Source organism: Platalea leucorodia, assembly GCF_965183815.1.
Source record: "Platalea leucorodia genome assembly, chromosome: 6".
Lineage (NCBI taxonomy): Eukaryota > Metazoa > Chordata > Aves > Pelecaniformes > Threskiornithidae > Platalea > Platalea leucorodia.
Window position 1 is genome coordinate 59,962,707 of NC_138828.1, and position 288,358 is coordinate 60,251,064.

At 42.8% G+C, this 288,358-nt stretch overlaps 2 protein-coding genes across 2 annotated transcripts; both read right to left on the bottom strand.

The window, feature by feature from the left end:
* Window positions 1-6,144: 6,144 nt before the first annotated feature.
* On the bottom strand, window positions 6,145-191,998 carry LIMCH1 (LIM and calponin homology domains 1; the record flags this gene model as incomplete). The annotated part of the gene is made up of 35 exons (XM_082316561.1): window positions 6,145-9,263; window positions 11,849-11,951; window positions 12,856-12,964; window positions 15,421-15,507; window positions 16,413-16,536; window positions 18,355-18,467; window positions 19,274-19,410; window positions 20,790-20,894; window positions 21,847-21,939; window positions 23,573-23,656; window positions 24,677-24,705; window positions 25,417-25,491; window positions 26,743-26,848; window positions 27,534-27,706; window positions 30,111-30,204; window positions 40,329-40,550; window positions 44,349-44,748; window positions 44,945-45,099; window positions 47,973-48,099; window positions 52,970-53,005; window positions 53,940-54,188; window positions 55,177-55,410; window positions 55,978-56,301; window positions 57,015-57,359; window positions 58,681-58,935; window positions 60,216-60,506; window positions 65,967-66,239; window positions 66,913-67,162; window positions 71,547-71,742; window positions 76,296-76,406; window positions 79,446-79,476; window positions 82,796-82,902; window positions 109,482-109,551; window positions 126,099-126,169; window positions 191,903-191,998. The coding sequence occupies 35 exons, from the start codon at window positions 191,996-191,998 to the stop codon at window positions 9,238-9,240; spliced, it is 5,301 nt and encodes a 1,766-aa protein (XP_082172687.1). The 3' UTR covers window positions 6,145-9,237.
* A 26,548-nt stretch (window positions 191,999-218,546) lies between these two features.
* On the bottom strand, window positions 218,547-223,073 carry UCHL1 (ubiquitin C-terminal hydrolase L1; the record flags this gene model as incomplete). Its single annotated transcript, XM_082315904.1, has 7 exons — window positions 218,547-218,888; window positions 219,185-219,243; window positions 219,612-219,681; window positions 220,063-220,110; window positions 220,186-220,271; window positions 221,642-221,792; window positions 222,909-223,073. 7 exons carry the CDS (start codon window positions 223,071-223,073, stop codon window positions 218,802-218,804), a joined length of 666 nt encoding a protein of 221 aa, XP_082172030.1. The 3' UTR covers window positions 218,547-218,801.
* Window positions 223,074-288,358: the final 65,285 nt, after the last annotated feature.

Here is a 288,358-nt window from a genome sequence, read left to right on the forward strand (position 1 = left end):
TTGAAGCAGCAAAGAGAAAAGTATTCATGTGTTTAATTGCATTCACGCTGTAAGCAGATTTTAACCATTCAAGATGGAGAGATACTGAGAAAGCCAAGTATTGAGTGGTAATATTCCATCATAAAGTGTTTATCTGCATCTATACCTTGCTCAAGTAGTTTGTCTACTTAACACACAGCCCCATGTGAAAAAATACAGCTTTGAAGTTAATGTACCACCTGCATAAATTTGAACAGTATATAAAGAAATGCAATAGCTATAAATGTCACCATACATAGTCACCCAGGCTTTTTTCCCAGATGTAAACCCAACTACAGGGAAGACTTACAGCTTGTGCAAGCCAAAAGCTTTCTCCTTCCCCTTCACTCCCCACACTGAAGTGAATCACTGCGAAGGCAGCGCAGCCGCCCGAGCCCCTCGGCCCCTCTTCGGTTTACCCAAAGGTTTCTCAGAAGTCCGTCATCTGCAAAGGAGATTTAATGAGGCAAGCTTTGCAAACGAAACTACAAGCACTGTCCTCTTCTGTATAAAACACAGCGCAGTGAAGGCATCAGTTAGCTGTGACAATTTTGATTCGCTTAGGGAAAGCCTCTCTGCGTTGTTACCAGTTGGGGACACGCCTGGCCCCAATATTGCAGAACATTGTGGTAGATGGGCTTCGCCACCGCAGGCAAAAAAGCCAGCTGTCACAATTTTTGTTGAAAGTTTTGATTATCAGGCCACATGCACTTATACTGGACTGTATCATCCAGTCAAGTGAAATATTCTTTTACACTACTTAGAGAAAAAAAACTTAAAAGTGAGTATTTGCTAAGCACAGAAGGATGTAAAAATACTAGTCAACAGTTCCAGGAGAAATACAAGAAGAAAGCTACCAGCAAAGGTTTGCAAGAAATAAAGACCTCTATTCCTATAAAAAGATTTGAAAAATGCAGCTGCTTTTCTGCCAGGTGAAGAGAGCAGATTCTGCAGCAAAACCTTCCCATGTATTTTCACATTGCTGTGGGCAAAAGCACATTAGTCACTACCTTTACAACAGATAATGGCTTTTCAACTGTTGTGTGCCCACGTGTACCCGTTACAGATGCTCTGAGAGATAACAGCTTTGGCTGAGGCAAATGGGGGAGAGTTGGGACCGGCTGATTTGCCTCCACCACTACCTCCCAGCTTTGCTGTCAGCACGCGTGTGCAGGCTAACATAGGTTGCATCCCAAGGTAAGTGTTTGAAAGTGCTTTTGTGAGGCTGCAAATTAATTTTGAAATTTATCTTTGGTCCATTGGAGCAGACTTGTAATTGTATCAGTTAGCAGCACACTTTGTCACAGTTCCCTATTCAATGTCATCCTACCTTTTCCAAACCAAGAACGAGCTACAAAATACATTTAGGGCTACTGGTGAGATATGCGTTGGGTTAACTGGCTTCTTTATGTAAGTGCTGTCTTTTTATCCCTAAATTTTAAACCCAGCCTAAGACCTGCAAATACTTAGAAAGAGAGGGCTGAACACATTTCACAGCCCTGTATCTAACACTGCTCTCTTACATTTAAATTATCTAAAGCCTCACTGGGCGGTGGCTGGGTGAAGAGGGTTTGCAGGACTCGTGTGGCTTCAGCGCGAGGCTCTCCCCCACCGGGCTCCGTAAGCAGTGCCTCCCTCTCTCGGGGGGACGGGCACCCCCTGAGCACTGCCCTCTGCCCAAGAGTGGTTCCAGTATAAACTCATGGATCCAGGAAGGGCACCAAAAAGCTACAATCTACATATTTTTTAAAAAAGCCTTCAAAATGTCAGTCCATGGAACTGTTCAGAGAGCTCAATTTCACCCTCAGGTTGGTGATGATCTGAGTGTTATCACCATGGGTCAGTCAGGAAAAGCTTTAAATTAAGACTTGAATAGTAGCACAAAGTCCAACATAGAAAGCCCATGCTGAAAGCTAGTCTACTTCAATACATTATTATTAGTTAATAGACTACACAGATGCCAAATCACTCACCAGAATTCCTTTTTCCTGAGAAAAGTTTGTAATTAGACAAAATTTTCCAAATTTCCTTTGGAAAAATAACCACGTTGATCTCACATGGCAATGCTTAGGTGTGGGCCCAGGAAAGCGCATTTGGAGGTGACACCTCCAAGCTGAGTGACAGGGACATATTGAGAAACAGGAGGATTAGTGCAACGCCTCCCCCTTGGAGTTGTGCACTTTCACAGTGTTTTATGACCCCCCCCAAAGGCAACCAAGGAGCACTTGGCCACAGAGAGGAGGGGATATCCATTGCAAGCACCCAAGTCCAGGTCCCTGGAACAGCAGGTCTGGCATCACCATTAACACAGCCGTTGTTTCAGAAGCAGCTCGTTTGTCTGGTACGTCCCATTCATTTTCTGAGCTGGAAAAGATTTGATGACTCTGCTGCCGAGACCTTCCTGATATGTTCGTAACCTTTTTATCCCCATTAGCACCTAAGAGGGGTCCTTCCAAGTATATATTCCATAAAGGTTCATACTCATATCAATATGGATTTTTTAAGTGATTGAGGATGCTTCGAGACACAGCAACTGTAAGTGTCATGCCATGCTGGGGCATGACATCCCATCCCCAGGTGCCAGTTACAGACATGTGATTTTATTCTGTTGTGAAAGTCTTCTCCCAAGACATATTTCAGTACTCTCTCAGCTAGGACTGAATACAGGAAATTTTCTCATTTGCAGAAAACGTTGATCTTCATAGTTTACACTGTTGAACCCATATAGGAATAGCGTGACTGGCTAATATCTGTTGCATTGGTGATTTTGTTTCTGGGAATACAGACTTAATGATTATCCTGTTATCCAGTAATGCGTATTTGTGAATACCCTGAAAACAGACTTTGGTTATTTTTATGATGTTTTTTTTGCAAGCTCTTTAAACTGCTGAAAGTCTAAGGGAACCAGTCCTTGCAGGAGGCAGACAAACATTGGAAGTGGGTGACTATATTTAGGGTCATGCAAAATTCTCTAGGAGAGTCTCAAAGTCCGAGTATATTGTGGCGAGCAACAGGGTTTCCCGCAGGGCGTCACACGCCTGACGTGCAATATTGCCAGAGATCCTCTTCGCCCTTCCACAAGAAACGTGTCAGGTGCCAGGTGTGTTGTACGGAAAGTACGTTTCAGTGAGCTCCTGCAAACCAGAGACCAGGCAAAAGATTACTTTGAAGAGCTACATCATGTGTTACAGAATAAGCACCATTTGCTATCTGATATTGGTGCTTACCTTTTTGGCAGAAAAGGTTTGACCTAACCATCTGAGACATTTTCTGTCCCACAGGTCCTAACGCTCTGCTCTGACCCTCAACACGGGAAGCTACCGGGGAGCTCCCAGAGATGTGGGTGGCATGGCTCTGTTCCCGTGCTTGTCACTGGGGTAGTTTGTTGTTTATAACTGGAAGTGATAGACAAAAGGAATTTTTAAAATCTTGTTTTCTTATTTCTGTTTGATAAATTCTGTAATTTCAAGGAAAGATTTGCATTTCTGTTAATTTTGGTTTAGTTTTTAGACCCATATGACTGGCTTCAGCATGTTTTAAGCAGCAGGTTACCTGCCTAGAAAAATGCATCTGTGAACTACGGATGCGGCATTAGCCACGAGAATTTGCAGTGCATCACGTACAGTGAAGCAGATGGACACTACGGATGGGTTAACAGTGACTCATAAGATATTGTCTCAAATAATGGATTTTTTTTTTCCTAAATGGCTTAAAAACCCACATGCTTTGGGGAGGAGAGCTCCACTAGCTACTCTTGCAGAGCATGGGGTATTCAGTAAGGTCTCCAGAGCAGCAGCTATAGCCTTGCAGAGGGGTAAGCATCCCTCTTGCATGTTTAACTCATGCTACGTTTTGTAACAAAGACGAACAAGAAAATAGAAACTGCCCCAAAATACCAGCCCCACACTGTTCTGTGAGAAGAGTCACAGCCCACCCTGTACTTTCTATGTCTGTTTTGAGCTCTTATTGCTTGCAAAACTTGAGCAGCTTCCAGTTTAGTCATTTCCCCTTATCAGGGAATTCAGATGAAATTACATTCCTACCGGAGGCTTTTAGAGGTATATAAGAGTCCTGTTTGCCTTTACAGGAGATGTATTTTTCTGGCAACTTTTCGTTTTTTCCCAGCCAAGTGGCGGTCATCTGCTCATGTCCAGGGTCCACAACCCCTTCAGATTTTCACTGCAGACGTGGCTCTGAAAACGAGCATTTTCTCATCCTGTTCCCCAGTTACCCAACCTTTTCCCAGGAGAGCAGAGACAAGGCAGGAGAAAGCAGGGCAAGCCCCCTCTCCACAAAGTTTATTGAGTAAATACTTAACCAGCTTCCCATTATCAGGAAGGGGACCCAGCTGACACCAAATCTTTGCTAAATTGGGCAGCAAGAACTGTACCTAAAGCTAATTTTCTAAACAAAGTGGTAGCTGCCTGCTTTTAACTATCCCCCAGAAGAGCTGTCTGGATAAGGATCAATACTCACGAGATGAGCAAGCTACTGCTGTTTATTACCTGTGCCTGGAGCCTCCGACAGCTACCAGCACCTGGCTGTGTTCACTGATGATCTCTGCACTGAAACACTTGCTAAAGAGAGAAAGCAAACAGCAAACAAAGGGGGTCGGCGGGACCCCGGAGCAGGGGCGCAGAGGAGGAAACGGAGCCCTCATCCCGCCTGGCTGCAATGGGGAAAGGGGAGGGATGGAGGCATCACACCTGGACGGGGTGCGGAGGAGGCACAGAGCTCTCCTGGGTGACCTGGCCCACATCCCCCTTTGCATGGGGTATCCTCTGCCCCCACGTCTGAGCCTCAGCTGCCGCAGCCCCCTCCTCTCCCACACTACCCCCCTGTTTCCTCCATATGCCCCCAGCTTCATCCCGCTGCTCGGCAAGCCATCGTCCTCTCCCGGGGCACGCCCAGGCCCTGTTAGCAGGGTGCTCTCCCTTGGGGCCCTCCTGGCAGCCTTTGCTACATGCAGATGAAGGTGCTGGTGAGGCGAGCAGGTGACACAACTCCCCTTTTACCAGGGTTGTGGAATTATTTGGGCATAAATCAGTGCTGATGGATTGCACCCCTATCGGTGCCCTTTTAGGATCGTAAACGACTCTGGTCAGGTCAGAGCTGCCAGGTCACATTCACCAGAAAATAATAATAAAAAAAACGTGCCAGGATTTCCACCATTTTACTTGGCTCATAAGGGTCACAGTCACCCAAACCGTGCTTGTCTGCGTGCCCAGCAACCTTGGTGCAGAGCTGCTGAAGCAGAAAGAGCTGCCTGGCCGCCTCCAACCCCAGCCTCAGAGCAACCTCCAGCGGCAGCGAGCTGTTCCCGCAGACGCGGCACCGACGCTCGCCGCTGGGAAGCCCAGCGTACCTCTTCCACCGCAGAGCGAGGCTGGCCCTTTGTCCAGAGACATACAGGCAGAAATAATGTAAGACCATTACCATTTCCATTAAGGCACTGGGATAAAAATCTGCTTTCAAAAAATTAAATTGTCAGTACTTCCCCGTGACTCATCTAACAGCCAAGATGCGCTCCTGGCACAAAACCAAACCCGTCATTCACTGAAGACCCAATTAAAAAGAAAAAAAAAGGGGCAGTTATTAGTTTAAAATTTTGTGTGAACTTTTTGCTGGTTACTGGTGAAGCCACGTACTCATTGAGGTTCAAGACTCAGTGATACTGCAGCACTGCCTAACTAAGCACAAACTCAAGGATCTTTGCTATGTAGAAATGGAATTAACCAAGCAGATATTTAGCTTTGCAGTACATAAAGTGCTTTATTGAGTCAAAGTCTGAACCACAGTCCACTGACATCAATGGAGGACCTTCTGAGGACTTTGGGTTTGACCCACAGAAAGCCATCTCTGCTCGTCTTTTACCACGACAGCCACACATGCTCTTGGAAACAGAGCTTACAGCAGCAATCCACAGGGTATCGTCCCATCTCACGTGTGTCTTTTTTATTCTCTCATCTACATACCGGGTTTTGTGGAATATAGCTCGGTTCAGCCTACCCCAATCAAGCAGCAGCTTTTACCAGCGGGAGGTACACACTCTGCAATCCAGTTTCACGGACACGTCGCATGCAGTAGGAGAAATTAGTTATAATAAGTAAAATCAACACCACCAAAGGTAATCAACATTTTATTTATAAACATACATTTACTATAAAAGCTGTTGCATTTTAGACAAGTTTTCCTAATTTCCAGAGGCATTTTAGAATAAATAAAATAAAGGAAAGATTAGCATAATTGGTATTCAACATTAGCCACAGCTAGGACAGCAATCCTTGTCCTTGAATGGACATGCAGGTAAGGATGGTCCCCTTCTGGTTCACCAACCTTTAGGACATTCACCGAGAACTACAGATGTACTGCATCAGTAACACTACATAGCAAGAGCAAGGAAAAAATACACCATGGAAAACGGGGTTGTGAAGTACAGGTGGGTTATGACACCTGCTCAGGTTCTCTGAAGTAGTAAGAGGCTAAATAAATTCTGAAACATCTAAAACCCATTACATACATTGTACTTGCTTACCAATAATAAATCATTTTTTGCAACAAATACATTTACATTGTAGTTCAATTGTAGTAAAGCGTTATTTTTTTCTGCGTTCAAAGTTCCTGATAAGAAATGTATCATATTTATGTGCTTAAACTGAAAAAAAAAAAGGGGGGGGGGGGAAGATCAGCCTGAATGAATCTGCCATGTAAGACTCCAAAGGAAATATAAAATCAAATATAAGCAGCTAGCAAGTACAATTTAGAAAACTGTTGAAAATTATTCTGCGCTGGTGAATAGATGTTCACGAGGAGGAAAAAATAGTTGTCTGAGAAAGCTGCTTCATTTTGCTGTACGTACAATCAAACTCGACTAAAACATGCATATATGAAACTAACTGATAGACACTGGGATCAATTTCCAAGCAGCTTCCGAGACCCAGTGGTGCGTCTGCAGCGCGACACGTACCCCCGCCCCACCCCTCGCCCATGCATTTTCGTCCCAGCCCTTACCCCTACGCGAACGAGAAGCAGCTCTAACCTCTGTGGCAACCAACCCTTTTCTACACTTGGGGACCGATCTGCGCATCTAAACTCGATCACGTGGGTGAAGCAGTGTTAGCGACTCATAACAAACAACTGATCCACAAGCATGCACGGTCGTGTTTAAAAATCAGGCCCAGACATCATATATTCACATATCCTTAATGCAGCGCATGGAATTATACAGATGTACAAAGTCGGTTATAAAATCTGCTTCTTAAATTTCCACGTTACGCATTATTTGTGGGAAAATGTTATGATGACCACATGCAAAGTGTAAGCATCCTGGTTATCAAAACCCTTTAAGAGTAAATCATGCAGATGGCTAATCCAAATACTGGACATCACTTTTATTTCCAAAACATTTTTCTGATTATTTATTTTTTTAAAAAATATTCCTCAGGTGAAGTCCACGAAGGACTTCAGGTGTTTGGATTTATTGCATCCATAAGTCATTGCTGACTGTGTGCAACAGCTTTGCATTTTCTAAGGCACAATTTTAAGGAAGTTAACATGTAACTTCCCAGCAGAGAGTCACAATGTCCTCCAGTGACAACATCGTACGTGGGTTTTCCATGACACGCAGTTTTGCATGGGTATGCAACTCACACGCAAGCAACTGTGTAGCGTTTAAATAAATAGTTGCTAGCTATAGAATAACTCAAAATTATTGCGTCCCTAATAACCGCTTCATTTCCATTTACCAACACATCAAAAGATAATGGATGTGCACATAGATAAATCTCTATTAATTTACTTTTATCACGGTTTTAAGGCAGAAGCAGTAGATTTTTTTTTCCTCCATTTTAAGTTGCATCACGAACTGCTAAAATGGGTTATTTCCAATAACCGTTTACCAAAAAGTGCTAGGATATTTTACAATTGCCACACATTCCCTAACCTTGTCTGTGTATTGTAGATAAAGTGACACAGCTCTGACCGCTGCTTCAATGAGCTGCTGGATCACTTTAGTAAGGAGCACGTGCTTAATCAAAAAGCACAAAAGGAAAACTGGCCCAAACACAGGCAAGTTAAAGTTTTTTCTCCTACCGCTGCCAGCCTCCTCCCTGCCCACCTTCCACACTCCCGGCTTTTGCTGACTTTATTCGGGTAGTGTACGGAGGAACACAGGCTCAAGGCTGTTTAATTCCCTGCTCTGGAGGGCACCCAAACCACACGTGTTTCTCTGCATGAGATTTCAATCAACCGTAATGTTTGCAAGTGAGCGAGCAGATCTCAAACCAACTCAGACCATCAATGGGCAAGTTACACGCCAAAGAAAAGCTTCACCAAAGCTTCACCAAAGCTTTCATCAAACCGCAGCTGGGAGACTCGCAACTCAGCTGTGTCCGCCCACTCAGCCGCCTCTCCCCCACATCACCTTTCATCAAGTTTAATAACAACACGGGCTGCTGAACTTTGTAAGAAGGATTGCTCCTGATGGGAATCTTGCCATCGTTACCGGCATACAGTCTTTAGGTTTAATGAAGAAATCTTTATTGGAGAGAATATTAAGCTATAGTCATGAACATTACTTGAGGTACACAAACAAAAAAATCCTATCGCTAAAGGTGCAATAATTTATTTGTATAACTCCTACCCTCCACTGAAGGTAATATAAACACAAAATGCTTCAGAATTACAGGATGTATTATCAAACTAGTCTCTGTATAAAAAAGGTTATAGCTTCAGTTATAACAGAGAAGTCGTGCTGTGATGTTTAGTTTTTCAAATGCACTGATTAGATACTATCTTAAAATTACTTCTCAGCTCAAGTTGGCATATTCTATAAAGGTTCTGTAAACTTAAACTTTTTAATTCCTAGAAATATTAAAACAAAACAGCTTTATTGCATGTTTATTTTCTTATTACTTTCAAAAGAACAAGGTAACAGACTGGAAATCATAAACATACCTGAAAGGTGGGATTTTTTTTTTATAGTACTTAGGCTTTGCCTTCCCAAACACGGTCATACATATTTTTCTCATTTCTTAAGAAAGGGAAAAAACAACATATTGCATTTTAAAGGAGCAGGTGCAGCGTTTTTATGAGTTTTTCAAAATCAGATGAGAGCCATGATGTCCATGGATTCAAGCTCTTACAAGTGATTGTCTGCAGGCAGCCGATACATACGAGAAGAGAGTTCCTTCTTGAAAATTATTAGGACTGAAAGTCATGTCACAATGTAGTTGGCTGTCCAGCAGCTGGATAAAACAAAATGAAACCAAGTCATTAGTTGACAGATTTTAACAAACATACACAGGTTTCTCCTCGTACGATCTCTACAATTCAAAAAATACGCATCTGGAAATACCTATTATTTGTGCCCTGCTTCTCTTTCTTCCTGCAAAGCTGGGGCTCTAACTGCAAAGAAGGATTCAGCATAACTCCAGTGGAAATATATTTTCCATGCCACATGGACAAATGCATTCTGCATGCACTTTTATTTCATTTTACTCCCAAAGTACTTGTGGGTATATTTACTGTCAGGCTCTGCAGTGCCAAAATAGTAAAGCAAAGGACTGATGAGTCATCTTCAGCTGTGCCTGGGTTGCGTTACGTGGTAATACAGGGCCCTTGTCTTATTTGGCCATACAGGGAATCTCATGAATTTACTTCTTGCCTTTGACTTTGACACTCACAAACCTGTAACTATTCCCCATGTTTGACACTGAATACCGAGTTCCCTTCCTTGTGAGGTTTTGTTGTAGAGAAATAACCTACCGATAAAACCCCATCCATTTTTATTTGAAAAACAGAAATATTTTAGACCCTGGACCACTACATAATCTTTAATGCTCTTCTCTCTTAAGGTTTTTGATAATTTATTTTGAAACAGAATCACCCACAGTTTCAAATAAGCTTCTGGCAGCCAAAACATTTCATTGAGATGTCCATAAGCATCTCAAAACAATACTTATTAATTCTGGGTTGGTCAGAGACCGTCAGTTGTGCGCACTGCTGCACAGGTTTTCAGATGTAGCCGTGGGGGCAGGAAGGCACGAGCTGTACAATCAGGCAACTGATTTTATATGTAGCATCAGACTTCCCAGAACTGAAAGGCAAAACACTGACATTGCACCAGTTTGTTCTTCATTTCAGATGTGGAGTCTGTCAAATTCTAGTGAAAAATGAACAACTAACCATATTTGCAGTTCTATCAAAATCAGTCCCTTTGAAACTGTCAACAAGAGCCAGTGTAACTTAAATTCAACTAAATCATATTTTGAGATTTTGCATGAGGACTGGACACAGCAGGAAGAGGCAATTTGTAGGAAAAAAGACAAACCCTTGCCATTATTATTCTTCAGGAACCATACCTTTCCTCAAAACCTATTCCCTCTGTCATGGACAGGGTTACCACTGTGCCAGGTATGTACAGATGCAAAAGCTTACTGCACGGAACACTGTACACAGCTCTGTACTGCATTTTCTAGCACCGCTGCTGTAGAAATGATGATGGAGGGGGTGATTTCTACAGCACATAAACTGATAAATAATTTATTTGAGCCTTCATCTATCCTTGAGGGACCTCAATTTTTATTTAAGTAAAAAGGATTAAGAAGAAAAGAAAAATATGACTTTTATCACCTTCCTCTCTTTTTGTGTAAAGATGGATGTGCAAACATGCATTTTAAGGGTCAGGACCTCATCCGCATGAGGAAAGTTTACAGTATCAACCCTGAAGCAGAAGAGCTATTTCTAAATGTGCCAGGTTAAATAAATAATAATAAAAAGTTGCTAACATTTCTTAGAATTAAAAAAAAAAAAGATCACAAAACAAATGGTTATACAATAGCACCCTCTAGCTCTGCTGATAGGGAAACATCTGTCTCCTGAAACACCAGAGAAAAAAATATTCTGCTGGCAAAGATAGGTTGGTACCTTTCCTACTCCTGGATTTCTACAGCCACTGCTTTTGAGAGAGAAGGGAAATAGTAAGTGAAAAGAACTCTATATCTCCACTTATCAGTTAGGACTGTAGGCAGTGAATATACTGAACAGAAACATGTAGCAGGAAGGCAACAATTACTCCCATGGTTTTTTTCTGTGTCTTACTGTTTTCCATGAAGTAGAAAGCCAGTGTGAGCACTGCCCATCTCATACCACTGCTGACATCAGGGTGAAGCTGAAATGCTCTAGCAATTTGGTATCAGTCACAGAAATCCAGGACTAGGTAGGACATTCAAGTGACCTGCTCTAAGGCAGAAAAATGCATCAAGTTTGTTTTCTGACCTGCAATTGTTTGGCTCATTCTTCAAAACTTGCAGCAAGCAACACTTTAGCACATGTCTGGGGAGACCACCACAAGGATTCATTATGAGTTACAGAATGTTCCTAGTATTTTCCTTGACCATTTTGTCTGCAAATGGAGGCCTGGAGACATAAAAAATGGGAACTTCTCCAAACAAGGCCCAGAGCCCTAGACCTAGTAGAAGTATCTACATTGTCGCACGTGATGTGACAGATCCAAACCTTCATGATATTCACTGTGTGTGCACAGTGTAGGAGCTTATATTTATGCACAGAATCAGCCCTTAAGTCTAATATTGCTGAGCAGAGATCCTCTGGGCAAGGTTTAATGGGCTTGGAAATCTTTTTTGATAGAAGAGGATGATTAAAATAGCATGGGAAGGCTCCACTTCCCATGGTGAAGCTATGCCTGAGTGGCAAAGCCATTTCAGCATAAGGGAGAAAACATTTCTTCTAGGAGAAAAACTCATCAGTTAAAATCTTGGCAACATTATTGTTAGAGTTCACTGTCCTTTGGACAGGAGTTGGTACTTACTTCTGGATCGGATATAACAATCGTTGCAGTTAAGAAGACCATTTCTAATCCTGACATCTGTCCCACTTGCTGCATCTCCCAGCTGTCCCTTGCAAATGCCACACTGTCAATTGAAGAACAGAGAAAGTAAGAGAGACCATGCCCTACTATCTATCACAACTCTCCCCAAATATTGACTTGTTTCAATAGTTCTTGGAACAGTGAGAAAAAAATAACCCCCAGAACCCAGCCCATACTCCTAGGGAGCACTGCAAATCAGTGAAAGGTTTATTTTAGAGCCAACAGTATTTAAGACTGGATTTCAGCTGTCTCCACTTATACAGAAGTCAATTCCAGTGATTTTAAGGGACATCTGATTTTGACGTTGCATTCCAGAGCCAGCCCGTTCGTGCTGGACAAAGCTTAGAGAGGCAAGAAGTTTAGTTTGGGTAAATGTCTAAAATCAAAAAAGGCTTCATGAATGTCTAAAACCAACTGGGACAAAGATAATGGAAATGGACACTTTCTGAGTTCTCTGGAAAACACTATCTTCAGATGCTCAAGAACAGTCGTGAGGTATTTCTGTTGAGAGCTCTGGTGAAAGGCCGAAGACATTGTCCATTCCATAGTCAAAGCTTTCCAAACACGGGTCAGATCAAAGATGGCTTCGGGACTCACCAGGGGTTTTTTTTTGGGGGGGGGGGGGAAATAATCACACAGTAACTGATTTTATATTTAAAAACAATGAGTACAGCTGGGAAATTATATGATGCTTCCCTCTTTAAGTGAGAAAGCTAAGTTTGCTTGTTAAATCATGGGTTTTAGTCCAATTAACATGTCTGAAAACAAAATAACACGTTAGCTGCATTACTTCCACTTCTCTACAAACACACACACACACAAATACATAACAAACATGCGAATCCCTTGGTCCTCTCATTTTCAGTTTCACATCTACAGCCCTCAATATACTCTCTCATCACACTGTGCAAGACTTGAGATTTTTCTTAATAAAGCAAGAGACGTACCCTGAAGCACTGAATATGGAAATAAAGACCAAGCGTTTCAATAATCATGGCAGCTCCTTTTCCAAGAGGAAGCCCACAGGTAGAACAAAGCTTCTTTCCGCTGACAGACCTAGGAGACAAACATGACTTTAAGAAAACAGAACAGCAGCTGAAGCTAAAACGTAGCCAAATGTTGACACAGGTTTACGGAGAGGGACAAGATGGGAGGAAGGAGCATTGGGGGGTGTCACATAAATACACATTGACCCTTCAATCATGTTGCTGATCGGCCTGCACGTCTGCCTTGCAGACAAGCAGGCAGAGGACTTAAAATGCTTGAATGACAGCAGCTCAGATCCATTTCCCTGCCAGCCTGCTGTGCTAGATCAAGGGAGATGCAAGCCTCTTAACAGAGACCCAGATGGCAGGGAACCATGCCTGTGGATTACCTAGACCCAGTCAATGCCACAGCAATCAAAGCAGATATTCACACAAATTACCCGAGTCAGACTCTCACCCTGGAAATTTTTCAATTTGTCTCCAAATGGGTTTGCTTACTGCAAGTCAGAAGGCAGGGATGCTGCTCTTACATCCAAATAAGCTGGCAAAGTCAACAGCAGCAGCATAACTGCAGCACCAGAGACCAGGCATCAGGCACTTGCTAACAAATTTTAGTCTATGCTGCTGCAGCTACATGCCTGTTAGTACTCCAACTAGTTCAAGTAAAGCTGAAATCAGATCTCCATCTGCAATGCAAAAATACTTCACCTCTCTCCTTAAGCTTCAGTCCTGTCTAGACCTTTGTAGTAAATCAGTTGTTTGATGACAGCTGGGTGAGGGATCAGAGCCCCAGGAATAACTGGTACCCTTTTTCATAATGCTTTTAATGGCAGTGCAGGTGCATACTTCTATGTGTTTCATGCTCTCACCCTTCTCACTCTCTTTTCCTTCTCACCTGTCTGCCAGCCTGCCAGAATTGACGTTTGTCTAGTGAGATGAACAGAAGGGATCCTTTGTCATTATGTGTCATCCATGCTTTTTTCAGCCAGGGCTGAAACCAGGAGAGAAACTTTGGGATACTTCATGAGTTTTGAAAGGATGGTTTGATGAAATTGTACACAGATAAGCAAGTTTACAATATCTTGCTTTATGGTTTTGGTGCAACAACATAAAAAGCCACCAACAGAGACAGATCTGGACTGCATCATGATAAAAAAAGCCATTAAAAAAAAAAAAAAAAAGAGAGAGACAGAAGCAGCAGAAAGACTCATCATAACCAGAAAACTGTCCTTGTTTCCATCTAATCTCTGTCACTCCTGGGCCCATCATTCTTTATTCCACCATGTACACTGACAGCACAGGCACATCACTGTCTTCTTGCTTCACTCTCATTTTTCCTTTTAGAATAACTTCCCTGGTTTCTTCTCCTCCCCTACAACCTTAAGCCTTCTGCTCACATCCCTCTGCGTTCGTTAGTTCTTGAGTCCACCTTTGTTTTCACTTCTCCACTACCAGAGTTAGTACAATGGCAAGTTAAAGTGTTGGATCAAAGAATAAAGTGCTTTGGGAAATTTTTTGAAAGAAGTTTTCTAATCTTTTAGTGGAACAACAAATTACATCCCATCCATTGTTTCCAAACCTAAGATTTATTTCAGGAAAAGATTTTGGAAAAGGGTCTCAGATCAGGATATAGCTGCTAAATAATATGAAGTAGCTATCATGACTAGCTACATGTAGCAACAAATGACCTGCAATCCCACCAAAACTGCAGTTACAATTAGAAAGAACAGAAGAAATTGTTCACATAAAAAATTCCTAATAGCTTAATGTCAATGCAAATGGCAGCGGAAGGAAGGCTTTTCTATCAAACGTGAAGAAAAATGTTATTCAAATAGAACAAAAACTTGCTATGTTTTCTGTGTTGTATTACTTTACCCTATTTAATAAGCCAGCTGATTTTAGTATACCCCAAATGATCAGTGGTTCTATCAGGCTACAGTTAACATATATTTAGAGCTGGTACACATATCTCACTGGAAGCTGCACATCTCATTGCCTGGGAGAATCAAATCTCCAGGAGATCAGCATGAATGTAGGGGAAAAAAAAAAACACCAGCAAAAAAGCAAAATGCGTTTCAAGTTTGGAAATTAAGGGAAGGATTTCTTTTTAAATCAGCAAGTGTTGAAATGTCACAAATGGTGACAACATCTAGAGTGTACCTTGCTCCTGAGCATGTGACCATTCACAGTGAAGACAACATCCTTTGGCTTAAGTGCTCTGAACTCACGCTTTACTGCTTACTTTGACTGGGGCTTATATTATCCCATTTCAATTTCACTGAAATTTCAATGATCAAGCAGAGTCCTACAGCTGCTTTCTGAACTGTGTTATCTGAAAACATAACAATACTGCTGAACTAGGCAAGAAATACAGGAGAGGGAGCTACGTGTTTATTCCATGGATGGTTATGAATTGCAACATTTAGAAGAATTAATAGTGCATCCATATAACAATAATGTGATTTACACTGCAGCAGTTCACCAGTGACTACAGGATGTATTTGGTCTGCAAAATTCCTTATTGACCTTTTGTACCTGTTGGGTGACTGACTCAGAGCAGCAGGAGAGCAGGGAGATGATGGCCCAGACTGGAAGTTCTCATGATAGCCCGCCCTAAAATACAGGAGAGAAAATGCATTACTACAGCTGAAGAACGACTAAAATCAGAGGTTTTGTGCTGAGAAATTCCAGCTGATGGACTTCAGGATTCCCAGCTCTAAAAATTTTATCCAAGGAAAACAAGGTATAAATTCGCTGTCCACTGCCATTTTGATACAATGAAAAATGTATCTGACTGGATACAAGCTTCACAGAGGTAACATATCTTGCAGGAGACTGTGTTCATATATATGCTAATGAAAACAGATGTTCTTTTCTCTTTACAGAGATACACTTTTTGCAAATATTAGGTAAACATATCCCTTGTTTACTGAAAGAACTGGTGTTACTTTTTAGTAATGCTCACTCAAAAACACAAGGCAAAGCACCAGAGAAGAAAAAAACCTCACCAAATTTACAGCAGAAAGAAACTACAAATCTCTATGTATCTTTTAAAGGCTATAATCCTTAAAGAACTAGAAAGCAGCAACCAATGTGCGTTTAGAAGCTGGGGAATGAAGCTCTCGGATACCAGCTTCAAAGAGGCAGACTTCTCCTGACATTCCCACCCTGATATTTAGCCATTTACTAGCTATAAATGTTTGTCTTAGGGACTTAAAACAAATGAAACACATGAACAGTTACGCAGACCAGTGTTTAAAGACCTAAGGAAACAGAAGACAGAGTATGGCAAGCAGGAGGTGTCCTCCCTCGTGAAACTAGTTACTGGGGTACCCGTAATGAGAAACGAAGTGGATAAACAGCAGTCTTGGTGGGAAAGCCAGGAATCGAAGGTGTCTGCAGAGTGCAGGACTACCCATGAAACTTAACTGATAAAGAATGCTGAGTAGGAATATGAAGGAGAACAGAGTGAGCAGGACTTCTCAACCTCTGTCATAACCTTTATTTTACATTCTCACCTCCTCGTTTCTCCTGCAGAGCTTGGCTGTTGTCCCGCACTCTGGCCCAGGAATGATCTCTGCCGAATGTCCTCTGCGCGATGCGGGGACTGCTTCATCAGCAACTGCTGATTCCAGGAGACGTCTACAATGGGAGGTGGGGAAATCTCAATACTTGTGATAAAATGCTTTTGTCAGTACTTATAGACCAGCATAGTTTGTGGGCACACCATGAAGGAGACATGAGATGTACTGTTACTTAAAAATAAGTTCTCAGAAACCCCACACAAAGTCAGAGACAGCTCTGCTACACGAGAAGACATCTGTGGGACAATGTCCCCTTGCATTACCTTCACGTGCACATGACCTACCCTGCTGCTGAATCTCAGTTTCTGAAGAGGGAAAGGGAGAGGTCAAACAGCTGTCCACAAATAGCACTTGGGAAAATAAAGTATTTCTGTCCTAAGGAAGGCAGCACCAGAGAAACAGAAACTTCCGTGGTGCCTGGAGATCCAAACTTCTCAATAGCAAGAGTTAAGAAGAAGGTGGTGTAGTCACTGCTCTCCATAAGCCTACTGATAAACAGATTTCTTCCCTTGTAATTTCCTTCTGTGTTTCAGATGGTTGCACAAGGCTCAGTGACAATAACAGCCTCCCAGCCATATGCAATGACCTGTGATACCCAGGCAGCCGACCATCCCATCTTTGAGACAGAGCACACTACCTGGATCCTTCCAGGTGAATTTTGTGGCTCGCAGGCTGGGGAGGGCCTTACCCTGTTCTGCACCAACCAGCTCGTTTAGAGGAGAAAAACTACTTCATTGGGGCCTACGAAAGGCCTGTTACCTATTTTTGATATCAAGACAAAAAAAATCCTAGTCCTGACTATTTAGGGATTTAAGGAGAGACCAAGGATGTTAAGGGGCAAGAAAGAAGCTGTCAGAATATTTGTAGAGAGCCAAGCTGTTGAAAAGAACCTAGAAAAAAAGCCTGATTAGCAGAAGTTGTTAAGAACTGTCAAATCTTTGAAGTTTGTTCAATCAGTACTACAAATCCACAGGGATGGATTTCTGGGCAGCATCTTCTGTTACCTTTATTTGAGAAACCTTTATCAGAGCACTAAGAACATAATAAAATTGTGGACAGGGAAAGCAAACCTGCTAAGTTTAACAAATTGAATTTGTGTTTGGAGCAAGTAGTAACACTGAAACCTTTTTTATACATAGACATTTCATTTTTTAGAATCATCAATTTTGATGCTAGACTGAAAACAAAAATCTAAAATTCAATTTCTTTAGTCCTACTTATTTACTCTCCACTGTTCACTTGCATGAGAGAATGATGCTGAATTAGTGAATATGCCTCTTTTTAGGGTGACCCTGTTGACAGTAATGCTTTGGGGAAATTCCTTCATTCAAAAAACATCAATGTTTATGGGAACTTAAAAAAATCTATACATTTTAAATGTCATCAGACATTTCTAATGACAAAATTGAGACAGGTGTCACTTTAGACTTGGCTTGGAATGGTTATACATCACAGGTAGTGATTTTTACTGGACTGAAATGGACATAAAGAATCTAATTAGCTATCAAAACACAAAAGAAATGTTGGAAATATGCTCTCTGTATCAAGATAAATCCTATATGTATGTAAGATTATGTAAAAGATGGAAGATAATTGTGTTTAATTACTACTGTGAACATGCAGGCCTATGAACGAGATTCCTACCTGCAGCTGAAATGTTCATCTCTGATGAAAACAAGATGATTTTAAATTTCACCTTAACATATTTATCTTTGCTAACAGAAAATAACTTTTGGATCTGAGACATTCAAATTTTGAAGATATATGCATACTGTTAATGTCCAAAATTCTTTGAGTTAGATTTCAAGCCATTGTAATACCTGTGAGATTTCTATTTGGAAAAGAATGCATGTGTATGAAGAGTCTTGACTCTCACCCTGAGTCAACGGCAGATTCAGCCTGGCAGGTGAGCTGCGCTCCATCACCGGCACCTGGTGCTCCTGTTCACCTCCTTTCAAGATACCCGTCTCTGGGTGCACTTTATTTCCACTGCCAATAAAAATAAGTCACGTTGTATAAATAATGCCAGCAAAAATGCCACCTAGAATATAATGGCAAATTATATATCAGTCTATTTTTTGCAATATCAGTCTATTTTTTGCAACAAGATTTTTGTTATTGTGTCAGCAATGACAAAATAATGAGGATAACCTGTCATGAATTATCGAGTCTCCAAACATGCCAAGTCTTCCCACTTCCCTCACACACTACCACTTACATGCACTAAAGATCATTCTGAATTTGTAGAAAATGGCTTCTTTGCCAGAGAAACACCTTTTCTCAGTGTTCTCTATCCAGTGTTCAGCATCATCAGATGCTTCTCATCTTTGTGAAAGCTGTTATTAGCAGTTGGGCAAAGACCAGGACTTTGAACGCCATCTGGCAAGTTCGGGTACGGCACTTCTGAGATAGCCAGGCAATCTCACACAGATTCTGAGTGAAAATAGCTACTGCACTTCTATGCCTCCAAATGGCTTGTGAAACTTGTACACAAGACAGTGCAGTGCTGCACAGAGATGTCTGAGCTATCTAAGCTCTGACCTGGTTGATGCGACAGCCTTTCAGCAAAGCCGTATACTGAAAAGGCAAGCCTTCTGATATGCAAAACTAGCACTGCTCATAGCCATATATGCGTAAGCCTGTGGCAAGTGAATATTCATTGGGATATATTATACATATCACCAGGCCACTAGATGCTGATGCTCCAGCATTAATCATGGGCAGATGTGACATCCCAGAACGCTACTGAACACAAAGCTCCACAGGGCTAAGAAATGCTTAGGCTTGATGCATACCTCTTCTTTTCCTGCCAGAGGTCATTTTCCTTGCTTTTTGGAGATGGTATACTGTCCTGCTCCCAGAGCAGCTTTTTCTGCCTTGTAACTTCTTTTTGTTTGCCTTCCTCTGGAGAGCTGTTTGAATCAGATGTGTTCTAGAAGAGAGCAGGGGAGGGAACAAGGAGCTTCCCTTGAATTCGGCATCAGCACATGCATGAGAAAGGCACAGGCTGCCCCCAGATATACCGTGCTGACACACCTTATTATCATAAAGAACATCTCACATTATACAGTGGAATCATTTGACCTTGGTAAGGCTAACTTTGGATTTAACAAAGACTTCAGCTAAAACAATCAACTAATTGTATTAAATTGAGTGCGAAACAAAAAAGTGCAGGACTGACCAATTATGAGATGGTGTTCAGGATGACAAAATAAAACTTGCCGCTACGCATTTTTGGCAGAAATCCTTGAATGACTTTGAGAGTCTAGACAGTCTCCCATTGGACTTGGAAGGACTCTGTGAGGGACCTCAGCTTCTTGACTCTGCCAGGAGGCAGAGCATTACCCACATGCTCTGGGCATTCTCAAATGGCAACACAAGTACTACTTCGAAATGGTACTGGAGTGGGTCATACCTGGCTGGTGGAGCTTCAGTAAGCCATGGCATGAGATCCTTCACTTCTAGGTGCAGGTACTGCCCTCAACATGGCATAAGCAACTCCATCCAGGAAGTTACTGCTACACAGCCATGTGGAAAAAGGGCCATGGCTGATGCCCCTGCACAAGGATGAGTGATAAGAGGGGGCAGGAGGGGTGAGAGGAGAAACAGATGATACAGTACTCCTAATCCCGGAGTTGAATGGAAAAAGGCAGATGTCGTCTTTGGTGTGGGTGCCTTGGGCAGGAGAAAGCTAAGTCTGGGAATCCCACATCTGTTCTACTGATCTCACCTGGGGTATCATTCTCTGATCTCTGGCAAACATTTAATTAGATGCTAGATGCATAGAGTTAAACATTTTGTGCCACATAAGCCAAAAGAGAGTAGAGAGTAAACATTCCTCTGTTCATTTTGCTGCTTTCTAGGAGGGATGGTGCAAGAAAAAAGGAGGAAAGTGGGGAGGCAGGATTCAGTTTCATCTCAGATATGCTTACAGCAGTGTCTTACACTCAAGATTTTGGATGCAGGGAAATCACTTCAGATTTTGTTGGCTTTGAGAAGGTAGTTAAAACAAATAGCAACAGGTGATTGTTTTTTTTCACAGCACCAGTTAAAGAAGAGAAGCAGCTGCAAAGAGAGGAAGTATCACCCTCTGCTCTAGCCCAAAATAGCATGGTAGCAGTTTGCTTGGGCGTATGGCTCTTCAGCTGTAAAAATACACAAACTACAGCACTCTGAGGTATCACCAGCTATGGAAAGGGTCCAGGGAATACTCTTACTCTTCCCAGACTTTGTTAGCCTTTAGTGAAGGATGAAACTTTGCACTTTAGATAGCTTAGTCTTTATTGCCTTACTAATCCATGAGAAACTCACCGCTGTCTTGTTTCCTTCAGTGGTAGAGGAAGAGGAGGAGAGGAGCTCAGCAGAGTTTGAAGAAACAATGAATGGAACTACAGTATCCTCAATTATCTTACGTTCCTAAAAAAAGAGGATCAGGAGAGAGCACAGGTTAAAAGCACAGAATGTCAACTATGAGCTTAAAAAGTAGAATCATAAAGTTTGGCTACACGCTCACATTTATATGGCTAGATAAGGACCTGTGGTACCAAGAATAATGGTTAACACCTCAATTTTTGATTTGCTTTAAGGTTTTGCACTCCCTTTCCTTTCACCGTAACCATCTTTGAGATGGGACGTCCAAAACTGGAAAGAATATTCCACTTGGGATGGCACCACTGTTTCTCAAAACATCAGTCTATTACATTTAATATAAAAATATGGTACATAAGAAATTTCTTCTGAAAGTTGAAAAAAAAAATTCTTGTTCAGATCACAAGTATGGCCCTCAAGCACAGATGATAAGACATCAATTTGTATAATGTACAACTAGTCAAACTGAAGACACAAATATTTTCCGATTTCCTGCAATAATGACCCATATACAACAGAAGAAAACCACTATCTTCTATATTGTTAATACTCTACAACTACAAGCTTTGAACATTTCCTGTGATTTTTTTTTTAAAAACAAGGCCAGTTTACAAAACATCTACATGATCAAGCCCAAGGCAGACAACAATTTCATCTGGAGTTCCACCAAGTCCAGACACCAAGTATACGCCAAAACACACAAGGCTCTGTCTCCAGAGGGAAGTCTGAGCGTGCCCAGACAGAACCACACTGACTCACTCTGACTTGCACAGCAATTAGACACCTCCACCTATGTGGAGGTTCTGAGGATACCTGTCTAAATATTTAAATATTTTTCCTCAGTGCCTATGGTAGTGTTTAAGAGAAACAATCCTGAGAATTCAGCCTTGAGAAGGCTTTTCATTAACTAATCTAGGTATGGGATTTTTTTAGTTATGTAAGTCGGTGCATTTAAATACAAAAAAAGTCAATAAACAACCTCCTCCTTTGAGCCTTATACCTCCTCGTAGTATCTACGCTCCTCCTCTTCAACTTCTCTCTGGGCCTTTTCCCATTCCTCTTTCAGCTTGTCCTGCTCCTTCTGATACTTCTCCTGTAAGAGGATACAAACACAGGTAAATTCAGAGCATTCTGTATTAGGAGTAAATTCTGTAGTATCTCCACAGTGAAAATGAACCTGCTAAGAGTGGTTTAATCAGAAACAGGATGAAATAGGCAGATAAAAATTTGAAACATCCATGGGTGTCAGGAAAAGCTTCTTTTCTTCCTCTCCCCACTTGTTTCTAGCACTTACATTTAACACCTTCAAACCATGAGGAACTTTTAACATACTAGAAGTTTAATTTGTTAGAATTTTTTAAATCTTAGGTCAGAAATGAAATTTATGCTCAACATTTTCAATAATTCCTTTTTTGTTATACAGTATTTAGAGTTCCAAAAAGCTATCACACACCCCAAAACACTTGGGGGTGGATTTTACATTAATAACTTTAGCAAAGTAGCATGTAAACAAGCAGGTTTTGCAGATACTGGTACTAATTTAAGAGAGATGCCAGTACAATTAATGAATGATGAATACCTGTGCAAGTTTAAAAGATAAATGAATAGTGTGTAAAGGTTTGAAGAGGGTAAGCTTATAATTAGCGAAGTAGTTTATTTTCATCCTTGATGGAATTATTTCTTGAGAATTGTTTTCACACAGTTTTGCATGAAAAAGTATCTCAAAGAGATCCTGAAAATTGTTTGATAGAACTGGTTTGAATATGGGGAAGAATGGTGACTTCCAGATCCCTTTTACACCAGTTCCAACTTCTGTTCAAATTAGAAACCACATCTGCCTAATCCAGAAGAGATGCATTCACTGTTGAGAGAACACCCACATATGCCCGAAAAGTTATGATGAGAATTTTACACCATTTTAAGAGGAAACAACCATATTAGCTAAAAAGAAATAATCTCAAGAAAGCAGCAGAGAGACAGACAAGTCATTCTTAAAATGTGAAAATACTCCATTTTATTATTCTCCATCCTTTGACAGTTGTTTGCTCTTCTGTTGCATGGAGGAAAGGTATGATTTCTTTGGGACCAAACTTAATCACAGTTTCAAAAGATACTACTGACTGACAGGGAAATTCAAGTTCTCAGGGCCACTGCACTTCTCCCAACTAGGACACAAAACCAGACCTTTTACAGCTTACTCTACCACTAGACAAAAACAGTGGTTGTTTTGAGGGTGTTTCCCCCCTTCACAAAAAGACCTCAAACCCTTTGTGTCCAAATTTAGCTTGACGTTTTCCAAGAAGAACCTGTGAGCAAAGCAGAAATCTACAAAAATCTATTAAGACCGTCATTTTAAAGAAGAGTTGCATAGGCATCAGGGTCAGCAAAATACCAGTCTTGAGAAAGAGGCTCCAAGTAATTAAGTCTCACAGTCTACGCTCAACATACTTTAAATACAGTTGAGGATCAACATTTGGTTTAACTCCGCACTGGAATGCAAAACTAAGTGCTTTCGGTCTTTCCAGGGAGCAGGGAAGGGAGATGTTAAGAGTGCCCAAACCACAGAGAATGTGTGTATATGCTCATGTTCTTATTCATCTGCCACAGAATTTGCTCAAGCATCCACAGAGGATGTGGAAGACGTGACATGAAATGCCCAACTTTTGTCCAAAGGGACAATTCAACACCTGAGCTACACGGTGGAAGAAATGTAGTTTCTTCCTTACCTGAAGCAAGCGTTCTTGCTCATGCTGCCACCTTTCCTGGCGCTTTCGCTCTTCTTCCGGATCCCAGGACCAGGAATTGAAACGCTTGTATGAAGGAAAACCAAGCTATTAGACCTACTTCACAAGGCTACCAAGAAAGCTGCAGTTCATCTGGACCACCCCTGGCAGCTATGTTAAAATGGGAAATTGAGAACTAGACAATGGGTCTCTCAGTTAGCAGATAATATTCTTAGCTTCATTGACACTTGGGATTGCCCACAGGTATCCAAATGATAAAATAATAATTTGGTTTCCAAAGAAAGGCTTGGGAAAATTCAACTGGAGGGGAAAAAAAGGAAAAAAGATCTGAAAGAAAGCTCTAAGCAGCACTGAACAGAGATACCTGCAGGTACTCAAATTTAAAGAAAATCTCTATTTTTCTTTTCTGTAATCTTCTGTGCAACATGCAAAGCAATTTGTGATTGTAAAATATATTCTCACATTTCACATAGCTGCCAGCACAACAGCCTATAGCCTTGTTCTAAATTTTTATCCATAATGAAATAAAATCTCAGGCTTCAGTAAGGATCCCATTACATGATACATTTGCATGTTTAAAATCCTTATAATCAAGGGCAATTTTAGACACTTGATGTCATATTCCTTTCCACTAAGAGTCATATTAGAATCTGATAGTAAGAAATTATGTCTATTTTTACGTGACAAACAGAATATGAAATACTGTATACTTCAGTTAGCATTTGTGGTGGTTTGGTCTTTTTTTTTTTTTCATTGGGGAGACAGTAGAATTGTGGTCTCTAATTTCCATGCATTTAAAGTAGAATGGATAACTTGGAGTTACATATTATTTTGAGATTATGAAGCTTTAGTGGTTCCAGCAAATCAGTACTATATAGCTAGCATTCCTTCTGGGCAAGGGAAGAACACATAAATTACAGATTCAGACCAGGTCTTGATTTGGGTTGCATTTTTTCTCTCTCATTTCCATGCAAAAAAAAATTTCTCATGCTGATTTGGGGATGTTACAAGACAGTTTGCATAAAAAATTCACTTTTGCTAAAGACGTATCTCTAAAACAAACAACAATGCAAAAAAGGTACTCACGTTTGATTTGTCACCACTATCAGAATCAGCTAGTAAAAAAACAGAAAAAGGAAAAATTAAATTTAATACAGCAAAATGTGCTTAGCCTGCAATTAAAGCTATATTGTATCTGTATAAAAAAGCTTCATGTTAGTTTCCTATTTGCTCCCACAACCAAATGCAAGGACGAATCGCAAGCAAATAAACCAGAAAAACAGATTACACCCATCACCAACAAAACTACTTTTTATCTGGGTACAGAGGAGCACAATATTAACTAACATCAGGTTCTACTCTACCACTAGCTAATGCTATCTACTTCTGGCCACAGACGTTAGCAGTGTTCAGATTCTGAGTGTTACCTACTTTGATCTACTTTTCCCTTCTTGATTCAGTGCAAGGAAGGAAAAAGCACAGAAAAGCTAAAAGGATGGGACTACACTATTCGAGAGCCACAGTTACGAAGAGAACCATTGCCATTTTCTATCCAAATGTCTTTGAATTAGGCTGATTTAAAGAAATTAAGGAAAAGGTATTTATAGGCAGGTGATTTCATTTGGGTGCCTGAAACCAGAGCATCACAACAACGTGCAACCCAACAGCTCTTTGTCAACTGTGCAGCAGGAATAGACACTTTCTACGAAAGCAAGAGGTAGAACAAGTTCCCCGTGATCATCGGCTTTCACCCCAGCCCCACGTCCGAAGACACCTACGACTGGAGGCAGCAGAAGGGCTGAAGCTGGTCTTAGCGCCGCATTTACCTGACTGCGAGAAAAACTGTGAGCGTCGCCAGTTGTTGCGAACCCTAAGCGGAACCGCGGCCCCGCGGGGCGGCTCTGCAGGCAACGGCACGGAGACAAAACAAGAAACACAGCGTGGTCAAAGGGCGATGACGGACTCTCAGACCCGAGCCGTCTTAGCCATGAGAGGGATCTTGACTACAATCGCTTTGGCCCATCGCAGCTAGTTTACAATGGACCTGCAGATCACACGGACTGCTTGTACATAAATGCTGCTGTTGTAACATGGCACCTAACCTCACATGAGAGCCCTGGCCAACCAATGCTAGAAAAGGGCAGCCACCCCTTCAAGTCTTTGCATGGTGCTCGCATTCATTCCTATTGCAGATACACGTTTTAAAGGATTCTGGGATTCTTTCAGTGCTTTACGTGCTGTGAACACTAGAGAGCAGCCAAGTGTTTCAGCATCACTCAGAAAGCAGGCGAGAGACCTACAATCTGTTACTTGATGTTTGGATTGATTCATGCCTAGCAGAAAATGATGTTGTTCTCAAAGCCTGTTTGGAAAGCACCCCCCACTTAAAACAAGTGAGACTTCTATTCCTTTTCAGACAATCCTGTCCTCCACAGTGGATCACCTTCAGTAGTTTCAATCTTGAAAACACTAGGATAATCAGTATATTAACTATACATAAACTAACAACCTAGTAAGTTCTCAGGCGGAAGAAAACTTCGGATGATTTTTTGCTCTCTTTCTTTCACAATACCTAGAGATATGCATCTCTAAAATCAATATAAAATCAAACTACTAAACACTATCAATCTCAAGCAAAACTTTGTCATGAAGGCAAAAAAAAAAGTTGTGCTTTGCAAGAACTCATGATAGGCACAGGACAAATCGAGGGATGTGGCTCGATACAGGTATTGTTCATCTATGAACGGGACTGCCACACGAGCAGCTGAGTGCAGAAGTTATCTCCAGAAGTTTTTATTGTGAGATAAAACCATTGCTAAGCCATTTTCATCTGTGAGCAGCAGTACTAATAAAATATAATCCTCACTGACATTATACAGCTTTTATTGCTAGGCCAGGTAAGTGCAAGACAGGGCTCTCCCTGTACCCCTCCATTGTGTCACATTTCTGTTATTCTGTTTAAGGGGAACAGCCAAGAGAGTCCTTTGCATCACAGAAGCCACACTACCAATATCAGTCAGGTGAAAAACTAGAAAATAACCATTTTAGTTTCAAAACCATCCAGGTCATTGATTAGGCACTTCTCCCTGAATACCACACACACATATACCCGGTTACTGTCCAGCTGAGTTCTCCAAATGCTCTTTGCTCACCTTGTAGACCAGAATTCTGCAGAGTAACTTGGCTGGTCTCAGGTAGTTTCTTTAAAAATGGCAACACTACACTTCCCTCTTGTTCCAGGGCTTTTGGTTTCATCACCTGTTCAGACTTCTGGGAGACAAAACAGCATTCAAAAATCAGCATGTTCAATCCAAGGTTAACTTAAACCCTTTCTACTTATTTTCTGAATCAACATTATCAAAGATGAAGCCTCTGTCTCCAGAATTACAACATGGAGTTGCAGTACTGAAGTCCTGGAAATAACTGGTAGCTGTTTGTTGTTGATATTCACACTGCCCTGCACACCAAAGCCGATCCTAACCCAGGACCAACATCTAACTTACCTGACAGAGCAGTATGGTCATGGACATTTGTTACCTCTGCCACCACCTGCATTTGTTCAGCACTTCAAGAGGACCAAGAGGGTAAGCTCCACGGCCTACACCTTCTGGATACTCTGCCCTCCCAACACGCGGTGAGACCGGGGTTTGCAGGTTAAGTTCTCATTTCTGCTCCAGCCAGTTTACAGGTTCAAACACGACAAACAGACACTGGGGAGTTCCTTTCAATGGGGAACTCTCTGATGACCATAGGATTTGGCACAGAAACCATCCTTCAGGGTCATTCCCTGGCAGAATGTTTTGAATGAACTCCTGAAGTGACATTATATAGAGAAAAATACCAATTTGCACAATAAACATTTCCATGTGAGATCTTGCCTTTTGTTTTGTTTTGTTTTGTTTTGTTTTGTTTTCCACTCCCTCTCTTTCTTGCCTATACATACCTCCGGTGTAGCAGGGAGCTCTGCTTCCTTCCGCTGCTCCATTTCAGGTTTCTTCACATTTTTCTCACTTGAAGCAGCTTCCTCTGAAGGGACAGGACTGGGAAGAAATTCTAATCTCTTCACAACAGGGCTGGCACAAGCTGCAGTTGACTTGAATTGCTTTTGATCTGAACCTAATCCACACACACAAGAAATAATGTTGCAAGGTTAAGACATTTTTTCCAATAAAATCTAGACCTATTTCTTACAATCTGATTTCTTACTGGATATACTGTGAGCCCATAAACTGGATGTTTTGAAAAAATAATCTCCTTTCTTCAACACAGGCAAAATTAATCTCTCAGAGAAGACAAGGCTTTAAGGGTGAAATTCACCTGACAAAATGCAGGTGCTTACACTTGACTTGGGCATCATGGTCAACAAAGAGAGAGGCAGTTCTTGGGAAGAGTCACCCAAACTATTTCAGACACTCCTCTTTGGCTGAGATGAGCTGTAACCTACAACGTGCCTACTGAGGTATAGATCTCTTTACTGAAGTCATGTGATGAATCTTATCCTAAGATGCTACCCAGACAAGTAGCTATACCATAATTAATGTGGTCTCACTGTCAGCACTGGAGGACATTCCAGCTTGCCTGTTTCCACTAAACCACGGCAGTCAAGCATCAGACAGCAAACAAATTGTGCTAACACAAAGCCTTGGACTGGAATAATCTAGTTGTCATTCAGTTCTTAAAAAAACCCAAGAAGTTGATGCTGCTTTACGGGAGAAGGGATGAGGAGCTCACAGGTCTACAGCTGAGGACTGTGACAGCTAAACTACTGTCAGCTGGTACCACCACTGGAAGCAGAGCAGTTTCCAGCATCCCAGGCAGTGCATAAGCACTCAGACATCTCTCTAACCTCCTAAAGCAGAATCTCAGCTTCAGATCCTGTCCCCTCTCCAAACACGGTAGCAGCAGCAGCTGCAACCTTTGTTGACAAGCTAGGAGAGTGAGCTAAGAAAGAGATGCACCCCAAGGCTCCACTAAGAACCTGCACACGAGCAAAGACAAGAGTTGCTCCTGGTGCAAGGCAGATGCATACCACTTTGGAGCAGCTCCCACACCATTAGTGGCATAGGGGTCACAGCATGGAAGTATGTGGCTTGTACTGAACAGCAGAGGAGGTTGCATATTCTACAAGAAGGTCACACAGTCTGGACCGTATCTATCCCTCCAAAGCAGACATAATGAAAACCCATGTTCCTTTACCATGTCAATATTTGCAATGCTATCTCAGTTTTCCTTGCCAGCCAATATTAAACTTTGCTATCAATACTTAACGTTTAGCATTTCTCACAGGTGTGGAGCCTGACACAAGATGGCTTTGTGATTTGTAGACAAATATCACCAGCTCATCACTGCTGACCCTTGAGAGGAGAATTTGGTTGATTCACCACAAGATTGCAGCTTCTACATCACCTGCCAGGTGCAATTCAAGATTGTTAACCTCTGTGATTTGGCATCTAAGAGCCAAAGTAATTAAGTCAGCTGATGAGCCCTTGCTAACAGTCCACGTGCTTCAGAGTCCTGCAGCACATCAAGAAAAGGCTGGATATGCTTCTCATCTTGGGGGAACAGTACCTCATTGATGTTTGAGGGCAAAGCTCAATTGTTTAAGTCACATTTATCTTCAACAAATAGGACCATTATGCTTATATACCAATTACAGCCAGAGGTCTCATTTAAATATCTACTTTGAGTAGTACTTTTTACTTACCCATACCAAGCTGAACTTTGATACACCCATTTTTAAAAAATGAAAAACAAAAAAAGACCATGAACTTAGTATGTTAGTAAGCAGTAGATAATATGCCTACTCAAAGATAATGTTTCAGAAAAACCCTTTTGAGGAAAATAGCTTCAAATTTTACCAGCAAATTCCTTTCCCCACATTAGGAATCATGCATAAAGGCTTTAAAGCAGAAAATCAGGAGTGTGCACAATACTGTCCATTTAAAGCCCCTATAGGGACTGAAGTGCCCCTTCTTATTCTCCTTCCCCACTTCTTAATGTTTTTGGGGGAAAAAAAAGTGTTAAACAGAAGCTATTACTCACTGATAGTTTCTGCCCTGATTGCTTTCTGGTTACAGAACACTGTGGCACCAACTCTTCAGGCACACAATCAGCAAAGCAGACAACTCGCATCCCAGGCAACGTGCAGTCAGGTGTGTTGTTTCAACCACAGAATGACAGAACAGCCCACGTTGGAAAGGATCTCGAAAGATCATCTGGTCCCACCTTTCGTGGGAAAGGGAGCCTCAATGAGATTATCTAGCACCCTGTTCAGTCACACCTTGAAAACCTCCAGCCATGCAGACTCTACCATGTCCCTGGGGAGGTTGTTGCGCTGAATGATCGTTCTTATTGTAAAAAATTTCTTTCTTATGTTGAGATTTCTGACATCTTCTGCATTTTCTAATAAACCCTCTTGGTGCCGCTGCAAATGCACTTATCGGACTCCTGCTGCAGGCTGGGCCTAAACCCCAGCCTGGGGTGGGCAAGGGCAGGGGCGAGGGCAGCACCAACAACCCACCTGGGGACGGGCATGCCACGCTCGCAGGTCCCGCACTTCCAGGGCTAGCCTCGACCTGCTTGCTGGCAGCTCTATCTGCTTCCACGGGGGAGGCCTGCAGAGAACAATACAGTAGAAACAGTGAGTACCCTGGAAATAAAAGTATGTGTTAATTCCTCAAGGCAGTACTTGCTGCTTCTTTGTAACGTGTTTGAACCAGACTGGTTTAGAGCTCAGCAGGGAGCTAGGGACTACATTTCGGAGCAGTACATGCAGCTTAGGTGTTGAATCACTGGGCTTTAATCTCCTTTTCAAACTGTTCATCAGCAACCATCATGCAGTTGGTTTGGAATAGCGCCTACAAGCTTTTAAAATTGTAGGATATCTTGGATTGTGTTAGCTGGAGATAAGCATACATTTTACCCCTAGTTTCCTCTTCCAGAATAACACAAAAACGTATGCATTAGTGAATACATAGCACGTTCTAGGGTTTGAAAAGTGGCAAAGTAATTAAATACTTCCTTTATTTCATGGTTGTCTAAACAATCTGTTATCTGAAGGGAAAAGCCAGAGTCAGTATTAAAGGTAATGAAATACTTGGAGCACTATTAAGAGAGGACTGAAAAAATATGGTGAGAGCATATCAAGCCAATAATCCAAATCCCTTTGAAAAGCCAGCTTCCTGAGCCAGCATAAGGCTGTTGCAGAGCTAAAACCACACTGCAAAAACAAGGGTAGCGCTTTATCTGATATCTTTAGCAGCTTCCATCATATATCTGCTTTCCCAGTAGGCAAATCAAGAAAAATCTGCAGCAAACTGATCAGCCACTGCACAGTGCTTCTAATGCATGAAAGATCTACAAAATGGCACATTCAACAGAGGAAAATAAATAAAAAAAAAAGACTACTCTTAGAAATAAAAAGTAACGTATTTCAGAAGTAGTCTGTCGTAGACTTGCTTTCCTGTCATCTTCCCACCCCTCCATCTTATTAACAGCTGCAAGGGAGGGAATCTGATGAAATTTCCTCTTTTCTGGGGGCAGGATTCAGACCTCCACCTTCTGCATGGATCCTGTTTCCCATCCCCACAGACCCACATGAGCCTACAGCCCCTCATCCAGCTGAGCCCGATGAAGAGCAGACCTGGGCTCTCAGAGCTCAGTCATCGGGGACGTCTGCTGGCAGTGCCAACAGGACACCAACGCCTGTGGACACACTTTGTCTCCAGAGAGCTTTGCTGTCGGCAGTGCTCGGGAATCCTTGACTCTCTTCTCCTCTCTGGAGGGAGGCATGCTCCGGAGAGAGGCTGGGAATGTGTCTGGGAAGATGCCCTGTGAGAAAATGGTGGGGACCGGTGCGGGGCCATGGCCAAGAGCAGCGACCCACACAAGCGTGGTGGGCAGCGAGCAGTGCCGGGAACAACAGAAGGAGCCCCCGGCTGCCAAGGGCTGTGCCGCCACGCCGCAGCAGGACAGGCGCCGGATCGCAGCCATGAGCCTCTAGAAGTGGCAGCGCGTCTCCTCTGGTGCCTGCTGGGGCTGGCTGCCCGCCGTCCTCCCCACCGCCCGGCGCTTTCCACTGCACCCTCACCTCCGCCCACCCAAACCCTCTGCCCCAGGCAAGGCATGGGACACAGAATCATAGAATCGTTTAGGTTGGAAAAGGCCCTTAAGATCATCGAGTCCAACCATTAATCTAGCACTGCCAACTCTACCACTAAACCATGTCCCTAAGCACCACATCTACACGTCTTTTAAATACCTCCAGGGATGGGGACTCAGCCACTTCCCTGGGCAGACTGTTCCAATGCTTGACAACCCTTTCAGTGAAGAAATTTTTCCTAATATCCAGCCTAAACCTCTCCTGGCACAACTTGAGGCCATTTCCTCTTGTTCTATCGCTTGTTACTTGGGAGAAGAGACCGACCCCCACCTCACTACAACCTCCTTTCAGGTAGTTCTACAGAACAATAAGGTCTCCCCTCAGCCTCCTCTTCTCCAGACTAAACAACCCCAGTTCCCTCAGCCGCTCCTTACAGGACTTGTTCTCTACACCCCTGACCAGCTTCATTGCTCTTCTTTGGACGTGTCCCCCTCCTGCCTAAAAGTGGTTCTCAAACTGGACAAGGCAGAGGTGAAATACACACTCCAAAAAGGCAGCATGGAAAGTTTGAGGACCTCCTCTCCGCCATGTGCACCTGTGAGCGTGCCTACCCCAAGAGCAAACAAGGCACAGAGCTCCCCCTCTATGTGTCACACGCTCCAAGGAGGGACTGTCACTGGAGACGAAGAACAGGCTAAAAAACAGACCCCAGAGAAATGCTCCAAAGGCTGCAAGTCCTGTGCCCCAGAGATTTGCCCCTTGCCATTCTGTTGCTTTTTTCTCCTGTATAACCCACCCCTCCTTTCCCCAGCCCATCTTCATGCCAGCCTGCGTTTCAGTGAGAGCTTTCTCACTGAAAGATGTAGCAGAACACTGCAACTAAAGAAAATGTCTCCTTCAGCCTCAGTTCTGGCTCCTGACACGACAACAGCAGGGGAGAAGCTACTGGAAACCCTTCCCAACTTTGCTCAATGCAGAAATAAGTATTTCTTTTCTCCACGAGGACAGCCAGGCAGCATAACAGGCTGTCCAGGCAGGCTGTGCCACCTCCGTCCTCAGAGGTTTTCAAGACTCGAATGATCAAGCCCTTAGCAACCCAGTCTGATCTCATGCCTGATCATGCTTTGAGCAGAAGACTCAGCTAGAGACCTACAACCTGAATTATTCTGTCATTCCACAACCTACAAAACTCCATTAAACCTAAACAAATGGTTATTATTGAGAGCTCAGGTTTGCCCTAAATGAGGTAGATTTTAACTGGAAAAGCACGAGGCATCTACCCAACAACTCTACCGGCTGCTCCAAAGCGTAAGCCCTTCCAAAGAAATTGTTGTAAATTTCAATTGTTAGTGGTTATATTGTTATTATTTTTGGTAAAGCAACGGAACTCACCCTCCACTCTCAAAAAAGCAACTGTCCAAATGGAAAAATTAAAAAAAAAAAAAAAAAGTTCAGCTTTAATTTCAACCTCAGAGGCTTTAGAGCTATGTGATAAACCAGGGCAGATACAGAAAGGGTTAAACAGCATTACATACACCCAGGGAAGTCAAGTGCCCATGGCAGCTGGAGCTGGGGAAAGAGCACAACCGCACTGGCCTCTCAGAGGGTTTAAAAAGCTCAGTGAATGCACAGACATGAGGCACTTTTATCACCTCTAGGTCTAGAGTTATCTCAGGAACCTAAACACAGTCCTGTGTCATGTAGCTATCCTGCACAAGTGCAATAACTAAAGCTACCCATAACCTATATACCTGGTTCAACCTCCTGGACAGACATAGATGTTATTTATAGAAATTCTTTCAAAGAGGAGTAAAAAAAAAAGAGCGAGCTACTACTTGCTGCAGGAAAATTGAATTTTGCAATGGCATGCTGAAGAAGTTCTGTTACTGCTCACGAGACGTGACTCTTCCTCCTCCCTCTGCTGAGCAATTAAATGCTAGTGACAGACAGCTAAAAATATAAAACTGATTAGTAAGTAATTTATAAAAAAATTAAGTCAACTTCACTGGGGAGCCTTCTCATTCCCAGTATATCTAATTCTATTTATAATACCAATATCCACAGGTATATGATACGTTTAAGAAAATTCTTGTACTGATATAGCCCATAAAATGTCTTTTCTCCCACAGACTATCATCATTCACTTTTCATAAATATTTTGTAATCAAATGATGATGTTACCACTGTACATGAAAAAGGCATATAAGCATTTCATTGTACCTAAGAAGATCGTATTTTGTCACGGACACTGAAAAACTGAACAACTTGGCGAGTGACGTTTCTGAGGTGTTTCAGAGGAGCTCTCACGCTTTGGGATGAAGGACCGGACCCACACAGACTTTCGGCACCACCCCACTGCAGCCACACACGTTCGTGTGGGCAGAGGCGTCATTCTGCAGGACCACAGAGCCACTTCATGCGCTGGCTCTGGTGCAGGTACCTATGAGGGAAGGTCACACAACACCTGCTGGTCCACCGCCACAGGCAATGAAGCCTTTAAGGGAAGCAGAAAAAACCTTGCTGCCTAGGGGCTGTGGTTATCTCTGCCCCCAGATCCAGGCTGGTGTGAAGACTCTGTCTCATTAACTCCTGAAAACTGAAGAATGCTGTCTACTTGGATTGGTGTTTTTATTACCCCATGCATCTAGCTACCCAGGAGTTAAAGTGAACTTCCCCATTTAGGATTTAGAAGCCTCAGTCCATGATGGAAAGTTAAATATTGTGATTGCAGTTGCAGTTATGAGCACATCAGCAACAGAGGACAAAGCAACTCCTCAGTTTCTGCTAACCAAGGTATCCATTTAACAAAGGCACAAGCACAGCTGACTATACAGTGTTACCAAACACCTACTAGGCATGAAAAGAAATTAGTTCAGTTTGTGGCAGACAGGATTTCTATCCCATAAACTAGGATATCAGTCCAAGTATTTGTCTAATTAAGACCATACAAGCTAGGAATAGCCACATTGTCTATTGCTGTGGCAGAAACTTACGTCCTTACAAAACCCTACAAATACAGTAACTGGGAACTCCTAAAACATGGCACATCACAACTACTACAAGAATTCAAACTCCAAAGGAAGTTACAGTAGAACTTTATCAACCCTTACGGTAAATTAAATAAAAACGTAGGCCAGTTAACACTACTTGTACACAAAATCATGTGAAATATCGTTACTGTATTTTCTATGAAAATATGACAAAACAAGCTGTCTGGAACCAGACTTTCTTCACTGAAAGAGTAGTCAGGCACTGGAACAGGCTGCCCAGGGAAGTGGTTGAGTCTCCATCCCTGGAGGTATTTAAAAGACGGGTAGATGTGGTGCTTGAGGACATGGTTTAGTGGTGGACTTGGCAGTGCTAGGTTAACGGTTGGACTCGATGATCTTAAGGGCCTTTTCCAACCTTAACGATTCTATGATTCTATGAACCAGCGAGAATGCAGAGATATTGGAAAGAATCAGGTTAGAACTACAGTTTAAATTCTGTAAAATCACTCAGGAATGAAACTGGTTGCGGTATCAGTAGCCACATATAGAAATTGCCTGACACATGTCTCAAACTTCCGTGACTGAAATTGTACACGTATCATTGACTTTAAAATTTTCATATGATGATTTCCTCATCAAAGCTAGCGTTTTCTGTTGTTGTAAGTGGTAACGCTGGCATGACCTCGGGCTGCCAGAGCTAAGTGCCTTGCATGCTATGCCAGTATAGTACTACAGCCAGAACACTGTTCTGACACATTAAGTCATCTGCCTCATCTGGCAGCTATATAATGCTATACTCAGGCCAGCTATACAGCCAAAGATCAGCGTGGATCAGTAATTGACAAAGAAGCCTTGAAAGTGTTGCAAGAAATAGTGTTAAGTATTCCTGCTAGTCATTTTTCTAGAGTTATTACTGCTCAATTGGGATGTAAAATAAGCTCCTATCACTTACAGACACTGAAAAGTGCATGGGTGTCTGGAGGACGGGAGATGCAGACACTAGATTCGTAACCACATCCCGAGCAGAGTTCCCTTCTAGCTGCTTTGAAGCTTTGCTGCTCTCAGTTCTCATCCTAAACCGTTTCCCTTCAGGTAGTCCAGCCCTCCACCCATCTTCCCATGTGCGGTTCAAGGCAAAGCTGTCAATCTGGAACAGACGTACTTACTCTACAAGTGTTTCTTGTAATGAATCAAAGAACAAAGACTTGTCCTACCAGATATGTACAAATCAGGATTTCAACCCTGCTCTCCTGTAGCTTGGCCAACAATCCTCAACCACAAGAAAGCTTATACTTTAATCTCAGTTCAATCAGTGGATTTTTGAAGATGAAGGAGAGTGTTACTTGGATGTAGAAAAAAAGTTTGTTTTGTGCCAAACATGCAGGGAGTAGAAATGGACAAGTTTAAGCTAGCCAGTGAGAAATTAAAAGAAAGCCAAAATCTCTCCCCACCATCACCACCTCGCCCTGATCTTTTTAAAGTTGCCATCTATTTTTTTTTTTGGTTGATCAGAGCAAAGCTATAGTTAGAGCTGTAACAAGCCAATAATTTCTAAACGCTCATACAAAGATTGGTTAAATAAAGCGATGTTACTCACTGACAAATTAATCCCCCTACACTAAAAACTGCACAAATACTGTTTTAAAACAAAACATCTACTTTGCCAACTTCTGATTCAAAGAGCTAGAGGATACAACTTCTCAGCATTTGCAATGTGCCTAACTGTTCCGTGTAAAGGAAAGAAAACACGACCTAATGGCTGACAAGTAGGACCGGGGCGAGGAGGTGATTCTCACGTTATTGCTGGCATTGCCACTGACTGATCAGTTAGTCTTGGCCCTGTTGCCCCAGTTTTTCCAGCTGCAATAAGAGAGATGTGCTTTACCCATTGCCTCTCTTAGCAGCACATCGCACCACAAACACCAGTGGAATATTTGCATCCTGCTTATAGGCCAAATTTATCCTTTCTAGCCTTAAATCATAGGCAAAATTTCATAAGCTACTTTGAGTGAGGGCAAGTCTCTTGTAAAATTCCCCCCCCCCAATCTAAGTACTCTACCTATACACTACAGATGCAAGCATAGTTTCTTGATAATATTTTTCTTTACCATCCTTCCCACCTGCTGCAGCTTTTTGCATCTCATTTCATAGTAGATTTAGGCAGGAGTTAGATATGTTTCCCAGTCAGTCTCTGATTGCCAATCATTATTTGATTCACATATAGATGGGGTTCTTCTGTCAAAAAGACAACTGACACTGAGGTCTCACCCATAGGAAATGATCCCTGCACTTCTCTAGCTCCCCAAAAACCTCAATCACATTAGCATTTGAAGCGGTGCAACTTGACTAAACTGTTTTCCAAACTTCAGGCCAAAAGAGCTGCTGAAGTACAGCTGCACAGCATCTTCCCATATTGCAGACAACGCCTGAGGCCAGCTGGAGAGATTTAGAGCAGGGCTACAGAGCTTCAAAGGGAAGCCTGCCACGCGGAGAGAAGACAGGACTAGCCCATTTGACAACTGAACTGAAACAGCAGGGGAGCAGCCATAAGAGCAATGGAGGAGGAGGAAGGGGCATGCAAAGAACAGGAAGAGAACCAGAAGGGGAGGACAGGAGGGCCAAAGGTAATGTATATATGAAAAGGAATACATACTTCACAAAAGAGACTCAGGGCAGAAAATGAATGGATAAAACAAACTCAAAACAAATCTCAGAGCAACTAGAGGGAAAAAAACCCTAGAAACATCATCTCTCAACAGGCAGAGGAACTAGTGCCTGTGAATCTTATTCAAAGACTGGGAAGGACATAGCTAATAAGAACTATATCAATAAAGAATACAAATAAAGGCAGTGAAAGCAAGTTTAGAAGAGGCTTTGAAAACATGCTCAATTTGTAAAAGTTCTCAAGGCAAAAGAAATGTAATAATTTCTTCCACTCCAGACAGCTCTGCTTCTTCATCTCAGCTGCTTTTCTATCCCTGTTTCTGTCGTCTTCTCCTCCTCTCCTAAAAATTCAGTAGAGTTAAGCATCAGAGAAAAACTATAGCCCTGGTTTCTCCTTGTGGGAGGTGATACAGTGGCAGCTTCAGAATGCCTTCTTACTTCCAAGAATGCGTAGCTTGGAAGCCCCATCCTGCTGGGGCAAAAAGTAAACCCCTTCCTCCCCTCTGGAGGGCTCACAGTGACAGCTAGTGACTCAGCATCCTACCCAGCAAGAGGCCACGTTTTATGAGGAGTGGGACAAGCCCAGGAGGCTCTTTTCTTTCCTAATTTGGATTCCCAGCCTTCCTAGGAGGGTTTATACCTTCAGAGAGGAGTTTAGCATTTCAGACTCCACAGATGCAGGCTGACATCATTGTGTTAGTTGTCCAGAAACCAAAGTAAAATAGGTACTGGGAGAACGCTGAGTGAAGCAAGTCTAGCGTAGCTGCCCGCTTCTTGCAGTAAGGCCCCAGACCGATTGCATCCATATTGAGCTGCCTATAGTAGTGCTGGTCTGTGCCCCAACACACACGGTGAAGAAGCCAAGCACTGGTATCATGACCCATCTCTGTAACCTGGCATCTAAGCCCTTCCCATCCATGAACCAGGGCACTCCTGTATGCTCAATAGCTAAATTACTGCCCATGCCTTAGTCTAAGGCATGAGGACCAGGAAAATTAAAATGAAGCAGCTGGGTAAAGAGAAGCAAACATTTAGAAGGAGCAGAACCTGTAATCTTATCTTAGGGTGGCAAATTCCCTTCCAGCCACAGGCAGGTCTCCTTCTCTTTCCTTCCATCACGCTCAGTGCATTCCACTTGTTTCCCCATGTAAGATCTCCCTCAAAGCAGTCTCCTCTCCTTGCTCTGCCCTTGACATGCTTGACACAAATACAGAAAAGCTTGAATACACAAAAGCTTGAAGCTGAAGCACCAGGAGTAATTACAATGACTTGCACTACCCAGTCACATTATTGATGAAATTGGCAAGTTAGCAATATAAAATCCTTAGTTAGAGCAGAGAAACTCTGTCAATAGCACCATTTAGGTGCATACTCATTCTCTCTAGAAGGCTTCATCATTAAGTGCACTCAAGCTTACAAACCAGGAGGCATTCTGCAAATGTCAGAGTCACAAGGAATCCGAGAATTCAAACTCTTCTGCCTCCTTTGCCAATATCACTACAAGGGCTAAGACACTGGAAGCAGAAACCAGACACAGAAAAATCTGTGTTCAGCTGGCCACATCACCCTCAAAGCTGTCGAAAGGGAAGGATGAGAGGGCATCAAACAGGTACAAACACACCCAAGCCCTAAAAGTCGCTTCTGTTGCTGGATTTCCTCTCAACTCTTCCACAGCTATACTGGTCTGGAAATCCTAAACAAGGAGACAGTAACAGTTTCATTCAGCTACTTTGCTGATCACCATTGTGCTTCTAATCTAGAGCAAGCTGAGGCTCTTCTCTGTCCTCCAAACATTCCCATTACCAGCTCTCCCATATCAGACACAACACTTACCTGGTTTTTCCTTTACAGCCAATTCATTCTGACAGGAGCAGCCTCTGGTCTGCCATCCCTGCCTGCTTTCCTCCAAATCATTCACTTTTGACTCTATACCAGTTCCCTCTGACAGGATCAAGTCTGTGCTCACAGCACATCCCAGCTCCCATGCTTGCTGCAGGCTCCGTGGCTTGGCTGTCCACAGCCAGAGACCGGCATGAAGCAGGGGAGTAAGATAAGACACAAGCCCTTTGGCACGAATGAACCATCACTCCCCGGGACAGATCCCTGCCCGCTCCGTTACCCATCTGGCCAATGCTTGGATGAAATCTGAGATGAAAGCACAAAATTATCATACTCCAACTCTCACCACATCTCCGATTCTCTTTGGTGTTACACAGAAAAGAACGGCGAGAATTCCCTCTCCTGCCACTTGTTTGCAACCCTTTTACATGCTTTATTTGCAGTCCGGTCCTTATTTCGTGTTTTGGTTTTACTATCTACTTTTATTACAGTTTTGTAGTATCTAGATTCCTGCTGTGATATGCTCTAGTTTTATTCCTGCCTTTTTCCTCTGGGGAAGAGGGGGAGAGAAAGATGAAAAGGTAAAATTAATTTGTTTCTTTGATAAAGCAGTTAAGAAGCACATTGGCCCCTCTGAGCATTTCAATAGCTTACCCCCTTTTCTAATGTTTCTGAGAGGGGAATGAAAGCTGAATGCTCAAAACTGCCAGCACATCCACATCCTCTTCTTTGAAAATTGAAAACTGAGACTAATTATAATGGCTTGCACAGTCTAATTATGTTGCTGATCTAATCAGCTAACATCAGGAGAAGCGCTGAATAATCTGCACAATAGCTGGGACATAGAGTCAATTTCTCCCTGGCCCAGCACATTTAAAGCATGATTATCAGCTGCGTGACATCCAAAAAAAAAAGAGATGCTGGCTGCAAAAAGTTTTTTGAATCTTCCCCTCCCATTTCTCTACCCACGTCGCAAAGGAAGAAGCCTTAAATTTACAAAATATTTTTTTTTTCCTGGTCCAGGCACACCCTCTTGAAATAAAGCAAACATAAGCACTCGGGTTTCATTAGTTAGTGATTAAATACATTATGAGACAGAAAATTGGCAGAGAAAGTAAGGCTGGTTTGTTCGTGTTGGTCTTACTGTTGGCTCTTTGTGCACGCTCTGAGTGGCAGGCCTCTGTAAACTGAGCTCAACACTTGTGGGGTCCTTCTTCAACTCTGCCGGGGGCCTGTCCCCTCTGGATACTCCGTCAAATTTCAGAGATCTGCTTGGCGAAGGAGTAAATATTACTGTTGTACACTCCTTATCCTTCTCTTCCACACCATTGACATTTTCGCCATTCATGCTGACTTTTCCATCTACCTGTAGAATACAGTTAAATAAATATGCTGAGGCAATTACCATTCAAAGGAATTTATGAAATTAGGACTTCAACATGATATTACAATTGTTAACACAGTCTGTGCCATCAGTGAAGGACAGAGCCAAGCACACACTTCATTCAACAGGCCAACATAGAAGAAAACCCTGTTCCAGGGGGGTCATAAACTAAATACAGACAGAAGGTAATAATTTTTCTGGATTCCCTGGTTTCACACATTTCGTTCTCCCAGTAACATACAGACACCCTTTATGTGCATCACAGATCAAGGGATTTTAAAAGAACAACAAAAATTTATGTTAAATTTAGACCAAAACTGCTGGGTTTTGCATTGCTTTGTGCAAGAGGCAAGCAGGTTCTCCAGGACTAATTATGCTGATGAACTGCTACGTACCCTGACGACCTCACCACAGTATTAGTAGACCGTGCCTTCTGAAGCACTGTCAGGTGAACTTTGAAGGGTCAGGAGCAGCAGAGTTCGTAACAGGGAAGCAAGGAACCAACAAATAAAACTGGGCATTCCACCTTCTCCATGAGGCGATAAAATAAATAGTTACTTTCCCAGAAAATAATTTTATGCAGTCTCCATGAAAAGGAGAACGCAGGAACAGTTTAACTACTTTGTTCTCAGGGTCAAGCTAACTCCTTGATGGGCATATATTCCCGCTAAGGAATCCTTAAGCAAGGAAGAAAATACAAAATAAGCTCTAGTTTCTTCCTCTGCTCTGACACAGCCTCCTCTCAGGACTTTAATACTTCGTAATTATGTTCTGAATGGAGGTGGCATGTAAACTCTTCCTTCAATTTGGAGGGCTGTTTGTAGAAGCCATGGTATACATGAAAAAAATCTTGCTACAAAAAACTCACAAGCCATTCACCATAAGAGGGCCCAGCTGGAGAGAGACCAGGAGAGGACCAGGTATCAGGAAACCATATTGCTCCTGCCTAGCTACAGCACAGATGTTTATAGGCTTGACAGCAAGGGTGAGTTTTAAATAGACTTGAAGCAGGGCTTTGCTACTCTGTGCACAGAGATCCTTCCTTGCAAAACCGTCATCACGGGAGACAACGCGAAGGCGAGGGAGTAAATATGGACAGACTCTTCTCTGCTAATCATTGGACTTGGGGGAAAAATGGCATAGATCAGTGATTTCTTACAGAAGCTATCTGGGATATATATGGTGATTAGTCATTTCAGGTTTCTCTACAGGTACTGCATAAACAAAAAACACACGTAAAAACAAGCTCAGAGGGTATGCCATTCCACAGGGACTTTTCACTTATTTCACTGTTACTGAAAACTGATGCAACAAGTGTCAACACTGCTTTATCGAACTGAAAAACAGTTTAAGAAAACAAAGTTCTTCCCATCTCATCCTCCCTGCCCCACTCCTTATTTCACCATTTACTTATCTTCAGTACTTTATTTCTTGAATAAACAGCTTGGATACCTCAAGAGCAGCACTCCAACTTACTATATGCCACCAGTGCTAAGCTGAGGGCAAACTCCTCTCGTTGACTTCTTGTATATGTGCATCTAGAGGTCTGTTCTCTATCTGAGGGTGATTAACTAAGGGGCCGTCCCCGAGGTGCTGGGCATCCTCAGCTCTGACAGACGTGCGGGGAGGTGAAGGCAGTTAGCACCTCGCGCGATCAGGTCCCAGGCAGAGGAGAAACAGCGCGGCTCTGCAAGCGGTTTCACCCCTTCTGACTGCTTTTCAGATGACAAGGTTCCCTCCCTTTCCTTGCTGCCAACATCCACTCAACACACTTATCACTCTTAGGATTTATTTCCAAACGCAAGCGTGAGCAGACACTGAGCCCCAAGTCTTCTGGGACTGTGTGCTGGATTACCTACTGGAGAGGCATGTCATGAAAGATCTCAGAAATAAAAACGCCAGGAAAACACTGGCAGGCCACACCATACATTTTAGTGTCTCTGTTTAGACTAAGACATTTCTCTATTTATATTAGGGAGGAAAGCGAAATGTTTGAATGATCAGGACAGATGCCCTGGCTGCAGAGTTAAACAAACATACTCCTTTCCTTCTGATCTGGAGCAAGTCAAGACATTGTCACCAGAGCCGAGAATCATCGACAGACTGGTGTTTCAAAGGAAAATAATGCTATAGTTACATGTGCTAGGGAACGATTCCTACTGAGACAAATCACATTCTTCCACATCGAGTGAACAATATCTAGACAGACTTTTAGCAGTGGTTGGTGGGGGGTAGAAGCACCCATGTGTTAGTTTCTCCCCACGTCAACTATGTATGCATTAACGTGAAGGTGACACACGCATATATCTTGGTCCTCTGAGGAAAAAAGTGACATGGATCAGAAAAAAACCCAAAGATCCATGATTCACTGATGTCTAAAATGCAAACTCCAGGGGAATACCGAGGTACAGGAGAAATAGGAACTCCCAGTTTCACATTTCCACTAGGAAACATGGTTGGGGGGGGGTCCGCAAGAGCTGGGACAGACTTCAAGAAATTACAGACATCACAACATGCTTTTTCACTATCTATAGAAAGCTGACTTATTTTTTAGAAAGTGAACAACCAGAATATAAATGGTAGCAATGCTACTGGGACATCAGCAGGACTGCAGAGACCCCTGCATCCCACTAGCAAAGCATCAGATAGCAATGGCAGATACAAGGGGACCCGAACTCTACAGGCTGGGGGCACCCATGCCAGTAGGCTTCACACTGCTTACAACAAGGCTACAACGAGACTTGGGGAAGCTCCAGTTTTGGTACAGGCACTGTGAGAAGCAGATTTCTTCGAACTTGACTTATTCTGGCCTGTTCTCTCTAACACATCCCAGTTCTTTGCTTTCTCCATCATTGGTTCAGTATCTTACTCCCATTCTCCACACCCACCCAGTCCAAAGATACACTCCTCAGGTTTCCTGTCCCAGTTTCAGTCTCTTCTCCTATCCCCTTCCCCCACAAATCTCATAGCTGGCTCCTTACTGCAGGCAGCCCTGCTTTCATCCAAGCTCTCTTACTTCTTTTATTCTCATAACCTTTGCGCAGTTCTTGCAACCCAGTGCAGTCACTCCCCCTCTCTCACCAGCAATCCCCAGTTACACCGCTGCTCCAGTACCAATCTGTTTCCCTAAACCTGCATGGACAGCTTATATCCCCCTCTTTATGCCAGCGAAGCAGCTTTCCCTGTTCATCCCTGGTGAGAAGCATGTTTAGGACAGAGAGTATCTTTGGGCAAGCTGGCTCTTGACTCTGAAGGAGCAGGGATGCTCCACACTGAATACATGCACACTGCAGCGTTTCAAAGGCTTATGACTTGGCTGAATGGGACAGACTTGTTTGGGTATGGCAAAAATCAGACCCCTGACACAAAAGCCGGTTCAGGCCTTGCTCCAAAAGTCAGGGCCTCCACACTCCCTGCCCCTTCCCCTTTGTTTAAAAACAAAAACCCATGAAAACGTACTCTTTCCTAACCTCTGTCTCAGAAAATGTCTTGCTTTTTTCTTAGTGGTCCCCCTTTCCCTGTCTTTCCCCAAACAAATTTAGCCTGAGGAAAAACGACCAGCACAAATATTCCAGTCTGAACAGGTCAAGCTTCTAAGAAGGTTGGTAACCAAGAAGAGACCACTAGACTGGGCAGCACAGAGCATGAAGCTGAGTTTTATAACATCAGAATGCTGCAACCATTTTCTACTTAATTGTATTAAACATTTATATGTTCAGATGATTCAGTCAGGATCTCTTTGCCTCCTGATCCGACTTTGGAGAGCCCAACATATCTTACCTTAAAGTTCTTTAAAACTTCCTGTGTATTTTTGGGTTGTGAGTAAGGCTTGGGTGTCAGCATAGGCACAGCCTTGGAGACACTTTTGCTGGGAGATGTGCGGCCTGTCGAACCGCTGGGCTCTAGTTCAGTGGTGGGAACAATAGTTGCTTCAATGGTGGCAGTGAATTTTGGAGCAGGCAGAGACTGTTGCCTTAAGTATCTCAGAGGATTTGGGTCTTTCAGTGGGGAATCTGGCTCCACTGAATGGCTTCTTTCCAAAATTTTTGGCATCTGCAAACGCTCAAGGACAGCTTCACTGATAGTGAATCTTTCGATGTACTGCTGGAGGATGCTCTCAGCCTCCTCCTGTGACTTTGCGTTCTTGTATGCCTCATGAAGTTCCCGCTCTCTTCTCTCTCTGCAAGGGAAACAACACAGGAGAGACCATCGCATTAGAAGTAACACTGGAAATCACTCCTATTTCCTCTGCTCCATCAACTACCTTCCCTCTCCCTCACCCCAGGCCTGCAGGCACGGCTGCCCGCAGTTACCCATCACCTATGGAGCACACAGCATTTTCAGACATGCCGCTGCACTTCAGTAAAACAACGTACTTCTCTTCCACAATTTCTCGGTAGGTTTTGATGCTTTTTCTGCGCTCATTCGTTCCGTCTCCAGACAATAACCTTTCCATTTTCTTTCTCTCAGCTTCTTTTTTTATTAAATCCTGTGAAGCGCTCCTTCGACGACTCTTCCACCGAGCCAGGTCCTGTGAGAGAAGGCAGGCACCTGAATGCAGAGTTGCAAATAGCTAAAAACTGGCCACAGAAACCAATGAACCCAGCTAGCCGCTTTGCAATGCTTGTTCCTGGCGGTGGACCAGGCTCCCATCACCTGCAGGCAGCGATGTTTATTTTAAAGAGTAAAGGAGATTATACCTTAAAATGAAGATGTTGCCTGACTGACTTTTCTCCTAACAGCAGTAGTTAGTCTAGTAAGGATTTCACAGCTCCACTGGTATATTTTCTTTTTGGCTTTGTAGTGTTGCAGAAGCACGCTAGGTAATAACATCAGGAAATTTAGCCTTAAAGGACGAGTCAGGGCACTCATTTTCACTTGGGCCAACATTAGGGACAAAACCTGATTTCCCAGGAAGATGAAGTAGAAAAATCATGTTTGGTGAAGAATTTTAATAATCATCAGATGTGTGGGAGGCAGGAGTTCACTGGAGGAAGGGACATCATTGTTTCACCATGAACTACAGCCGCACTGACAGTCTGCCTTGGAGAGCTGATAGTCCCATACTTTGCCCATGCAATCAGCCAACTACATGCAAGCATGGCTGATCCATGCTGCTTTTTTTGACAGAAAAATCCAGTGCAGCATCCAAACTTAAAATTCTTCCTCATGGGCACCCTCCAATATTTTGGCCCCAGATCTGAGCAACGCAGGTTAGGGACTAAAGTGGCTCACACCTGGTTGGTGTGAGACACGACAGAGCAAAAAGCCTATGGTTTGTATCCAGCTATATAGATATGGCCTTGTTGAAGTAATGGTCTTATTCTTTTTGGAATGTGCCTGCCCAAAATTGTACAGAAGATCCACCGATTCTGGTTCTTTACCTTTCTTGCAAAACCAGCCTGACACTAAACCAGAGAGTCACAGGAGATAACCTGTTACAGGCACCCATGTCTTGCATCCTGCTTGGGTTATGAATTCACAAGTCCTGGTGGGTACAGAGACAAGATCTATTTCACAGTAAAAGTATTACAGTAAAGAAGCTTCCTAAGCTGTAGAATTTCTTTGCAGCCAACTAGTAAAGGAACAAAATTTTACATGTAAAAAATAACCTCTGCAGAACTTCTGCAAAGAAAAATAACTTCCTAGGAAACTGTAGGGGCACATTTGTCATTAACTTTACAACATCAGGAGATTACTATACAGATTATATTTCATGCATTCTAACAAATTCTGGTTTTAATAAAAAACAGTGATTCTGTACACATACTCAGTTCAGAGGCTATTTCATTAATTACATGGTTTTCCAAATATTTTAATTGCATTTTTATTGGTAAACAGCAGAAGGTACTGCAAGCATAACTTATTTTATTAAAACCAGGAACAAACCTTGTCACTTTTAATTTAGCTTAAAACCACAAATTATTGACGTTACACTCAAGGGAATGCTCATTAAAGTATTTCTTCACATGACCTACATATATCAGTCTATAATCCGCTTCTTGAAACATAGGCCTTTCATTTTCCTCTGTTACTAATTATTCTCATTGAAGTACCAAAGCATTTCTTTATTCAGCTACTCCCACTATTGCTTATTGTTTGGAAATTAGTTTTTCATTAGCAAATTTCATAACATAAGCCCTCCGCCTCTTTTGGTAAATAAAAACCAGACATGTTTATCTTTTCCAGCTCTGATGCTTTAGAATAACAATAATTAAAAAAAGCCATAAAACTGTTAATTGTTGGCAAATTTACAGCATGGGCACGTAAAAAAATAACTGACCATGAATGCAGTGTCATCTCCATAAAGCCCTTTGAATGCCAAGGACATTCCAAGTAAGGGCATTTTTAGTGGCTCTTCAGAACTTTTAGTTCAGTGCAGAAGGTGCTGAGGGCCTGGAAAACTTACACACTTTAGCTCAGAGGATTTTCCATTCAACAGCAAAGAGTTCTCAAACCTCTTGAATGCCTTTGGACTCATTCTTATCTCTGCTGGGAAATGATGGCTTCCCACACATACAGACCTCTCAGCTGAAATTCTTCATTGTTCTACTACAAAAAGTTTTTTCTTAGTTGTATATACTGTTCTTTTTTGGACTTTCCCTTGAATTTTCTATCAAAAACCTCTCGGAGATGTTTCACAGTAGCTGTCCTTATAATAGGAAATTACTGTACTAGCTGCTTGAAGAGATGCGGGGTTTTGGGAGTTTTTTGGGGGTTTGTTTTGTTTTAAATTAAAAAAATATGCCCCAAATTCCTCATTTAAAATCAGTCTTTAGGAATGAACAGGATTGATACTAAAAATCCTGATACTAACTTACCTGCAAATCATGCTCTTCTGTCCTTACTAATTGGCTGAATATAATGCCAAATGTCAGGACAGCTTAAAAAAAAACATTGAGGAAAGAGGGTTTGGAAAGGACTTGTGACCCAAGCAGGGTGTAGGTAACTTCAAGGGTAATTTGTTTGCTTGGACAAGATGGAAAATGTTAGCATTTTCTGTATCTATACAGATTTATTAAAGCCAAGGCTAACCTATTTATTCACTGTCCTGCTTAGTCTTGTATTTTGTCACTTTGGGCGTTTACTAATTACAGGAGTTAGAGAAATCAGCAGTCAGAAGCTGTTCTGCTTCCACTTTTACTTAATCATGGTTTAATTACATTTTTTTAAAAAGCAAAATACATGATACACAGGCAGAGGCACCAGAAAACCTTGTATTCTGTAATTTACATCAAATTATGAACTTCTGTGCTTTTAGCAACAATCCACTGGGGGGGGGGGGGGGGCGGGAAGCTCCTGATTATTTTAGTGCTAGAGAACAACTGTAGTTTAGCAGGTTGCACTTTTTTGCCTAGGTAGCTGGCCTCAATGCCAGCACTGCAGACAATGTTGCATACTCACGTCTTGCCATCTGGTCTCATCCTCTTTCAGCTGGTTGTGTACGTTCTGCAGTTTCTCATGGCGAGCTTTGCTGTGAGGCTGAGTCACAGCTTCTTCTTCACATCTCATGTCAAACATGCTCATGCTCCTAAACAAGGGGGAAATAAGTAGTAGTGCAGCGTTATTTAGAGGCTTGTTTTTCTTCAGGTTGTTAGAGCTAAAGCCACATGAGGGTGCTACAGCAGAATCAGACACCTGCAACCGTTACGAAGCTCCCAAAAGCGGCGGTCCCCTAGAAGGACCAGTTAGCATCCCTATGGCTCCCCACATAGTACTTCAGGCACTATACTCCTCAACTTTCTCTTGTTTTTGTTAGTTGACTGCAACTTTGCCTCTCACTAAGAGGCATTACTAACATTACAACTCCATCAATAGCTCTTATTGAAATCATTCTATTCAGAGCAGAGTTCAGAACATTTTACTTTCTGAAGATTTGTTTCCCAGTGAGTTTTCAAGACCCCTCCAATTAACACCGCAGACAGAAGTTTCCATTTCAGTGTAAAACAAGAGAGACTTGAGAAGTATATTAGGGGCGGCATGGCTGGCTAAATGCTATTGCTACAAAACCGGGGAGAGCCTGCCCAGAGAAGTACGCGCAGTGCAAACAGCATGGTACTTCCTCCTCTCCCTCCCTGCCTCCAAGAAACTCAGTGCTATCAGCACCGACTTATTAATACAGCTAACCTAACAAGGAAACGCTGACGTTCAGGACAAAACAGTTTCTTTCTACACATTCTATTTCTGTCCCTGACCTTTGGAGAGTTAAAGGGAAAAAAGGTCATGGTTTGATATTATACATCCATTCGTATTATATAAAGACCTTCACATGAAGATAACGTACTTACTACTCCCCCCCACTACCTATTATTAGTAAAACATGACCTCAGTTGTGCCATTAAAAGCAACAAGCAAAAAAAAAAAAAAGCCATGCAGTTCCATGTGAAGTGATTTCACAGCAGTCTTCAAATGGTCATCTGTAGCTTTAGGTGAGCCAACGAGCCAACCAGCAGGAGAAGCACCCAAGGAAGATAAAATTGTAGGTGACTGCATCCACAGTAATCAAAGTGAGTAGACATGGAAAGCTGTGCATATACATATTTAGCCAACGTTTGTATTCAGGCAAACAAAGATGAAAACGAACCACTCTCAAGGGAAAACTGAAAGGTCTGGGCGGATGGAAAAGGACATGCACAGATCCCATCCCGTTAGTAAGTATTTACTCAGAAATGAAGGACAGAATACACATCCTATTGCCTTTAAGCATGAACAGCGAGGTTAGCACATTGCCGTGCTTCAGCCCTTAAACAGAGTGCTGAGGGGTACACTACTTTGGGTTTCTCTGTGGGTAGTTTAAGGGTTGCAATGCTCAGGATTGGATTGGAGCACTCCTAAGTCACAGAACCTAAAGAGATGGCAAGTTTTGTTGTTTTTAAAACTGAAGGCATATCATCTGCTACGGAATATTCAAGTATCAGTCATATTTTGCAGACTGGTGAGGTAGGCTGGGAGATGCATAACTTGTAATAAAGCCACCCTTAAAGGGTTTATTTCAGTTTAAGAGCTTTTGCAACTCACACTAAGAAAAGCCTTTAGCGTTAAGTATTTGCCACCTTGTGCCTACTGGGTCAAACTGGTTGTGTAGCTCCTTTCTTGTACCCTTCCCTCATGTCAGAGAATTTTTCATTCACATACAGTAGAAGAAAACAGAAGACCTGGAATGGTGGTACCTGGTTCTAGTAGAGTGCATGAGTACTCACCCTCTGCCATTTGGCATAGGAAAATAAAAATACTTTCTACCAAGAGTCCCCTGATGTCCTGATGAAAGGCTAGTATTTATTCCCTGCTTTCACTCGGGTCTCTCAGGGTGCGCGGAGACAGCAAAACCAAAGGTTTTACGGCTATTAACAAAGCAATAAAAAAGGTACTCTAGCAAAGGCTTCAGCCTAGGCCAGGAATCAAACTATACACTACAACCCCACGTGTGCTTTCTACTCTAGTTGTCACCTCCTGTGCTGGGCCTTCACTGCCATGGATAAGCAACCAGGGAGGTTCAAACATCAACTCTGCAGCAACATGTTGTTGCGCAAACCTATCTTCCCAAGAGAGCAATCTGAAGGAGTCACATCTCAAAGCACTGTGCTCTGCTCTGACCAACATGTAGTAACTATTAAGGAGAACCATATACTCTCCTGAATACATCGACAAGGCCAAATGAAAGGTCTACTTTGACTTCTCTGCCTGACAAGTTCATCCTTAGAAAAGAATCACAGAGGCCAAAACTCTGAGCTTCTGCCAAAAGACACTTTCACTGTGAGTCCCACATCATTTCGTCTTATTTCTTTCTTATATAAACTACAGATGGCTCCAGCCCATCACTAGCACCTGCATGAACAGAACTACTCCTTCCTTCAACCATGTGCTGGGCCAGCAGGCACACAGCATGCAAGTAGATGGAGGAGATGTAACTCTACTGAATTGAATTCATGTTCATGATTTTTCTGCCATTAGCAAAGCTCTGGTGATTGTATCCAAACTCTGTCTGGCAGCAAGAGAGGCCTTTCTGCTGACCAGTGTACCAGACCTGCTGTTCCACCAAAGACCTGGGAAAGACCACTGTGCAGACCAACAGTGTATTTTGGAGGGCTAGATCTTTGGGATGAGTTACGCTACTTTATTCTCACAAATTACAGTCATTCTTGTCAGTGATATCATGCAGCAATTCTTTTTTTTTTTTTTTTAAACAGGCCTGAACAAGTGTTGGATAAAAAAAGTCCTCAAGGATTCGAGTGTTCAGACTATTTAATTTGAAAGTGAGAAATAAGGTAATAAACTTCTTTTTGTGAGAATATGTTAAAAATCCTTATGCAAGGCATTTATTATGTGGCTGCATTACCATTTTACAGGCATACTAAGACTTAAGAAACCCCAACAAAACATAAAAAGTGACAGGCTGGCTACAGAATCAGACTCTAGTAAACAAATACTCAAAAATCTCAGCTCACTATTATTTGCTTGTCAGGCCTAAAGTATAAAGCATAAGCCTAAACTCACACTGGACTGTCACACTACCACCAGAATTCAGCCCCATCTCTTCAGGAGATGGGAATGGGGCTGATCAGCAGCAACACATGAAGCATTGCCTTTTCTGGATCTTGAGACAGACCAGGGTTGATGACAGTATCTAGCGTTCACTAACCACTGAAGGGAACTTTGTCAGTCTAATAAAGGAGTTTCTAGTTTTGCTGCTGGAATAAACAGCATCTAGTCTAAGACTGAATTCAAGTTACAGAGTTTTTAAAGGAGATTTGACAAACATTTTGGAAGCATTTTAAATGTCAGTTCAATTTATTTTTCCTACTTGAGAGCCAAATTTTATTAGATTCTTCATAAGTACTTTGGTCTTCAGAAGGAAAAAACACAATCTTATGTTTATAAGAACTTAAAAGACAGTTTAGGAAAATAGTTGCTCAAACTGTGGCACATCTGGAAAGGATGACAATGAGGCTTAAACATTTATTGTTTTGCCTTTTAAACCAAAATCAGAATCAATGTGGAATAAACAATATGATTTATTAATCTTTGCTACTCTCACATTATACAACCAAACGCATTGCAATGCCTCTTTGAAGGCATCTCCATGTACCTTCTCTCATGTTTGCATTTAATACAGACATGCAAAAATGTGGGAAAACACAAATGAACCAATCAGTCAGATAGGTAGGCTTTCTGAAATGGCAGGGAAGTCTCCATTGTTACATGTAACACCCCTGTGTTGTTAGGCTCTTTTTATCTCATCTCTTCACTTGATTGAACAGATTTCTGCTACTTGAAAATGATCACATTTACTCTGTGGTCAGAGGACACAGGCTTTGCTCAGCATTAAGGTATTACAGATCTTGTAAAGAATATTCAGTCCATGATTCTAGCTTTTATCATTAGAGAAAAGGGTGAAAAATTATATATGAGTCTCTGTATATACTTGTTACAAAAAACCCCTTCATGCTGTTTCTAGTTTGTGATTTAATCTGGGAGACAGAGAAGGTCATGCGCATTTCTGTGAACAGAAGGATATTAAGGATATTATTATGTGGGTAGTTCCCAACTATTTCTTTGCTTTTAAATGCCTGCACTTTGTAAGAATAGCCAATACTTTCACAGAGCTTTCTAAATGACATTGCATACTATTCTGATCTACAGTTTACATGCATACACACACAATTAAAATATGTTTGAGTGCAATAAATGTCACAGTCCTACTCCTTCTGCCAAAAGTAAAGCATCGAAGTGAAGAGCTTAAAAAAATGAAGTTTAGTAACCTTATTAAATTAAACCCAACCTGGAAGGAATTCAAGAGTACGTTTTTAAAAGTCAATAAAGGAATAGCTGAAGATACATTTTCCTGGTAATTATTCTAAAGATCACAATGTATTTCATTTTACTTTGGGATTTCTGTTTTCTTCCTGTACAGGTCATACTTCATTTTTTTGCTCAACACCCAGCCCAGATTCAAACCAACTCACTTCACCTGTAGCTGATTAGAGGCAATGGAAATTCAGAAGAAAAAGAAGAGAAAAGAAGAGAAAAGAAGAGAAAAGAAGAGAAAAGAAGAGAAAAGAAGAGAAAAGAAGAGAAAAGAAGAGAGAAGAGAAGAGAAGAGAAGAAAAAAGAAAAGAAAAAATAAAAGAAAAGAAAAGAAAAGAAAAGGATACAATACTTTAAGCAACAGCTGGACATTAGTGTTACGCTCAGTTTTTATGGGCTTTTATATAAAAATTATTTTTAGCTGCAATGTAAGCCATAGTGCATTCCATTTTTCAGCGCTTTTCTGAAAAATTTATTTGCTGGAACACTGCAAAATAATAATGAGGCATCAACTGCATTTTAAATTAGTAGAAAGACGGGAAAGCATGCAGTGTAAGTTGTTTAAAATAGAATCTTGTGAACACAAGACAACTTACTCTGCGTCATCAGACACAGCAGTTCTGGGGCCGAATCTACAAGACCAAATATAATATTAGAGCGTTGATAAATACATTAAGTAGTAATTGCAACTGGACCCATACCATTTGGGTAACTGTCACTTGACCATCCAACCTGTACTAGTAAAGCTGACCAAAAAAGAACCATACTGTTAAGGGATTATGTAGTCAGCAAACAAGACTTACCTAACCATCTGGAGATCAAACTACGTAAGAACACCACCCATCCCTCCCTGACCATATACTAATGCCCCCATTATAAAAATCTGCTGAAGTATACCTAAAATGGGTGTAGAAAATAGTTATTGAAAATAGACAATATATTAACATTTACATTAAGTGCCACACATGCAATGAATGGAGACAAAACTTAACAGTTACATTGCACAGCAGTGCTCAGAATCACCACTACTGAAGCACGGAAGAGACAAATATTATAGGCAGAAAGTGAGTCACAGGATTTCCTTTGTTGTTTTTTTTTTTTTTTGGGGTGGGGGTAGCTGAAAAAAGGTACCAGTAATACACAAGTCAGTGTCATTCACTAAAGTGACAGTCTTGTTTATAGCCATGCAAACCACATATTTGTATCTGGGATTTATCATAAATGAACATCAAGTACAAAAGTCGACACTGCAACATTTTCTAACCATGGAGAAGCAAGATACACATCTCTAAAAGAGCAGAGTCCAGTTGAACCTCTGTTATTCATAAACCTTTTTTGCAACTCAACAATACACTGTAATCAAATATTTCCTTTCAATTAGCTTTCATTTCAATATTTCAAAAGAAAATACATCACACAACTATTCCGTTTGTTTCTAAAAAGTGTATTACGGACATACAGTACTTTAGTCTGGACTGGAAACACACCAGGCAATGCACAATCTGAATTTTGAAGTGTGCACACAGGGGCATACAAGCTGCGTGATTCACACCATAGAGAGCTCACGTTTGCAGATGCTCATCCTTGGATGACAATGTTTCCACTTTGTTTTCCTCAGGAACCTCCTGAAGCTTAGGTGTTTGATCAAGGTGGACTTCATTAAGGCTACCTTCACCCACTTGGGCAGTACAAATAGTATCATCTTGTCCTGCAGGAGGGAGATTGCATTTTTCCTGCCCTTGCTGTTGTTCTTGCGGTGGTTGTATTACAGCTTTTCCAGAGTTATTAATGCAGACTTGTGGACATGTTTCAGGCCTGAGTGAGCCAAATGCAGCAGCGCAAAGAGACATATTAGGCAACATTTGAAAAATAACATATACATAATGAAAAGTGTAACTGCAAGTTAACAAAAAAAACCCCCACAAACCCAAATAGCCGATAGGTAACAAGCTAAGTGAGGCAGGTGCACAAAACAACTTTAATAGAGTCAAATGCTTGTACTTCTATTCCTCTAAGTCAGAAACACAAACTGTCCCAGACACTGCCAAAGATTTAAGTATTAAGTACATATTTTAACTAAGCTATTCAACTTAAGGTCTTCTCAACACCAAACCACTGTTCAATTCTATGGCAGATGGCAGTTTTTCTTCTCCTGGCTGAGCTGTACACCAGTTTTTCATCTGTGTATGCACAGGCGCAATGCATATCCTTCTCCTCATGTGCTTTGAAGAGGCTGATGAAAAAGAACCTTTCCACTCCTGCTTGCATGTGGCTCAACCAGCCAACAATAACTCTGTTCAAAGGCTTAATCCACCAACTTCCCCACATAGCCTCATGCATCTGAACAAAGGTGCTTAGAAAGACACCGAGCATTATCAGGAGGGATCTCAGGATCTCTAGATTTCCTGTTTGGAAGTCACTGGCACCAGCTAAGCCACAGACAAGCATCTAACCTACCATATCCAGCACCTCTATTTCTAGCTGGAAACAGCTGTAATGATCAGCTAGTATTTAACCAGAAACCTCTGCAAATGTAACACAATCTTGCTATGCATATCCATTTCCACACGCTGTTAGAATTTTGCAGCTGGTAGAGCTCTGCTCTGAGTCTTTACAGCACTCTACCAAAAGGGCCAGAAACCCTGCCCTGCCTTCTTTTGAGCAGAAAGAGTTGGCACAGAATCGAGGACAAGTATGGAAGAAACTGCTGCTGGGCCAACAGCAACTCTTCCAGATCAAGAGATCTTGACAAACAGCCCACAGGGCCAGTGGCAAGGGAAAGAGAGAATCACAACTTTCTTACCTTGTAGTTTTCTTCTCAGGTTCTCTAGCTGTGCCCTGCTTATTCTGCTGCTTTGAAAATGGCATGGGAAGGAACTGCTTAACACTGGGCCCAGGCTGTTTTAGGAAAGCTCCAGTTCTTCTGGCCAACATGTCATCCCTTTGTGGGTCTGGAAATTTCACTTTGTTTTCTGTTCCACTGCTCTGCTGCTGAGGGATTTCAAGCTGTTCTTGGCTCTCTTCTCGTGTGACAGTACTGCTCAGAGAGACAAGTGACACCGTTCCATGATAACGCTCACTTGTGCAGCCCAAAGGCAAGCAGCTGCCGAGGCAACGTGGGGTACTGTTACTCAAAACACAGTTGCAGAGTGATGGACAACTAGACATCTTTAGCTACAGCGCACGGAGTGAGAGCAAGAAGAGCAATGTTGAATGCCACACTTATGTAGGTGATACGTTAGAAGTTGGGGATTGCATAAAAACGTATGCGGGGAATTATTCACTTGGAAGCTGGCATAAAAGTCTGGACAAAGCACCACGGATTGCAAAAGAAATCCCCCCAAAAGATGAAAGACTGTTTCCATGCTGAACAGCAATTAACAACTGAAGTACTTAAATATTATTAAAGAAAACAGACTGTTTTATGTTCATAGGATACATTCTTGTAAGTAATTTCATAAAACAGAAGACATGCCATGATGAATGAGTAAAACACATCTTTAAAGGCCGTGTGAAGAATGGAACAACATTGCTGACTGATCCAAGCTAACACCACACACAAACCAGGCATGAGGCTCAGGGGGATACGTTTCTGTTCTCTGACCTTTCTGCTTCCCGTGGAGTCTTCAAATCCTTCTCATGAGCTACTGCCTCCCCTTGCCGCTGCTGCAGCAGATGAGGAGCTACTGACGGGGCAGGACAATGTATGGGAACGGGGCTAGTAGTACGCCTCTGAAAAGTTCCCATCCTTCTAACCAACATATCATCTCTCTCAATGTCTGGTAAATGCCCAAAGCACTCTTCCTCGGTGCTTTCTTGCTGCTTGTTCAAATCGCACAGGGTTTGTTTCTCAGAGACGATGCCAAAAGCTGGGACAGGTGATAGCATTCTCCTGCAAGAGTCATCTGTACCTGACTTGGCTGCCTCACTAGTGATGTGATCGAGAGGAGGGGTGAGATAGACAAAACATTCTCAGGTCAAGTGAAAGGTAAGAAAAGGAGTCCTCCAAGTCAGTTTGCAAATGTTTTATAAACACACAAACTTAACTGAACGAATTGCTTGCTAAAAGCATTCATTAAAAATTCTTGCCATAGCCACAGACTAAGAGATTAAAGAAAAGCCAAATAAATGTAAGCTCTGTTAATATGTTAACTTCCCAGAGCTGTAAATTCTCCTCCAGATAAATGCCAGAAACACAGCGCACCAATACACCTTGGCTTCAGCACTACATCTTCAAAAAGAAAGTAAATCCATTAGGTTTGAAGAAAGCATTTTTTGAACATCAGTAAGGCCAGCAAGCTGAAGGACAAATTCCTACAGCGCTGAAAGCAGGCAGAGCAAAGCCGCTGGAATTCAAGAAGCAGAGAAAGCTTGAACGACAGCTCAGACTCTGAGATACCGGTGATTTCACGGCTCATCAGAAATTCTGAGGCAAGCTCTCAGTAGACCTTTGCACAGCGTTGTTTTGCGCAACCCTAAACATGTTAAGATACCGTGAAGGTGTCAGATGGCTTCTGAACAAGGCCGTGCGCGTAAACAGCTCTTAGGTCTATGCTGCAGTCCACCCCCATGCAGATCAGCATCTGGCAAGAACAGGTCTCATTTCCAGCTCAGCAGCGCTTCCTAAGCCACACCAAATACCTGGACCCATTCTGTGGCTTAGATACTTCATCGCTGTGTTCAGCAAACCTGAGACTGCCAGCAGTGGTTGAAGGAGAGCTTTCAACACCAGAGTGACTCTCCACACCGTCTTTCTTGCTTTTCTCTTCTGTTCCACTCTTGGATGAAGCTCTGCCAATAACAAGCTTGTCCCATTTCTGTTGATCAATCTCAGTTACTGGCCCAAAATGCACAAACTTCTGCTTGGGGTTGCCAGCCTTTTTGTTTGCTCTGGCTTTGCGGACAGCAAAATCATCACGGGCTGCTGCTTTCACTGTGATTTCAGCTGGTAGCAGAGTGTCACTGGGACATTTGAAATCTTCTTCACTAGTATGAATGAGGAATAAAAGAATTGCCCCCAAATGAGACCCCAGAATAAAGCAAATTAAATGCTCCTAAGGTTTTGGAGGGTTTTTATTTTAAAATTCAAGGACACAGGTACAAAAAGCTGTGGTATACCAAGGCCCAAATGGCAGATAAAATCTGAAAATATGGCAGACCTGTTGGGGAAACTCTGGGAGCACATCCATGGAAGCCCTTCCTTAGGGGAAGGAACGTAGCATACGGCCCATTCCAGACTCAGTTCTTCACCCTAACACAGCCATAGTTCCCTTATCTGCTCACACAGACCTGGGCCATGCGTTACATGGAACTGCGCAAGCACCAGCACACCCACCTTCTCACGGGGGAGTTCCAGTGGCGTGAGAGCACCAGAAAGGGCAATTCACTTATCCTGAACCAGAGGGACTGAATCTTGATTTTAATAAATCACCTCAAAAGTAATGGAGAGAGTACTAATATCTTTGAGACGAAAAATGATTGAGTTTTGATGGTTTGTATTAGAGCTAAAATTACACACAGTGACCACATTGTTAGAAGAATGCCTGAACAGATGGCCACGTTTAATTGGAAAATGGCATGCGTGTAAACAGGAAGACTAGGAGTTGTTATCCTTTCCTACTGGAGTCACAAATCACCTGCATACGTTATAGCCCACTCCCATAGGGAAATAGCTTAGAATAACTGCTTTATACCGGTTCCCTTTGTGGAGGTTTAGTTTACAATAAGAGCATGTCTACACCATAAGATGGGGCTCCTGAAACTCCTACTGTGGTGACAAACAGTGCTGGTGTATTTACTCAGCACTGGAGTACACTGCCATGCAGATATATTAGCTCAGGTCTCAAAAGCAGTATAGCCACATTAATGCAAAGAGATGCTGATCCTCAGTTAATACCCCCAAGGTATAACGCTCCAAGATCCTGAAGACAGTTTGGTTAGCAGCAGCACAGTGCTACTGAGTTGGTGGTGCCACATGGACCTTTGCGCTATTCACCTTAGAGCAGCTTCAAAGCAGGTCGATCCACAAGACAAGAGGGACCTTCCTAATATGACATTAAGAATGTCTACTGGGGGAGTGACCGTGAAACTACTATAGTAGTTCTAAACGATGGACACACGTTCACTTCATGATAGGTAGAGAGCATCCCTGTACAGATTTTGGATGATTCCTGAAAATTTAAACGGGTGAGGACTGGTTGTCATCAAGGCATTCTTCAAGTTTAAAACCACAAGCACACAGAGTGGATTTCGACATACTCAACATGCTTCCTAGGGTGCCAATCCTGTCCATAGGCAGAAACCGTACCTGGGCTCCCCTGACAGTTTCAATCTTTTCCAGGTCTCCAGATCTGCTTTTGTTATAGAGGCATTCACAAAAATCACATCTTCTCGTAGCTGAGGAAGGGTACTTTGAGATTTCCGTTTAGCCAAATCATCTCTCTCAGTATCAGCCACTTTCACCTGCTGTTCCTCCTCTGACTCGGTCTTCTCAGTTTGCAGAAGTGGGTTCTCTTTGCTTGTCACTGTTTGCTTTGCTGATGCCATGTGCACCCGTCTTCTTCTAATTTAATGCACATTCAAGTTCAGCAAGAAAAGATATTTTGAGGGAGCAATGATAAATCAGTGTCAATAGAAGAGTTTCAGACCACAAGAAGATAAAACTGAATTTATAAGCAGATTAATTTTAAATTAATTTTAGGAAGTAAATATGGAATCATTTGAAGTTGAAACTTCTCATCTATGCTACCCCGCTCAGGCATTACTGAGACCACTTCATCATATGACTTCTACTCCTAGCTCAAGCAAGAAAAATCTTTTAAGTTAGTACTGTATTCAGCATTTCTGCAATAAGCTGTCTTGTAAATAGTTACAAATCTCTCATTTTCATATTATTAGCAAAGTGAATTCAAGTTTTGCTTGCAAACATACTACAGAATTTCTTTGATCTTAGAGCCATGTCAATAGCATTAGAATATTAAAATTTGGTTGTGTGCTCTTCAAATGCCCTGCCAAACTAGTAATTAGAAAATGTTTATATAATCACATTACCAGCAGCTGAAAGGCACATTTTGCATTACTGAAAAGAGCTACTGGATATTAAGAGAAGTTTTCCGAATGTATCCGTTAGTACAGTTAAGGCCCACTATAATGTGTACATAGTGGTTTTATCTAAGATCACTTCTCTTTGCACAAATAAAACAAATAAATATACTTTTTTCCTGAAGATATGTGCCTAGCAGACATGCATGTTCAGCAGCTTCTTAAAGGTCTGTATCACTGAACTGAAGACAGAAGAGATTTTCTAGGCTGAAACCTTGTAAGCCATGCTCCATTTCCAAAAACAATGCTATATAAAAAACATTAGGACTATGTGCAACACAATTCAGTGCACTATAGCAGGTATGTATATTCAGTGCATTAACTAAAGACTAAGTCCATGTTTTCTGCAGGGTATTAAAAGAATGGCATTGCATTAAAAAAAAAGAAAAGCCTCCAAAAATGTGCATTGAAAATGCTCAGCAAAAGAGCTGAGATGCAGAATATATCTTCTAAGTTTATCCTCCACTACTCATGCTCATGAGCTGTCTCATGAGCTTAGGTAACAAAAGTGTCTAGTCTTTGTTATTTACACTCAGTCAATTTAAGCTCCTGGTCCTAATACTCTAACAAAAAATTACAGTAAGTAATCTACATCTCTCTTTTTGTTCACTTTATGATAAACCATTTGCATTTACTTCGCCCTGTAAGTTTTTTGTAGCCAAGACAGCTTTAGTCCTACACAGCAATAAGCCATGTGAAATTAAGCATTATAATAGAAAGAAAAAGACCATGAGTGCACACCTTGCATGTTCCTGCTTTTCCATCTGCAATGGCTTTTTAACGTCTTCCAGTTTACCTTTATCTTTACTTGTATAGGGTCCAATTAAAAAGGAGTTAAATGGAACTGTGTGTTTGGGTTGATTCATTCTGGCTCTCCGGGTGGCAAAGTCATCCTTTTCTAAATCAGGAACTCTGCTGGCTGCTTCATCTTCTGAACCAGAATCCTTCCCTTGGTAATGTATCATGAAGGGGTTGTCCCTGCGAAGGATGATGTCTGGGGTGCTTCCGTTGTCTTCACATGTTGGTTTTTTACTGACACAGAGCAAAATTAAAGAAAGCTCTTGATGCACCAGGGGAGGAGAAGGGAGTGGCAGCACTCATCTCCAGGTCATAAAGCAAGCACAGTTAATCAAGTATGTTCCACACTGCTGTTAGATTGGGCAAAGCCTTGTTATAAATAAGACTTATCATACACAGGTAACAAATCTGTAAGGACTTCACACAGAACATCAGTAGCGTTGGATCTTTAGTTATTTTAGCTATAGCTAGAAGAACCAGTAAGAACTACCTTAACATACTAGACGCAGTGAATGTAGTACTGTAAATGGCAGTATTGAACTTCTTGAACACTTCAAACAAAGAAAGAGATTTGATGCAAATACCTGATCCTTGGCCAACATTGCTGAATCCTGAAACACCAGATATCTGGCACTTTTTCTTAATGGCTCTATTTTTTTTTTAAGACCTGAGTAATCACTGAGGGTGCTTGCCCTAATATTCTTAACTGCTTTTCTTCTCACACACATCTGTGCTTGATTCTTTCCCTGACTAACCTTCCCTTTCCCCCAGAATAAGCCCTCTACGCCAATGCTGACATACAGTAGCCACAATGATAGCACCAGTATGCCAATGATACTGGCATGCTGGAACACTCTGCCATCTGCCTTGGTCAGAAACGAGACTGATACCAACACAGCCTTGTTGTTACTGAAGATTACGACAATAAAGACCCTTGACAGCTGGTACCCAGAAAGATTAAGCTTATTGTAACCTGTAATGGTCAATACTCTTAAGCAAACTGAAAAGACAGATGGCAAGAGCTATACGACTCTCCCACTTAAAAATCAAATTGTATTTATTGGTATTTTAGAAATTTGGATATCAAGTAGTAGACTGTTCCATGCAGTACTTTTGTAGACTGCAAGTATCTTGCATTTACTCTTTCATATAGCACACTTTGCTACACAAAGGGAAAAAGAAGGTATCACAAAGGATTAAACAGAGTGACAGTAAGAAAGCAAATCTAAAGAGCTCAGGGGTTGCTTTGAGTTTCTCTTTTATTTAAGAAAACAGTAGTGCTATAATTAGCTGCTTTTCTAAAACATTTTAAAGCCCTGCAAGCCCACTATACATGCCACTTATTTTACGGCCCCAGCTGCCCTGTCAAGGTACTGTTCAACAAAGTTGCCGGAGAAAGTTATGGGGAAGCCGTAAACCATCCCAGACAGGCCAGCCTGGCTCAGGCCTCGGAGTGCAGAGGAGCAATACAGAACTGCCTGCCTTTGCCTTGTTACACTGCAACGCACAGGATCCCCCATTACTGATGCGGAGAGCATGCTCTCAAATTAGCCAAAGGCAATTTCTTCCTTAGATCTCGCTGAAGGATCCAGATTTCATTTAAGGCAATAGACATCACTGGCAGATGGTGCTCCAAAGGGAGCTGCTGCCCCTCTCCCTCATGAGCATCTCTGTTCACAACATCTTCAGAAACAGCTGGAACAGACGGCTCTGAGCTGCTGTATGCTTTGCAGTGCTCCACGTTTCTAGTCCTCCATCAGCAAGTATTGTCCTATCCCTAAGCTTCCACTCATAACAACAATTTCTACTCTTTCTTCCCTAAATTAATATGGTAAAAAGTTTACTGAGGATGTTAACTCTTGTACATACCAAAATCAACAGGCCTACAAGGTCATCTTCGGGTTCAGATTTCACTGCTGAACAGGCATATTACATCACTCAATTCTAAATCGCAGGTTGTCAATACACTAGTGTAATTTGCCCAAATTCAACTGGCTTTTTAAACCTGCAATACCGTAAGTTCAAGATGACCACCAGGGAAAGAGTCTGATTTTCCATTTATGGTTTCCTAAGACATCTTTTGTTTCCCCAGTACGAGAATTTGTCAACTTTAGAGAAAATATACTGATCTAAAGTAGATACATGGTGCCTAACATTTTAGGCACAAAGGAGAACAGTTACCTAAAAGTCATATACACTGGAACTTGCTCTCCCAAATAAGCCAGGGTACATATGATTAACTTCTTTTTTTTTTTTTAATCAGACTTTCCTAGTGGTACCATTACCCTTTTTTGAAATCTAATGATTTGGAAATAATATTCAGAATCCTGGACATAAAGGGCATGTATAAAATCACATAATACTCCATTAAATCTTCTTTATATTTACTTCTTAAATGAAAATCAATAAGATGAGTATTTATTCAGCTGGTTAGGTTGGGAGTATTGTTTTATGTTTTTGGTTTTTAAGAGCTATGTATAACAAAGTGATTATTCAGTAAAAAATACTGGATTTTTCAGTCTCCTGTCCACCAATGCTACTGAAGCTTGAGAACATCAAATGTAGCATTTCTGAGAAGGGTGTTTCTGGCAACAAAAAAATATGGAGTTATAATATATTCAAAAGAATAACTATGAGTCATTGTAATGAATAACCGAAGAACTTACAGGTTTTAGTATGTAAGTAGACTTCAGCAATCAGTTTCTAGGTTAAGAATATTTTCCATTCATTTACATTTTGTTTTTAATGGAATCAGAGATTAGCTATGACATTTTGGGGTCTCCTGAATCAGTTTATGAGGTCTCAAAAGTACTTTTTAAGGTCACTTCACCACAGAGATAGCCAAGACTGTAGATTTGAAGCTTGCAATGGATCAGAATTCCCTGCAGATTTGCAAATCACTCTTGCATGCCCAGCACCAGGCCTTGCAGAAACAACACACAGGTCCATGCTGGTACAGCAGGTGCTTCCAAAGTGTCAGACCATGGGCGTTCGCACTCTCTGAAGCAGAGTCTCGTACAGATTTGTGGATCCTTCTATTGCATTTCAGAACAACAAAAGGGTTTTGCATACTTATGCACTGTCAAGATAACAGTCCACGTCCCTTTTGCAACGAACATGCCAAGAATTCTTCATTTGCTCATGTTTCTTTCTTACCCTCCCCTCTCCATGATTTATTAGAACAGACTTAATTCTCCTCCTCTTTTTAGGGAGTCTCCATGAATGTGATCCTTATCTTTCAGATACAATAGTGTAAATAAGAGACAGATGCAGACAACAAGCAAGCAAGGAGGATCACATATCAATAAAACAACGTGCTATACAGAGACAATATACTCCTTTGGGAAGGGGGAATGCTTTTTGGCATGCATTTGTATAGCATCTAGTTCAACGGAGTCCTTTCCTAGAACATGTCACAGCAATGGAGATAAGTACTTAGATTCCAAGCAAAAAATGCATTTGCATACAAGTTCAAATCCTTCCTGTGCCAGACCCAGAAAGGTCCCCAACTGAGTTTCAGCTTTAGGAACAATTAGATGCCTTGTAGAACTCAAAGTCACAGTGGGTGTCCTCCAGGGGTCAAAATGTTGAGAGGAAACTGCCTGTGAACAACTCAGAGCAAGTGGAAGATGACTGACAAGCTCAAGTTTAAAAAAAAAAAAAAAAAAAAAAAAGAGAGAGGCTGGCATCATAGAAAGATGATGGAGTAAGAGGGGCAAGAGAAAAAAAAAAAGATCAGAATACAGAAACAAGAGAGACTGAGAATTGCTCAGTGCCATTAGTGCACCGAAATTTGAATTTGATGCCAAGAAGAGTAAGTTGAGAAGTTCGAAGAACAGGGAATGAGAATGAGACATTAAGAGCTGATCAAATGCTCCCCTGTATCCTAAAGTGTCACCGCTGAACTATTCCCTTCTCCTCACTCACTATTCTTCCACTTACACATACAAATATTTTTCCTTAACAGACCTCTGACCTCAGTGCCTTTTCTGCTGTGCCTTCCTACAATTCCCAGGAACAGGCTCCTACTTCGCTATCATGAAGCTTGGTCTACAAAGCTCTGCTCTTTGACCCTCAGCTGGGGCAGAAAACCAGCAGCTCCTCCTTCTTCCAGCTGCCAAATTCCAGGAGTTGCTTCTGCTGAGAGCAAGGAGGGAAAATGGCTTTTTATCTCTGTTCCCTTCTCCTTCAGCCGTGTCAGGACAAGACAGTCCAAGGAAAGAGGACCCGATTTCATGCCAAAGAACCACACATTTGATTCACTTGTGCTTCTTTTGTGGAGATCAAGGCAGCAGATCAAGCACTGGGTTGGAAAGGGGACTCTCAGATAACATGGTGAGCATCCTCCAAATGCAAACAGTGCTATTTGTTGTGCACAGCACTGCTAAACCCAAGCTATTACTATGTTTTACTACATATTACTACGTTATTAACATCAATGCTACAGCCTTGGACTCAGAACAGGATTACACTAGTATCCTACTGGTTTATGGATTCCTGATCAACTACCACACTAACTCAGCCTGAAGGACTAATTTATGACTGATAGTTCCTCTTCGTTAGTATTTGGCTTTGTTAAAGTAGTACCTCACAACCACACACACTGGTTCATTACAACAACAGTGAAGCAAAGCTGAGAAGAGACAGCATATATACTGTGACTGACTTTTAACTACATATGGCACATCTGCATATGGCCGCAGACAAGCGTCACTGTACCTATAAACAGGCTGTATCACATAACAGCTGTACTTTTTACTACTACACTTCAAAGCCCAGACTGTAGACCAGCATCTGCTAAACCACTCACTGTCAGGATTTCACCCCACAATCCAGAATAAAACGTTTTAGACAGGAGGACATTTGGACACTTACCCTTTAACCAAACCATTTTGATCATTTTTAAGAGCCTAGTCTTCTGACATGTTGGTTAAAACTTGGCTTTGTGGGCCATCCCCATGAGAAAGAGAGATTTTTCATGAGGATCCGATAGCAGATGATGGAAAGGCATGGGCAGTGAGCCTAGCCATCATTCAGCTCTTTAGTTAAAGAACAGGAAATAACCAAATTGAACAACATCCAAAACTAAATAACACAGGTAATAAGTGAATAACTACTGATACTCCATGCCAAAGTCAGCCAAATTATGATTGCTGAACTACGCCTCCATGCTTTAACCGGTACGTGTGTTAACAAGCACTGCACTTTTATAGTTCCTGCCATTAAAAACAAATGCATCATTTATTAACACAGCTAAAAATATTAACCACCTAAAAAGTGTGGTTCAGTAAAATAAACCATCCCATCAGCAACAAGTAAAGTAAGTTTCTGAAACTTTTGCCTAAACAAGGCATTTTTAATGTATATTTATATGTATTTTTTATTAAATGCAAGAAAGCATTAGGTGCAAGGTGACAAGTAGTCTGTGTAGTAGTTTTCTTCGAGTCTGTTTACATTACACTGTAAGATGATACAATTTCTCAACACAAATGCAGTTAGCATCATACAACTCTGCAATCCACAGCTGCCACATCACAAGCCTTTTCAGACCAAGACCTTCACTAGCAATTGTGAGTGCTTAGCAGATTGGATTTTTGTTAGGAGAAGTGAAATCACAGCGGATCAAGGAAACCCACACTTCAGCCAATCCTAAAAATGTGAAGCGTGCACAATTTCCCACACCGTTGGGCTAACCTGCCATAGCGCTGGGCTGCTGACATGACCTTAATGCCAGCTTGTTCCAGTCTTCTTAACTTTCTGATCTCTTCTGCATCTTTCCCCTTGGGTGCTGATGTTTCTTTTGCACTACATGAAGGAGACCGGTCTATGGAGTTTCCTTCGTTTTGATTCAAACCTACTTGATTTTTAAGGGAGCTTGCCTCAGGAGCCATGGAGCCCACTTTCTCCTTTTCACCCAGTCCTGATGTTTCATTCTGTTCTTCTTCTATGGTTTCAGGGTGGGGTTTGCTATTGAATTATACAAGGTAGTTTAATGTATGCTGTGCCTGAAACATATACGCTTATTTATTATAAGCACATTTTGTTGATATCAAGATGCCAAAGGATATTCTGATGAATGATCCGGGAAGATAATTATGCTCTTTAATGCAAGTTGCTTCTCAGGCCAAATCAAAAGTGAAATATCAGTTGACAATACCAGCATGCAGAAACACATAGTCACAGCTATATAAACTGTACTGGTGCATAGAATACAACATACAAATAAATTGATTTTTAAAAAACACAGCAAAAATATTACCTGTTTTGATTGAATACATCAAATGTTACTTATAAGTATCATTTGTCAGCAAGTAACTGTCTTGAGAACTGAGACAGATCATCCAGAACATTTTTGTCCAGCCTTGGGTTTGAGTCAACACCCATGGTACTTATATTAACCAACATCTTGTCAAACACAAGCTATATATTGCATTGTATGGTTAATAATGACATCAAGACAAAGATTTTCCACTCATTGCTTTTCTACCACCTTCGCCAATTGCTACAAACAATTTATCAGTAAAGCAAGAGATTTACTGCAGCAGAAGGCGCTTCATACATCTTATGAAAAGAATGAAAACTAGGCAAATGTTAAAGCATCATCACTGAGGAAGGGAGAAGTTGGACAGGCCGGTCTTACCTGAAAGGTCTGTCTCCTAGCGGTGAAGTTGCTGTGCTCCAGCTCTTTCGGTACTCTTCTCGTTCAGCTTTCTTTTTCCGAAGTGGAGCGGGTACATAGAAAGTCTGATTGCTCTTGTTAGGGAGGTACTGGTTAAAAGGCACAGCTGATTTAGGTTCACCGTGTGAGGTCCGCCTTGCCAACATATCATCTTTTTTCACATCTGGCATCTTTCTGTGTGGCAGGTCAGTTTCCGAGTCACTTCCTCTCCCTAGTGAGGAAGGAAAAAAAAATCCCTCTTCTTTTCACTTTCATCCACGTTTTTTTTTTTTAATTATAAATCAGAGAAGCCACCACCAAAAAATTACATTTAGCAAGTGAGCACCAAAAAATGAGGCCACTTTTACCTGTATTTATATTTTAAAATCAGTCACTGAAGGTAGCAGCCATAATATCTACACAGACAGTAAACTTTTTTCCACCAACCCTTATTTTCTGCCCCTGAAAAACCTATCTTCAGCCACAGGTCACATCAAAAAACTCAGCGTTAGATTAAGCCAGACTTGCCAATCACACAGGACGGCTACAAAAGCCTACCTGACTAAAGCCCAAATGATTCCTAGTTGTACATATGGGTATGTTCGACCTGATTCACACTCTTGAACCTAGACTTACATGTCCATAGCACAAGCTCAAGCAAAAAAGGGCTGTATGCTGTGTATTTACAGAATGGCAGAATCTTCTAATTTTTATGGCAATTTGAATGCACACAGCATAACACACATAGCTTTGATCAAAATCTGAGAATAAGCATCAGCTGCTATAAACCAGAAGACTCAGATGGTCCCCCTCCAGTCTCATCGGTTTCCTGGTCAATCAGTCTAGCACATTACAAAATAGACAGAGAGACTTGATCCTCAGATGGAAAGGTGCAAGGAGAGAGGGAAGGGATCTCGGGATTTAGAGGTTAGATCAGTACAGCAAAGACTGAAGAATACTTGCTGGCGAAGAAAAGAAATATGGTGAGAGAGATAAATCAAGAGTTACAGAGAATAAGATGGGAGATCAACAGAGCTGAGGGACTACTTTATTTTGTTCAAATGAACTAAGCTTCCTGATATTTACGACCCATTTAAAACACAGAAACTTAGGCGAGACTTTTCCAACTTGAAAACAAAACTTCCAAATGGTAGGACAAATACCTTAAAGAGCATTTGCAGTGGAACTGCCGTCATAGCCATTTTGGAAGCCACTTCATAGACATTCACTAGATTCCCTGCACCATCATGAGCTTTTTTAAGTTATTCACAAAGAAAGTATGTAAATAGTTCTCTCCCAGCAGTGTAACATCACCACAGGCCCTGGTTTGATGAGTGAAATGGAGCATATTTAGCTGTTTCACCCACCAGCATTCAAATCTTCTCCCAGCTTTGGAGCGCTGGATGTCTCTGGCCCTTGGACCCTTTGCAACATTTGCATATGCAATAGCTTTTCCCCTCTTTGGGGTGAGGGGAAGCCACCCAGGTTGTGCCCGCTTGCTAATTCACCACGCTAGTAAATTACTAGCTAATTCACTGAGCCACCTAATGAACAACTGAAAACAACGAAGTCATAAAAATCACAAGTAGCTTGTGTATAATTCAAAGTGGGGGAAGGAAAAAGAGGTCTAAATATGCTAGGAATGTTATTTGCAAAGAGCTTTTGCAGCAGATTGAGTTATTCAATGTTTGCTTGGAGAGAGACGAAGAAGAGTGAAAGGGAACAGTAAGAAAAGACAAGACACAATGGAAATGAGCTAGTTAGACAAAAATCACAATGCACTTTTTGCCCGTAATCTTTTGCTTGAACAATTTTGGTTAAGAGCATATGATAACTAGCACCATGATTGGTAACCTAAGTCTACGTCTAAACAAAAAGTGGAGACATGACCACAGAATCATGGGTGTCTGAGGATAGCTGAGGTTTGAAGAGCTGTAATACCATTAGACTGAGCAGGGCCACAGAAGAGCTAAAAGAAAATGAAAAGATCCCTTACTGTTATTTGCTATTCTGTTTGCTCTTGACTTTGTTCTGGTGTTTATTTTTGTATCACATGAAAACCAGTCTTGAACCGGCAGACAGAAATGCTGGAATAGAAAACCACAGTAGCAGAGGAATTAGAACAGATTCCTCTCTCTCATTACTGATGCGCCTACCAGCATCCCCAAGTTGAGTACTTCAAAGACAAACAGCTGCTTTAATTATTCATATTTTACTTGTGAAATTATTTTCAGCTCAAATTTGCAAAAAAAGCACTTGAAGCCAAAGCACCAAATGGAAGACGCAGCCGTGCTCTACATTTATAATCTTAACTTTGTTGTTCCGCACTTCCAAGTAGAAGAAGCAGCAGCCAGTTTCCACAACCCGTAACAAGCAGTTATATACCACAGACACGCACAGATCCTTCATACAAGGACCCATGCACAACGGCCGGCCAAGCAGAGGATTTTATTCATTGCTGAGTACTTTAGCAACTCTACAGACAGGTTGGTCTGCAATTCTACGGTGTCTTAAACAAACTGTTCTGCTCTACCACTGGTTTTGTTTGCTTTTTGCCAAGGGTCTGCATAGGACATGAGAGCAGTTCCTAAACAGTGGGGCTAAGCACACATGGCATTCATAAAGGTAGTATTACTTATTGCTTCCACCTAAACTAATCATCACCTTAGGATCACTTAAATGATCTCCGTTCACTAATTTTTTTTCTAGGAGTGGAAGGAATCATAGTTTTATTTCGCTGTGATATTATTGGGTTTATAAAGCTCCTATCTGAATGGAGAGAGAAGTAATGCACACAGAACCTTTTCCTCCACTCAGCTTTACATATACATTATTTCTATAAAAAACTACATGCAGCTGAGTGAAACCCTGGCCTGCTGGGGCCACAGGAAGAGGTTCGACAGAAAAGAGGTCAGCCAAGCTACACCTCACCTGCAACTCTTGGAGGAGACAGCTGTGAAGTTATGGCAGCAGCAAGCAGGAAAATGGGACATATTAGAAAGGGCCGGCTGGACAAGTCACACGTGTGCACACAGCATCTGCATGCATCCTGGGTCTGGATATTGTTAAAGACTAATTTTTAAGAACTTTGTAAGCTTTGTAGGCTTGCATCTTATTTTGTGTTTGTTAGGGACTCAAGAATGTGACAAGATAGTATGTCTTAGCTGTGGCAAACTAACAACCATAAAACCTTACTAAAATCTGCTAATACAGCAGAAGTTGATAGGAAGCAGCTACAGGACATATGTAACTGGCTGCTCACCAGCTCCAAGTAGGCAGGGACACTGGACACTCCTTGAGCACCCAGGATGGAGCAACGCTCCTTGATTAGGATATGTGAGGTGTTCCTATTTGCCAACATCACGCTTTTGGCTCATTTGGGAAGGCAGAAAAATGTTTTGTAATGTGGAGACTGTGCTCTGTTAAGTGTCTGAGGGGGCATGAGGCTGTTTCAGGAAATCAGCCCCAGTAGCTGGTTCTGGATGGTCAACCAGCAACAGCCCAATACCACAGGCCACTCAAAACAGCAGAGCAGATCTTAGCCCTGCTTTCCCCACAGCTCTTTCATAATTCAGCTGTGATACCAGCTCTCCCTGCCAGCTTTTCAGTTTTAAGGAGTTCCCCATCACCTCAGGAAATCTCTAATGTGTCCGGTTATGATTAGCACCAGTTTCTTTCACACTGCCAAAAGCAGTATGAACATCTGGTTCCTACCAAAAAGTCTTTCTGCCTTTCCTTTTTTTATTAAATAAATTAAATGAGATTACTAAGGAGAAGTGATTCATGTGTGGAACATAATTTCATTTGATGATGAAGTCTGACGGATCAGTCCGTTCATCGGGAATGTAACCGTGCAGAGGGAGCCTCAAGCAAGCATCTTTTTGTTCTGAACCAGAATCCTGCTCACAACAGGTAACCTAAGTGCATGCTCCACACCTACCCCTAGCAAATCCTTCCTCATCCAGCACGCTGTGTTTACAAGCCTCTGGAAATCAGACAAGAAAGGCAGAGAAGCAGCACTCCTTCTGTAAGCCTAGAGCTGCATGTTCTCACTCAAAGCTGTACAAAGATGGCCAGAGCTCTGATGCCAGGAGCTATTAATTTACCCAATTTTCTAAATACCATGAAAACAAATACAACATTTGGTAAAATGGTGTACATCAGACTTCAAAACTCTGTCAAGTATCAGACATTTCTAAGATATTTCTGTCATTTATCTGCCCAGGGTTTACTTGGGCAAACAGTTTATTCACTTCAATATTTCCCTTGTTCCTGCACTTTTATTTCTTGCTCCAGCCTAGTTTATAACTTAAAATGAGTCTGCATAACATCCTCTTACACCGTAACCCAGAAAAGCACTCTTCCCATCATAAAATTACACTGCAGTGATGTAACTCATTTTCCAATGCTACGCTATCCTGAGACACACTTCAAGTAAGTTGTTGGCAAAGTCGCCTAAACCTCAGGGAGCACAAATCAGCATTCACAGGGAAGTTCTCCCACCAGATTAGCATGATTCAGAGGCTGTGTCCAGCTTCCGAATGGCACATTTGCTCCAGAAATGTTACTTATATGTCACAACGTTATGCATGTGCCGCACTGTGACCGGTACTTACCATCGCTGCTCCCTCTGAGCACTACATCTGGAGACGGTGTCTGCTGCGAGCGGGAGCCAAAGGAGTCCAGACTGTCAAAGGAATCATCTCTGCCGTGGCGAGGCGGGGAGAGGGAATCGCTGCGTTCAGAGTCCCAGCAGTCTATGTAGCCGCTGTCGCGAATGCTGCGCTTTGGGCTCTCGATATCCTCCGTTTCCTACATGGAAGTACAGCAGGTACCGCTTCATAAAGAAGCCACTGACATACCCGTGAGATCCATTACACATCAGAAAACAAAGCATCTTCCCAAATACTAAAAATCTCCTCCCCAAAAAAGGGTTTCCTTGCTTTCTACCCCTTCTCCCCTTCAAAACGAAAGTGCAAGCTTGCAATAAACCCCAATGTTATGCTGATTAAGAGGAAACCCCGATCGTTAGATTAATACGATGAACCGAGAAAAAGTTGCAATAGGCAAGTTAATAAACAGATCAAAACTGAAAGTAACCTGAAACTTGACTTGTCGTCCATAGTCCATAGCACAGGCAAAGGCACTACAATTTTAACATCGTGCCTGCATCAGGTTTAAGTCTGCTGCTTTCCAAAAGATCCCCCCCTCCCCTTGCCCATCTATTGTATCTGGCTGGGACACCAGCAGACAGCATTTGTTGTTGCTGCTTCAGCTCGGCAAAATAATGAAGCAGTGTGCCCCAGCCTCCCTCTACCTTGAAGAGAAATTCCTGTTATGAAAGAGGGATGTCTTTCTGAAGCAATCAGCAATGAAAAATATGCAAAATGCTTTTCCTGATGCCTCAGAAGAATTCAGTTGTGCTCTTTACTCTTTGCCAGCTCCTGGCTCTGGGGGATATGAAAGCACTTGTAGCTGACCCACATGTTCAGAGCAGGGAGAACAATGGTTGTCTTTGACAGCCCTGTGATTATAAATTCTTTCCAGTGCAAGCAGCACATACTAAAACACTGAAACTCCAGCAGAGGAAAAGGTCAATAGAAGCCATCCTCACCCTTGCATTATAATAAATCCCTTGTTTTAGAGAGCGTCTTAACATTAATTACAATCGCACAGGCTGAGAAAAAACAAAAATAACTACTTTTATGCAAAGATAAATCTGTTTTTTTCTCCCCAACAGTAAGTAAAGTCAGAGATGTGGGTGTCATTATCAGACTGACATTTTGTGACCCAAAGAGGCTGGAATGTGATTTTTTTACTTTTTCTTTTTTTTCCCCCAGAAGCATTTGAATATTAATTCCTAATTAAGACACAGCCCCTGCTTGCCACTAGCTGGAGCACAATGGCTATGTTGAGCACAGCTCCCGCTGTCCTTGACTGCTAAGCTTTTACCCGTTCCTAGCACCGCCAATGAGAAGATCAGTCAAGAACATCACAGTACGCTATGGTGGGCCACCTCCGCCAGAAAGCCGGTTTGCTGTAGAAGTGATGGAGGGAGGAGAGCCCTGCAGTAACGCACCAAAGCTTCCGCGCGGGAAAAGAGGGAGGCTCAAAGCGAGACAGAGAGATCAGACCCGACGTCCTGCGGGCTTTTCAGGAAGAAGGCTTAATTAGTGCCACTCACTATTACGCTGCCAAAATACCACATTAAGGGCAGCGGCAAAGGTCCCCTAAGGCCAAGCTAAACTGTGGTAATGTCAATAAGTAACCTCACTGCAAATTGAAGTGAAAGTATTTTCTAAAAACAAATAAAATTCATTTAACAAAGTAGTAATTGGATCCTATGTGGTTTCCTTCCCCAGTCCTGCTTAGTGAACTAAAATCCTGGTAGGAACACTAGACAACACAGATCTGTTTCCCCAAAATCTGCATGAGTTACACACATCCAAAAACAAATCTAAAAATCCTATCAAAATCCCATTTGTGATACGATCCAAGAATCTTTTTAAGAATCCAAATTCCCTAAATCCCCTCATCCCTTCATACCAACCAGCTATTCTCAATCCTCTGGCATGCTTTGATTTTCCTAAATTACTGTATCTGAATGACACAGAACTGCTCAGCAGCTACAGGGACTTAAACTCAGGCAAAAAGCCCCATCCCGCATTCACTATCTCCCAGAGTCTGAAAACAGTCCAATTGTGAACTAATGAGTTCTGCAGACCCTACTTTCAAAGGCCTGTTGATGTTAATTTTGCATGCTGCTCACCAGGAATTAGGAGGCAGGCACCAGGAAGGGATCCTAGACTTCTGTAAACATGTTCTTTACAGCCTTCCCCTTGGCAAAGCTCCCCTCCCAGCCCAACGCCGCCTCACAGACGGGTGCTTGTCCTGCTCTGAGCAAACGTCATCTCCCAAATGTTAGCAATGGGAAAAAGAAATTGGTTATCTACAGGACTGATAACACCGTAACACAACACACAACAGCACGTTAGTCTTTCATATTATCTAATTAAAAACATGGTATGTCACCGAGTGGTAGTAAAAGTATGATTGCCAAATATAAGATGCATTTCTCCAGGAAGTTCCACCCACTAAATATAATCAAAAAGCCGTGAACATTTTGTCACTGGGAATTTCTGGTTTAAAAATAAAGAATAATGCATATCCAAATAGTTAATTAAATTAAAAACAGAGTAGCATGAATAAATTAGAAATGAATAGCCCTTTCAGTATGAGAAGTAGAAAAAGATGAGTCCAAGACAACTTACATCTGAGCTGTCTTTTGATTTGCTTATTAAAAACGGAGGGCAGAGAGGATTTATAATAAAAAACCTAAACCAGACTGAATTTATGGTCGATTTAATTATTAAATTCAGTGGAAAAAAATGCCAGTAGAGAATGTGATAAAGTGTCTTTTCATCACTCGAGCTCAGCTATAAAGAACATCAGTGTTGCACAGCATGATTAACATCTTCTATTTTATAATCAAATCCTCTTCAAATTCAGCAACAGACAAGCCCACAGTTGCCAGTGGGAAATACTGCAGGGGTACCGGAATAGGGAGGTGACCTTAACATAAGACGCCAGTGGCCCTCGTAACAGTACCACCTAAACAGGACTTTTCAGGACTGCAAAGTGCTCTGTTTCTACATTAAAGGAATATAGAGCTTTCAGCTTTTATGAGATCTCTACTCTGCGCCCAGCTCCAACATCTGCAATGAATCAAGTCCCAGCCTCTTGCTTTTGTCCTTGACCTGCAGTGCTCTGCACTGCCCAGCCAGGCGCTCCACGATCATCAGCTCCCCGGAGAACGCTGCCTGTTGGCCCCAGTCTACTTCATCCCACAAAAGGGCTCAAGATGGGACCTCCAAAATGCGCTGACGATTAGTTTGATGGGTAAACATCACCTGGAAAAAGAGGAGCCTCATGCTGCGAGATTAAACATTAAAAAATAAACCATGATACCGTGCAGCACTCACATTATTTCAGCAATTTTTCTGCGTTAGCTCCTTTGTCCGTCTTTGTTTCACCTTTCAGACTCTTTGGAGTGGGGATTGCATCTTCTATTTGGAAACAACTCAAATATTAACTTCATTTCTTTATTCCTTGGTCTCAGTCATATTGCTCATGAGTGGCAAAGTACCGAGTGATTAGCGCAGGTCATTTCAAATGAAGACCAAAATAAACCTCTGCAGAGAAGCAGGATGTTCTCTTTTCCTCTCCATTTCCACCTGCTTGTTCACAGGAACTGGGCTCACAAACAGGGATTTTACCTGTCTAGTTAAGGCTCTCTGGTCACACTAGGGTGTAGGAACTGCTATCAATCAGCCAAGTACTTCTTCCTCTCCAGTGCTAATCTGGTGCTGGCCCTCTGAGATCCCAGAACGAAGAGCTGCAGCTGGTGCACATGCAGTAGCACAGAGCTCAAGGAGAGTAAAGAGCAAAGAGTCTCCCATGGTCCCCAAACCCTACTGCCTGTGGTGACTTGGCCATTACATGAGATGGGGAGGGAGTAGCAGGCATGAAGCTCTCTGTGGGCTGGAGAACATATCTGCATGGCCTTTCACGAGCAGTACATCCAACACATGCAGTGCTGCACACTGGGTGCTGCCATCTTCTTACATGCCTGCTCCTTGCCCCTTCCATCTCCAGTAAATGCATGCTTGGATATCAAAGCTAACCATTACTGACGTTAAGCGTCCCATGTTGAGGTTCAGGGCATGCTGGAACGCTCAACCAAAAGTCCCCAAACCTCCTTACGGCAATCACAACTTTTCCCTTCCAACACAGCTCAGATCATCATAAACCACCAAATATGATTTCAGCCAGAATTCAGAGCTTGGCAAAACACAGATTCATCATAACTATACCCTTGCTGAAACAATCTTCTCCTTCTACCCCTTCAGCTTTATTTAGATACTTTGGTTTGATGCTTTATGTTGCAGCTTAAAACCAAAAGAGCTGCCCATGAGACTGAATGTTTTAAAGCAGAAAAATCTCTTCTCCTGTGAGTCCTGCCACCTTACTTTTGAGTCTCAGCTCTTCTAGCTGAAATTCTGTGTCGTAAATGAAAATAACTCAAACCAAAACCTAAGGAAATGAAGGTGACAGAGCCAAGCGACAATTCTAAAGTCCTGTTTGACATCACGTGCCGCATCACTGACATCACCACAAAGCTGGCTGCCAAAGAAAGTTGTGTTCATGGCTTGGTAGAGTCAGAAACATTTTTGAAGGAGGTAGGGGTTTACTAAGTAATTTGTACTCCAGCCCCCTACTTCTCTCATATTTAGCAACAAAAAGGTTATTTATGGGAGTAATAATTCAAATGAAATTTCCATTCCCAAAACATAACAAAAAGATACCTTTCTCATTTGTGCCAGCAAACCTTCAAACTCCTTCAGGTTCAGGGTTGATCCACTGTATGACGTGCAGCTGTTTGCCGCTTTCCCTAGCCAATAAATGGTGACTAATACCTGCAGAAGTTAACAAGAATTAAGTCAAGCCATCTACACAGTCACTTAGCTAAATTCACTTCCCTTTAGCATCTCTCATTTATTCTATACTGCACAGCAGCACAAGATTTTGTTATAAATCAGAATTGAAAGGGAAGTGTCTGTCAGTGGTTAAACATAAACACATTGGGCAACTATGAAAATTTAAACAGTCCTACAGAACATGTAACTTAACACATTATCTTCCTGGTATTTTTATAAAAAAGTGAAACCATCATGTCTGCCTGGAAAATAAACAGCAAAAATAAATCTGAATAGAAACACCAGGCAAGATATTTTTAACTGTCTAGAAGACACACTTGTAAATATATCTGTTTGTAAATACAATAGGAAAAAAATTCCCTAAAGAGTACAAATACTAGTGGTCATTAATTAAAACCATTAAGACTAATGGAATAAATAAAACATCTGAAATGGGTGCCTGTCTATTTCAAGGACAGAAAAGGTAGTTCCACTTTTAATCATCTCAGTGTAATTAACCAGATGACATGGGAACATTTACTTCCAGGCCTCTGCTAGCTTAAGAAATGGTTAGTCCAAGATTAATCAAAAGCCATGAGCATCTGGTTGTTTCTACCAGACTAAAGCGGAAAGAGTTAGTGGTTTCATTCAAGTTCTGACTTGATATCTCTCCATAACTCAAAAGCCACTTCAAAACTAGCATGGAAAAAAAGCCAAGAATTGCTCTTGCAAATGTTTATATACCCTCTCACTCCTTTAGGTAGCAAAGAAATCTGATCTGACACTGCTGGTGCTGCACTTGTTTTAGGAAAGGAGAAATTAAGATGCTCAGGATGGTCAAATCCAACACTTCCAAAAATGCTGATATTTATATCATGCAGGGAAAGCAAACAGTCCTCCTCTGCACCCACATATGTCTCCACTTAAAGCAATGTCTTTAATGGTACCTGTGCAGCAGCAATTTGGACTGGAAACTGATCGTCAAAGGCAATTCAGTTCAGTGTTTTGCACTGTTTAAAAATGCCAAACCATCACCTCAGGACTTAGGGCTATTTCCCATTTAATGGTCATTATTTCTGCATATTCCGTGACATTGCAAAGTATTTAACTGCAGAACAAACAGGAAATATTTTGATGTGGAAAAGATGTGCAACCAATCATAAATAATAGTTCCCATTAACTGTCTCAAAAAAGTTAAATAAACTGAAACATAGTATTTTATGTTTTGATGGGACAGGGCCATATAATGCATACTATATAGTGAACTAAAGAAAATAGGACTAGGAGAAATCCCAAGGGGGCACTGGGGACAGACATCTCTGTCAGACTCTTCTTCCCTAAACCATGCACCCACATTCCTTCAGTGCTTCCTCCTCAGTCCGTATGCTAGACTTCTGATGAGCCTTTTCTCATCAACTTTCTCTAACATCCCCATTTTTCATTTAAGTGTGATGTCCAACATCACACACAGCACTCCAGCTGAGGCCCTGCCAGAAAAGGATACAGCATGTGTCACACAGATCCCCTGTTTAAAAACAACTGCGGTGCATAATGTGAAATATATTCTATTTTATATATACATATAGTTTATATTTCCCTTTAGTTTATAAATAATATACACGCCATGAAATAACTGAATAAAATTTTTAACGAAGTTCAGAAATTTTCCCCTTGTTTTAAAATTACATCCAAATTGATACTACTGTGCTGAGGGAAAGGAGGTGGGTTTACCAGTATTGATTTCTTTTTGTCTTGAAACAACCTTTATCTGAGCTGTTTTCCTTCAACCAGCACTACTCAACAAATTTATGTAAAAAATTCTTACAGTACATGTTCTCAAGTTAAGTGAAAACACTTGCAAATATAGTATTCCTAGCAACCAGGAAACTGTCCAATTCATTTTGCCATTCAGTTCTCTCATGAAGGTTGTGGTATTTTTATTTATTTCTGCTAGCATTTGATCACTTTCTCTCTTCCTCCTTTCTTTATCTACCTCTTTGTTTTTTCTCCAAATAATGTCACATTTGCATGCAATTCCAACTGGCTGCCAGCCAAGGTTGCAGGATCAGGCACCTGGAAAGCGTATATTGCCTACAAGCACATTGTGGAGGATACTTTTGAAACTTTACCTTTAAAACAATACATCTGTACAAAGATATTTAGCCAGTGCCCACAAGGGTGCTAAAATGCCATAGCTGAACTCCTTCCCTGCAACTTTGTGTGCTGGATGCAGAAGATATTACTCTAATGATGATAGGAAAGACAGGATGAAATAATTTGGGTTTTTTTAAATGTTTTTTTAATTTATTTTTTACCTGCAGTCATGATTACTGGCTTGCAAAGTTATTAGGAAAAGGACTTGGCATTTCCTAGCACTTTATAGGGATGTGAGCCAAATATAAAATGAATTTACAGCAGTTTGCAGCTGACTAAGGACAGACAGCTTGCTAGGCTTTAGGATAATAACTAACCCTGAGGCCAGCAAAGTTTAGCCGTTTTCTTTTCTACTTAACAATTACAGGACCATTATCATTGCTATTAGTTTAAATCAACAGAAATTAAAGTTAAATGGATTAGCCTTTCTAGGAAAACACTAATTTATTTGGAAGAATAATGAGAAGGCTAGCAAATCTGACAGTAAAGACTTGCATCCAGATCTAATGATCATTTTACTTCATTTTAAATACTTTGTGCAAATTTACTTTATGCCTATATATTCATGAAAGGCTACAAAAGTGTAGCTTCATGGGAGAGTCAGACCATTCCCAGTGAAAACCATGATGGACAGCAGAGAGATCACATTCTTTATCCCTTAATTAAGCACAGACAAACATTCTTCATTATATTTCTATCGTAAGGCTGCTTTGCCATAGCAGATCTACTGAAGTTTGCAGTAGAACCTGGTTAGATTTGTATTCAGAAGAACTTTTCAGCGATATTCATCTGTACTAAGTTTTTACTGACATAATTCTTGCTCAGGCCAAATACAGGATTAACCAGACAAAAAACAAAACACAATATTCCAAGTCATGTACTTACATTTTTCAGCTTCCTACTATAGTCAATGTTCCTGGTTGCACACACACACACACACAAAAAAAAAAAGAGGAAAAAAAATAATCAGAAAGCAGACACACTTTCCAAGAGCGTGTATGCAGCAGATCACGTTTTCCCTAACAAAAGCCTACAGAATGCTTCTGCTGGCTGGAAACACATGAAAGCTAAGAAGATGTAGTTCACACATTCATTTATTCATAACGTGGGAGTATTTTGTCACCATTACTTCAATCATTAAATTAGAATTCTGGAAGTACAAAAAGAAAATGTGTTTATAATGGTCCCACAGCAAAGTAGGACAGTGCCAGAAATATTTCCTTTAAACAGTGTTGCTGATTTCTTCAAAAAAGAAGACCAAAGTCCTCACTGCTAAAATGCGTTCTGCAGTAATCCAACAGTCAGATTCTGCTCTGTGATAAATCATGCAACCCATACAGATCCTGGAAGCAACTGAACATGCATAGGGGGCTGAGGAAAGCATCAGCAAATATTAAGGAAATGGAGCAGGTGCTTCTGTAGAAACAAGCATCACAAAGAATAAAGTAGATGGGTGAAGCGACAGAACCTGCTGTGAAAGACATATTTATCTTTCGAATGTATACTCGAGCACTCAGACCTTGGCAACCTTCTCAACTTAGTTTTTCACCAACGTTCAAAGGGTGGAAGCTTTATGTTAGAAACAACAAAGCACAAAGTTTGCACAAACGTAATCAACGTTTCAAAATTCAGCAAAGAAACCATTAAAAAAAAAGAATGGAGGGAATGCGTATCACATTTAGGTGCTGAAAAATAAATAAAAGCACTTCAGATTTAGTACAGATTGTCTCCTGATTATTTATAATGGAATTGCCTTCTATTATAACAGTAAGTCCACTCCAGCATTAAAGGTTACCTGATAAAAACAAAAATAAATGTACTTAAATCTGTGAGAACAACGAAAGCCTAAATATAGGCAATACTAAACCAAAGTATTTTTGATAACATCGTTTTTAAGCCAAAGTTTTATCCACCAATACCCACGTACTAAGAAAACCAACACAGTCCTATTTTTTTTCTTAATAAAATAGCAGTGGAAAAGAGTCTTGTTTAACAAGTCAAGAAGAAATTCTTTACAGCATTAGCTCATAACTTTTATAAGCTGAATGTTCCAAAAAAAATAGATCTAATGCATACTTCAATTAACATCTATATAAAAAAAATTGTTAAAAATGTCATTATCTTAATCATGTTCAATAATGCCATATTCATCCTTTACTATAGAACAAATACTATTTTTACCATGTTTAAAAAACAACCCAAAAGTCTGGAAAGGGGGGGGGGGGGGGGGGGCAGAAATTACCTTCATGCTTTGGGAACTAGCTAGCAGAAGACAGTCTTGAACATATTTCTCTACAACAGTCATGGACTTGGCTTGCACACCTCAACTCAGTTACTCAGCGTGAACTTGGACAGTGCTAGGAAAACATTTGGCTCATTTCCACAGCTGCTTTCTCTGAAGAGTTGATGGGGAGAAAAATCCATGCCAGTGAGACACTTCACATCTATCTAGCATCATATTCAGCGGGGGGCCAAGCCAGCTCCACAGAGTGTATTACTCCTGGTTGAACTTGCTTAGGTGCTGGACAGCTCTCCTTGGAGCTCCACGCTAGTCCCAGCCTCTCAGCCTGCCTCCTCTGAGGCACTCCACCATCCTCAACCCAAAAAGATCAAGGTTCTTATCAGAAAGACCCTTTCTGTCTTGTTTTATATGGAGACTAGGGATTGTTTTGCAACTCTCTCCAGCCACTCATTGTCACGATTTTACAGTACGTTGTGAAGAACCTCTTTCATTGCAATATTACCAGATTCAGGAGAAATACATTACATAGCCCCCTCTATGTACAGGCGAGAAGAACATCATATTAGAGCCAGAAACTTGGAAGGGAGCAAAAAGTGGGAGACTGTTCCTTAAAACAAGGAAACTGGCCAATTCAATTTTCAGAACCTTTGAATTTTCCCAGACAGTGCTTGAACACCATGAAAACTTGCCCAGCTTCCACTGCCAGAAGGGAAAAAAAATAGAATGCCGCTGAAATTTAGTAAATTGTTTCCATATACTTTTCTAAAATGGATATGCCTGACCAGGATTTCATTAGTGATCTTTTCGGCCAAATGAAACAAGGCCATTCAATCAACTCAGCAGTATTTGCTTGTCTGTAGAGCAATAACTTTTTAATATTACACATGATCGACCCAAAAATTTCAGGAAAACTTCTAAATAACACCAATTAAAAATTTTGTTAATTTTATGAAAGTGTGGGGTGCTCTTGCTTTTGGGAGGTGTGGAGCTTGATTGCCGTTAATATATATGGCAGAAAAATACAGTTTGACTGCTTCTGTTCCTCTAGTCCACAGTGACAAAGTCTTCCCTGAAAGGGACAACAGATCCTATTTAAGACCTCAATCTAGGACTATATGGACTTTGATTCAAGCCTGCTCTGTGTGACCTTAGGCAAGTCAGTAATTCTTTCTGTGCCAGTTTCACATGTATATTTTAAATCACTTTGTGGGGTGAAATGCTGAAAATACAAGCATTGGAGTCTAAGCACCAAGTACTCTTTGCAGTGAGGGATGTGCACATACCATGGCTAAAAAGCTGTTGATTAAAAGGAGATTTAAAAACAAACAAACAAACAAACAAACACTTCACCCCCCAAAAAACATGAATTAGTTATTAGGAAGGAAAACCTCTTACTATGTGTTTTGTCATTTGTGTGGTAGTAGGTGTGTGGCTTTGGTGAAAAAGTATCTAAACTGTGGCATTTTCGGTCCACACAGTTCACACAGACATCCTCAGCCCAAATATAGTGTCCTAACCTATAGTTCTTGCTAGAAAATAAACAGATCATGCTCGTGTCTGCACCTTGTAGAGTCTTAGAGGCCTATAAGTGTCCTATAATGCATTTTCAAAGCAGTTTAATCTGAAATAACAGAGCTGTGATTTTTTTCCCCCCAGCCTATACAGTTCATTAGTTGGACAGACAAAAAAGAATGCCATCAATTTAGACTCAGGAAAACCCCTAAGTCCCACAGAATCTCATTGCGTAACTAAAACAGTATTTTAAAAGAGCTGTGGTTGATCTCTCTGGGAAAAATAACAGGCCTTAGAGAAAGCCTGTTGAAGGGAACAATGTATTCTTCCCAGCGCTGAAGGTTTCCCAAACCTCAGCTTCCTATTTGCTTTATACAAATGACAATTCTATAGCCTTTTTGCTCATCCTTTAAATATTTACTGTTGCATCACATGCATCTGAGGTTGTAACATGCTAATCGCAAACTGCTGTTGTACTTACTTGATGGTTACTCTGTTTGATGTGTCCTGCAGATCACCAGGATCAAAAAGCTGAGATTCTTTAAGTCCCAGCTCTTTGCAGCCTCTTAAGAATAAGATGATATTATCCTGAAACGAGGCAAAAAAATAAAATACTTTTAACTCTTCTTCATTGAAAAAAATAATCCTACTGAACCAACCTCTCCCTGACTCAGTAACAGCTCACAAACAGTTGTATCATTAGTTAAATGAAGAACCAAAGACATTTCCAGTCACATAATTTAAGAAGTCAGTACATGTTTTGTTTGAAAACCAAATAAATATGAAACAAAACTTTTTTTTTTTATTATTTTAAATATGTAACTGCAACGAGCTTGTTGACTCTTCTCTTTCCAAACCCAGATGTTGGCAACTTCTTTAACTGAAAAAGCCCTGCTAATTTCCCCACCTACTGCTGTAGGCTGCCAACACGGCTTCAGCACGTTACGGGGCAGAAAAGAAAAGGCCGGATTTCTGAAGGGAGCAGGAGGAAGGGTAGATATGAAACAGCCCACCGCCATTTAAACAAGCAGTTTGTTCAGAAAACATTTTGCCTGTCGATACAAACAAGCCAGTTGCTCCTAGTTAACACAACCAGCCTCTTGCCTCTCCAACCTTAACCAGCCAGAAGCCACTGGGAAAAGAGGTAGGTGCCTTCTCCCCAGATAAAATGCTTGAAGCTACACTTTACATGACCACTGTCTGTAAGAAGAAACACCACCAATTTTGTAACACTTTTTATGGAGGATTTACACTTTTCAGAGTGTAAAAAATAAAAATCAGCAACTAAGAGAGATTAAGCACAAACTGATATAAGCCTCTTTCAAACCAAATACGAGTGATGACACATGGGTTTGCACCGAGGGGATTAAATCTGTATGCGTGCATACACATTTAATACATGTTTTATACTTACTTACATATACGCATGTACACCACCCCCCTTTTATAGAACCAGTGAATCTTTCTTATGTGGATAAATCTTGAAGGTCAGTAGAGAACAAGTTTTTAGATAGAAACGTTGCTAGATCAGCAGCTGCAATAGTAGGTGTGTGGACAAGTAAGGATATAACGTACAGCTTGATATTCTCTGAGGCCTCTCATCTCCAACCTCCAACTGGAGGTAAGCTGCCACACGAAGAGTGAGTGAGGAGCAGAAGCACAGCGTGGGGCAGAGACCTCCATTTTTGTAACAACTGGGAAGCAGAGGAGCCTGGGCAGCGTTCAGCTCTTGCCCACCCTGTGTGACAGAGCAGGATTCGTGAGCAGGGCTCTCCCCACATCTGCTCCCAGGCTTTTGTTTGGGTGGCACGGCCACAGCTCGGCGAGAGCAGCCCTGTTTATTCTGTCGGGGCGCAGCCATCAGCATGCTAATCGCTCCAGCTCTCCGCATGCCAACGCTCCTGCACACAAAGCTCGCTGTCACCAGCCACACCGCAAAAAAACACGGACTTGGAAATTTAGAGGAGTCCAAATCTCCCTTTCTTCCCTGGCTGAAACTTAACAGCTCTGGAAGGGAGCCAGGGGGAAAGGAACAGCAGTCGAAAGAGCAGAGAGCCCATAACCCAGAGAGACAGCATCATTCATGACATGAAAAGATGCTTGTAAAATTCCCCATCTGGCTTACTGTTTGCATTATAATTTTTCCAACTGCAACGTGAATAACTCTTGTGTTTAGCCTTTGATGGAGGACAGTCCTGGTCACTTCCAAATAGTGGGTGGAACGATGTGTAAATCTAATAAAAATGCAAAAGCATTTAAAAAACGTTCCTAACAATATTTCCCAACAAAAATATACAGGACATACAGGACACAGTAACCTAATAGGTTTAGAAAACAATCAAAGGAGCAGAAACTCCAGGGATAACTAATTGCACCCATCTTTATGCCAAAAGTTCACATCCAAGTTATGCTAAGCGGTAACAAAAATATCAGCCATTTGGCAGACGTAGTTTGCAAACTCAGTTCTTCTGTTGATGAACAAATACCCACTTCTCAAAAAAACCCAAAACAAACAGTGTCACCACCCTATGCCTGTTTTCGTACATGCTTTTATTTTGCTGGTCATCGTAAGAATAACGCCAACAGTCAGTAACACCATCACCCCAACAATTCCTCAGAAAGCTGGTATCTTATATGGGCATAAATAACCATGCATGTTAACAAGACGCAATTAGTCAGTACTAAAAGTTTTTGCTTCTGTTAACAATCTCGTAGTTTTATTTCCCAGTGGTCCTAAAACTAGCAATTTGCCTAAAATGATTAAAAAAAAAAAAGCCAACAAAGACATTGTTTCCAAGTGACAGATATTCAGGTAAACCTGCCTAGGCTGCACATCCCCAAGCCAAAATGTATCTCATACTGCCACAAAACTAAACTTTTCCTGGTTTGCTTCAGTGCAGTTGAAATTTGTATTTGTTAGCTCTACTGAGGCACTGGACAATACCACTCCTAAGTCACTAAAAGGAGAAAGGAGTCTTATCATGAAGACCCAGCTCCCAGGAAAGCTTTCTCTCTGGATTACTACACCTTGCATTGGCCAAGTCCTGGTTTCTTCAGTTCTCAGAAAATTTTGCTTAAATTTTTTGAGAGAAATTATAGTTCCATAGCTGTTATCTCCAAGTACAAAATTTTTTTAGTCACCTATTCTAAAGTGCCACTTCTTTGTTGCTGTTAAAGAAACTAAAAAAGAAAACAACCCAAAAAACGTTTACAAGCAGCAACATATATAAAACATCCTTACCTTTGTAAGGGACTGAAAATATGCACTGAATGTGCATGTCCAGCTCCTTACAACTTGGCATAGCTAAATAGGTCACGCAAATGGGTCACACTTGCAATGGCAAGGATCGCAGCGCGGCCAGCTGCTGTGCCTCAGTTAACAGGGCAGTATCTTTTACAGCGGTCTCAGAAGACACACGGCCAGAATTCAGTCCCTCTGGCAGCCCCTACAAGGCACTAACACAGAATTTCCTCAGCACATTAAATGGAGATGATATGGCCTCTCTCTGAGTGGCTACTTGCTGCAGTTGCAGAATTGAGTAGACGGAGGACGGGTCACTTGGTCAGCACATCATTTCCTACAGCCCCAGAGGACCTGCAGCTGTCTCCTGCTGGCTCCTCTTGCTTTCAGTCCACACCACTATTCGATCAAAAATCTTCCGGTTTTTGTCCCTGTACACCCAGAGAACGAGCGAGCTTACAGATTACGGTCTAAATTTCTTTTGCAAATTTTATCTATTTTTTTGTCCATAAAATTTTAGATCTATAAATCTATAATCTATAGATATCTCTAAAATTTTATCTAGGTTTTCTCTATAAAATGACATAAACTCTAAACAGGCTGCTTACAGAAGACAAATGCTTCAGTGTGGTGGCAGGCAGAGGACACAAGCTCAGGATACACTGACAGGTTAAACGCCAACCCTTTTCTGCTTGCCTAAGCAGAGTCCTGACAGTTACTATTAGATCAGCACTATAAGCAATGTCATTTACTTTTAAGTATTAGAAATGCAAAAGTTATTAATGTAAATATTTTGCTATGCTGAATTTTAGAACAGAAAAATTAGCCAACACACAAAACATTACAAACTCTTGGGCAAAGTCAGCCATGAACCAGCAAGAAGGGCCGGGGAGGAGCAGGGAAGGATGAACAGGAGCGCGGGGCACTGACTCCCCGAGTCAAAAGGATGCATGGGAAAGAAGGGACTGTAAAGCTGCTCCTACTCTCACAACTCCATTTCAACACTGTCACCTTTTCATCCTTTCTGGTGTGTAACCTGCATGACTCACCTCTACAAAAGCACTTTGCCAGGACAACCACCTGCAGGTAACGCAGAGAGAATGGGAGGCAGAGGAGTTACACCTCCATGAAGATGGAGGGAGGGAGGAAAAAAGTATGCTGCTCACTTGTAATAATTTTTTTTTTTTTTAGAAGACTTATAACCCATGTGCGATAAATATGAAAAGATGTTTACTGTATAGCATTAGGTCATTTTGCTCACACATGAAGTAGAGCACAAAATCCTGAACGCTGTAAAAAAAAAAAAAAACCTCAGAAATTGGCAGTTGTGCAGGACAGACACCCTGGAAAGCCACCGCAAATTCACACAGTAGCACTGCCAACACACAAGATAGGTCAAGCTAGCGAGAATCAAATATTCACAGCAGGCAAATTCTCTCCATAGGATCTGCTGATCAGATGCAATGGCAAACAGCTTGCATTTGGCCCACTTCCATTCCTTTCATCTGCCACAATAGTACACAAAATATTCTCACTGTATCCACGCTGCAAATCAGACCTGCAGCTTATCACTGTGGAACCATCATTTGTCAGATGTGCTACATGGCCTGGATGAGATATACAGATAAACTCAGGGAAAACAAAAGCAAGCCAAGCTGTGTATCTGCACAGAACGCTGAATAAAATGCCAAGTGCATGCCACTTCTGCAAGTTGGAGATATTATTAGTTGCCAGTAGCACCACGCTGTTTTGCAGGACAGCTGCAGACAAACAGGTGGCCTTTTTCATTTCTGGAATGCTGAAATTTTCCCTGTTCCAGAAAAAATTGGAAGATTTTATAAGAATATATATGTATTTTTTTTTCCAAACTGCTTTTCTGAGCAATTTCCGAAACACCCTCTTAAAAGCCTTCTGTTTACTCTCAACATTTCTTCCTAATTCCCTCATTTTTCCATTTTATATAAATAATCAGTGGTGATAATTTAGTTACATAACAGCAATGGATCTTGACTGATTCACAAGCAGACGGAAAGGAAACACTGAAATATTCAGTTCAAGTCCACCAGGCAAGAACTTTTATGAGAGGGGCTGGGAACTTTTCATATTTTCATATATATATATATACACACACACACACACACATATATACACACACATATGTATATATATACATACACACACGTATGTATATATATGTTTTACTATTTATTCAATATGCTTTGCTGTATATAAATGCTTTACTGTTTATACAGTAGGCTTTACTGTATCTACAGTAAAACTACACTTTCACAAAACACTGTTTTCTGTGACAGAAGCAACTCGATCGCAGTCAGGACACGGTCACTTAGAAACTTCGGACGCTTAGTCTGCAGAAGATGACGGATGACAGCACCCCAGAACTGAAGGCAAGCCCCACCAGAGCAGGAAGGGGAGACAAGGCTGCGCACACCCCAAAAGGATTCTGGCACACCACAGCCTCACCTAATGAAAATTAAACGCTACGTGGGGAAAAACAGAAGGAGAGCGACCGTGGGAGCAGGGAGGGAAAGCAGGACTTACCGGCCCGTCAGCCCGACCCGACCCTCGCCTCCCAAAGCGCAATAAACGGGCGGAGCGGCAGGAATGACAGCCGGGGCGGCAGGAATGACAGCCGGGGCGGCCGGCAGCCGCACCCCCAGGCCCACCCACCGCCCCCCGGCGCTGCGGCCCGGGCAGCGCGGCCCGGCCCCCGGCCCCGCGGCCCCACAGGCGGCGGCGGGCTGCGCTCCCGCCCGCGGGCGGCGAGCCACGGCGCGCCCGCGGGCCGGCGGCAGCGGAAGGGCAAAGGAGGCAAGCGATCGCCCTGCGTGGAATCCTGCGAGCCCCGACGGCAAGGGAATAAACAGATGAGGGTAAACGGGCGGGAACAACGCAGCCCGGCAGGGGATGAAGCGTCCCGCTCCGCAGGCCGGGCTGCCGGCAGGGCAGGGGGAAGGGCCCGGCTCGCCGGCAGCACCAGCAGGCCTGACCAGCCGTCCCTTCAGCAGCTCAGCAGAGGAGGCAGCGAAGACTCTCTTTGCAAAGAAAGCCAAGCCTTTTTCTGCTTCTTTTGGGGCAATCGGCAAGGAAAAGACGCGTCTCCTCAAACAACAGCCCCGCTGCCTTAACAGAAAGGCAAAAACCGCCTTAAAAACTCTGTGAAGAAAATGGGTCTGTTGAGAGCATACTGCAACTACACAAAACACACCAGAAACCCCAAACGTGGCTCTAAGCAATCTTCAGATAACATCTAAGACTGCCAGAAAATGTTCACTACCAGACCCCGAAGATCCAGCTGGAAGTGCCAAATTCCTACCAAGGTGCTTAGATCCTGCTGCTTCCAACCAGGCTGACGAGGTCGGAAAAATGCAAGTGCCTAGAGCAAGAAGATAGTGCACAACTTTGATACCAGTACTTTACGCTGCTTTGGTAGTATAAAATTTACCCTCCTTTGATAGTGTGAAGGAAAAGCTGGGTAAAGGAAAGAACATACTTCATTTATCTTTTCAGAGAGCTGCTCTTAGCATCTTTGGCATCCAGCAAAATCTTTTGCTAGTAGTTCCAATCATTAGTCTTATATAAAGCACAAGCACATTCAATCTACATTAATAAACTGAAAATAAGTAACAACCCCCCCCCCCCACCTCAAAATCACTCCATGAGAATGGGGGGGGAGGGACACGGACAGGGGACGACGCACGCTCTAAAAAACAAGCCCAAAATGAATTAAATGTATTATGCAAATCAAATTGTGAGTGCACTTGTCCTCCAGATATCAACAAGCACAATGTTTAGAATTGAAAGCTTGCAATTCCTTCAGAAAATCAGAAGCACAGCAGCATTACTCAAGAAATTCTTTGACATTTTCCTACATCTGTCCTTCACCATCAGATTATTTGGTTTTTAAGATCTTTGCCCTGTAACAAATTTCAACCACATTTATATGTCTCTTATGCAATGCAGTGTATTACTATCGTTTGTATGATGGTTGTAACTAAAATCCTCGAAGAGGAATGGCCGTATTGTGCATAATGAAATGCAAATGCACGGAGATCAGAATATAAAATGGCACTGGAGGTCCTGGGCAGGTAGTGAAAATTTCACGCTGGGTACAGAATGGATGATTTATCTTATTTCTGCAAATTTTAAAAATGAGCTTAAAATCCCTGCAGCATGCTATGATGTAAAAGGAGGGAAAAGACACTGTGGACAGGAAAGGAGAACAGGGAACGAGAGAAGAAAATAATGGGAGGGGACCATACGAAAGGATATGAGCAAGAGCAGCCTTCAACTCAACAGGCAAAGCAAACCACGGGGGGGAGGGAGGGGTGCACACAGCATGAGCACAAGGCTGACCCTATGACTTCACTAGTTAAGGAGGTCCTGATATTTCTCCTTGCTGCATCAGGTCATTATCCCTGAAGGCACAAATAAAAGATTTAAACAAATGGGGGCTCAGTCAACATCCTTGTCTTTGGGGGAGAGAGCAATCAGATGATGCGCACTCCCTCCCGTTTGCCAAACCCGAGATACACCCTGAGTAAGATGGCTTTGTTTACAGCAATGAAGACAGAACATAGGCAGGCAGGGAAAAAAGCCCAAAGCATTTCCAGGCTATTCACTGGCTCCGATGCTGATGAAATCACAGCCAGATGTCAGCCAGATGTCAGATTTCACCCAATCTTGGAGAGGGGGTGCCTATCTGATGCCATATTCTATGGTAACAGCCATGCTATGGCCAAGGAAGAGGACAACATTTCCATCCCTTCTCTGCAGCTTTTTAGCATCAGATGACAGCACTTGGCTTGTGGAGGTTGGGGCCTCAGCTTCACGACTTCTTCTGTTACCCACTTTTCATATTTTTGATGAATAAAGCTCACCAAAAGCAGGGTTAAAAACAAGCTCACATACATGAGTATGTGAGTACTTTACTTTTACTTTACTTTTACTTTACTATACAAGTACTCCTAGAAGCTGCTGGGAATTCACCTTGCAAATCCAGAGTCAGATGGGTATAAACACAAGGACAGGAGAGGCACCATCAAAAAACCAAAGCATGGTTTCTTCTCCTGTGATGGAAAAGACTGTTATTTACCTTGCTCTGCCTTGTTGGTTGGGCTATGAAGTGGGTCTGTACAAAACTTACCGCAGAACAGGTTGGGGAAAGAGCTACAAAAAAGACAAGACGGAAAGAAACATCGCAACAGCAATGTTCTCAGTGCAACTGGAGCTCAGAATCTGTGGCATCTACCCCTTCTTACCCATTGTCCTGGTTTCAGCTGGGATAGAGTTAATTTTCATCTTGGTAGCCGGTATGGGGCTGTGTTTTGGGTTTAGGATGAGAACAATGTCGATGATACACGGATGCTTTGGTTCTTGCTAAGTAGTGCTAAGCTGTCTCTGAATAGGTGCTGTGGCGCTCACACTGGTCAAGGACTTCTCAGCTTCCCCTGCTCTGCTGGGGAACCCTTCTGATTCTCTCCCCCATCCCACTGGTGGGGAGTGAGCGAGCGGCTGCGTGGTGCTTAGTTGCTGGCTGGGGTTAAACCACGACACCCATCCTCCTGGCAATAGTTGAGCTATCTGAAAGAGGGGAAAAAAGGTCATGAAGACCGATTTGACCTTTATTTGCACTCACATTATGAGTGCTGGGAGTATCACTAACCTAAACACAGATTTCAAGGAACCCTGAAACCACGGCTAGTGCTACACCACTTCCCTCAGGACATCGTCTTGGGGAAACCGGACACTCTCCGTTCTCAGCCCATCCCCGTGGCTGCTGCCCCCACAACTGAGCTCTACAGCAAAATATAAAAACGGGCAAGAAATTCACAACTAAGGAGAACATGCTGTTTTCTAAGTTTGGTTTATTTGTGTGTAATTACCAGGACACGATAAAGCGTTACGGAAAGTACACAATCTGACTGGATTTAGAAGATCTCAAAAGGCAGCTATCCCAAACAAACTGCTTAAAGTAAAAAAAAAAATAAATACATAAACTTTAAATCTAGAATTACAAGATTATAAGAACTACTACAGCAGATATTGTGAGAACAAAACTAGGCTATAAGTCAGGGGCGTTCAAGCAACGGGACCATCAAAGAAACTAACCTGAGCATTATATATGGGAAAGTACATTTTTTTCACTAGACGTACTGTTAAAGCTTATCACCCTGCATTTAAAAAAGAAAAAAAAAAAAAGAGGAGATTCATAGATGAATAAAGTTGAATTACCTCCTGAGTGATATAGCGAAAAAGTACAGCCCTGGGGGAATCCAAAGGAACACTGCAAATAGCTTAAGCCCCAACACAGATAAGCCCTTTACGTGTTACTTACAGCCATCAACTACAACCAAACACTGCTGAAGAAACCTTTGCCTTTCCTGACTACTGTCAGGGCAATCGTGTGTTAAGCCATGGCACAATAGATGCTTTTAAAAAGCTATTTATGTGTTCCTGCTAAGATATTGTACTATGGTGGTAAAGAATATTGCCTATGCATAGCAGATCTATGTGCTAAAATTTATTCCATGTTTTCCTTAATTACATTAGCAGGTCTACTAAAAGATACTACCTTTTTTTCACATACCCTGCCTTCCTTCTCTGCCCACAGATTCAAAGCTTCATGGGATCCCTTTGATCACATTTGATATTGCAGGGCACTGTTACCCAATGCCTGCTTTCTATATTTTGACTCGACTGTAGAGGAAATAACTTTGTTTTCCAGGAAGAGCAGTGTTGACTATTCAAGGGACCAGGCTTCAGGGAACTGTCAGATGCAACTTGGCACAGGACCCTTGGGGTGGAGTGGGGCTAGCAGAGAAGAACATCAGGAAAAATCCTGTGCATCATGAGCCTCTCCACCTGAAAAGGTGTGTCTGAGGATAACTGATTACCTGACCAGCATTTTCTATTATAAACCAGTACAGGTAACTTAAAGCATAACCAGTGCACCTGCATGCACATTCAGAGATGACTATCTGAAAAAACACTTCTCAACCCGTGATCACTACAGACTGTTTCTAGTTTTCCTCTCTCACTACATCCAAAGCAAAGGGCAAGGACAAAAGAAGGTAACTGGAAATGAGCAATAGTGAGATTTACACACGATGCTTTTCTGATACACAAGAACCTAATTAATCAGAGACAAAAAGCTTTACTGAAGTTATAGCCTCAATTCTTACCTTCCCCTGGTCATTTATCAGCTGTCTTCCTACTCAGGCACAGAAGCAGATTTCATTGAAGTTGTATAATCCCAGAAAATACAGGATTTTTATGAAAATATGTGCATGATGAATCTCATTTGGAGTTTTGCTGCATCCAGCTGTATTGAACTAGCTAAGTGCAAAACTTTGAACATCCAGGGCCATAGAACAGCTGAAATTTTGTAGAGTTTATTTTTAAGGTTTGAAAATGTAAAGGTACAAAAGAAATTGGTACCTAAAATTAAAAGCAATTTGACATGAAACCTCTGAAAGTGAATGTGTGACCACCGCCTGGCAGCCTCATAACGCTTCTAATTGCAGCAGCTACTCACTATTAACACGACTTTACTTTCTTGCCCCTTTCTTCTATGTTGTATGTTCTCTTTTGCTTGGTATATTACGCAAAGCTATCTTCCATTTAAAGCCAAAAAATAGTAAGAGTTGGCCAATACTCGGACTTCTCTCAGCAAAGACGGCAATCCGCTATGCAAGGATCAGGATAGTATGGAGCCGGAGCTGCTGGAGGGCCTCTGCGTCCCAATGTCCAAGTACAACTGCTGTAGGTGGGCCTCAAAAGATGCAAGAAAGCTGCCTGTGGGGGCCGGGGGCCTGGCAGTAGCTGTTAAAATCAAACCAAATCTCTGTTCCCCAAGGCAAACAGCAAAATAGAGAAACCGCCAAGGAGGACTCATTCCTGCTCAGTTCGTGACCTCAGCAAAAAAAGCAACGAATTCCATTTCTCCTTTCAAATTAAACATCTACTCTTTATTGCCAAGGAATATGTTTTAATAATCTGTGGTGTTCAAGGACTGATAAACATCAGAAATCTCTTTGCTGCTGTTACATGATACCTGACATACATCCCCCCCCCCCCCCCCCCGCTTTGCATTTTCATGCCAACATTACATAAAACGTACCGGACTTCTTTAATGTACAGGTTGGGGTTTCCTTGCAAATACTTCTCAAAGAAGCTGTCCAAAAAACACTATTTTTTTTAATTGGCTCTTTGTACTGAATTAAGTTCCAGTATGTTCCACTTGGAAAATCTACATTACTGTTTTTACTTCCAGTAAAAAAAAAATAAATAGAAAGCTTTCACATTTAGATGTCTAGAATGATTTCAGTGAGGAAAAGGAAGGGGTAGAAAAGATCAATAATTTTCAATTTGATGCAAGTGCATTTTACAGACAACCAAACTATCTGTGCTAAATAAAATCAGCGCCCATTCTTAACTTTGACCATATATAGTGTAACTGCCTAAATTACTAAATACCACAACACCCAATCCATGTATCTGTTGTTTGTTTCTCAGATTTGAAAACATAAATTTGGTGTCTAGGTAGCATGGCCATAACTGTCAGTCATCTTGAATATCTCCAGTTTTGTTTTTTTTTTATGGTAAATATTCACAGCAAGATGAGCTACCCAACAGTCTGGCAGTGATTTCTTTTCCGTCCCTTTTCAACCATCAGTAAATCATTCCCCAGATGTAATTCAGCAACTGGCACAATTATTCATGAAGCTATGGTAGCTGCAAACCTAGATGGATTATGCAGAATAGCCAACTGGTGGTTCCTGCTCAGAACAGTCACAGGTAAAGCTAGCAGAGATGTTCCTGCACCCTCAAACAACAAGCTTCCAAATCCTCACCTGCTACTTCTGAAAACCTTTGCAATTTAAAGCCACATTAGCTGATGAGAGTAAAACTTAGCCGATCAGAGTGTATAAAGGAAAAGGGTAAATTTAAAGCAAATATGATTTTTTCCTTTCCTCAACAGAGGGACTCAAAGTTCAGCTGGTTGATCAGAGAGGTGTATCTACACAACAGAACCAGCAGAGTCCAGCAAGATTATTAGGCCAGACTTCACGGGCCATAAAAGCAGCTGTACTAGCTCCAGAGCCAACAAGAAGCCGCCAGCAATTTAGCTGATTCAAATCACTGCAGAGCCCCAGTCCCCAGCCAGCTCACATGTCTCCAAACCACTCCCGCAGACACAGATTTCTGGAGAACGCAAATGTTACACATGGCTACCCAAAATCAGCTCAAGGCCAGCGGGACTTACTGGCTTTGGCAAGCACCTCTACACTGCCCTTCCTAGCGACTGGAGAATATTCATCAGATGCCATACTGCCTTTGCTTGAATGCATGGACCCAGCTGAGGCTCAGCACTGTGCTGAAGCTAATCACCCCTTAAATCTGGAGACCCTACTAAGAGCTACCTGCGGTTTATAAGGTCAGCCGATGTAGCCCCATCCAAATACAGGGGCTACAGAGCGATGCAACCTCCTTAGGTGATGCGGGAACACTGCCCAAACTGCAGCACAGGGAGCCCAGCCACCCAGGAGGTACCAGGCCCTGGGCACACACGTTCTTTGTGCCTGTGCATGCACATGACAGCCAGCCCAGAGCTGCACAGGGGCTTCAGCGTGCCGCATGCTCTGCGTATGACTGCGCAGAGCCTGGAGCGTCAGCTAGCACATGAGCAGCGCCCACTTTGTGGGGCTTTTTCATAGAATCATAGAATTATTAAGGTTGGAAAGGACCCTTAAGATCATCGAGTCCAACCGTTAACCTAGCACTGCCAAGTCCACCACTAAACCATGTCCTTAAGCACCACATCTACCTGTCTTTTAAATACCTCCAGGGATGAAGACTCAACCACTTCCCTGGGCAGCCTGTTCCAATGCCTGACCACCCTTTCAGTGAAGAAGTTTTTCTTAATATCCAACCTAAACCTCCCCTGGCGCAGCTTGAGGCCTCTCGTCCTATCCCTTGTCACTAGGGAGAAGGAACCAACCTCCACCTCGCTACAACCTCCTTTCAGGCAGTTGTAGAGAGCGATAAGGTTTCCCCTCAGCCTCCTCTTCTCCAGGCTAAACAACCCCAGCTCCCTCAGCCGCTCCTCCTAAGACTTGTTCTCTAGACCCTTCACCAGCTTCATTGCCCTTCTCTGGACACGCTCCAGCACATCCATGTCCTTCTTGCAGTGAGGGGCCCAAAACAGTACTCGAGGTGCGGCCTCACCAGTGCCGAGTTTTGGCCACCTGGAAATCCCTAAGTGTGCTATGCTGCACTGCTAAGCTGATCTCATGCCTTTGAGCCACTTGCCCCCAAATGGGAAAGGCGCTGGCGTCAAGCGGTTCTCCTGCAAGAGCTGTCCTGTGCCTGTGCTGAGCCAGGGTGATAAATGGCTGCTGCCGAACCCAAGCCCACTGTTCAGTGAGTTGCCCACACCCACCACATGGAGGTTATCCAGGGTTTTCCATTCTCTGGCATATCCCAAACTCCACCTTCCATTATCCTGAATAGAGCAGTTGACTGTTTTTCCTCTTATTTACTTCCCACCCACTTCCTAACCTCAGTTTGGCACTTTTATTCCTCCAACTTGTATTGTAAAGTTATAAAGGACAAGAATATTTGTATACTGTTATACAAAGAGAACAGATCTTCTGGAATCTGTGATGGAGAATACTGACCACAATCTTTGAAGTTCTTGGTCTGCAATTTGCTTATTGTACGCAGGCTTAAGTGCTGGATTTCTAATGTTGCCCATCAAATTTCAGTCAAAAAAAAAAATAGACTAAGCAAGGTGAACTACTCTTGGGAAGATAAACTAACTGCAAGAATTTTTGATGCAAGTACTACGAGAACACCAAGAACTCACAGTTCTTAAAAAAAAAATATGTAGAAGTCTGGAATCCAAGGAGTTTCAGTTCTCTAAGATCATATTTTAGAAAGTAAATTTTAATCAGGATTGGGTGGCTCAAGAGATTGGGTAACAGTATTTAAAAAAGCAAGTGATTAATCTCTGATCAACCAGAGGGTAAGGACTAAAGAGCATTTAAGGTCTCAAACACCCCTGGGAACTAGCCAACTTAGGCTAATACTGTAGGTGCTGACTCTAGGCAGATTTTGGATTTTGTATTTTCTCATGCACAGTCCTCATGCTTATGAGTAGCCTCCTCTAAATTTCACTAAACTACTCCATTATCCCCCCCAAAATTCTGCATTACAGTTATGCCTACAAAGAGCCAACGGCAGTTAGATCCCAGGTTTGTTGATAACACTGTGCTGACAAGTAACCTGTTTCTCTGTTTCCTTTCTAACCGCATCTAAGTGTTGTTTCTTAATTACTAACTTCTGAAGGCAGAGACTCATACCAGTAAGCTTGATACTTTGCAGGAAAACGGATTTTGATCATTGCTGACTGTATCATTCAAAGATCTGAGACGCTCAGAAATCGAGGCCAAGCATATCTGAAGATACAGCTCCTAAACTCCCTTCAAACTAATCATAATATTGGATTGACTTTTGCTCTTTTGGTTGTTTTAGACAGAATGAAAGAACAAGTAACAACTGGTGTGATATTGCTGAAGATAAAGTATCGCCCACTCTAATATAATTCAGGTAATGCCTTGCTTACTCAAATTTTTGTTTGACTGAAACACTTCTCTGAGAGCATGTAATTATCTTGCTTCTTCCTTGTCTAAAATCCTAGTCCACTGACATATCAGATTCCACCCAGCCACCATTCAGCACTGTGAAAATAAAATACAGGTGTGCACACTAAGAAGGAAGATCAAGCTAGCCTGGCTCTGTTTTCTCAAACAACCCAGGACAAAACCAAACCCAGGCTCCTATGACAAACTTTGTCATGTTTCTTTTTTACATAAGTCTGTTACTAAACATTGACTTTAGTAACAAATTTTATGTGTTCTTTTGGTGCACAACATATATTTATTTATTACTTACTTCTCTTTGCCTCTTTATAGGCTTTTATAAAAGCTCTGACAGTGCTTTCTGAGGACCATTCCATTTGATTTACCAGTTTGCAACTAGTTTTGCCAATGACTGATGCAATTCCTGCATTTGTTCATAGTTTGTTTTTTGAAATGTCAGAATATACACTGTTTCCAATACATAGTATCAAGCCTGTAGCAGTAGTTTTTGATTTTCTTTTTTTAATTTGCTTGTATTTTCTTTGAAAATAAACAGCACAGCAAAACAGGGTGTCTGTGTTCGATGCATGCCGCACTCAGGACATTTCAAGTTATGCTTTTCAAGCAGTTGTTATGGTTTAAGAAGCAACTACTGTCTGACCTCTTTAGTGGTAACAGGAGAAACTTAATGAAAGAAAACATCCGAGAATTGTACAAAAGAAAGGGTTTTTTCTACTTCTGCATATGTCAAGTAAAAGCTGTATAAATTATTCTTCTAGATCAGAAGTTGAGAGATTTTATTAGCTTGTGCTACTGACCTGTGCAGACAGTTTTCTGGCACAACTTTCACGACTTGTTTACAGTATCACCTCAGTTATCCAGAACTTCTTGTTATCCCAACAAGGGTCAAATTCCTGACATGTATTAATTACACTGAAAATTGCCCTGGATTACTTGAAACCTCAAATAACTGAACCTATTCACCATCCTCCCTTTTAAATAACAGGAGATATACTGTACAGCGGTGCTAATACGTTGTGGCTGATCCCTGTAACTCCAGAAATTAATACATAAACGTCACACTTCTTATCAGGCCTTAGCAGGCCTGTCAGCTTTGGACTGAAAACCAGGCTCAAGAGCCCCGTGGGCTGCGGGGCAGGAGGAGACAGGAGGTGGGAAGGACAGGAAGGTTAAAACCAAAAACCACTGACCAGCATTCCTGATCCACGCACTGCTGGCCAAGGGAACAGAGCTGCTTCACAGTTCAGCCCTCCCTAGTTGACAAAATGACCTTGGATTCCCCCCATAGTCAGCCAAAGACTCACTGCTGCTTACATGGTTAAGTATACGTCCCATTGACACTTGAGCTTTTACAGTTGTGGCTGCTGGGCTCCATCTCGTTGTGCCCGTCACCGGGCAATCAGGCCTGCAGCTTCTCCCTGAAGGCGCTCACCAAGCAGCTTCACAGGAACCTCTATGACTGCATGATCGGAGCTTGAATCGAAAGATGAGGATGCAAAGACCTACTGGCAACTCATGCATTCAGCCAACACCAGGCATTAGCGCTAAGATCCCTAATGCTGTTGCTAGGCAGGCGTGGTAAAGATAGGATTGGTTTTGGAAAAAACAGCAAGCCTCCTTCCAACCAAACTAGAAATGGTATTCAAAGGACAACAGTGACAAGGCAGCTTTCATTAAGAGAAGGTATTAGAAACATCCAGGAATGCTTGGAAACACCCATGGGATTTGTTGGCTGTGCAGCCAAGCTGCACAGCACCCAACCGCCCCAAGAGTTATAAAAGGCAAGAAGCTAGGAGAGCACCAGCAGCCCGGGCTATCAGTTTAAGGCCTGAAGTTTGTTGCCCCACAACAGGTGCAAGGACGAGACTCCCATCTGGCACTCAGTCCAACATGCCTCCCAACACACCCATACAATTCTGCAACACGCCGAGTAACATCTCTCTAGCTCTTGCAGTAAAAGGAGAGCAAGTAATACCAACATTACGACTATAAAGGAAAAGGGGGGAAAAGCATAATGTTTACCATCAGCCTCATGGGGAAACACAAGCTTGATTCTAAATTGTGCATGAGAACTAGTACAATTCAAAGAGAAAAGCTGAGGTGATGAAGGAGCATACAGAATGGACTGAAAAAAGCTGAGCTGAACTCAGTCCACACTTGGATGCATGCACACATTTAGCAAGTTCAATACTGTCTCTTGAAAAGTCTGAAAAGACTTTCACACGTTTCACAGTAATAAATCAGCACACACTATTGCCCCAAACAGAAAGAGACATTCTCTATCTGAGTAACAGTGCTTCCCGCATGAAGATGAGGAGGCAGAAGCAAACAAAGAAGTGGCAATAGAAAGGACTTTAACAGAAGGACACCACTTCAAATAGCTGACGATTATCTCTGTACCGCAGTGTTAATTTTCTAGACTGCTAGTTATATTGCCTATCCAGAAACGAATGTGTAATACTAAGCTGTGGGACAGATTTCCATGTAGTATCACAAGGCTATTCAGCTTTTAAAAGGTTAATAGTTAATGGCTTTGATGTCCCTCAGTCAGATAGTTCAGCCTACCACCGTATTTTTGCACAAGCAATTAACTAAGCTGCTTCCTCTGCAGCATTAATTTTAACAGGTTTACAATAGTATCATTAGACCTCTGGACATTTAAGAGGAAGCACATTACAATTGGGAAGTACCGTGCCAAGCAGGAAGCGAGTGGCTTTCATCCAGGAGCACTGAGGAATGCAGAAGGCAAGGAGACTTCAGTGTCAGATATTTCAGCCTCTATGAACTCTTGACCACAGCACCAGACTGCAGAATTTTACTGGGCTCTAAAACCAAAGAAGTCACTGCACACAGATCTTTAACGCACTAGCTTTCCACTAGTTCACCTTTTTGCTTGTTTGCTTTAAGCCAGGGAAACAACTGCAATGGGATCTTTGGAGTGAGACACGTTCCATCATCTGCATTCAGCACGTAGGCTCCTGCTAGTGACATGCACATCATCTGACAGAAATCCACTTACAGCGCCCGGAAAGGTTTTTAGCATAGAAACAGTACGAACAGTTGCTAGCAGATGTAAACTGCAACAGACTTCACTGAGTTGATTTGCAGCCAAGAAGGGGATTAGAGACAGCATTCTTCGGCCACCATCTTCAGCCTAAGGTCACAACAGACCGTTGCTAACTCACGCTTGCCCCCTTTTCACAAGAGGAGGAGGTAATAGGAAGCTTGAGCCTCCCTGGCCCATTTTGAGGTGGCAGATCTGTCTGTCTGACCACACCGCGGCAACTTTTGTTCCCACTCGCCTCCCGGGGACTGGTCAGGTTAAGAGCTCTTGGGAAGGTACCCTCCCCTTTCACATCTCCAGTGCTACTGTTATCCGGCTATTAACATTCTCCAGACCGTATCACGTGGATTTTATGGGCAGCAGCAATTGCTTCTCGGATGCTGTGAGAATGCAGGGTAGCAGCAAATACAGCAAATATTCTTACTCCAGTCAACCCCATTTACACTGAATTTAGCTCTCACTCTCAAATAAATACTGGCATCTAGCTGTTCCCTACAGTAGAGGCTACATGTCACTGAAAAAGACAGTTGAGGATTAGAGATGGTATTTATAGTGCAGACCTACAGACTCCAACCTGTGAAAGGCTTTCCAGAATTAGGGAGTGAGAGTGCTACTAAGTATAGTTTTAAACACAGACAACCTTTAAAATGGGGATTTCGGTATGAGACTTTCCCAGGTCCCTGTGTCCTTTGATTTTGGCCAATAACTTAAGGATTGCATCTAAGTTTAAACTCCCGAGCTGAAGCTTTGCAACTACTTTAAACTGATTGAATGACACCTCCGTCCGCCAACACAGCAAGCCTGTTCCTTCCCTTCTGCCCGTGCAGCTGCACGCTATAAGGTGAAGGAAAAGGGTATTTTTCAGCCAGATCAGTTGCCCACTCCAGCTAATGGCCATAGGAGTGCCAGTGCTGGCATAGCAGAGGGTGTAGGAAAGTCAACTTTAGAACAGCTGAAAGTAACCATAGCCTCAGGTCTAGTTTTTCTTGTTAAGGACAAAAGCTGATGCTTCTTTTAGCCTCAAGACATGCATAGTTGCAGCTTTGCTTATTTTATGTAGCTGTCCTGTACACATGCAGCACACCAGCTCAGTGCTTCTTTTTGTATCCTGCTTGGCAAACTAATCGATTTTGCAACAGAAGTTACCCAAAGATTGCAGGTGCCCGGATCTATCTCTAACACAGGGCACAGGCGACACATTTGCAGGCTCAGGGCATCCAACCCCTCCACTGAAAACTCCTGAAGATGGTACACACCTCCAGAGCACATGGCATTTGCCCAGCTATTAAGAGAAGTCATAAGCTTCAGCAGGGGGCTTTGTCCTGAAGAGTTTAAGTCATTCTGCTCAGGAGGCTTTCGTTTCTAAGACAACAGCTTGAGGAAGGCACTGGATTCTTTGCTTCATGTAGTGCAGCCCTAAGCTACATAGTGAATGGCATTTTATTTGTTAAACTATCATTTTTTCTGATACTTACAGATACTTAGAGATTGTTCTTCAAAAGCTTGCCATTTCTGAAATACTCACTCAACCAGAGTCAGTAAATCAACATAATGCAAGTCATGGCTGAACTTGTAGAAGGACACTTTTAAGATCTGAAAACAAATCCAAAAATTAATCCAGTGGGCAACCTGCATTTTGCACGGGTACAAAATGAGCTCCTCCTGGAAGCCAGCTGCCCTCCCCAACCCGAGGAAAGACTGTCATTTATAGTAAAGGTTAATGCTATGATAAGGGCAAGTTCACATTTCAGCTGCCTAGCATTAGGCCTTCAGCAGCAGCAATGTTTTTCTTTTTGCCATTTTCAAATGTTATCCCTGGAATCCTTCACTTTATTAAACCTCCTATGTCCAAAAAAGAAAACAATCATTACACTAAGCCTTTACCTATATAGTTTTATAAATAACATCTTTGTGAAATCACTTGACAGCCCCAAAGCAGGTAGACTCTTTGCTTTTAAGGAAGCACTTCTTTCTAAAGTGTGGTAGTTGGCTTTCCCTTCTCAAGGCTGGGCAATAAAACGGTCTCTGTGTAAAACAAAACAAAAAAAAAATTCAAAAAGGAGATCCTCTGCAGTGACCATCCTCTCTGGGTTTTAACTGAGAAAAGGTTTTCCTTACCTCTGAATTTGCATATTAACATTTTAAATTATTCAGTGTGAATAAAGCTAATTACAAACCTATTGATTAAAGCCATGGTTGAAGACTCAACTTGGGAGAGCAGTCTAAAAACAGACTGTGAATGACACAGGAATGCCTGCGATATTTTTGTAAGTGTTATTTATTATTTGTATTAACATACTGTCTAGGAGTCCTGGCCACGGAGCAGGACTCATGGGGTGAGGTGTTAGACAAAAACAGACGAGCAGATGATCCTTGCCACAAAGAGCTTACACATATTATTAGCATTTGGCCAAACCAAGTCATGACGTTCTCAGCGGCAGAGCGCAGCATGCTCAGGGCACAGCTTAAGCTGACTGAAACTGCTGCACCTTTGAATCCTAACCAGTCTAGTTCGGGAACGGGCCTCAACAACATGACAAAATTTGCATCTGTCCACAGCAGCTGTGCTTCACAGCCGTCCTTCACGTGTGTCCTACAAACCTTTACCCATCTTGGCTGGTGCCACCCTGACCCAATAAGGAAACTGTTCAGGGCGCTCTGGGTGCTAAATGAGAGACTTCAGCTTGTAACAAGGGACAAACTCCTGGGCACTGGCAGAAAGGGACGGTATCCTTAGCATGACGAGTAGTGGTCCCAGCCAACAAACAGGTTAGCTTATTGAGTGCACTGTAAGCACTGCAGCCAAGGAAGCATCCAGAAGAAGGGACTTTAAGGCCAGCAATGAGGCTGGTCTGCAGAAGCCCTGGCCGAGCGCTGGCTGGGGCCAGCGGTGCAGGAAGCACACGGAAACCTGCGAGGGATCAATAATGGCCAATTCAGAAGCAAACAAGGTGTCACTCACTTCAGGTTTCACCTCCAGCCATCATAAACACACCACTCCAGCGGGTAGCTGAGGACAGAAGGGACTGCTCAGGGATGTCAAGGACAGCTCATGGGCCAGAGTGGGATGACGAACATGAAGACTACTAGGAGCTGGCTGAACTCATGCTTCTCTGAGGGTGCACTTTATAGCTAAACACAGCTCAGACCATCAAAAGCAAATAAACAAGGTGAGGTCATTTACCTCTCTTGGGTTTTTTTGATGGTTCATGTATTTTATTAATGTCCTATTATTTCAGCCTCTCTTACATCCATACCTCAGGTTAAAGTTCAAACTTGGAAGCCTGGGCTACACAAGCTGAACCCAAGTGCAGCAGTGGAATGCATCTCCAGCACATATGCTACTGTCAGATCGATGATTAGTTTCCAGCATCAAAAGTATGAGAGTTTTGGAGGCAAACCCAACATCATAGCAAGCACATTAATTTCAACCAATAAAATACTAAATGAGATGCCAGTTTTCTGCTTGACTCACTAGTTTTTCTCTAAATGGGAGAACAGCAATCCTTTCTGGACAGCATTTGCATGGTTAATTGGGAGCAATAAAAACCTTCAATCCAGTCTAAAAAAAACAGCTGAATTTCAATGTAAAGTTTTAGTTTTTATTGGTTCGCATCTCATTTTTTCCCCATCAGTGCTGCTTCCTCTATGCTTCCTGCCAAATTTGAATTGATGGCTGTTTTCCTCTTCTGCCATGAATTAACTACAACGTATTCCACACAGACTAATGTTTCCACACAGACTAATTGTTCCACACAGATTCTGTTTACAAACAGCCTGGTTAAGAAACACCTGTTAGTTTACTTTTGTATTCTTCATGAAACTTAGAAGTGTTTGTGAGTACAGCATATGGCTAAATTCATTAAACAGTAATTTTATAAGGTAGCCCTGTCCGGCTCAGATGACACCAAAACAAATAAGCAGGAAAATCTAAATGAAAAATTAATTCAAAGGCAGAGTCTAGAAAGCTTGGGGGTAAAAAAACCCCAAACAACACAAGCATACAAGGATACAACGATGCAAACTTTTTTTTTTTTTTTTTTGAGAATACTATTGTTCTAGTGAAGGGATTCAATATATATCATAGTATGTGATGAGCCAAAGTACACAGTGCTGCTCCAAACCACTGACCAGACCCTAAGTTTTGTTTTAGTCAAATATTCAGATAATCAGAACTGCAGGCAGGCACAGGAGGTGTAGAGAAGCCAATTACCATTTAGCACTGAAGATCCACAGAAACCACGGCAGAATGGTTTGCACAGCATTTTGCTATGATGTTGACACTTTGCTTTCCATCAACATTCACAAAAATGCTTTTGGGATGTGAGTGCCAAGAACTTACTGTTTTTAGACAGTTAGGAAATTTTGCTTCTGTTTACTTCACATGTACCACAACTTACACAGCAAGACTTTTTTATGGATACAATTGTGCTGGCAAATGAATTTGTCCAGCAGCAAAAAGAAGTACAAAATAAGGGAACAGACATTATAATGTATTATGAATCTAGATATTACAATAGGAGCAGGCTCTTCCCAGAAAGTGCTACAAAGAATTAAACGGAGAGTGAGAAATTAAAAGGAAGAATGAGAAGATAATTTAATTTGGGGTATAGTAACACTGTATAGTATAGTAAGTATAATAACAGTATAGTATAGTATAGTAAGTATAGTAACACTGAAGTACGAGTGGAAAGAGTGATAAAAATAATGCACATCAGTTGAAGTTCCATGTGTTTCTCCATCTTCTCTAATTATTTTTAATGCTGTGAAACACAGTACACTATATTTGGGTCTTGTTATTTTATTTTCAGGTTCATATCTGCATGAAGAAAAAAAGATCTCATTTGCTGAACTTAATTAGAAGCACAAACTCCTGAAAGTTAATACAATGCTGAAATTTGTTTGGGACATCATATGACATCAAAAAAATACTGGAATTTATGCAACAGTACAGCATAAGAAAAAATTACCAGCACCAGCAGACAGGTAGCTATTCTTAATAAAGTTCATAGCAAGTTCCCAGAGAACACTTTGCCAAGAGAAACTTCCTAGGAAAATAATGACAGAAAAAAAATACCTTGTTTTCAAAGGAACAAGCCTTTTTAAACAGTGCGTTACAGTTTTATTCGTCTTGGCGCAATAAGAATGCAACCAGGTGACTTTTGCAGAGCTATATTTTCCACTGCTAAATCATACAAATGTCACAAAGATGAGGACAGTACACAAGCTGAAAACTGGATGCCACAGTAAACAGATTTTTATTCAGTAGTGCTGAAACATGAGCCAAGATCCAAGCTAAAGTTCAGCCCTCCAACTTTGTCTTGACTACTTCCTACTATTATATGTGAGATTCTTTCACACAGCCTCTGAAGTAAGTGTCTGAGCTCCTGTGGGGATTGTTCAAGGAACTGAAGTAATGCTATAAACTCTCCTAAACTCTGTCAAACAAAAGATAAGGCAGAAACCTTTTTTTTTTTTCCCTCACAGAGTGACATTATTCAGGGACGGGAAGCAAAAAGTAGAAATTTTTTTTAAGGGAAAAAGATAGTCAACATACAGTGCTTAGCATTATAAAGCAAAGCTTATCTATGATGATGCTGGAATTTTTTACTTCTATAGAATTAAATATATAATAAGGCATAGCTGTACAAAATTGCAATTAGTAGAAACCTTATAAATTAGTTGTGCCCACTATGAACGTCATACAAAATGAAAGAAATCAACAGCAACTCACTGAAAAAATTGCTGGTTTTGTAAAAATTACTTATACATTAATTATATTAATTGTACTCTAATAATCCATCTTTGTAAGACTTCTTCAGCTTCAGATGGTCTTTTAATTAATAACACAGCCAAAATACTTTCCCAGCCTTGCACAATTAAATACATGAAATGATGCTTCTGGAAAGCTGACAGTCTTAAAACAAAGATGTTCAGTATTGATTTCTCACATGAGAAAACTTCTGGCAATACGGCTCTTCCAGCAAAGCCTGTTATTCCTACCTACGTTTAACATGTTCTTTGAATGTTTTGTGAATTTGCTTTTTCGTGGGAGCATTAGCTTTCTGGACTCATGAATACTGAACAGGAATGAGAAAGCATTTCATCAAATTTAATACTCACTGTAAGTCTGAATACCAAACTGTTGGTCCTACGTTTTATTTCATTAAAGCAATGTATCATTTCTGCTGTGATAACAGAAGCAGTCGACACTTCTGGAGATCAAAGCAAATTACAAACAAGCCTGCCAAGCTGAACATATGTAATTCTATATGTAGTGCTGCATACAATCCACATCCTGACTTAGACTTGCAACGAGACAAAGATCATCTTTGTGTATTTATATGGCCTGTGCTTAGTACAGTGGTGTGCAGGTCCTCGAGTCCTTACTTTAACACTACAACACTATAACCAATAAATTTTGCCTACATGATTGGTGTTCTGGTGTACAAAAGATCTGCAAATAAGCCATTCCCTCTTAAACCACATGGGCAAGTCACTGGTAAGAATTTCAGAGTAACTGCAGATTCATCTAGCTTTAAGCACCAGGAAAAGTTTGAAGAATTCAGTCTGTTGACACTAGACCAGTTATACATAATACTTCACAGCAGTGTTATGAGAAATCACTCAAACATGAAATATACGCCAAATTTTTACACCTGATAATACTCCCAGATGAACATCTCAGCATGTCTCCAATACAGACTTCAAGATTACTGTTACTTTCCTTCAATAAAGCATACTTCTTCATTTGTCCTTACAATAACAAAGGAGAAAAATAGAGTATCATCTGGAGAATTACACTCAAGCAGACATTTTGTAGAGCTACATAATATATGACTGTTTGTGTCTCTGGAGGTTAAAAATGAGACAAAAGGCACTTTGAGTACTTCACAATTACTCATAGGTTTTAGCTCCAACTCTGTAAAAAAGAAAACCTACCTATTGTCTCTACTAGTGAACTAAATGCTTATTTTATCTGCTATCGGGAATAAATTGATTAATTACTTAATTTTGTTAGAACGATTAAGTTACACTTTTTAGGCAGAAGTAGTATCTAGGAGTTCAAAAGCATGGATCTCACACAAGGCAGAAAAGGTACTGAAGCTTTCACAGCATTTCTATGTGTACTGGAGGAAATCACACTCACTGGGGTGAAATAACTGGAAAGAAGTACCTATATACTATGTGAAGCCAACCAAGGCTAAGATAATAAAGAAAAATTGGCAAGAAAGAAAGGAATGTCCTTCATATGCGGCCAGCTAACTAGGAGGTATAACTGCTTCTGGACTATAGTGTCAATATTTTAGGGTTTTTTTCAGACACACAGACATGGTACAGGTAAGAGAAAAAAAGATACACCCTGCACTCTAATATACTCCTGATGTCTGTACTGTAAAATAATACACCATAAATATGTGTAACAGACTAGAACACTTGATCATTTAAATTCACATGCAATCCTTAAAACAACCACTTACTCACCACTATAATTAAAAATGGCAACAAAAGTCAGCAGGTATGAAACTAGACACCTTCGAAAGCAAGGGGACATTTGGATGGCTTGCTTTGTTTGGAGCAATTTCTTCACAGAACAGTAGATAAAAACACCCATTGGTGATGTTTAAGAACCCAGAAGCACCAGTGAACTGTTTTAATAGCCTAATTATTTATTAGGAAAAATATTTAGAAGAGTAATTACTAAAGGTAAATAGAGGACGCAAGTCCAGAGGTAAAAAAAGTCACCTTCCAACACAAAATTAAGATCAGCTGTATCATTAATAGCCTGAAAACCGCTTTTTTGGTAATGCTTTGAAGATACACATCTTGCAAGAGAGATTTATCTCAAGGAATGAGAAAAATACACACACATAATGACTTTTTCTATGTCCCTCCTACTACAACCACCTTACCTTTGGGATTTTACATATGAATAAGAAAAAAACCCAATGTAATTCAATATCATCCTCTTAAAACAGTCATAACAAAAATTGAGTCTTTCCTGAAAGGGAGCCAAGGAAAAGAAAATTGCACTACTGGTATCTTTTGCAGCTGTTTATATCAAATATTCCTTTCAAACAGGACTACATAGGAATAAAGCTAGATGGGGTTTAGAGGCAAAAGAAAGGCACACAAGGAAACTTTAGAGAAAGGGTGGTGGGGATCACAAATTAAATCCTAAAACTAGGCAGTATTCATACAGAAATATGCCTGTCAGTCTACAGGTTGAAGGACCCAGCCTCAAAGGCTATGTAATTACATTATAGAACCAATTTAAAAATGAATGTAACGTGGTTTCTAATACACTGAAACTTTTTAATGCAGTTTATATAAAGGAACGTTAACCTCAGATATCAACAAGTAATACGTTCTGAATCTTGCACAACTAAATTAAATGTGAGCAGTGCCAGAACAGAAAGGAACCACATATATAAGTATATCATTAGTCTAAATTGAGGATGGCCACCTTCCACATGCTCAGGGGCCCTTTTATTCCCAGCCACATCTCAAGGTAAAAATCAATACAATTTCTATGAGGCTAATCCTGTTAGACCCAACACCCGTTCATACCCCCCCACCTTCTTCCCCAACAGCAGGCACAGGACTGTGCCACCCTTGAGGTGACCTCCTGAGCACCCGGCGCTCCTGAGAGCCCACGGGCTGTCAGCACACCCTCTGTGGTCTTCCTCGCTTATAACAGATTGTGGCCAACTTTTACTCTGCCCTTAAAGTCAACATGAAACAGTTCCCTAGATAGTCCTGCAATGAATGTTATCTGCAGACTGTGGTATTTTGGGGAAAGAGAAAATGAGACAAAATATACAAGCACATTTTTCTTTCTTTCCAAAAAGCTATCTTTTTGTGGTGATGGCTTCTAACACATACATTCCAGTCTTTCTAAAGCTAGCACCACAACTGGAAGATGACACATAACCAAGAAGATATTCTTCCTCTAAAAATATACTCTGCCTCTTGAGCACTGCCCACTTCCGAAAAAAAGACTGGAAGGTCTTAAGGTGACTACACCGAGAGTTCAGATTTCAGCGGGACTGTCTAAGTTTAGCAGGTTAGAAGAGTTCAAATTACAAAAATAATTGCTATCTAAATCACACAGTCATAAAATCAAGGTGCAAAAAGCAGCACTGAGAGATTTTTTTTCTCCATTTGACATACTCACCAAACCTGCAATGGGGGTCGGTAGTCTATTGATCTTTTTTACCAATCCCGGCTTTATTGCATTCAGCAACCTGTTACGAGAAAGGAGTATTTATGAGTGGTAAGTCACAAAATCCAAATTATCCAACACTTGTCCCCAGCACATAAGGATTTCAGCATGGCTGGAAAGGAAGATGTTCCCCTTTCTCCCCTCCTGAGAACACATGTGTGTACCCAAAGACCCATCACTGAACTTAAGAAAAACTAGAGGGAAAATATCCACAGCAGAGTACCACAACAATATTTCTTTCATACCCTAAGTGTATCTAGATCACATCAGTCTTCATGGGCTGTGGGTGAATTCTGTCACATCAGTCTGCCTCCATTGCCTAGAGGCAAGTCATGCCTAGAAGGGCCCGAGAGCAGAAACCTAGAAGGCATCCGGGTATCATCATAGCTTGGGAAGAACGGTCCAGCAGTTTCTGCACTGCAGGAAAGTGAGAAAGGGCGTACACTTTATGGGTGGCCTGTCTATTTTTCTGCATCTGTACTTGAAATTAAATGCCATCCTTCCATATGTTGTAGAGAACAGAGGTCCCCATAAAATGTAAATGTGAGAAGACAAACAAAAAGGGAGTCCAAAAAAACCCACCTAATGAAAACGTCATTAGGCCAGTGATACCACAGTTGAACACTGTTCAGTGTCCAAAGATTAGCAGCTCCCCCAAACAAAGTTCCCCACCACCCATGAACACGCTATGAGAAGTGCCGATATGGCTCATTGTTAGAATATTCCAAAAAATGACCCAGCCTCTAAAAGTGGGGAATTTTAATTATAAAATCCTGTTGCAACAAACGCTGTTTCTTTACCACCCTTCCCCCAAGAGAAAACCCTTATGCCTTTTATCCAAAGGAATAAAATTCAACTAGTCCCATCCATTGGGAAGAAAATCATCAGATCAAGACACTCACTTTAAATTCAATATCTTTGAAGAGAAACAAAGATGTCTATGATAATATAAAACTCTCTAAAAATTAGAATACCCACTATGCAAGAGAGGAATCTCACTTTGTGCTGACACTGTCTCCATTCAAGAACTGACTCTTCTAGCAGCCTATTGTGGTGGTAAAAATATTAATATTTAAGATTTGAGAGGTCTGGCTAAGAAGTTTATCCTAACTAAAAGAACATTCCTTTCAATTAAAAACTAACAGTCTGTGATTGTTCCAAACTGCCCACTTCGGAGCTAAGACAACTTGGGACGGGCCACTCCTATAGGCTCCTCCAAGAGCCATCTCTCCATATTGTCGCATTATTTACTGTTTGATTCCTTCTTAGGACCATGGCAAGCTCATTAAGGAGTCCATCCCTCCTAGGGGGGGGATACCTGGCTTTGTTAACATTGAAATTACTGTTTTTCCTCACCTCTTTCTTTTTTCCCCTGAAACACTATTTAGGTTGTGTCTCTGCAATGACTTGGAGAGAACAGGGGAGCAGAGGGGGAGATGCTATTCTAACTGTTCTCTGTGATCACAGTTAATAAAGCTTCTGTCTGACCTGTCCTAAATTGTACTTGTGTTATTACCTACTTGGGGTCACCACATCTCCCACACCACCATAATCAGGAGTGGCAACAAACCCAATGTGAATGACATTTTTTGGGAGTTGGGGGTATTTTCTTGATCTTGCAGTTAAAAACTCTGTAACCCTAGCTCATACAGATTGCTGTGCTATTCCTGCCTTCTGCTTAAGGTAGAATCTAACACTAACTATTATGCCCTACAAACAAATGATGAAAGAATACACTTTTATATACAAACAATTCACTTTTCGCCCCCCCCCCCCCTTTCTTTGCACAGAATGGCAAGAACCACACATCTCACTTCCTATAATCATCATTTTATTTCACAGATGATAAACAAGCATTTCTTCTTTTTCCTCAAAAAGGCACAAGCCTTTCAGACTTGCACAGCAGCAACCCTATAAACTATTCTTTTCCAATTTGCTGCTGCAACAGGGAACTTAAGATTATTTTTTTTTCATCAGAGCACTTCTTTCTAAATACTCTAGCTCTGTTGTGATTTCCATCTTCAATCTGCCTATTCTGTCTCAGGTAATAAAGGATATATTAGCTAAAGCATCCCATTTGCCTTATTACTCAAACATGAATACATTAGGCACCACAACCAATATTGCAGGTGCAGATCAAAAGCCATAGACAGTAACTGAAAGTAAAATAAAGAGGTCTTAATGATAGTATTGTTCAGGTTGGAAAAGACCCTCAAGATCATCAAGTTCAACCGTTAACCTAGCACTCCCAAGTCCACCACTAAACCATGTCCTCAAGCACCACATCTACACGTCTTTTAAATACCTCCAGGGGTGGAGACTCAACCACTTCCCTGGGCAGCCTGTTCCAGTGCCTGACTACCCTTTCAGTGAAGAAATTTTTCCTAATATCCAATCTAAACCTCCCCTAGCACAACTTGAGGCCGTTTCCTCTCGTCCTATTGCTTGTTACGTGGGAAAAGAGACCGACCCCCACCTTGCTACAGCCTCCTTTCAGGCAGTTGTAGAGAGCGATAAGGTCCCCCCTCAGCCTCCTCTTCTCCAGACTAAACAACCCCAGCTCCCTCAGCCGCTCCTCCTAAGACTTGTGCTCTAGACCCTTCACCAGCTTCGCTGCTTTTCTTTGGAAACCTCAAATGCCAAAGCCCATTCTAAATAAAACTTCAAAATGGCTTGTACAGGCTTCCCTGTGAAATATGGGAGAAGGATAAAATGAGAGGAAGGAAAGGAGCAGGGAATAAACAACATTTTAGATCACTGTTTGGAGTCTGAAGAGGGAGGAAACGGGATGGAGCAAGATGGAAAAGCCTGAGGAAGAAAGGTCTCTATTATTAAAATGTTTACCTCCTGTTGGAAACATCTCTAAACAGTCTGGCAGCAAAACCCCCAGGACTTGCTCACTGGAGAACGTGCCAAAGGGAGATTTCTTCCAGAGCAGACTGGCTGCTTCTGAATTATTGCCTCATCTAGAGCAACAGTCCAGATGCCAAAATATCAAGTGGCTTAAGCTTGCTCGACCACCAACCTGGCTGAAAAGCCGTACTGTTTATGCAGAGCGTCTCAATAGTCGCCTTCAGTCACACAGTTACTATCTGTTCCTGCTTCTTGAAAAAGCCACTCAATACACCTTTTCCCACATAGGTCAGTACACACTAAATTTTCTGTGCCTGTTCAGACTCATACAGAGCATCTGTCTTGATATGTAAAGTTTCATCAGCTCTAGCAGGTTTCTATTAAAATATGGGGCAAACAAAAACCCTAACCATTTTGCACTGGGGACCTGGCGCAAGGCCCTCAGCCACGGCCCAGGGGAAACAGTCTGCAGGGCAGAAAACACTTCCTAACCCACACCTTCCCCTGGCAGCCCCCTGCAACTGCAGTCCCACGTTTTCTTGCCCTGCCAACCCTAACTGAAGAACTTGGCTGCCCTGGGCCTCACGTCCCCAGCCATGTCTCAGGTTTAAGAGTTTGCAAGGAAGAAAACTTAGAATCATAGAATGTCCTGAGTTGGAAGGGACCCACAAGTATCATCGAGTCCAACTCCTGTCCCTGCATAGGACAACCCCAAAAATCACACCATATGTCTGAGGGTGTTGTCCAAATGCTTCTTGAATGGTGTCAGGCTTGGCGCCGTGACTGCCTCCCTGGGGAGCCTGTTCCAGTGCTCCACTACCCTCTGGGTGAAGAACCTTTTCCTAATGTCCAGCCTAAACCTCCCCTGGCATAGCTTCCTGCCGTCCCCTCAGGTCCTATCAGTGGTCACCAGGGAGAAGAGATCAGCGCCTGCCCCTCCTCTTCCCCTTGTGAGGAAGCTGTAGACTGTGATGAGGTCTCCCCTCAGTTTCCTCTTCTCCAGGCTGAACAGACCAAGTGACTTCAGCCACTCCTCGTACGGCTTCCCCTCTAAACCCTTCACCATCTTCGTTGCTCTCCTCTGGACACTCTCTAGTAGCTTTGTATCCTTTTTGTACTGTGGCGCCCAAAATTGCACACAGTACTCAAAACGAGGCCGCACCAGCGCGGAGTGGAGCAGTACAATCACCTCCCTCGACTGGCTGGAAACACAGTGCTTGATGCACCCCAGGACACGGTTGGCCCTCCTGGCTGCCAGGGCACACTGTGGGCCCATGTTCAACTTGCCGTCAACCAGAACCCCCAGATCCCTCTCCGCAGGGCTGCTCTCCAGCCTCTCGCTCCCCAGCCTGTATGTACATCCAGGGTTGCCATGTCCCAGGTGCAAAATGCAGCACTTGCCCTTGTTAAACTTCATACGGTTGGTGATTGCCCAGCTCTCTAATTTGTCTAGATCTCTCTGCCCTTGAGTGTCAACAGCTCCTCCCAATTTTGTGTCATTGGCAAACTTAGAGATAGTAATCCTTCAAGTCCCACATCCAAGTCATTTATGAAGACATTAAAGAGCACTGGCCCTAAGATGGATCCCTGCAGAACCCCACTAGAGTGACTGGTCACCAGCCCGATGTAACCCCATTTACTATAACACTTTGAGCCCAACTCGTCAGCCAATTGCTCATCCATTGCATTATGTGTTTATCCAGCTGTATGCTGGACGTTTTGTCCAGGAGGATATTGTGAGGGACAGTATCGAAAGCTTTACTGAAATCCAAAAAGATTACATCGACTGGCTTCTCTTGGTCAACTAGGTGAGTAACCTTGTCATAGAAAGAAATTAAGTTTGTTAAGCAGGACTTTCCCCTCATGAATCCCTGCTGCCTGGGACCAATAACTGTGTTGTCTTTCAGGTGTTTTTCAATAACTCCCAGAATAATCTTCTCCATAATTTTGCCAGGTGGAGGTGAGACTGACAAGCCTGTAGTTACCAGGGTCATCCCTGTTGCCCTTCTTGAAGATTGGGACAACGTTTGCCAGCTTCCACTCAACTGGGACCTCTCCAGATTCCTAAGAGCATTGAAAAATCATTGAGAGGTCTCGCTATGACATCAGCCAGCTCTTTAAGTACCCTTGGATGAATCCCATCGGGCCCCATTGACTTATAGGGATGCAACTGGAGCAGCAAATCCTGCACAAGTTTGGGGTTGGTTGGGAGTTTATCATTCTCACAGTCATGGTTCTCTAGCCCAGCTAGAGACCATCATCGGTGTTGAAGACTGAGGCGAAGAAAGCATTAAACGTCTCTGCTTTGTCTATGTCCCTGTTTGTGAAGTGACCATGCTCATCAAGTAACAGGCCAATGTTATTTCTGGCCTGCCTTTTGCTATTTACATATTTTAAAAAGCCCTTTTTATTGTCCCTCACAGTACTGGCCAGCTTCAGCTCTAATTGAGCTTTGGCCATGCGTATTTGCTCCCTATGATGGCGAACAGCATCTCTGTAGTCCTCCCATATTGCCTGACCTTGCTTCCACTGGCCATACACTTTCTTTTTTCACCTTAGTTCCACAAGAAGATCCCTACTCAGCCAAGCTGGCCTTCTGCTTCGCCTGCTTGACTTCCGACATTTTGGAATTGCCTGCTCCTGTGCTCTTCGGAAGTCGTACTCAAAAAGTGACCGGCAGTGATGGACCCCCTGCACCTGCAAAAGCTTTTTCCCAGGGGACCTTACTAAGTAGTTCCCTGAGCAGCCTGAAGTCAGCTCTCCTCATATCTAGAGTTAAGGTATTGCTGGCAGTTTTCCTCCTGTTACCATAGATTTTAAACTTGACTGCTTCGTGGTCACTGTGGCCAAGGCAGCCACCAATCGCCACTTCACCCACGAGACCCTCTCTGTTAATAAGCAATAAATCACGGAAGGCACTTTTCCTGGTCGGTTCTCTTAGTACCTGTACCAAGAAGTTATCATCCAGATGGTTTAGGAATCTTCTGGACCTGTTTGTACCAGCTGTGTGGTATTCCTAGTTGACATCTGGCAAGTTGAAGTCCCCCATAAGGACAAGGGCAGATGACTTAGAAGCATCCCTTAGTTCCTTAAGGAATAACTCATCAGTGTCATCATCCTGGCTGGGTGGCCTATAGTAGGCTCCCACAACGACATCCACTTTATTTGTCTGTCCCTTACTTAACTTGCAGCGCACATCTTCCTCTGGCAGCCCCACTGCATCTACAGCTCTAGCCTTTGTCCTTCCCCCAATACTAATCCTAATCTTAACCCTAACCCTTGGCTCATTCTGAGGTGAAGACACTCAGACATGACCCCAGTGACCAAGTTCACAGAGGAGAAAACATTGGCAGCCTAAACCCTCCTCCAGCCCCACTACGCCGGCCCCATTTTCCAGCCTCACTACAGTTATAGTGCTGGGCACTGTCACTCTCCCAGCCCTATACCTGACCATAATAGTGTCTGTTGACCTGTTAATAACATTTGTTGCTATTTTTCTGTACCATTCAAAAAAAAAGATTTTGTAAAAAAACCCCACCGGTTACCATTCAGAAACCTTGGCAACCAGTACATGGCAAAGTACTGTCCTGCCTACTGCACTGCAGACAGCAGAAAAGTCAGACATCAGGCAGTCATCAACATGACCATAACCAGAAGCAGCTTTTTTTCTGCACTTAGCTGCACAGCAAGTCTAGAGACCTGCACTGTAGGCATCTATGGACAGGGGAACAATTCCAGCATCTGTTGTCCAACCTCATGGTTATCTCAGAAAATTTTGTATGGCATCACATTACTCCCACCCCAAAAAAAAGACAAAACAATTTCACATTCTTCTGGAATCACAAATTTGATAACTTAAAAAAGCATCAGAAATCCTGCTGAATGGATTGTTCTAGGACATTTAATTAAATCAAATCTTTAAAAATGTATTTGTATCGCAGCAATCCCTGAGAAAGGTATGGAAAACACAGTGGCAGGGCAAGTGTTACAGGAGCAACGTAGAACCCATCAGCTTCTACATCAGCTGAAACACACACACATTGTTCAGTGCTTTATTTTCACAACATTTTACTTCCATTACAAAAGTTATCCATATCACCTTCGAACCAAGTCACGGAGGGCAGGCAATCAACATAAGCCTTGCTACAACATACATTTGAGGCCCGATCCCCAGATCATGTTAGACAAGTTACTGCCATCACCCATTCTTGCAGCAGGAGGACACTTGAAGGCACTTGCTCAAAAAACACACTTAGCTGATGGCACATTAGGTTCCTCTGCCTCAAACATCTGATCTGTCTGGCCAGTTTAGCTATATTGATCAGTCTAAGGAAGGCACTAAGGTCCCTACTGGCAGGTTCAGACAAAGGGTTGGAGCCTAACAGGTCCCAAGTTGTACTGAGACTTTGAATGATCTTTCTCTGAGTACCTCCCAGCTCCTGCTGACCCTGTCTGATATTAACTCTTTCCTCCAAGGAAGCAGTCCTTTTTCTTGTGCAGTAAAAATCATCAGGGCTCAAGTATATCCATCCTCGCAAAGGCATCCAGGGCAGACACTGCTCGCTCCTAACGTAAATGTCAGACCCTAGTCTTGCCCCGAACTACCACCAGTTGCAAGCCCAGGTTTTCCTAGGCACAAATTTAGCTCAGGTTTTTATACAGTTGTGTTCTTCAAACACAGAAAATCCTCAAGCGGATGTGCATCTTCTAAAGAACAAAGCAAAACCTTTATATCACTGTGTACCACATTCTGCTATGCCAAGGTTGGTGAGCTACTATATAAATGGGCAGAGTGGAAGTGTTGAAGTTGGAATAGAAGTGTTGTTTTTGTGAGGTTTTTTGTTCTGTTTTTAATGTATTGGTACTATTATTTTCCATACTCTTGCATCTAGGAGAACAGATATCAATGGGACAACATTGTTTGAGATAACAAAACAGGATGATTTTAAATCTTCTACTATTTTCTCCTTCTACCTTCCCTCCAGTAAGATACTGGTAATTTAAGGTCTGACACCACACAGTGAGGGAATAGCGGTTGAAACAAAGCATAAAACAATGTCCTTCAGTACTGTTTTCAAAATGAGAATGTAGGTACATTCCCAAAGCTTGACCTTTTTGGTAGCTGGGGTTTGCTGACCAGCGACATTTTGGAGATGACTGGCAAAACAAGTTTAGGGAGGACTTTTTAACACTTTAGCTTTCAGCCAACTTGTTTCTCAGAGAAATCACTCTGGACTATTAACAGCTACTTATGCAAGAAGTTAAATGACACAGGGAGGAAAAAAGAACAGAAATATAAAGACTGTAATACTTCTCCCACTGAGGCTTTCTGGTACCTGGTATGACCAGTGTTTCTCTGACATGACCAGAAGATCTGATAATGAAATCTCAAGGAGCTTTTTAACAGTAAAAGGAGCAAAGACATGACAAAAAGAAATACAGATAAAATAGTTCTTAAAAGAATTCAAACAAAGTATGATGAAGGCAAAAAAAACCCCAACAATACCACCAAACACCCAAAAGACAATAACCCAAACCAGGATAAAACCAAACCTCTCCAGGCTCCATCCACAAAACCTGAGCCTCTATACACACACCTGACCTATTCTCCAGACCCTTCAGGCTCTCAGCTGGGATTTCTGCCCACCACCCCTGGCATTTATGCACCTGTCTTGAGTCAGGACAATCCTCTGTTCTGCACTTCTCAAAGTCCTGCCACTTTCAGTCCAACATCCACACACCCAGCCTCCCCTTCCCTTGCGCCAGGTGCTGGCTCGGACTCTTCCATAGTTAGCTGTTAGATGAAGCACAGTAAGACAGTGCATAGAAGCCAAAACCTTAGAGCTGCCTTACCTTATGGAAACGACAGGGCACAATGGAAGTGGAAAGCTGCTCCATCCCCACTCTTATAGGGAGAAGCTAGGTCATTTCCTTCCCCCCGATAAAAACCAGCTCTGATAGGTATGGGAAGAATCAATTCCTCTATTTGGTGCTGTCCCCAAGGCTTGGCATTCCAGGAGATAAGGTATCTCCACAGCAGGACAGACAAGCTGAAATCAGTACTAGCCACTGTGTGACTAACCTATTAGACCTTCCTGGGGTTGTTTATCACCAGTTAAGAATTTGAAAAACTTCTGCCAGGAAAAGAAGGCGTTTCAGGCAACAGCTGATAAAAGATCTAATGAAAAGCACCAAGACAACTGCCCATGAAATTCTTGCAAGAAAGCGTCAGTTAAGAAAATATTCAGAGGATGGCTGCCAAAATGCAGCCTCCAAAAAGACCTTGTTTCTAAGATGAAATGGAGGAGAAACAGTTTCAGAGAATAAGCTTCAGAAACAGAAAAAAAGAAAGGCTGAAGTGATGTGTGTTCACAGATCAATCCAGGCTGGAGGGACAGGTATCCAACAGAGCTCTTTGCTCAAATAACAGATCATATTCCTAAAAAGAAAAGCTGACTAATGACCTGATCTTAAAGTTAAAGGGCATTTCATATTTGAGAGTTCAGGAAATTCTATCCACAGTAAACCTTCAAGGAGACATTTCTCTTTTTAAATTAAGTTTTACAGATTTACATTCTAACAAGCAGCCTTTCAGCACTTGATAATTATTAGCCCAGACAGCTTCAGTATCCACATATTTTAAACTCATGCTCTAGTGGCAGCTCCAAAATGCCCCCAAATAATTGAAAAGAAGAGAAAAACCTTAAAGATGAGCAAAGCACATTGAAACAACAGACAATGAAAAGTCAAAATATTTTGTTGCAAAGGAAGTGGTAAAGAAGTTTCAAAATATAGAGATGTTCTTGAGGTCACAAAAATATTTTTGGGAAAACATTCTTGAGTGATTGCTAATGATGCCCCGACATTATTTATTTAGGATCAGATGAACAAGGTGCTTTTTTAACAAGCAGGACAGAACTGACTTTGTCCTATAAAGGGCTCACAGTCCAGTCTGATAAGTAAAAGGTGAATAAAGAACTATGCAAATGTGTAGGATTAAGAAAGCAAGTTTGCCAAACACACGATAGCATGGGTCTTGCTCTGCCAAAGACTAAAAATGTGAACAAGATAGAAGCCTTGCAAAAGAGCTCAAGAAAGGCAACAGGGGAGATTGTGTAAATGCCTTCACAAGCTATTTATACAGAACCTACCACCACCACAACTTACATGAAGACCGTCCCATGCACCTATAGATTTACAATTCACACATAGTTTTACATTGAGTAGCAATGGCCATGGATAATTGCCCAAAGTACGTACCCAATATAATTTCTTAAACATACACTCTTGGAAAGCTGAAACCTCTCACAGGATTACCTTGCTTTGCACTTGAGCAACACTCTGTTTGAATGGGTCAGTGTTCCACGGTCTCTTGCCCTTTCAATTACCAAGCTCCACTGAAAAAAACTCTACTATTTAGTCTGCTGAGATGCATTTTTTTTTTTTTTTTTTTAACATAAATACAAAGACAGACCATTCTGGGTGTACTCAAGCATGCCCCTCAATGGCTATCCTCCTCTTCTCATGCACACAGCTGAGCATTACGGTTCATGTTACCTTTGACCCCTCACCTGAACTGTACTATTAAATAGTTCTTCATTATAACACGGCAATAAAACTTAAAGATTAAAAAGCCTGGATTCATATAAAACTGTTTCAAATGTCCTCACATGAACCTAAATCTTAATGCTTAATGAGCCTTGGGGCCCGTCTCTCTAAACTGGAGACATGCCAAATCCATGATGCTGATAATGTTTTGGCTTTACAACGCAGAGCCTGAAAACCGCAGGAGAACACCAATCCCTTCTCACCTCAAGGCATGGGTCACATTCAAAACTTCAAGTATGCCTGTGAAACTCAAATATCTTCTTAGTTTCCAGGAACAGGAAATTCAAGCAAAAACCTAATTAAGTGTAAGGGCTGGGCATCCACTAACTTCTCCAGTGAGGTATCTGGCAAGACAAGAGTCTCTGCACAGTACAGTACACAGCCAAGTGCTGAACTGATGCCAGGCCCATACCACTGACAGACAAGTAGAATAACATATCTGCAAAATCCTACAATCTACGAAGACGACTGAGTATTTGTTTCTCCCTGCCAGGTCTCCATAAGTGGCACAGCAATTTTACATAAGTGACATTAACTTGCAAGAAGAACTTGATTTTTAAACAGCCAAACAACTGAAACACCATATATACAGTGAAGGCTGTTCTCCATACCTAGCAGTACCACTCACTCAGAAGACAAAGTATTACTATTCCATAGCATTACACTTGCACTGATCTGGCACATATCCAGCCCTTGCTGAAAACAGCATTCATGTCAGCTCAAGGCTTGGTCAGATGCACTATAACCATGATGCAAGCCCAAAGAAACTCTGCTCTCTGAGAAAAAGCAGTTCATTCATCACCAGCGACATGAAGAACACAAGCTAAGGAGATTTCTTATTTATAGAAGAAAATTATTCTCATGACAGAGTAAATGATAAATTCCATTAAGTAATTCTTGATCACAATCACTTTCAGCTCACTCAGATTTATAGCCACACTTCACTTTTTAGGTACCATTAAAAAAATCGATATGCATGACTAACTTCTCCCTTTTTTAATTTAAAAGTAAAACCTAAAAACTTTCTTGTATTTTTAAGAGCATATATTCCTAACACGCACAGCTGAAGAGAATGGACTTTCCTAGACATCGTCCTGCATGAGAAAAAGTGTAAAACTTTTTCCTTAATTCACTGTACATACCCAATTTTACCAAGATTACTTAAAAGCAACAAAATACCTTTGTATCTGCTCTTTCAAAAAATAAAGAAAAAGTTACAGAGTCAAAGAATCCTGGTTTCAAACAGTAAGTATAGTTTCTGCATATCTTACTAAGCTACGTAACACCATGTGCTAATATACAAAATAAGTGTCTCTAAGAAACAAAGAAAAGTTTGGGAAAGTACTCATAAATTGGTATCCAGAATTGTATATGCAAGTGATATCCATCTTTAACCCCATATAGTTATTCCTCTTTCACTTTTCTATGTTTATGCCATGACTTCTCAAGGTATGCAGTTAAACGTTTGTTAGAACTTTCAAGCTTGAGAAAAATCAAAGATTTATTATGCCTGCATTTACTACTATGAATTGATTTACATACATGCATAAAACAGACACACAGCTAAACTGTTCTACGTGCAGAACCCAAGGTCTTACACACAATCATGGCGCTGCTGGACTCCACCACAAAGCCAAATCATTTCTGCTGATACCTAAATCTGGATTCGGTTTGAGTTTGTTGTTTAAAGTCCTTTGTCCAGGATCCACGTCCCAACTGTTGTTGCTACTCTTCTTTATGGTTTGGTCCTATTCCTGACATTAGACTCTCATTACTAGTAATACAAACTTTCAGGGTGGCTGGACTCCTAGTACTGCTTGATTCCAGCTAAAGCTTGAGAGAAAAATATGATCCCAATTGCATGTCAGAAATGCTCACAGATATCTTGGATATATATCACCCTTGCATAGTCATATCAAAGCAAGTAAACAACATGGATTTTCCAAGTCTCACATCCCACAGAGACCTCCCTAACTGCTGAATGCCCAATGTGAAAGAAGGAATCCTGCAGTAGAAGAGCTGGGCAAGGGGAGGTGGATGGCAAGGAGATCGGGAAGGAACTGCTCACCTTAAAAACACACTTGCAAGAATATTAGACCAGTAACAACTGGGCAAGGTTGCAAGAAGATGTATGCATTTTTGTCTTCATGTAGTAATGTTTAAACTTATTAATAGCAATTGCTGCATGGTTAGAAATAAAAGCGACTTCAACTTCCTTACCTGCCGTTTCAGAAAAGCAAGAGAAGTACCCAAAGTGGATGGAGACAGCGTATACTTTTTCTTTTGCAATCAACCTTCATTCAAATGTCTGAATCCGTAGAATAGCAACACCTAAACATTGCAACAACCAGATTTCATTTATTCCTGATTAATCCTCTAGCTTCTTATGATATCTGGGTCAAACCTAAATGTTAAAGCTATGTAACAAGAAAAGAAAAAAAAAAAAAAAAGAACATGTGCTGGAGCGGAAATTGGGCATTTCTAGTGATATTTCCTGCTACTGGTGGTGTATTCCTGTCTCATATAGCTTTCCACCATGTCCCCAGGAGGGCACATTTGCCTGCCCATGCAGAAGTGTAGCCAGGAAACTCCTCCGTCTTCGCACATGAGAATTTAATACACAAAGCAGGAACAGAGCAAGAATTGCCTTCACCTAGCTATGATGTCCCTTGCTGAAATCACCATCTGCACTGATGTCAGACAGCTATGCTAAAAAGCCATGAACTTATTTCAGACAAACAGAAGTCGTAGTCACTGGCTTTTCAGCACAGCTGGGTGAACAAGTATAGCTGGCACTGCCAGGACAACTGCACAAGTGGGCTTTCAAATACCCAGAAAGAAGGAAGGGCTTGTGTTACTCTCATCTGTCAGCTTGCTACTTTACGGCATCCTGCATTGTTTAAATATGCTCCTCAGCTCCCAAGTTGAGCGTGGCAAGCAATAAAAGTGTCGAAGTGAGGCCAGATCTAGATGCTAGCCGCAGCGTAAGCACTACCAGAGAGGCAGGCACGAGGCTTGCGAGTGCCTGCGGCTAGCACACGTGTGCAGGGCTGCTCTGCTAGTCAGGCTGGTGGTCCACAACCCGTCTCCTTCCCAAGAGTCCAAGCTTTTGGCATCACATAGTTTTCATTTATTAAAATATGTGGATAGTTGCTAGACGTGAATGGATCGTTTATAACTGGTGTAGTGATGTCTGCCTGAGTTTGCAGGATGTGTAGGCCACAGACAGCGGGATCAACTGCGGGGGAGGCCTGGCATTACTGTGCCTAAAGCTCCAACAGTCTTACTCCAGACACAGACAAAGATTTCCCCTGTGTCATTTTGCACGTGGCTTGTCTGACTGTTTGGGGAACGGACTCTGGCATGGCAGCTACCCCCTACCCCCTCCCTTCTGCAAAACGCCTGCAAAGTCAGAGGGTAGCTTGAGACACGTTTGGGGGACTCAGGGCATACTGGCTGTGTCCCCATTCCTGACATCAGTTTCCAGTCCTCTAGCTGCCAGGATCCCTCAGGACCCCAGTTCACTTTCAGGCCTCATCACAAAATACAACAGGCAAGGAAAACACTGAAACAGCCACGTGGAAGTAAGCACCATTCCACGCTTACTTGGACATCACCCACCCAAGTGTCTGGCTATGAGCTGCCCATTAATGACACTAGCAGTGAGTCCTGTCCTGTGGAGATAAAAACTGAGGCAAGTTTAGTTTCTCCGCAAAATTTCAAGGCAATGAATTCTTCCATCTTCAGAAACTTAAGACAGCTATAATTTCTTTCTTGCCTTTGGTAGCTTATCAGAGACTTTGAGATCAGATTGTCATCTACTTGTTGAGGTCAGCTGTGATGAAAGCACAACAGACTGGAAAGAGGCTGAGAGAGAGCTTAAATACCACTAGATTTTGTTCATGAGACACCTAGGTAGGTCTCTGATAAACCAGAAAACTCCCGTCTAGATACAATATTGCCTGTGGCAGTTTCACTAGCACTTCTTCACTGAGCAAGAAATAAAAAATTAACTGGTGGTGCTTCACCTGCCGAAACCTGTACTTTTTGAAGATAGATACATTCAGAGCTCTCAGTGTTACACCCCAAATTTCTGTTGAGTTCTTTATTTTACAGTGGACTCAGAACCAGTGAGGAGCACGCTTCTATTGTTGGCCTCATAATTTCTTCATCATCAGAAAACCAAACTTGAAGGTCAAATTGGTAGCGCTCTGGTTAATGCTCTGCAGCCTATAGAGTTTTATCCGTGAGCCACAGCTGCCAGGAGCGGGATGCACTACAAACATCACGGCCTCTCGGATTTGAGGTTGAGGAGACGGATCCCTTCAGACTGGTTTGCACTGATCCACAGGTGGTAAACAAAGACAAGCAATTTGCCCAAAATCACAGAGCAATTTAGTAGTATAACCAAGTGGTGTCCCTTGACCTCCTTATTACTGGAGCTCAAAACCACTTAAGAAATACACATTTATGCATTTCATTAGCAAAACATTAGTTAGTTAAGCTTTACATCTTAAAGATCTACAGCATTTAAATCAGACTACCTCTGCTTACTTGCAGATAAGATTACAATCTAATCTCGAAACACACATCCCTTATTTTTCATGCAACACAATTCAACCTTAACATTTAAAGAGCACTGTGAAATGATTCAGCACATGGTACTTCCCTTGAACACCCAGAGCAGAGAGATCTTGTGCAAGAGGCAACCCTTAAATACAAAGGGGTAAACTACATGCTCCTTCCGAGTTATACAACTTTTGATCAACAATAACAACTACTTCCCTCCTCCCAAAGCCACTCCTCAGCAGACATGCAACTACAATCAAACCAGATCGTATCATTTCCTTTATGGTTTTTTCCCCTTTAACAGCTAAAGTTCAAGCTGTCTGATTAATGACACCAGTGAGATATACAACAGTAATTACACAGGTAGGTTTCAAAGCTACCATAAGCTACCTAGAGCTGAGTTACACGATATTAGCTCAACTCTACTGCTAAAAACAGTTTCCAAGTTCCAGTACCTTTCATAGTGCTGAAAGTTCCAGTGAGGCACTGGCACAGGCTGCCCAGGGAAGTGGTTGAGTCCCCATCCCTGGAGGTATTTGAAGGACGGGTAGATGTGGTGCTTAGGGACATGGTTTGGTGGTGGACTTGGCAGTGCTGGGTTGATGGTTGGACTTGATGATCTTAAAGGTCTTTTCCAACCTGAGCGATTCTATGATTCTATAAAACTTAACCAATAGCTGCAATGGCCCAGCTAAACATCTCAGGAGATCTCATTTATAAATTTTAATATGCATTCAGTTTTGCACAAGCTTCATCCTTCTGGTGTGCAAAGACAGCTTTTACCACCTTCAGTGACAACCCTGCACACCCAGGGAAAGACATCGGTCCATACAGGTGATTCAGATCCCAAACTCCTGACATCCTGCACAGGATTTTCAAAGAACTACAGGCATTAGGGCATACTTCCAAATTGCTCTTAAAAGTCACCAGCTTTGGTATCTAAGGCCCCAACATGCTTTTGGAAGACTCTGCCTAAAAACTAGCTATTAAAACCAGAGAGAAATGTGCGAAAGCTAACTTGCATCTCTTGTCCAAAAATTACAAAACACATCATTCAAATACACCTTTAGGTAAAATTTAGAGGATGCCTAACCTTTCCAGAAACTATAAAAGCAGCTGAGTATTGATAGTATTCAGATGGCTAAGTCTTGACAGTGCTCGGACCTGGAGTTGGTCCAAAACGCCTCACTGTAGCAGAGACGTCTGCAGGCAGGTGTGGAACACCATTTGCCAATCTGTGGTTAACATCTCTAAATAAAAGGAAACCAAAAAGCAAACATCATTTTTACTTTACATAATTCAACTAAGGACCTGGGGTGGAGTGAGGGAAGCACTTTGCAAAACCTGTTTTCTTTAAGCCACATTTCAATCCTCACCATAACAATAGCTTTGGCACTGAAATGATGCTGCAGTGAAATACCAGCGTGCACAATGTCAAAGCTTGCAGAAGGAAACCAACAATCGGACATACTAGTTAAAAGTTCATTTCCGTTTTAGTCAAGATTGTATTCAAGGCTCAAAACTAGAAGCGTTACTTACTCACACAGAAGAATGCCGTTTTCTAATCCAGAACGAAAATCTTTCTCACCAAAACTTCTGCCCGTCACTTGCTGCAAAAGAGTGGGGGGAAACAGAAGAGTGGCATCTATTAGAAGGTGTACTTTACAAGAGCAATTCATAACATTCAGTTAAAGCATCTGCTGCATAGGAAACATCTGAGCTTTACCAGCCTTGCCAAAGGACTAAGTTGTGTCCATCAACCAACTTCCTCCTTCCTATTTCATCGAGCTATTTAACACATAGAACAAAGTATTTGCTCTGACCGCTGCAATTACCGATTACAACTGAGGTGTTTTCTAGAAGTAAAAACCAAAAACTACAATGTAAACTTCAGAATATTTTAAAAATTTTATTCTATAGTGTTTTGAATTTTTAAACTATTAAATTTAGAGAAACTATGTATTTTTACCACTCTTTTGGCATTATGTTAAAAATCTTGTACTGGGCTTGAACTTTTGGCCTTTAACCTATCACTTTTATAGAATAAACAAAGGCAACTGGAAGCACTTGCATGAGTTACAGCCCTTCAGACACATGCCACAATACTCCTGGTCATATCAAATGATATGTCACATCATGAAGTCAACTGTGAGCATGAATACAAACTCGGTGGAAGCTAAGGTTTAGGCACCTACTCACAGGCTGCAGCCTGTCAGGGATGCTTGGACCAGGAGGTACATTCTGCATTATGAGCTCTTAAGCCAGCCTGTGCTGCTCAGGGATGGACCATCTAGGAACCGTCTAGGAATCCCAGTCTCGTCTGAGGGTGCCGGATGCTACAAGCATGACTGAACCCCCATTTATGACTCACTACCATGTTGACAATGGCTTGCCATTCATCCTCAAATCATTCTCAACAAACGATGTGTTCAGTTAAAAGTAAAGAATACTTTTTATTACCACCAACAAATATATAAAAATAGTTGCTATGTTTAGACAGTGCTGAACAGAAACAAAGCAAAGCAAAAAAAAGCCTGCCTAGTTTTTAATTGTCCTCCAGGAGGTCTTCTCACCCCGCCAAAACATTTACCGGATGCTTATAGAGTTCTCATGGCTCACATCCAATCTTTCAGCAAGACCCTTGCTCTGGGCGTTGCTTCCACCATAGAGAATAGTGACTTGGGGACACATCTGTCCTTACGTCCCCATTTTCTCCTTGCTGTTCCATTCAGATACAAGACCCTTCCCCTCCCAGTTTCCTGTCATAAAGACAGCAATTTATAAAAACTGACAAGTTTGGCACTTTCCCACGGGATTAGCGAATGCACCAGCTTCACAAATGCTGGTTACAGCTACGCACAGTCTTAGACAGAGAACAACACTTTTTTGAATTGAAGTGCAAATGCAAAGGCTAAAACCTAATCCCCCACTTAATTATAACCATATTGGTTTTTTCAATGTGAAGGAACTTCTCCCAGCAAACTAGCATGACAGTGTGCAAACTTCAACACCCCATACTCTGAAAAGCATATCATAAAGACATCAGTAGATGATCATATTTTACGCAAATGCATAAAGTAGAACAAGGCACTGTGTTGCCCTCATACCTCAGAAGAAACCAGATGCAATTTGCCAGTAGTAAATGACCTCTAATCATTTAAACTATCTGTAACCATAGTAAATCATCTCTAATCTTGATCTGCTGGGACAGAGGGAAATCATGACAATAAAACCATTAGCATTTGGGATGAACGATAGACAGGGCACATCAAAACTGACATTTATTTCATCCATAGAATAAAGTACAGTACAGAAAGGAGCAGGAAGAGCTATTTCATAACAGCCTGACTCGTAGTGGGTTTTTTCATCTATGCAGGAAAAAAAAAAAATTATAGTAATCTTATTTCATTCCTCAACATCAAACATGCCAGCTATGGAAGTCAATCTTGTTACGTGTTTGTTGGAACACCCTCATTCAGCAGGGAGCAGCACTGAAACCATTAACCCAATTCAGGTAAGAATCTACCTGCCAAAAGCTGTCACCTGAGTATTGCTGTCATTACTGCTGATGTAGGAAAGTTTCATACGTAATTTCTGGCTGCACGAATAAAATCATCAAATGCAAATGCACAGCTGGAACAACAATTCATCCAGCAAGAGGTACAACAAAAACTGACAGCAGGTGAGGAAAGACAGGAAGGTCCAGGAACAGTGCATGTCTGTTTGAAAAGGAACTGGAAGTAAATGAGGCATGGAAAGGTTTATGCCTATTCTAGATGATCCAGCTGCAGAGGGGAAACATTAATCAGCTACAAGTCTCCTGATTTAGCCAATTAAAACGTAAGAACAGTTCAACAGAGAAAGGCTAGAAACTAAAAATAAGCATGAAAATGACATTGTAAATGACAAAGATAACCCAAAAGGGGACTGAGAGGAGCAAGAAGCTGGGTCCACCTTTTCCAGAGGAAATTAGAGCTCAGTTTCTTGGCATATGCACGCCACACACACACACGTGTGCGCACACACACATACACCCCGCTGTCTGCAGGAGGCCACTTTGGGCCATGCCCTCAGGAACAACTACAGCAGGCCCACAGGACAGCCTCCTACGCCTGTCTGAGACAATCTTTGCCCAGCGCACTGACAGCAGGAGGAGCGAGGATGCGGGAGGAGGTCACTTCAAGGTGACTTCAAGCAAAAAAGGACTGACGCTCTCGTATTTGCAAACAGAGTCCTGCATAGCTAAAGGCATACTAAAGATTGCCCAAACCTGTGTAAAAAGGAAAGCACATGCATTAGCCACAGTATCACAAAACCGTTGCGTGTGTCACAGGATTGTGTTCATGTTGTTAATCTAAGTACTGGTCTGTTCCTACTAGCTTATCTTCCTCCATCTCTGGAAAAAAGCCTCCAGTTTGACTGCTGGATGAAACCCCCAGGTCAAAAGTACAGACCGGCACACTTGGGCGACACAGGAGGAAGCAGGATACGCAGAATAGTTCCCTATTCACTTCTGCAATGCCAGCACATTGCAATTCTCTGCAGTGCAGGGGTACAAAAGTTAGAACGAAGGACCTTAAAGGCAAAACACAAGCTGTATCCTGCTAACGATTACTAAGAAAAAGTCTGCCACTTCTTTAATAAGTTCTATAAAGCTGAGAGGAAAAGAGCTGCCTTTCCACATCATATTGTAACTTTAAAAATGGAGAACAGAAGCGAAACACAATATAATTTATTGTTGTGCTTCATTTATGTGAGGAGGAGTTGGTTTTATTCATCATCTGGATGATATTTTCTTCTCTGTAAAAAGCTGCAAGCATTTTCAACCAGGGCAATTATTTGACTGCCGGACGCATTTCTCAGTTTTCCTGATGCTTAACAACCCAGAAAACAAACCTAAAATTAATAATAAAAGTTTTTCCGAAAGGAATATTAGGAGACTAAACCACAGCACACTGACTCTCTATCGCAAGCTTATGGCAACAACTTTAATATGTATTTACACACAGTAACACTTCTTATATACAGTATTGTTGCTGATTAACTCCTTTGTTCTTTGCAGTTACGCATACCACTAAATTTATGTCATCAAGGATGGCTGTCATCCAGCCACTAACCAGTGCCATATTACACAACTCTCTTTTCACTAAGCTTCAGTTCACATTGTTTTCCTTGCGTTTTGTATTGCTGCTGGTGCTTCCTGAGATGGAGCTTGCAAAGCCTCTGGTGTCAAAACTGCTTAAGGGCATGAAAAAGAAAAGGTGACAAATTAGTGAGCAGATGCCGGCCTCAGGTGAAATTTATCTCAGCCAACAAGATGTAAGTAGTTGAATAAACACTAAGTCATCAGGGACAACACTTTGAAAACAGTTAGCTTCCTTTTCTATGTGCACATCTGAAAATAGCATGTAAAGCAGTGAACAAAAATATAGACACAGCAGGGAGAGGTCTTTGTTACTCACTATGCATTTTGGAGAGCTTGTGAAGCATGACAGCAAGGAAAGAAAGACTTTCAAGAAGTTTCGTAGGCTGTTCATTTCTTTGTATATGGGTACGCTGCATTTCGATGTTGTACAACCACTACCTTCCCCTATATAATTTTTTACTTAAATGAAAAAAGCCCACCCTGCTACTTAACTAGAAAAAAATGCTGCTTTTACTTCAGGAAGATGTCAAAGTAAGGCCTAAACCTTAAGAATCACAGGTATGTAAATAGAAAGCATTGGATCATATAAGCAGCAGGGAACACAAACCACTGAAAGAAGCATGACAGTTTTTAGGGCATCAGGATTTGGTGCCTCCAGAGTAATGAATTCCTGCTTCCCCATTTCTGACATATCATTATTTGAGCTAATGACATGAATATGCAAATTAAATTCCTTTTTCATGTAGCACAGACAAGAGATTTCTGAACTAAACAACACTGACAAATTTAAAGCCAGCTTTACATTTGCAGACCAGAATTGTACCACATTGCTATGGCAGCGCAATGGGACTTGGAGACCCTTCACCAGCTCCTGGTTCTGCCACGTCCTGCACATGTGATGCTTTGCTGTCTGCAAAAGTGGACAGAACATATCATCTAGGCATCGCTCCCTCTTACTCCACAGCAGAGGGATTTAATTTGCTAAAATTAGAGCAATATAAGCCAGTCCTAAACAGCTTTATTACAAATATTAGGAAACTAGTTGATTTAGTACAAACTTGAAGACTGCATGAATGGAGCTTCCCAAGAGCAACAAACACTGGTCTAGACATACCTATCTTCCAGGAAAGCTGAATGATGACAAGCCCTTTGCACAAAGCTTTCCAAGGCATTACAGTATTGAGGTAATTGACTGCTAAAATCAATAAAAGGGCAAACAACTTAAGTATCTTTAGTGTGTATTTCTACTCTCAAGGACAAAACCAGCATGAGTCCAGAATGACTAATGTAGTCAGCAATGAAGCACCTGAAATTCTGTGGTATGGAACTTGAAAATTTAAAGAATGCATGGGAGGAAGGGGGGAGATTTCACACTTGAGTAGCAAGATTAATCTGCAAAGAAAGCACTTAACATTATTTATTTTTAGATCTTCCACTTTCTGGTCACTTAAGTTTAACTGCAATTTGCAAAGTTAACTAGTCATGCTGAAGTCCCCTTGGTTCTTTTCCTCTGGCTGTTCACCCTCATACTATTCGTTAAAGAGCCAGGGAGTTGACTTGCTCTTTTACACGCTTCACAGGAACTCGATTTTTTTCTAGCAACAGAATAAAATAGGGGATAGCATATTCTCCTCCATTTGCTTTAAATTTCTGTCTGCCATGCTGCCAGTTGGGTTAGCTGACAGTTTGGTGTCATCATATAGCATGGGAGAACCATACCCACTGACACAAACATACTCCCAACGCCTTTGGTGCACACAATTTTAAGTCCTCACCAAACAAGTGAGTTCTTTGCTATAGGATGCCAGTGAGCGCCTTTTCTTTTCCACGATGGGAGAGACAACTAAAAAAACCACAACAGCTGATTTTTTTTCCAATTTTTTGCATAGTTTAGTGAGGAAATGATCCTATGAATGGACACATGCATTTATATTTAACGTGTAGACTAAAAGAACAGGTTCAGTCAGTACTCCATTTAGGAAGGGTGACAAAAGAAACACAGAAAGAACAGTGAAACAAATGCACCGGACACAGACTTCCACACCAGGCCTCCACCACCCTCATTCTTCCTATTAAGCAAGAATTTACCATGATGAAGACAACAGAGCTCCACTGACACTCAAGACAAACCACAAGCCAACTCTAAACTGCTACAGAGCAGAACTGCTCTGTTGACTCAGGCCTTGAGTTTAGCAGGTCTTTGACAACACCCCCTCAGTACTTTCATATAGACCAAGAGAGAGAAGAGATCCGCCTCTGAGCATCTGCACTACAATTCTGCCTGCTGAAAGGCCAAGACATGATGGGAGAAGACAACTGCAAGCAAATGAGGCTTATTGCTGCTGATAAAGCACAGGCATCACTATATTCCTCCTTTCTCCATTAACATACTGCCGCCATCAGCAGCTATTACCTACCTAAGGCTTTAAAGTTAAGTCTGGGAAAGTTTTGTCCTTACTAATCCTGCCCGTCACCAGAGCTTTCCACGCTGAAATTCTGCATTGCTAACAGTAGTATTATACACGCAAGGTTGCCATACGTTGTTTGGATTTATGATCTCGCAGAGCTGCACACATTTCTGCCAGGACATCTGGTACTATAATCCTGCTTGGCTGGCAAGCTGCTAAGGAGTGTTAAAATTTCATGATAGAGTAAAATCAGCCTCCTTTTTCATCTCCCTTCCCTAATGCTGTTTGTATACATTCCCAGGTGCATCGCCAAACATTGCAGCCTTCCCTTTGGGATGGGGTGGGGCAGAAAATGTTTCATTCAGAGCTGAACATTTTGTGGAGAAAGAGAGCAAAGAGCAGCAAGAGAGAACTTAAAAGCAACTTTTGTCAGACTTCTGGCCGCAGCGCAAGCCCTGGAAGCTTCACCTAGCAGCAGGTCGTCTGTTACATCAAATCTGTATTTGACAGTCAGTAAATTGGTACTGCATCGTTGTTTTATGGGTAACCAACTTCTTATCTGTACTTCAAGCAGCATTATCAAAATTAGATACCAGATGACAGACGTGACAGAACACCTTAGGATACCTGGTTTTAATCAGGGCCTCAATTTAGGGTTCTTTTTATTGCTCAAACAAAGGAAAAAAAAAAAGAAAAGAAAAAAATTAAGGTCTCTATGAGAAAAACTTATTTCCTGTACTATGGGATCCATCAGCTCTTTGTTAGTTTTAATGTGAATTAAAGAAGGGGGCATTGTAGGCTCCTGCCATAGATTTATCAGTCAAGTGTTCATCCTCCTCCTTGACTGGGGAGAAAGAGGAATAAAGCTTTATTTCAGGAAAATAACTTGTATTTGATGGAACTACATCTTACCATAATGATATGTTCTTTAGTTCTGTACTCTTTTCTGTAAAAACAAGACCCCATGCAGATGGTCAGAGGAGCAGAGATCAGGATTAGCATGAGCAATGCAGAGCCAACTAGTACAACAAACCAGAAGGCAAGAGCACAGAATGCACCTCCTCAGTCCGAGGCCCTCGTTCAATCTAGTCCTGGCCGTCTGGAGAGCCTGGCCTCGCTCCGCTACACCGTCTGGAGAAAGCTCCCTGGTCGGTTACCCCTTTTACTACTGCACAACCTATCCCAGTTCAGGGTGAACCAGTACTTAATGGAAGTTCCCTGCACCTTTGAAGGGAAGAGGAACAGATGACTAATAATTACTAGCTATCACGAACACCTTTCCCAAGGTCTTATTTTCTTACCCAACCAGGCTAAACAAGCAGCCTGCTCACTGAAAAACGAAAGGCTGATTGAAGTTATTACAAATTTTCCAGCCTCTTTAGTGCCATCCCCTGGGGCTTGCCATGGGCAGAGAAGCACCTGCACTGCCTTCTATTGTCCCTCTGTAGTTACATGCAGGAAAAAAAACGTATACGGGGAACTACTCTCCAAAGCAGTAACTACTGATTTAGCCCTTATTATTTCCCTAACGTGATGCTTCTTGAAGCTGGAATCAGTGCTGATGGAGAGAGAACTCACGGTCTGGCTACTGAACTCAGAGTAGCTGTCAGACCAATACATGTCAGCCTCACATTTTATCACCAAGCCAAGGCTTTTTTAGCAAAGGCCAGGAATTTTTTTTTCCCTTTGCCTCAGGTTGATTACACTAGCAACTACCCAGCAAAACAGGAAATTGGGTTTCTGGCCATCTCTAAAAGAGCAAAGAATTAGAATAGACATCGTTTTATCCTTTAACTCCTTTTCCTAGTTGCAGTATCCCACGGTCTTAAAAAACTGCTCCTCCAAAATACATGCTACATTGCATCATCTACATGTTGAAACTGAAGCATCTGCTAATAAACCCCTCTATTTTCTCTCCTCCAGCTTTAGAAAGTTTAGACAGTCCTGAATCAGAAGTGTTTAAAGCTCTGTCAACTAACTACAGCTGCAGAGGCAGAGTAAAACACAGGCAGCAGACTCCTCATTGAGCCCAACGTCTTGTCTCACCCTCAAAGCAATGAAGAGATCAACAGCTCTGTAGGAGATGATGGGATCGCTGCAGTATCTAGATTTGTTAATCCCCACTTCACACTGCTCTAACCTACTTTACATTATCGCTGCGTTTGTCTTTTACACGACCACTGCGCTACTTCTTCTTGGACGAGCAAATTTTTGACACCAGCGCGTTGCTTTTTGCTAGGAATGTGCATCTTGGCAGAGAACTTTAAAACTGCACACATTTAAAGCTGGACAGAGACAGGAAAACAAACATACAAGAAGCTCCAAGTTAGAGAGGCCCAACACTAGAAGCACTTCAGCTTGTCATTAACCACTGTCAACAGGCTACCAAAGCTCAGTAATTACTGAGCTTTTGCAATGAAAAATGTCTGCTAGGAGACAGCAGCTTCCCTTTTTGAAGAAATTAGGTGTTCATTTGAGCAAACCATTACTGAATTTAACCAGCCATTTAAAGCTGACTCCTTAGGTCTCAGTGGAGCCTCTGAAATGCCGATGATGAGCATCATTAGGCACCAGTCTACCTTGAAGCTTTTAAATTTAATGTCATCAAGTCATATCAAGACAAATCCATACGTAAAGTGTCCCATTTACAGTCTGTACAATTTAAATATATATATATATATATTAAAAAAATATAGCTCAGCAAGGTATTTTAAGACCTGGCTATCCAGACAATAAGCCTGTAAGCCCAGAGCAAGCAAAGTGGGAAACTGTCCATGGGGAATAAGTCACTTCATACAGACACTGCTGAAAAGCATAGTTCTATCTACTGTCAATATAACTCTGCAAAACTTTGCTCCTTTCAAATAAAAGTGAAACAGGAAAAAAACCCAACACTTCTGAGAGCAATATCTGAGCTCCTTGGATGTTCCCTCCAAATTCCAGATCGTCACTTGGCACGTTCTCCAGCAGGAACAGAGCTGCGTGCCACAGCTTTGCAGTCACTTGCAAACAAACCGCAGAACTACCAGCTTCTAAACAGGAAAAAAATGTGCATTTCAAAAAATCACAGAACAAAGAAAAAGAATCCACTTTCCTGCAGCAAGAAAGCTAACCTTAATTCAGTCATACACTTTTGAGTCCTTCATTAATAACTCTTTGGAAGTAGATCTATTTTGTTCCTGCCTCTATAGAGACAGAGTTAAGGAAAAGCATTCACACTCTGAATGCTTCTCCAGCTAAGCCAGTTTTTAAACACCATTTGGCCACCAAGCGAGGGTGGAGCTATATTCATAGTGCTGCCAGGGAGCAGCAAGGGCCATCTGCTCCCTAAGGGCAGGCAAGCCAGGAGACGAGGGTGGCCCCAGCACAGGCTGTCCCCCCACTGCTGAGGAACAGTCACACAGGGCATTAACTGTCAGATGAAGCCAGGTATTGGTAACAAGGTCCATCCATGGCATCAGACGTGGCAAAGTGATGAACTGGGTCCGGGGTCTGTCCGGGGAGTCCAGCAAAAGGAGGCAGGGCCAGAGACAGAACTGGAAACAAGGCTACAATGTGGGTCCAAAGTTCATCCAGGAGCCAGGACCAAAGAAAAGGAATGGACAAAACCTACAATATACGTACAAGGGTGTGCTGGTTTTGGCTGGGATACAGTCAATTTTCTTCACGGTAGCTAGTATGGGGGTAAGTTTTGGATTTGTGCTGGAAACAGTGTTGACAGCACAGGGGTGTTTTCATTATTGCTGAGCACTGCTTACAGAGTCAAGGCCTTTCCTGCTTCTCACCCCACCCCACCAGCGAGTAGGCTGGGGGTGCACAAGAAGCTGGGAGGGGACACAGCTGGGACAGCTGACCCCAGCTGACCAAAGGGATATCCCACACCATATGACATCATGCTCAGCATGTAAAGCTGGGGGAAGGAGGAGGACATTCAGAGTGATGGCATTTGTCTTCCCAAGTAACTGTTACGTGTGATGGAGCCCTGCTTTGCTGGGGATGGCTGAACACCTGCCTGCCGATGGGAAGTAGTGAATGAATGCCTTGTTTTGTTTTGCTTGCGCACACGGCTTTTGCTTTACCAATTAAACTTCATCTCAACCCATGAGGTTTCTCACTTTTACTCTTCTCATTCTCTCCTCCATCCCACCAGGGGAGTGAGCGAGTGGCTGTGTGGTGCTTAGTTGCTGGCCAGGGTTAAACCACAACAAAGGGGTCCATCCAGGAGACGAGGTACCCACAGCATTATGCTGCCCACCAACAGCAACGGCTCCAGAAGCACCAGCTCTGAAGCCACGACAAACCTGACCAAGGAGCAAGAAACAGAACAAGCAACCAGAAGGCTTGCTCTGCAAATGCCATCTCTGCTGCCAGATAATCCAGACCTCCAGATACCAACAGAAATGGTAATACTTCTGCAATCCATGACAATTACTCGTTCTCAATGACACTCTGATTCACTTTACCCAAGTTATGGCAGTGGAAAAAACGCCTTTCTTCTCCCTCACATTTTGCATGAGAGCTGGAGAGGCTAACACATCCACAAAGAGACTGCTGCCATAAGGGAAGAGACAAAACCAGGAAAGAAATAGGAAGATGTGTTGAAACATAACAACTATTTCTCTCCAAATTATGATGACATTACAAGCAGAATAGAAAGCCTACTTCAGCCTCTACTGGAGTAAACTGGTTTCCTGTTCTTCCCCACTCTGCTCCGTGCCTCCTGTGTCCCAAACCCTGAAGAGGAGGCAATAGCCCTGCCGAAGGAAACAGTGGCTGCCATTAATGCTCCAGACAAGAGAAACACTTAAGAATAGCTAGAATCAACTGATGTTTTAGAGCAAGTGGATGTGATACGGTGGTGATTTGACTGCCTTTAAATAGAAAAGAAAGTACTTCTGTAAAATTTCAAGTCACAGCCTACTCTGGAAAAGACACTTCTAAGAGCAGCCATCAGCTTAGATAAAACTGAGCAAAAGAACCTCCTATTCTTTTTTCCCCACTTCTACAATATTTACTTCTCTCCCCTCCTCCTCCCAGCCTCCCAAAATTACATTTTTCCCCAACTGAAGAATGTTTAGATCTATCTTTCAGCAGATTGCTCCCACAAGAGCTAGCGATCTTGCAGTGCATAATGAGTACTAGAATTGAAACCCATTTTTCATTCCTCCTATTTAGCTGGAATAGGGCAGCTACACATAGGTACCGATACAGTTTTCTGCTTAAATCAATATTGTTGTCCCCTGCAATGATAAACATGCCACTTACAGATCCAGAGCATCAAATCAAGACCTATTTACAAGGTTGCCTCTGAGTCAGAAAACGGCAATGTTACACAGGGTGGGTTGTTGCTATTTTCTCCCCTGCTGCTGCAGATACAGGGAGTCTTTGTTTGGAGGACATTGAGAACAGAGGGAGAAAGGGAGGAGGATTGATGATGCTTACAACAATAACAAACGCTGCTCTTTTCTGTTACTGGAGCACCTGCTGCCTCCATCAGTTCAGGCTCATCCGTTATGCAGCACGCCAGCAGCGACAGCTCCAGAAGCACCAGCGCCGAAGCCATGACAGACCTGGCCAAGGAGCAAAGCGCAGAACGAGCAACCTCTCATTATCAGTGAGCTGCACTAGCACTCCTTCTCTTCCCTCTTTATTGCTGGGTGAAACAAATACTAGGAACAATTAGATTAAGCATCTGGTTCAAATACAGACAGAGGAATAAAAGAAATTTGCCTTCAACAAAATTTGCCAATTTAGCCTTGTAGTAAATAAATTCCTGAAGAGAGAAGAAAACCCGACAACTATTTTAATTGCTGTTACTTTTATTTTTACTGTTAGTGGAAACCATGGAAGGTCTAAAACAGATTGAAAGGAATGTAATTATTTCACTGTAATGCTTTAATAGTGGAAAAGGAACCTATTAAAAACATGCTTAACATTTCCAATCTAAACAGTAAGAACTGCAAGTTTCAAAACATTTGCTACATTTCTACAATTCCAAGAAATCTTTTGAGTCGGCTGCTTCCCTGGCGGAATCAGACCTGTCCCATGAACATTTTCATGCTTCCCTCATGCTACCAATCCGAGTACCTCACCCATGCCAACAGGGCAACTCAAACGCTACTTTAAACATGAAGCATCAGCAGGACTCAACATTGAAAAGTATATTTAAATATTATCAGCATTACACTGCAAAGCACTTTTCAGCATTAGTTGATTAATTCACAACTTTCAGCTGTCAAAATGAGAGGAAAAAGCGTGACTGATTGAAGTTCTTTATCAGCACATTGGTTTTCCATGTGCCTCCTGACATGTACACTGAGCAACCTTCTTCAAATCTGAAATAAATAAAAATCCAGAGATCTTGAAACTATTCATTAATTAATCATACGACTATATAAAAAAGGAAATAAAGTTTCTTTAAGTTACCTTCCTAAATAAGTTGTTTTCAAATTTCACATATTATTCAAACAGTAGAAATTAAAGGCAAACGAGTATCATCAACAACCTTCTTCATTCCCATGAAAAAGCACATGGGTATTGACAATGTTACGTGGCACTCATCAGTAATATTGTACTTCCAACTGCAGAAGAGCACTACTGTCTTACAAACAGGAAAATGAACCAGAACTGTCAGAAACGGAATACCTGCCTGATCTACAAAATTATAGACAACAACCCTCCCCCCCAACAACAAAAAACCACTACAACTTATTTAAATAATACAGATATTCTGTGTATCAGCCAATGCTTTTTGGACAACACCGCACAGTATTTTTTTGAGAAGGCATTCACTTATAGGAAATTATATTTCTCTTCCCTTGCTTTTTAATGTGAAAAGGTATTTGTGTGACAGCAGGAGCTTTGTTGTTGAGTTACATGCTCATATAGTTTTTCAATCCTGACAGTCTCTAACTGCTCCAAAGCCATATTAAAACCTAAGATGATAACCCCTGTGATGTTTTAAAAGCGAAAGCTCAGAAGAACCCAAAGCTGCTTTCTCCCTAACTAAAATTAAAGGTGTCTCTTGCAATCAGCTGACTCTAATAGGTGCAAATTCTAAACCCGTCGTGCTAAATATTGCCCAGCTTAGGCTGGAAGAAGCAGTCACCTATGGCGAGCTACCAGGAACAGCTGTCTGATAACAACCTGTCGTCTGCAATTAAGGGTAAGTGTTTAAGACTTCCCATGAGAGGGGAAAAATACAAAAAAGCAACCGATGCAGGTTTGTTTGCTACAAAAGCATCAGTTGACACCTCACTGAAATTTGGACAGTTTCATCTCAACAGTCAATCCAGTTTCTGAATATGCGTCCTCATTTTTCACTCCATGACTAGGGGCAGACTGCTCAGCAGAATATGAAAAGGTTTATATAGAGCTGGAGAGGCTGCTGGAAAACCAGTGTTATTTTGCCAAGACTGATCTGCTGATACACTTGCAACCACCACCTGATTTAGCTATGCCAGTTAATCTCTCTTAAAGCTAATTTTTCTTCTGGTATCAATCCTACCATTGCTGGTTTTGTACATGACGAGAGGCATCAGGTATCTGAGTATGAGCTGGCTCATTTTAGCCAAAACGGGAATACCAGCACACTCTCCAACCATCTGTTTTTACCATACACTGCAAAGGTTGGCCAAATAATTTTAAGTCCAGCACTTCTGCAGTGTTTTGCATACTCTGCACTCTGACTCCACATCTTAAAAAACTGCTAGAAATTTTCTCCCAGTTAGATTGAAGTGATACTTGCTTATACTCATCACTCTCTACCTTTCAAAACATCAGTGATTTTTACCCCTCAGCAATAAAAAAGAGATATTTTTCCTCAATCACACACCACCAGCAGGTACAAATGTTTAGTAGGACAAACACTTTGTGGGAACAAAGGAATTTAATAAAGGGATGTTGAAAGAGAGAAAGTTAATCTTCCTGCTGCCTCAACACGTGGTGGATGGTGGAGGCAAGGGGGCAGGAGGAAGAGAAGGGCGAGCAGTGCTAGGTGCCTTGATTGCATAGCATTGCATCCCATAAATTTTGTGCATATCACTTTCAGATGAAGTCTGTGCATGAATTTTCTCTGCTTTGTCAAAGTTTGATTTGGGTAAAAATAAGAGAAGACACATGAGGATAAAAATGAAGTTGCAGACAGAAAGTACTTTATGCATTAGGAGCTACATGTAAGTCCTTTTGATGCAGGTTAACTCCTACAGAAAAGCACAGCTGCTGTCTCCAAAAATTACAAAGCCCATGTTCGTCCTAACTCCAGGAACCCAAGAAGAGGCCTCACAACACTCATTCTAGTTATTTTGGTTTTATCTTGATGACCTAACTCCGTGTAATGCAAAGGAATTTGCATTAGTACAAAATTATCAAGTTAAATAAACTATGTCTCAAGAGTTAATTGTATCTTCTTACTGCCTGTCTGAAGAATCATTATATAATGGAACAAAATTGGATGTCTATTAATACGAAAAAAACAGATTCAACATCAGAAAAAAAAATACTATTTTAGTATGTTTCGCATCCAAACCACAAGCCAGCAAGCACTAGAATTTTCTCCAAGACTAATAAAAGTTAAGTTACTTTGCGGTCTTTGGTTACTGGGTTAAAACCAGATACATTGCTTTAAAACTTTGTTTTTACGTAGCAGGGTTTACAATTTAAACCAGACAGCAAATGCCAATGAATATTTAGACAATTGAAGCTGGGTTTTGAATGCTGTTTAGCACCCCTCCACCTAGGTCTGAACTGCCTCTTGAGCTGCTCCACAAAACCACATCCTCTCCATGATTCACTCATGCCGTTTTCTCCCCCCTCCTCTCTGGCCTAACCCCGTACAACAGGACCAATTTTGGCCCCGTGACAGAGGTACTGAAGCAGGATTCTGTGGAGACAAGCTTCAGATTAAATGACCACATATTTTCATATTTTAGTGGCATTCTTTTTGGCTTTGAATAGCAAGGGAAGATGGAATGGCCCTGCCTACAGCCAAAATTAAAAAGCGATATCGAACAGGCAAATTAAACAACAAATATGTTGTCCCTTGCTACTCACCAACAGATGGTGATGGCTTTTGCAGACCTTGTAAGCAGAAGCAGGCCACTACATCTAGGTGCCCAAATCTGCCATTTGTTTCTTCTATAACAATTTGCAAGATAACCCGTGCAAAGTTGAGCAAGCCGAGCAGAGGTGCTTACTAAGATGAAAGGCAAGGTGTTTTTAAAGACTTGTCCAGGGAAAGTCAGTGACCCACATGATCACACATCACCCGTAACGCTTGTAATTTATTCTTATGAAATAAACCACATGTGGATAATGAGGAAAAAAAACAACAAACAGAAACAACAGAAATCCAAGCTGATGCATTTAGATGAGCTGTTACAATACTGTGTGGGGGAGATAAAACTTAAGAGTGAAAAAGCAAAGTTTATTTCAGTCTATTCCTAATGCTAGCTCACAATCCCTTTATCTTCACGGACATTGCTATGACCTTCTTCAAACCCCTCTGTTTTGCTATTGCCAACCATGTACCTGCCACCTATCTTCTCATATTTGATGGTCTCACTCTTGCTATTCTAGTCACAGTAGCACATTTCCTCTGGTTTATCCAGTTTTCTACACTAAGAATAGAAAATAAGTATTTCCACTCAGGAGTGGGAACTAATGACTAATTAAATATCCCTTGAGCTTCCAGTTTGGTTTCTCATTCATTTTCAGTTAGGCACGTGGTATTTGATCCCAAGGTAATAAAAACCATCCCAACTTGTATTAAGATTAGTGAAAACTAAGCCATTCAGTTCTCAACAGGGAACTAACTGTGTTTTAACCAGTTCAGCTATTTGCAGACCATTTCTGTATGAGAATTAAAGAAGGTGCTACCGTCTGCAGCTAGGAACTCCCACGCAGGGCAAGAAGGCTGAGATTTGCTGCCTCTTTCAAGTGCCCTAAAATAAACAAACAGTTTTGTTCCTTCCCCTTGTAGTAACAGGAATGACCAGACGGGAAAAATCAAACAAAGGTTTTCCTGATAATATCCATTTTATTATAAACAGCTGGGTTTCTCCAAGTCATTGCTAGATCTTACTCAACTTCTTGATGGCCTTATACACAAAAATCATTTTTAAATCTATCTATCTCCAATCTATCATTTTTATATTTATCTATATAAAAGGCTTTTAAATCTTCGTATTGTTGATTTGCATTCATTCAACATTTCAATACAACCAACAATTTAACAGACGGGATGATCTCTCCAGCTAACACATTTTACAGGTTTTATCAGTTTGCAAATTCACAGAGCAGCCTCCCGGGGACCAACGCTTACATTTCTCACAATCAAAACAAACAAAATCTGCAGCCCTCAGAAGATATTTAGTAAACAAAACAAGGTGTGGGCTGACTGCAGTATTAGCATAAACAAATACCCCTAAAATAATTTTTTCCCATACTTTAGAAGTCAGAACTCTTTCCAAATTCTCAGAAATACAGCACCACCTGAATCTCCGCTCAAAGTCACCTTAATGCTGGGAGATCAGTGCCTAAAAAAGGACTCTGAAACAGTACCTTTCCGAATAAAAAAGTAACAATTTGACATAGTCGCAGAACAAGATACTAATGAGGCTGTTTGTAATTAGTTCAGAAAAAAGAAACATCAGCAATAAACCTGCCAGCTCTCAGGCTGACTGCAACCCCAGAGAGTAGGAGGGAGCTGAGAAATACTGGCAGAGCCTCCCAGCATAAAGGCGGAGGGTGTGAGAGAGGCGAGGAGGTGGAGAGCGCAAGGGTGACGGTTCCCCAGCCCCTTCCAAGACTATCGGCTGCAAAGTATCTGTACGCGTGAGTGAAACCATGAGGTTACGCTGCTAACAAACTGTTTGCAGCTTGTGTCCGTGCCTGCGATGTGTCTGTGACTAAACAGGTCCTGATGCACGATGGCAGGCAGCTGACTTGAATCATAAACTTCAGTCTCATCGGTATCAGTGGTTGCCACATCTAAGCTGTGTTAAATAATACTATCACAAATATTCAATACAATTTTTACATTCATTGAATCTTTAAAAATCAAGTAGCAAAAAAAAAAAAAAAACCTGAATAAAACTTGACTGGATTTGAACACCGAGCATAACCTGTATTGAAGACTTTTGAAGGAAGCTGCAAAATAAAAACAAATTTAAATTTTAAAAATGTGTTTGGAAGCATTTCAGCTGCTTTTCTTTTTAGTATTTCTCATGTAACTATTTGTGGTTTAGCTAGGAATTTTTTAATATTCATTTGATTCAATGAACAGATGCCAAAGCTTCATCTCAAAATTCTGTTTAAGAGTTTAATTTATTTTTGCAAAGGAGCTAATAGGTTTTAAATATCTAACTCTTCTTCAGGAAAAGGGCCAGAAATAAAACCCAGCCAAAGGTCAGACTGGTTGAACACATATATCTATGAAATTCACATTAAAACAGTACTTCCTGCAATTAAAACATTTTCTATTTCCCACTGGGCTCAAAATTCAGTCTTTTTGCTATTGAGACAGAGGGCTGAAATGAACTCTCTTCTAAAACTAAAAGCTTAGAAGCATCCAGCTGTGCAACTTCTGAACTACATAGAGCCACACCAAATATATGCGTGCTTTGGAGAGGTTATCCCCCCTCCCATACCGTAGTTACTCATATGATCGAGGCATGAGATAAAAGCAGCTATCTAATCCAAAAGTCAGGAAACAGGGAATTCCCTGTTACACTCTAAGCCCAAACCAGATGCCTGCACCTGCATCCCAGCAGCTCCCCTGGCCACGGCTGGACCAGGCCAGCACCGCCCAGAGCCCAGCCAGAGACCTCCTGGGGCCCCCATCTCACCACCTCCCACCATCAGCTCCTGCTGGTGCTCCCCTGCCCAACGCCACCTCCAGCTGCCGGGAAAAACTTCGCAGCCGCTCCCAGCCTGACTGTGAGGGTCATCAGTAAATCCTACAGAAATCTGAAACTCAGCGGGAGGAAAAGGACAAACACTACAGCTAAAACAAGTTCTCCCAGAGTTCTGACGCTTAAGACACAGGTATCTGGGTCCAGTTTGCAGCTCAGCCACAAGCTGCTTCACTTAGACAAAAAAACTCAGCATATTGACTGCATTATACAAACCCAGCCACTGAGCCAGGATTTTCAATCTCTTTGCATGGGGACTTTTTTTTTTAACTGTTAGCTTTGAGTTTAGCTACTTAATCAGTATCTTGTTTTACAAAACAACACACCTCTCACCAGCCTTTAAAATCTAATTATGTAAGAGACTGGTCCAGAAAAATAATACAGTTACTTTGCACAAATCAGGCCACCCAATTTGCAGGTATAAGTACTTACATATTAGAGATAGAGGCACTTTCTACAATAAAAAACTGCTCACAACTGTCAGATTAAGTAGGGGGGACAGAGAAAGGAATGCCAGAGTCTTGGACTAATAGTTCTATAAAAACAGATGCTAAACCTCTTTAAATGTACTCTTCATTAAAAATTGAGTTTGCAAATTGAGTTTTTATCTGTAAGTTCCCTACAACTATAGAAACAAATAGAAAGCTTCCTCCACAGTTAAGAGCTAAAATTTCTTTCCCTATATAGAATACAATAATCATTTTGTTGTAAGAAAATCATCTACGATTCAAAACAAACTACTCTCAGTTCCTGAGGCTCCCACTAGTCATGCAGCTAACAAAGGCATGTAAACAGCATGAAATACATTTCACGTACCAATTTGCATTTGCCATCTCAGTTACTCTCTGGAGATGAGCTTTTCTGCACTTCTCAAATCATAGAGATGCCAACAACCAGCTTCATGCTCTCACATTTTTCTTCCTCTCCCTTCTCAGATCAATCCTCACTTTCTGCAATAGCACTTTCCAGTCCCTTATGAAGCTATAGAGAATTCAATTCAGTAGATAACTTAGGCCAAGTCAGAGTTGACTACAGCATCTTACTTCTCCTAGTGCATCTGAGTACAGAGAATATCCTGGTTAACCTGTCACTCACAATGCAGTAAGCTGGAACCAAGAGATGTAATGGCAGTCTGCATATTACCTTTTGAAGTAAATGCCCTCCCAAGCAGTAAGAAAGAACATAAATATAAGCATTTCCTCCTCCACTATGATGGTAATACTGCTTTATCTTGTGTTATTCCCACATGGCCACTTGCTTTATTTAGAGGCTCTGCTGGAAAAAAACCCCAATGTTCAGAAAGGCCTTTAGAGGCCAAATCATCTGTCTCAAAGTTGAATCAAATATTTCAAGCTCAGAAGATTTGGAGTTTAGTTTAAATCAAATTCAATAAAAACCGAGTATTTTGACATTAACCATTACCAAGAAAATGCCTCCACAGCAGCAGTTATTCTTCCCTTAATAAATCCAAAGGACAGCACTCTTATTTCTTTATTTTTAAAGTTATTATCTTTAGTTATGCAAATTTTTCTGTAATTCTGCTCTAAGCTCCAGGGAACCAGCTCTGACATGTATCAATGCTTTGTTTTATCAATCTAAAAGCCCACATAAGCAGCTATACTGATGCAGAATAGCCTTAAATTGCTTTTTACACTGTCTTTGAAGGAGACGACAGGGAGGATGCATAGCAAGCACAGACCATCGAAGACCACGATTCCCTGTGTGTCCAGTGACATGAAAGTCAATAAAGTCTCCTGAAACAACATTAGATACGGGTTTATTATTGACTCTGCTAAGAATTGGCTTCTATTCCTTTTGAAAATCTCACACTGTGAGATCAATATTATTATCAATATCAATAGTAATTGAACTGTACTATTAGGCAATAAAGAATTTAGTCTGCTATGTGTGTGAATTAAAGCTAACAGCAAGCTAAAATTGTTACATGCAAAGGCAGCTATCAGCAAAACGCTAAGGCCACTAAACCACAGGATCAAAACCCATGCACTTCAACTACAGCGTTAAGAAAAAATAAATTCCTTGAGCTTTGAAACTCTATAAATTAAGACGACAATATAACAAAATGCATCATCTATGGCAGTCCACTTGCATAACACAGGACTTCACAGGCTTCAAAAAACCAACCAAACAAAAACCAAACCACAAAACCAAAACCCAAACCACACTATGCTATGAAAATTTAGCAGAGAAACACACACACAAATAGCATTGTAAATGTCCAGATGATTAGCATACCCTTGAACTGCCCAGTGGCACCACTAAAAAAAAAAATTAAAAAAAAAAAAATCAATATTGCCATCCCTAGTAAGAGACCACATGCCTTAAGCTAACCATGCCTCGTGCTAACTTTGCAGTGCCCCAGTCCTGGCATGTTGGGCTCATTCATTACCAACAGATCAGGAGAACTTGCTGTGTGAGCCACTGCTTGGTTGCTGCTCCTTACAGCATGGAATATAAGCATGGGATAACAGCAGAGGCCCTGAAATGTGAGGACAGGCTGACAACAGAGACCCCAAGACTGTACGCAACTCACTGCTAGTCGGTTGTTGGTCAATGGAGAAAAGCAGCCTTGAGAGCCCAGAAAAGACGGCTTTAAGCTTGACAGAAAGAAAAGCAGCAGGAAAAGGCACTTGATCCAGCCTGGGAAAGAAACACCCTCCAGGACCACATACAGGAGCGCATGTGGGTGTTTTCCTCAAAAAGTCTGGACTGGAGCCATTTAACTTTCTTCAGGAGTAGCATCTAAAAGGGTCTTTCTGAGAAGCAGATTTTTAAAAAATGAGGTATATATAAGCTGCCGTCCCCTTCTGCCTGTCCCCTGATACACCCTTAGAAGTTGAATTCAGCTAGTCTGTGCTTCCAGCTGGACTCGTAAAAATCTTGCAGCTGGAAACTCCATGATAAGGGAGAACAGTCCTTATAGCTGAATGTACTCTGCCAGCTTATGTGTAAAAGATATACAATAAAAGGTAAAAAAAAAGTCGAGTTGCTCTTTTTTTATCTCATGCAATTCTTATTTCTCGTTATTTCTCCCTCAATTCCTCCAATACCAATGAACTCTACAAAAAGTTCTGGTGGCTACTTTTCCACTCCATTCACGGCCATGGCTTGCAATTTACTAAAGCAATTATAATTAATGCTGGGGGACCTCAAGTGTTTACCATGTATATTTGAATGACTCACTATTTGTCCTGGGGAAAGAATGGTAATATACCAGGAATTGCCCCACGCAGTACAAGTGAGAATGAAAGCCTGTCTGTTTAATAGTCAAATACAGAGATCCATGTTTTTCACATAACAACCTTAGTCCAAAGTAGTTTATAAAAAAAACCCCAACAAAACAAGCCTGTGCACTTTTCCATTTTACTTACCCTTCAGAAAATGTCCACCAATGCATTCTGTTTATTCTATATCAGACAAACCCCAACAACATAAAGACAAATATCTACAATTTTATTGCCTACGTTCATGAAATCTCATTATTTTGTTCATCCTGAAGAGATAACTAATTCCACCACCTTAAAGACAGAGTAATTTATATCCATCCAAGTGTCTTCAGTCCTATCCTCCCTATCTTAAAATGTGTTTTAAAATTTTTATTTTATTTTTTCTCACCAATATAATTTCATTTAGTTATGATACCATAAGTATTGCCTGAAGACAAACCAGCATTTACTCCACTCACATCCACTTAACACTAGCTCTCCCAAATTCATGAAGGTGGCTGGCTGATAAAATAGACAGTGCTCCTTAACAGAGACACACCAAGCATGCAGCTGCAGATTGCGGAAACCATAGGATAATTTGCAATGCCAAGCAAAAAGAAATGTCTTTGCACCCTCTTCTCCAATTATCAAGTTAGTAGATTGCACATTTTGCAAACAATTTCACACAATTTGTATGTCACCAGCATCCTTTTGTTCTGTTACTTGATGGACATGGTATAAAAGGTTTTGGAACTTCAAATCTCCTGCAAGGTCTCAGCCTGGCTAGGCACACCCTGTCTTCTCCAAAATGTTTTATTTAGAAGGCAGCACTGCAAAATGTACTGTCACCATCAACCTGCTTTTCACACTTTGGAGCAACGCAAAAAGGATTAGGGGATTTTTACCAGGATGCTGAGGTGCTTACCTAGGAATCATCATCAGTGACATTTATTTCCTCACCAGAATATAAAAGGAATAAAGCTATGCTAAAGAGGCATTTTCCTCCTTCTGAGCCTCCCTTATTAATGAAATTACTCATCCCTAATAGTAAGTTACTAGTGAATGCAAGTCGCTCTTGTCAGCATGGGTCAAGCTAGGCTTGTGATCTTAAAAATCTGTGATCCTCCACACCAAGTACTCAGTCATTATTAGAAGGGCATCCAACTCTTCCCTTTGCCACACAGACTGGGGGCGGAGGGGAATGTGTTGCTCTTTTCTTCTGCATTAGAGGCTGTTCTGCTGGAGGAATGCTAAAGAAACACCACCATTCTCATCAAGTGCTCAGTCACATCCTTCTCTCAAGCAAAGTCAGTTTTCTACACCTGCCTTAGCTTGCAAAATAAACACACGTCTCAGGTAAGGATGCCTTCTAAAACTTCTAAGTCTCTCTAAAATGACAGAACTGATTCTGAGTTAGTCAGCTTGATTTTGTATTACACATTTATACGTGAACTCTGTTGATGCATGTAAAGGACAAGGTATATTTCTTGTAAAAATTTGTCATTTGGCATGGAGCATCAACTGCTTTATTCAGTTTTCTCCAATTAGCAGAGTTATTTTCCATCCAATTAAAAGAACAGGGTATGTTTAGTCTATGGACCATTCTAGCACACCAAACAAAAGTCTTTTGTGATCAGTGAGAAAATTCGCAGAGAATGCATACAGCATAATTATTTTGCATTATGTGTGAAATTTCAGATCATTAACCCTTAAGAAGCAAGTCTTCCACACAGCTCCCCCAAAAGGAGCTTCAGACAGGTCTTTCTGATCCACACTAAGAGCAAATTGGCTCATCACCTAACGAAGCAGCCTGCCTACTAGGGAAACAAAAGGGAAGAAAGCTCTCTGTTGCCTACCACACACACCAGCATCACACTCTTAATAGACAGAAGCAGAGTTGCAAGGCAATAAATACTGTTTTTTTACAATTTACATTGGTTACAAGTAAACATAAAACATAAAGGCAAAGGTAACTTCACCCCTTAACAATTCAAAAGCCAATTCACTGGCCATTGAAAAGTCTTGCTGTATGAAGATTCAGGAAATGAAGGGCTTGCGATGCTGTTATCCCCAGGAAAAAGAAACTGAAAAGCAACCCCCCTTGAAATATAGTTTCACAAGAAAAGAAAATTATATTCTGACTTGGAATAGCGTGTAATCAATTTTCTACATATACACAAAATCTTTAAGAGCAGTCTATTGTCAATTCTAGTTCAGAGATGGCCTATTTCTGGTTTCTCATTACAACCCGTGTTAATAATGCTCCAATGAGCCTGGGGCTGAGACATCACCTCTTCCTACGTGGAATACATTGCACGGTAATAACCTATACATACACTCACGAGTTCTGTATTGCACTCAAGTTTTTTTTCATTCCTTATCAAAAGATTCCCAAGGCAGTGCTAGCATTCAAACTACCACCTCACCCAGAGAAAATATTTCCACTCTTAACTCATTCAACCTCCTGTTGTTGAGACTGCTGAGCTATATGATAACGTTAAAGTACATTAAAAGTACGTAAAGTGAGGTACATTTGGAACCAGGAGAGTTATTTTAAGTCAAAGGACAACAATGGTACAGGAATAAGCAGGTATACATCAGTCACAACTGCCTCTAGGTTGACATTTACTCTTTCTAGCCATGGAAAGACTCAAGAGCTTTTCAGCCAGAATTGCATCGCTTTGCTGTTTCTTACTACTTTTAAGATGAAGTTGACCATTTTATGGCTTTATGGAATTATATGCCCCAGTTGCCTGCAGTAGCAAGGATTTCCACCCAACGCCATCCTCTCTAGTCCTGCATTCTGAGCTCTCTTGCCAAAACTATCCTCATGCTGACAGCAGCCAAGATTTTGGCCACATTCATATATACCAAGTTTCCTCTCACAACTACTGTAGACCCACAACTTTGTACAGCACTCTTCTGTGCACCTATTTCAGCTGAATTCAGGATTTTTAGTGTCTTCTTTCTGCTACAAACACGTGTGCAATCTCTGAACTGCAATATGCTGGGTTTTGTTGGTGGTATTTCAAGGCTGAAATACACTTGTGCTAGGATTACATTCTCCATAAGTGAATGAAGATACACTTGTGCTAAAATTAGGTTGTGAAGCACAGCCAACGCACTGTAGAGGAAGGCCTAACAGGTTAGGTAAGCTAAGAATAGGACTAATAAGACAGACAAGTAGTTATTTTTCTTCTCGTATCTGTGAACTCACCTAACTGCCCAGAGTGACTGGAATATAATTAAAAAGACAAGGATGAAACTTCAAAACAATGAATTAACAAAGCTGTTTTCAGTACTGTGTTTAGATATTGTGCAGTAAGCCTGGAGTGATGCCACACACCAAATAAAGAAGATCAATACTGAACAGCCGCCCTCACTCTGTGCATCTTATACACTGAAAGAAACAAAGACTGCTGGACAGAGAGAGCCTATGATCATGTAAGTAAAGTTCACAACCTATGCTGCATCTTAGAAGTAAGACTAGAGCGGCAACTTAAATACTAACACCAACTTTTGAGTGCTTACCTTCAAATTCACTCTACTTTTTTTACTACTGTAATGCAATTCGTGTACAAATATTGAATATAAATTTAAAACCCTCTGAGGAATGTAATAGCTATGACATCTTATTAGAATGTCCACAAGTGAATATTGCTAGATCTTGTTTGAACCATGGCAGAATTTGCACACAGAAATCTAGAGTATTCAATAAGCCCTAATAACGGCAAGAAATTTGATAAGACCGAAAAACTGCAAGCTAAATTAGGAAAATGATTAATTCTTTGTACTGCCTTTGAGAGCAGCTCCTGAACACATAGCCATCCAAATTATTTCAGTATGAAGCGCTCCTAATTCTAAGGAAAACCTTCAGTGATAAGCACACATTTCCAAGGGTTGTTCTGAAATGCCAAGTGGGCAGTCCTTGCCTAGAACAGGTAGTTTAGATATTCAGACAATTATATATGAGCTACCAGAGAAGTCATCAATTCCACATTTGTTTTGCTTCATGAAGGACAAAAGTGTTATTTGGAAGGGGATGTGAAAACACAGTCCAGATTGCCAGATCTTAGATATCCAAGTTTTATAGAATAGGTTATTCAGAAAAATCCTGCTCGAGGCAACTCTGAAGAGTTGATTTTAGGCTTTATGTAAAAGAACCAGAAATGGTGTGCACAAAGAATGAACCTCAAGACATAGCTTTACAAGTTGGAAAAAACCCAAAGCTGTGCTTTGGGCAAGCGGCAGTAGAAAGAACAGCTGAGGAAGTACATACCTACAATGCACTTTACATCCCATTTTGTAACAAATAAACCAATTTGTGGATCACTTTTAGCATATGAAATCCCTTCTGTGCTTTATAGAATCAGATTACAGTAGGCACCACAGTTCCTCTGCTTTTAAATGCTTTGGTCCTTAGTCACAGGAGAGAGATGAGAAGAGTGGAGTATCACAGCCTCCAGAAAATTTTTACATGAAGATGATTAGATAGACCAAAAGCTCCTGACTAAAAAGGCCAATGTAGTTGGGCCATACAAAGTCTCTGTTGCAAAGCTCCACGATCCAGGTCACAGAAGGACTCCGTCGCCTTGTCTCTCAGATGCTGGAGCTGACAGACTGAATGTCCTGCTCTGGTGTTTGAAGACTGCTAAGAAAATCTTGCATCTCTCACTAATTCATGCTCGTGCACTAGTCATCAACCAACACATGCAGCAGCTGGATAAACAGAGGTTTGCACCGAACATAAAGATTTCTTTTGATTTGTAATGAAAACCATCACTGGCCATCACAGCTCACCTGTCATGGAACCAATAATAGTTTTAAATGTCAGGCATCAAAGGAGTCTAAAGCACGGAATCCAGCCTGAGCTCTGGCATTTATGCCTCTTAAGACACATGTTGAACACAGAAATACTTCCCACTGTTCCACATGTAAGACTTCTCATACCTGTGTTGCAGACCTGACTAAAACATGATCCAAAAATAATATTAGCTCTAAATGGAGAGATTTTTTTCATGAGTAAGCAATAATCCTCTGTAAAAGGAAAGAGTTCTCTTCCCATTTCCTTTTTCTGGGGTTCTATTAAATACCTAACTGACAATTATGGGTGCTTGACATCTTCAGCCAGCTCGCTCTCAATTCCTCCTAAAGGCTGCTTGTGGACAGAAGCCAGAGAAACCATGTTCTGGTCTCCATGGTCTTCCTTATCTTCCCCTTCTGCCTCACATAACAGGCGTCCCTAACAGAACCAAGATGTGCAAAGTAGCTGTGAAGCTACACAAGCCCAGCTAATGCTCGGAGCATAAAGCCTATGATGTAAGCGAGTCAGGATGCCATTCCCTTTGGCTTTCTGTATAGCATGACACAATCTATTAGATGCATTATGCACACCTACCCATGTATTTAAAAAAAAAAAAAAAAAAAAAATCACACCAAGCAACCAAACTGAGCTCAGCAAAGCACACTAGGTCCTGTCCCTGTGTGTAAGAACTAACATGCAATGTAAGGACACTGCTAAGCAAAGGGGTGTGGACACTTGCATGACATACAGTGGAGCAGAAAGCAAAATCCAAAGCACTAGCATGGCTCATGTAGAGGAAGCTGGATGACTGCCAACAGTAGTAATGAAAGAAGAACAAGCGTGGGATCTCAGAAACTGTGTAAGCGTACTTGTACATGGCTAGGTGGATAATGATGATAATCAGCCTGAAAGTCCGCAAGCTTCCTGACAGAAAGCTACATAGCCAGAATTTTCTTAGGCAGATGCTTACAGAAAGATACAAAGAATGGAAGGCCCAGACTTGGTCACAATATGGATCTCCAGAGGAACACCAGTAGTAAATGGCCACTAGCTGGACTTAACAACTACTAATCACTGGTCCTTGTGTCCAGCCTGTTTTCCACCTATCTGGCAGACCTCAGTCGACTGCTTTCCCATTTGTCTTGAAGAACACTATGGGACACAATGTCAAAAATAAAGGCAAAGGACATCCGCTGCATTCCTCTCAGCCAGAGCCAGTTATCTCACCACAGAAAGCAATCAAGTCGGTCAGACATAATTTGCCCTTAGAAAATTCAAGCTGACTATTCCAAATCACCTCCTTGTTCTTCATATACTTGCAAATGGCTTCCAGGATAATCTATTTCTGGCATAATCTTCCTGGGAACTAAGGCGAGGCTGACCCCCCAGGGCTCCTATGGGCCCTTTGTGAAGATGAGCCTGATGTTCACCCAATTCCAGCCATGGTGGAACTCTCCCAATTGCCATGACCTTTCAGTGACAGACAGCAGCACTGCAGTGACACCTGCCATTTCTCTCAGGACCTCAGATGCACCCCATCACATTCCCTGGACTTGTGCACGTACAGTTTTATTTAACTAGTCCCTTACTTGATCTTCTCCCATCATGGAGAGTATTTCACTCCCTCAAACACCGTCACTAGGCACAGGGAACTGTGAGTCCAGGCCTGAAAGAAGACCTTATCTGAAGCAAAGAAGGCAATGAATACCTCAGTGTTTTTCATGTCCTTGATGCTCCATTCACCAGAAGGTCCACATTTTCCTTGGTCTTCCTCTCACTGCCAACGCACTGTGGAAGACCCTTTTGTTGCTATTTACATCTCAACTCCAGCTGAATTTTGGCCTTCCCAATTCACTCCCTGCATGCCCAGGTAAAGTTTCTGTATTCCTCCCAGTCTGCTTGTTCTTTTTTTCACCTTCCACATGCTCTGTTTGCATTCCCTAATCACTGGCATTTGCCTGACTTCCTGCACATCAGAGTAGAAGAGACTGAGGAACGGAGCTGAGGAGATTGTCTTTGAAGACCAGCCAGCTCGCCTGGGTCCCTCTCCTTCAGATCAGCCTCCTATAGGATCCCTCCTACCAGTTCCCTGAGCAAGCTGAAGTCTGCTCTCCTAAAGTCCAAGGGGGTGGTTCTATTATCAGATTTCTCTTCCCTGACAATTTTAAATGTCACCATTTCACAGTTGCTGCTGCCAAAGCTGACATCAACCCCAAATCCATTCTTCCTTATTCACAAGTAGTAGGTCTGACAGAACTCCTCTGCCAGTCAGCTTGTCCAGCACCTGTGTCAAAAGACTCAAACAACTAGTAGGGGTATGGGCTGCAGCTTCCAGGCAATGCACAGTTTCATCATACGGGAAACCATATGATTACATTTGTTTTACGTAAGATTCAGTGAGCTAACAGTTAAAAAGCATAGCCAAAAACCAGCGCTCTGGCTTTGCTCTTCTCTCACAATGCACAGAAGTATCAGTTGTTTGGAATACAGAGGATCCAACACAGGGCATTTCCCAGGCACAACTTCAGGCTTGACTTCCACAGAGGTCCAACATACCTTTAGCGACCATCTGAATTCTTTGGAGGCTGAAGAGCTTAATTTAAGTGCATCAGGAACATGCACTGATGTCAGTCTAGCTTTTCAGTATTCTTAAGAAAATGGAAAAGGAAGAAATGAAAGAGGCAGTCATGGAATTTGACAACATAGTCTTTGTTTATCATTTTGAGGATCTCGATCTCCGGCATACATGGAATTTTCAGAAGGATTTGACTGTCACGAAGGGAAACAGAGTCCAGATGTCCAATACTCAAATAACAGGGCCTGTGTACAGTTGTTGGGGAGCCAGAGTGAAAGAAGTCTGGTATATTTATGCTCTGTTTGAGTATTAAAATATGATTTTCTGATGAGAAAGCTGAATGAATGTTTGGATTTTGACAACAGAAAGAAGGTCTCTGAAAAACTGGAGACCGCTAATAAACTGCACTAGGTCTAGACTAATGTTCAAGTACTTTTTTTTTTTCTTTAAGGTCAAGCATAGATCAAGGAAGGGTAAAATATGCAGGTCATCTTCAGTGAGAAGATTTTTATCAGTAATCCTTTCCTCAGGCTTTTCAAGTGGCAGAGTTTTGAAATTGCATAGTAGGCCATCTCTTCTGCTTGGACACTCACACTGCCATGGGTCACACGGTCGTGGTTCAAAGAGCCTACAGAAGGCTGCAGTATTTTCGACAGTTAGTTGTAGATTTGCTTTGGTTTTGGCCTTTGTGGACAACTCCTTCTAGCTTCTTGGGCTTCTGCTCCCTGCAAAGCCATCTTTTTCTTAGCTTGGAGCAGACTGTCAAGAAGGCATGCACACTGCATCCTTTTCCAAAGTGGCTTCACATCTGCTCTTCTGCTAGTCTACAGTACAGACCGTTCAGCTGAAGAGAGATGTTTGCCAATATTATTTTTCAATCAATATCTTTCCCAACTACATGCTGTCATCCCTAGCCATACTTAGAGCTTAGTCTCCAAGCAAGAGAGCTGTGTGAGAGTCAAAAGCAAGAAATGAAACTTCATACCATACTCGGTATGAAACACAGTATGAAAACATTGAATCCTCTGGCTTGAAGTAGACCCAACACACACATGCAGCCCTCTAAGAGGACTTCTGGAGCAGCCACACACAGGAACAGTCTTTAGTAGTAAGCAATGTTTCGCTGTTTTCCAAGCTGCCTTCCTGCTACTAAAAGTCACTCCACACTTAAGGTCCAACTGGAAGTTCAAAGCGGACTGCACAGATAGCAGTGAAAAATACTGAGAATTTCAAGAATGCATAATCTTTACTGACACCTGGCAAAATAGTTGTTAGTGCTAAGACCTATAAATCCTTGCCAAAGAGGCTTAAAAACAAATAAATAAGGAAGATTAGTCATCTGATGTGCATTTTCAAAATTGCTGTGGGAATAACATGATTGTCCCTGTTTTCTGTCCCCACAGTGCATTGTAAGAGTTGTATCAGGCCCACAGAATCGCTACAGTTTGGGTGCAGCTCAGGAAAAGAAGTGTCACAGGGAAAAAACAACAGTGAAAGAACAGAAGGAAGGACTGGAAAGCTCCTCATCAGCAAGATGCCCAGTAATTCAGCTAGATTCCAGCAGAGCCCTGCATCGACATAACTATCATGCAGAACTTGCAATATTTTTAATACAGACACCTTACACGCCCCTCAGTATGTGGTAAAAGTTCTACACACCCTTGCTCTTTGTTTTGTGAAACAAATAAGACTTTCCTTAAGGGCAAAGTAAGTTTGCAATTTATACTCCGCCTTCCCCTTCCAATACTGCACATGCGGGAATAGTTGGTCATTAAGGTCATAGATTACAAGACATAAAGCTCTGTACATCAATGAAGGTCCACCTATATTCATGAGGACATGATTCTATTCAAAAGATATGTAACACCCCTCACACACATTTTTCCTTCATAGCATCTCTGCACAAGGAGGGATGGAAAGACACGAGCCTACTTTTCCCCAGTGATGGTTCTTCATCCCTTATCTCATACAACTACCTCTAACATGCAGTATTAGCAAACAGTTTGTGAAACTTTCCAGACCCATTTACAAGCACAAATAGTCATAATAAATAGTCATAAATGCGCAGTCATAAAACTCCCACACAATATGGTATGAAGGGATTGATGCAAGCACGTCAAAAGGAGTAGAAAGGCTACCAAAAAGAAAGGAATTCAAGAATAAAAAGTTTCCCCTTGTGCAAACACAGGAAGGATTTTTGCAACAGATAATCAACAGCTGTTATCACTAATTACTGATAGACAGATAAATAACATATTTAATGATATTTCACCTTACAAATTATGTTGTATCTACTCAATTTCATCTGCATTCACTCTGTAGTACTAAACCAGTTGTACCTTTGGACCAAAGTAAGCACCACAACCCAGAGAAAGAGAACCAGTTCTATTTAAGCTACATAATATTGAAAACTCTTTCCACTATTGTTTAAGCCTACTAGGACTTGAGATAAAAAAAAGAAACGGCAATGTTGCAGTTTCCTTTCCTAGGTGGAAGGATTGCTTCTTCCATCAGAACAGAATTTTCTGAGAGCATCTTTTCAATTTAGCTACAACGGTAACATTTTCCTGGCTTATGTGGGCTTTCTGATGTCATTACATAGCCAGCTGCCTGTTTATTTTCATTTAGTTAAAACCAACCAAAAAGAAAAAGTCTTGAGCTTGTTACATTACCAGAATGCACACATGGCACAAGAGGCGGCTTCACGTGCATGCATTAGGACTGCAAGAAAACTAAAATAATTAATAGTTAAGAAATTAATATAATACCATTCAGAAACGGCAAATCTAAATCAGTCTCAGAAGAAAACAAGGTTAATAATCTCCTAGTCACTAAGCCATCAGTTTAAGGGACAAAAATAAAACACCAAAGCCCACATACAGTAAGTCACTTTAGAACCATCTGAGCTCTACTCATTAAATGATGTACAATATTTAAAGAAAATGTTGTTAAAAATATTTTGATGGCTAGCTAGCAATGCAAACAACCTATCTGTCTTGGAGCCACAATGGCTTCTATAAAATGGCAGAAACAAGCTATGCCAACATCTGCCCAACTTCAAACAGCCTAAGCTCAAATCAATGGAACGTCAAAATAGAACATATCAATTTGGATTTAATAGGACAAGACTAAAATATCCACTTTACAGTAAAACACAGTTCTTTACATTTTCACAGTGGGCAAAAATAAAGTGACTCAAAAAAAAAAAAAAACAAACCACAAAACCAAGAGTGCTGTCAATGAGGTCTTTGCTCCTGTGTCCTTTGTTCTCCCGCTATGGCCAAGGCACAAATCTGTCCCAACAACATGCACGCAACCTGATGGATCCCAAAAAACCAACCTCTTTGTAAGGTTTTTCCAGGAAAGGGTTTTGGCATGCTAGTGATACTTACCTTTTCTTGATGAGCAATCCCTACCCAACAAAAACTCCTTTGGCCCACAACTCCAGAGAACACCTGCTCTTTTTGCTCCATCCAGCAGATCCAACACTACTATCAGTCTCACTGGCCCAGCAACCCAAGCTGCACCCACATGAGAAGATGGCCGGTCCCTGCTTTTCTTCCACTTCATGGCAGGCAAAATACACCCAAGAATCAGCAAGTGTGCATTGCAGATAAAAAAGCTGAAGAGAAGGGTTCTAATGAACTTCCGAGACCCTCAGTGCCCCCAAAATGGGAGTCCTACAGAATTCAAAATCAGCACACAGCACATCTACTACGTCAACCTTAAAACTTTATTTAGGAATAACCAACCATGCCTTTCAAAAAACATCTGAGACCAAAACACAGGATTCAAGTGTGACAAAGTTTTGCCTCTATCACAATGCAAAAGCACTGAACAAGTTTCAGAGAAAATAGGTTTGCATCAGTTATGTTGTAACCTTTATAAAATTAACTTAGGTAGCAAAATGAAAATGTTTCAATTTGACCAAGACTTCCTGATACCCATATAACAGTCTCAGTTCATGCTAACTCAAAGCTCAGAGACTTGAAGACACGCTACACACCAAGACGTATGCAAACTGACACTTTCATTAAGTTTTTCATTGTTTATACAGTTGGTAACCATTTACTGCTAAAGGCAATATGCAGTAAAGGGTTTTTTGTTGGGTTTTTCTTCTTTTTTTTTTTTAATGAGTTGATACCACATGCTTTCACAGACAAAAGAAAAAAATTCTTTAAAAGCCAAAGCAGCCAGATTCATTTTGGAAAGAAGCTTGCAAAATCCCAGTGAACCACATCTGCGGAGTAACTGCAGCAATGATATAAAGTGATTCCCACTAGTTCCTAGTTCCTGTGTACTAACGTAAAACTTTATCCCTTTGTTTTAACACAGCACTGTCTCTGAAAAAGGCTCTTCCTGCCTTGGCTACAGTCTAATTAGGTTAGCCCCCACCCTATTAAAACTGGTTAAGCATTCCCACTCCATCCATCAATCTAGTGTCCTCATCCCATGAGATTCTCTGCTGACACCTCTACAAAATTTAGTAACTCAGATGTGACTGGGGCAGCCAAACGAAGCAATAACCTGTAACTCTTGCAGTAAATTTCACTGGCTTGGAAAGTTAAGTATCTTGGACTAAGCAGTCCTGCAATGACTTCAAGGAGTTGCACAAAAGCACTGACTCCATCTCCCAGCTCCGAGCAGTTAAGCTGTCTCATTTCAAAGCAATTCCATAAGTTGGCTTTAGCTGCAAGCATTCCACATTTTAAGAAGTGTTGGGTTTTTTTAACGTGAACCTGCAATAGGAAGCCACACATATTCAGAAAGTGAACTCTGAACGCAAGTCACAGACTTGACTTGACCACAGGCTACTCTGAACTGAAACATGGAACTTTGACAGGAAAGCACAGTCTACCCCTACAAAAGAAGGGCTTCAGTGTCTTACCAATGAAAACCCTTAGGAAATCCAGGAAGCCTGTCTTGTCTCTCACTTCATCTGTTCATTGGGGGGGGGGGGGGGGCGGAATTCCATCTGTGCATAGAAAGTTCCCAAATCTGGTACTACAGACTGCATGCTGTTAAATTAGTGCATTCATTAGTACAGTGTTTTGGAAATGTGCCTATAAATTGTGTGGGGAGGAGGAAGGATCTTTCATTAAAAAAAAAAAAAGAAAGAAGAGAGAGAAAAAAAATTGCCCCAAGCTGGTCTATCCTAGCATCTCAGCACCAGTAAAAATTATCATAGAACTTCCCCTTATGAGCTTTTACACAAAACAGATGATCTCAAGCATCAGACTAACTAGTAGCGCAATTACAACTTGATCATATGCAGCATATCTCCTGAACAGAGTATGTATTATATGCCTTCAGCATATTGTTGACTTGGTTTGCTTTTCTTTGGGATCTGTATTTAGCCCAACACAAGTACGGACAGCTTTCCCTGCATGCAGTTATGCATACATCACAAAGAAGAAAGCTAGCTTTTCCAATTTCAAAAGGAACAGGAGAAAGCCCCGTTCTCAGCACCACCATAGATACCTCATCCTAACTGCCCTTCCCATTGCATTTCAGGTCCCATCAAAAAACTTTTACTTTTTACACTTACTTGAGTACGATCATCTGGCATAAGAAGTCACTTCCCCACTTTTGCTCATTTTTATGGACAATTACTGGTTACTTTGTAGTACGGCCATTTAAAATAATGACCGAACTTGGGTTTTGCCACCCCTGGGGGTTGCATCCTCTTAGTGTTGACTACACTGGCTGTGTTTTGACACTTGGCAAGGAAGGCGATTCCTACCAACCAACTCTGTCACCTAACTTTAAAGGTTTTTCCACCAGGAGCTCAGCTTAAGGGGCCCAACTCCATTGACTTACAGGCACCTAAGAAAAATAATATCTTCCCTTTCTTCATCCCCCATATAACTTAAGACATCTAACATTACTTAGTTTTCATTCTTCCCTCTCCAGTTTTAAGACCTAAACACTACTGGTGCCCACATTTCTATATGCATAAGTACACTCAAGATCTAGTTTAACGTTGTTTGTATTTCAGCCTCTGCCTTTCCCATGACTTCAAAACTCCTGCCTACATGTCTTCCATCTGTGGATTCAAGTTTCAAGAACATGAGGCTCATCAACAAAATACTACTCAAGCCTGAACCTGCAAGCACTCAAGTGCAGCAGCAGTTTTCTGCATAGAGATGGAAGTCCTCTGAGTGCAGCAGAACTACTCGGGTGTGTAAAGTTACTTACGCGCTTAAGCACTTTAGGATCTGTCCTTAATTTTTAAAGCAAGTTTTCTGCCAAAATGGCAAGGAGTTTCACAACAATCAGCAGTTCTTGGGAGATTTCCTCTTCTTGTTCTAAATCTTATAAGAACAGCTGTTCTGGAAAAAACTTGGCCATATCTGAATGTCCAGACAGGCTCCAAAACCACAGGTGCAGGCTCCAAGCCAGGGATGCATATGGAAGTCTTCCTGAAATTCAGTGGGATTCAGGTTTTCTCCTTTCTCTAACTAGAAAACCACCACGGAAGGCACAGTGATCAATAGTGAAGCTTCAGCAATGGACATGTATTTGCTGCTCACATTACAGCCAACACTACTAATGAAATTTAAGTTTGAGACAGTTCAGCAAGACTTTTTGCACTGTTCCCACTACTGACTAGCCCTGTTGTATTAAGCTTAGAGTGTCTTTGTTTTAGTATTGCAGGTCAGTAGGGAAACCAGAAAAACTAGACCATGCAGCGTGTGGGCAGGGTTCTTGGGGGGCAGAGGGCTACCTTGCTATATCGCTAGAAAAGGCATTTGTTCAAAGCACGATTACAGTATTACACATGCTGTAATCAGCAAACGCTGGCTGCAACAGCCCCGAGAGTAATTCCTACTGAAGTCTTTGTTCTTTGTAAGCTTTACCAGTTAGCACTAGATGTGAAGCAGACACTGCACTGACTAACATGAAGACAATTTGTAAGACCTACCCAGTTTTCTCAGTTAAAAAACTTGGCTTAAAAAGAAAGATATTCTCACCTACAGTCATAGCAATTCCTTTACCATTTTCCAGCATACCTGTCTTCTATCTTCTCCAGCAGAAAATTTGCTATTAGTCAGCCTTTCAAGAAGCCAGACATTTTTTCCTGCCATCTACCACTGAGAACAAATCTGGATGGAGTTCTGAAAATCTTTCTTAATTTGCTCACATTAATTTCACAAAAAGCATATGAATTTGTTCATATTACCCTCCTGATCTATCAGGAGACTTGAAACCACATATTTAGCTACTTATTTGAGTCTCGTACCACAAATACCTTCTCCCGAAGTCATCACAAATGTACATCAACAGTCATGATCTAGGAAGTGGAAAAGGGGAAACAATTTCAGATACTAAAGTTTATATTATGAAATAATGTAAAGGCTTTGTGGCTAAATCATTTAGCCGGTTTTTGCTGAGTCAGCTCAAGACCAAATTTGCATTCTGAGGTGATCTATATAGGCTTATTACATTGCTAAAGCCTCTCAACCACATTCAGTACACCAAACATCATCAACTGTGTTTTATTAGAGGCTAAAAAGACAATTTCATGCAATATGTCTCAAGTCCAACGAACTGTAAATAACATAAAGTCTTAGTTTGAAATAACCATTAAAAAAAAAATCAACCCTGAAAAACTGTTTATTCAAAACTTGACATAGACTACTGGATTTGGGGTGCAGGAGGAAAAAACTCCAATTGATCAGAAAAATACATTAAAAATACTCTGTAACTCATATTCCAACAGCTACACATCGTTCACTCCTACATACAAACCATTTTGAACTTACAGGTAGCACCAAACTCTGGTATTACATCAGGGCTATCTTCACAGTAAGAGAAGCAATTCCTAGAATTTTGCAGCTTATAAAGGTGCAGGTGCAGAACTTAAAGTGGTCCCTGATGCTCAAACACCCACTTTAAATTCCTCACCTGCTCTTTGCCTGTTACAGGACTTCAGTAAACTCTAAGAAGACAACTTTGGTAAGGATCAACAGAAACTCAAGTAAAACCTATGACAGCTTTTCATGCTCTAAATTGCACTTCGTCTCCCTTAAGGTGCAAGCTGAACTGCATACCAAACTGTACTCAAAACGATTAAAAGTCAAGAGAGACGAAGTCCTAAACTAAAAAGTGGGTTAAAAAAGCTCAGGGTTCATGGATTGCTACAGCAACAGCATCAGTAAATGCATTTACTGATACATCTATCCCTTGATATCCCCCAGTCAGTGCTGGCTGGCAACGGACAGCAGCTTTGCAATGAATATTGCTGGCTTTGTCATACATAATTGCAGTGGGTTTCTCCTGTCAGCTTGTGGGTGGGAGTCAGAGAGGGGACCCTACATGGTATGACTAATTAATTTAAAAGATGTCCCAATAGCCAAACCATGCATCATGGTCATCACCCACAACAAAGCCCCAAGTCAATTTTCAGTCAGGATTTTCTTGGCTTGCAGTTTCCTTCCTCTGCTTCGCAGCGGCAGTACTAACGGTGAAGAAGACTACAACCTGCACGGTGTGGGAATAGCACAGATACCGGGCTACTTGAACATGGCAAGGGGCCTGGGACGGGAACACAGGCTAAAACTGACTTGCTTTCTAAAGGCTCCTCAGGAGGTGTGGGTGTGCGTTTTTAACGAAGCCTTCACTATAAAACTGATGTGTACTTGAGAGCTCAGGAAGAACTGTAGAAGCAAGTTAGAAAACAAATGCCTTAAAAGTAAAGAAAGAAGCTTGGTTTTCCTCTCCTTGCTCAATAGGAGAGCCTAATTTCATATCCTGACACAGCCACCAATTCTTTTGTCCATAGCAAAAACATTACATAAAGGATGAACCTGGTGGAAATGAATGATACAGAAGATTATGTCATTTTTAAGCTTTACTGCTAGGGAGGCTGATTTTGTTTCCATACAAAACTCTAATCACTCCACTCTTTCAGAGCATTAATTCCAAGCATTTCTCTCCTGAAATCCTCCATGTCAGAAACAAAACAATGCCACCCACCAAAAACTTATACATTGGTCTCATTCTATACCATAATGAAATGCTATGGAAAGGCAATGTTAATGGGAAGAAAATCAGCCAGCATCTTTCATAATTTTGGAGAAAAAAAAATAATTAAAAAATATTTAAAAATCCAGCCAGAATTGCATTAAACTTTTTAGAAAGTCACAAAATTGAAAAAAATATGTTCATAATAGCATTCCCAAGGGTCATTCTGATATGCCTCTTGTTCAGATACAAGTAATATTGGAGAAGGAGAGAGCAGAAAGGAAAGTGGACGTACCATATGCCTATATCTACAAGTGGCAACACTCCCAAACATGCCATATAGATTTATTGCATCATCTGTGGCTCAGTCACAATTCATTAGCTCCGTATGCCTGTTGCAAGTATGGGAGAGTGTGCGTGTGCATATTCACACATCTGCTTTCAATCGCTACACTGAGGAAATCCTACACAGTAGACACATGAAATGTCTTTAACTACAACCTGTACCAAAGTGTGAAAGAGACGGAAAGAATTTAAGAGAGGGAGAATTTTTTCCTCCCAAAAGGAGGACTGAGCTGCAAAAATGAGTCACTACATACCAAGATTGTTTTGCACTTCAACTAAAGTGTCAGTAAAAGTTTGGTTTAGGGACTGAAACCAGTAAGTCAGTATGAAGTAGAAACAGGTGTTTTTAGTAGGAATTACTAACTGGTATCATACCAGCTTCTTGAGAAACAACTCAAAGGAAGCTCAGGTCTATTATCCAAGTTTCCAGTGAAGACAAGTGTGATGCTATCTTCGATCTGATTAACTAGATGTAGAGCTGCAATAAGCAAGACAATTTGATTTTCTATATACAGCTGTGACTATAATAAGCAAACAGAAGGTATGGGGAGTGAGGGAAGCCAACTATATTCCTTGAAATGTTAAGGTCTAGAAAAAGCTCCAAAGTACCCTCTGCATTCTCCATTCACTGAATCCTGCCTCATGTAATGCACTAGTTCAAGTTCAAGTGGTAGGTACCCCAAGGACCCAATGAAGACAGTAGTTCCTAGCTCCAATCCACCTGGCAGGACTCTGTGCTCTACACGAAGCTCCACAAGAGGCACTAAATCATGCTGATTCAAGGAGTTGTTAAATCAAACAAGGCCAAAACAGTGCCTATAAATGTTGCCTTTAACACCAGACTGCAAAAGAAGTAACTATTTTGATCACAAGCAACCTGCAAGTTGGAGACTGTCTTTAACTTCAGTCCCATAAGAACCTTGGTTGTCAGAGCATCCTATCTACAATTCTTACAGAAGAGTTTGGGTAGATTAACTGAAAGGCACAGCCAGTTTTACTTCTTTATAAGTCATATAAAAAGGAGGAGGACTCCTTAACGATCAGTCTCTATGTGACGTAATTTTGTAATGAGTAGAGGATCAGAGAGCTCACCTAGCTCTATGTACCCTTAACAGACTTTTGCATTTCTGCCTCAGTTCTGGTTTTGAAGCAGCACCCACGGGTCTGCAGGAGGGTTTAAGCAATGTATAAAAGTGGTGATTTATATAATGTTGTTGGGGGAAAAAAAAAGTTTTAAAAGACAAATAATGGGATTCTACAAAACCAGTACCCTGTATCTACGGATATCTATGAGTATCTTAGCCAGTTGTTACTTCTATTAACTGTATATTTAGCATAGCCAAATCTTTCCACATTTGCAGTTCTTCATGGAGGGCTTCTATGCCAGGTCAAACCCAAGATTAATTTTAATGAATGCCATAAACTACTTGGGAGGGAATTTATAAATGAAACCAAGTAAGGAAGAGCAGACATTTTCAAAGCTACTAGAATTCTGCAGGCACAAAACAATCTTCATACAGACATTTCCTCAGTCATTTGCTCTTGTGAAATAGCTTTAATTGTTAAAATTTTCCTGGCAGGACAACACTCCTCCTCTAGATCTTTTCATGCCTCATATAAGTCTTTTAGGACAATAACTACAACAACCACAAATCATCAGTGTATATGAAATTCTAAGAGTCAAATGATTATTCTAGTTATTTGCCACTGTGTTTTCTTTTGAATTTTCCCAAACATTTTGCATTATCACGCACAGATATATTTTCATACAGAACACTTAACATACTGAAGGAGAAACATTGTAAAGCTGCTGAAAACTGAACAATAATTCCTAATATTGACCTCTTTACAAACTGTCAGTAGTTTATCTTCAGATAGAGACAGTATCATCTAAGACAAAAATGTTATCTTGCTGATAAGCAGCTGTTACTTTTTTCCATATAAGTGTTTTCTTTAGCACTATACAAATAATTTCTTTGACCTTTATTTCCATTTATTGTTTGAAGATTCTAATCGATATTACAAACAGGGAACAGAAGGAAAGAAACTATACATTTGTATGTACTTACTGTACTACAGATATTTCAAAAGTGTGTAAATAAGGGTGATTTTATAGTAAGGAAAAAGAAGTGGGCAATTTTAATGTACCACTTGAAAACCTCTCACACAAAATACTCAAATCAACTCTGCACAGAAGCCATTTCGCTTGACTAGTCTAAATGAGATATTCTTGTCCAGGTCCTCTATCATAACATCATTTAACACAACTCAAAAGCTACCTCTCCAATCCTGACGCTTGACAACCACGACGCAGGCTGAAATCACGCCTTTATCAGCAGTGCCATTTTTCCTGTCCGATGTAATTTCCTGTCCCCTAAACCTGGGACCCTTCCTGCCAATGTGTGCTCTGACCTGTAGGCTGAGCAAAACTAATACACCAGCATAAATTTGATGATGGCATTTCATAGCAGCCACTAATAAGCGAAGTGTCCAAGTACAAATTCTGTTCCAAAGAATTTAAACCATTGTGTACATCTGGCCAGAAATGCTGGCAAAATACTGATGAGATACGACTTATGGAAAGTCAAACCTCAGCACTACTCCAACTTAAAAGAATTGTTTTAATTTACAGTCAGAGACCAAACATAAATCTGCTGTTTATTGTTTGGCTGCCCTTTCCCCAGTAAGCGATTGCACAGTGCACTGCAAGAGACCTTTCATGGTAGGACCAGATTGAAACATGAAGAGCAGTTAGGCATTAAAAAAAAAAAAAAAAAAAAAAAAAAATCCATAAGGATTTGCAGGAACCATTTGCAAAACATCCATTCTCAAACCATATCCTCCCTCTGTACTTCACAGAGCAGATGTCTCTGAAGAAGAATGGTGACTTTCCATTGAGTTCCCAGGGTCTCCTTCCCCTGGGGACTAGTGAGCAGTCTTTGCTCCGAGTCAAACATTCCTTTGAGTTAGCACACACCTACTTTTCAAATGCAACCACCCTCTACCTGCTGCTGGCTTACTGCTACATCTTTGATCTCCATAATACAGAACAGAAGTCACCGTGTTCGCTGTAAAGCAACCAGCACGCCAGGGACTCGGCACTGCCTACGGGTACCACACGTGAGCTGGATCACCTCCTCGCTGCTGCAAATGCTGCAACGCTGACCTGTACAGCAGGAGTCAATGCCAAGAGCAAGGTTGCCAGGTAGCATCCATTTAATAAATCCAGCAACCTTCAGCTTTAAAAAAGGAGAAAATTCAGCAGCAACAGGGCTGTCCCAAAGCCCCTCCAACCTTTAGTAATAATGCAAATGCATTAACTTTATGGTTTGAAAAAATACAGTATGATTTGGTTGCTAGGAATATCCCTTTATTGATAAGCCATATAAAGCTGAGTGGGAAAATCACACTTCTGAAATCAGTCTACTACTAATTTCTAAATTAATCGGTGACAACTCTTGTGTGAGACAGCTGACACCTGTATTTCCCGCGGCCATAAGTTAGAAATACTCTTCCAATACATTGCTTATACTGAACAGCCAGGAAAAAGAGGAAGAAAAAAAAAAACCCAAACCAAAAAACAGAGAGACCCCTTGCTAAAATGAATTCTTTGGGACAGTAAATCTGTGAACAAGAGCTTTCATTTCCCCCTTGCTTAAGTAACAAGTTAGAAAGGAGAAGGATCACAGCATCAGCCACAGGGCGAGAAACTGCATAGCAATGAAAGCTTTCAACATCCCACAAGAATGCAAGCCAGCCTAGTGCAGGAAGCTTTAAGTAACTGCAGTTTCATAGTGGGTTTTCGCATCACAGACTGAACACTCATGCCCACTAAGAACGCCGCTTTACTCCAAAAGCCTGATTTATAACCAGGCTTTCTGAATTTTTGGAGGAGTTGATTTTTTTTTTTTTTTTTAAATAAAGGCTTTAGCGTCATGTTCTGCAAATAGAAAATTTTCATTATCTCAGTCTTTTGGTACAACATGGATGATTTTGTTGTTCTTAAAAGCTGGCAGAATTTTAAACTACTAGGCAGCTCCATAGGAGTGAAAGGGTTGGGAAATGGAGAAAAACATTGGGGGGTGGGGGTGGAGCATGGCATTCCATAGATCAAATGGGATCAGATATATCATTGTACAGACATTTGTTCCTGGTTCTGCTGCATGCCACAAGCTACATGATACCAGTTCCTAAATTTGTCCAAAAGGAAGAAGCCATTTGGACTTGTTGCAAAGGCTTAAGGATAGAGGACAGAAAAAAACCTGATAGAGTCAGAAGCTCCAGACCTTAACTATTTTGAAGACTTCCCTGGCAAAAGACAAACAATGCCCTTTGCTACCAGATTAATTCCACAACTAATTGAGACAGTTCAGCCCAGCAGCTGTAAGCAATGACACAACAAGAGCATGCCGCCGGACTTGGCAGAAGGCAGGACTACCCCAGCTGCCCTCCCCAGGACTGCTGAGATAGTTTAATGCATATATATACACGCCAGCAAGCAACAAGCAATCAAAAGAAATCTGAGATACTTTTATTTTACCCATATATATTCAAAGACAAGCAAAGCTGGCTTTTTTTCTGCAGTAAGTTTAGGCAGATTGCTATAGGAGCTTTAACCTTTCCCTCTTCTTTCCCATTCAGTGATGAAAATGAACCACACACATCAACTGCAAATAAGAACACCCAGAAATGCTAAGAGTTTCATAACTGCCCCTTAAAGGGGGAAAAATGAAAGAAGGGAAAGAAAAAAAAGAAAAAAGAAAGAAAGAAAAAGCCACATGCAAACACAACTTGAAAAAGCCACACGCAAACACAGCTTCTAGAAAGGGGGGAAAAAATTTAAAATGGGGAAAAAAAAAACCAAACCCAAGAATTCTGAAATGCTCTGACCCTGCAAAGCATCTGCCAAGCCCATTACAGGAGCTCACTTCTTTGCAAAATTTGATTCCCTGAACATATATCACCTCTAAATGACTGATGTACAGAAGAAAAGGGTGGAGCCGTCTTTCTCTCAAAGAACATATTTGTGAAGACAAAGCTATAGTTTACACTACATCTTCCTTAAAATCTGTGTATATCAATCATTGTCCTGCAGTCCTTCTAGTTCTGGTTTGTTGTTTTTTCCCTGGCCAGCTAATTTTTTCTCATCTTTGAACTAAACAGAAAAACCATGAGAGCCCACTTCTGGCCCCAGGAGCTGCATCAGAGCTGAGCACCGCAGCTGCGGTCTGAGGTTAACCTCAGGCACTGAGAGGCTGGGGTGAAGCATCGCCTGACGGCACGTTTAACACCAGCCACCCTGCTTTTAACCAGACAGCCACCACGGCATGGTCTTCCTCCTGTAGCTCGGAGAACAGCAAGGACACACCATATTTCTGGCTTAACTTAAACACAATGACACTTAAAAAAATACAAATTTATACACCCTTCCTTTGAGCCCATTGCCCCTGAGAAAGCTAGAGGCTTGGTCAATAATCATGTCCACCATATTCCCTCCTTGATGGATGGAGTTACAGCAGTGGTAACAATCTACCTGTATATCAGCTGCAATGAAATCAGACATTACATCCACATTTTGGTGTATTTTGATTTATTACATTTCCAGTTGACACTTTTTCCCTGATAAAGCCCTCCCTAAAGGCTGTTGCAGGGCCTGCTCAACATTTGAGGGGGTCAGCCCATCTCTAGAACAGGTCTTGGCTGAGCTAAAAAGGTACCTACGACAGCAAGCCATCTCCATGGCGTCTCTTCTGCTGGCAGAGTGGGGACAGCACTTCTTAGAAACAGAGGGGAAACACTGCAAACCTGATGGCCACGAAGAGTGGCTGACACCAGGTTAGGAGTAGTCTTTTTTGAGGCCAACAAACCATTTGGGCGAGACAGAAGAGGAGGGAGGGCATCAGGATCTGGGGGGAGAGGGAGGAGGAGGGAATTCCAGGAGCAGTTGGACACGTCAGGGATATTTGGTTTCAGTGTATGTTTTAGAAAAGGAAAGGCATGCTTAAAGATGGCCACAGGCGTCAGTCAAGTTGTGCTCTTAATACAGCCTTCCCCTTCTGCAGTATTCCCCGCCAAGCTGCATCACTGATACAGCTGAATGAGTCCTGTCACCAAACTGACAGGCAAGGCGCTTCAGTGAAGGCACTCACATGTCACCATTTATTACAGAACATTTTCTGGGCAGAAAAGGAGGGAAAGAGGGGTGACTCTCACACCAGGGAGAACTACCTCCCAGGGGAACCTGCCTAATAACACTCTCAGGGGTCACAGCTGCAAGGCCAAGAAACCAACAGCATGAAAATAACAGCAGGAGAAAAATAAGGGAGAAATACTGCCACAGGGGCTTGGTGGCTTGGGTGGAAGAGCTGCGAACAGCAGACCCTTAACCTTACTAAGGCACTGAGGCTCTTAAACGTGCCATGCAACAACAGCACTTGGGGATCTTTTGAAAGCCAAGAGTTAGGTCAGAAATCTGGCAGATGCCCACATCAATAGCTAAGCACGTTCCCAGGTTGAGCAATGATGAGATCTGTGCCACAGTGAGTTACACCCTCACAATTAAAAAAGAAAATCCACAAACAAGCTATTTCCCAGCACACTAGCCAAGCATGATGGAAAAGGATGCTGTGCTTAGCCTCACCTCATAGCAAAGTCCACCTCTGAGGTCAGCCCTTAGAGATGGGTGGTCTTTTGGCTAGAGCTAAGGGCCAGCCTGGAGCAGGTGGCATGAGCTGCCTCCAGCTGGGTGAAGCTGGTCACTGTCTTCATTCCTCTAACCTCGATCCCTTAACTGAATCTAAGAGGGAGGGATGAAAAGGTCAGGTGTCCTATAGCTACATATATTCAACATTGTATATATGGTTAGATGGAATAAATGCCAGCTGAAGCTTGACAACCAAAATCCTACTTCAGTCACTGTGTGTCATCCTGCTTTGACTCATAAATGAACATTAGTAAAAGGAACTTCAACTGGATATGTCATAACATTGTTACATTGAAACTCATTTTCCCCTGAAATAAAGATGGTGATGCTTCTCATGCTGGCAGTCACAAAAACCTCCACAGGAACTGAATTTGCAGAATAAATTTAAGCTTCAACACCATCTTTCCCCAGTCAAAAATTAATATGCCAAGCAAATTGTTTACATAAAGGTCAGATATTTAGTTCATGTGAGCCAATAATCTACTTTTTGACAAGACCAATTAAGAAAAATTCTAGCTTTAGAATTTTCATTCACCACGTTTACTTAAGTACTGGAAGAAAAACCATTAAGCTCTTTAAGAGGTGGTAAGACATGACTAAGTCTTGAATCAACTTCGTATATTCAAATTTGTGACTAAGAGTTACTTTGCAAATCTTTTCTTCATGTGTATTTGCCTGCTTGTTTATTTCCTCCCCAATTTATATTTGTATTCAGAAACTGGGTCCTCAGTAACATCTAATGGGTGAACTGAATGGAATGGAAGATACCAATAAACCACAGCCTTTTACTCAAAATGCTTGATGTTCTAATACCACATTAAACAAAACCACAGCAGGACTTACAAGAGTCATAACACTTTCAGGCAAATGCTGTGAGACCCTAGTCAGAGAAATCACAGGAAAAAAAGCTACTAATGAGCCTACAAAAACATATCCTACTGCCTATAACCTCAACCCTCAAATTTTACGGTAACTAGATAAAGACTGATAAAGTGTGCCTGTCTTCTGTACGGCTTTCTGCAAGAGCACCCAAGAACGCACAGAGGCAGTTAGCCAGCTGCCTTCTTCCACCCTTTACAGAACAGAAAGTCTGATTTTCAGAGACGGGAAACTGGTGGTGCTTACACATATGAAGGAAGGGGAAAAATAAACAAGCCCCAGATATGATGACCACGCTCTTGCCAGCAGTATACAACTACTTTCTTTACTGTATTTGCGGCTTTTTCTAGAGCCTGCGTGAGATAATGTCTGGATCAAGTTAGTGCAACAGGCATACTCCAGCTTCAAAAATCCTCTTTTGGATAGCTTCATTCTGCCAGCTCCTCTCCTTACTTCAAGGTCAGCTACTTCGGGGAAAAAAGGTGTATTCTCAGTTTTTCAGAAACCACCTGGACCTACAAGATTTAACATCAAAAGGTATTTTTCTCAGTGCCTGGTTATCAAGTGTCTGCCATGGAGCTTTCCACGTTCTCTCTGCCATCAGCAGAAACCTGCACAAAGCTACCTTGTGCTAAAATCTCAAGTTTCTCCTCATTTCCACAAGAGATACTAGCTGCAAGCATTTTCCCAGGGTTCCAGCCAAAACTTTTATTCTGCTTGCCTGTGTCCCCATTTGGGAGCCTGTCCTCTACTTCTGCCTGCTGTCATAGTGCAGCCATTGTTCCAAGAGATGATTTCACGCCAACACACCAAAAGAGACTCGCATGATGTAGACCCTGTGCTTCGAAGCCAGGCAGATAAGGTTTCCTTTCTGATCAACACTTATCTTCAAAAATGGTAATAGAAGTCTTACAATGGCATCCGAAAACTTAACTTAAATATATAGTTTTCCGATTCCCTGAAGCTTTTATTTGAGATAAGCCAGCTCATGTTACGGTTGCAGCACAAAAGCAGATACAAAAACCAAGCTTCTATCGCAACGTTTAAAGGGTCACCATATACTTTGGAAATAGCCAACATTTTTTAAAACCTGAAGGGTCTCTAGGACAAGAGTGATTCTCTGAGATGAGCCAGAAATTTACCTCCTACCTGAATGCGATGGTATCGCTCTGCTGTCCCTACAGCCTTCCAAGAATTAGCTGCAGGGCAACATGACATCACTTTAAATGCATGGTTGGTGTGCCTGTGCGCACCCTTGACACACACCTTCTCTTTAGACCTCCCGGTACCACGAAGAATCACCAGCTAGTAGGACCTGAGTTTATCAAGTTTGCCTCAAAAATACTTGGCATATTTTACAACTGAAGGGTTATAAACCAGACAGTGCTGTCCCTACAACTGCACTGACTTGTATATGCCCAAAGAAGGACTATGGGGACAAAAAAGTAAAAAAAGTCAGCTATCCTGGTTTAGGCTGATCCCAGGTCCCGCACAATATTCTCTTAACAATCCTTTATTTTGTTGAACGCCCACTACCGGTGAACATTTAGACCATTTGGTACTTCAAGTTCAAAACATTGTTGTACTGTGGATCACACCAGACATGCCACTTGGACTCCAAGTCATCCTACTTCCATAAGACTGAATTGATTTATTGATTACCAAGATGAAATCAAATTTATTATTGTTCCTAGAAAAATTTATTATGGATCATTTTATTACAGAGAAATTCTTTCATTTCTTCTTCCACCATTACAAAAAATTACATGCATCTATTCTTGTTAAATGAGTTTTTACACCTTGTAGTTTGGCCAAAAGAGGAAGGTGAAATTTGTAGATTTTTAAACTAAAAAATAGATCCCTACTTTAAATCTGCCACAAGATATTTTCGATTTTAGAGAGTTCCAAATTAATATTATTGTACAGTATAAAAAAAATTAATGATCATAGTGGGTATTAAATGAATCTCTTCAGTTTCACTTTTCATTCTGATTACAGAAGTTAGTAAAGATGTTATTGAGACAAAGCAGATTTAGAATAGCACAGTGATAGCAAGCAGATCCACTACCAAGACAAACTGACAGAGTAAGCTTCCACAGCCTTTATGACAGACAAATATTGAACTATTAACCTTCACATGCTGAATTTTCAGCCAAAAATTTCAGATAATCTGAATACCAAGGAACAGATGACTCCACACAACAGCACAGATGTTACTGACTAGCCTGCCCAGCGCTCTCTCCTACCACAGGTCATTTCAAAACTCCTAATGTATGGACTCCTAATTCATCATGACTTCTTATTTCCAAAAAGTGATCATAAGCATGAAAAATGTTATATTCCAGTTGAAATGTGTATAGCAAGCCAGAAAATTCATGCTGGACGAGGTCTTTGATCAGCTTTGTCCAGGGAGGTGAAGACAGAAGGTCTGCAATGCTAGTCAGAAGAGTACTAATAATTACAGCAGTTTATTATCTGTTAGCATGGGAAATAAATCACTAGGACTGTATCCTGGTAGGATTAAAAAAAATTTCCTAGCTAAGGGCATTTCAGCCCAGCTTCTTTCCTGGTAGAACAGGTAAGGGCTGCAGACAGTCCTAAATCTTGTGACTCAACAACACCCACACTGCTGTCTCATTTAGGCTGGTGCCAACTTTAAAGTACACACTCCAGTGAGGTATGAGAGCGATGGAAATGAGCAGACAGGAGAAAAGGAAACTGCCTGAGAATGATAAAGAACAAAGAACTGGTATTAAAACAAGAAAAATTCATTAGGTCACGCATATCACAGGAGACTGAGATTGAAAGCCTTAGAGAGAAACAGTTCAAGCAAGGACAATATTTCCTTGCCGGTATAATTTGTATGTAGGCAGCAAAAGTAGGAAAGAATTGTAGGGCGCAGAAGAGATGATCTTATATTTCAGCCAGCTACATGGCTTGCTCTGAGATTTGAATACTCTCCTGGCTTGTGCCACTGTACTCAGCTGTGTTACTAGTCAAGTCATTTATACCAAGCTTTTGATAGCTGATTACACGTTGCTCATTTGCTATGAGTGCCTGGCATCCCAGCGCATGGAAGAGAGCCATAGCTGTGCCTCTATAATGCTACAGAATGCTAAGTACACAGCAAAGAATACAAGGTCTTAAAAGTCTCAAATTAGCATACCGTCTTGAATCTATTTTCTCCATACCACAGTCCTGGTACTTACAGCGATGGCACGAAATAAGATTCACGTTTGCAAAGAACTTTTCTGCAAAGATACTGTCGTGATGAGCACCAGAAAAGTCTGAGAAAGCAATTCTGTCCTCAGGATTTGGTTTGAATAGCACATAATAAACATGGCATAGGACTGCATGTTGAACAGTAAGGAGAAAGTGAAACACTGAATAGCTGTTCATTAAGAGCTGTGCTATTCATTCTGCGCGCTAAAGATACACTCAGAAGAAACACAGCAGTGACCACGTATTTAATATGCATGCCCATGAAGGAGAATCGAGCTTGCAGAGACAACACTATTGTATTATTTTAGCACGCCTGACCTTGCAAATTTCATCACGTTCTCCAAGACTGAAGACAGAAACTAACACACGTAATTATTCAGATAATTCTTAGTTCACTGGTATTTAGCAGTCTTCAGTGAGATCAGGTTCTAAGATGCAGGGCACTGCATGAGTAAAGTAAAAACCTATCTATTTCCCCAGAGAAAATACAGTGCATCTCTTGGCAATCTAACTTTTTTTTAAGTTTGTACATGCAATTCAGTCTAACAAACGTTGCAAGCACAGGCCAGGAGATGAAGTGCCAAAAGAGTGAACAGTCAGACAAAGTATATCCTCAAATGAAAAACACTAAGAAAAAAAAATTAAGAAGTCCAGTGGAAGAAGCTTTCTCGTGCTGTCCTGAAGTCAAGTAGCTTGGCTGGGCATTAGTGGAGGCTAAAACTCCAGCAGTAGCCCACGCATCGCAGAGGTAATCTATGTATACAGGAAACCATCATTTGCATTAGTATTCACTTGTCTTCACGAACAGCAGAGCTCGTAAGAAAGCATGAAGCTGGATTTTCTGGTGCGGTATACATGAAAGCCCTATTGGTGTAGAAAGTCAGGTATGCTCAGAAGAATACACTGAGCCTTCCTCAGCTCTCGGCAATATTACACCAACTGATCTGTATGGCATTAGAAGCCATCATAATAAATTAAAAAAAAAAAAAAAACAATGTACCTAAAAACGCAAATAATTTCTTTTTGCATAGCAAACAGATGGTTGTTTATGCTTCGGGGTATGGAATTTACTTCTGTTAACCTAAATTAAAGCCACACAAAAGAGAGCAAACTGACCTACGCCCAAGTTAGTCTTAGCACACTAAAGTTCTAAGGCAAAATTTTAAGTCTCCTGTAAAAGTTTAAGTATATAATCTTATGGTAACAACAACAACCACCAAGAAACCAGAAGGAGTCACTCTATCTAAAGTTATAAAACTTACCCTAAAATCAGCGTGCTAGAAAACAAAGCTAGTGGATGCCTGGACTCAATAAGGAAATGAGAAGCCATCACCACTGATGGAAATGCAAAATAACCCGTGGTCTTTCAAGACACACACTTAGGAAATCTCCCAATCAGGGACTAAATAACTAATCTTGATTAGAATCTTGACTCCAGCCTGGACCACTGTCAAAGGCTGTCAAACTCCAGGCAATATTGGTATTAAGACATATTACAGAGGAATCTCTGTAGGCTACTTTAGAAAACTCTAATTTAAATGAAAATGGAAGCAAGGCGGTAGGCTTTTGGACGCTGATGTGCTCTGGGTTTGTAGGGCAAGGCTGGCAGTTTTTACTTTAATTGCAAAAAACAGAGGCCCAGAAAGCCATGTTCTACTCCCACTTCCACCAAGCTTAGCTGGATCATCTGCTTGGTCTGCAGTGTGACCCTAAACCTATCCTTGGGAGAGCCAAGTACAAGACAGTACAAACAGAAGGCATGGGATGAAAATTCTTTGGTCTTTGAGAGAGAGCTGGACATGTAAACTGAGTCTCCCATTTAAGGGGAAAAAAAGAAAATCCATTTCTCAGTACTTACCTAGTAAGTCTTTCTGCTGATGACATTTAAGTAAGCGAGTCAGTTTTTATAGTCTTCAGTTTCAAGAAGATGAACCTTTTGATTGCAGACATGGTAGCAGGAATTTTTTTTTCTTTTTCAATAGGATTTAACATTATTCTGTCCTTCCAAAGACAGAATTCTGCTGTGTCAGATCATACTCATGAACACACACCTGCTTTTCCAAATATTTTCCAAATATAAAATGGGCTGGTATTTGAAATTAGTAGCGTCTTAAATCAAAGTCAGTTAAGTCTAAAAATACAACACACATCAGCTGAACAGAGTACTGGAAATTTATCTCCTGTTGAAAGGGACATCAGTTCTTTTGCCCTTTTATTCATGGCTTTGTTCTTTCTAATAATGAAAACCACCTTTGTTTTTCTCCTTTCACACCCATGGTTAGCCCAGAAGAGAACTGCTCACCAGAAGCATATCAAATTCATTCAGTGCACTCTGGCAGCAAGATAAATCAGAACACATTGATGAGCCTAAGGAAAGGGTATTGGTATGATAAAAATTAAGGGGTTATCACAGTTCTTTCTAGAATCGCACAGAACATTACAGACACAATGTGTGAATAGGTGTCACTGGAGCCGAAGTCAGATGCAGTCCATGAGAGACCAATACATATGCTTCACATTCCCTTCATCATGCAAGAGAGCCAAGGCCAGCAAGAAACGTATTAGAAAAGAAACAGATGTGGCAAGAGCATGCGCCCCAATCAGAGTTCTTCCTTTTACCTGCTTATCAGCAGCAAAACAACCTGCATAAGGAAACAAAGCCTCTCCATCCAGCCTGGACCAGTGCCAGAACAAACTAAGCTACAGATCCAAACCAGAACTGATTCTTGATTTTAATTACAGGAGAAACGCTCGCACATTAGCTTAAAACTGGAGCTCCCAAACCGTAAGACACAAGCTACTTCCAGGCGACTGCCGAGTAGCAGAGAAGTGAGAAGAATGGCCACCCAAGCATCAAGTGTCCCCAAAACACAGAGTACCCTCCTCTAGCTACACCCAGCCCAACTGTGCTGACAAGAACCACTGTTGCCACCTCCACAAGAGAGGAGGACGCCGGGTGGAGGGACACCACCTGCACCTTCAGCACTGGCAGAGGCCACTGGCACCAGTGCTATCACCACCAGCATTACAAGAACTCTCTTCCCAAGAGCATGCTACCCATACAACCAAATTTGGAAACTGCAATAGTCATCTTCAGGGAGTGAACAATACAAACACATGCTGAGACCTTCTTGTTGCTTACAGACTTCACGAAGTGCTCAGAGACTCAAGCACACACATGGTTATCTGTGGTGCCCCAAGAACAAGCAAAGCTAAACAAAGTCTGACTTTTAAGGTTTTGGCTTAAAAATATTGCAGGGGAGAGGAAAAAGGTAGAAAAAGGAGAGTATTTATGGTAAGTCTTTACTCTTTGCCCATGGGACAGTGAAGCTGGAACTCTAAATATGAAGGATGCAGGGCAAATTAAAAATTTTAAGCATTACAGAATTACTGGTTTAATGGGTCTGCCAACTGACGGCACACTCCCAGCAAAGAGTTCTGGCTGCAGAAAGCCCTTAATCCCAATGAATAACTAACTGGGAATAATGTCAGCAAAACAGCTGTCAGGATGAAATGCTGTTCAAGTTGACTAGAGGAACAACTGCCTAGAGCTGGAAAGCAATATGTTCAGCCCAATCCCAAAGCAAAGAGCAGGAGCTCACACCACAGTTTACCTAACATCTGCCACCACCACCTTCTACCTTAAAAATGGGAGTATGAAGGAGGAAGACAGAAGCAGCAAAGGACAGAACCAACTGTTCTTTTCAGAAACACAGCAGTGTAACTCTGGAATGAATCTGAGAGTTATCCAAGCCTCTTCCAAAGACAAGGTGAGGCAAGTCAGTACCTATCTGTACTCAATGCTTTTCGCTTTCCACTAAGGTGGAAAAGGATCCTAAATGCTGGCACAGAGTAACTGTTAAGAAAAGAAACAAGTTCACAGAAGCTAGGTACCAGAGGAGCTCTATTAGGCTCTGCTGAGCAGCTTACTGAAGGTAGAATTGCTATCCTGTATTTCCAGTAGAAAAAGCTGCATCTCCCCTGCATCATGATCCTGACTCCAATCAGGACTCCCCAAAAAAATAAAAGGATTTTACAGTGGATTAGAAATGCTTGATCTAGTTACTATCCCCTGAAGTGCCTATCTGTTACAGGTTGCATTCTCTTGATGCTCTTTGTCCAGACTCTGCTCCTCCTCATCTCCTCCGTTCTCTCAACTAAATTTCTTAAACTTTTTTTCTCTGCATCATAGTTGGACTGGCTTGTCCCAATGGTAAGACAGGATCAGGTCATTCATCAAAAGCTCAAGGCATAGCAGTTGCTCTGAGCCAAGACCTTACCTACTTGGTTAAGCTCCAACACGCAGCACAGGAAATAAGAGAGACTGCACTTCTTACCTAAGAAATATCCTCTGGTTCCTATGATGGTACTTGAAGTGGCAATGCAGCTTTACCAGCCCTTCAAAATCGCACCAAAAAGAAGGGCCCATTCAGAAACCCAGGAACAAGTTTGGAAGAAAAACCATAATGCTATATGTACCAGAAGATATGAAGATACAAGGAGGATGGATGACCAACTACACGCAAATTATTCAAGTGAGCTTGCAATAGCCATTCTCCTACATAAGGATATTTAAAGCACTTAGGGCGCATAGGATGCAGACAGCTGGCACCATACATGTGACAGATGCATCAAGTGAGTGCCTTTTGCCACCTCTGTTGCTCTGCATTAACAGATGGGTTACTGCGCAGTCATTTACAGACAGCAAAATCCCCCAACCTTGCCCACGCAAACAGCAAGTAAAATGGCCTAGAGCCCTCTAGTCAATCAAAAGTCAGAACTGAAATCAGATGGGTTGTTGATGAGCCAGAAAGAGGCACTCTGATTTATCAGCAAGAACAAAGTTGCAGTTCTCCTAGTTGTATGAGTCCAAATAACCTGTCACTGCACTGAGAGTGAAAGAGCTATAGTTACCACACTGTAGAAATTCCCAAATGAGCACATTTGACTCATTAGACTTCTGGCAGGAAGAAATCACAGCTCTGAGGAGCAGAACAAGTGCACAGGCCAAGAAATACTGCTTCAAGCTCAGTCGTCTATAGAACACTTTCATGGAAATCCATAAATGCAATTGGTTGTGGAGGAACTGTCAGACAGCGGCTCCTTCTGTCTCATGCCATTGTCCTAAGGAAATCTGCTCTGATACACCTCTGGACAACAACACAGGACATGGAGTGACCTACTCCCCTTGCCAGAAGCTTTCTACATTGTAGAAGAGCCATTTTTCCAACTTGCTTTTTGTTTAAGAAATGAAAGCTTCTCCTCAAAGTAAACACAGAGTACCAGAAAGAGTTTTTGACATGCATAGGCATTTCAACTTTGTTGACTCTATCACATCTCCTTCACCAACCACTTACACCTTGCATGCAGTTGCAGTTTTAAGTCTAAAGCACTCTCCCTCCTCACCAACTACAAAAATAGGAGCTTCTGTTTTGTTCTCTCAATACCTTTTGGTGTACAAGATGCCTGTCTTTTCCCTCTCAATCCTAAAAGAAAACTTCAACTTGGTTGAGGTTGTGCACACTGGAAAATGTTCCCTGCTCATAGCTAATACTGACAGCCTCTTCTCCACCAGCACTTTTTCCACCAGCACCTATTTACTGGGAGTACTGGAGCCCACTTCAAGCTGCAGGGTACTGTCACTTTGATGCTTCATGCTGGAGCTCCCCATCCTGTACAAAGGCTGCCATCACAGCTACTTCTGGAGGTCATCTCCTCCTAGTCACGTAGCCCTGTACCCCAAGCATACAGTGATGGGCTACTCCCCTCTCCCTACACAGAGATTCGCCCTTACGCTCTTCCTTCTCTTGGGAGACACCAAGAGACAGGAAAAAGGCAGAAAACAAAAGCTTGCAACACAGTTTGAGACTGTACCACTTCCAAGAAGCCTGCTCTGGCTTTGATCTATTGATTTCAAGGCCCTTAATGTGGGAAGCTGAAATGCAAGTTTTCTCCACACAATTCTAAAATGAAAAAGAAAACCCAGTATGGCAGTAGAGAATTAAGCACTGCACTGAAAAACTAACAAATATTGAGGGGGGCAGAAAACCCACAAATACCAGATCTGCCTATAACCAGAACATGCACTCAAGAGTCTTGGTTGAAATCCAAAAATAAAAAGTAAAGAATTAAAACTACTATTCAGCAGTGCTGCATCAGAGACACTACGGAACTACAATGAACAGAAATTAATGGGTAAAATCCCACAAGCACTGGTACACAAGTTTTCTATTAAATCTTACTGGAATGTCACCTCAGAGCTACCCCTGTGAATTTTCATTAAGTTATCCCACAGCTATCTACAACAGCTTTGCTTCCTTTCTCCCCTGAAGCTACTCACAAGAAGCAAAATGAGGGAAAGGAATGAAGTAGCAAAGTATTTATTACCGAGATGCATTTTTAAATGAAAGTATGGATCTTTTTGTTTAGGATACTCTGAGAAGGCTCTAGCACCAACTGCAGCGCATCCTTCTTACGTGAGGCTGGAATAAATCCAGTTTAATGTTCATCTTTGAAGGGCACCCATACCAAGTGAACCTCTGCAAATCTAACCGGGGGACTGCTTCCCGGGAGAAAATAATCATCGAAAGATAAGCAAGGGAGGTGGAATTACTTTGCCGCTTCACCAGCTTTATTTTTAACACCCTGCTCCCTTTACGCTTGTCTCCTCACAGGGAATATCTAAACCCTCAGCTGTGCTGTGCCAATCTAAGAGGCTCTGGATGCCAGGAACCGCAATGCAACAGCCACCACCTCCACTTTCAGGAGAGGCTGCGTGCCTGGGCTGTCCGGAGGGAAAAGCATAACATTGCCTACAGCCCCTACCTCCAGCAGGCAGAAGCACCCACCTTGACAGAAGGCACCCATCAGCCCAGCACCCTCCGCAGAGCAGCGACATGGGTAGAGCAGCACTGATCTGAGGGAAGGAGAAAATAAGGCCCCGGCAAGACTGAAGATCTGCATGTTCATAATTAAAATGTTTTGAGAGTATTTTTGTTTCTCTTTAGAAAAGGCAAGCTGTTTCTAATAAGCGATCATTTGAGTCGCTTGAACATTGTTGATTTATGAGTTTTTTCATGTTATTCCAAAACTGAAGGCCCCCTTGTCGAAACAAAAATTGGTTTTGGGAGGGGTAGGATGTTAGGCTAAGCTTTTATATCATTTCTTTGGATTCAGGAGAGAGTTACCTTTATGACTAACTGGTTCTGACACCTCCTTTTTCTTGCCAGCGTATTTTTTTTCTGGAAAACAGTTTATTTTTTTAGGTATCTTTAAATGATCGAAACACTGGCAGAAGACAGACACCACACATGCATGCTCCCAAATCAGGACTTTCCTTTTTTCAAACCACAACTTTAAAAAAACAATTAATCAGAATCAGGAAAATGATAAACAGAGAAAACACTTATAGAGTTGCTGTCATTTTTTTTCTGTTTAGATTACATATTTACAATTATGCTTCTGGACTGACAGAAAACTTTCAGAGTTGTTTTTGTTGCAACAATACATGCAAGTTAGCCTACTGAAATGAATCACAACAATCACACGGAAACAGAGCCAAGGGATTCAGCGCTGAAGGCTCTGGCACACTGGGCATCCCTGCCCACGCCAGTCTGACAGAGATGAGGTCTTCACTTCTCCCTCTCCTTATTCCTCCCTCCCCTTCCCCAAACCCAGTCAGAAAACGCTCACTGCCAAATAGCAGACTTTAGCTAACACACCACGACTCCTTTTTAAATTGGAAAATACAAGAAAAATTGTTAACAAAGGCAAGCAGTTAATAATACTTAAAACAAAGAACTGCGCAAAAAAACGGGGGGACGACGACACACTTCAGTGCTTTTCCTCAGACACTGAGGCTTCCCTTCTGTGACAGCAGACTGAAGAAAAATCTCTTATTTAAGAATTTTCTGGACTAGTCAAGTAGGCATTTGGATGAAGAGTTTTCAGAGTTTGTTTGGGGGGAGATGGAGGGGAGTACCCAATACACCCATGTCAGGTATAAAACATGCATCACTAATATTCAAGAAATTAAATCATTATGAGTTCCACAATTCCCTATAATATTTATATGCTATTGAAGACTGAAGTGATAGGTTTGGATTTGGGGGTTACATTTGTTTTAAGATGTTGTAGTAAGACCTCTGAATTCCACCAGAGCCACAATCTTCTGCTGTGATACAACAGCATAATGTAGCTCTGTGCACTTCATGGAAAACAGTGCTTGCAAAGCTAAGCACCACAAAGAAATTTTAACCTCAGCCCCCTGTCCTCTGTAGCCATGCAACCATTCTGCTCCCACTTGAAATCAGTTATTTACAGGCATCAGCCTCTGCTTACGCAAAAGCAAGACTGTGCTTCTCAAGCCAGAGCAAAGGTTACAACTCTTTGTGCCAGTCTGTGGCCTGCTCCTGAAGTACAAATTCATCGGAGTTTCTTGGCCTTCTGGTTTTAGTGGAAAGGTCATTTGGGGCTTTTTTCTGCTGCTCTGGAAATGGAAAGTTCCAATACTGGAAGATACACTTTTCTTTATCTTCAGGTCACAACTTCTCTTTCCAAGAGTCCTATCCTGTGTAAGGGACTTCACATGATGCAGTGCTACCAGGCATTATCGGTACCACATATTAAAGCCCTTGACCTATACGTTTGCTGAATGTGTCAGATCTAAAATAAATTTTGGGAACTCTTGCGTATTAATCTTTTTACAGATTTCAGCTCCTCACTGTTGATGAGAATAACCTTAATCACAGCAATGTATGATCTGAGTAACAGAAGGCAGGTAACAACCTAATTTATCTTTTCAATGATACTGTAATCCAGCCAGAGACTTGATTGCTCATGATTGCAATACTGTACTGAGATCTACCAACGCCTACAGGAAAGGAAACGATAGGGAATGTATTTACAGTCTCAGGATGAGGACTGCTGGGGGTTTTTTTGCATTACATCAAGTATGTGCAGCCACTTTCCCTATAGCTTGCAGATAACCGGAGGGCTGGGATTCTTCTGAAACCCATGGAAAGGTCAGATTTTGGAGGCTGGAATAGTATAGGGAAAAGACATCACAGAGAATTTTTCCTTTCATGCTGTTCCTGAAACTCACTGTGGGATCACATAATGCAAAAATCCCTGTCTTATTTCCAGCACTAACCAGGATCATGGAGAAAACTCTGTGAAGGAGAGATTCATGAAGAGCATCTCCCTCTTAACTTACTCATTCAGCCATACAAAGCAGAATTAAAGAATTACTTCCCCTGCCTCCGCCACGCTGCTCCTTAGCCTGTGAAGCGCTCTGTGAATCACTGCCAATGATGCCAGAGCCAAGAAGCCACAGCAGTATTATTTTTCAAAATCTGAGCTTGTCAAAGTTGATTTCAAAATCAAGCTGTCTTTGATACTAGGCATGAGACCTCAAAACAGCAGAAACCAGCAAAATAGGGTTTCTCTTCAAATGGGCAAATGAAGCAGATTTTCTCCTTTCCTTATCAACCAAGAAGTCACTAGACTATTTTAAGCCAATTTTAACACCAGATGCAAGTTTTATTATTAACTCTATTGTTAAGCTAGTCATTCTGCCAAGGTAAGGATTACTAGCAATAATCACTATATATACACACCTACAATAAAAAAAGCTAGTTAACAGTAGTAAGTTACACTAGAACTGAGCAGAGTGACTATCAAGGTAGAGGATTCTTATAGTCAACTAATACCACAAACAAAAAACTTCTTAAGGATTTAGCATATGAATCCTCAAGAATTAAGCCTGCACATCATCTTCTCAAGATCTGAAAAGCAAGGGAAATATTTTAATTCCTTATTGGCCAATTATAGCAGTGCATGATGAATTAAATTAAAAAAAAAAAAATCTCACCAAACCACGGAAATCAGTCGTATTTACAGTTTTTAAAAATAAAACTGGTTTACCAAAATAGTTAGATTGGAAGCCAAACGCATTTTACACTGCCTTCAGGAGTTTCTACAACGGAAACTCGGTAGCATACCCTGAAAATGCCTGCCATAAGCCATAGGACTTTTGCTTTTCTATAGAGAAGGATCTTGTTCATGTAAACAGGCTCTTAAGCACTACAATAATATAAGTAACAAATAAAGTAGCATTAAAAATCAAATTAAGTGGTGTTCACTCACCCACTGTCAAGAAGTCATAGACACACAGAATAATTCAGGTTGGTAGGGACCTCGGAGGGCCTCTCGTCCAACCTCCTGCTCCATGCAAGGGCAGCTCTCAGGTCTGACCAGGCTGTTTCCAACTTTGCCCAGTCAGGCATGAAAGCTTCCAGGGATGGCCATCTCCAGCCTCTCTGGGCGATCTGCATCAATACTCAGCTGGCCTTGTGGTGAAGAAACTTTTCCTTATGCCAAGTCAGAACTGTTCCTATTTTAGTTTATGACAAGTATCTCACCCTCCTGCCGCATACCTGTGTGAAGTGGCTCTGTCTTCCCAGAAACCTGCCCACAGGCGCTGGGAGGCTGCTGCCACGTCCCCACAAAGCCACCTCTCCTGAAGAAGCCCAGCTCTGTCAGCCTGTCTCTCAGGGCAAGTCCTCAGCCCCAACTAGCCTGGGGGCTCCCTGCTCAGCTCCCTCCAGCTTACCGATGTCCCTCCCGCACTCCGGGCCCCAAAACGGGATGCAATATTTCAGGTGGGGCCTAGCGAGTGCCAAGCAGAAGCAAACAGCCACGTCCACCAATCTACCGGCTCCATAATAGCCACTGGGATAACCGCTCCTGCTGCCAGGACACTGCAGGCTCGTGCCGAGCCTGTTGTCCCCCCGGTCCCCCCCAGGTCCCTTCCAGCAGAGCTGCTGCCCCAGCAGTCACTCCCCACCCTGTCCCAGGTACAGGGAGTACGTTTACTCTGTTTATAAAATAGAAGGCAGTAGCAGGCAGGGGTTTTTTCATTTTAAGCTGGGGTGTGTTACAGTTCTTCACATTCTTACAAGGCTGTCTCGAGGACACGTGGTGCAGCCCTTTCACCTCAGACAGCGATTAACACAGCTGCGAGAAGTTTCAGCTATCAATTTTGACGTTATGTTGTTGGTGCCATAGTAGCTGCTGTAATCATTTAGATCTAAGGGACTGAGTGGGGCAAGGAAAGACAGTACTTTCTTCTTTAAATAATATATTGGAAGGAGAAGGAGGGAAAGCTTAGATCTTCAGGGTCTGCATGCCAAAATGTTCATACCTTCCCCCTATGCAGCTGCCCTTTTAAATGATACTTTCACCCCTATAAATCTTGCTTTTTCTGTAACATTGTTCCAAAACTGTTCTTGGTGGGATGCTTGCAGAGAACTAATACACAAAAGTGTTGATCCATGAATGAAAAGCTTCTCGACTGGTAGCTTTTCCAAATAAAAAGTAATAGAGTTTTCATAACCTGTTGTAGAATAACACTTCCCAGATGAGCCAGCAAATTTTAGAAGCCAGGAAACAATTCTGCTGTATCAATCTGCTATTCATCCTCCATACTTGGGAAATTCCACCTTCCTTTCTAGAGGACCAATACTTTCCTTAAAAAAATAATAATTAAAAAATGTAGTTAACACTAGCAGAACAAGTGCAATGAGGTTACATAGCTGCGTTAATCAATCTTCACCACCAATTGCATAATGGCATTCCAGACTCTGGTGTTAAGGACATATCTTTTACCTATTTTAAAATTTTAGTACTGAAAGGAGAAATTAATTCAGTTTTAAGACAATTAACAGCTCAGTCCTGCATTTCCTGACATTATCCCTTTATCAATAGTATTGTTGTTCTGATTATTCTCACCCCCATGCCAAGCGCTACTTGTAACCAGGCTTAAACGGATCTCATGACAAGGGAATTGGGTTCATGTACCCAGGACAGGGGGTTGGCTGCCAGGCAACTGGGAGAGGAAAAAAATTCTAGAAGGTGGTAGTCTGACAGGGTTAGAGAGTTTGGGTGGGTTCTTCTACTCCCTTTAAATCAATTTAGTTTTCATTCCACTGAATGACTAACTTAGCCGGAATGAAGAGCATCCCATCTGCCCTGTCTCCAGTCCCTAAATGCTGCCCACGAGGAGATGTAGAGATAGCAGTGAAGAATTTATCTCCAAGTCCAGTCACTATAACCACAGTAAAGTTATTCTGCCCTCACATCCATCTAGGACCAGAAGCCAGCCACACACCTTTTGACTCTTCATGGTTGCCTTACAGACACTGTGGGAAGGATTCATCTGGCCTAACTTTAGGTGTCCACAAATCAGATAACTTGTCTAAGCCATTCGCACCGGCTTCTTCTAGTCTGAGAATACACTTGCCCACTTTAATAAATTCATTCCCAATACATTATGTAAAGTATATAGGTAAGACACTCTTCCAGCAGAAGAAAAAGAAGAAAAAAAGAAAGGCAGGCTAAATGCTGAGAAATTTGAACTGTAGGCACTGCTTGGAGGCTAATCCAACAACTTTCCTACAATATTTGATTAAGAAAATCCATCCCTGGAGGTATTTAAAAGACGGGCAGATGTGGTGCTTAAGGACATGGTTTAGTGGTGGACTTGGCAGTGCTACGTTGACGGCTGGACTCAATGATCTTAAGGGTCTTTTCCAACCTTAATGATTCTATGATAAAATCAGCTTCAAAGCAAAGGAAAAGTAGATGTCTACACATATTTGGAAATAGAAACACTCCTGTGGGACACAGGTTACTCATATAATCTGTAAATCAGTTTAGCTTAATCAATACTTTTCATCAAAAGAGCTTTATCTCTGATGTTCCTCAAAGTCAGGGCACCCCACTTAGCAGCATTCTACATTTTGAAGGTCCTATAAACAAACTTGTGTATTCCTCATGTTCCAGACCCCCACAGCAGATTTTCCAATCAAGTCCCTTCACCAAGCAGACGAGATTTTGTCAATTAACTACCTTCATCTCCTTTGAAGTTACATTTTTGCAATGGAAGCCATAAGCCTCAGCTCTCTCGCACTTCATCCGGACAAAGGCAAGACACCCTAAAGAAACCTTGTTTCCACACTCCTGGCACAAGACAGTCACATTAAGTTTATTTGCCTGAGTCACTTCCCTGGTTTTATACCCCTCGTACTCTTTCACAGAGATGGTGGTGCAAAGTGGCATGCCTATTCTGCCATATGATGTGACACGTCCAGAAGCACTTAGAAAAACACCTGGTCCCACCACTTGTCCAAGAAGCAATGCCACTGCTACCAGCTCAAAACTGCTACCTTCAATATGGAAAGCAAACAGAGGTAAGTGTTCTGCTAGAAAGAAAAGAAGAAAATAACCCACACACACCCAACAAACCCCTCTGGCTGGCAAATTTCTCCTTAACAAGAGAATTCTCAAAGGAAATATATATATATATAGCATAAAAGTAGCAGACTTATTAGAAGTTGATGGGTTTTAGCCTATACACATCGAGAGGGAATGGCAAAGTCAAGCACTGAACATAGGGGACAGAAAAACATGACTTGTTTAATATTACCATACAACTATAAAGGAAGCATTCTTATCAGCTGGCAAAGTTTCTAAGGAACGTAAGTCTACGGAAAAGCCATCCCTAATTGAACCAAGTCTCAACAATAAGGAGAGAGCACATTAATGAGGAAAGGCTAGGAGGTGCGATGAAGAGATAACAATGCCCTTAGGAGTTACACCAGTATTAAATGCAACTTTATTACTGTAGTACTCTCTTATGAATCTTTGCAGGAAGAATAACTCTGTTTATACAGATGTTCTTTCAACCATCAGTTATTCTAGTTTAAACACACACACAGGGAACCTTGACATTTTAAAATTACAGGCCATTAGATTAAATTAGATTTCTTATTTTGCTGTAGTAACCCACTAGGCTTTAAAAGGCTGATATATTCTTTCAGTGAAACTGAGATGCATTAATTGAAATGAGATACCACACCTTTAATAATGCAGATTGATGTAGCGCTCTCACAGGGTTTTTCATTTGGTGGCTTTATTTTAATTCCTGAGTGCTACTAATATGGTTCATTTTATCATTAAGAGGGCATTCTTCACTTAAGTAGCACATGGCCAAGCTAAACTAAAATAATAAGACTGGCTTACTGTTACACAGAGGGAAGCACAGTTGGTATTTACACAAAGTTAAATATGCACGAAAGGCTGAACTCCGGTTTCCTATCTGAAGTGACTTGTGATCAAAGCAGAAAGCCCACAGAATTACAAAATCCCACCTTCTGCAACGTACACATGACACCAAATCTATCACCACTCCAAATACTCTCGTACAAAACACAGACTGTTAAATATATCAGCAGCCTTCGCAGTTAAGAGTCAGAGCTCTGTCCCGTTTCCCCGCTCCTTAGTGCTACTGGTTCAGAGCTGCAGGGAGAGACAAGAGGACTGTTACGAGGATCCATCCAAACTTCACTGCAGCTTAAGGCTCCCCTATCCTGCAGCGTCCCGATTAAAGTAACGCTGGCAGAGGAAAGAGACAACTTCTGGCACCCAGAAGACCTGCTCTGGTGAAACGTCACAGACCCAAGACCCCTAAGATCTCTGGACCAGAGGAAGGGAAATCCCTCAATCCTTGCAGATCTAGACATTCATCACTTCGTGTCTTGGCTCCCCGTCTGTAACAAGAGGACAGCCTCCCTTTCCAGCCCCACCAGAGGAGAAATGCACTGCAGACCACAGGGCGGATTCCTGTCAGCGCTACACAACGGTGACAGCGCTCACATGAGGATTTAAACCAGATGAGAATCCAACTAGCGAGGCATACAACTTAAACGTTAGAAATAAAAGATGCACTGCAAGCTCAGAGTTTTCTATCTGTCCACTTCTGCTTTAATGTCCTTGTGTAGCACTATTTTACAGCCTAAGACAGGTTTTAAGCTGCCTCACACCGCTAACACCCTCACTAGCCTGGCTTCTCCACACTAGGGAGGTCCACCAGCCCTGCTTGCAACCATAATGGTTTCTTTTATTTTCGTTTGAGAGAGGTGTCATTTTAAATGGTCAGAAGTGAGCTGGAAGACACAACACACGGGACATTTGCTAAAGTCTCTAGGCCAAAGAATAAATTGGTGAGAGACAATTACAGAGCCAGCTGAAGCAGATGGGCCTAGTAGCCAGACACAGCATGACCCCTATTTCTGCTTTTCACCCAATTTAATAGGGCTTGGCACATGGAATGTTGATACCTATAACATTTTTTGATTTTTTTTATTTTATTTCTTTTCAAGATTGACATTGCTTTTCAATAACTTTGGACTAACGTGTCAAGTTCTGCATAATTTGCTTGGTCCAAATCATCCAGATTTAGAACAGTCAATGTTGAGCAGATTTTTGGAAGAGATAATAACCCTCATGCTCCAGAGCTTACGCCAAACTGGGATTAAGAGGAACTATAATGTGTTAGGCAAATTAAACCACATTCCCTTCACTGGCAGCTTCTTCCTCCTTTCCCTTGGTAGAAGCATCCACTCTGGGCATTGCTGGAAAGGCAGATGCTTCCCCCTCGCACCACAGCCATGGTGATGCTCCAGGCTCCCGACACCCTTCCGCAGGCAAGAGGACGGTGGCAATAGTAACAGCACACTACAGCTTTGTCGCCTGTGCATCAAGCAGATTAAAAAAAGCGAAGGAGGAAGCACAAGTAGTTATAGACAGCTTCCTTTGTACGCATGGACCTCTCGGGCCTGCATGGAGGGCACAAGGAGTTAAGAGCCCTTCTGCTCCACTCACCAGGCCCTGGGTCACACAAGAACAGGCACGAGACCTCCCGTCACGGTGAACTGCGGAATAAACTGCCCAAGAGGGAAGTTTCCGCCTGACCCACAAGTTTCTGCTCTTATACAGGAAGACTTACAGTCCTTTAATTATTATCACGCCTGGAGTGATTGCTGGCAGCTTCGTTACCTACAGAGAATTGCTTCGCCATTGAGTTGTTGGATTCATTAGCAGTCAGCAGAACTCATGGTCACGAGGTATTTTATGTACCATATGTATGACAGAGTCATGTGCCTCTCCCTTGGTCCTGTCCTATAAAGGCGGCTATATAGAAACTGCCGTATTCATCTTCCCAAGACAACCTGTGTTTATACGCACTTTTCCTCTTCCAGGCTGCATACTCACCTTTCCTTGGCACAAAAGCCCTTCTTTTCACGTTCCTCACTGTTCTTCTGCCTCTGCTCCTACACCAGCCAGCTTAGTGTGTCACTGCCAATTCCCTGAAGCCTGACACAGCATTACCTTTCTGGCTGATATTGGAGTGAACCATTACAGTCTGAAATTCCCAGGGCTTCAGGGAATCTTAAAGTCACAACAGTTTTAACAAGAGGTTGCCTAACCACTGTCGGAAAACAGAATCCACCGAGGCTTACTACGAGCTGCAGATTAAATTCAAAGCCTGCAGCTGAAGGGAGCTGCTACCCTGGTATCTGGGTTTATACCACCTTCACGCGTGTTCCGTACTGGCAATCAGATGAAGAGCTATTTAAAGTGTCTCTATTGTTACATGCCAAAATATTTAACTATTAAATTTCACCCGCCACCTGCCTGTCTTTGCATTTTATGGCACGGGCAAACAGCAAGCAGATCTATTTTTCTGCCCCGCCTGAAGAGCGAGGCCGAACCTCTCTGCTCGGCCGGGCTGAGGGATGGGAGATGGGGCGGCGGGGAGCCCCCCCGCGGGCCGCGCCCCCCCAGGCCCCCCGCCGCGGTGCCGGCCCGCCCCGCCCGCCTCTCCGCGCACTGCGGGGCCTCACCTGCGCGGCCGCGGGGCCCTCGCCGCCCCCGGGAGCGCCGCTGGGGGACGCGTCCGCGTCCGCGCCCGCTCCGCAGCTCCGCGCACCTGCGCGGCTCCTGTTTGCGGCCGCCGCGCTCATCCCAGCCCCGCGGGCGGGGAGGGAAATGCGATTAAGAGATCAAGTTTGGAAGAGATGCCCGGGGGGGGGGGGGGGCAAGGGTCCATCCAAAGGCGCGCACGCTGCGCGGGGGCTGCGCGGCGGCTCGGCGGGCCCCGGCCGCTCTCCCCGCAGCGAGCAAAGCGGGGGGGCCGGGACGGAGCTCGGCGTGGAATAAAACGCCTACGGACCCCGCGACGAGGGGGGGGAAGGACACCGGGTCGTCCCGATGGGGGTCAGGCGCCCGCACCCCTGCCATCCCGCGCTCTTACCTCGATCCACTTCTGAGCCTCGGTGAAGGCCAGCTCGGGCTGGGGGGGCTCGGGGGGAGGCTGGACCTCTCCCACCTCCAGCCCGGGACTGGCCATCTGCAGGGCCCCGGCGCGCCGCGGCTGCGGCGGGGGAGCAGCCAGGCACCGAGCCGCCAGCCCGAGGTGAGCCGCGGCCGCAGCGGGGGGGAGCCGGAGGCCGCTGCCTGCCTCTGCCTCGCTGCCGCCGGGGCGGGGGCCGGGGGCGGCGGCGCTGTGCAGCCCGCCTGGCTGCAGCTCGCCTGCGGTAGCCTCCCTCCGCCGGTGCCCCGTCCGCCCGCCCGCCCTGCCGGCTCGGTCCTCCCTCGCCTGCCGCCCCGCCCGCCCCGCCGGCGGAGCGGAGCTGCGCTGCGCTGCCAGCTAAAAATAAAACAGACGGGCGAAGCCGCTTTGCCTTCAGCCCATGCAAATGCCCGCGCCGCCGCCTCCCCGCCGCCAGCACCGCATCGCAGGCGGCGCTGCGACCCGGGGCGGGGGGGGGGGGGGCGGGCACCCGGGGGACGATGGCAAGGCCCCCCCCCCGGCTTTGGGGGGCAGCCGATCCGCCCCCCCCCCCCCGCACCTCCTGGAGGGCACGGAGCCGCCCGTGCAGGCGGCGAGCTGCTGGTTGCACACCTTAACAGGAGTTAATGTTACAGCACGCAGCGCCTGAGAGCCTCCAGCCCCCCGCGGCGGGAAAAGGCTTTGCTCCCCCCCGCCCGGGGCCGCGGAGCTGCCGCCGCAGGCGCGGAGCGGAGCACGGCACCGGCCGGTGCCCCAGCCTCCGCCGGCAGCTCCCCGCTTTCCGCCGGGCTGAGCGCGGCCTTGCCAACGCGTGTGGGGGTCAGCGCAGCACCCGGCGGCGTCTCCCTTCTTTCAAAAGCGAAGCAGGCGTCAAGGTGTGCTTAAAAAACACCCTGCCTGAATACTCTTTTTTTTTTCTCTTTACGCAAGGGAAGAAAACAAACTCTGTCCCGCAGAGACTTGCGAACTTGCGTCGTGTGAGTAGTCCTAGCTTGAACAGATGCTCTTGAGCCTAAGGTTAAGCATAGAAGTTTCTAGAAACAGGGAAGAAAAATTTTTCACAAGGCCTTTTTAAAGCCAAATCCTAAAAATCTCCACTCATAAGTGTTTGAGAGATGACCCAAAGTTACTTGCTTATATTTGTTCAAGCACAGAAAGGTATGGGTGTGCTGGAAACACAGGTATGCAAACATCAACCCCTACTCCTAAGGGGTTTTTTTGAGAGGGGTCGTAACTGGTCACATTTTCAGTTTGTGATAGTTGTCAACAAATTTTGTCGAGAAGCAAACTGCAGGATCTACCTTCGACATTCCCTTATTTTAGGCATGAATTTGCCTCATTTCAAAACTTGGGATTTTGAATCTTGTTTATTGCTACAAATTAGTCGAAGAACCCCCCCCCCCCAACTCTTCACATATAAATATATCACGTAAATGCGTATATTTATTTCCATTCTGGGATTTTGTCTTTATTATTCTTTGCCTTTTGTTTTGGTCTTTGTTTATTGTTTGAAACTTACTGGAATAACAAAGGGCCTAAAAACAGGAGATGAGTGTATAGGGATTTTTCTGAGAACTGCAACTAGATGAGAACTAGATGAATGGTAATCTAATCTCAAACATTTAAAGAGAAATAATAAGTGTATTTTGAAATACTTACGCTAACACAAACTATTTTCTGATTCTTGTAATATTTAAATAACAGCGATGTATATCAGACATCAATTAGATTTATTCCCCCAGGGCAGTGGAAGACTAACAATTTAAAATAATTATCCTACCTCTTTTTTTTATTACCGTACAATATCAAATGTATGATTTTGCTGTCTAGTGATCTCAACATCACCTCTTGGAGAACTGGAAGAGCTGGAATTGGCTGGGGTTACTATCGTACCAGACAGAGCATCTGTTTGATACAGAGACCACCACCACGCACCTTGTCTTAAACTGGGAGGTGGACATTCATTTCTCATTTCTACACTCGCTTTTCATGGATCACTAAAGATGATGTGCTTTTATACATACTCTTACACATACTCTTACATACACTCTTACATTTGAGCATATCCATCTTTTAAAATTGATTAAATCCACACAAAGCCATGGATATAGTGTTAGTGCAGTCCTTTGAAGAGCCTGTCTCGTATTTAGGAGTGTAAAGGACACCCTGAATGGCAGCAGGAATCTGGCCACTTCTTTCCTAATCCTAATCCTGAACCTGCTTCCCGTTCGGTCAAGTACAAGGCAGCATCCCTACCTCCCTGTTCCCATGGAAACACAATTCTAGCATCAGCCCAGCTTGGGGTTTGTTTTTTTTTTTTTTTAAACCACCATCTGCCTGGAGAGTTGCAGGGCTTGCTCTAAGCCCCTTGAATACAGGTCACAGGTTTTTCAGCGGTTTTCCTTTCCCTATCACAGCCGCCCTGGGAACTGCTACAGGAGGCAAAATAGGAAAACGAGCACCTTCGAAACTCCAGCAAGGTTTTCCCGAGGTCACTCTGCTGCTCCTCACCAGTAACATTGCCAGAATCATAGCGATGGAATTTGTAACAGCAACAAAATAATAAGATAATTTTTCTTGTAGCTATTTGCAAAACTCTCCTCTTCTAAAACAAATGTTTCGGTTTAGCTTCTCTCTTTTTCTCTCCAGTAAAACTCAAGCTAGCATCTCAGTAGTCCTTATCGCCTGCAACAAACTTGCATCTGTACTTATTAGACAGGGGAAAACCTATGGAGCAGCAGGTGTCTGTGTCAAGCTGTGTATCTTTGTCCAGGTGCAGTCACCCTTCCCGAAAGCAGGCTGTGCCTATGCGCAAGTAAAGTAATTGTGGAAGAATGTCTGATGGGGTGGTTACAGGAGAGGGTGGAAGCAGAGGAAGAGGGTCTTCTCTGATTATCAGGAATTTCTCTGCTGCTGTGCACAGAAGGAAAAATAGAGGGGTTTAGGGGGATATAATTTCAGGTAGAGTGAGGGTTCAGCTTGTATTAACTGGTTTGGTCTTCTACCCAATTTAGTTTCCTCCACTGGGAAGCCGAACTCTCCTGTTCCTTTTTGTTTTCAACATAACATCTAAAATCTTTAACCCTCTTGAACAGCAGGAGCAGAGGGTTAATAAGGCCTGATTGGTGTCGTGGCGGGCCTGGTCTTATCCCAGGGCAGCGCTGAACAGCTTGCATCGAGGAAGCTGTGTCCTGGGCAGCTTCTGCCGCTGTAATGTGTCTCCCTGAAGGAGCCGGTCTGGTGTCCGAGACCAAGCTCTGTGCAAAACTACTCCGAGATGGCATCTTCGTGCTCTCGCTCCTTTTTCTGGTTGTGTTAACCTGGCAATAAACCTTGTTCTTCAAAGCAGATCTGACACAACATGCTTCCAGTAACACGGGCACCCTCCATTTGAAAAAAATTACTTTTACCAAAAACACATTGCACAAAGAGCAAATCGGTGAAACCCCCAAGGATCCTCTATTTCTATTCTATTTTCCCTGGCTTATTAATCTTTTCTTTTATAAATGCACCTTAAACCAGCAAGGCCCCTGGGCTGGTTAAGAAGGGAAGTGATCCTGTGGCACCAGGGCTTTTCTGCCGCCTTATCTCCTCCGCAGTGTCAGTCCTGGCTGATATGCTCTGAGCAGATCTTTTTCCCCCAGACCATAATGGTTGTAGTTGGGGACGTTGCACAATCCTGGGCCAGATTTCGGAGAAATCTGAGCTGAGCCATAAGCGGACTGCTCTGGCTAAATATCTGATCAGTTCGTTCAAGGACTTTTATACATTTCATTGGTTTGCTTGTCCTTTTTGTCCCTTTAACAAACCACTGAATATCACACAGGGAATCTGAGGCCGTATGGTATTTATTTTTAAAATTCTGCTTGGAATTCCTTCATTCTCTAGAGTACAAAACAGGGGTGGGCACATCCAGCACAGCTCTGTATAACCTCCAGATTATTTCAGAGCTGCTCAGAGCTGCAGCCTCTGAGCTGTCACGGGACTCACACCGTTGCAAAGAGCCACATGGCTGCCCAGTGATGGTGGGGCAGTTGGACAGCCTGGCATAAAGCATCTGATCTGAATCTGAATTCTCTCAGTGCCAGGAGGCACACAAGGCGCAAACATCATTCTTCCACTTCGATTGGTCTGCGGCTGCGTGCCGTGCCGCTTCCCAAGAGTTCCAGCTTGCACCATTTCTCTCAACCTCCACCATCTGATGCCAGGTCGTTTTTGGGCGACCCCGCTTTCTTCTTCCCTCTGGAGTCCACCCAAGGGCCACAGCGCAGTCTTCTGTCGGTTTTTTCCTCAGGACATGACCGATCCAGTTCCATCTCCTCCTCCTCCTCACTTCATTACTGATTTTCTCCATCTCCGAGTTGATGCTCGTCGTTTCTGCAACTTTTTATTTTTTTTTTCTGGGAGGAGGTAGTTGGCCTCCTGCCCAACCCCCATGACTTGGAGGGCCAGTGGTTTTTCTGTCAGGGTGGCCTTCCCTTAGGCTGCGTTGGTTCGCGGCACCTTCTTCAATTTTATCCGGTGCACCCTCCAGAGAGGGATCCCCTATCCACCACCCAGGGGACGCGCCTTCTAGCCGTGCAGCCCCAGCCGAAGGTGGCATAAGGCATCCTTGGTGTTAATACCTCTCAACAGGTATTAATCCTGATGGAGAGTATTTGGAGATCTTTTACTGGAGGCAGGTTGCGCACTTTCACAGCTTGTCATGAGTGAAGGGGTAAACTGAGAGGTGGGCTGAGTGAGCGGACGAGAGGAACCCTCACAGCAGCATCTATTAAGGCAGAGGAGGGTGGTAGAAGAGATCTTTACCAGAAATTTAGCATTTTCTTCATTGATAAAGCTAGACTCAAAGACAGTTCAACTCTCCATGACATGCAGCCTGTCTTTGAGAGCAGGTTGGTAAAGATATTCACTGAGAAGAAAGAGCTAGAAAAACCCTAATTTTGAAAAATGACTCAGAGGAAGACTGTTCCTATTCAAGAGGTTTTTAAATTTATTTTTTAAAAGCTTACAAGCTAAAAGAAAAGTAACACCAGTGCTTTAGTTATTTTTAATTCTCATGAAAAATCAGTGAATCTGAGATTGTGAGAGCATGTTGATTTTTTTCAGTCACTCAAACAAATGTTGTGACTTCACATTTTATTTAATCAGGGCATCTGCTGTGGTGCATTTGCAGTGTTCAGCATTTGGCTGCCAGCACCTGTTTGTTTATCCCGGCCATGCTGTCTTCTATCACAGTCACTTTCTCTCTGCTACCACTCACTCAGCAACATATTGTCAGGCTTGGCATCGATGTTCTGTGGTGTTCTGGGAATTACAGGAGTGGATGGATCATCTGAGTTTGCTCTTTCCTTGGAGAAAAGCAGTATTATCCCTTCTCACCCTGTCCTAGGAGAGTGTGAAGCCCTTTTGTGAAACCGTTTTTCTCTATTTTGGAATTTTGTATTGATTTTTGGAAGCTAATGCATCTAATTGTCTCCCGGTAGCTGAGCACCATTTGACGTTTTCCTATTTGCCTATCTTTGCATTTAATTTAATGTTTATATTTTAAAAGCTGTTGACTATCCAGGATCTGATATACTACTACACATGTTGCTATTTAGCTAGCTATCAGCCCAATGAATCAGAGTGCAGGCGATTCAACATGAGAGATCCTGTGCATAAATGCCTGTAAATATTCAACGTCATTTACAAAGCGTAATTTTTGGGGTCTTCACCATCCTCTCTGTTCCCTGTATAACAAATCCTTGATCACTATCTCTGTGTTTTGAGTGCTGCGATGCTTTTAGGTGTGGGTTTTTCCCTGCCCAGCCCTCCTTTCTGGCTTTGGCACTTTGTTCCGCCTCTCCTGGAGGCCTCCAGATCCCAGGCTGATAGCTCTGCCGATTGCACGGAGCCTGGCTCAGCTTCTCCTTGCATCCACAGCCACAGTCAAGTCTCCCACTCGCCCAAACAACCGCTTCCTTCCTTCTTTACATTGTTCTCATCAAGACCTGCCTTTCCTCTGGTATAGGAAATTCCTATATCCAGCCTCCCCTTTAACGAGCATCACTTTTTTTCTCCACCAGCCTCCTTTTCTTCATCCCATGCCATAGTCTCCTGTCTCTCAGTTCTGTAACTGCATTCAACCCCGCTCTCTGTCTCTCTGGTTCCAGGTACTTCTCCCTTCCTCTTGTTTGCACACAGTCGGTGGAAGGACAACACAACAAATATAAACCATGAAAACCACTGGGAAAGAAGGCTAGGGAAAGGAGAAATATCACAAGTAAGTGATACCAAGTTACACGAGGCTAAAAAGACATAAATTGGGTTGACTGAAGAGCAATTACATAAAAAGAAGCGGAGGAGTGGTGAAAGGGAAGTGAAGCAACCCAAAATAAAGAGGTACCAAGGTAAAGGAAAGAATAAACCTGGGCACAAAACCAGTGAACTCGTCAGGCTGGGAAGCATCCTTTCATTCTGTGTTTGTAGCTACCAAGCGCAGCAAGGTCCAGGTCCATACATGTTCTTTCTAGGGCCTCCGGTAAAATACATACTGTATTATGAAAGAAAATGACCACACGCACAAACCAGCGACTGAAAGAGGACTCTGAAGGAAAGTGTAGCTCTCCCACCCTGTATGCTGAGAGCTGGAGTTCTGCTCTCTTGACAGGCCAAGTCGGGAAAAGGATGTGGCAGGACAATGGGCCTTCCACCAGCTGTTATCCAGGATCTTTTTAGCCTGTTAAAACAAAAGCGCGTTGGTAGGGAGCCGATGCTCGTAGGTTTGTGTACCTGCCCATGTGACACCCGGTTTCTTTAATGCAAAAACAACAAACAGCCCTTGCTTCTATGCTAAGCTGGAAGCGGTACGGAAGGGCAAAACATTTTTTTTCTGAGTTTGACTGCTTTTCAGCTACTTTCTTACAATCTATCTCCTTCATTAAAGACTGGAAGTAGAAGCGTTCTTCCAAAACACAGTCCAATCCACAGTAGGAATCTCCACTTCCAGTATGTATCTGCAATAATCTTCCAGCTGATTTTGTGCTCTGCTCGTGTAAATGCAGCATCTTTCCCCGCTGCCCGCCACCCAGTATGCATCTTTTCACCATCCTGGGTAAGTTTTCAAACACATGGAGTTATTCAAATCTTTCTTGGTGAGGAGTGGCATTACATGGTAGAGGGGTTTTAGTACTCTCAGGGAGGTGTTCCTAAGCACTTCTTTCATAGTGCCATCACCTAGGAAGAGGCTCTTTTAAGTCAGCTAACATGCTCAGGGAGCCCGTGCCAGCTGCAGGTTCAGTAAGCGCAGCTGCGTCTGTCTAGGCTCAGTACCTGAAATGGTAAATTGCCAGAGCAGGTTGTTCAGCGATCTGCAAACCTCTGCAGCAAGCTGTACCTTCAAAGAAGTGCTGTAGAGTTGTGTTATTGGGGGGAAGGCACGGGCTGTCATCTATGAGGCAGCATGCAATGAATGTAGTTTTAGAAACTTTTGCCAAACTGGTGTCAAATGGGATGAAAATCAAGCTTCTACAATAAAACTATATGTGGAAAAAGGTACTTTGGAAACCAAGTCCAAAGTAAATTCCTGGGTTCTGATACTCCTTTTCTTGGTTTATAACAAATTTTGTGTAATAGTGGCATAACCATGTAGTTCACGAAACTACCTTGTTTTTATCAAGTGTGCAAAAAGAATGGCAAAACCCCCTCTCACTGCTGTTAGAACAGCTATTTGTGTGTGGCTGCTTGTGAAAGTTTGGGAAACATGGGAAAAGGTACATCACATTCAGCCTTTAATTTTAGCACTTGCAGTCACTTGCATCATCCAGAAAGAACTGGTGAACATTATCTTCCCTTTTCTTTTCTTAGTAACTTTCCCTTTGGAACAGATCAAATGGGAAAACCTGTATCTGGAATTAACACTGGGCTTTATCCAAATTTGTTTGGGGTATTAGCTGGTTCACAGTGAATTGGAATATTTATTTACTCAAGACAAGGAAATAGGCAGCTAAAAGTGGAAAATGGAAAGGAAAAAGAGAAGCAGGGGCAGAAAACAAGAAAAAAGAGAGAAGAGAAAGAAAAACAATGACTTCATGCAGTAAGCCAGCAATATGTCTTATTTTGCAACATTACAATTGTTGATTCCATGACACAGGAATATTAGGGTTTTTTCCTCCTATGTATTGAATTTCTAAAGGACAATATTGAGCAGAAGATTGTGTTCAACTGGAAGCAAGAGAAAGCGGTGTAGTATAGATACAGGTGAGTTTATTCCCTGGAGGCAGGCTGTCCTGCTCAGTGATCTCCTGCAGCCTGCCAATCCTTGCAGAACAAGACACTCATCAAAGCCTGTGGAGGTGCTTTGGTGCACCAGGTACCGTTTCTGGGACAGACAGCACCCATCATGCCATCACTGACATGACGGTCACATACATACATACTCATAAAAGTCAGGGTGTCAAAATCAGCCATCAGTCCAAACTCAAAATGGAGACTATTATGTTTTCTTTATTTTGCTCCACCCATCATTTCAAAGGATGGAGTATTATTTGCAACCCTGCTTAAATAACTACTGTGGGTTAGGAGGAGCTGTAGACATCTCCCCAGATAGTAACCTTTCTTATACATCTCTAAACTGCAAGTACCAACAGGTTGATATGCCTTAGCAATATTATTTCACCACTTACTTACACCCACAAACACACCCCTAACCCAGCTGAAAGCTCATTCACTGGAGGTACTGATGGCAGAAAATGTAAATCTAAGTGTGACAGCAGAAACAGAATACTTCTTAATATGTGTGAGACATTTAGGTATTAAAGAAACGAGCGGTACTATGACTATTTGTTGGGCCTTCCTAAAACCTTTCAGTACTCCTAGAGAATTACTTCTGCTGCTGCTTTTTGGACCTCTTGGAGATCAAATCTGACTTGACTGAAATCCCTGGGAACTTTTCTGAAGGTAGAAGGCCCTATCCTGCAAAAGTTTGGGTCCAGCAGGGCCTTCCACACCTCTCAGGGTTGGAAGGGTTCATGTAAGCTTTTCACACTCCTCTTTTGAACCCAGACATAAGTTCATTCTGCTCCCAGGTGGTCAGACGTGAGCCAACTCCAAACCAGTACCACCATTACTGTACCACTGACCCTGGCTTAACAAGCTGGGCTTATTTGCTCAAGCCCAAGTACCATGGATCGCATTTCAGAGCAGAGTTGGCTCTCTTCTAGTCTGCTTTAGGAATGGATGTGGCGACATAGGTCTGTCTGTTGGACTGTGCAGACATATCTCCTATTTTAGTCCATGTTGACAAACTGTCAGGAAAGAGAAAGATATTACACTTTGTTGAATCACTGTCTGAACTGCTAAATGATTTATTATATGAGAGCTGCCCACCCATATGAAAGTGGAGCTAACGGGATTGCCAAGAAATCACCGCTGTTGAGTATGCAGCCAAAAAAGTTCACGAGGGCTGCCCTTAAAATAGCAAAATTGGGGAAAAAAATCCCTCAAAAGTTATTTTCATAAGTTTCTCTTATTATTACTTTTTTAATTATGTCTTTCTGTCTGGCCAGCAAAAGTGTCTGGAGTTTTTCCCAGTTTAGAGGCCCCAGTGCTCCTCTGTGGGCCTCCAAAAGAAGCCCAAAGGTCAAGAAAACTTCAACTGATCATTCAAAAGAATGGAAAATACTTTCTGGGACTTGATAATCCATGTTACTGAAATGGTTGCCAATACCTGTCTTATTCTGTGGCACTTTTTGGCCACTGATGGGACTGCCTATCACAAGAGCTCCTGATCTAGCTGGAGGAAAGGACAGGCAATCCATGGGTTGCAGAACTGTCATATCTGTAGCTAATCCAAGCCAGCACTTTGGAGTATATCTACATTTTTTCATTAATCATTGTTTTTGAAAGGACCTTATTTACTGAGTCTCTTTTCTTCTTGAAATATAGTATTCATTGTCTGTGTCCTCACTCTGTTGATGACCCATGCCCAGGAAACTGGTTAGGGATTTTTTCGTAAGACTTTAAAGGAGTTAGATGCTCAAATCTCATCAAAATTAAAGGGATCAAGCACCTAAGTCCCATCCATGCCTTAAAAATTTCCAGTCCTAAGACACTAGTGACACCATGTTTGCTTAGCATGCTAGTAGGTCAACAAAAGATCAAAATGATGGCCTGTCTCTAAGAGCTTGGAGTGCTAGCATTAAGAAAACCTTGTAGAAGTCATAGCTCTAAGTTCAGATCAGACAGCACAGGGAACACCAGAGTAATTAATCATTTGGCAAACTTCAGTTCAGCATCAACCTTTTCTAAGGGACAAGGGGCTTCCAGTTAACTTTAGACAGTTTGCAGAATTACATTTCTCTAAAAATGAGTGTTTTAATCAGTTTTCAGTGCTGAATTAGACCAGTCTATATGCCAAATTTGTGTCTGTGCACTACTTCCAGACTTTTCAATCAAGCTTCATTGCAAATCCTTCTCTTTATAGACCACTTTGCAACCAGAATGTAGCAAAGATTGTTGTGCAGGAAGGGATGATCAGTCTCTGGAGCACCTTGTGAGACTGGTCAGCGTCTTACATGCCTCAGGGCAACTGGGAAATCATGAGCCTGTCAGGAATAAAGACTATCAAACCTTGTTGGCAATCAAGACCTGTTGGATCTTCATCCCAGTGAGTAAGGAAAGTCATGCAAGTGGTTCTACAGAGTGGGAGATTTTCCAGCAGTGCAGGGTGACCGGGCTATCAACTGTGGGAGCTCTTGCAACGTGAAATTCTCTCCTTTGTACTTGGAGGTAGCTGATGTCAATACAGCACTCAGGTGTTCAGGATCTAAACCTAGAGGAGGGGGACACTTCAGCAAGGAAAATGGAGGCTCATGTGTGGAGAGCATGACATCTAGAGAAACCATGGTTCTTCAAGGCACATGCTATGGCAATCTGTGTGGGCATGTCCCAGCATCACCAGGTTGCTACAGTCTTCCCTTTAGCTTTCTATAGCAGTTAATTTCTTGAGCTGCTGAAACACTGTGGAAGAGTTGAGTACAGAGCGCTGAAAGCAGCAGAAGGCACTCACAGCGTAGGAGAACCCAGCTGGAAACTTGTGGTGTGCGGACGCACATGCTGGAGGTGCTGTGCTGTGGAGAAGTGTGAGAGCTGTACATATGCTCCATTGAGCCTGCCAGTTCTTAGGGCTGCTTCACTGCAAAGACTGCATGGCTCTTGTTTTCTGAGGGCTTGAAAGTGCTGGTGCATGCAGGGGAAAGAGTAAGTTGTCAAGAAACTCTTCAGCCCTGGGGCAGGTGTGAAGGAGCTGTGAGGGGGCGAGAAAGGAGAGTATGCTTTTCCATACATCGGATATGGACCTTTGTTGTTTTTTTACTAATTCTGCTGCATCCCCCTCATGAGCTCGGCAAGAGCACATAGACTTTCTGAATACATTTGTATTTTTCAGTGCTCAAGGCTGTGAAACCCAGAGGGGAGAGAGAGAGATGGGGTTTCTGCAGCCCGTCCCAGAGAGGGGGCTATGCAGTGGGGAGGACACATCCTAACTTCCAGGATCTACTTCTTATCTCCCTCTTAAACGTCTGGCCCTCGATGCCTGAATGGAAATTACTCTATTGGAACATTCTGCATTTGAAAGCTTGCGATAATACAAAAGCCATCCTCTGACTGATTTCTTCTTACAGAAACACCATTCAGAAGTACGGAGGGACATGTTTACATCAACAGATATCCTTAGTTTATAACATGGTGAGTGATTGCGAAACTTAGGACTGACTTTCCAAACCTGTTTAAGTTCTCAAGTGATAATACAGTTAACACATCCTTTACAGAAAACATGTGCAAAAATAAGGAAATGAATGCTTAAACACATAATAAATCTTTTGCTCTCCACAGAATAAATACACTGTCCTTATCAGGTATAAACCATGGCCTATTTCTTCATAATCGTAATCATAAATCTGGCTCAGTTATTGTATATATTCTACTATCTGTGTTTACGTTTGAAGAATACTCCTGTAAATTTCCGAAAGATAAAGGGATTATTTTTTTTCGTAGATATTTACAAGTTACTAGTTCTGGGTGATAATAGCAGGAGTACCATCAGACAGGAAGCTATATAACAACTGTTTATCTAAAAATTATATATGCTACTAAAGCTGCATCTGGGATTGGAAACAGAATATTGATATTGCTTTTAAAACCTTTTAATACATATATTTTGAGGTTATTGAAGAAAGAACGTAAATTTGGGGGCGGGCACGATTGAAACAGTCCTGTTGTTAAATAGAAATATACCTTTCATTACAGTTTAAAAAGGAATGGTGTGTTTTTCTCGGTGTGTCGGATGTGTAGGATCTAGGACATGTGTAACCACTTGTTACTTTGCTTTCAGGGAAGTGGTGTTTGGTGGTGGTGTCGTAGCTTGCTGTCTGTAGTACTTACAAAGCCCACTTTGCTGTAGTGTGAGCACTACGCCCTGAAGAGAACATGGCATCTAGAGAAACCATGGTTCTTCAAGGCACATGCTATGGCCATCTGTGGGCATGTCCCAGCATCATATCTGGGCTGTCTGTGTGGATTTCACGAAGGGTTTTGACTATGTGAATCAAGGTAATTTGTTGATACTCCTGTAAATTTGATGAACTAACACATCTTTCTATGGAGGGTGTTTTCAATCAATGGTATTTTTAGAAATGTTTTGTGGTTACAGAGTTAAGTGAATGGGGGTATTGGCCCTGATGTTACTGAGAATGATGTTTGCTAAACTGCCGATGAGCACTAAGGATGCTGACAGTGCCATTTATACATGGCGCTGTTAAGATACGAGAGTCCTTATCGTGAAGAAGTTATGTGCAAAGAGAAAGATAATAGAGGAAACCATGTATGACTTGTCATGTGTAAGCAGTTGTTTTCAGTTAGCTCCTGCTCGTAATGATAATCATTTGCACATTAATTGCTTCAAATGTCTTACAATGTGTTTGGATTTATGTTCACTCTGAGAAAAAGTCAGAAGTTGTGTTTCAACCAGGACCATCTGGTTTGTTGTGGATGTTTAAAGTTTATATCGGTGCAAAAGCAATTGAAGAAATTCACTGAAGAAAAATCTGTCAAGGGATATTAAATGTAAAGACACCCCATCTACCTGTAGGGTGTCCCTCCAGCTCCACGGAAGCTGGTACAGCGTGTAAGGGCACACCACAATATGTTCAGTCTCCTCTCATATTCTGCCCCAAGGTCGTGCTACCGGCTGTTCACAGAGGCTGGATACTGATCTAGGGTGCTTTTTGATCAGATTCTGCATAACGCTTTAATACTCGAGACCAGGAATCACACTTGTGGTTTGAGCTGCATCTCAATGTTACTGAGGGTTTTGAGGGTTTTTTTACCTTCAATGTGCTTTTTTGAGATGGCATAATGCTGATAGCACCAGGAAAAATCATGGGCAGGGAAGCAAAGCATTCGGTAAGTTACAGTGCCATCTATAGAAGGAACACAGCACCAGCCTGCAAACTGAGGTCTCATTGCCTTCAAAAACTTTATTTTGTACCTTCAACAACCAGGTCACTGTTTTAACCATCAGTTGGAACTAAACATTAAATCCAACAGAAAACTTTGAGCACTGCACTGATTCTTTAGGCATTACTGAAATCCTCAGAAAACTTGTTCAGCTTTCCCCTCTGCTTCCCTCAGACCGTATTTTTCTGCCAGTGTTGTACCAGTATTTTTCTGCCAGTGTTGTACCGGTCTCGCATTCGTTTTTTCCTAGTGGACCTCCATCTCCTGGTAACACAGAGCTGTTTGGTGGTCTCATTAAGGGCCAGGGGACTCTTAAACTTGGTCTTCCCCTTGCCAAGGGGGTAGGCTAGTAAAGGTACTTAGGTTAGGCTTTGCACAAGACAGAATTGAGCAAAGCCTTATAATTCTTAGTGTGCACATCCAGTTATCACCGTGTGGCAAAGGCTCTGACTGGGAGGTCAGGGGTCTGCCTTCAGCTCCCTATTGTACCTGCAGCTGGTCCTTCTGTGTTTTAGGAGCTGGCGACCACCAGCAGACTGTTACAGTGTACAGTGAGTTCTACAGCTCTCTGAATTACAGTTTGCATAAAGAAACTGGATATACATTAAGCCAAGGAGAGATGTTGAGATGCTGACTTCATGATGAGAAGTTCAAAATTGGTGTGGAAGAGCCAGATTCAAGTCCCTATTCCAGTGACTATTTCGTTGCTTACAAAGTGGAGGACCACTGTGGGAAGAGAGAGAGAGAACCATCACCATGAAGTGCCAAATAGCTTAGTAGTTAACTTCGTTAAACATAGAGGGCTTCAGCGCATGTTTTGGCTGCAGAGCAGGAGAAAAAGCCTAGCCAGAGAAGAAACATAACCCAGGGCTGTCTGTCATGTCTCTTTTTTTTCTCTCATTCAAAAAGGGCACATAATATTAGGAGAGTATTCACGGTAAGAGTATTAAGCAAGGATAAACCCCTCCCTCTTGCCATCACGTGTTTAACTCCTTTTGGAGTAAACCCGTGCCTAGACTCAGTATTTCCCACCAGCTACTTTAAGCCATGCCTCACTGAGCTTGTCGCTTTCTGGGCTCCCCAGCCATCAGCCCCTCGTTCCTCCCGGTGGTTTTGTAGGGGGTCATGCTGCCTAACCGAAGGCCAAAGTTTCCCTGAGTGGCAGAGCGTGCGGGAGTGGGGCTTTGCCGCACTCGCTGTTCACTGACGGTTAGCAGTGTGTAGTTTGCTCGGGAAAGCTGGTGGCGGAGCAGGGTGTTTAATGCAAGGCTCTGGTGACCTAGCCTGACCGCCCAGCCCTCCTGCTTTTTTCTACCAGTTGGCTACAGCACTGTGGCTTATCAGTAAGCATCCTCATTGCTTCAGGCAATAATGGCTGTGGTTTGGAAACTCTCTCTCTGCCTCCTGTAAGTCTGTAGATTTTGGTGAGGTGAGTAAAAGAAGACCCAGGATCTAATGTGGTACCATTTACCATCACTGGGCGTTTTGCCGCCAGCTTCAGCTGGCTTAGGAGTTGGGTTTATGATCCTGAAGAAACTGGATGAACTGTTCTTAAGCTAAATGAAAGGAATGATGAACTCCAGTTACTTTTATAATGTCTTCTTGCCTGAACTTGCTTCATTCAGACCCTGATTCTGGAGGATATAAGATCAAAAAAACCAGCTTCACTGTGCAGCTGAATTTCTTGTGCCCACTTACAGCAATGTGCTTGCATTTTCAACACTGGCAAAAACCTGCTTGCAAAACAACTCTGAGAATATGAAAACAAAAGTTCACAGACATTTTTAAAAGAAACAGTTTAAAGTCTTTCACTACTGAAAACTACTTTTAAAATGTATTTGGTATTCACAGAAAATGCCGTGTTATCTTTTCAAAAGCCTTAGACACCTTAGGTTTGGGGAAAATACTTTGAATGAGCAGGGAGAATTACAATTTGCCTTCCAGGAGGACTAATGCTTAGGATCTTAGTTCCAGGGAGGTAGCTAAATTGTTATTAAGTCTGACATAAGTCTGACTAGCTGAGATGACAGTCTAGATGCTGCCATTCCAGAAATACAGACCTGTAGTCCTTTCACCACTAACACCTTCCTTTGCCTGTCATCTAAGTGAATACTTCTTTTTTCTAAATGCCCACCAGCCTGTAGAAAGTAGCGCAGAGTAAGATGATACTCCAGAAGAACAAGGGCATGGTAATGAGAGTCATTAGCCATAGTCATTAGTCATTGAGTCTCTTGGGCAGAGGTATTCTGTGCACGATCGAGGGAAGCTGTTACCCTTCGAGATACGGTGGGAATAGAGGGGATATCTTAAGTCAAAGACCATTCTGGAAAACAATCCCCACGTCGTTGCATGCCAGCTAAACTCCAGCATAGCTCATGCTGTGTGGCTGCCGTGAAGGAATGCAGACCTGGGTGGCTTCTGTCCGTCTGTTCTGTCTCATCCCGGGGGCTTCCCGGACTGGCAGACTGAGAGATGTACTAAAAGAAGCACATCTGGGCCACAAGACATCAGTAAAGCTCATTACTGGTTCAAGTACAAAATCTGTATGTTAGAACACAGCACGTATCTATATAAAAAGGCCATTCCGGACCATGAACATTTTTCAGATCAGCTATAGTTTTAAATGAACCATGAAATGAGAGGCCTGTCCTTCTGTGCTGTGGGCAGCAGTTGTATATCTGAAGACCGTAAGCGTGCACTGGCTGTAGTTCGGGAAGCCTATTCCCGTAGTCCATTCCAATAATTTCGGGTGTCCTTTCCTTTTTCAGTGCAGAAAGGTCAACTACAATTTCCTACAAGAAATGACAGGAGTTTCAAAGCACGTTCCTACATTATGGGTGACTTCTTTCTTTTTACAGCTTACAAAGTATATGCATGTTTGATAGTATTTGCATAGTTTCCTCCAGCTAGTTATCTTACAGACATGGGACAGATTTTTAAGGGCATCACTGTGTGCCCTTTTGCTCTGTTATAGATTTCACTGTTTATGCTTTATTTGCAAATAAAATATGCACAAGCATTTATTTTGCCCCAGATAAGAATGACTATAAATAAACAAACAAGCAGGCGTTGAAAGCCCTTTCTAGTTCCTGCATCTGGGTTTCCCTCCTGCAACAGAAGTCATTCTGAAAGCTTCACTGAAAGCTTGCTTTGAAAATGAGTATTTTTGCAGGCTGCAGACTGCTGACTGCGGTACTACATTTACTAAAGAGATGGAGTCACACAATGGTTTGCCTCTGTTTTATCTAGGTCACGGGCCAGAATTCTCCTGGGTGCTAACATTTTCAATTAAGCTGAATTTGTCAGTGCACAGTGGAGCTATTTTCCTTTTTAAAGCTGGTCCTAAATGGGAATGCTGAGTGTCATGCCTGGTTTAACTGGTTTTGGTTCTGTGTAGAGTCAAGGGGTGAAGTCCTCTCGCCAAGGGGCTGGCCACTCGCTCTGCCGTGGCCAAGCATTAACCCGGTGTCAGAGCTCCCTAACTTACACCCCCCCACCCCATACATTCACCGCTGTTGATTTTATTAAGGGACTTTGGCAGTGTTCTAGGGGGATAGCTGGAGGGATCGCTTGCAGTCATTCATAAAGAAGAGGAGCTCAGCAAAATATAGTTATGGCCGGTCTCTCTGCACCAAGTTTAGGTACTAAGAGCCTAATTTAAACCCTAGAAATATAAAACCTAGAATTTGAAACCTAGCCTATTCCAATAGTCTGTGTATAATAAATTTTCCCTAAATTCAATGCAGTAACCTATCTTCTTTTTGTTCCTAACAAATCCTTTTCCTCTTACACGTGAATATGCTTGTGAGCAGTAGCTCTATCTCAGGCATTTTAAAGAAGTATCGTGCAGGATGTATTGACTGTGTTCAGATTTTATGATTTCTTATTTAGACCTAAAATTTTTAAATTATTCTCTGTATTATGATGATCCATGTTGTATGCTGCGTATTTTACACAATGCGGATAAGATACTAAATCTGTTATGTACATAAGAGAAAATAACGAAGCTGGGTCCAGTCAGTGACTTGTTCAGGACAGTGCAAGAAAAGCTAAACTGTGTGACGGTTCTGGCCCTCATTGCCACTAGTTTAGAGCAGAGGTCTCACGAGGAGCCGCTGAGGGAGCTGGGGTTGTTTAGTCTGGAGAAGAGGAGGCTGAGGGGAGACCTTATGGCTCTCTACAACTGCCTGAAAGGAGGTTGTAGCGAGGTGGGGGTCGGTCTCTTCTCCCAAGTAACAAGCGATAGGATGAGAGGAAATGGCCTCAAATTGCACCAGGGGAGGTTTAGGTTGGATATTAGGGAAAACTTCTTCACTGAAAGGGTGGTCAGGCACTGGAACAGGCTGCCCAGGGAAGTGGTTGAGTCTCCATCCCTGGAGGTATTTAAAAGACAGGTAGATGTGGTGCTTGAGGACATGGTTTAGTGGTGGACTTGGCAGTGACAGGTTAATGGTTGGACTTGATGATCTTAAGGGTCCTTTCCAACCTTAACGATTCTATGATTCTAGTTCTGCTCTCTGCTCTAGAGAGAGCCTTTTCTTCACCTGTTGGCACATATTGGATGTATGAAGTTATTATATGGATATAACCAGAAGTATCCCTTGGCCTGACTGCTGAAGTACTGGAATGAAGAATATTGAGATCTTGCCATAAACATGAAGAATAATGTGGAACTGGATAAACCATATCCAACTTGTTATTGTTTTATTTCTTAAGAAGCTTTATAAAGCTTATTTCCTAAGAAGCTTTCCAGCAGCATTCTTATGAAAAAGACCCTGAACAGAGGGAAGTTGCTCTGTTGGTGGTCACCGCCGGTGAAAAGTCCAAAAATCTCCTGTCTGAGAACGAAGGCAGAGACAGCCCACACAGGTCTGTGCTCTTCTCATACACACAAACGTTATCTATTATATTGCAGTGTGCAAATATGCTAAAAATGTATACTTTATTTATACAAACTCATGTTACTGCTGCGGTAAAGAATATTTGGGAAAGCAGTTGAACTTGTGAACGCTTACACTTCAGACTACAGTTACATTGTTGAGATTCACATTTTCTGCCTGGTTATAATTTATAAACATTGGATTTAGTCAGGGAAAGTCTTCATACAGCTTAAGTGTAATTTCCTGCGGTAAATGGAGTCTGATGGGTGAGGATATGAAATCTTGGAAAAGTTTAATCATTCTAAGGAAGGCTGTCCTGCTTGATGTGGTAGAATCGGTATAATTTTGTAAGAAGGACTGGCAGTTTGCTAATTCCCTGTCCAATCCAGAGTGAAAAATACCAAGTGAGGGGCTTCTGCTTGAAAGCAAATGGATTTTTGCCCTCCTAACATGATGGGATCAGGCTCTGAATCCAAGCAGATGTGAAAATATCATCAAGTGTCTGACTAAGGAAATCACTTCAGCCTATACAAAACTTCAACCATGTGCTCGAGCCTAACTGGAGGCTTGATTTCAGTTGAAATCATGGACTAACCGTGACCTGAGGTGCTTGGTAAAATCAGAGCCCAAGTGGTATGTAGGAATTAAAAATAAGTGCTCCTGTTGCAGCCCAGGAGCTGAATTCATCTAGCATATTTGATCAGAGAACTTTTCCCGGCCCCACCGAATCTGATGGGGTCTACTGCCAAAGTGACAAAATGACATTTCCTGACAGGCATATATCAAATGAATGTCAGTAACAAACATAATGTTGCTGTGGACCTAATGTTTCAATTTTTTGAGAATAACTTTTCTCTCCTTATGATTGCACCCCACAGGGGCCCAGGTGTACTTGTGGATTCTCCTTTCAAGTGTGCCAGCTAAGCCTATAGGATAAAGAAACCCCAAGACCTGCATGTTGTTAGCTGCTGTGGGAGGTATATCTCAAGTTTTGAAAATCAAAGAGATTTTAAACTAATTTCTTCCTGTGTTTTTTCAGTCTGTCAATGAGTGCGTGGGTCTCGGCTCACAACATAGCAAGCATATTCCCTGCAGGAAACACAGGCAGCGGTCGCAGGCTCTCCTGGGACTCTCTCCGACGACGAGCCTCAGGAGCGGCAGCCATGAGCTATCCACATCCAAACTGCAGCTAAGCAAAGGATTAAAGTCAGTCATCTGAGTGACATGTGTCCCTGCAGCAGCCACGGCATACGGGGCGGTAGAGATGAAGCAACTTTTGTAAAATGTGTTGTGCAAGATCCCCAGCTGCTTAACCAGCAGTTTTTTGTTGCCCTGAAACACTGCACTTTCCCAAAGAGCAACTCTGTGCCTGCAGAAAAACTTTCCCAAACCCTCACAGCCTGATCCAGGGCCGTGAACATGCATCAGACTGATTCAAACCAAACAGAGGATTTTGTCACCTTTTATAAAATATTTGCACGACATTTTACAGGCAACTTTGTCGTCGCTGCTGGCTGCGCCGACCATTTCTCAAAATGCAGCGGGTGCTACTTTATGACTTGTTGCCAGAGGGTCTTGTTGGGATACAGAAAATTGAAAACCAAGTCCCAAACTGTGTGTCATGCTTAAGGGAGACATGTCTGCCTCTGTATGTAGCATTGGGCTGCACCAGAAACCTCTAATGGCTGCTTTCTGAAGTAGGGAAAAATTAACCATCCAGTAGCTAACCCCTTCTCCCACTTCGCTGAGTAAAAATTGATCCTGACAAATACGTTGTTTATTGGCACGACTTGACCTTCAGGTCCATTGTTCCGTGAAAGGAGAAAGAACGGTTGGTAAAGTCAGAGAAGGTATCAAGGTAGCCAAATAATTATATCATTTTCTGAACCATCTTGTTCCTTCATCCATTCCTTCTTCAAACCATTCCATAAAACCACCAGGAACGTGGCCACAGCTTTGCCACCTGACTCTTCTGCACGTCAGGAAGCCTGAACAGTGCAACCAGCCTCCTTTCTGTAATCATCTGCAGTTCAGATTTATGCATACTCCTCAACTTCCCAGAGCTGCTAAACATTTTTGTGGGATGGGAGGGGGAAAAGGAGGGAGAAAGTAATATTTCTTGAATCGTGATGCAATAGAAGTCTACTGGAGAAATATCTTGAGGCGTTAGAAGGGGACTCAAGGGACGATACGTCAATACAGACCCTCTTTTGCAGGCAGACATGAGTTCACCTGACTGTTCTCCAAGTCAATCAAGTTGTGGTTAGCCTAACCCTGAGCTTTAGCTAATAAGCCGTGCTAAGAGGTAAGGTATATTAACTCAGGCCCAAAGCCAAACTAGTGTAAATATAAAACTCTGCCTGCAAAAAGCTCCACATGTAGTTATAAAGTTAGTTTTAATTCCAACTCTGCCATCAATTTCAAGCACCACCTTAGGCAAATCACTGAATCTATGTCTCAGTTCCTTACTTGCGAAGTGGGGACAGTAAAACCGCATTTCTCCCACTCTCCATACATTAAGAGTGGAAGCTGTTCTGGTAAGATGTTAACATGCACACGTATAAAGACTTGAAAAGAAAATGCAATATGCAATTCAGTCTGGCTACGGTGCTGTAAGTAATAATACCTCTCAGCATGGTATTGAGTGTTCTTAGGCAATGGAATTGACTGTCTTGGTTTTTATAGTGCTCTGCTTGAAATGCTAAACCCACTGGAATACCTTTGCCCAGTCTTGTTCCTCCAACATCATGCAGATCTCCTCACTTTTTATATCTTGCTGCAGGCCTTGCAATATCAGCTAACCACATCTGAAACTCATCTAAGCAAAAAGTACATAAGAAATTTTCAAATCAGTCCTCTGTTGCTTGTTACTTTTGCATCGGGCTTCACCTAGAACTACATTTCTGATGCACGGCAATTCTTTAAGGGGTTGGGAAATTTCATTAAACTGTCTCATGTTGTTTATGGTACTGCTGGAAAGATGACTGTTAAAAAACAAGCAGGAATCCTCTCCTTTTCCCATTTTCCCTGTCAAGCGTTCTTTGCTCTTTTTCCTGCACCCTGTTCCCAGTAGGGTTCCCCGTCACCCTTAGGGATGTTACACATATCCTCAGGGAGGGCTCCCCATGCTTCTGTTTCTGATTCATTGACCGTGGAAGAGCTGCCTCAGATCTGCCCCTGGCCTCTGCTTTCGCCTACTCTTTGTGAAGAGCCAGCCCTCCCGCCAGTGACAAATCCTGCGCCTCCTCCTAGGTGCCTCAGCTGCTGCTCCTGCAGCCATTCGGGTCCTTCCACCCCAGCCGGAGCGGAAAAGCAGCAGTCAGCAGCACCAGCCTCCAGCTCCTCCTGCGAGGAACGGCTCCCCCGCGCACGGCCCGGGGAGGAGGCTCGCAATTAGCTCCTCGTCAAGGAGCACGGCACTGCGTTCCCAAGGCTGGAGCAACACTGATCGCTGCTCCAGTTTTTCATACTGTAACAAGTAACCTGGGGCAGTTTAACAAAAGCTGCTTGTTAAATCCCAGTCCCTTGCAAACTTCCAAGGATGGAGATGCCCCTGTTTCTCTGATGACTTGTTCCAGTACTGTAGTACCTTCCCAGGAAAGAAGTACTTTTCTAGTTTCCGAATGTCCCGAACTGAACCTTCCAAGCTGCAATTTGCGGTTACTGCCCTTTGATATACCATCTCCTACTACCAAGAAAAAAATTGGCTTTGTCATCTTTGCAACTGCCCTTGAAGTAGTTGCAGGCTACAATTAGATCCTCCCTTGGTCTCCTCCGTGCCAGACTATACACACCCAGCTCCACCAGCCTCTCCTTGTAGGCCACATACTCCATGCCTCTGGCTGCCTCAGTAGCCTTCTGCTGGACCCTCTCCAGATTCTTCCACGTCCTTCTTGGACTGGGGTGGGGGGAGACACCCAGAACCAAACACAATATTCAGGTGTAGCCTCACCGGTGCCAAGTAGAAATGGATAATAACTTCCCTCCGTCCGCTGGCCTCGCTCCTCCCAATGCAACTCCCAACACAGTACACAATTTGCCTTACTCACAAGGAGAGCACACAACACATGGGCTTATATTCAATTTGGCGCCCACCGTAACCCCCAGGGCCTGTCGAGCAGGGCTGCAACTCAGCCTGTCACCTCCGAGCCTGCACAGAGACATGCGGTGGCCCCAGCCAGGTGCCAAGCTCTGCACCTCGCCCTGTTGAACCCTGTGAGGTTTCTTCTAGCCCCATCCTCTCATCTATTGAGGTCCCTCGCGCTTGAAGCATTTGGAATGTCAGCCACTCCCTGTAACTTAATATCACCCTGTGCAAGAATTTAAAAATGACCAAACACAAGTGATATTTTAATTCCTTTGGTCACAAAGGAATTTTAATGCTGTTACTCAGCTTCTGGCTGCATTTTTCCCAGTTGTTCTTTGCTCCCATTTGGTCCACAGTCTCACTGAGCTGCAGTCCTGTCATCAGCCTCTTCTTGGCTGTTGGCAGCACCAGGAGAGGGATCCTGTGACTACGAGGCTTATTGCCAGTCTCTTGTTTTCTCCCTATACACAGCACACAGGCTGGTGGGACTGGCCCCTAGAGCTCCCCTGTGCCTTTGCATCAACAGCAGAGGATATTAGTATGTCTAATTCCCTTTTTCAGGTAACTACTTCTCCATCTTAAATATTTATGGCTTGATAAACTGGTCTGTGCATCAAAAGCTGGATGCTGCTGCAGTTATTCCCACTCTTTCTTTCCCCCCCAAACAATCATATTTAGCATGGAAATAGGAGTGCCTATATTGTACAGCAGTATATACTGGACAAAGAGCTGGTGCGGTGCTGTATCAGCTGCAAATAAGCTATGGACCTAAGCCAAGGGCTATTGAAATGTGTAAGAGGCTTTGGATGTTACATCACACCTAAGTTAACTTTTGACTAAATTAAGGATTGGATATTTAGCTCTGAAATCAGAAGTGTGCTTAAGCATGTGAGTGGTCCCACTGAAAGCAGTGGGGCTACCTGCGGACTTAACATTACAGACGTGGTTGGATAACATTGCGCCCGGATCCGTTTTGCCGTTGGTGGCTCCCAAATCAGACTCGTTGCTGAAAGTTTCCCAATGCTGCCACCTACAGAACAGGTTAACTATAGCTTTCAACATAGCAGAGAAAAAAACTTAGGAAAATAATAGATTGGGCACAGTCAACCCTGGATACGGTTCTAAATTAGCAATGTGCAGGTCTAAACAGATAAGCCTGAAATCCTACCCGAGATTCTTAACTATTTCTCAAATATTTCCAAGGATAGTTCTATATATTAACTGTTAAAAGTCCACCTCTGGAAGGCTGCACAAAAATGGCAGGAACCTGTTAATTCACATTAAATAATTTGCTCAATAGACTCCTCCCATATCTGGAAGAGCAGCAGTGGCAACAGCCAGTCACAGGTTTCTTTCAGAGCGGGCATAAAACACAAAACAAGCTTCACGAGCTCCTACCCTTCTCAGTAATTGTCACAGTGAAAATTCAGGAGTGAACGCAGGAAAAACACATAGGGTTTTAGACGAGAAATGGAGAGGGTCAAAAGATCTAATTTAATTAAAGAGGATGCATAGGAAATCAAGGAACGGTAGCAGTTCCATATGGAACTACAGATTTAAGATAAAAACACAAAGAGGAGAAAACAAGCAGAGACAAGAAACAAAACGAGCCTCCCTTCAGATAGGATGTGACCAACAGAAAATATTAAGTTATCAGAGAGCATCTTCTCAGGAAAACAATGCATTTTGATTCATAACACTCTTAAAAAGCCTACAGACATTTACGCCTCTTGGTCCAAACACTTCTGCTGAAGTGTGAAACAATGGGCAAAGATTAAAATTCAGAAACTTGCAAATAGGTAAAACTAGCTGGAGAATAGGCATAAAAAGTGTTTATTTTGAGATTATACACACCTGAGATGACTTTAAAATATCTTTCATCTTTTCTTTTTTTATGGCTTATTCTATATGGTTTTGACTTGGCACATACATGCTTCCATGCATCGTGACTTTTCTTCTGCAGTAGCACATCTGGAACAGCTGCACCGTTAGTATTGCAAAAGCTTCCATCTATTCAGCTTACAGATCCTGACCCATTGTTTGAGACCTCCTTCACCCAAAGCAGCTCCATCCCAGCTCCCGAGACCTTCGCCATCCCCAGCCAGCTCATCTTCCTCTTTCCACCCAGGCTGTTTTAGAGGAAAGCCCAGCTGTTTCCCAGGTCTCTGTGGTGATTTTAGTAGGGGAAAACAGCCTTGCTAATGATGTTATACATGAGCGGATGGATAACATTCATTCCTTAGTTGTTCCTTTATTTCCATCCTTTGAAGCTGTACCTGGGACCAGAAGGTGAGAAAATAAGAAAGATCTGTCACAACCCTTTCCCTGTTTTTCCATGAGGCCAAAATTATTCAAATGTTGCCTTTCAGTAGATTCTTAACCCAAAAGCTTGAGTAGAAGAGTGAAAAAAGGTTATAAAACACTAAAATAACTTCAGTAGCACTACAGATTTATATTGCCAGATTAAAAAAAAGAAAAAAAAAAAAGAAAACAGAAACATTTGACTGCTGCAATCACTATAAAAAAATACAGTAGTGTCTTGAAGGCACTTTCAGGTTGCTTCAGCATTGCCTGCCTGTGTAACTGCAGACAGGCAGTTATGGCAGGTACCCTGGGCAACGGCCTTAAAGGCACGAAAAGGGTCCCGTGCAGAATTGGAGCACGCTCCCCCAGGTACGGCATACAGCTGACTGGGCTCTGCTCTCTCCTGCCCCCTCCTCCTACCGCATCTGATTTTTATTGCTCCTTCCACCCTCCGGCGCTCATGCCGCACGCATTTCCTCTCTTGCAGGCTTTGTTGCTTAGCAGCCTGAGCCGCGGGCATGGCTCCGAGCCTGCGCTGGAGCAGGAGGCTGCAGCAGAGATGCCCCAGGAGGCCTCCCTCCACCCTGCGACAACTTCCACTAAAAGGCAGAGTAAGATGCTGTTGTAGAGAACACCTCCCTGCTAACAGAAACCAAGAGACTAACATTCAGAATTGAAGTACTCCAAGCATTAGCTGATCCTCAGAATTGGAATTAAAATGTGTTGCTACCCCCTGCTAGCTTCAGCTATGAGCAGCAACGAGGCCCAATACCAAACACCTTCAGACCACACATGGCTTTAATCAAGGCTTGTATTTTGAATTACCCTTCATAAAAGCTTGGAAGCCAGGAACAGTTTGCAGTGTACGCAGAGCACCAGTGACCACCGAAGAACGCGTTTCCCAGCACCATGCAACATGGCTGGCAGGCACAGACTGGGACACAATCAGTTAGGAGAAAGGCCCAAGTTGAAGTGTGCTTTATCCCTCGTACAGCTACCCGAGGTATCGGCAAGGAGCTGCAGATAAACAGCAGCCAGACTCAGGTAAGAATAGCTTCCACAGAAGGCCACAGAGTCGAGGCAAAGGAGTATGTAATATATATATCAAATATCTTTCTTCCCCCTGAACCCAGAATTTCATCTTGCTATTCAAAATTCATGTAGTGTGGGTTTCTCCTTTTTTAGGTCATTTTGGAAGGGCCTCTTTCAAGGCCTTCCTAACACAGTCACAAGTTAAGAAGCACACAGTGGCTAGCCAAGGATTGTGTTCAGCATTAGCCAGCAGATTTCTTTTAACCACAGGTAGGGAAAAACCCATGTTCTAGTACAGTCTCGTATAAGGAAACACACCACTAACCAATTCAGTGGGTATTCTGTTGCTTGTAGCGTTAATACAAATAGCCTCTGTTTAACAGCAGCTGCAAGTTGACATTTGAGCATTCATTTATCACACCTTACCCCTCTAAAATAAATGTATTCAGGGTGGCAAATCACAGCTTCAGAGTTTCAGACTAGGCATTAGGAAAAGCTTTACCAGAAGGGCAGTGCAGCACTAGAACACAGTATGCAGACAGTGGTGCGTCTCCATCCTGGGAGGCCTTTGGGACACTAGAAAATGCAACTGTCCTGCTAACCTGAGGCTGACATTAACTTTTTGCTCAGAGGAGAGCTTTGAGGGTCCTTTGAAAACAAGGCTTATAGAGGATGCCACATATAACTCCTTTTGGAGAAAGTTACAGTGATCACTTAGGCCATTTAGTCTTCCAGCAGAACATTTTATTCTCATTAAGGACAAGGAAATATCAACCAACAGCTCAATTAACATGACACGATTAAACAAGCCCTGTTAAGCATTTTCTACTTAACGTGAAAAAAAGGGTCTAAAGACATCTGATGTGTCCAAACTGTTCACATTAAAACTTGAGCTCATCCTTCAGCATAAGCTCAGCTGATGTTGCTCCTGTGTACAGCAAAAGGTGGAAACAATTTGAGTTACCAGAACAGCTGTGTTTAACAAGTACTGAAGCACTGGAGTTTAGACTGCATTTACTGGTGTGCTATTAGACTGCTTTCCTTGCATCTCTTCAGAGTCTCAGGCAGACTTGCAGAAAGCCACAGCAGAAAAACGAACTTCTCCTTTTTCACGTTCTGTAAATTGTCTGCAAATCTTAGCAGAATCCTTGGAAGAAAAGAAAAAAGCTGTTTAGACTATCAGAATACACTTGCTGTAGAGACCAAGTCTTTGCAGCTCTTCTCTGGGTCCCACCAACTAAGTTACAAGGTCTTGTAGCACCAACTAATAAATACACTTAACAGATACCTAGCTCTGTGGCACAATACTACCTTGTTACCACAGTATACGAAGCACCAACTTGTACAGCAAGTAGGTACAGCCACTACACACTGAATGCCTGCCTCTCACCCTTTTGTAAGCCCTGTTTTCAGGGAAAACGAGCAGGTAGGGAGAAGTCTTACCTTCAATAGCAAGTCACCTGAGCTTGTGCCATGGTTTACAGGAAATGGCATACGCCCATCTGCGAAAGAAAGTCCCCATCACTCAGTGAACTTAATATTACTTCTTAATTAGCAGAACTGAGTACAGTGGGCCCAAGAAACAAGTACACACATAAAGATACTTGGGAGGTCAGAATAAATTGTCAATACATAGCTTGAGTGAGAAGGGGACTAAGCATTCCCAGCTCTACAGGAGATTACATGCTTTACAGGAGGGCCTAGGCATTCAGTGCAACCCATCTTCAGTTAAAATCTTCAAGTGAAGACAAATTATGTATTGGCTTCAGGAGCCTCAGTGAGCAGCTTAACTAGCTCCAAGTATCTAGCCTGAGCCCCCAGTGCTGCTGTACGGTGTAAAGCAGGCCCAGTCCAACTCCAGAGTTCTTACCCAGTTCGTACAGATGTCCATCCACATTGACAAACAGGATGAAGTGGAAGTTCACACTGTTGTCCTCGACCTCAGGAGAGACCATTAGATACACTTGTTAGATTGAAAAAAGCCTAGGACTGTGAATCCTACTTGTGACTACAGGACAGAGGAGATGCCAACAACAAAGTAACAGCAAAAGACTAAAAACTGAAGTTTGGCTGAAGAGGTCTCTGCAAGATCTCTACAATGTCAAGCGCCAAAAATTTAATGTACAGTCACATTTTCAGACTGGGTCTGAACCCAAATTTTCAATTCATGTTTGAGAAGAAACCCTACACAGGCATTCACCCCTCAGTCACTCACTTCTTTCCTCATGAGCTCTAACAGCTATCTGCCAGACAAAAAAATTGTATTGCTCTACCACCTTCCTTAACCCCTTCTCCCAAGACTTTACACATTCATATCTTACCCGACATTGTCCTTCTTGCGCAACTGAATTGTGCACTTCTTGTATAGCCTTAAGAGAAAGCAGATACAGGTTACTACATCCCTAAGTACTGATAGCTGTCAGCAGTTTATATAGTTCATATACCTTATTATTTGCAAAATGCTTAGCTCTCTCTTCAGGAGACAGATCAGCTGTTTCATCAAGAAACTTCTTCAGGACAGACCCCTCATCTGCACAAGATGATCAAAGATTTGATTCAGTATAGGTAGAGCATCAGTTACAGTTCAGAGGCACCCCACAGTAATGAGTGCTTGCTGCACTAACTAGGAGTCATTGCATTCAGCCTGGAACTATCTCCAGCATAAGCATGTTTAATTACCACTTGAAGTAAGCTATTTATCCAGAAGCTATTAACAGCAATCTGCACAAACAGCCAGAGTTCAAGTGCTTCAGGGTGCTCTGGATGCTTGTCCTAGAACTCGCTTTCAAATGGGATTTAGCTTTTCTGGTCCCGTCCCGTCCCGTCCTCCCCCCCCCCCCCCCCCCCCTTGCAGATTTGGCAGAGGTGCTCAGTCCTGTTTTAAAGAAATTCAAGAAAGGTGCCAGCTGTGAGGACACTTAAGTATCAACAAACAGAATATGGGCAGATGAAATTAAGTTGTCTCCCTGCCTTCAAATGAACACAGCACTTGTCATGCTAAGCTTACTTTGGTTTTCCAGAACATAAATGAGTAGTGCAGTACTAAGATGCACTGAGTTCTAGTCTTACATGCATCATTCATTTCACTCAGAGAGTGTGCTGTTTCAGAAAATCCTCTCAAAAAGAGTAAAGCAAAGCTACTCTCATTTAGCCTTCCATGCGTGTTTTCCTTTGTTTAGGATGGAATCCCATACCACCCAAAGGGTTCAAGTTTGCTTGGAATAATGAAAATAAGTTATATTTTGCAGATCCCTAGTCTTTGAACAATAAAGTATTTCCTGGATTCAATGACAGCCCTTTTTTGACAAGAACTTGTAATCCCATTTCCTAGGCGTTTCCAGCCACCAGTTGCCTAAGCCAGTTTTATATCCTTTTCTATAGGAAGAAAACCATCAAAACTATTACCTCTGCAGGAAAAGTCTACTTACAGACCCTTATCATGCTATACTACTTTCCCAGCAAAAAGAAAACATGTTTTAGACTGATTTACAGGCTACCCTGAGCAAGTCTGTTTATATTAGACATAAGTGGCATGAAGAACTTTCTCTCTTCAGTTGACATCATCACCACCAATGTCAACAGCTACTTCTGAACACGATACTTCCCAAATACAGACTTTGGCCAAACCTACTACATACCCTTTTCCTCTTGCATTGCTCACTATGATACTCTGCAGCTACTAGGAGTCAAAGTGCATTCCCTTCTATGATTCAGGCAGTAGGTGAGACTACGTGTCCCTCTCCAAGAGCTGGAAGACCCACTTACTAACCGAAGCAGTACAGCATGCCTTAACTTGGCTTCCATGAAAGCCTCAGGTGTCTCCCATAGCCCATACCCACTAAATCTTCCTCTGTCATTAAAAAAATAGAAATCCAAGCGCTTCAGAACATTCATACTCACCAAGCTTCACTTTGTCTTTATTATTAGCAACTGCATGTATCAGACCAATTGTCCCACAGGAGTTACTGACTGTCTGCTTCAGGAAATACACCTTGGAACTGATTTCTTGGTCCTTTATTTTCTCAGTCTGTTGTTTCCTGAAGTTCTCATGCTGTAAACATGTAAGCATTTCACCACAGTGATATCTTTTTATCATGCAAACTACTAGACAAATGAGTTGTGCAGGAAAATCAATAGCAGGACTGGACAAGATTTATCCAGAAAGTCATCTTTGTGGCATAGGTCCAGTAAAGAATATGTCTACACTGGATGCAGGCCAAGTCTTAATGGACTACCTGCATGACTCAGTCATATGCAAAGGCACTGTTCTTAGTCTCTCCATCTGTTCTGTACACTGGAAATAGCTTGGGGTGGGAAATCATATAATGGATAGGCTCTTTTATAACCTCTCTCAATTGTTTTGGTCCATTTAATGAGACTACTCAGCATGTCTCTCCAATTGCTTGCCTTTGTACCTTTAGGTTACTTCCCTTCATGAACCCCTCGCCATCAGAACAATGGCTAGACAAATGTAAAACCCACCGCTAGTGAAAGGCTATAATCCTTCCTTTAAAGAACCTGTTAAATATACTTTATGTCAAAGTCCATCTCCTCATCTACTTCCTTAGCATCAATTGGACTAAATGCATTCATCATACAGAAGTAATTTAGGCCTCTCCAGACACCATGATTCAGCATGGTAACAGAATCGCTATTCCTCGCTCAAGACTGCTCATGTTTTTCCCTCAGTCTGATACACAAAGCAAAGTGTAAGAGAAGTATTACAATACAAGGCCTTGTTTTGTTGCTCAGTACATTTTTAGTTCAGGCTATATGGAGGCTGGGGCCAAACACCCAGCACGCCCTACCCACCTACCCCCACCAGCCACCTACAGCCCCAGTGCAAGACAAACCCACTCCCAACCATCTGATGCTTGGAGAGATGACACAGGCACACTCCTGACGGCAGCCAGCAGGTACAGACACTGCCGCTGACCACAGCCTGTTTTTACTCCAGGGGCATTTGGGCCAGACGCGGCCTAGCTGGCCTGCCCGGGGCGACAGCAGAAACCCCGCAGGGCACCAGCTGTGGCACAGCACCAGGGGCAGCCACCGGCTCGGTGCCTGAACCCGGCCCATCCGGCTGTTGCCTGCAGGGCCGCAGCCCGGAGGACCCGCGACGGGGAGCAGTCCAGCAGGGACGCGACCGCCCCCGCCCGCCGCCTACCTGCTCGGTGAGGGGGAACAGCAGGAGCAGCGCGCAGGCCGGGGCCGGCACGGCGCCCAGCGCCTCCTCCTCGAAACCCAGCACGTCCACGAAGCGCCAGCCGGGGCCCACCCCCAGGCGGGACAGCACCTGCAGGGGCACAGCGAGGGGTGGCACGGCCGCCATGCCCGCCCCCCCCGCCCCCCCCGGCGGGGCCCGGCCTCCCCCAGCCCCGCGCCCCAGTGACACAGCACAACGCGCGGCACCGCGGCGCCCCCTGCCGGCCGCGCCCCGGCACCGCCGGCGCCGCCCGCCCGAGGGGGCGCCCCCGGGGGAGGGCGCGGCCTCCGCGCCGCTCCGCAGGTGCGGCCGCGCCCCGCGGTTCCGCTCCGCTCCGGCCGGCGCTGCCCCAGCAGGGCGGGATGCCGAGGCATGGAGAGAGAGAGAAGGGGCGGCGCCCGCCCGCGGCGGTCCTGCGGCGGGGACTCACTTTGTTCAGCATCTGGAAGACAATGCGGGGGGAGAGGGGTGAGTACCGCGGAGAGACGGCGCCCCGCCGCCCGCCCCCGCTCCATCCCATCCCTGCGGCCCCGGCCCCCTGCCCTGCCCACGGCCCCGCCGCCCCTCGCCCACCTCGGGGTTGATCTCCATAGGCTGCCAGGCCATGGCTGCAGAGCGGCGGGGAGCCGGGAAGAAGGCAGGCTGCGCCCCAGGCACGACGATGCTGTCCCCCGCGACGCCGCCCGCACAGCCCCCCGCTGCCGTCGACGCTGCAGCGCGGAGCCGCCCACCCGGCTCTTATATAGGGGCGGGCCGGCCCACTCCGCGCCGCGGCGGGGGGAGAGGGAGGAGCGGGCACGACCAAAGGGGGGGGGGGGCGCGGCGGAGCGCGGTTGCGCCGCGGAGCGGGAGGCCGGCGGGGGTGGGCGTCGGGCGGCCGCGGGGCGGGGGGGCCCGGGCGGGGCTGCGGGGGGCCGGGGGCGCTGCCCGAGCCCGGGGCCCGCGTCCTCCGCGGGCGCGGGGCGCGGCCGGCGGCGGGAGGACCCCGGCCCGCCTGCCGTCGGTGTGCAGAAAGTGCTGGAAGCGGCGGGGCCGAGGTGGCGGGAGCGGGCTCCGGCCCGGCCCGGCCCTGCTCCTCGCCCCCCTGCCGGGAGCGTGTTGCCTAAAGCAGACGATGGGTGTGATGTTCAACGTGAGCATTAGATCCTTATTTTTTAAATTTCAGGATGACTATAAATATCACAAAAGTCACTTCTCTGCTGATCGCATCTCTGCAGATTGAACCAGTTCCTGAACCAGTCCAATGAAGCTGGTTATAAAATACCGGGCTTTTTATCTTTTATTCATGACCTGACAGTTTCTCCACACGATGTCTTTGGACTAGAACATCTGTGAGCAAGGAAACAAAACCAACCTACTTGAAATACTAGAAATCACGTGGAGGCCAAGCAGGCTTTTGGATTTCACTGGCAAACAGCCAGGCGGGCGCCCTGTGGATAACCGAGAGACGCTCCGCAGTTGTCTTTCGACGGTGCGAGTACTGCACAAAACAGTCAGCGGAACGCCTGCCATCTGGTTGGTTTTGATGACTTTCTCTCTCTGGTTTTCCACCCCGTTTCAGAATGATTTGGACCCCAGTGCAGCAAAATTTCCAAGTACCTGCCTAATTTCAAGCACATTTAAATTACCATTAGATCTACTGCGCTGTAATTTAGTGGGGAAGCATTCACATCAGGTGGTTGCACACAGATGGTTTTGAATTGAGACCTATTTATCAACCTTACGCAGTTTACAATGAACGCCTAGGGAAAGAAGCTTACAGTTTAATCTTTGAAATACGACCATTAAAGGTTCAAGATACGGTGACACATTGGTTCAACCTGTAACAAGACTCATGAAGAAAAGACAGGATAGCAAGGAGGGTTTTGTATTTTATGCGCAAAGCTGGGACATTTCCAGACAGGATAAAGCCTTGAGCACCCTGGGCTGATCTCATAGCTGATCGTGCTTTGAGGAGGAGGTTGGCCTAGAGACATCCTGAGAGCCCTCCCAACCTCAAGTATCCCGTGATTCAGTCTCTCACAGTAAAGGAAAGAGCAGTACACACTGTTCAAACCCAAAGATTTTCGGGAAGGAGTGGGGGAAGGTTCACAGTCAATGGCAGTATCATTTATTTCTATTTTTTCCCCTTACATTTTAGCTGAAAACAGTCATTGATACTTATAAGCAAGCTAAAAATGGCCCAAAATATTTATTCTATATATGATACCTTTGACTGTCTTTCCTTTTGTGATCAACCCTTCATGTATTGTAAGATGCAAGTATAGCAAAGCAACTTGAACGAGTAAGTATGATGCTAATGGTCCCTGATACATATGTCGGAGAGACTGCACGCAGCTCCTCTGAGAGGACAGCAAAGCGCACATCTTGTAGCCTACAAAAGAGAAGGTTAAAAATGGCAAGAAAAATCTTATTTCTGAATTGCTCAGTGGCAAATGGTGGTTATAACTTCAGCCTGCCTCGGAGCGATGGCAGTGCTCAGATCCCTAGGTTACAGTCGGCCCTGGGATGGCTCCTGTGCCTAGGCTGTCAGGAGAGACTGCAAACAGCGGTGCAAGCCTTGTTTCGGTCTGTGTGTGCCACGAGCAGCACACAGGGACCACAGCAGGAGGGGTCATTTCTAAGGGAGAATCTGCCAGATCTACCAATACACTAATTTTAAATAAACAGTAAGTATAACAAGACTTATAACAAAACTGCTAAAAATCTGCTACGGTTGCATAAAGATGCCTGCCTCTGGAAAGTCATGTAAAAAGTGAGTGCTGTGTCATATCCAGTCCCCATCTACCTCCTTGCAAAGAGAAAATCTCTGGACTGTCTTTCTTCAGTGCAATGGCAGATGTACCTAGCACATTTAACCCAATACATTCCCATTACTGCAATAAAATCAACTCATCTGAAAAAAGTGACTGGAAATACTTGTGAACTTTCTGCACTGTCCAAATGTAATAATAGTACTTGTGGTCTTCAACACTGTCTGCGAATAAACCTTTTGCTCAGATGTCTAATCTAGAAAGCGCGTGCAGAAGAATCTTTGCTACGTGGATAATCTTTTGGCAGGTTTCTTAAATATAGGACTCGGTGGTAGTATTTACTTTCTCCCCATGTTTCAGTTGAAGGTTTACGTAAGGAAGAACTAGACCTACAATTAAGGGCTGTTCCTGTGTTCAGATCTCGTAACAAAATTAGCTATGACAAGCAGGGTGGTGTAGGAGACCAAGCTGGCCTGAGACAATGCAGAGCTCCTGCAATGGAAGCTGAGGTTGCAAACTATTGTCCTGCCAAAATCTAAGCCCTGAGGCAGTCCAAGTCCCCATCTTCAGCTGTGCTATCCGTACCTGCCTAGCAAACATCTCAGACCTGTGCCTTTCTTCATTTTCTTATCATATGACTCACTTCCCAAAGAAGGACTCCAAACCCGTTCCTGGAAATCTCCTTAATTCCCTACTCCCTACCTCCCAAACAAGCCACCGGTGTCCCTAGCTGGCTGGTGGTGCCCAGGGCCGCGGGATGCAGGTGCATGGTGGTGCAGGTGCTGGAGCCACAGGAACCCGTTACTGCATGTCACCATTCTCCTGGTGCCCGTTTGCACTTACCCTGCAGTGAGCTGAAGGTATATGAGATTACTGTAAGTACATCTGCTGGGCCGGGGGTAAATCCTGCCTGAGGGCAGGTGTGACAGCTCAGTTACACCATAGCAGTGTGCTTGAGAGAGGTTGACTTAAACAGAAATGCAGCATCCTTGAAGAGTTGCTGGGACTACTTTTGCCTAAGAACAGTTCTGACATAAGTCATAGCCTAACTAAGGTGATATCCATCCATCTATTATAGGGACATTTAGGATGCCTTCATAATCAGCAACGAGAAGAAGAATTTTGAGAGCGTGAGTCAGTGGACCAAACAGAGAAGTTAGCTTTGGGCTGAGACAAGCTGTGCTCTAGAAACACCGGCTTCTCTCCCTTGACTATAAAGGGAGCCTGTGGGACCCAGTTCAGGTGTAGAGGTCTACAGTGGTGACACCAGCTTTCAGATGGATGAATCCAGTCTTAACTGCCTGATGATGAGAGAAGGATACATATATTTACCTTGCAGCTCACCATAATTAATGTTATGATACTGAATGATTGAGTGTGCACTACGGCATACAGCAAGGACAGGCTAAAAGCCTGGGAGATATGTGGCTGTGAAACAAGACAGTTTCCTATCATCTGGCAACTAGTGTGTAGTTGCTAAGTGGAAAGCTGATAAAATACCATCTTTATGTTCCACCACTAAAATTTTCCATGTTAATGTATTGGCACGTCTATGTCTGCATCATTGTAAAGGACAGATGTAAAGGAATTGCCCCCAACTGTGTTTGCATATAGGTTTCACCAAGTGGAGAGAGCGAGATTATATTCTACTACTGCTATACCACTACCACTGCTATCCAGCTATACCACCAAATGTATATAGCTTTTCCAAAATGAAAAATTGCTATTAGCTGAAGAAAGCCTTTCTCCCACATGAGATGCTGGAGAAAATCTTGTGTGTTGTGTGTTAACCAAAGCAGGCGGCTAAGCTCCACGCAGCTGCTCGCTCACTCCTCCCCAGCAGGACTGGGGAGAGAATGGGAAGGGCAAGAGTGAGAAAACCTGTGGGTTGAGATAAAGACAGTTTAATAAGCGGGGGGGGGGAGGATAATAAAAAAAAACAAACCACCAAACAAGTGATGCAAAAGGCAGTCATTCACCACCAGCCAACCGATGCCCAGCCAGTCCCCGAGCCACAGCCCCCTGGAAAACTGCCCCCCTCCAGCTTTTATTGCTGAGCATGACGCCATATGGTGTGGGATATCCCCGGGGTCAGCTGGGGTCAGCTGTCCTGGCTGTGTCCCTCCCAGCTTCTTGTGCACCCCCAGCCTACTGGCTGCAGGGACTGCCTGAGAAACAGAGAAGGCCTTAATGCTGTGCAAGCACTGCTCAGCAATAGCTAAACACCCCTGTGTTATCAGCACTGCTTTGGTCACAGATCCAAAACACAGCCCCATGCCAGCTGCTACGGAGAAAATTAACTCCATCCCAGCCAGAACCATTGTGTCACGAAACATAAAAGATGACAAACATATCTGAGGCCACGGCAGGGACAGTCGGTGTCAGGGATTGGTGTAAGGCAGTAACATCCCCCTTCTCTTCTGGTAAATTGTCTGGAGCACAGCAATAATTCCCACGTGTGAGCAATCCAGCCTTTAATTAGAAGATCAGAGGGATCAAGAGCACAAATGACTGCTTTTCCTGGGTCCATGAAAGCCTTGAGGAGGAAGAGAGGTGTGTGTTTGTTTCTGAATTGCAGCCAGGTTAATTTAAATACTTCTGTGAGGAGTCTTGGTGACTGCAGCCCGGCGCTATGGGGCAACCTAAGTCCAGTTACTGCTCAGCACCTGGCTGTCGGCAGCTGCTCTCCAGGTCCATGGACCAGGAGCTCCGGGCTAAAATGTCTCAAATGTCAAGCAGGAGTAAGACTGGGAAGTGAAAGAAATTCAGAGCAGCTCAGAGCTGCGTTGAGAACAGGGGAAAAACCCCAAATCTTTCTTTACTTAATGTAAAGGTTGGAAAAGTTATGTTCTCCTGTCCTCTTCTCCACCAGGAGGGGCTGTTTTGGCTAGGAGATGTAATGACTAAGGACTGCTGAGGTGGAGACATGCTGAAGGATGTGAACTCTGGGTTTGACCTGTGATGAAGCTCAGATGGAGAGGGGTAACACTGCAGCTATGCAGATAAAAAGGTCAGGCTTATGAGAGGGGCAGCTCTGCCAAGGGCTGCCTTTGTGCGTATTGACTGCCAGCGATGACTCTGTAATTGCTCTGAGCTACAGCCAAGTCCTCCAGCATGTAAAAAACAAACGCTACAGAATGCAATGGCTCCCGTGGAAGTCTGTAGGTGGAAGTGTTAAAGTGCTAAAATGTAGCTTTGAAGGCCTGCCTTGAGAGTCTCAGTTCTGAAGAGTGTGGCCATGGTTTTCTTGAATTCAGATCTGTCTGGCAGGATGCTTAAGCTTCTTCACCTTGTTCCTCTGCAAAATCACGTCCACCATATGGTGATGGTGTCTATCAGAGGCACAGCAATAGTATGCTTTGTTTCATGGTAGAACTAGGGCAAACAGAGAGTGACGCCTTTCTCTTTCCACAAAGAAAGGCAGGAGGGATATAACTGTTGACAACGGTGTCTTAGTTTCCAATGAAATTATATACTATCTGCTTTTACTTGATATGAAAGCTTGCAAGGCTTGTCTCAATGGATAAGGAAGACAGTGTATTGGCATCTGGGCAATCGGCATGTGTCTCCTTTCCCTCAAATGCTTTCTTTGGTGATGTTAGCAAGCCACCCTTTTTCCTCTACAGGAAGGAACAATCCATCTTTCTAGCCTAGTCTAGTAGAGGAGAACAATCCCTCCTCCCTTCCTCTGTCTTTGTTTTGTTAATTTACACATTCTTGGGATTAGTGCTTTTATCTAGAGAGGTAAAATATACATCTCAAGTAAGAGGACCTCATTTTGTGCAATGTTTTAGTGTAATACATGTAATAGCTAATAATAATGAATTCTAATTTTGATGTAGCACTTGGGTGATCTGTGATAAGGACTTACATCCCTACTTATATTTTCATCCAGTCGATGCTTTCCTGAGATTAACAGGCACAAGAGAAAACAAGATGAGCCATATGAATTAACCTACTGGTTGCAAAAGAATGAAATAGCAGCACTTGACCCTTGCAATAGACTCTTGTACAACACCGTGCCTCTTCCCAAGTGCTGTGTTGTGCCAGGCCATCCTGGGGTGACCGCAGCCCACTTCTCCCCTGCAGTCTTCAGTTGCTTCAGTCACAACTTAATTAGCAAACTCTATCCTTAGACTTGCTTTTGAATACTCGTCAGCCATACATAGCACCCAGAAAGCATTCACAGCCTCTCCTCTGGGACTGCTGGAAGAGTTTGTCTTAGGTAGGCTGAGTTTTTTGTGAAACAAAATAAAAGGCTGCTCCAAATCATCTCCTGAGCACTATCCACTCTTAAGCCAGAGGAGAGTAGGGTAAAAAGAGAAGAGAGCTGAGGAATGTTGTCAGTCAGTTGAAAGGATATCAAGACAGCGCCTCTCTAGTACTTTTAAGGCAGTAGATATCACTTCCTCAGGTGTATGGGGTGCTGAGGGAAAGGCATGGGCCACCACCCACGTACCTCTTTACATCAGTGGTCTCCATCCTCAAGAATGAAACCTGTTCAGGGAAAGGACAGAATATATGCCTTAGGGAGCTGCTGAGGAGGGACCTAACTTCTGGACCGAGTCTGTTGTCACCTGTGGTCTCTTTACATGCTCGTGTGGCTTTGGTGTTTGTCAGGGGAATGTGATGAGCAAATGAAGAAATTGGCTTGCCTGCTGTTGGATGAAGAAGTGACAGGTAGGGCTCTGCCAGAAGGGAATAGCAAGAGCTTTTGTGTCTGTTGCAAAAAAAAAAGAGCTCTTCCTGCTTGCATGACAACAGAGGCACCTGTAGACAAGGACTCTCTGTGAAGGGGGTTTATTGTGAAATGCTGTCACTCCTCCAGTCCAGCAGCACAAACCATCTTACACTGTGTCCTGGAGGTCAGCTTATCTTCTTTTGGGGGGAGGGAAGAGGGATGGATAGTGATGGGGGTTAGCCCAGATGTAAAAAGTATTCCTTCATACTGTCTTTTTTATGCAAATGGAAACCTTTAGCAGAATTTAAAGTAGTTGACACTTGAAATCAGTGAACAACAAAGCCACATCATTAAAAAAAAAAAAAGTTGTTTAGCTAACTCAGTCACAGAACCCTGAGAGATGCTTGCTTTGTTCCAGACATCTGACGAGGTCCTGTACTCTTGCTGTATCTTATGAGTAGTCTTCTGGTGAAATGTTTAAATCTGGTTTTTAAATACGTTTCCGCCCTCATCTATATAAATTCTGAAATAAGGTGTGCTCAGCTCAGCATGTTCTCTGAAAACTCTACTTCCATAACAAAACCATCTTAAGTAGTACAAGCTACCCTGAACTTCTATACATCAACAGGGACACGTGTACCACGATATTTACACCAACTTGTGCTAAAGGATTTACTTCCTCACCTACATGTGCACACTCTTGAGAAGTGTGGGGATTTTGTTTTTAATCAGAGAAGTGTCCTGAAGTAAAGCCTCAGCCACAGACAGTTTGTGAGAAGTTCAAGCGTGGTTCTTCTGTTAGAGCTCCTTCACGTGGGGAGGGATGTTGGCACAGAGCTGCTGCCAGTCCAGTAAGTGAAGCCAAGAGCCCGAGGTCCCTGAATTGCCCCGAGACCTGCCTGCCTATCTAGTCCTGTCCTGAAGTGGGCTGGCAAAGACAGTGAGAAAGACATTTTCTGCATCTGAGCCAGTCCCAAACCACCTCCTCTTCATCACTCCTAGGGTCTATGGCATATCTTAGAGTTCCTAGCCACTCTATATACACGTACTTTTGGTGCGCAGCTCTGGCAGGCTGGTGATTCAGAAGTGACTCGGAGCAGCACAGCTCTCTCACTTGCCAGTGTCACCACGGCAGATGTAAAGCCTCACAGACCTAGATCTGAGCTGCTCTTGCTTCTCCACTCTAACAGCAAGTAGAAGCATCAAACGGATCCCTTAGTCATGCTGGTGGAATTCAGTATGTGCTTTTTAGCCGCTGAGATCTCCAAAGTCTTGCCTGTACCAATTCCTATGTTAATTACAAATTAACAGCAGCTATTCACTTGTACTTACAAGACAAGGCTTTGATTTCAAAATGTGTAAGAATAAGAGACTTAACCCCACATTAATAACCACTTCCCAGAAGTACATCTGGCAGAACATAACCCTTAGTTAAGTTTTAACTCTGTCACAAAGCGTTTTACACATGGTGACCACCCAGTGCATCGCTAATGCGAAGCAGTTGGGTTGTGCTGCTCGCACCAGCTGGGGGACGCAGCAGTGCAGGGGCCCAACCGCTCCGACACTGCTGTGGATGTTGCTGGGGGAAGGTTATTAGTCTTGGCTCAACTGCAAGAAATTAACATTAAAAACACAGTGAAATAAGCTCAGTCGGGAAACATTGTCCCTTCCAGGCTTGCCTTTGCCCTGAGCCACTCTCAGAGCCTAACTCTACAGCGCGTCCTCTGCATCCCCAGAGGCTGGTCTCAGAGCATCAGCAGCAGCGAGAAGGGGAGGCTTTTCTCCCTCTCTGCTCCAGGAATTTTTCCACTCTATTCAAGGAGGAGAGTATTTCCAACCCCCCCACCTTCAGAGAAATGTTTAGACAGTGTTTGTCACTGAGGGAGAAACTGTTTTTCTGAAGATCAGTTTAACAAGCGCTGTTTTGAAGTGTTTACCCAAAGCACATGTGGGAATGAAGAACACCATCGTTTGGGCCTTGAGCCTTATTGTTTTAGTGGAGGTGTTTAGCTTATGCATGTGCACGCTGAAACAAATCCCTGTCTCAGTGGAGAAAAATATTTAGATGGCCAGGGGAACTACACTATGGATCAGAAAAACAACAGGACTGTATCACATTCTGCAGCTGCAAATGTAAATGCCAAACACGCCGCTCTTTCCAGTGTATGTTCGTACACGTAGGGCAAAATTCCCATTGACTGCATTTGCAGCCTGGGCTTTTCTAGCTGTATTTAGGACATTAGACACTGGACTTTTGTTTCAGAGACAAAGCACTGGCCTTTGGCTGTTAGTAAACCTAGCATTTCCAACCTTCTCTTAGCTTTCTACACCTCTTAATTAATGTGTACTAGTGGATGTGAATGTGTATATATGCATATATAGCATATAAGTGGGCTAGCCATTCTGGCCCGAGACGTGGGTTTCCTGACTGCCTCCCCAGGAGCTGTACTGCTGCACCGCCTCGGCCGCCCGTTGGGAAGCAGAACCGGCCGCGCAGCACTTCCAGGGAAAGCTCCAAGGTGCGAGAGCACCGGGGCCGAAACACAGCAACTGCCGGCAGTGGAGAGGTGTTGGCCTAAAACTCCTAAGCTGTGCTTTATTTTGTGCTGTTTGAACAGCTGCCTTCGCAAAAGATGGAAAAATTCTAGCCTCAAAGGCAAGTGGCATTCCAAAATCTCTGTTTCATAGTCCTGTTTCTCAGATGTAGAAAAATACACGTTTCAGTAGCCCTCAGAAAGCAGGGCAATACTTCCCATTTTAAGCACCCAAGGCAAGAAAATCTAGCTACACCTTAGCTTTGCAAGTGTGAGCTATTCTCTTTATTTGACTACCTATACTTACTCGGTGGCAACTTCTGAGTGTTTTTGCCTGCCAGAACCGCATAAAACAGTAAACAGAATTTGCTGAAAAGTCAGCTCTGAAGGCACCTACTGCCTTCTAGCAGAGTGCCTAAGCAGCTGCTGGAGGATTTAGAAACTCTGCATTAATAGCAGCTTTTTCTTACAAACAGCAGCTTTCCCTCTCCTGGCCCCTCCAGCTACAAGGAAGTCCAAAATGGACTGTTCTCCTGCAGTGGTCACTGGGTATGTTCTCCTCTTTCAAATATTGCGATTGTTTGCAAGCCAACACAGTCAGCCTGCTCGCCTCCCCCAGAACTTGCCTGTAATGATAAAAAAATGGAGCTGCCCCTGTCTGGATGAGTGGGTGGGCTTGGTAAGCGCATCATGTAATCAGGGAGTTTATATGCCGGGGGGGCCACGCCAGGCCACCTTTCCTTCACCTCACCCATAGGAAAACCCAATATACTGCTGTGTAACAGGCAGGGAAAGGAGAGATCAGGGGACTGCATCTACTCAGATGTCAAAGAGATCATTTATAACTTAATTTACAACTCTTCCTGGATGCATTCCTTTGCATTCCTGAAGGGCTAGAAAGAAACTTTGAAATTATCATTCCACCTTCCTTGGCATGTCAAGAAATCAGCAAACTGCTGGCCTGCAAATTGCTCTGGATTGCACTTGTACCCATGCAGCCTTCATTAATGTAGTGGTCACGTGCCCGAGACGGCTAATGCAGTGGATGGGAGAGGGCTCCATGAGTGTAACGGGAGGCCTTGATTTTGTTCCTGGCTTGATTAAACTACAGGCGTAATCTTATCTGAGACTGATGTCTTGCAGCCTTTGCTTCTCCATAAATAACACAGGGAAGTTCCTCCATGGCAGAATTAGTCTTTCACTGTATGCCTGCCCAGGGAGCACTAATGAGACAGGAACTCAGAACAACAGGAGCAATACTTGCTTTCGCACAGGTCCCGGGAAGCAATGCAGCCGGGGGACTGAACCCTCCGAGCATGTTCAAGCCTGTAATGAAAAATTATATGCCACAAGTTTAATTTTTAAATCTCCTAGTTGCATGTGTAATGTGCATGGTGTTTTTCGTTCTTTCTGGGAAATTATTCGATGCAGTATTTTAAGATGGAGCCTTACTGTCACAGCGAGTTGTGCGAATATGTTAGAGAAACAGTCCCAAAGAAAATTACCATTCTGCTATAACCGAATTTCCTAATTAAATTTCTATGTTAAGCTTGGGTTTAGGATCAGTATATTCAGAAAAAGGTTATTTGATGGTGTAGGTTCCTGTGAAATATGGAAGTACAGTTGCACCACTAGATGGTAGCCTTGCTTATTCCATAGTCACCTCTTTTCTACTTTCCTCTGCAGCGAGAAACAGTTTCTCAAGAGAAGGGATCAGGGCGGACTTTAACTATCCCCCTACATGGGCTAACCCTCAAGTAAGAAGCTGGTCTACAGAAGAAAGCAGGGAAAGAAACGATGACCTTCCCCTGGGAGAGCATGGGGGGGCACAGTCGGTCCCGAAGCAGGGTCTGCACACCCGTGCGGTGCGGAGGAAGGTGGGGTGCGGAGGGTTACTTGCCAGTGGAGACTCCGAAGGGCAGTCATTCCTCGTGCCAAAGTCGGGTGGACTTTGACCAAAATAAATTTGCAGTCATAGTTCAAACAGAGAAACAGCAAGATGATGATGAAATGATTTTGGTATGAGCTGATAATATGGAAAGGCCTCTTTTTTTTTTCCTGTTGTGTTTATAAACACCATTTCACGAGATGCTTGTGTCATGTGTACAGAGGCAGTAAGTGCCCTGTGTCAATTCCTGAAGGCCACAACTGCAGGAACTATTTCACTGTCCTTGGAAAGTTAACACATCGGCTTGTTCTAAACCAAGAGATCTCTATTTGATGAGACTGGCTGAGCCTATGCAAGCAGTACATCCACGTGGAAATGTTTCTGAGAAGTCTGAGTGTATTGAGCGGCTGTCCATTTAGGATGTATATGAAAATCCTTACTTAGTTTCCCCAGCGCTTCATTTGTATGACCCTGCTTACTACACTGCAATCCAAAGTGCATTATATAGATTATTTAACTAAATGTTAATCATAATTTTAACCGCATAGCGAAAACCATGATGCAGTGCTTTTACACTTCTCATCAAAGGAATGTAAATTTATGAGTATCTTGCCTGGCCATTTCTGTCAGGGAAATATATTAATAGGCTATTCACTAATAATCTCGGGTAACCCGATAGTTGTCTTGCATCTCTCCAATAGATAAAGTGGAAATTCCAGGGAGAGGTCTGCTCCAGTATGCCGTCAAGGCGTAAAAGCTTTCCCTCCTGCTGGATGAGGTGCTTTGTTGAAGAGGGAAGCACCCTGATTTGCGAACGCTGAAATTTGATGAATCACCTTTGGATGTCTCAGGAGGTCATAGGTCCTTCTGGAACTGATCGTGATGACATGTTTCTATTATAGATCATTAGAACTATCTGGAGGCTTTTTTTGGAGCTTCATCATAATTCTGGATCTAAAAATATCAATTAAAATGTGAGTTTTAGCTTTTAAAAGTGTTGCTTTTTTTAAACAAATTAGAAGATTAAATCACATCCAATTCTAAGACAAAGGGAAAAATGGATACCACTAAAAAACAATACATTTAAGAGTAAGTTATTAAGTATTAATTTCCAGGTGCTTTGCCCTGAATTATTACATCTTTGCCTAATTGGTTTTTCTTCTTGTTCATCACTGTAGTGCTTATAATTGCAAATTTTTTTTTCTGTTCTTTAGGCTGGTGGATGTCAGTATGATCTTCTAAAACCATAAATATTTCTAATTAAAGGTGCTATATTCCTATTCATCTTAATGATCTCTTTAATTGTGCTCAGTTCATGAGCGTTCTGCGGTTATCAGGAACATACTTGTAAAGCCAGGGAACAGAATACTGAACAAGGTTCTGGAATGCATAGGAAAAATCATCCCTTCCAGATAAACAGATTTGCCATTATAAACAGTGTGATAAATTTTAAGTAGACTTGGGCACTTCAATAGGATTGCTAAATGTGGTTTTGCTTAAGAGAAAATGAGACTGGCTATTTCATTATTGTAATAGTTTTCTTTGACCTCCTTGTGTCTTGGGTCACCGCAATACGGCACTGTATTTTACTGCTGACTGTTTTGCATCTGTTCTGCAGACTGTGTAAGATTGTTAGAAGGTGTAGGAGTAAAAGGTACATGCTTTCCACTGAGCTACCATCCCATGTTAATTTTTTTGCTTCAGCAACGAGCAGTTTCTTCCCCTCTAATCTCAAAAGCCTATCTTGACAGAACAGACAAAATCGCCCATTTTTGGAAGGCTTTGAAGAGAAAGATCTTCCCATGGGTGCGTTCTTTTAAGCCTCGCTACTAACTGTCCGGGACGGTGCTGTGATTCTCCACTCATTCATCTCAAGATGTGCCTACGATGTCCACTCTCAGCCTCACTCTGTGGTACTGCAAGTGTGAGGTTTCCAAGGCTGGTCCCTTTACTTGTTTGTTTTCCGCACGTGAGAACACCCCGTTTCTTCCCGTCCGTGCTGGCTAGGTAACTCTTGAGGCCCGCCGCAACAGGGCTGCCTGGAGCGCTACGCTGGAGCCAAGCACTCTCCGTCAGTCCCCGACTAGAGGGGCTGGCCGACGTTCGTCGCCACGCGGGTGTTCAGCCCACCGCCAGGCTGCTACTGGAGTCCGTACCCAGCGTGAAGACCAACCCGTCCTTCTCGGTGGGCTTCCAGCCCTACTTGGGCACCTAGCTCTCTGGCTCTCCTTATTGCTGGAGGAGCCCTGGGACGCAGCAGGTGGCATTTCGGGAGCGTAATTGCTACCGCCTCACCTCCATCAGGGTATTGCCGCATTTGCCAACACCAGCCTGAGCCCGACTCTTCTTTTTCCCCCTAAGGAAAAAAAAGATTTCTCATTTTTTTCAGGGGTACACCTGCCCCCACGCATAAACCCTACCCCTTCGCCCACGGACGGCTGCTCTGGAAGCTACCCACGAGCCGCTGACTAAAAGCCCCCAGCGCCGCAGCGCTGAGGGGGCACCGGCCACGGCCCGGCCGGGGCGGGAGCGGAGGCCGCACCTCGCACCCCGGCGCGGCGGCGGCCACACAACATGGCGCCGCGCCGCAGGTCCCCCCCGCCGCCTCGCCCCGCCCGGGCCCCTGCGGGCCGCGGCTCTGGGCGGCGGCCGGGGCGGAGGGAGAGGAGGGGCGGCGGCGGCCGGCGGCCGGAATCGTTTCCTGGGTAAGCGCGGCGGGCTGGGAAGCGTTTCCGGAAGGCTGGCCGCATCCCGCAGCGGGCTACGGGCGCCGCCGCGGCGGGCGGCGCAGCGCGGAGCGGAGCGGCGCGGCGGGCAGGTGCGCTCCGCGGCCGGGCCGGGAGGGAAGGAGGGCAGGGCCGGGCAGCGCCGGTGCGAGCGGGCGGGAGGCCGGGGGAGAGTCCCGCTGCCTTCGCCCGCGGCGGCCCCGGCGCATCCCGGCCTCGGGCGTGCGGGGCCGGGGGCGGCCTGCGGCTACCGGTGCCGCCGCCGGCGCCGCCGCCCGGCTCCCGCCGCTGTCCCCGGCCGCGCCGGAGGGCTGCGGTGCTGCCGCTGCTGCGGGGAGCCGGCCGGAGCGGCCGTGCCAGCGGGGGTCGCCTCCGGCGGGCGGCGAGCGGGAACGGCGAGCGGGCTTGGTCTGCCGGGGGTGCGTGTGTGTGTCTGTGAGGTAAAAAAGCATGAAAAGTGGCAAAAGCGCCTGTAGAAGTAGCTTTTTTTTTTTTTTTTTTTGGTGATTATTAGATCGGATTTTGCGAGTTCAGCTCTGTGGTTACATCGTACTTGAGGATTGCACGCGGGGTTGCAGATGGGAGCGTGCAAAAATACGGTACGTGGAGGAAACCCCCGTTTCTTCCCACCTGAAGTTCTCGGGAATTCGCTTGGGTCCCGTGACAGCAACGGAGCTACTTCTAGTTGCAGCTAGATAGGGAACGATTTCAGGCAGATAAAATAAAATGGAAAGCGTAACGGTTTGTGTTTGTACTTCATTGCTTTGCCTGCTTGTTTGTAATGTTTTATAATTATTGGCTGGGCTCCTGATTGCTAGGGAGGATAAGTGCAGTTTTGCGCTTTAAACACAGAATAACTAAAACCAAGAAGAAAAAAAAAAAGCCCCCAACCTGCACTGGTGATGGACTGGTAGGCTTTGTGCGTTGTGGATGCTGTTGGTAGCTGCACGGGATAACGGTACCTGCGGTAAGTTGTGCAGGATCACAGTATCTGCAGCAAGTTACGGTACTTCACCCGAGATCTGCCGTATTGCCCAGAAGCTGAGGCACGGGTTGCTGCTGAGCTGCTGCAGGCTTGCTGCGTCCTCTGGCTCACCAGTGGCTTCCTCCAGTTCATCCTAGATCCGAAATGTCATCATCCTGCCGTCTCATGCTCTGGTACTTTCTGAAAGCTTGAACGAGTTGTCTGTCTGGTGTTTAAAGCTATTTTCTGCCTGCATAACTGCATTTGGTTAAAAAAAGTGTGCAGATGTCTTAGCACTTAAAGGGAGAGACATCCTCTTACGGTGACCTTGGGACAAAATCTTGGCTGATTTACTGCCTTGCGTGGAACAGCCATGCTGAGTGTGGGTATTTTTGTTCTTCCTTTACAGCGATGAGTGTTTGATGGAATACTTTTTGGCTTGTATTTTTAGGGTTTTTGGCCACTTAAGGGAAATCAGGGTTTGGAGAGGACTCTTCGGGAGGAAGAATAGTTTTACTGCGTGTTATGAAGAATACATGAGTTGGTGGTAACAAGGAGAAAGATCCTTGGCTCTGAAGCAGCATGAGTGAATGTGCCCTTCCCAGTGAAGGAGGCATCTGTGCAGTAGATCACAACAGTGTGGGAATCGTTTCTTGGGAGAGGGGATGCCTGACATGGAAACCTGGATTATTTCTTTTGTTTTTCAGTTCTACAGCTATGTCAGGAACAGTGACAAAAATGGTCATTTTTTGGTGGGGCGCTGGGTGGACTCTGCTGTGCCCTTGGCCAGGAGGGATAGTGACTTCCTTGGGAAATGCCTGAGGAGCCCAGAGAGGGCTGCTGCAGGGTTTGCCCTGAAAAGAGTGGTGACTTTGGGAGCTAGTTAGGAAGGAATTTGAGGACTTGAGATTACCTACTGTAAGGATTTTTTTTTAGCAGAGGCTGTGAAAAACTAAAATGAATCCTGATAGTTGGTAGGTAATCAACTAATTACATCTGTGTCAGATGGCAGATCTGTGCACTTTGGAAGCTGTGACCTAGGATGTGCAGTCGCTCTTGAACAAATCATCCATGCTGAAGACAAAGTATACCATGTGGACATCACTTGCTAGTAGAAGATGAGGTCTTGCCTCTGTTCCCTGCTGCAAGCAAGGAGCTCCGCTGGTGGGAACAGCAGAGCAGGAGATGTGCTGGGTGTGTTAGCTCGTCGCCAATAAGCTGCTGCTGTCCTGCTGCCGTGGAGAAAGTGAAGGCGATGGTGGAGCGTGTTAGGCCAGGACACTGGCAGGAGGGGTGGTGGGATGGGTGCGAGCTCCTGGGGAGGGCCAGGCGCAGGTCCTCTCACCCGTGCTGCAGGTGGGAGAGGTGCAGAGAGGGGCTGGGGGAAAGAAATGCTGGTTTTTCCGGAGGAGATGAGGAAAGCCTGGCTTGTTTAGCCTAGCAAATGAGGCCTGAGAGAGGATGTGATTACAATCTGCAAATACAGCAGGGATATAAACACTAGAAAGGGAGAGGAGCTATTTAAGCTAAAGAACAATGTTGGCACAAGAACAAATGGATATAAACTGGCGTGAATAAACTTAAGCTGGAATTTAGACAGTTTCCTCCTTAAATGGCGTGAGGTTCTAGAACAACCTTCAAATGGGAGAAGTGGGAGCAAGCCCCCTAACTGGCTCTTGAAGATGTACTGAGGAAGTTTGTATCGTGTGCTTGGCTGTGGCGGTAGGCGATGAGGTTGGTGGCTCAGGAAAAGCTTTTCCGTACGTCTGAGTTAACTGAATATAGATTTTTTTTTTTTGCACTAGTGTTTCTTTATTTTTAAAATCTGACATTCAAAACTGGCATAAAAATAAAATGCTTGCTTTACAATTTTTATCGCTACTTAGAAAGGGTTGCGATGTGCTTAGTGGCCACTTTCTGAAAGGTTTTGCAAGTTAGGTTTTTTCCCCCCTCCAAAATAATAAGTGTTGGCTTACAGCTGCATCTAATTGTGTGGAAATTCCTTTTTCTTTAAGTCAAAACTGTGCAAAAGGAGACTATATGTTGGGGTGTGTGTGTGAGCTGTCTGAGCTTATTATCCTTCAGGTTAAAAAATGAACTGCAGAAAACCTTTTTTTTTTTTTTTTTTTTTTCTCCCTATTGAAGTAATTCATAAATCCTCTCAAAAAAGGAGTTTTTGGGGGGGCTGTACAGCAGCCCCAGATGGTATGAACTGAGAACAGAGCTCCAAGCTAGGCTGTGACTGGAGGACTGGAATAAATGAAGCTTAAAGCAAATTTGAAAACAAGTCTAGTTGAGCTAGTTGTGCATGGGGTTTGTCTCATTTGCTGTTATGCAGAACAGCTGGGAGTTATCTGCTGTGGTGGTTGCAGTAGTTGAACTCGTATGGAAGCCTGTAGTTGGTTCTAAAAATATTCTGTTCTAAAAACACAGAATACAACCAGCTGCGGATGCTGTGTAATGGGTCCTATGACTGTCAGCAGTACCTGACCGCTTCTAGGAGATGTAGTAAGTATAGAAATGAAAGAGCAGCTGTGATGGGCCAAACCAAGGGTTCGTCTCTGTAGCCCAGTATGCCACACAGGACTTGAGCAAGCTATGCGGTGGCTGGTTTCACCTCCAGGCAGCACCTTGGAGATGCCTCTGAGTGCTTCTGCGATGTTTCCTTTCCCTGTGGCAGAAAGTGGTCTCTTGCCATCAGGAGGGATGAGGAGCTCTTGCGGGCTGATGTATACTTTAGGCTAATCTGAAACCAAATGTGAGAAAATTAATTGAGGAGAGGTGAAAATGGGTGCATTTATGATGTGCTTCATTGACTCTGTGACTCACATCCCTTTTGCAAGGAAAAGGAGACCTTGGGACATGTACATCTAATGCATGAGGCTGCAGTTCCTCTTCTGGCTCCTCCAAAGTCTCTTCCTGAGCTTATGGGTGTTCTGTTGATTTATAGCTTTCCTGTCTGCCAACCTATGAAAGAATGGGATCTTCTTGCCAGCCTCCTCCTGCCCCTGTCTCAGCTGGCCAGAGCTTCATGGGGTGATGGGCTCCAGACTTGATGGGCAGGATCCCAGCTCCTCTGTGCCTGTTTCTCTTTCCTTGTCTCATTATGGGCCTGGACAGAGGACTAATTGCTGCTGTCCCCAGAGCTTTAAGGAGCAGAGGGTGCTGTTGGGATGCTCTGTGTGGTGTCCTGCTTTAGTTTCCTATTTTTTTTAACCCTTCACCTTCAGCCTGCTCTCTTTTTGATCTGTTGTCTTCTGCAACCTTTCTTGCTTTCCCCCCCCTCTCCTTGTAAGCAGATACCCAAGGAAAAATAAGAACAGGATGACTTATTCAAAACCTCCTCTGTAGATGCTCTTTAAGCCTCTGTCTGTTCTCAGCTTGGGGCTGCCAGAGCTGGGTGCAACCTTTCCCTGTTTCAAAACGTTTGGTGGCTTTTGGTTCCAAATGCTTGTCTGGTCTGTCTGCAGCCCCCTGGGGCCGGACTGCAGCCTCCACGGCCTTTGGCCAGGGGTGCTGCTGGTCTGTGGGTCTGCTTCTGGCTATGTAAAGAATTCCCTCTTTCTGCTTGTTCTCAGCTGGCTTCCTTCATTTGGCAGCTCTTAGCTCTTGTGTGGCAGAGATGGTTAGTGATCCTGCTTCATGCCACTTATGATTTTGTAGGCTTCTGTCTTCCTCATCAAGTTGGCTTTTGACCTGCCTGAGGAGTTGCCTACTCAGATACTCTTTGTATGGAAGCCTTTCCTGATTGTCAGCGTCCCTTTCCAGGAGTCTATCCTGGTTCCACATGTCCTGTTAGGATGGGAGGATCAAGGCTGTATACAGTTTTCAACATGTAGGTGAGCTTTGGGGTTATACAGTGGCATAACCATGTTTTGTTTTCTTTTTAATGATTTGTAATGTTTGATTTGCTTTTTGGACTGCTAGTGATTTCATTTCATGGATCTGTGAAACCGTAGTGTCAAGATGTTGCTCAGGAGTACGGTCAGTTTGGAATCCCTCAGTTGCGTATAGCTGCGGTTGTGTCTTTCCCATGTGCATCTTCTTGTTTCTTGTGTTTATTTGCATTAGCTTTCCTCTGCAGCGTTACTGATTCAGTCTCCCAGGACTGTCTGGAATTCCTCACATCCTGGCCTTGTTACAATACATTTTTTTATCATCAGCAAACTTCCTCAGCCTGCTGCTCATTCCCCTTTCCTTGTCTCACGTGAACGTATCAAACAACGAAAGTTGGAGCACGAGTCTCTGCCGAACTTCATTGGTGACTTCTGTTTGCTCCAAGAAGAGACCGTTTACTCTTACCCTTACCCTGTTTCTGTTTTTCAGCCATCTATCTCTCCACATAGGACCTTTCCTCCTACCTCTGTCTGCCTTGTTTCCTTAAGAAAGCCCTTAGTTTTTGGTAAGGGACTTGGTTGAAGTCCTTTTGAAAATTCAGATAGGTCAGAATGAATGAGTGTACCTTGTCCATGTTTGGACCTTTGAAGAAATCAGAAAGGTTTGTTACACAGGCTTTTCTCCGTGCAGACCGTACTGACTCTTCTCCAGCAGATTGTTTATCCAGGTGACCAAAGTCTCTCCTTTTATCATTAGCATCAGTTGAGTTAATTATTAGCCCAGTAGAGGTGTTAGGCTTTGCAGCTCTGTACTTCCCTGGATCCCTACTGAGATTGTCGTCTCTTTTGCCACTTTAATTCACCTTCTGCCAAGGACATTTCAAGCGTGAGGTTGCAGAGCTCACGCAGAATAATTTGACCGAACCGTTGTGGAGAGCGCCCTGGGATTGCTAATGGATGCTGGTTTAGCTCTGCCTCGCCTGAGCCGTCCCGGCCGCGTAAGCCTGTCGCCAAGGGTGTGAGGGCAGACCCCGCAGCCAGGTGGCTGGAAAGGAATGTAGGAGTCTGCCCTGGCAAAGACAGCGGGCACTTGGCCTCCATCGCTTGCGGGATGATGAGTAGACCTTGTGTGGGGGTTTTATTATGCTTTAAAAAGATCAAACTCGATTCAGCTTAAGATCTAAGGTGAACCTCTAAGTTCTGTCTCCTACCGTCAAATCCATTTTCTTTTTTTAACTAAAATGTGCTGAGCTTCTGTCTCCCCTGAAAATGTGCTATTTGTTTGGGTAAGCTTTAGATGGTATTTTTACTGCTGAACAAACTTTGCATCTGTGTATGACACTGATTAGTGCCTTTTTAAAGTGGTCTGCATAACAATTAGGATGATTAACTACATGCAGATTTCTGCCTTTATCAGTAGTCTGTGCTGCATTTGATACTGAACACTGATCTCAGATGAATGAAGTCAGATGCAGTTTACTCTAGGATATTCATGAATGTAAACTACTAACTTGAGTAGCAGTGCATTAAGAGTAATAATATGTGACAGAGGAAAGTTTGCTACAAAATAAAATATGTAAATTTTTGCTTCTGATCACGATGCAGGATAGCCAGTGTCAGTAATTCTGGTTTGTTTTACCTTATGAATAGTGCTGCTGCTGTAAAGTACTTTAAGCAAACTCCTGGCAGACTTATATTTGACAGTTTAATCTTTTGGACTTCACAGTTTAAAAACCTCTGCTAAAATCTCAATGGTGTCCTCCTGTGGCTCTGCCAAAATAGAGTTGTAAGCCACTGATTTAGTCATCTAGTTCTTATTGTTTGGCAGTCCTTTTCTGTAGAAATCTAACAAATTGTTCCCTTTCCTTTGTCTTCCTTGCTGGATTATATTGCACCCCAGGTAATATATCCCATCAGATAAGCATCAGCTCTGCCTGCACTTGGGAAAACCCTCTTGGAAGCACTAGATACGCTTTGCTATGATATGCTTTTAAGCAGTTTTGCGGTGTGTTTAGTTCTTTTGTTGAAGATTTGTTTGGTTTTTTTTTTTTCCCCCCTAGTGGAAATGCAGTTTAATTTTCAAAGGCATGGAAAGGAACATTCTAAACTGCTTCTGCAGATTTCAGGTGTAGAATATGTGTTTAAAAAATACCCCTAGGGTTTGATATCTGTGCTAAAATGTGTTTCATGCAGGATTCTTAGTCACAACAGTTTGTTTTTTTTTTTTTTATGTCTATTAGCTGATTATGGAGGGAGGTTTCCTGGTATAATTACTGTGTGTAAAGGACAGATTTCAAAGGGAAGGAAGCTGGCGGGCACTAAATGTTCCCTACCTTTATGAATTAACTTGTTTGAAGAAAAGAAACTACCATAAACTTTACATATTTTGTTGTTGTCTGTTGTCGAAACATATCATTCCTTTGCAGTGTTCTTGGGGTAGAAAGCCTTCCAAACAGTTATTAAATGACAATAATTTGGTGTGACTAATATTGGCACAAATTAGTTAAGCCTTTATTGGAAACCTCCTAAGTATAATTTCTCAGATGGGTTGGAGGGAGATGCTGCAGGGTGCTTACTGGCCAGCTGCCTAATTCAGCAAATGAGGAGCTCGACATTAAGCCATCCTGTATATTTAATATAGAATTTCATTATAAGGAACTGGAAGCAGTAGTTTGGGTAAATATGACAACTAATTCATTGCTCCCGTGTTTACATTTGCCGTGTTAATTCTATTTGCAAAGAGGATTATTGTTAGGAAGGGATGTTTCTTAGAAAGGTATTGAATTGTGTAGCTATGGAGGAAGCTGTGCAGAGAACCAGCATGAAAGATGAAAGGGAATTGCAAGGAAGAGAAATAAGGAGGAGGGTTGCTGTCACATGGAGAATTCAGCGCTTGCCGGATTAAATTGGGATTTAAATGCAGCATGATGGGAAGATAGTTTAATTAGGTTGTTTAAATGGGTTGAAGATGTATACATATAGGGCACAATCTTTGAATTTATGGAAAGATTCATCTGGAAGTAAATATAGTAGGGAACCTGGGTGTTTGTGATACACGAGGTATTAAGGAAACCTCCAGCACTACCTGATGACCTTGTCTCGTGAGAATCCTGCGTGCCTCGTACGTGAGCAGGAGAGGCAGGATCTCCAGGTGACCATTTCCCTGATACCCGTCTCGGGGTGAAGGGGGGCTCTTTGGGGAGCGTGCGGTCTCACCGGGCCCGGCAGCCAGGTGGAGCGGCATGCCGGCGGTGTCCCAGCAGTTTTGTCATGGGAAGCTTCTGTTTGCCGGTGAAATGTCTGTCGCTGGATGAGTGCTGTCTAAATCGCTGTAGTGATGCTGGTCAGCAGAAGGAGGCACAAGGGTAAAAGTACTAGGACAGAGTTAAATTTTGGTAACTCCTTTCAAGAGAATGATGTAAAATATTTCAAAGGAATGAAAGTAATTTACGCAAAAGTTTCTTGCTGTTTTTTCTTCCCTCTTGAAAGCTTAAATGGCCATTTTTCCTGGGTGTATAAAGCTGTTTTCCTCTGGCACAGGAAAATGGAGGAAATGGACAACAGGCAAAGTCTGTGTTGCCATACCAGGAAAGTTTGAGGTCTGTTTTAATGTCTTTAAACATCTGGGGAGAAGCCCTGCTGCTAGGATATAGGGAGTGCAGTGCTGAGGTGATGGAGTGGGTACCAGGTCACTGGGGAGGCAGAGGGGCAGCGTGGAGCTGATGTGGCTTGGAGAGGGAAATCCAGCACTGGTAGAGGGACCGTACCTCTGCGGCACTAGCCCTCGTCCTGCCTATCTCCCCTTCCTCTTGCTGCAGCTCTGCCCTCTCCTCCATGATATCGCAGAGACCTGTCTGGGAGGGGAGCGTTTGCCCCCGGTGTGGAGGAAGCGGGGTGGCAAGCTGCGCTGCCCTCGCCCTTGCCCACTGGCCGCAGAGGGCAGGGGAAGTGGCAGGCGGCGCGAGCATCGCCGGTCTGCTCCGGCCCATCTCTGCGGCGGGAGCAGGGCAGATCCGGGTAACTGTAGGCTTTGAAGCCTATTAAAAATGTTGGTAGATTAAAACCCCGTCTCGTTGATATATAATTTCACAAGATAGCAGCGTGTGGTGGGTGTGTGCTTGCGTAAAATGCCAATACCCCACCCAGATTTTCTGTTAATGCAGGCTAACAAAACGGCATCGTACTCTCAGTTACTTACTGCTAAATTCTTATTGTGGTGTGAGATTTTTAGAAGAAATGGAAATGTTAAGAAAAATCTTTGCCCTTTAGGAAATTAAGTTTTACTCTGATATTGTTTTTTCCCAAAAGTATAGATGTAAAAGCTTAAAAATACAACAGAAATGGAATATATACTGATAGGTAAAGAGAAGGGGAAAGGTTATAAAGATAATTTCACTTGAATCTGAAAGATAGTGAGAATTGCTTGCTTGGGAAATAACTCATATTTTTAGAGTTCTGTGGGAGCCTGCTTGTGCCTCTTTTTTTTTTTTTTTCTGTTTTTTTTCCTGCCACACTTAGGAAAACAGTGAAACAACATGAGAACCATCAGTAAAGGGAGTGGTTTAACTAACACATCTGTATATGAAAAGCTGCATATATTCAGGCAAATAAGATTTTTTTTTGAGGAGTTTGAGGTTTGTTAGCTTAAAAAGTTATCAAATATAAGAAAAATGTTTGACAATACCTGTGTATTTGAAAAGAGAAGCATTAAAAAAGAAAAATGTTTTTAATTATTTGATGTTTGCTTCTCAGGAATATTTGAGATTGGACTTTAACTGTTAGATAAGTTTGTAGGCTGGTAAGATGACTACCCAAGGATATTGAAATAACTTGGTGACAAAGCAATGTTGGCTTTAAACACGTGCTGTTACTTAAGCACGTGCAAGGGCTGCGAGCAAACCATGCTTGGCTATATAAATGTTTTAACCATTTTTTTTTATAATCTTTGCATGCTGTTACATCAGTATTCATCTAACTGCATTTTTTGCCAATTCTTGGCATGTTTAAGCTTTTCCAGTAAAATATCCTGTATGTTTCCCTTTGATGCAAGTATGGACTTAAACCCGGGTAAACATAATGGTCCTATATATGCCAAAATATAGGAGGTTCTCTGGTAGAGGCATATAGGCGTTTAGGGACAAGTAAGTCATCTTTGAAAACTAATATAGGTCTGTCCTAATGTGGTAAAGATGGTGCTGCTTGTCAGGGGAAGTGGTCCCTGGGAAATGTGTCTTTGCAGCCTAACAGCATGTTGATACTGTGATGCCCTTGCACTGAGGTGTAACTCTAATGGAAGACCACAGAAAACTCAGGTATTCTCAGTGAGGGATCTGTGTGGGGAAGCGGGATCAAGAGGGACGATGGGGAGGCTCCCAGGGGCGTCAATGAGGCTTGATGCCAAGGAAGTCCTGGAGTGATGGGACCCTCAGAGCATCCTTAAAGGTTTGTACCTCAGGCGGGAGTCATGTTTCAGTTGTTTCCTAGCCTGCTCTCTGCTAAAAATCAGCCACCACCACCAGATGCTCGTTCTGAAATACAGTCTCCACACTCTGGTTTTGCCCAGCCAGCATGTAGCAACAGATGCAATGGCGTGATGTGGTTTTTACTTATTCATTTTTGGGCAGAAAAAGGAGGAACTCTCAGTGCTTCCCCAGTCCAGCCAGCAAGTCAGGAGGTGATGCTCTTTCTTTTCTCTCCTTTCCAACGTGTGGGCGCATGTTGCAGTGATAGGAATGGCTTACAGGCAGGATATGGTGAGGTGCATCCCTAAATTTGCGACAGACCTTGCTGGTAAGAATTGTATGAAAGGGTTTCCCTGGTAGCAGTGGCTCTGGTGACACCGGGAGCCCCAGAGACGCAGCAGCCGAGAGCTGCCTCTGTCCTTGCCTTGCAGTAACCCGGAGGCTGTGATGAGCAGACCTACCCTCCCAGGCTCTGAAGAGGCACAGAGTCGGTGGCTGGCCGCTTGCCATCCTGCAGCACAGTGCTTCGGTCTGCTGCTGCTAAACCAGCAGGTAGAAGCGCTAGCTGGGCGGAAAACATTTTGTGGGATTTATCCAAAATAAATAGCTCATTTTACATGGGCGAGGCTGAAATTCTTCGGCTGCACCTCCTTCCACGGCAGAAGAGAAAATTGCCTTCCTTGCAATGCTTGTCCAAGTTTTTGTGCATGTGCAAGGTAAAATGATTATTTTCCTAAATTTAAAGGTTGGCTCTTCCTTCCTTGAGTTCTCATGGATGTCTAGATCTATACCGCTTTGAAAACCCGTTTGAAGACAGATAACCCAAACTTCTCTGAACCTTCCCCAAAAGGTTCATGTTGAGGCATTTGGCCAGCTTCTCCGCTTCTGCTCTGTGCTTTTGCATAATCCTTGAAGTGTAAATATAGAGCTGGAAAAAATAACACTCGATCTGGTTGACAGTATTCCAGCTTGCACTAGGACTTAAATTAAGAAATATGAGCTTCTGCTATAAATCAGAAATTTGAGTTTGTAACCCCTTAATTTTTGGCCCGATAAATCCTTTTACTCCCAGAAAGCTGTTAAGGTTCATCTGTAAGTCCTAAGGATGTTTTAAATCTGTGGATTATTTAAGTAACGCGCATGCCAAGGTTTAAAATAAGGCTGCTAACCCACACAACATGCCGGCAGTAAAACCAGGAGTGGACGCTGTGGAGCTGATTCGGGAGACGTCGAGTGATTGATCCAACGTCAAACCTAACTAGTGTTGAGCTTTAGCTCCTGCTGCCTATACTGCTTTTGCGGCTGTGCAGGGATGGAAAATTCACGGGATGCTAATGTTTGTACTAGTATTGTTAATTCTCTCAAACTAATGGGTTGGATACTGGTTGCAGAGTGGCATTGGGCTCTCATAGGGTGTTTTTGCTTGGCACATGGTACTAGCATGTCCCGAGTTTTCCCTGCTGCTGAATGCGAATGCTTGAGAACTTCCTGAAGCAGCCGGCGTTCAAGCGGGGAACTGAGCTTTCCCTGTTTTGGGGTTGCTCTTTGAATGGAGATTGCAAGCAAATGTTTTTGGCACGGGTACATGCAATGTGCTGCTATGGCAGGATGTGAAGCCTCCTTGCAGAAGGTGAGCTCGAAAGGAGGTGTTGAAATTCTAGATCCGTCATGGTAGAGGATTAAGCTGAATTTGTGTAGTTTTTAAAAACTGATGGAGGGGATGCTCTAAGAAGAGTGACACGCATACCCTGTGGTTCCAAAATGAAGATACTGATGCTCCTAAAGGCTGGCTCAGGAGCCACTTGCCAGAGGGCTCAGGTGGAGGTAGGAGCTAGCACATAAATAGATGAGGAGGAATTTTAATTACACAGAGGAGTTAGATGATGAAATGGGCTGCAAAATGCAGCAGTAAAATAAGCCTAAATCACTTGCACAGAATTAGGCACTAACCTTGAAATAAAACTCCTCCATGGAGCAGTGGGGAGGCATACTCTGTACCAAGTACAATATAAACCCACTTAAAATGTCTTACAGGTTTCTTTCTTTTCTCCCCTTGTCTGTTTTAAGGACAGGGCTGGGTTTGTCCTGAAAGGTTCTAAAAGTACCTAAATTTGAGAATAAATGTGTTTTGTTTCACAGAAACTGAAGTTTGGGTCTAGGAGTTTCGCATACAAGCTATGTTCCTTTGCATTTTCTTGGCCATTCCTAATGTAGTAGTGTCTGTAACTTTTATTATTTCTAATTCAGAAGTGCAAGCTAATTCAAATGCTTTCACAGCGCAACAGGAAGTCTTAAAAGGCCTTGAGAGGCCCTCTGCAAATCTTGTCAAATGGCCAGAGCTGGTTGGTAAAAATGGGCGACTAAAAACTAGCGTTTTCCGAAGGGTTGTCAGTTGAACGTGGCAGGCTCATGGGTGAGCCGCGTTTCTGCCTCTCTCAAAAGCTGTGGGTGAAAGAACTTTTTCTTCCAAGCAGAGCAGTGCACACGTGAATGCTTGGCTCTCCTGGAGGCTAATACAGTCTGAGGTAGAAAGTTTCTGCACACCACATGGAAAACGGTAGTAAAATTATTAGTGCTTTTAAAATGGATGTTTTCATAGTTGTTAGCCATAACTAGAAAGCACCACAATATCTTAAGCTCAATAAAATGCTTAAACTTAAAGCAAAACGGTTCCTTTAAAGGGCCTTCAATTGCGGAGAACCTCTCAGTTTTGCGAGGTGAGAGTAACGCAGCTGGAGCAGATTGGTTTTACTATGTGGCTACTGAAGATTGACAGAGGCAAAGCACTGCGGTGAAATAACAGCGTGGGTTTGATCCCCTCTGATGGGGAGCAGGTATTTAAAAAAAAAAAAAAAGGGCAACTGTATTGGGAAGTCTAACTCTAGCGCTGTTATCTTAAGGGGCACCAGAGGCAGCTTCAGAAATTGAACTGTTATTGTAGAACGGCAGCTCATGGTAAGAACCGAGATCAGGAAACTTGCGTTCTTGCTTCTGAACAGTAGTCGTCTTAGGAGACTTTTATGTGCTCACGTCCTTCGTCTGCTCATTGCTATTTCATGGTATAACAATTTCTGTGTTTAAAACAACCTTTTTCTTCAACCCGAAGATAAAGAGCAAAGTATTTGTAATGTTAGCATGGGGTTGGCAGCTTTTAGTTAGATGCTTTAAATACAAAGTTAAGAAATGGCATGCCAACAGGAATTTTTAGATCTACTGGTTTTCCTGTTGTCACATGGATTTCTCAACATTAATCTAACTTTTGATAATTTCCCCTGACCCAGTTATTCTTTTTATGCTGTCCCTTCCACATCGAGTCAGGCAAGCATAAACTTTTCATGTATATTAGAAATGAGAAGTTTTGTCTTCAGAAATGAATCGCAGGCCACAGTGCAAGGAGAGAGGGGAGAACAGCAAGTCTTGTCTTGATGACTTTTTCCTGCATCCTAAATGAAATTGTGTTAGGTAGATGCTGTGTTTAGGTCCTGCCGCTGTGATGGGGTTTACACTGTCCTCAAGCTGTCCCTGAAGAAAGCTTCATCACTTCCACGGTGTATTGGAACAATCACGGTTGGGTTGCTCAGAGGTGTGACCTGCAATCGTAAAAGCTTATGGGGACCGAGCAACTTGCAGAACTGGAGAAGTGCAGAAAGGGGCTTAGGAGTGGGCCAGCTGAGGCCGGAGCTGCCCAGATGTCGACCTGACGTCCTCAGCATCCTTGTCTCTTGCGATGTGAGGCCTGCTCCTCGGCCTCGCAGGTGGCGTCGTGCCGTCCTCGCTGGTGAGGAGGTGTCCTCCCTCAGCTGAGACCAAGGCTGGCTTTACGTCTGAGGAAACCCTGCGCGAGAGGCACAAAGGGCAGGCAATGTGACAGCAAGTGTCCCCCAAAAATACTGATTGTGAGACGTGAATTTCTTTAACGGTGTTAAGTTTTTGAACTGAAAACTCTGGATGCAAGTTGCGTGTTAGTAACGATCGTGTTGCCAGAGGAGGCCTGTCACTGCCACCATTCAGGCAAGCGGCACGTTTTGGATTTTGCTCCTGTGAGATGATGTTTGACTGCTGGCCCACGTTGTGAGGGCAGAAAACGGTATTTCAGTGAAACCTGCGCTAGGCATCTTTCAGCTGGAATGCCTGGCCTTTGGGGCATGGCAGCGTGCACCTTGTTTGCTTCCATGGGTCTCTGGTCCCCTTTCTGAATCAAAAGGATTGTCATCCCAAAATGCCTTAAAAAGAAAGGTGAGAAACAGGGTGTTTCCAGTTGCTGATTCTCCCCCCGCCCCCTTTAAAAACAAGAGTGGGTTTTCTAATGAGGAATAAGTACCATTTTCATTTTCTGAGTAGGGCCATTGGCGATACAAAAGCCACTAGTCAATTTGGTTTTTTGTAGGATAAAAAGAGGAGCTAGGAGTGATGATAGTATACCAGACTCTTCCAGGTTGCTTTTATCAGAAGGGATCTGTTAGCCTGAATATTCACTGCTCATAGTTATCATTTGGGTTCTTCTGTCTTTTTCTCTAGAGGAAACAAATCTTAATTTTAGCCTGCATCCTGGTTTTGTGTAAATCACTAATTGCTGTTCTCTTTTGTTAGGCCGTGGCCAGCCACCAGATCTGGGATCATAGTAGTATTATTACTAAGGAACTCTGTTGGTGTTTTAATTACATGTGTGCCACACTTCTGAGTGGTGTGAAAGGGATGTTACACACTGCCTGGGCATCCCGGCAGCCGTAGTGAGAATAATACTTGGGATTTTTTCTGTAAATTTTTGAGTGACTGCTATTAAGACTGCCATGTCTATGGAAGTCTTCAGCATACAGAGCATTAATTGATGCTCCAAATAAACTTGGAATATATAACCAGTAGAACTTTACTCCGCTGAATTCATTCTCATGCTCTCAGATATCAAAATTGGCTTAAGTTTGGTGGCTTAACTTCCATGTCAGTGACCCCTCTGTACAAACGTCCACTCGTGTGATTCGGGACAGCCGGGTGGGATTGCTGAGGAAGAGTGCTGCGTGCCGCCAGCTGAGCTGGAAGGTCTCACGTCTCCCTTCCCCGCATGGAGCGGCTTAACACCTCCTCCCAAGGCTTGTGGCACAGTCCTGCTTCCCTGCAATTAATCGCGTGGCTAATTCCCAGCGTTGGTGGGTGCTGGTGTTGGTTACAGAGATTGAGATGCCATTGCTCTGGATTAGGTGTTGTATAAAGAAGAGAAATTAATGGGTACATTTTGTTAAGGAAAATGTGGGTTTTCTTGGGGTTGTTTTTCCTATTGGGAGGGAAAACACAAACTTTGAATTTCTGTTTCTCAGCAGACTGCTACTTACTTGGAGTAAGTGAACCAGAAGCTGTAGGAAAAGCTTTTATTTTCTTGGGTGACTAAACATATTGTTTGTTCTCCACATACACATCAGCCCTGTTTGTAGTGAAAGAGAACTTCATTTGGGGGTGTGTGTGGTTTTTTGTGTGTGTGTTTTTGTTTGTGTGTGGTTTTTTTTTTTTTTTTTTTTTTTTTTAAAACAGATTTTAAACTTCTACCCTGAGCAGTGAAGTATTGTGTTTTCATTCTTTGCGTATTTCTTGGGTTTGGTTCTAATAGAATATGAACATGTGCAAAAGTTATTTATTTTCCTAAATGGTAACAGCCCTGGTGTGTTTGAAGCACAGTGTTGTGTGTTTGCAGAGGAAACAGTCAGTCTTTTGATATGTAAAGTTTAAAAAGAGACATTAAAGGAAAGTAATTAAAACCATGAATGGAAAATGGGACAAAATGCAGCATAAGTTTATCCATAGGTAGACTGTGCCAGAGTAAATGACTTTTTAAGCTGGGGGGAAAGGAAAAAAAAAAGCGAGTTAGGATAAATATATTGATTTTTATCTGGTCTTTAATAAAACATTTATTATGGCATGAAGTGGGAAACTCTGAACTAGAGGAGTGGGTCATTAGAGTTGCAGAGCAGCGAAGGGTTTGGCTAAAGGGCCAGACGAGACCTTTAGAAGCCCAAAGGAGAATAAAATAGAAGAGCAAAGGAGACCTCTAGGCTGAGGAAGGCTAGTGATGGGATTTTGCCACAAAAACTTTGGCAACCAGAAGGTAGGAATGTGCGAAAGACGCGTTAGTCTTGCCGGTATTAAATGAGATGTTGTAGACATGTAGATATATCATGCCGTTATATAGTGTACTGTAGAAGTCTTGTCTAGGAAGAAATGAATCATTTTGATAATGAGAAGTGAGAAAGATAATTTTAAACCCAGCTTGGTATAAGAAGGCTCCTTGTTCTGAACACGTGCTTTGGCTTTGCCCCAAGTAGTACCCATCATTTCGCAGGGAGATGCTCTGGGATTTTTTGTCTCTCGTTTTGTCTGGTCTTTCCCAGTTTCCTTTCCAGCCCCGCCTCAGTTTGCCTTTTTTTATCACGCTTTTTCTTTCTAAAGTCGTACAGTACTCTTCTTTGTGCTCATGGCTCTGGAAAACCTAATTGAGATGAGACTTTGCTAACTGTCTTTGGAAGTGGCACTAAGGATGACTGGACTGGGGAAAAGTGCTCTATAGTTCCTGGACTTTGGACCACTCATGGCTATGCAGTTTCCCAGGCTGTGGGTGCAGCTTCCTATTTGGTCTCTCAGATCTTACCAGGAGGTGGATTCAAAAAGCATCAGCAGAGTTTTGATTGTTCTCTGCTTGCTGCAAAGGCTTTGGCAAGGACTTTACTGCATACATAATTATAATAACAGTACGTTAAATACAAAAGGTTGCATAATATGTTTCTATTTATTAAATGCCGTTCTTATCTGAATTTAGTTCATAGGTTGTGTGTAACCTGAAGCCCCCCACATTTGGGGCTTAGTTTGTGTTTTATAGTTGTCTTAACTTAAAAATACCAAACACTGTCTCCCCTCCCCAATTTTTTTGAACGTCAGTGTAGCCCTACTGTGGTTAAGTGATTGTATCTTTGAACATAGTGCTGGGGAAGCGCGAGCAGTCCTAGAAGCAGTGTTAGGAGTTTCCTACTACCAGCCTTCCATGGGTTGTGGTAGGTAAGTGAGGAGCTGCCTCTTCATCTCCATCCCGTAAGGACAGGGAGCCATGATCCAAGTAGCCTCTGTTCTTATTCCTTGCAGACCTGCATAGCAAATGAAGGTGGCTCTGTAAGGTAGGCAGGGAAGATATTAGAGCAGGCATGAGGCATGGCCTCCCCAAATACTCTGTTGTATTTAAAATCTTCATGGCAGCAATTTGAGATTTTTATATAGAGAGTCATTGGTGAACCTTTTATTCAAGTGGTAAGCTCTGTCCTCTGTTAGACTGAAAGGACAGTGTAGGAAATACATTTTTTCTTCTCTAAAGGAAGGCGTTTACCACCGTTGTTAATGATGTATGGTATGCCACTTCTAAGTCACATGTTGGAATTGGGGTAAGAGAAGATGGATTGTAAGGAGTCGCCCTAACTTTGGGTTGCTCATGGTCAGGACTTAAATGTGGCGTTGCGTGTGCTTAGTTCTGTAAAAGATGTTGTTCCCAACATCCTCAAAGACCTTTGGATCTGAGTGGCTTGGGGTGCTGCTATTAAGTTACGACAGGGATTTTGATGTTCTGGGAAAACATTTTTACCTGCCAGAAAACTATTTTGTCCATTTTGCTTCACAATGTCTGATTCTTCAGCTTTGCTTTTGCACTTTAAGCAGTATTTAATGCCTGCAAAACTTTGATTTTTGGCCCTCTGATGCTAATGTGATAGATGGGCTGAAGTACTGCCCTCTGATGTAAGTGGGACCTGAATCATGTTTGAAAGGCATGTCACTTTGTTCACATGAATTTATGCCTTCTCCCTCCCCAGATACTGCAACGTCTTGACATTGGGTCATTTGCATCCTGAAGAGCACAAGCCAGAGACAGCTTTGCTTTTCTTGAAGTATCTGGCTCTCAACTGGTTTGGCTTTAGGCTGACAACGTCTAAGGACCAGCCAAGTTGGAGCGCGTTTTTGATGCTCTTTCCTGGCAGACAGCATGACCTTTGCAGTTTCAGGATATTGTTTTTTAGATGTGCACTTTTAGTCCTAATGGTTCAGCTGGTACTTCTTTAAAATTGGTATATATCCAAGAACCAAGAAAAACTATTTATCTGACAAGGGGAAACTGGAGACTGAATTAGACTGGTAAAATATTGAGGTCAAGATATTCTTTAGTTGAAACATTTGCTCTTGACAAGTAGCATGTCTTTATAGCAAGAATATAACAAGCTGCAAAACACGAGGCAAAATTACCCAAAGCTAAAGATTTATTGACTTTACTATTTTTTTCCTTCCCAAAACAAGCTGCAGTATGTTGTGAAGGAGGGTAGATGTGTTTGGACTCAAAAGTGTTTAGCAAGCGCTTACTGACTGCAGTGGGTTTGATACAGAGCAGCGTTCAGAAACTGCATGGCTTTGTGTTGAAGGCAGGAGCACAGCAGTGGAAGATTACTAATTTGTACATGATTAAACAGGGGTAGAGGCAGGGAAGCTGTGGCAGAGAGCAGAGGAGGCATAAGCACATGTGCCATTTGGCCCCATCTCAGTCTGCCTTGGTGGATTGGGCCATAAATATCTCTCCTCCATCTCCCTTTCTGTGCTTTGCTCCCTGCCGAGGAAAACATAAACTTGCAGTGTTATTTGAGGTTTTTCTGTACAGACGTACCTTTTAACTGCAATCAGGACAGAACACCTCCGTCCCCCATGGGTAACCCGTACTAGCATTGCTCGTGTCCCTGTGTGACCAGAAATATAATAAAGCCTTTCCTGCTGTACAACTTTTTCCTCCCAGTTCAGATGGATGGGAAAGTTCAATGTGGCCGATGAGTTCTGATATATTATTTTCTTTTTTTGGCAAAACAAATAATTAAAAGTTGCTGTTAAATTCTCTTCTTTTTCTTTGTAAACCCTCTGGTCATATCAAACTGCCTAACTTTAGTGTTTTTAGCATTGTTTGGGGGAAGCATTATATTTAGAGAAACCCTTTATTGTGGAACAGTTTTAACATTATATGGAAAAATAGTATTTAATGACCAATAAGATGATTTATGTTGCTAAGGCCACCGTGTTGCGAGACATCGGAAAAAAGGAGTATGGATGTTGCAGATTTGTGCCACGAAGGTGCCTGCCTTCAGTTCCCTAGATAACCACACTGTGCTTAATCGCGGAAGGATCTGTCTACATTGGCGGTGCTGGGGACTTTAAGAAGTGCTCTAATGTCTAGGTTATGTAAGGATTCCTACATATATTAAATATTTGGTAACTGTGCTACTGTGTTTTGGGGGAAAAAGTGGAGGGAGGTGGCTTGAGCAATGTTGTGCAGTTGATAGTAAAATAGATACGCATCTGTCTTTTCTTACCGAGTCACAGATTTGAGATGCAGGTGTCCCTAAGGCATCACTTCCCATAGCCCTGGGGAGATTTCTCCACCTCGGTTGTTAGCACTGGTGTTATGAGTGCCAGCTGCAAGCTAGTGTTTGGTCATGTAGATGATAACTAGGATGGTAGATACGTCTGTAGGGATCGTGTGACATCCAGGAGCTGGCATGAGGGAAGTTTGGCTGGCTGGTTGTTCGTTTACTTGCAGCTCAGCTCTTCTTTTATTATAGATGGTTAAGACAAGAAAAGACTTCATAAATGACCTCGAGTCAGTGCCAGGCTGTTTCTCCTTGAAAGACTAGCCAACAGATTGTTTAAAAACTTATAAACAACAAGAATTAGCAGCTTGGCAGCCTGAGCTGACACAGGCTTTGAATAGCATGTGGTTGGGAGTGTCTCTCCTTTCCCTCACCAGGATAGCCACGTTTTACAACGTGCTCCTGCCAGGATTTGCAAACATATCCAATCGCGTTGGGCTCCCGACTCCTGTTGCTGGGGTGTTTTGTTTTTCCAGAGTGCTATTAGCTGCCTTCAACACCTTTTATCAATCTGGCCTTACCATGGCACGGAAAGCAGAAGGAGTTGCATAGAAAGTAGCTGTCTAGACCCTGGTTGAAGTTGCTCATGTGTTTTCATCATCCTCTTCTGCCAGCAGGGATCTCTTTGGCCAGCGAGGAGGGGAAAGCCCACCAGCTCGTTTGCAACGTGAGAGGCTGCGCGGTGCTTGAGAAGCGTTCCCTGATGCCGAGTGGGGGCTCTTTAAGTTGAAATGAAGAGACTTTCTTGAAAATGTAAGTTTCTGGGTGTTATTGAGTAAAAAGAGATGACTTATTTTCTAAACTTACCTGATGCCCTGAAATATGTGCCGTTAGAAGTTTGGTTAAAGTTGTGATACATCAATACATTTAAATGAAAACCACCAAATGGTCATGGGTAAGGATTGCTTTTCATGAATTTCCTGTTCAGCTCTTTAAAAGCATTAGTATTGAGATATTCTGTTCCAACCTCTTTCTTTTCCTTAATGTAAAACTTTTTTTTTTTTATACTGTAGGTCTTTTTGTGCCTTGAAAACTGCGCTCTTAAATGAACTTATATTAAGACAGGCCAAAACAAAAGCCTAAAAATTTCCTTTCATTTTTTTCTTTTTTTCTCTTCCATTTCTTCCCCCCCCCCCCCCCCCCGCTACAGAAGATTTAAGGCAGAGAAGCTGGAGGAGGTTATAAAGTGAAGGTTTGGGGATTAGCTGTAGGCATGGCCATCCCGTCTACAAGGATACAAGAAAGGTGCTGCTGTTAGCTCTTCCAAGGGCTAGTTGTTGAATCCAAAAGAAGTGTGACTTGGAAACCTTCAAAGACCCCATTCAGGCTAAATGCAGTATGTAGTTTTAGATCTGTGCTCTTTTTCAAGAGCTTCAGGCCCACGTCACTGAAAGCAAGCGGTAAGAAAATGTGGAGAAGTCAAATGAAGGATAACGTGCATCTCACTGGAGCCAGTTGCACTGTAACTTGGTGCTATCTCTTACCGTTACAAAAGCAGTGTGTGGCATCCTTGGCTGTAAAAGCTTGTTGTGGAGGAGGACTCTGTTCTGCTTGGTGTTTCTAACTGAGGACACATATATTTAATGGTTAAAAGAGCAATTTTGGAAAGATGCTGCTTATGTGACTTTGGTATCATGCAGTGTTAGGGCAGCTGTCGTTTATCCATCTCTGACGTGAAGGTGGTGATAGCCTTCTTAACTCAAGTAGAAGTTGTATAAATTAGTACTTCAGAAATTCTTATCAATTGTTAAGATAAAAGATACACTGTGGTTAATGTGAATTACTGTTGAAGGAATAATGATGAGATGAAAAATGGAATATCAGACACCGTTTTAACCTAACAGCTGTGGTTTCTATGATAAAGACACACAAATCCCTTCACATGAAGCAAACCCAGTTTAGGAATTCTTTTAAATATTTAGGCTATTTTGAATATATATTTACATTTAAAAATACTTTAAATTCTGAGAGGAAATTTTCTTCTGTCTCCCTGATGCTCTGTGAAATCCTTTGAGGGAGAAGGGAGGGAGTGCTTAGAAAGCCATTTCTGACATTAAATGTCTTCTTAAAAGCTAAGCTGATAAAACCCTGAATTTGGGGTTTGGGAGTTAGCGTTCATAGGGTGGGAAGAGTTCTATTGAAAAGCTGCCAGTTGCGCAGGGCCAGAGGTCAGCTGCCCTGGGGTGCCCTTTGGGCTCCGGCATCGGTCCCCGGGCACAGTCTGCTGCCGGAGGGGGGGCTGGCGGGATGCTGCCACCCCGGCTGGGGGCCGACTGCTCGGCCTCTCCTTGGTCCTCCCCTCCTAGCAGGCGTACCATGAAGCTGAACAAATTCCAGTGCTAGCCAAGCTTGTAATCAATTGGGCACAAGGTGGAAAGGATAAGGAAGAAAAATAAAAAGCGATAGCTGGGTGTGAAACATCAGCAGGGCTTCTTTAAGGGCTATATGATTGACAGCTGCTCGGCATCTTCATTTCTGTGTGCTCAAGCTGGGCCAAGGCTTCCATTGCATCTGCTGCAAAGACTAACTTGATTATATCCCCACGTCTAACCATTTTTTTGCACGTCCGAGGATGTCCTCTGCTTCCAGAATAACGAGTCCTGTATCACTGCTCTATCCAGTGCAGATGTTTACCTCCCCCTTGCCCCCAAGAGCCTCTGGTCTAAACATTCAGACTAAACCAGATTTATTCGGGTCCTTTAACTTTTGTCTTATTTGGCTTCTATCAGCAATTTTACACAGCTTTCTGAGGAACTGTGAACCTCCTCTCATGGTTTGTACTCAGCATGCCTTTTTTTTTTTAAAGAAGGTAAATGTGAAGGGCATGAATCAGACTTCAGAAACTCTCCTCCAGCCCCTGCTGTGGCTCAGTGTGAGAGGAGAAACCAAAATCTGGAGGGGAAAAACTGTTGTTATGGCAGCAGAAATAATTTCTGATTGAGACTTGGTATTCAGATGCTGCTTTCATGTTTCCTGTTTCAGTCTCGAAAGAAGTCTGTGTATTATATGATGAATTAAATGGCTTTTTAATAAGCACATAACTAGTATCTCCCAAACTCTGTAATTTAGACACTTATGTGAATAATAGCACATGATGTATAATAGCATGTTGCCTTCAATTTTCCAAACTCTAATAGAGAGGGCAATGATGCACAAATGTATAACTTAATTAGGTCTTAATTTTTAGTCCTTTGCATCCCACTTTATGCGGATATCTTTATCTGTATTGCGGTGCGGTTGAATCACTGGAATAATCTTCTGAGCAGTTAGGCTGCCCAATTATGATTGCAGTAAGTCTGCAGAGGTTAATAAATGAAACAACTCCTAGATTTTTGTTTTCTTTTCATTGAGCAAAGTGTGCTGAAAGGCACAGTTGGGAAAAATCATCTAGTTTTAACTTACTGGGTTAGTATACGTTTGTATACTAACACCTAATGCAACCTCTGCCTGTTAACCTTCTCTGCTGGAGCCCTGCCTGCACAACATGGCTCATGTCTGAAGGGGAGCATTGGCTCCTAGCGTCTGCAGAAGACAGCCGCCTCATGGCTGAGGCTTTCCTCTGAGACATTGGGCTCTGAGCATCTTCATGCAAGGCAGCAAGTCATCCCAGTTCCCTCTGCTTTCTGTGCAAGCGCCACTGCTGCAGAGTTGCTGCGTAATGGGGACTTTCACCCTGTTGTAACGGAGAGAGCAGACTTCCACACTGTTTCTGGAAAGGACTAACCAGGCACTTCCATGGAGTGTGTTTGGCCTGGGGTCTGTGAGCATCTTGGGTCTTTGCAGTGGGTGGGATTTCAGGCAAGTCCAAACGTTCTCATTTTCAGAGCTTTTTTTTCCCCACTCCCCCCCACCGCCTCTGGATGCTGTCCACAGTGAAATGTTAAATGCTGTGATGTACAACTTGCCATAGAAGTCAGGTACCTGTTTTCCTGTCAGTGTCCTGCTTGGTTTTGCATTGCCCTACTTCTTGCAGGAACATCCTTTTGTTACAGCTGAAGCATAGGTTTTGTGCTCAGACTGTACATTGTGCTTTTCTATCCTTTGTTTGCAAGTGCCTGTTCTTTCTTTCAGACTGTGTAAAGTCCACAGACACCTGAGTGACGTCCTGAAAATACTGACAGGCCTTTGGCTGTTCTGGAAGAATTGAAATTGAATTGAAAGGGTTACTGTTTTCATCAGGGGACCACTAATCTTAGGCTTACGTGGCAAGCAACTCCATTTGTGTGTTTGGGTATAGATAGCTGTTGTTGGAGAGCTGGTCTCTTTATACACGCACCGCTCCCTTCAAGTCTTTGTTTCGCTCTGATCTTTGTAAGTCTTCAAGTGGTCACTTTCGATATACCTGTGAAACTCTTAGATCTGGACAAGCCATCTCTTTCTGCAAGCCGTTAACTGGAGTTGGTCTGCTAGAGAGTAAAATCTAACACAGCCCAGAGGTGAATGTAGAGGGGAACAGCAAGCAGTGAAATGTGCTTTCTACGACTGGGAGTTGATGTGTTTCTAGGGGAAACAGCGGAGGACTTTCAGTTGCATCTCCTTCACTGAGGACAGTCATGTCTTCCAACTAGGTAGACTTGTTAAGTGGTGGTAATTCACTGTTCTGTGGGAATAGGTAGGAAAGAAGGAAGGAAATTACAAGCTACGTCTCTGTAAGTATTTTACAATGATTATATGTGTACACAGCTCTGTCATTGGTGTGGCACTCCTGTAGCACCTTTACTGAAATAATTATTGATGAGTTATTGTAATTACTGATCTTCCATCCCTCACTGGGGATTATCTGAACACAGTTTGGTGGATAACTGGAAGGTAACCATTGAGCTTTTTCCCAAGTATAGAGTGGCTTTCATCACATTTAAGGACTTAATCTCAATGATATTGATATCAGGGGGGTGAGAGAACCTGGTCCTCATCTTCCATTTGGGTAGAGATGATGACTGGGCCTTCAGAACGGAGAGAAAGAGAATGGGCCCACGCAGACTAGAATGGGTTACTTTTCCTGGGCCTCTGTCTTGGGCCAAAGAGGCTTTTGAAAGGAGACCCTGTGGAGAAGATGGGATTTGGATGAGCTGGAAGAGGTTACCTGCTGGAGGAGCTAACGTCATGGAAAAGCAATGACTTGACAACAATACCGATTGCTCTCCTAGCACAGAAAGGCAAATGACGTGGCAAGTCTTGATGGTCTCTGAGACCGCTTAATTAACTCTGAACACAAAGAAATTAATCACATTTGCCTGTCGTATGAAATGGCAGAAAAAGGCATAAAACTGTTATTTTTCTTCAGTTGGGAAGAAGTTCTTCTGGACTTGTCTCGAGGGCAGCAAGATGCTTTAATCTAAGGGCCATCGATTTATCTAAGCTTCAAGCCAGGACGTCAGTTCTCTGAGAAAATAGATCTTTGCCCACACATGACTCTAAATATATGCTTCCTGAGGTGAAGGGGTTGAAAAGTCCTTCAGCAGCACATGCAGTACTGAGAAAATCATTAAGGAATGTGTATGTTCCCAGATGCTGAGTATGCAATTTCTGAAACAATTTAAACTTTGTGCAATTTATGTAGAGGGTCCTGTGGCGTCTGTTATGTGCAGAGCAACGAGAGGAGGAGGAGAGCTCAGTGGCTGCAGTAGATGGCTTCCAAAAAGGTCTGACAAATCTCCAGATGGAAAATGCACCAAAGTGTCATCAAAGCCAGTATTCTAGAGCTATGCAAGAGGTGGGTCTGAGATCAGAGAGTGTTCAGAAGAGAGCTTCTCTCCCTGAGCGGTAGCCAGCTCCGCAAAACTTAAGCCTTTCTCTGAGAGGCTTTTGTGTACTGTTCATGTGGGGCTGTCATTCCCACTTGCATGAGGATCAGAGGCTCCAGTGTGCTGGGCCTTGTGGTTGTCTGTATGGTCAGCTTTCTGGATCTTGTATCTTTTTTGGCTCTTCGCACTACGTGGTTGGTGCTTCCTTGTTTTCCCAGCCAGGGTGGCTTTGTGTGAGTAATAGCCAGGAAAGGCAGAGATGAGATTACAGGGCAGGTAGAATTATGGAATCATAGGATAGTTTGGATTGGATTGGAAGGGACTTTTAAAGATCATCTAGTCCAACAACGCCCCTGCCATGGGCAGGGACCTCTTCCAATAGACCAGGTTGCTCAAAGCTCCATCCAACTAGATCTTGAACACTTCCAATGATGGGGCATCCACAACTTCTCTGGGCAAGCTTTTCCAGTGTCTCACCACTCTCATCATAAAAATTTCTTCCTTATGTCCAATCTAAATCTACCCTCTTTTAGTTTAAAGCCCAGTCCAGTTTCAGCAGGTACTGCTGCTCCTCTGTAGGGCTCCTTTTGCCTGGTACCGGAGCCAGACCCACCGTGGAGTGAGCTTCATCTGTGCCAGATAAATGGTGTGCTGCATGCTGTTAGAGACTGTGGGGATTGTCAGAGTGATGAGACCCTGTGTCCCTCTTTTTCCAACATCTCATCTACAAGGTATCAGTGCTGTATGTTTCCAGAGGAGAAAGTAGGAGCATCTCTGGTTTTTATGGGGGAATCTCTCCCACTGTTGTTTTATCATGGTCTGTACTGGTTAGAGGTAGACCCACGCCTTCAAGGTTGTCGATAAATGAATCCTAGTAATAAACCTTGCGTAAATGGAACAAATGTGTCTGGTCTTCGTCCTCACATAAAACGTGCCATACTTGACTTCCATGACTTCCTGCAGGAATTAATTTTAGTTTCTATTTATACACACGCTTGTATATGCAAACAGAAACCGCCAGACTTCCTGTTACAAATCATTTTCTATCTTATCATACTTGAATGTGTTTCAGCAGGTTGGGATTGTTCAGGAAGACAGTCTATTCTGAGGGTTTTTCCATTCCCAGAGCCGCACGTTACCTCTTTCTGAAACAGGTGTAACCCTGGCTGGTTTAGCAGCGTCTTTTGGGGTGACTAGCATAGCATGTTATTATAGAGGAGTCTGCACTATTGTCTTCACGACTAATGCTATACATCTCAATTCTGTTAACGCAAGACTATGGAATTTGTGGTTCCGTTTTTCTGCTTTTTAAACCATGGCTGTATCTTGAGCAGAGACTTTTGCTGAGCTGTTCCAAGTCCCTTTCTAGAGCCTTTAATTAATGATTTAATTAAAAATTCTGTGAGATTTTATAACTAGCATAAAAGCTTGCATTCAGTGTGCATTTGTTAATACTGAATTCCATTGGCGCTATATTTCTTGTCCATCCGTGTCACTTATTTCTCTCTGCAGATTCCTCACGGTACTGTCAGGTATTGCTTTACATCAGAAGTTGTCATCTGCTGATGTTCCTACCTTTCATCTCTCCCTCCTGCAGCCTTCCTTTCAGTTTGCTGGACTATGAAATACTTTTTAAAACACAAGGACGTGGGAGGCAGGCTGCTGCTCATCTTTGCTGTTATGCACACTGAGCCCTTATTCTCACTCTTGCCGTTGGTCTCCTAACCAGGGTTTGATACGTCTGCATCCCACCGCTTGCCTGTTGCCTGCTTGTCTCGGCAAGCCTGTGCTGCCTGGGGAGGTGCACATGGCGGTCCTTCTTTCCCTCCTCACTTGGTTGGATAGGCAACGCAAAGCACTCCTTGTTCAAAATGCGTCAGGAACTACTGATGTCAAAGCTGCTCTCAGACGCCAGTATGAGACCAGGTTGACCAGGATTACTTTGCGGGATGAGAGAAGTTCGGGCTTATGTGGCGGTTACTGGTGGCCTTCACAGACCACTCTGGTATGGGTTCTTTTTTGCATTGAATTAGTTTTGTAAAATACACCCACATTGATAGTCTTATGTGTAATGCTCTAGTTTTTACCCTACACTGAAGGGTAGTTCAGGTGAATAAGACAGAGTCTTGCCTTAGTAATAGCTAATTAGCTAGTAATAGCTAATAGTCCAAGCTATTTAAGAATTGGGGGGGGGGGAATTGTTTTGGCTGAAATGATCTGAATTGTTTTCTTCTTTGGCCAGTAAATGTCAGTTGCTTTAGAAGCATTAGAAATTTGGATGTGTTCCAGTCTCATCTTCCAGCCTTTCTTGTTCCTTTCCCCTCCTCATTTAGCTTTATGCCAAGAAACACACCAACTCTGATGACTCAGACATGAGAACTCTATTTCCTTTCATTTTTAGCCCACCTTTTATATACACATGCATATCTTATTAACTTTTAAAAAGCCACTGTTTGGAATTGACACTAAGCAGTAACGACGAAAATGTGTGTTTGACTCCACTGTGTAAAAACCTACAGTAATTAAAACTTTTGGAGAGGGGGTCCCATGTGCAGCGCGATGCAGGTGCAGAGCTGGGCAGCTGGCAGATGCTGTTGGGTGCTCAGAACTGCACAAGGAGGGGGCTCAGTTCCAGTTTCCAGCTGATTTCCACCACTGCCATCCAAAATTGATTGTTACGATTTCAGTATCTCTAGGTGCCTAACTGAAAAGCATATGCTTTGAAATACAGCTTTCCAAGTATTTCTGTGTAGTGGTAGTCAAACTTTTCATGAGCACTGAGGTGATAGTTCCGTATTAATTTTTAATGACCTACGATATTTTTTTTTAACTCAAAATGTGTAACCCCTGTCCTGAGGAACCGAGGCTTTATTGTTTTATTAAATAAAACATCACAGTAGAATACATATATGTGGTAAACTTGATGTAATGATAGTTAAAGTTCAATTTGATAACAGCACCCATTCACATGTTGCTCTGGTTTTGCTGCACGTGAACCTTAATCTTTAGAGATTCATATCTGTTCTGTATTTAAATGTTAAAAGAAATGTTGGGGTAGCTTCCGGCAATAAAACTAAACTGACCAGCTTTCCTGTGAAACTTCCAGTACTTCCTGCTTCTGTTCTGGCTTAAAATTAATGGTGTTAAAAAAACACCCTTTCTTCTGTCATTTCCACTTCTGATTTTAGCCAGAATGTTACAATGCTTCCTTGCTTTCATAGTAATAAATAAAAACTTAAAAATTAATGATAACTTTGTTTTCAAATGACAATGGTCAGAGCTTCAGGTTTCTGTGATTGTTTTTATAGAGAAGGTTTTCCATGCCTGCCTATACTTCCACATATTGAGATCTCGGCACATACATGTATAAATATATACAGAGAGAGAGAGAGGAAAAAATGAGTTTATAGGAAAAAACAAGCAGCTGAATAAAGACAAATTCTTTGTAAAAAATGCTTGACTTGAGGAACAATTGGAAGATTAGAGCAGATAACGGCGTGTATGTTACTTTGGGGAAATTTATCAAGCAGCCTGTGAATGCTGCCTTCCTGTTCCTAATGCAAGCCCAGCTGCCAAGATCAAATGGTGATTGAGCGTTGGTCAATAATTCTATACGTGCGAGTCAAATATTTTCCAGCTCTTAATTGGTTTCTGTATATAGTGTGCTGATGGTACCCATTATTTCTCGTTGTCCAAGATTGTAGTTGCCTTTTTTTGGTTTGTTTGTTTTTTTTTTTTTTTTTTTCCTCTCCTTTTCAGAAATTTCAATTACTTTAGAAGCATTGAAAACTTGATGTGTTGCATCACATTTGTTCTGGCTTCTATTTATGATCCTCCCAATACATCCGAGGCGCAGAGATGCCCAAGAGGTGTTCATTTAGGATAGTATAGTTATTTCTTTCCTTTATAGTGCTTGTAAAACTTGCCACATCACGTTTGGTGTTTAGTGCTGTGTTGTTGTAAAGATGAAGATATCTGGAAACACAGGATCACTTCAATTTTGTGTTGTAATAGTATATGCTAAATGAGAAAAAGTGGAGTCCTGCAAGTGAACCGTTGCTCTGCAGTATATTTAGTCTGAATTTTCAAATCTGAAGTGCAGCCTGCGCTCTTGAAAAGAAGTAGCTGAACTTCTAGAGTCTCCCCAAACACATGGCTACAATTTTATGGTAGGGTATGTTTCTGCAAAAGTGTAGCCGACATGCAGCAAAGGCGCAGTCTCTGAATCTGAATTCTCTCAGTGCCAGGAGGCACACAAGGCACGAACATCGTTCTTCCGCTTCGATCGGTCTGCGGCTGCGTGCTCTGGAGTCCCAAGGGCCACAGCGCAGTCTTCTGTTGGTTTTTTCCTCAAGACATGACCGATCCAGTTCCATCTCCTCCTCCTCACTTCATTACTGATTTTCTCCATCTCCGAGTTGATGCTCGTCGTTTCTGCAACTTTTTATTTTTTTTTTTTTCCGGGAGGAGGTAGTTGGCCTCCTGCCCAGCCCCCATGACTTGGAGGGCCAGTGGTTTTTCTGTCAGGGTGGCCTTCCCTTAGGCTGCGTTGGTTTGCAGCGCCTTCTTCAATTTTATCCGGTGCACCCTCCAGAGAGGGACCCCCTATCCACCACCCAGGGGACGCGCCTTCTAGCCGTGCAGCCCCAGCCGAAGGAGCAAAGGCGCAGGAAGGGAAGAAATTAAACCCAAGTTTTAACAGCAGTGGAGGAATAAGGAAAGGGTTAAAAAAATACAGTGATCATTAGTATTGGATATATAAATGAGTATAATTTCTCAAGTGGGTTTTATTGGTTGAGTTTAAAACTTGGAAGCAAGCTGACTTTAGACTGTGGTGTTTATGGCAAGATAAAAATGCAATAATGTAAGCAAATGGTTTTCCTGACCATTTTTTAATCTAGATACAAGCAAGCATAGCAGTAACCCCCTGAGTGAGATTACTGGAGTTGTATAACATTTCCAAATAGCATTTTGAATTTGGCCCTATTGGAAGCAAGAACAGTTACTCTTCTCCTACATCTGTACAAGCCTGATCTGAATCTGATCCAGTATCTTCTCCTGAGATCAGGGTTTCAGAGCACAGTCTTGTTTTTTTTTTTTTTTTAATCATCATTTTAAAGGTTTTAAATACAAGAATTGAAGAGCAGTGTAATGTAGTAAATAGAGAACTAGATTAAGACACCTGAGCTGGTGAAATCCTGTCTGTCTGTGCTCTGCTGAACTCCAGCTGACTTCAGTGAAGTCAGGCTCTGACATGGAGTTTCCATTTCTGGGCAGCGATGCTGGGCAGGTGATGCTGCTTGTATGGTCTTTCATCCTTTACCTTGCTAAAGGATATGTTTCGTTTCATAAAGCTGGTATACTGAAATAAGAATGAGGAATTTGCAGCTTTCTTTTGTTTAACTGGTACCCAATACCTACCCAAGCAGAACATTTCAGGTCAGGATTGTACATGCTACTTGACTGCTCTGTCTTGTTCAGTCAAGCGTTGTTGGAATTTTTCTTGTATTGAATAGTCCCCCTGCACTTGGTTACCGTAGGAGGATTATCTGCATTGCACATAAATGTGCTGTGGCTGCAGAGCAGATCTGCGCTGGTCTCATGCGATCTACCTCAGGGCCAGAAGCAATATGGTTGAGCTTGGGCAGCAAGGTGCAGCCTTGGCAGTTTGGGCTGGTGCCGTCTCAGGGATGGATCTCTGTGCTTTAGAATCAGCATCGCTGCTGTTTCTAATGTGGTCCTGTACCTTAGTTGATGTAACTTGTATTACGCTTGTTTTTACATTTGCAAGACTGTATTTAAAAGGAAAGGTTTTATAGGTTAAAAAAAAGTACGTATCAGCTGTGACAACTGTCATCTGTCCAGGCATTCTGTCCTTTGCATCTGTCCAGGCATCTGTCCTTTGCACATTACTTTGTAATGTGAATAAAGTTGTGATATATGTAAACAACAACACTTGGACTCTATGATACTGTTATCTTACAGCACTATAACTGAAGGTCTTTAAGCCTTACTGTTTTACAAATTGGATTTGGGTTTCTGTGGGGAAAACAGTGCTGATATATTCATCAAATTTAAGGGATTAAGACGAGAAGGAAGTTAACACTGTGAAAAGTGTGTTTGAATTGCAGAAACACAAACAGGGTTGTATGAAAGATGTTAGGAAACAATCTGTTCTCTGTTACAGTTTTAGAGATCTTCAGGGAAAAAGAAGGCTTTTTTGGTTTTGCACACCCTGAGGAATGCGCTCTCTTGTAGGTGGGGTACCTTTGAATGTTTTTAACAGCCTAATCGGGGCATAAACAAAACCACCCCAAAGGCTGCTTTCTTAGTGGAAGGACTGTGCTTGTGTGGTATGCGTTTCTGGCTGGATCCAAGTAGGGGTTTTTTTGGAGGCCTTTTGCATTTTTTGTGGTAACCCTATGAACAAAATATTTGGAGAACGCACCCCTGTGGTGTTCCTAGGTCTTCTCTTTTGTCAATGATCTGTTGTTTGAAAGCTGTGTCTAGAAGAAAGTACCCGACTACCTTTTCAAAGACTACCTTTGACATATTTCTATGCTCTGCAGTTTTTAATATAAAGAAAAACACTACTGCAGTACGCTCTGAAGGTGTTGTTCAACAGTGGTGTAAGCCAGCATAAGCTGGCGGTTTTGCCGGTGATGCCTTTGTAGGCAAGCTTCAAGCGTTAGACTACAGTGTTAGTAGTATGGGTTGCTGCGTAATCGGACTTTTATATTAGAAGCAACTGGATGTGTTTTATGATTTCTAGAGAAAGTAAGCATTCAGTTCCCTGGGGTGAATTTCCTTGATTAGCTGTCAGACTCTTAACTTTCCAAAAGCCAGGTCTTATCTGATAACAGAAAATACTACTCAACTGCTCAGGTTGGTGCTGAGAAGCAAGGAAGGCTCCCTGTTCTCCCATGTGCCGTGAAGAGGCTGGGTACCTCAGGTACGTGGCTTGTGGGGTGCTGCTGAGCATCATCTTCTTGGCTCAGTTTGCTTCCCTGCAGAGGATCAGACCAAATGACTGATCTTGGACTTGTTGCTGCATTTCCCAACTGGCCCTTCCCTAGAAATGGATATGTACTTCTCTCTAGCTAGCTTACAGTGCTGCAGGGATGCTGACAGAAATAGTTCACAAAAGCAGAATAGTAATGCTTTAAGGATCCCCCAAATTGTAGAAGAATCTGAACTTCTGTAATGGTAATATATAACTGTGGTATGTTCACACTGCCTACAGCTGATGGTGGTGGTTTGTTTTTAAAGGCAGCCCAAGCACAGAGAGGGACCATTGCTGGCATTCGGTTCTGCTTTCATCAGGAGACTTTGTGGATGGTTATATACAACCTCAAAATGCAAACTCTTAGTGGAGAACAATGTAGCAAAACATTCTTATGATGTTCCTTAGCTGTGTTCGTGTGGGGTTTTGTTTTGGGGTGTTTGGGTTTTTTTCCCCACTCCTGGCCTGGGTTTTCTGTGGTTAATTAAATCTGGCTTTACTTTTTTTTCACTTACAGAAGCCTGTCATTTGTTAGCTGGGTCAGCTGAACACTGTGCACATGTGCCCTCCTTTCATTGTACCTGGAAGCTAGAGGTATTTTTCCAGGGACTTTTTAGGCCTTTTATGGTGTGGCACCATTAGAACTGCACCGGGATTTTTGGTGTGTCCGTATAGTTTCCGTGCACTCTAAGCAACTGATTATCAGTGGCGTATTAACTCCATGTCAGAAGGAGTACTGAGCAGTTCAGGTACTTGGGTTACTGTTGGGTTACTTGGGTGAACAGCAGGAACATCAGCTCAATCAAAACAAAACAAAAAAAAACTTAGCTAAAATGCGTGGCAAATGGAAGAAAAGGAAATGAGTTGTTTTAAAGGACTTAGTCCTTTTACAAACATTTAGAGCAAAAGCCACCCAAAGTCCTGCCTCCTTGTTCTTCTGAGCATTTTGCTCTGCAGCTGGCTGTATTTCTGTCGGTAGCAGCCCCCGTGGATTACAGTGCTACCTGCCAGCACTGCAGAGCTTCTCAAGGTGGCCAGGGTGACAGCTCTTCTGTTATGCGTGGGCAGTGCTTCCTCTTACGGAAATCTCTGTTTCTGTGCTGTAATATGTGGAAAAGAAGTATCATAGATTTGCGGCTTGGGTTGTCCCCCCCTGCCATCACCTCTTGTGTTCAAAAGCAAGGGCCCTTGCATAGGAGTATCACACTGCAGTATTTTGTGCAACAGAAAGTTGGCTTGTAAGTGTATGAACAGAAATGAAATGTTTTTTTTTTCTGTCCTGTGTATGTATATGACGGTGGACTGCTAAAGACACTTTGCTGACATGCATGTCTTCCAGTTAGTGAAGGAAATTGTGTTCATGAAGACTGGAACAAGGGCTGAAAGCAGGGAGATACTGTCCTGGCTGTTGTCGTCACTGATGATGACTTTCATCGCTTTATGCTGCTGTGATTCTGGGTGACCCAGCAGCCATCTACTGCTGGATTAAGGCTGCTCTACTTGGTTGGAGTACGGCAGTGCTAACTTTCTTGGACCTGCCTAACAGTGTGCTATTTTAGGTAGATGCACGAAGAGGGTGATTCGCCTTATCTGTTAATGGGAAGGGCGCTAATGCTCTGGAGGATTCCTGTCATTCTTGTGATGGAGGTCAGTCTGGACTTTCACAAAACAGAGCCTTGGTGTTTATAACAAAAAACCGAAGGTGTGCGGTGCTAGTGTGGCCTCACGTCCCACCGTGCAGTAGCTCTGCAAACTGCCTCTCTAGGTTGTTGTCCTTGGGTCTGTTGTTGCTGAAGCAGGATAAGTATATCACCTGTCTGGAAGGAACTACTTTCTTCACTGTGGGGTGGCTACTGGCTTATGTGTTTTGGATCAAAATATGGTTAGGCATTTGGGTATCTCTCTCTCGTTTTTAAAGCTTCTGGACGCCTCTTTCAGTTCTTCATCTCCCTGCTACTCCTACCTTTTCTGAGCTGCAGCAGGGACAGTCTGGGTCTAGTCATCAAGTGTGGGATGAATAGAGATGTTCCTATTGTGTCATGTTTCTTGAGGATGCTGTAGCCAAGGTTAGTGAGACAGGCTGGGAATCAGTAAGTACAAAAAGGAATTAGCTGGATATGATGATTATCCCTCTCCAGACATGTTTGTGTAAGCACATACAAAAGTGCTTGTGGACTGAAGTTTGCTATTGCCTCAAAACCTTAGTCAGCATGCAGTGTGGTGAGTGCAGGGGAGGTGCATTTTTAAGCTAGCGTAAACAAGCAGAGAAGTCGTTTGCGTGCAGGGGGGTGCCTCAGAGTAACTTCTCTGGAGAGAACGCAGTAAAGTGTACCACCTAAAGAGTGAGGAGTTGTGGTTCTTTCAGACATGACTTAACATGTCCAAGTGCGGAGGGAGGAAATATTTGAGAGCTTTGCAGCGTGCTTTTCAGAAGATAGTAGTAGATATTTTGACAAAGCTCATGCTGGGAAGTTTCTAAGGAAAGATTTGCTGTGAAGAGCATTCCAGGAGGCTTGGTATGGAAGTGCAGAGGTGAACATACTGCAGTTTCGTTGGCAAGGAGCATGCTTCTGGCTGATGTGTGTCTTATGGCGGGCACTTGTGATTTCTCCCTGTTTAAGCTAGTTACCTGCATTAGATCGGCAGGGAGGAAGTTGAAGTAGTCCGTTTTCCTTCAGTGATGTTGAAATTAATTGGATTTATGACATCAAGGGAGGAATATAAGCCACAGGTAGAAAATTTATTCCAGTTTTGCTGTATCTAACAAGCTCTTATTTTTCAAATTTATTACACTGTGTAATGTTATGCTTTACTAGTCTGAAGTAAGCATTTCAGTGAAACTGAGTGCTCATTCACTGGCTTCCACGTCCCACTGAAACTCAGTGCTTTGCAAGTGCTTTCTGTTCCACGGAACTTCTGTTTTCTTTATTTTTTTGGACTATTGCCTAGTGTTGCCATTTCATGCTTTTGCCCTAAAGTGGTGCGTTAAAACAGGATGCCTTTGTCTGTGCTCAGGCACCGCCATTTTGAGGGGGGGAGTTGGCGGGAAGGAGTGGGTAGCTGGCAGTTACAGGCCCCCAGAGGAACCAGGCAAAATGGTGCCCATTCATGGGGCCCTAGTAGTAAAGTATACCTTCCCCAGTGTTTCCCCGCAGTTTTACTTTGGCTCTGCGAGTTGCCCGAGCTGCGAAGAGCTCCTGGCTCTTGGTGCTCAAGGATATTTTGGGTAGTTGAAGGTGGAGCGCCTCCGCCATCTTCTGTGCTGTCTCTGGATAGCAATGAGGGCATGGAGGTCCTGTGCTCTGGGGACCCTGATGAAGTCCTGCTTGTGCCATTGCAAGTGTTGCTGAATGCAGGCTGACCCTGTGCTGATCCAGCTTTGGTGGTAGGAGCTTTGTGTCCTGTGGTAAACAGGTTCAGCAAAAGATGACTTTTGAGACCGAGCGGTCCTCAGCCATGGCTCCAGGTACGCACAGTGTGATTGCCTTGGCTGTCTTCTGCTGCGTCTGGCTTCTGGGCAATGGGAAGGGGAATGTGGCAATGGAGGGCTCTCGCTATGCTGTGTTCAGCGGTTCCTTTCCTCTAGGTATTTTTGGGCTGTCTCACTACTAAACCCGCAGTAGTCTTGCTGGAGTGCGGTAGTTCTCAAAGTCCTGTGCAGTTTCACTTGGGAATTGTGGATGTATGATAAAACTTGCAGCAGACGGGGGGAGGATTTCCTCTCTCCTTGATAAAAATAGTCTTTGGCTAAGGAGGAATTGCGATTCCCAGAAACTTAACTCGATGCTCTGGGCAAAAATTGGCCTGTTGGGAAATGCTTGCTGCAGACTTGCTTATGAGCTCCCAGAGGGTAGGTGTGTGGTACCATCCCTGACAGCCAAAATGCCAAGAGGAGAGTAGCCGTATGTGGAACATGGGAGAGGAATATTCCATAGAAATCAGTTGTCATTCTCTGTGGATTAATTTCTCTGATGCTTTTGGAAATTAGTCTTGGATATTTGGGGCTAAAGGCTAACCGGTGTCTGTGGCTGGTGTCCTCTTCAGAAATGAAGACTGGCAAAAGGAGGGAAGTGAGTACCTGAGATGATGCACATTTCTGATGTTAAAATGGACATATTTTGTACATTGTGAGAGAGGTAGTTTTTTGTTCTGCTTTGCAGTTCTCACTTAAAAAAAAAAAATTACACTTTCTTTGAGCTCTCATTATTTATTTACAAAACAGAGCAGTTATGTTGTCCTCCCTGATGTTTTATTGTCCCAAAATTAGTCCAGAGGCATGTATGTAGGAGGACTCGATCGGAAAACCCATAAACAGGCAGTGTGGATGAGGGAGCTGGCGCTGCTCGTGCCGGCCCTGTAGTGTTTACAGCGAGCAGAAGTTGCACCGGGACCAGCCTGGCTATAGGCTGTTCTGGAGGTGTAGGGTGACTGTATACTGCAGTATGCTGTCTGATGCTCTTGTCAAATTAATTGGTGGGGTTTAATAATGAACAATGCTTCCTCTTGTGGTAACAGTACCATACCCCAGCAGCAGGTACTGATTCTCACAACGTATCTGGTCCCTGATTCCTTATCGGCCAGAGGGAGAACAAAGTTGTCCCTGTTTCCTCTGCGCAAGTTGTATTTTGACAGGTAAGATGACGTAACAGCAGAAATGCAATTTTGACAAGTTTTGTCTGGTGGGTAATGCATACCAGACTGGTTTTGCTACTAAGTCATGTTAAACAGGGTAACTTAAATGAACGTATTGTTGCCGTGCTGGAGAACTCCATCTCAAGTTAATCAGTAAAGGCTTGACTCTAGAGTCAAGTCAGTAATATGCTTCCTTATCGCTTCTTTCTACTTAAAAAAGGGTTGTAGTGATTCTGCTGTTTCGGACCATGGGGAATGAAAACATTCAAAATATGAACTGCGGTCCTCTTACTTACCAGTTACCATAGAAATCTAAATAAAGAATGCTCTGCAAATAATGTAAATATAGCTTAACTTTCACAGCTCTCACTTTCTTAAAAAGACATGCCATTGTTCAGATTTCTGTAGTAACTGATCAGTAAGGGCAACTGCACACATTCTGAATAAAATTGCTGTAAAAGTGCTGTATTTACACTATTTGCAAAGTATTCTCAGTATCAGAGAACTTTGCCGTTACTGATTTTTAACATCAATTTGTTGTGGTAAACGAGGCCAGAAAAAGCTGCTTTGCATTCTTTATAAGAGCTGCAAAATGCTCAAGATTTTATGGATTATGAGTGAGCCACCTACAGAACTGTTCCTGTAGTTCCAGCGGGAAATGCGACCCAGCGACATGCAGAGCAGCCAGCGTTAAGCTGCAGCTAGAAACTCAGGAAGCAACAAGATGTCTTGTCTGGAAATGTGCTGCTCTTCTGGGGGCCACTCAGGCTCTCCCCTGGGCCGGCTTTCTCACTCAACTCATTGCATAGCCCAAGAATGGGGAATGGAGGCGAGCTGGCTTTTGGGTGTCTTTGGCCTCTGCAAGTGGCATGGTCTGACTTACAGCAGGTCAGTTTGACCTAATATCCTTTTAGGAGCTGAGAGTTGTTGCAGAGTAAAGCTGCTCCAGATTTTACCCACTGTCCTTAGGAACACATATTGTGCATGTCTTATCTGGTGGGACCGGATGGTATTTTCACCACTTCTCATTGTTTTCAAAGTAAATATTAAGACTTTTTTTTTTTTTAACGCAGTCACTGTGGTTTCATCAGTTTTCATCTGTTTCCAGTCATCTCATATAATGTAAATCACTTCCATATTCCGTTCATTTTTTTTTTTATTATTATTATTATTTTTCTTTTTCCTGAGGCTGGCCGGTAGTATTAACCTCCTTGCAGAAAGAGAGCTAAGCATGTAAGAATTTTAAATGAGTTTCCATCTGGTGTTGGTTTTGGCTTGGTAACAGGAATAAAAATGTTTTGCATTTTTACAAAGTAGAGGATTTTTTTTTTTTTTTTTCTCCTGATAGTTAAAAACTGAATCTAAAAAGCAAAATGGAAATTTACAGATTTACAGAGCCAGGTCACTGAGCTGTGCCCTCACATCAGCATGCAGCTGAGGGAAACCAAAAAGCATCTGTACCTTGTGATGGTTGGGCAAACTGGGGATTTTTATGGGCAAATCTGAGCTGGTATGGCTTCCCAACAGCTCTCTAAGCAATATAGCTGTACTCCTGAGATGCTGTGCTCTTTGAAATTTCTAAGTTAGCTCCACTAGTCATGTGTAATTAAACCAAATACAGTCCCCACGCCTACATCATGTTCAGGTGTTGGACTGGATAATTGTCTGCAGTACTTCTCTGGGTGTTGGCATTCCAATAGCTACTTAACATCCTGGTGCAGGTTTGGAGGAAACCAGGCAGCAATTCTGGATGGGGAGGTTAATGCCACTTTCCTGATTTCCCACCCCCTTCTCACTGCTCCCACTTCTCACCTTGCCCTGGCAGCTCTGGCTGGGCGAGGTGGTTGGCACTTCTTTTCTGAGGAGCGCTGAGGCTTCTGCAGTGTTCTTGATTTTGCTGTATTTGTCCAGAAAATGCAGGCACCTTTTTAATGAACAGGATGATATTGCATGAGGACAATGTTGGGAGGTCTGTTCTTTCTCAGTGACTGTGTCGTTATTTGGTGGGGTTGGTGCTGGTCTGTTGCTGTCCTTCGGCTCTGTGCTGTGCAAGCTGCAGAAACAGCCATGGAGGGTGCTTCACCTTTGTGTCACTCTAGTCTGGTCTGACCAATGTGCCTAGCCTGAGGTGCCTCTGTAGGGAAATCAAATCCCTTCCCGTGGAGGACTGGTCCCTGAATGTACCTCTGAAAGCGAGGAGGAATAATACAGGCATAGTTCACCATGGCCGAGACCATCTCTTTTTGAGGTCAAAAGGATCTAGGCGACATATTTATTACTTAGTGGGTATTTGATAATGTTTCAAGTCTGTTTTCTTGATGTCCTGCCAAAAGAGAAATAGTTGTTTCAGTAGCAATTTTACCAAACTTCTGTGATAAGAAACTGATCTGAACTCAAAGTGATTATTTTAATGGATCTGCAATTTTGCTCTGTTTTTTTCCCATGTCCTGCTTTCTAAAAAGCCTACTCAGCAAATCCAGCAACTATTATATCAGTTGACTATTGGCTGTGTTTTTAGATGCTTGCAAAAATAGTAGATGGTGGAATTTTAGCTAAGCAATTCTTTCCTTAGATTTCTGCTAATCTGGTGTTGCATTTCTTTTCCTCAACTAACTCATCAAAATTGAAGGCAGTTCTCGCTAAGGTGTAATATGATAAAGAAAAGTTGAATTTAGATACAACGCTGCCAAGTAATTAGTGCGCTAATATAAATGTAGCTTGCAATACTAAATTGCATTTAAAACAATTCTGGCTGCAAACTAATAGTATGCTTTTTTGGACTTCTGGTTTATACATGGTGTTCGACTGCTTGTAGCTATTGGCTCTTTTTGTTCTCACACTAAAGAAATTTCTCATTTAATATTTAATTATTTAATAATTTTATTATTTATTTTTCAGTTTCTTCAACAGTTACCAAAATTCAAACATTTTTAGGTTAAGGGCTCTTCCATATTCCCTTCTTTAAAGGAACAGAGATTCACAAAACAGCACAGAATTTCTAAACTGAAGGTTAGAAAATAAAGGTGAAAAATTTTAAAAGTCCCCAGCTTCTGACTTCAATGAGTACTTGGAGGTCAATGTGAGATCTACCTGCACTACTCATGAGCCATGTCCAGGTACACAGGACATGACTTAGCATGGTGATGAATGAGGAGGTGGAGTTATGCTGCTTTCAGAGAAACAATACTGCTTTTTTCTGCATTTGTTTATTTTTTTTATCTATCATAACTTGGAGCGTCAAGTGAAAGCACCAAACTTTGCAGCCCTGTGGTTTTAAGAACTGCATGTAGGTGTGTAAGCCATTCAGTTTTGAGTGCTGCAGAAATAAGAGCTTCAACTGAATTTCTTCATTTATAATTGAAACTGAGAGAGGATGAGTGTATACACGTACGGAAGGTTTTCTGGGAGAGGAGTTCTCACACAATGAAGAGCATCCTTTTAGCCAAATAGCTTTGAGTAGAATGAAAATTAATATTACAGCTAAGCCAGTGACTTATTGCTAGAAGAGGCTGTCCTTACTCCTTGTTTATTTGTTTGTTTTTGTCACATGTTGTGTGATGTGGTCCTCCCTCTTCTTTCAGCCAGCTCTGAGGCTTTTCTTTTTTTTAATATCATTCACTGGGAGTTAGGTACACTGTCTGGGTTCATCCTACTCCCTCTGCCCCCATGCGTGTTCTGCTGGGTTAGTTCCCTGTGTAGGCTCCTTACCCAATTAAATGGGTGCCAGAATGGACACGGGGATCAGGAGGTGTGAGAAACCTCGCCTTAGCCCCTGCATGGCCTGGGAGGCTCAGGGTGTGCTGAGCCCACCAGGTAAGTGGGAACCCCACTGAACAGAAGCATGCTGGAAATCCAAGTTAAAGCATTTCTTACAAAAGGGGAGAAGGACCCATTGCAGAGAAGCAGAACTTGCATAGTTGTGTTGTTTCACTGGGCACAGTGGTGTTGGATTTGGGGTGCGTTGGGTTTTATTTTTTCAGAAACATCAGAAGTTTCTTGGGATAGGGGAGATATGATCTGTCAGGGCTCTTGCAAACTGGAATTACCCAAATTGAAGAGAGACGCTGAAATGCAGTGGGTATTCATCTCCATTCAGCACTTCATAGTAGGTAAAAATGCAGTTTTCTACTCTTGAATGCCTAGTATCTTGCCATTGCTGCTGTTTCTGGTCTGCGCTTCTGATCGGTTGGTAATCCCGTTGCTTATTTTATGCCTGTGGTGTGGGTATGAATTCCCAGAGGTATTAGTCCTTCGGGTTTCCTTTCAGGTGTGGTGAGGAAGAGGCTGACCTCTGTTGCATGCTCACAAGAAATAGTACTGTGAGAAATTGCCTCTTGCCTGTACAGAACCTGGCTTCTCCTCCAGCAGCAGAGTGGTTACTGAGCCTTTTTTACTCACCCTGTTTGTCTTCCTCTGACAAAATAAATATACACTAATTATCCTGTTGATTACATGGTGCAATTTCCTTGTTCATTTTAAATTGCAGCAGTTCTGTGGCACTGCCAGTGTAAGAACCTTTGACACCAGTTTGGCCTTGAGTTTTGCAAACATCAGATACATACTATACTGTAGTAATCTGTCAGAAAAGTGCTGCAAAAGGTGAATGGACTTTGAGAAGAAATGTTTCTAATGCTTCTCTAGTGTAAGCATTGGCAGTATAAAGCTTTTGTGCTGTGGAAGACTACTGCAGCTGGGATCAGGTTTAAATCAGTCATTGCGTTTGACAGCTATTCTGACAGCTGATACTTGCAGTTGGGTACGCTGCACCAGCATCATCTCTAGGGAGAGCTAAGATGTTGTGCATGAGCTCAGGTCTCTCCCTTTCACCATGAAAGATTTATCCTTTCACGGAACTTTGCATCAGTGTTAGATGCTTTGGAAAAGCCTCTATAAGTAGATGCATTTTGATAATGTTGTTTAATTGTCGTAGATGTTGTCCTGTATAGGATCTGGTTACATCCTGTAAGACACTGAGCATCATCTCCTGCAATTGCTAAGGGAAAATTGTGATTCATGATGCCTTAACAAGTGATTAATCTTGAGCTGGTTTTACTATTTCTTGATCTAAAACAAGAAGTTGACTTAATTTGCTGCATGTTTGCTCACAACTCGACCATAGTGTAGTAAAATGAGTGAGGGTTAAAACTACCGTGTTTTGAGATGTCTTGCTGTTGGGAATTGCTTCTGTGGATTGCAGTGTTGATCACTAGTGCGCTGGTGCAGTAGGTACTCGAAAGACGAGCTCTGTTAGGAAAGTGATAGCTCCTTACATGCTCCAGTCATGGGCTCAGATATATACATTATCCCGTACTTTGTAAATTGTTCAGTCTCAGGTTTATTGTTGTTCACAGTTGCATTCCACCAAACAGAGTAACTAAATGGGTTGCTTTAGAAGAAATGCGATTGGGTCAGGACCATTTATAGACTCTTGGGTTTTCTATGAGTTAAGATTAATCCTAACATTAGCTTTGTGCTTCGCTCAAATGTGGGTATTTATTATCTGTTTATTCTTATCCCTTGAAATGTTAAACTGATACAGTAGATTTGTCTTGTTATTAGTTAGCATAAATTGCTGCTTCATTTATCACTTAAACAACCTTTATATAGCTGCTTTTTTTTGGTTGTTGTTATAAAATGCCTTACCTTTGTCTGAAATGAAGGAAACTGTAAGAGCACAAAATGGCAGTATACCTTAGGTTTACTGATGATAATGTGTGCTTGTATATTATCTTTTGTCAGTGGCTCTGGAGATGTTTTGCAGACTTTCAGCAAGCCTCTCCTGTCCTGGAAATTAGGAGTTAAGAATATCAGAAGATGTGTGATTCTAGGCAGCAAGCTGCATTACAGCAGTAGATGACAGTAGGCTCTTCGCTCATCTTGCCTGCCTTGTGTGGGCAGGTTTGGCTGAATTCCTGAAGATCCATCTTATCTTGCAGGGGATTTGGTGTAAAAAATGGTTAGTCTGAGTCTCTTCTGACTGTTGAGATAATCTTATTTGTGAGTAATAGGCGGCTTTGGTTTTGCGTTGCTCTTCTCATGTCTCATTTACAGGTTTATCACTTTCTTGTACCTTGCTAAGGTTTGGAAATTGTGGAGAGGAGAACTCCTCTGGCTCCATGTTTTGTGCACAGGATGTACCTCAATAGAGGGTCTCTAAGCAGTGTCAAAATGAGTTATTAATACACTTGTAAAGGATGTTACAGGTTCTCTCTTCCAGGTTGTTTTAACACACCTGTCAAGAAGCCACGGGTACCACTTGTGGTGGTTGTGGTTTTTAATGGGTTTGTAAACCATCCTACAGTGAGCTTAAGCAATTTGTACAAGGCCCCTCTCACCGCTAGTAGTAAAATAAAATCCTTGATCTTCCAGTCTCTGAGCTGTTACTCTGTGTTTAGCCTCGGCTATGATTTTTCATTAGCTTAATATTTGAAGAAGTCTTGTAAGTGACACTGGTTCAACTGATACATAAAAAAAAAAAAAAAATACAGATACCTGTAAGTATGAGGTAAGTTGTAGCTAGCTAATAGGAATACACCTCACACAGCTGCATGGTTGCAGATATTTACCCTTTACGGTACTTGAGAGGGTGATTCAGCCTAAGGAAATCTGAGGTTTATTGGCATTCCAGGTCTGCTCGCTTGCTGTGCTAAACTGCATCTCTAAAGAAGAGATAGAGGCTTGAGAAACAAATTTTAAGAGCCAAAGAAGAATCTGATCTTTTAGCACTATCGGGTGGAATAAAATAACTTGTTTAAAACCTCTACGGTATCTGTCTTTTTTTCAACTGTAGTCACTGTTAATATGTTTCATTACCTCCAGTAATCATCATCAGTTTTCTCTGTTTGCATAAAACTTGACTGCCACCTTTACTCTGAACAGGGCCCTACTGTATCTATATATGGGTGAATAAGCTACATTCTGTGTCATGGGGAAGGTCTGCAGTAAAAAGGTGTGTTATGTGATTTCTTTAGATTTAGTTTCTAGCTGTTATTTTATTTAGTAAAATTTAGAAAAAGCTTTCCTTGTGTAATAGACAAATTGGAAGAAAAGTGTTTTCAACAGTTATTTTTAAAGGAAATGCATTTGTTGTAAGCACGTGAAGGCAGTACAGTATTTTAAACTGTTATGGTATGAAGGCATTGTCTAAATTAGGTTAAATTATACCATCAGTCGTGTTTCGTGCATCAGAAAACTGATGTTAATTTCAAAGCAACAGTCGTACTTTTTTAATGAAAAATGGTAAACAACAGAATTTTTAGTCACTATTTAAAACCAAACCTTTCCTCACAGATGGAGAGAAAATGCAGTGTATGTTTGGAAAAGGCAGACTGCTATGCTGTGTATTTGTATTTACAGGCAGATGCCCTCTGTTTCACGGTGATGTGTAGGTTAAACCCTAAAGTTTTGAAGTAGTTGGTTAGACTATCCACAGTATAAGCACAGTTTGGCTTTTAACTTGTTGAATGGTGCTGGAGCTCAGAAAGGGCAGGAGAAGGCAAGCGTGCGCTGGCTGCAGCCTGGGCCACTGGGGAGGCCTGGCGGCACCTCGGTCTGTCGGTCCGCTGTGACTGTACTGGGTTTGCATGGCAAGGTTATGGTAGCAGGGGGGCTACAGGGGTGGCTTCTCTGAGAAGCTGCTAGAAGCTTCCCCTGTGTCCGACAGGGCCAATGCCAGCCAGCTCCAAGATGGACCTACTGCTGGCCACGGCTGAGCCCATCAGCGATGGTGGTAGCGGCTCTGTGATAACAGATTTAAGAAGGGGAAAAAGTTGAGCCTTTTGCTGAATGTTCTCTCCCCTGCCCAGTTGAAGAGGAGGAGTGGTAGAGTGGCTTGGTAGGCACCTGGCGTCCAGCCAAGGCCAACCCACCACAGTGACCTGGCTTTGGAAAAAAGCATGCTAATCTGAAGGGAAAGAGGATTGTTGTCGTCTTTAAAAGATATCCTTTCAGAAGTCTTTTTGTCCATTTTAATGTCAGCATTGATCTGTCCCAAAATTAGTGAAGCAAAGAAATGATTTGGGGTCTTTTTTTTTTTTACCTGATAGTGTCTCTTTTTTTGAGAAGCATAAGCAATTACAAATAAACCATCAGAACATACATGGCAGAATTGAAATGACTTCGAAGTATTATTTACCAAGAGGGAAGTGGACGTGACCCTGGCAAGGAAATGCTGTCGCCGGTCTAGGAGGGTTGGTGTCCGTTGCACCTGAGACAGGGGAAACATGCCAGATGACTCGGGTGGCATTTATTTCCTCTCTTGGGGTCTGTTTTATTTCATAGAATCATAGGATGGTTTGGGTTGCGAGGGACCTAAAGATAGTCTAGTTCCAATGCCCCTGCTGTGAGCAGGGACATCTACTAGGTCAAGTTGCTCAAAACCCCATCCACATTTCTGGGTCATGTTGAGCTTCTCATCAACCAACATCCCAAAGTCCTTCTCCTCAGAGCTGCTCTCAATCCATTCTCCGCCCAGCCTGTATTTGTGCATGGGATTGCCCCAACCCATGTGTAGGACCTTGCACTTGGCCTTGTTGAACTTGATGAGGTTCGCATGGGCCCACCTCTCCAGCCCATCAAGGTCCCTCTGGATGGCATCCCTTCCCTTCAGCATGTTGACCGCACACACAGCTTGCTGTCGGCAGCAAACTTGCTGAGGGTGCACTCAATCCCACTGTCCATGTTGCCGACAAAGATGTTAAACACTGCCGGTCCCACTACCGACCCCTGAGGAACGCCACTCGTCACTGGTCTCCACTTGGACATAGAGCCGTTGACTGCAACTCTTTTGGTGCGACCATCCAGCCAATTCCTTATCCACCGAGTCGTCCATCCATCGAATCCATGTCTCTCTAATTTAGAGACAAGGATGTTGTGCGGGACAGGGTCAAATGCTTTGCACAAGTCCAGGTAGGTGACGTCAGCTGCTCTTCCCTTATCCACCAACGCTGTAACCCTGTCGTAGAAGACCACCAAATCTGTCGGGCACGATTTGCCCTTAGTGAACCTCCTTATTTTCCATGTGCCTTGGCATAGTTTCCAGGAGGATCTGTACCATGATCTTGCTGGGCATAGAGGTGAGGCTGACTGGCCTGTAGTTCCCTGGGTCATCCTTTTTTTTCCCTTTTTTGAAAATGGGGGTTATGTTTCCCCTTTTCCAGTCAGCGGGAACTTCACTGGACTGCCAGAACTTCTCAAATATGATGGATAGTGGCTTAGCAACCTAATCTGCCAGTTCCGTCAGGACCCGTGGATGCATCTCATCAGATCCCATGGACTTGTGTACCTTCAGGTTCCTTAGGTGGTCTCAAACGTGATCTTTGCCTACAGTGGGTGGTTCTTCATTCTCCCAGTCCCTGCCTTTGCCTTCTGCAGCTTGGGCGGTGTGGCTTGAACACTTGCCAGTGAAAACTGAGGCAAAAAAAGTTGTTGAGTACCTCAGCTTTCTCCATATCCAGGGTAACCAGGTCTTCCATTTCCTTCTGGAGAGGGCCCACGTTTTCTCTAGTCTTCCTTTTATCACTGACATACCTATAGAAGCTTTTTTTTCTTGCCCTTGACATCCCTGGCTGGATTTAATTCTATCAGAGCTTTAGCTTTCCTAACCTGATCCCTGGCTGCTTGGACAGTTTCTCTGTATTCTTCTCAGGCTACCTGTCCTTGCTTCCACCCTCTGTAGGCTTCCTTTTTGAGTCTGAGTTTGCCCAGGAGCTCCTTGTTCATCCATGCAGGCCTCCTGGTGTTTTTCCCTGACTTCCTCTTTGTTGGGATGCATCTCTCCTGAGATTGGAGGAGGTGATCCTTGAATATTAACCAGCATTCTTGGGCCCCTCTTCCCTCCAGGGCTTTATCCCATGGTACTCTACTGAGCAGATCCCTGAAGAGGCCAAAGTCTGCTCTCCTGAAATCCAGGGTAGTGAGCTTGCTGTGCGCCCTCCTTGGTGCCCCAAGGGTCTTGAACTCCACCATTTCTTGTGCCATCATAATAGAAATCTTTGCTTGGGTTATATAAAGCACAGTCACTTCTTTCCAGGATTCACAGAATTAGCCCAGTTATGGATTTTTGGGGCTTTACAGGATTTTTTTAAAGCCTTCTTGTGAAAAAGGTGGCAACAGCTTGTGGGTTAACTGTTCTCTTCCTTATCACTGGGTTCTTATACAGAAGTGGGAAAATAAGCTGCTGATGATTTTTGGTCTGTCAGCCCTCTAGAAGTGCCTCTTCGGGTTGCGATCTTCATTAGGTGTGAGGTGGACTACCCCATTCTCAGCTAATGCAGCACCATAGTCAAATAACTTGCTCTTGCCATAACTTAGCTACCCCATGCCATTAGGTTTGAAAGCTCCGTTTTTGCTGACTGTACCAGCCGCATTAGGATTGTGTTAAATTTGAACATAAATCTTTGTGTGCCTGTACGATGACTCACAAAGAAGGATGTAGTTTGTAAAGTAGTGGTCCGCTGCCAGTCAACAACCTTTGCAGTGTACATTTTGCATATAAGTATCCCTAATTGGGACCTTATCTTCTAGAGTAGTATTTCATTGAGTATGGTGAGCTTTTAAAAGTATTATGTGTTTTCTGCTGGTTTGACACAGTAATCTTGCAAAAAGATGAGCAGCAAAGCTTGTCACTTAGGAATCCTTGCTGAATGGCAGCAACTGGGTTTTTTAATAATCCTCTGTGTTAAGGTTTAAACATACCGCAGTGTGTCTGTGCTATACTAATTATGGATTTTATTTTTGATAACTAGAAATAGATTTGATTTTTAAATTTCTTTTAGCAGACTATCTCTAGGTGGAGTTCACAAGCTGCTTGTTAGTACAGACAGAAACAGGATTAATTGGAAAGATGATCAGTAATAAATACCCCAGGAGATCAGGTGGCAGATGACGACTGGCATGAACACACTGAGAATTTTAAGGCATCCTCTCAAATCAGGTTTTTAGACACATATCTGCCTTGGCATATGGTATGAAAGGTGTGTGGTGTTTTTTAAAAAATTATTTATTTAATGCATTGGTTTCTCTAAAGATTTGGTAAAGACCTGGCCAAATGTATATGTAATTGAAAAGGAATATTAAAAAAACCCACTGGTGTTAATTACAGAAACAGGGTGCGGAATCCTAGCACACTGATTTCACTGGGAACAGGTTTTGTCTGCTAATGACTGCTATGAACAAGGTTTTCCCTGCAGAAAAAAAAACAAAACCAAAGCATTCTCCATTGATTTAAGACCATGCTTATATTTCTGTGACTGAAAGTACCTTTGCCTGTGGCGCTGTCTGTCTCCCTTAGGAAGGGATGTAGAACGCTTCCCTGGTTTCTGTTATATTTTCTAAACTTCAGTTGCCTTTGAACTATAGTGTTGGTGCTTTCTCAAGCTTTATCTTTATTTTTACTCTAATAACTATTGCAGAAACTGTTTGACTTGCAGGAACACTGGCATCTCTTTGTCAGGTAAATATTTCTCTCACCAGGTATCCAGAGTATAGGGACTTTCGTGATGTTTCTCTAAGTGAAACGCAGTTGCTGCTTGTTGTGCTCCACCTCTTGCATCTCCTGAAGCTCCTGGGGCTTCTGGGTATTGCCCAGACTGACTGATGTTTCTGACAAAAGGCGTCTCTTTAAAAATGCTTGTTACTGTGGGCAGCATATGCCAGATACTTCTAGATCCTTTGGGGGATCAGCACTTTTGCTTGACCAATGTTGGGGTCACCTTTCCCTTCCTTTCCCAGGTGGCCAGGAGGGAGCAGGGCTGTCCCTGCATCAGCTACTTTATCCTCCTTCTGGACCTCCAGAGAAGAAGGAGGAGGACCTATTTGTCTGTGCTGAAATTAGATCAGGGTCCCATCTGAAATTTACACAAACCCATGTGTGGATTTCTGTAATTTTCAGATATGACCCCAATGAGTTTTCTTCCTGTTTTTTCCCTCTCCTATTTTGAAACAACGCTTGAAAACACAGTGTGATCAGGATAAGAGTCGAGCACACTGGTGAGGTTACGTGTGTTAGCTGAGTCATTAGTGCTGGCGGTGCTCCTGGCCTGTTGCATGTGCCAGATGTGACATCTTTCAATGAAGTTTAAAGGCATGGTGAAAGATTATGGATACGGTTTCACATTGCTTTGGACTGTTCCAAAATTAATGTTTTTAAAAGCTGTTGCTGTCAGCAAGTGTTAAAGGGTGTCTGTCCATCTTCAAGCTGTTACTACATGCCATCTCCTCCTCCCTGGCACCCTTGTGGCCCCCTATCCAAGCTGATCAATTTGAGGACCCAGCTGAAAAGTAACCCCCTCAAAGAAGATTCAGCCTTGTGACCGTGTTGCTGTGATGAGGTGGCTGAGCCCGTCTAAACGCCAACTGCTGCTGAAGGGGACAGTTGGCTTAAACCAGTGTAGATGTAAAACTGTACCGTTACATGAAGCATTTCACTCTGCTGGCTGTGGAACAGCAACTTTGACTTTTACTTTCTGCAGCTGAATGTATGTGAAATGATTCCTTAAGCTGAGGTGAGCACTGCCTTTTCATACCCAAGAGTTTAACCTGTTGAGTCCAGGACTCTGTATTCCATTTAAGTTCTGCCTGCATGAAGTTAAAGACAGTTCCAGCATGTTGTTTATGCATATTTCGAGTTTAAACTGTGCTTAATAGCAATACTAAATTTCACTGTTGCTTTTGACTGTGGGAATAAATTGATTTTAAATGAAGACTCCGAGTTGACTGGCCTTGCAGGCATCTAAAATGTGTGCCTGTGTGCATCCGCATGCGTACTTACACATATGTATCTACACATACACACTCACGCTTATATCTCTAGCAGGAAGTCTTGGAGCCAGTGGTTCTCCCCCGGTAGCTCTGAGCACAGCCAGCTTCCTAGGTACGTAAACTGGAAACAATGGGAATTATTCTTCTTTGCTTCTGTGGACTTCAGCTGAGGTTGTAGGTTCTCACTTCTTATACTGCTTTCTAGCAACTTCTGGCACCATTTAGGTTTTGAAGGGTCTGGTAGAGAGTTTTAATGTTTTGAATTTCAGGTGGTCCCATTTCAGCCGTCTGTGTTCAACCTTGGTGTGACTGGTCAGTGATTTTGTCCCTAGAGCTGTAACTCTGCACTTGTACTCGTAACAGGTTCCCAGCCCTCCTGGAGGTGGCATGTGTGAGGAAAAATACTTGTAAGTTCCAAAAGAGTTTTCAATTTTATTTTTCAGTTGTGGCACAGACCTCAATCTAGGGTCAGTGAAATTAGTGGCTAAATTCCCATTGATTTACTGGAGGCTTCCTTGAGACCTCTCCATCAGTAATTCAGTTCAATTTGTTCTATCTATTACATGCTTCGCTTTTTGTTGTAGAGCACCTTCTTTTTAATTTTTAACTTCATACTACTATACATCTTTTGTCACAGTTTACCCAGAGAGGATCAATACACAGACAGCTCCAGAACTTTCCTGTCCAAGTCAGCATTGCTCTTGTGCTTCTAGTTATTATCAGTACTCATTTAAGAAGCTATCAAGCCCCACTGTCTCTGTTGAAGAGGTTGCTTTTTTTTTCCTGTATTGATTAACTTAACTGTTTTGAGTAAATTTGACTGCCTGTGGCTACTGCTGACCCTAGATTCCTGCAGTACCTCCAAGCAAAATGCTAAACATAGCTGGCATTCTTGGTACAGCATGAGTGGGTGTGTTGGGAATTTGGGGGCGCAGGACAAAACACTGCAGTGCGTATCCAGGGCAATCTTTTATTTGGGGGGAAGAAAAAAAAGAGTCTTA